General features: G+C 45.1%; 3 protein-coding genes, 1 long non-coding RNA gene, 1 other non-coding gene and 2 pseudogenes across 11 annotated transcripts; 5 read left to right on the top strand and 2 right to left on the bottom strand.

The window, feature by feature from the left end:
- The first annotated feature begins 29,766 nt into the window (after nucleotides 1-29,766).
- On the top strand, nucleotides 29,767-29,839 carry Trnak-cuu18 (transfer RNA lysine (anticodon CUU) 18). Its single transcript has one exon. It is a non-coding gene; the product is annotated as a tRNA-Lys (tRNA).
- A 9,238-nt stretch (nucleotides 29,840-39,077) lies between these two features.
- Nucleotides 39,078-60,614, top strand: Morf4l1 (mortality factor 4 like 1). Of its 6 annotated transcripts, none has more exon segments than NM_001436478.1 (13): nucleotides 39,078-39,258; nucleotides 43,606-43,652; nucleotides 46,647-46,714; nucleotides 49,737-49,850; nucleotides 51,011-51,097; nucleotides 52,641-52,721; nucleotides 54,471-54,496; nucleotides 54,899-54,987; nucleotides 55,691-55,792; nucleotides 56,962-57,050; nucleotides 57,574-57,746; nucleotides 58,543-58,627; nucleotides 59,882-60,614. In NM_001436478.1, coding segments are annotated over 13 exon segments (1,086 nt in total). In that variant the 5' UTR covers nucleotides 39,078-39,218; the 3' UTR covers nucleotides 59,967-60,614.
- Nucleotides 60,615-75,882: 15,268 nt separating this feature from the next.
- On the bottom strand, nucleotides 75,883-94,778 carry Ctsh (cathepsin H). The gene is given in 12 exon segments (NM_012939.2): nucleotides 75,883-76,314; nucleotides 76,978-77,103; nucleotides 79,330-79,436; nucleotides 82,297-82,365; nucleotides 83,168-83,249; nucleotides 84,792-84,847; nucleotides 85,650-85,736; nucleotides 85,988-86,092; nucleotides 87,655-87,725; nucleotides 88,624-88,729; nucleotides 89,606-89,637; nucleotides 94,556-94,778. Coding segments are annotated over 12 exon segments (1,002 nt in total). The 5' UTR covers nucleotides 94,641-94,778; the 3' UTR covers nucleotides 75,883-76,238.
- Nucleotides 110,391-110,814, top strand: Rps24-ps11 (ribosomal protein S24, pseudogene 11; annotated as a pseudogene).
- On the top strand, nucleotides 116,552-119,523 carry LOC108351762 (inositol polyphosphate multikinase pseudogene; annotated as a pseudogene).
- Nucleotides 121,419-126,328, top strand: LOC120094224 (uncharacterized). The gene is given in 2 exon segments (NR_190599.1): nucleotides 121,419-123,259; nucleotides 125,202-126,328. It is a non-coding gene; the product is annotated as an uncharacterized LOC120094224 (long non-coding RNA).
- Nucleotides 126,329-129,400: 3,072 nt separating this feature from the next.
- On the bottom strand, nucleotides 129,401-259,024 carry Rasgrf1 (RAS protein-specific guanine nucleotide-releasing factor 1). Of its 2 annotated transcripts, NM_001170531.1 has the most exons (27): nucleotides 258,546-258,948; nucleotides 244,663-244,772; nucleotides 234,612-234,759; nucleotides 217,481-217,573; nucleotides 214,345-214,598; nucleotides 204,548-204,627; nucleotides 201,293-201,486; nucleotides 200,751-200,860; nucleotides 197,452-197,570; nucleotides 195,501-195,661; nucleotides 191,708-191,771; nucleotides 190,781-190,911; nucleotides 188,497-188,579; nucleotides 178,605-178,853; nucleotides 174,707-175,068; nucleotides 164,363-164,467; nucleotides 162,331-162,501; nucleotides 161,321-161,427; nucleotides 160,779-160,891; nucleotides 158,973-159,033; nucleotides 149,709-149,812; nucleotides 148,099-148,183; nucleotides 143,647-143,844; nucleotides 139,783-139,862; nucleotides 136,320-136,437; nucleotides 135,330-135,398; nucleotides 129,401-129,817 (listed from the first exon to the last, which is right to left on the bottom strand). In NM_001170531.1, exons 1-27 carry the CDS (start codon nucleotides 258,816-258,818, stop codon nucleotides 129,725-129,727), a joined length of 3,735 nt encoding a protein of 1,244 aa, NP_001164002.1. In that variant the 5' UTR covers nucleotides 258,819-258,948; the 3' UTR covers nucleotides 129,401-129,724.
- Nucleotides 259,025-288,358: the final 29,334 nt, after the last annotated feature.

Below are 288,358 nucleotides of genomic sequence, written 5' to 3'. Positions count from 1 at the left end.
AGAAGAGAGTCAGATCCCCTGGAACTGGAGTTACAGATGATTATGAGCCACCATGTGGTTGCTGGGAACTGAATCTGTGACCTCAGCCAGGGCTCTTAACCCCTAAATCATTTATCCAGTTCCTAAAGTTTATATTTTCAAATCCACAGCTATCAACATCTCTGTCCTGTTTCCATCGTGTCCCAGGTCTTAGTTTATATTCTGTCCACATCTTGCTAAGTACCCTCATTGTAAACCTCTTTGGGAACTACACCGAAAACAGTGGTGTTAGTGGCTTTTTAAGAATTGTGTTACAGGGTTGGGGATTTAGCTCAGTGGTAGAGCGCTTGCCTAGCAAGCACAAGGCCCTGGGTTTGGTCCCCAGCTCCAAAAAAAAAGGAAGAATTGTGTTACAATTTTCCTCTTAACCTGCTAGCTATCAGACAATTGAGACTGAACCACTACATTTATTTAACACGCTTTAAAGGCACAACAACTGAGCAGTATTACTCTATCTTAATCCTCTAAGATAATCTGCCTTCCTTCCAGAAATACTTGCATTTTATGGCTTTCTCTACTGCAGCTGTTTTATCAAGGCATCTCCAGGACCCTCTCTCCCCATGGTCCCTACCTTCAACACCAGCCCAGTAACTGGAGGCCCTGCCTACTTCTATTCTCCCCAGAAACTGAATGTAGCCATTTTTATTCAACCAATAGTTTTTTTTTTCAACCAATAGTTTTAAACTGGGAGCGAGGTTTACATAACAAAGGCCGGTGTAAATGAGAATTTGCTTGCCTGGGGACAACCAGATTTGGGGGTTCAGAATTTAGCATTTGTATAAATAGCACCAGACAAACCCCAAACACTTCCCCATTTTTGTCTAAATAAAAAGATTCTTTCTCTTACAATAAAAAATGACATATAACAAATATAAAACAATTGTGAAAACTATTAAGTAGGAATTAAATTTACAATGTCCAGTCTGTTTGGTAAGTTTTTAGTAAAGTACTGTAATATCTATCCTGTCTTGTTGAGTTTTGAGTTCTGTGCCTAAATAATTTTCTATATATAACTTGGATATTACTATATACCTATATATAGCTGATACATATATAACTATATAACTAACAACTTGTATTACTAATTAAAATATAGTTATTAATATATAGGTTAATATATATTAATATATAGGTTAATAACTTATTAATATATAGGTTAATAACTGATATATCCAACAACTTGTATTACAAACCTAAAAACATCTTATTAGATCTAAAAACATCTTTTTAAATCCCAAACTTAAGCTTAATTGTGAGACTACAACTATCTAGTCTTCAACCCCATCAAAGACCTAAGAAGGAATAAATATTCCCCGAGTATGCGGGAAGTGCAGGCAAGTGGTTTCCAAAGCTACAGAAAGGACAGAGACAGTTAGCTGCCTGAACAACACTGGAGCATGATCTTCAACCTTCTGGCCCAGAATATCTGACAGACCTTTCTGTGAAGTAGGAATTAGGAAGCAGTTGCCTACCTTGTCCTTGCAAAAGTCAGCAGCCGACTTTCCTGTGTCCAGTTTGGACAGCATTTTGTATGCAGTTGAGGTAAGGGCATTTTCTTGCACAGCTATATATGAAGCAAACTCTATATGGAGGTTCTTAGATTCTCATCATTGAAATGGAATGGAGGTGTTGCCAGGAGCAGACCTGTCTCATTGCCAAAAAAGGCTTTAATTTAACAAAATGTTTTTTTAAAAAAGATTTATATATTTATTATATTTAAGTACACTATAGCTGTCTTCAGATATACCAGAAGAGGGCATCAGATCTCATTACAGATGGTTGTGAGCCACCATGTGGTTGCTGGGAATTGAACTCAGGACCTCTGGAAGAGCAGTCAGTACTCTTAACCACTGAGCCATCTCTCCAGCCCCCTTAATAAAATATTTTAAATATCATATTCCGTAGATCTTTAATGTTTTTAAAGACCATCTATCTATAATATGTCTGAATTGTTTGTTTCTAGCTATTTACTCTCTGCTCAATCTAGGAAACATATTTTTGTAATTAACTAAACTAGTATCTAACATGACCACGAGTTTGATAGTCTGATGATAATTTGCATTTCATAATAATCATAATAGTTATATCAGCTATCAAGAACTAGAACTTAACATTACATTTTCAAATGAATTGCATAATTACAATACTATAGTATGTTGTAGCAAAATATAATATTAAATTTGTATCAATATACAAAGCTCTATACCACTGTAACCAAATATAACTTAATATGTATCAATATACAAGATCTATACCAATGTTCATTATTGGCTATAAAACTTTTTTGGTTTAAGAGTAGATTCAATTCAATAATCTACCCCCTTTTCTATTATTCCTTTAATATTACTATATTCCCCCCTTTTTCTTTTCAACCCCTCTCCCCATACATAAGAAAGAGTCAATAGAACACAGGACTTTTAGGGTCATGGTTTCATGCGCCAAGTTTGGTGACAGAAACAAAAGTAACTTTTATTCACCTGAAGTAATTGTTGTCTCCCAGGGTTACTGCCTCTGTCTGCTAACCTAGGCCTAGTCCTGGAATCCTCTGGCCTAGGTACAATCTAATCTAGGCTTAGAGTGTTTTCTGCCTCTGAGACTTTTGTCTGAATAAGCTCACTCCTTCCTAGTTCTTTCTGATCTCTGAGTATCTAGTTCAAGTCAGCTGTTCTGGATTAAACTTCTCACCAAGCTGACTGATTCAATCTGGTGTCTCCCTCTTGGTTTCTGAATTGCTCTCTTGGTCTCATGCTAACTATATTTTCAATTAGATATTTTCAATATGCAGATAGACGTTGCATGATTGGCATTCCATTATGGGTGTCCGCCCTCACTCCTACATCCTAAGGAGACTCCTTGGGTTGTTTTCCATCTCCTGCTGTGACTGTGCACTTCACATGAGTTCATGTGTAGATGAAAAGCTTGGTCGAGAATTGCTGGTAAGAGGATGTGTGTTTTTGTTTAGTGTTTTGAGACGGAATTGCGTGTAACCCAAGCATGATGGTTTGAATAGGAATGGCCATCATAGATAGACTCAAGTGTTTGAATGGTTGATCCATCAGGAGTGGCATTATTAGGAGGTGTGGCCTTGTTGGAGGAACTGTGTCACTGTGAAGGTGGGCTTTGAGGTCTCATACATGCTCAAGCTCTGCCCGATGTGGAAGACAGTCTCCTTCCACTGCCTGTGGATCGGAGGTAGAACCCTGAGCACCATGTTGGCCTGCATGCTGCCATGTTTCCCATCAGGAAGATAATAGACTCAAGCCTCTGAAACTGTAAGCCAGCCCCAATTAAATGGTATCTTTTAGAAGAGTTTCCATGTTTGTGATGTGTCTTCACAACAATGGAAACACTGAGACATCAGGCTAGCTTGATGATCTCAAACCCCTGTACCTCCACTTCCTGAATATTAGGGTTACAGACATATTTCATCATGGTCAGATAGATCATAAGCATTCTTTGTCCTTTTATCAAATTTATTTTTATTATATATTAAACATATGTATTAAATACATATTAAACACATATATTAAACACACACACACATATATATGGATAGTTCTTTACCTGCGTGCGTGTCTCTGAAACACATTCACAGTGTCTGTCAAAGCCAGAATAGGAAGGACATTTGATTCCCCAGGATTGGAGTTAAGGATTGATTTGAGCCACTATGAGGATGCTGGGAATCAAAGAGCCCCCAATATTCTTAACTGCTGGATTATTTCTCCAGTCCTGGTTCTATGCATTTCTAACATTGATAGACCGGTATTGATAAATTAAAGATATTGTTTTTGTTGAATCTCTTCCACCCCAGAAAATTGCAAAGAAATTGGAAATGCTCATTCAGTTCCAATTGCTGAACAAAAAATGTCCAAAAAAAAAGGCCCCTACAGGACAGGAAAGAGGCTGAGTAAGAGATGACCTTGAAATCGCTTGAGATGACTTAGCCAGGAACAGGATGTGAGCTGTCTCTGTGGGCCTAACTGGCCATTGTTTTGGAAGCCCTAGAGGCACAGGAATTCTCAATCTATTCCCACTCTGTAAATGGCTACAGCCTTACAAGGCTAAGGGTGCAATCCCATACTGTGAAGGATAATGCCATAGAAACAGCCTTGTCTTCCTATCCACACTGAGATGTTGAAGCCATCAGTTGAATGAGAAAAGAAATGTTCCCTAGACTGGCTTCTGTCTTTTCAGTTGCTGTTTAAGCCTCAAGAATGATGGGTGGCCACTGGGTGGTAGTGGTGCCTTTGATCCCAGAAATCAAGAGGCAGAGGTAGAGGCAGAAGGATCTCTTAAATTGGAGGCCAGCCTGGTCTACAGAGTGAGTTCAAGGGCAGTCAAGGCTACACAGAGAAACCCTGTCTTGAAAGACCAGAAAGAGGAGGAGGAGGAGGAAAAAGAAGAGGAGGAGGAGGAGGAAAAAGAAGAGGAGGAGAAGGAGGAAAAAGAAGAGGAGGAGGAGGAGGAAAAAGAGGAGGAGGAGGAAAAAGAAGAGGAGGAGGAGGAGATGTGTGCATGTGCGTGTGTGTACACACGGACATTTTCTGGGTATATTCCTCTCAACAAAAAGTAAATATTATCTCCTCCTTAGAGGCTTGGAGAGTGGGTGATTTGTCTCATGCCCCATCTTTGATAGTCTTGAAGAGTCTTCCGGTTTCCACTACTGACTTGCCACTTAGAGATCTGCTTCTTGAAGGTTCACCCTTTAAAGCCTTTCACTTTCAGACAGTAAGGTGTGTGGGAGGTGGATCACTTCCTCTTCACTAGCGACCCCTTGATGTCCTGGTACATTGTATAAGTGCCAATAGTCAAGAGCCACGCTGGTTTTCAAGAGGATCTATAGTAATGGCCACTGCGTTATTACCTGAAGTCACATATTGTCCTTGCCTTTTGCCCTCAAACTCTCATCTGTATCTGGTGCACCACTGGGTAGGATCTCTGTAAACTGTTATCTGAGAGAACAACTAGACCTCAGATGGGAAGCCACACACCCTGACAGCAGCAGAGCCTTACGCCAGTACAGCCATAACCAACCGCCTTTGAGACTTCGTCTGCTCCTACTAGTATAGTTCTTGCCTTGGCTCTATTTTTCTTCTTAAGCTAATTTCTTCATTTCCATGCCATTGTTTCAACAGTGGACGAAGCTCCATGGGCTCATGTCTGGAAATAATTTGGAGGCATTTTTATGCTTCTCTGTTGTACTGTTGAATGTTAAGGATAAAGAATGAGTCGAAAGAGCCCAGAAACAACTGTTTCATGGACTGTACTAACTTTTATAATGAAAGTGTTCATTTTGACATTTAAAAGCCATGGTCCTTCCTCATAAGAAGGGATTGGAGAAATGAGTTGCGTAGGCCATTTTTCTTTTCCTTTCTTTTAATCACTAAGTCATTTCACTCCATCGTTTATCCAACAAATACTCATTTGTACTGCCTGCAGTGAGGCTTAAGTGAACAAACATAGCATGAAACTACTTATGAAATTACTCTTTCCAGCATTTAAAATGGAGTTGCTTTTATGGTCTGTGGAAGGGAAGAGTATATCAAAGACGAAATAAACAGTAAAATTTGTAGAGGGAAGCTCATGGATTTTTTTTTTCACTATTAGAGAAAATTGTTTTCAGAGAAAGACAAAAAATATGACTAGAAGACCCTAAAATTCTCTCCATACGTTTTACAGATGCAAAGTCAACAACAACAGCAACAACAACAGCAACAACAACAACAGCAACAGCAACGAAGCCTTCAAAATTCAGGGAGAAGTGGTTTTCCAGCTCGAGGTTCTCGGTCAAATGTGAGAATATAGCATGAGGAGATTTTAAGGCATGGAAAAACTCAAAGTATTTTTTTTCTTACATCCATTCTCAGAAAGCTAAGGGATGACAAACTCTACCAAAATGAAGAAATAAGACAGAAAAGTGAAAAACCAAGGAACTAAGGAGAGGACAATTCAGTGAGGTGAACACCCAGTACTCCAGAGTCAAAGGCCTTCACATTTCTGTGAGTTCGAGGCCAGCCTGAGCTAGTTCTAGGATAACCGGGGCTACACAGAGAAATCTTGTCTTGAAACAAAGAAAAGAGAGAAAGAAAAGGAAGGAAGGAAGGAAGGAAGGAAGGAAGGAAGGAAGGAAGGAAGGAAGGAAGGAAGGAAAAAAGGAATTTCCAGAATAGTAATACTCAAGGCAAATTCAAGAATTATGGCTGTTGAGTGAGCTAAGAGAGCCACAAGTGCAGATTAGAACAGGAAATCAGAGATCTGGGCTGTGGGGTGGGGATCAAAAATGAAAGACAGTGATTATTCGATGTATATAGAAGAGTCCATACAGGGTTCAGCAGGAGCCATCAGGAAGACCTTATGATAGATCTATATTTTTCTCACATGAACTCCATGTTATGATGTAATGCATGGACAACTTAAGTTGTGGTTATGTTCAAGCCCCAGGTATGATTAGCTGACCATCATGGGTGAGATAGTTCAATAAGATGTCCCTCACAGTCTGGGCATTTGAATCTGTGGCCCCTGGTTTGTGACTCTGGTGGGAGGGCTTAAAGAAGTAAGACCTTGATGGAGGAAGGGTGTCGCTGGACAGGCTTTGAAGTTTCACACCCTTTCAAGTTCACTGTCTGTTTCCTGCTTACAGTTGAAGAGGCCTGGTACTTGCTTGCTGCCATGTTTTACTGCCATGATGGTAATAGACTCTTACCCTTCAGGAACCAAAACCCAAAATGAACCCTCATCAGTGCAGTAGGGAAGTAACCTATACAGTGGCACAGGCCTATAATCCAGCACTCAGAGAGAGAAATAATAAGATCAGGAGTTCAAAGCCACCCTTAGATACATAACAAGGTTGAGACCAGACTGGGCTACATGGAACTCTGTCTCAAAATACATACACACAGGGTTGGGGATTTAGCTCAGTGGTAGAGCGCTTGATTAGCAAGCGCAAGGCCCTGGGTTCAGTCCCCAGCTCCGAAAAAAAGAAAAAAAATGCATACACACACATACATACATACATACATACACACACACACACACACACACACACATACATACATACAGAGAGAGAGAGAGAGAGAGAGAGACAGACAGACAGACAGAGACAGAGAGACAGAGACGGAGAGAGACAAAGAGAAATGGAGAGAGAGAGAGAGAGATCTGCTTATGAATGGAGTAGGCCCCTTGGGTAAACTGCTGAAACCTTCTTAGTCTTAAATTCTTTGTTTAAAAGAACAGGGCAAAGAGACACATTAAACAATGCCCCATGACATGTGAAGCTAATGAGATGACGATGATGCATGTGAAAATATTCTGTGACACTCGTTACAGTGCAACCTCTTAGCAGCCCTGGCTAGCCCATTCACTGTAAGTTCACCATACTCCTGGTGAACTGAGCATCTGAGCCAATATCCCAGGCATGTGGACTCATCACTACTAGTAGTATTCATTCTCACTATAGAAAGAGTAGCCACTTGGTCCAGGTCTCGGGACATCACCTGAGAGCTTGTTAAAATACAAGATGGTTCTTAGGTCCACTCAAAAGCTGCAGAATGAGAGTCTGTGTTTGCCCAGACCAAGGGGTTATTGGTGGACACATTAAGCAGTGGTATTCTAGGCCCTGCCCATGTTTCTCCCACCAAAAGAATTAGACTTTCTAAGAGTTCCCAAGCTGGTTTCTAATATGGTTTCTATTATCATAATTATGAAACTCAATTAAGTAAGTAAACCAAAATCACAAAAATGAGAGTTATTGTTTCCATTAAAACCAAGTTGAGAGGGTAGAGAGATGGCTCATCATTAAGAGATCTGAATGCCCGGTTCCAGAGGATCTGGGTTAAGTTAACCAGAACCCACATGACAGCTCACAAATGTTCTGTAAGTCCATTCAGGGGATCTGATAATTTCCTGTGGCCTGTGTGGGCACTGGAGGCATGGGTATACATGCAAGCAAGCACTCAGATGCATTAAGTAAAACAAAAATATTTAAAATAAAAAGTTTAAAGCTCGATGTTGGAACTACATCCAAAGTGATTTGGTGAGAATGATTATTTATAATTAGAATTCAATCTGGGGAGACTAACCAGACAAACTCTGATATCCTGAATTTTGTTTTTGTGTGCTTGTGTGTGTGAGAGAGGGTGTGCAAATGCATGTATGGGTGTGTGCATGCACATGTGTGTGTGTGTATGTGTGTGTGTGTACGTGTGTAAAGGAGCAGGCTACCACAATCAGCTTGATAGCTGCAGTGTTGCCTGCTGGGGCATTTTATAGGTTGGCTGTTCTGTTGACAGGCTGGGGGCAGCATGCCCTCACTATTTAGCCCTGTCACCCCAGTAGCTCCTCTGTGTATCCAGTGCATTATAAACTTGCTCAAGATTTAATCTGAGTGTTCTTGAGTCCCTCGCTGACACTGGTGTGCTTATGAAAAGACTGGCTCTTCATAGGGATTTTCTGCCTCAATGAGGGAGGCTGCTACTATGTTACAGGGGGAGAAGGCAAGGGTTTGGTCAGTTGTCAATAAACAGTAGGGCCAGAGCTTGAAGGTAAATCTAACAGCCTGTTTATCCTAGGCACACATTACCCTACTCTTCAGCGAGAGAGTTTAGAGAACACACAGATGGTACAGAAACACTTGAGAAATATGTGTTCTTGCCAGAAATTAAAGCGTGCAGGGCTGAGCATCCAAGGAGCATCTCTTTCCTATCAAATTTGCAAACTTCCTCTTCCTCTTCCTTTTTTTCTTCCTCTTCCTCCTCTTCTACTTCTTCCTCTTCCTCCTCCTCTTCTATTTCTTCCTCTTCCTCTTCTTTCTCTTCCTCGTCCTTCTTCCTCCTCCTCCTTCTGCTATTAAATGTGAATTACATAAAATAACACATATTTGTGGCTAAGAGAAGCAGAGGGCAGCCAGGCATCAAAGTGCACATTTGTAAACCTAGCACTTAGGATGTGGGGTCAGCCTCATCTTTCTCTCTCTCTCTCTCTCTCTCTCTCTCTCTCTCTCTCTCTCTCTCTCTCTCTCTCAAAACTCCAAGAAGCTGGGAAGATGAATCAGTCAGTAAAATATTTGTCTTACAAACACAAAGATGTAAAATGGATCCCCAGCACCCCTGTGATAACAAGCACCTGTTATCCCATCACTGAGGAGTCAGAGAGAGCGGAATCCTAAGGGCTTTTGGCCTAGTCTAATTGATGAGTTCCAGGATAATGAAAATCCACTTCTCAAAGGAAGTGGATTGCATTCCTAAGCATGATTCTTGAGGATGTCCTCTGACCTCTACACTCATATGTACATGATCCAGTACATACACACACACACACACACACACACACACACACACACAGAGTTTGTTTGTTTGTTTGTTTGTTTGTTTGCTTGTTTGTTAAGAACGGACTGGAGAGCTGACCCAACCTGTAAAGTGTTTGCTATGCAAGCATGGGGTTCAGATTTCTGGCACCAATGCAAAAACCAGTCATGGTAGCATATGCCCATTCTTCCAGCACTGGGGTGGGATGAGAGATAGGACGATCCCTACATGTAGCCAACCTCAGGTCTCCATCCACACCTACATGCATGAACATTAACCCATGGATAAGTATGCACATACCACTGTACAGTATTTAGATGATTTTTTTATTTAATGTATATGAGTGTTTAGTCACGCTTGTGCCTGGTGCCCACAGACACCAGAAGAGGGCACTAGATGCCTTGGAATTGTAGTTATAGGTAATTATGAGCCACCAGGTAGGTGCTAAAACCAAGCCCAAGTCCTCTGCAAAAGTAGTATTACCCATTGAGCCATCCCCTCCATTTAATTTTACATATATGTGTGTATTATATTTGTATGCATGTATAATGTATGTGTGTATGTTTTAAGAACACAAACATGTTTTTAAAAGACAAAACAGGTCAGATTTGAACGTGTCTCTTTTAAACCATGAACATGTATTATTTTATGTAGGTGAAAGTTAATCAGGACAAGAATAAGCTGAAACTTTAAGACATAACAGCTGAAAAGCAGCAGACTCTGCCCTAGCCCATAAAACACATATGTGCCACATGTGTACACACACACACACACACACACACACACACACACACACACACACTGCAGGAGGATGAAATGCAATCTGAAGAGAGCCCCTGAGCCAGTCCAGCCTCCCCATCATGGCCTTTGCCTTCCAACCCCTGCGTTCTTCCGGGCCTCTGTGAAATGCTATCTTGATAATGTCTGTAATCACTTGATTGCAGCCAAGCTAAAGGCTGGCCCTGACTGGGATGCAGAATGAAGAGTTGTGGGGAGGCGAGGGATAGCAGAACGAACCCAAAAAACACACTGCCCTTTCACACAGTCATCTGTGGTACCACAGTGAAGAGATCATCCCCAAGGGGAAACCCAGCACCGGCTGCATGATGTGCACAGAACTATTTGCAGAACTGTTCTATGGCGTGTAACAATAAAAGCAAAGATTTAAAGCAAAATAATTGAGTTGGGGTTAGAGCTCAATTTCCCTCAGAGGCCCCCTACCTTCAAAACACACACACACACACACACACACACACACACACACACACACACACACACACACACAAATAAAGCATAAATCTTGCATCCTGGATAGCCCTTTACCACCAAGAGCCACCTCCTTTTAGGTGACTGCTTTAGGAGAATGGTGGTCATGTCTGGGCTCTCTAGGGCAACTAGAACACATATTCATTCATTCATTCTCTCTCTCTCTCTCTCTCTCTCTCTCTCTCTCTCTCTCTCTCTCTCTCTCTCTCTCTCTCTCTCTCTCCCATACTAGAAAACTGTTTCACAACTGGGCTACATCCTCAGTTTCCCCGTGTGTCCATGGGGATCACGTTCTCTGCTTCTCTGCTCCCTCTGTGGCCCTCTGTGGAAAAGATGGTTACCTCTAAACAACCTGGCACACATGGATGCTTTGCTTGGGGAGGGGGGCAGCCTTCCATAGAGCACCTCAGCACCTCCGTTTCAGTGCTGTCCCTTCCCTTGGCTCCAACAACTCTCTCCATGACACTCCCTGGGTTCATCTGTCTGTGTGTATTCCAGTGCCCTTCTGGCTCTAGCCTCCTGGGTTCCTTCCAGAACCTCTGTCTTAGTGGCCAGGATTCACCCTTAAGCTGTGCAGAGAAATCTTCCCAGCCTAGCCCCAACCTCTCCCAGCTGGCCTCTGTCCCAGTACTGCCTCACTGAGCTCTCTATAATCTGTCAAGTCCTGAGGCTAAGAGTGCAACCCAGCTTGGTCTCTGTCCTACTTTGCTTCTCTGTTGCTGTAATAAGCACCATGACCAAAAGCAACTTCAGGGAGGAAACGATGTATTTGCTTATTTATTTGGCATAAAGATTACAATCTGTCATCGAGGAAATTCAAGGCAAACAGAAACTACGAAGCAACGAAGGATTGCTGCTTCCTGGTTCATTTCTCATGGCTTCCTCAGTTACTTACAGTTCAGGTCCACCTGCCTATAGAGAGACCAGGTGCCCCCTACACCAATTACCAATTTAGAAAATGCCTCACAGACATGGCCACAAGCCAATCTGATAGAAGCAATACTTCAGTTGAGGATCCCTATTCCCAGGTGACTCTGGGTTGGGTCTAGTTAGCAGCTGAAGTTAACTATGACATTCCAGTTCTTGTCAACTTTAACACACACACACACACACACACACACACACACACACACACACATCTTTAAGCTAAACCTTTCCTTTCTTGTTTTTCACAAAATCCCATGTTAATATCATAACATAAAGTGCAGTAACAACTTTAAACAATTCCACAGTCCCTTAACATCCAACTATGTAAAAGTCCAAAGTCTCAGGGTAGGAGAGATGCCTTGGTGGTTAAGAGTCATTGCTGCAGCTCTAGAGGACCCATATTCAGTTCCCAGCACCCATGCCAGGTGGCTAACCACCATCTGTAACTCCAGATCTAGAGGAGTCCAAGCTCCCTCTGACCATCATGTACGCATGCATGCTCTCACGTGTAGGTGTCCATACCTACATGTAATTTTAAAATAGCAAAAATAAATCTTATTTTTTTTTGGTTCTTTTTTTCGGAGCTGGGGACTGAACCCAGGGCCTTGCGCTTCCTAGGTAAGTGCTCTACCACTGAGCTAAATCCCCAGCCCCAAATCTTATTTTTAAATCACTCAAAGTCTCTTAAACTGTGGGCTCCTGTTTAAAAAAAAAAAAAAGCAAAACAAAACAACTAACTATATGCTTTCTTATTCCACGAAGGGAAAACCAGGGCACAGTTACCATCAGAGAAACGCAAAACCAAAATCCAAGGGTATAACTAGATTAGTGTCCGACTTCTGGGACTCATTCATGATCTTCTAGGCCCCAAAGGGCTCGGGCACCCAGCCTGTCAGCTCTACTATCAATTGCACATGCAGCTTGTCTCAAAGGTTCAAGATGGCTCTATTCCACACCTACCACTGTCTTTGGTGGTTATTCCACGGTCCTGTCATCTCTACCTGAAGCTGCACCTTCAGAACTCTTCAAGGAGACTCTGACCCTGTCAGAGTGCCAAGCCTCAGCTACTTCCCATGACCCTTTCAGCCCTAAAGACTGGTACCATATATTGCTCTTATACATTATTTGCCAAGTTCTGCTGCCGTTTTTATATGCAGTCTTGCTCCCCACCCCTGCCAGTACACACAGTAGAACATATAGCTTCTGTGTGCTAACCTAGGGAAATACTTCCTAGCCTCAGCTAACCAGCATCTGTTGTTCCAGAGAAGCAAAGGTTTCACTTCAACAGATTCTTGAACCAAAATATCACATAAACGACCTTGATAGACTCTTTGAAGAACTTTCAAACTTCCCTCTGAAACTTCACAAATCAGGCTTCCGTCGTCCGAATTTCTCCCCACATTATTTTCTGGGCTTTCACAGAACAGCCCTTAAAACCCTGAGCAGTGGATGGCTTTTCCAGATCAAAGTTCCAAACGCTTCCACAATTCAGCCCCCAAACAACCTACATGAATATGACATCCCTTCCCTGGTGCCAATTCTAGTCCAGTTTGCTTATGTTGCTGTAATAAACATCATGGCCAAAAGTAACTTCCGGGAGAGAAAGTCTATCTGGCTTACAGGTTATAGCTCATCAGCGAGGGAAGCAAAGGCAAGAAGAAAGGCAGGAGATGGAAACAGGACCCATGGGAAGTGCTGCTTACTGACTCACTTCCACTAGCTTGCTCAACTACCTCTCTCGTACAGTCCTTATCCATCTGCCAAAGGATGGTACCCCACACAGAGAACTGGTTCCTAGGGTTGGGGATTTAGCTCAGTGGTAGAGCACTTGCCTAGCAAGTGCAAGGCCCTGGGTTCGGTCCCCAGCTCTGAAAAAAAAAAAAAAAGAAAAGAAAAGAAAAGAAAAAAAAAAGAGAACTGGTTCCTTCTACATCAATTAGCAATTAACAAAATGCTTCATGGACCAGGCAGATGTGTCCAAGGGCCAATTTAAGGGAGGCAGTTTTTTTTAACGGGTGGTCCCCTTTCCCAGGTGACTCAAGGTAGCATAAGCTGACAGCTGAAGCTTACTGGAACAGCTCCATCACGGTGCTGACAAATGCTATGCACAGGATAGCCGGCAGACCTCCACCACCACTTCTTCACAGAGCATCCGAGGGGCACAGGATCTGACTTGTTAGTGTGAACTGATGAAATAAATTCTGTGAAGAGCATCATGACTAAAACCAAGAGATGAGGGCCGATGATGGAGCCCGGTGGAAGAGCTTTGGCCTGGTATGTGTGAGGCCCTAGGTTCAATTCCCAAGCACTCCAAAAAGAAAAAATAAAAGAAGATAAAAGGAAGAGGGAAATGACTTAGTAGTGACGAAGGATGTGCTGCAGCACACCAGAACCTGATGGAGTCCGCATGTGTGGAGGACATACTGAAGAGCAAAACCAAGCCAAATGACTCCAGCTAGAAGTGAGGGTCATCATGGTCACCAACTAGCTCTACTATGTGACCCGGGATGGAGATTACATCACACCCATGGTTTGTCAACATAGTTGGATAGTCAAGAGAGACATGATCAGAGATCTGGGGGGGGGGGGAATTAGTCCTCATGTGAACTGGAAGAAAAGCCCTCCAAGTAGAGACCTCTAACTGCACAAAGATGCTGGTAGAAAAAGGCTTTCACTGCTCTTTTGAGGGTCAGCAGGGCCAGCCGGCATGAGTGAAGCCAGGCACAGAAATGGGTGTGGAAGTTAGAAGAAGCTCATGTAAGCTGTCAAATGTCTCCTTCTCTTGCTTTTCCTGGTCACAGATATTTGGAGAAGTGGATTAAAGGACAGTGTGGGTAAGGACAAGGAAGAGAAATGTCTCTACTGGGAAACAGAGGTGGAGAGGGGAACCAAGAAAACAAAGTTGGAAGGCAGAAAGAGAGAGGGTCTTGTCAGCCTCTTGAGTCTGAACTTGAGAAGTTATCCTCCATCTTTGCTATCCTCAGACCTGTGGTGGAGGGGAAAGGCAGTGCTGCCTACAGAGACAGAACTTGAATGACCTTTCCCCATCAGTTGCCTGGAAAGACCAGACTTGTCATCCCGCACACTCACACACTCGGGAGAATTGCAACTGTTCACTCAGCCCAGTCTTCTGGGTCCCAAGTTCACTGGCAGAAGGATCCCAGTTCCCGACATGACAATGGGTGAAGAAGCAGCTGAGAGAAAAATACTCACAGGCACTTGGATTGGGACTATGTATGCAGCCAGGCAATTGCTGGCAAGGAGACCATTCCCAACTCCTCAACTATGCGCTGTAGTCTCTCCTCACTTCGTTACTGCCTACCAGCAGACATCTATAGAAACTCAGCAATGGGGAAGGCATCCACCAATGGCAACCTGGGAAGCATGCTCCCCTGCTGCTGACTAGATGAGGTGGGGTACCTCCTGTTGTCAGTTCTCTCCTCACCTAAAAGCATTAGCAGGCACTAGTAGTTTGGGTGGCGATCTCTAGAGCCTAGGAGATCCCGAACACGGTCAGCCGGTGGGCCAAATGCTGGTGCAGTCTCAGCCGCAGCGGCAATGTCATTTGCTGCTCAGTTACTTTCTTCCTTCTCAACCTGGCAGCCGTTGACCTGCGGTTGTTGCCGACATCACCCTTCTGGTCTTCAATTGACCCTGCAAAGGAGCCATGGCACAGTTTTGCTCTCAGAAGTCAGTGTGTGCCTGAAGCCTCTTCCTCAACTTGGTGAACATGTTTTGCTATTGCACAGTGGGTAGGGCACTGAAGCCAGGCCACAGTGTTCTGGCTACAGCATCCACTGCTCCGTCTGCCAAAGTGGGGAATGGGTCGTTCTCTCTGTGGCGCTCCACTAATAGCACTCCAAAATGGTTGATGCTCTTTCACCTGCAAAAGATGTCAATCGCCTTCCCACGGCCTCTGTCCCTGCATGGGACCTCCTCACTACTGCTGTTGCTCTTCTCCCTGGCAGTCAAGAGTCCTCCCCTGATGGGCTCCAAACCCCTCCCGTGCTGGCCCATTGACTGCTTTACCAAGTCCCCTCACTGTCTGGGTTAGTGGGAGGAGAGGGTGTTCACCAAATAAGTGTCAAGCCTTAGGACTGAACCTACTTGCTAGCCCAGGCTTATCTCTTTCTTGTCTACATCTGCCTGGTGCTCTCCAAGAGCTCCCTCCAGCCACTGCTTTACTGTGTGCTGTGACTGACTTCTGCCAGGGCCAGAGAGACTTGTGTGAGTGTCCAACAATCCCCCCACAAACCTATGAGTTGACTCTGACAACTGGGCCCCAGCACCAATGTTCTTCCATTAGGCCTAAGCCAGAAGTGCAATAAGACCTACCAAATGCTTGCCAACATACCAGATGCTTGCCAGTATCAGTCTGCTGGGCAGATCGGACTATTTGGGGTTGGGATGACCTCGGACCAGTGTTCTGGGGCCTCTTGGAGAAAGTTGAATGGCTCGTTGGTAGAGATAAGTTAAAATGGATTCTTACCATCAGCCTTCTGTAAGAATCCCTTCTGTCCTGGTTCCTTATAAGGAGTGGTGGGGACCAGAGAACTAGGAGAACTTGCTGTGGCTGGCTGGCACTGTTTTCTGGTGCAGCCTCTGGAAATTCTGAGCTCCCTTTATCTCCCTTCACAGTCCTGCTTCCTACTTTACTGGTTTCCTTTAATCTCACAGGGGAGCAGCAAGGAGGAGGTCTGAGAATCTAGAGTTGGAGAACCACGGGCTCAAAAAGCCCTTCGACAAGCTGAAAATTTCTAAGCTTTTGTCTTTTTTTTTTTTTTAATGTTTTTTTTTTTTTCAGAGCTGGGGACCGAACCCAGGGCCTTGCGCTTCCTAGGCAAGCGCTCTACCACTGAGCTAAATCCCCAACCCCTTTTTTAATGTTTTTATTTGTTTGTTTTGTACAGTATGTCTCAACCATGTTATCTTTAAAGGCTGTTTGCTCTGTATCTTCTCCAGATCCCAAAGGCATGTCTGATCACAAACAGCTCTGAATTAGAATAATCCCGAGCATGCTAAATGTTACAGAACCGGAAGCTGTGACGGTGGCCGAAGGACCTGATGCCTTGGAGCTTGGAGGATAAGGTGATGGAGTGAACTGGTCATCTTGTCCCCTCGGCTAGGTGGCAGTGACTTACAAAGCCATAGGTGACAGGAACTAGAACAGGTGATAAGAAGCCACGAGAGACGCCAAGGTACGACACTCTGCACGCTCTTTCCCACTTCCCAGTACCTGGGGCTCACGAGGAAGTGAGCTTCCTGTCTTAGTGTGCATTCTACCAGAGATGGGTTAGTCACGTACATGGCTGAAGATTGAAGTATTGCATCCGGCAGGTTGTAGGGCAGCTGTGCTCAATCTATGGGTCACCACCCCTTTGTGGGTCGAAGGACCCCTTCACAGGTGTCACTTAAGACCATCAGAAAACACAGATATTTACATCATGATTCATAAGGGTAGCAAAAGTACAGTAATGAGACTAATTTTATGGTTGGGGGGTCACCACAACATGAGGAACTGGATTAAAGGGTCGCAGCATGAGGAAGGTTGAGAACCACTGGGCTAGAGTGTCTAATCTCAGGAATCCCTTTTAACCCAGGGACCTTGGGGGCTGACATGGGACATGTGGAACATAGCATTTGTACCTATCTTCCTAATGAATGCCTCAGCAGTAGGTCTCACCTTCTTCCCAAATGTACCCACAGACAAATTTGAGGGCAGCTAACTTCCGTCCTTTTCTGGGGTAGAAAAGGCTTGCTTCTCATGCTAACACAGAACCTTCATTATGTCTTCCCCACACATGTCACTGCATGTGACATTTTCAGTGCATATTCAGTGGGCAAATCAGAGTCTATTATACTTACCTCTTTGCAAAGGCCTGCTAATGAACTCCATGCTTGTCATGGACAAGACCCCTTTCTTTTTTTTTATTTTTTTATTAGATGTATTTCTTTACTTACATTTCAAATGTTATTCCCCTTCCTGGTTTCTTGTCCATAAACCTCCATTCCCTCCCATCCACCTCCCCCATATGATTATTTCCCCCATACATCCCCCTTACTGCCCCCCATATTCCCCTGCACTGAGGGTCCAACCTTGGCAGGACCAAGGGCTTCCCCTTCCACTGGTGCCCCAACAAGACTATTCTCTGCTACATATGCAGTTGGAGCCCTGGGTCAGTCCATGTATATATAGTCTTTCGGTAGTGGTTTAGTCCCTGGAAGCTCTGGTTGGTTGGCATTGTTGTTTTTATGGGGAAGACACCTTTCTTGAATGCAGAGGGTGTGTGTACACAAATGGGAACCCACGCAGAAGCTTGGATCAATTGTCAGTTCAGAGTTACCCAGAGTCCTGACAGTTTCTGTGGCTTCTACTGTGTGGAATAAGAGTTCTTAGGCATTTTGATATAAATGATAACATTTCTTTCAAATCCAGTGGAAAGGAATGAATAATAATATTTCTTCCAATATTCAAGAAAAGATGGATCTTAGTTTCTTGCAGTGCTTGGACATTAAAAAAAACATTTTTTTAAACTGGAAAGGTGAAATGCTTACATCTATCTCCACACCTGATTTCCTCTTGTTTGTGAGTCATTTGCTACAGGAAGACGAAGTCCCAACCAAACTTCCTTCCTGACTTCCTGCAGCCCACCCTCTGGGTTATTAGGACTTGCCCTAAGACCCAAGATCATGGCTACCCTCCCAAGAGAACCCTTGACCTATCGGGGAGCTACAGGCACTCTGAATCAGAAAATGAGTTTATTGAATAGAACATCAGGACAGTGGTCATGTCAAGAATAACATGTTTAAAATTGGCAAGATGGCTCAGAGAGTAAAAGCGAATGCTTCACTGGCCTGCTGACCCAGATAGATCTGCGGTGAAGAAAGGGAACTGACTCCTGGAAGTTGTCTTCTGATCCCCACACCCATGCCCACAGTGTGACATACCCATCAAACACACATGGAGAATTTAAACTTTTAAGAACATTGTGTTTTAGCTGGGCAGTGGTGGAGCACGCCTTTCATCCCAGTTCTCGGGAGACAGAGGCAGAGGCAGATGGATCTCTGAGTTCAAGGCCAACCTGTGAGTTCCAGGACAGCCAGGGCTACACAGAGAAACCCTAGAATAACATGTGGATTAGAAGTGTCTCAGTAACAGATAGCTTGGTGTACCTTCAGAAGGTCCTGGGTTTGATCTCCAGCACACACATACCAAGGAAATATTACAGAAGTTACAGGGACGGTTCCATAACACACAGTATGTATGGAATGCAATGGCCCTCGGCTTGGAGTCAGCCTGGTCCGATGCCCTTGCTTGTGTCTTTAAGTCACTTCACAACTCTCAACCTGCTTCCTCAAGTGTAAAGTGAGAGGGTTGAGGTTTCTTTATACATTTTCAAATATATGATTTAATCTTCACCCTTTGTGTTCTTGGTGTAGCTATTTATTTTTGACAGAGATAAGAATCGAACCCAGGGCCTTATGCATACATATTACACATCTTAGTTTGGGTTACTCTTGCCAGGATGAAACACCATGGCCAAAAGCAAGTTGGGGAAGAAAGGCTTTATTTAGTTTACACTTCCACATTCATCGTCTATCAATAAAGAAAATCAAGTTAGGAACTCAAATGGGAAGAGTCTGGAGGCCAGAGCTGATGCTGGGGCCATGGAGGGAGGCTGCTTAGTGGCTTGCTCCTCCTGGCCTTCTATTCCTGCTTTCTTGTAAACCAGGACCCCCAGCCCAGGAATCACCCCACCCACAATCGCAGTGCCTTCCCACACCAATCACTAATTAAGAAAACACCCTACAGGCTTGCTGATGCCTTAATCTTATGGAGGGAGGCATTTTCTCAAATGAGGCTCCCCCCTCACTCTGATGACTCTAACTTCTATCAAGTTGAAATAAAACTAGTCAGGTCACTAGGCGAGTTTACCACTAAGGTACATTCCCAGCTCTTTGTTCTCTTCTGATGTCCTCTTCTGGCATGCAGATGTACACACACTCACATACATAAAATAAATAAATAAATCTTTAAAAAGAAAACAAACAAATCATACCTTTGCCCTCCTCAAGTCACTGACAGTCTCAGAAAATGTTACATACGCACTGACTTGGCAGCTAAGACGTTGCATGATAAGGCCCTTAGCCTTTTCCATGCCTCTGTGTGGCTACAATCTTCCCCCTCTCATGCCCTGCACCCCAAACACGTCTACTCATTCTGCTTCGTCTCTCTGGAGCGCCAGCCCCTATCCTGAAGTTGCCTCGTAGCAACTTCCAGGCCAGCCTGAGATGTATGAAATCCTGTCTGAAAAATAAATCAGTAAGTGAAACACTCAGAAGTCTGGCTGGGGGGAAGTTTCCAGCGGCTCGAGAGCCACTCAGTGGTTAAAGAACACTGACTGCTCTTCCAGAGGTCCTGAGTTCAATTCTCCAGCAACCACATGGTGGCTCACAACCATCTGTGATGGCATCTGATGCCCTCTTCTGGTGTGTCAGCTACAGCATTCTCATATACACAAAATAAATAAATCAAAAGAAAAAGAAAGGAAAGAAGGAAAGGAAAGGAAAGGAAAGGAAAGGAAAGGAAAGGAAAGGAAAGGAAAGGAAAGGAAAGAGTTTCTGTTGCACGCTGTCTAGCTGTCATTCATCTGGACTCCCAAACTCTGGTCCGAGAGTTGTTTTCCCTTAAGGTGCTGGGTGATTCTGTCTCTCACGAGCAGGATTCCCTTCCTTCATTCACTGAGTAGAAACTTCTCAAAGTGAGGTCTTCTACAATCTGACTTGTTTGTCTCCCCCCTCACAACAGCCTCTGGCCTGAAGCAGGATCAAGAGGTTGGTTCCTTAAGGAAATGGAAATGCGTGTGGCCAGGTCCCAGCCTTTCCACATTCTGTCTCTGCTCCTCTTTCCTATTAAAAATGTCAAGTAAACAGGAACCTGTCAACCAGCTCTCAGTTTCTCTTGGGTGGGGGTGGGGAAGTGGGTCCTTCTGCTGTGATTGACAAGGACCTCCAAAGTGGTGACATTCTTTATATATACACTGAAAAATAAAAGTGTGTGTGTGTGTGTGTGTGTGTGTGTGTGTGTGTGTGTGTGTGTGTTGATGTGTTTATGAGGTTGCTTCTGCAGGGATCTAGTTGTCCCAAATGAATTTTTAGCACTTCCCCTGGGAGGCAGCAATATAGGCAGAGAACCAAAAATGCCCTTAATTAGGTCAGCAAGACACGGACTCATAAACCATGGAATGTGTGAGCTCCTAAGCCAACAGCCTTGTCTTAGAGATGTCAACATCAAGGTCTAGAGAGGAGCACTAGGTCACGCAGGCAGTTGATATCACAACCTGCCTCTATCACTGTAGCAGGGTACCAGGAGGATGGCAGCCCCCTAGCCTCTGGTGCAGGGTGACCAGCCTTCTAGAAGGCTGGCCCTGAGAAGTTCCTCAGCACCTCAAACACTCAGTGTTAAAGCTGAGAGAAGCCCAGGCAAAGCATGGCAGGCGGCTTCAGCGTACTGCTGTGGGTCATGCCCTCTTTCTCTTCCCTAGCTCTAAAGCCTCCAGCCAAGTTTCAGGATAAAAAATAAAAAGTATCTGAGGCCCAGATGCGAGTGTCAGATGAACCCACTGAGATCAATGGTGTGGCCTGGCCCGGCAGGGAGCTGGGCTGCTAGCCACCACCCTGCTGTGGACATTTCCACCACCCTACTAGGACACTCCGACACTAGGAACGCTTCCCCCCTCTGCAGCTTTGCTCTTGTTACACCAAAGACACAACTTTCAAAGCTCTGCTGAGTCTGTTTGACTTTGATCTCTACAAACATTTCTTTTGATAAGTACCAGACCCTCACGTGCTGTATGTTTGGAGAGTCTGTTTAGCGATTTGCTGGCATGCTTTTTGGTTGTTTTGGAGTTTATGACAGTCTAGTCAGCTCTTTCCCTAGCTGCTAATGTGGCCATGAGCAAAATCTCAGCTCACCCTGGAGTCTCCGTTTCCCGTTGTCAGACATGGGAAGTACTAGAATCAATCTCATTGAACAGCACTGGAAATGGACGGAGAAATGACTGGAGATTTTCTGGTACACAATGAGTGCTCAGTAAAAAAAAAGTTGTCATGTGCCATCCCTGAAACGTCTGGGTCTAGACTGTCCTTTCTTTTAAAGGTTGGGGGAAGTCAAGCAAGGGTTAGTGAAGACACGGATTTGTCCGTGGATGAAGATATAAGATTTCTCCCTCCTTGCTCTTGAAGATCTATAACCCAAGTATACTCATAAATGTCTATGAGTTTCTGTGTAGTGGCATTGTTTTATCGCCACCTTTCTCAGGAAATGGTGAGAATCCGGCTGGAGCTCCGAAGGACGCTCAGGGTTTCAGTACCTGCGTTTGCAGAGGTATCACGGTAGGGGGCAGCACAGGCGGGTGGAGGTGAGAAAATGAGACCAGAGCTGGAGTCCAGAGTGTTGAAGGACGCTCAAGCCTTTGGTACCCGCAGTTACATTACACCACTGGCTGGTACAGGGAGTCGGAAGTGGGATGTGTGGAAAGGAATTGGACTGATAGAAAAACCACTGGCCTAGGTATCAGGAATCATGGAACATGAATTGAGGATTTTATATTCTGAGATTCCTCGCTCCTTATCTAGGTCAAAATCGATGATTCTCCAGACTCCACTTTCTTTTAACTCTTTGTGTCTGGGTTTCTGTACCAGACACTATGTCACGTGTACAGTAAGGTATGTGGACTGCTGTCACAGGAAGTCATGGTGGCAGGAACCTGAAGTATCTGGTCACATTGGAAAAAAATGCATACACACACACACACACACACACACACACACACACACACACACACACACAGGGCAGGGCAGGGGTACTGTGGGTCATGCCTTCTTTTTCATCCTTGGTTTAAAACCTCAAAACAAGTTTCAGGGGAAAACAAAACAGAAAGGAGATTTAAAATTCAGTATTTATTTGCCAAAGTACTGGGCTTGAACCTAGGACCTCAAGCTTGCTAACCAAGTGCTCTACCAACAAGCTACCTCCTCCAATTTGAAACCCTGATATCTAGCTCCTTTCTTTCTTTCTTTTTTTTTTTTTCTTTTCTTTTTTTCGGAGCTGGGGACCGAACCCAGGGCCTTGCCCTTGCTAGGCAAGTGCTCTACCACTGAGCTAAATCCCCAACCCTCTAGCTCCTTTCTAAATAAAGGAATGAGCCCAGCAGTGGCTGTCCTTCAGATCCCACACAAAGAAGCCAATTTTATAGGAACCTCCGGTCTCTTCGCTTTCCCATCTGGCTGCCTGGGCAGACCTGGACACCAGAGTTCTTAGAATTATACTTAAGTCCCTTTTACCCAAACTAGAAATACTTCAGAACGGTCCCAAATTGAAAGGTTCCATTCAAAAACGTGTAATCAGACTGCCCATAAGTCGGAGTGTCGAGATGAATGCCTTATCCCAGTTGAGCTCTGCCTTTCCACAGCAGTGGGACTTGGAGCAATTCATTTAACTAGTCTGCCCCAGCCCTCCGAGGATAGCACAGCCTTCCTCGCAGCACTGAAATGAGACTGCTTGCTAATGCAAACACAGTGCTTTGAGTAATGAGGTGCCGGAGAGGTGGAAAGTGAACGCAGATACAGGAGACAAGATTGAGGATAACGGGAGGGTTTGATCGTGCCCAGGACTGAGTAGGAAACCCAACTTGGTCATTTGCTCACTGCAAGTTACTGGACCAACCTTTGAATCATTTATGCAGAGGCCCTCGTGGTACTTGAAATGCCTTCACAGAATAGAGGCACTCCAAAGAGGATGGTTATTAAAGTGTTTCTCGGTGCTCTTGGCTGGCTTCTACAGCGTTCTCAAGCCTGCTGCCCACCCTTCGTAAGGCTGGCGGGCAGGGTGAGGGGTGGATATTGATCTGAAAGACAAAGAGATTCTGCCAGGCACAAGGGCAGCACTGTGAACCATGGAGTTCACAATTTCCTCTGTCCTTTCAACTTGAAGGAATGCCATTCTGGGCCTGAGTGATAAGGCACGGAGCCAGCCCAGAACTGTCCGCCAGTTAACTTGGGGGAGACAGGGGAGGGATGAGCCCCAGGCATCTTCGTACAACGAGCTTCTAGGTGAAAGGAAGAAGAATCGTGGGCTCCGAGTAGGGAAGAGAAATGCCCTGCTCTCCAGAGAGAGACCACTGAGAGGAGCACAGAGACCAAAGCCTGTTTCCCATGGAGGCTGCCAGGATGCCTACCCACATCCCCAAAGGACACTTTAACCGTGTATGCTTGAGAAATTTGACCTGTTATCCAAAGGTAGTTGTGTATGTTATCATTGAACTTCCTGATGAGATGAAAAAGCTCTAACATTTATCTTGTAACTTAAATATTTAAGGTACATCTAAATTCCTGTAATACAGTTGTGGCGTTGTTGTTGTTGTTGTTGTTGTTGTTGTTGTTGTTGTTGTTGTTGTTGTTGTTTTGAGACAGGGTTTCTCTCGTTTAGCATTAGCTGTCCTGGAACTCACTGTGAAGACCAGGCTGGCCTCAAACTCACAGAGATCTGCCTGCCTCTGCCTCCTGAGTGCTGGGATTAAAGACCTGTGCCACCACTGCTTGGCCCTTCTTCTTTTAAAATAATAAATATGGGGGGTAAAGAAATGACTTCGTGGTTAAGACTTTACTGCTCTTACAGAGGACCCCAGTTCAGTTCCCAACAGTCTACATAAGGTGTCACAACTCCTATAACTCCAGTCCCAGGGGGTTTAACATCCTCTTCTTGCAACCTCAGGCACCTGCAGGCGTGTGGTTCACATAAACTCACAGAAGCACACACCCAAATAGACATAAATTAAAGAAAAAAGTAAACCTTTTGGAAAGTAAAAATAACAGGTTTGGAGTTGGGGATTTAGCTCAGTGGTAGAGCGCTTGCCTAGCAAGCGCAAGGCCCTGGGTTTGGTCCCCAGCTCCGGAAAAAAAAAGAGAAAAAAAAAAAAAAAACAGTTTTGGGGCTGGCAAGATAAAGCAAACAGGCAAAGTTGCTTGCTGCCAAGCTGGTAACCTGAGTTTGATCTCCAGGACCCACATGAAGGAAGGAGAGAAACAACTCCCAGAAGTTGTCCTGACATGTCACAGCCATTCCCCATACACAAGACACATGAATAAATTAAAATGTAATAAATAGCCTGTATTAGCTACATTACTCTAGCTGTGATAAAACACCATGACTAAGGCAACTTATATAAGAGAGGGTGTGAATGTGCTTAGGATTCCAGAGGGTTAGAGTCCATAATGGTGGACCAAAGGCAAGGTGGTGGGAGCAACTGAGGTCTTATATCTCTTCTGAATTGCAAGCAAGGAGCAGAGAGAACTCTGGTCATCACTTGCCTCATAACGCCTCAAAGCTCACCTCCAGTGACACACCTCCTCCAACAAGGCCACACCTCCCAATCCTTCTTAAATAATTCCACCAACCGGAGACCAAGCATGGAAACCTATGAATCTGTGGAGACCCTTCTCATTCAAAGCACTACATAACCTTAGAATCAATAAAATAAGCAGGGTGGTGGTGGCACAGGCCTTTAATCCCAACACTTGAAGTAGATGGATCTCTGTGAGTTTGAGAACAGCCTGGTCTACAGAGTGAGTTCCAGGACAACTCACTCTGGGCTACTCAGAAAACCCCTGTCTTGAAAAACAAAAACAAACAAAAAATTATAGATAGATAGATAGATAGATAGATAGATAGATAAATAGATAAATAGATAGACAGACATAAATATAACATGTTGTGATGGCACATGCCTGTAGTTCCATTATAGGTAAAATATCATTTGTGTTTGAAACCAGAGGCTGGAGAGATGGCTCAGTGGTTAAGAGCACCAATTGCTCTTCCAGAGGTCCTGAGTTCAATTCCCAGCAACCACATGGTAGCTCACAACCATCTGTAATGGGATCTGATGCCCTCTTCTGGTGTGTCTGAAGACAGCTACAGTGTACTCAGATAAATAAAATAAATATATAAATTTAAAAAAAGTTTGAAACCAATGTGGGCAACACAGTGAGATCCTGTTTTAAAAATAAAAGCGTATCACAAAATTAGCCCTTTTAAGCTGTGCAGTTCTATGTGTGTTTATGTATGTGAGTGTGCAGGTTACAGAACAGAGAGAGAGAAAGAGAGAAAGAGAGAGATAGAGAGAGAGAGAGATCAGAAGATGGTTAGAAAGCAAGAAGATGCTAGCAGTGGTGACATGCATCTTTAACCCTAGCACTTGGGAAGTAGAGGCAGGCAGATTTCTGAGTTTGAAGCCAGCTTGCTCTACCGATCCAGTTCCAGCATGGCTAGGGTTACACAGAGATACGCTGTCTTGAAAAACAAATGAATGAACAGAACAAAAACAAAAACAAAAAAAAAACCTGTAAAAACACAAAATTAAAGAAAGAAATTTTAAAGGAAAGAAAATAGAAAAGATAAAGGAAGTCCAGCATGGAGGCCTATGTCTTTAATCCCAGCCCTTGGGAGGCAGAGACAGGCAGATACTCTCAGTTACAGGGCATCCTGTTCTACAGAGTGAGTTCCAGGATAGCCAGGGCTACACAGAGAAACCCTGTCTCAAAATATCTTTAAAAATAAATTAAATAAGTTAAACAAAATTTAAGGGAATGGAATACGTGTGACTCAAAAGAAGTGGGGGAGGGGCAAGTGAGGGGAGCTGGGCAGGCACAGGCAAGGACAATGGAGGGGGTGAAGGAGAACAGAATACACTGGATGACACACACGTAAAGATGCCATAACGAAGTCAATACTTGGTTGCTAAAGAAGAAAAGTGGCAGAATCATTTTAAAGATGGTTTAGCTGTTGAGAGCACTTGTTACCCTTCAGGTGGCCCAGGTTTGGTTCACGACATCTACATGATGGATCACAACCTGTAACTCCAGTTCCAGAGGATCAGACACCCTCTTCTGACCTCCTCAGGTACCAGTCATACACGTGGCTCACAGATGTGCATGCAGCCCAAACACATAAATAAATAATTTAGAACGAGTGACTGATATGAATCTGAACCCGGGTGGTCTTAGGTCAGTTTCTTGGGGTACTTTCCTTCTACACCATAGCAGAGAGTCAATGTTGAATTAGAAGAGAGCACAATCAACTGTGGTTATGTAGAGACAAGTCACTGGAGGAGAGGACCAGACATGACGCCTCTCATCTAATGGTCACCACCAAAGGGTCAAAAACAAGAGCCTTGTGTACCTGAGCTCCAAGCACATGGAGAAACAAGTGTTCTAAGCATCCAGAACCCTGCCTTACCATCAGAGTAGACAGCAAAACCTTCCTGCAGGGCGTGCTTCCTGACCAAGGGGTTCAGAGTGACACTGAGAAAGGACAGAATGAGGTGCACATCTAGAAGAAAGCAGAAGTGCTTTGGTTTTCCAGAGACTTGAAAGTACATGGTTTTGCTGGAATATCTAGGATGGATGGTGGCCAGCAGTGTGGAAGAGGCTAGAAAGACTGAAGCTAGAGTGAATTGGATGTGATGAGCTCTGTTAGGGAGTCCGGGCCTTGGGCTTCATCGTAAGGCATCCATGGAGGGTCTTGTTAGGAAGTTCGAGCTGGCTACCAAGATCCACCCAGATGGCTAAGGCATCTGGTTTAGTTATGAACTTGTGTGTGCCAAAGGGAGGGGAAGGAGCATCACAGATCGCCTGTCAGCAATCACCATGGTGATATCAGAAGACAGGAGTTGATCCAAACAAGATTTCTAAACCAGTCTACTTCCCCTCCATCCCAGTCCTTTCTTTCCCACTACCTCTGGTGGGTGGTGGACTACAAGGAAGGTTAAAGCATTTAAGAACCATCATTAAAAATAAGGCTTGAAAAAATTAGCTCAGAAAAGGTTCAAGGTTTCAGGTATACAGGTCTTACGGGTAGCCTAGGAATACAGGTAGTCTAAAATTAGAGTGAATGAAGGGGGATATCATGGTATCTTATAAACTATATTTTTATTCTAAAAAAACAAGATCTGTATAGTTGATTTTTTTGGTCCTGGAACCTAAGGGGACAGAACTTAGCCATGAAAAATAAACTAAGGGAATTTTGAGCATAAGGAACTGCACCAGGTGTCCCTTCCTCTCCTTTGTCTCTTCTCCCTCCTCCCCCTCCTACTCCCTCTCCTCCTTCCTTTTCTTCTTCTTCCTCTCCTTTTCTTTGACAGTTAGGAAGGCTCAAGCTGGATTTATAGTCCATGTATACATATGAAGTATTCAGAACTTCTGGGTCTTGTTTATGCGAATCTAATTGTTAGCCACATTTTAAAGTTTTAATGGCCTCCCTGTCTTTTGTCACCTACTCAAAAACAAAACAAAACAAAAACAAAAATGAAAACAAAACACCAATCCAAAAAACATAAAACCAAACCACTTTTTATTGCAGAAACATATATCCCTGTTTTAGAAAACTCAAAAGACAATAGGAAACAAAGAGTAAAATTCTTCACATTCACCCAGATATCAAGCTTCATATAGTGCTTTTACTTAAAGAAAAAAAAAAACAACTGTTTTGTTTTGGTTGTTTGCCTTTGAAACAGTGTTCTCTGTATAGCCCTGGCTGTCCTGGAACTCCCTCTGTATACCAGGCTGACCTCCCACTCAGAGATCCACCTACCTCTGCCTCCTGAGTGTTGGGATTAAAGCCATGGACCATGCCTGGCTCGTATTTCCAGTTAAACGCAGGATCACATCTGCTCTCATCAAGTCAAGTCTGCACTTTTCCATTTCAGCATGCCCTTATTTTGCCTCTTACATTCAAACTATCCAAATTCTCCAGTTAGCCCCCAAACCTCTCCCTAAACATTTTGTCCAGGTCGATTACTATATATGGAAATTATGATCCTCTGACTCTTTTAACCTAGCAGAAATCGTCAAAAGGGATGTAGTATTGTAGTTCAGCCTTCATAGCTTGCCTAGCATGAAGATGGGTCTGGGTTTGATTCCCAAAACCGAGGCCAGATACAACCAATGGGCTATCCCTTCAACCCCAGCAGTCAGAAGGCAGAGATAGGAGATCTCTGAATTCCAACTAAGTCTGGAGTTTCTGTTTCAAAATCAAAACTAAGCCAGAAAGTAACAATTTTGCTTCTTCATTATATTAAATTTCTATACCATTCCCTTTTACTTCCCGTAGTCAAGCAGTAAGATCTAAAGGCAGATGGATCCAAAGAAACTATTTCTGGTGAGATTAAATAGCACCATTGTTCTCAATAAACACATAGGTATTCATGTGTGACTGAGAATAATTACTGTCGACGTTGTATGGCATCAATGTTGATGACACGTTATCTCATTGATGTTCTTTTTCTATTTCTAGATAAGCAGTACCCATTGTTTCTAACGGCCAATAGTCTTTATTTAGAAGGTGTTGTGTAACTTTTCCTCCGATATGTGAACGAACGTCTGCTTTGATAGGGCACCAGGCAAGAAGCTCATTGTACCTAAGCTCAGCATGGTGATCTTGTAGGGATTACTTGCAAGTGCGAGTGACCCAAAGGCAGCTGAGACAGGAAAGAGCCCGCCCTACTTCCGTCTTCAGGAAAGCATCATTGGAACTCCTTGGGGAAGGGAGGGACTTCTGAATCTTCTATCTTACTAAGCTTCCTGAACCTTGTAAATTCAGTTAGCGTCTTTTCAAGGGTATTTTAAATAAAAGTGTGTGTGCGTGCACGCAGCAGTCGGTTCTCTCCTGTCGTGATGGGGATCCCAGTGATGGAACGCAAGAAATTGGTTAGCTGGGGTTGGGAAGTTAGGTTCCCTCCCATTGAGCCTTCTTGCCACCCCTTGTTAATCTGCTGAGGTGATGAGGACTGTCCAGATTTTGGTCCCGAGCTGCGTTGGTGCCCGCGCAGAGCACAGGTCCAGCTCCTGGCAGCGTCGGAGCTCTGGATGACAGACCCCCAAGCAGGCAGCGGACCAGCCGCCTTGCTCGGTTTTACGTAAGGGAACGGGAGACTCTGGCCACTAGAGGGCCTTTTAAACACTTGTATTGAACAGCAGAAGATTGGTCGCATGGAGGCAGAAACAAAATACAATCCATTTCGTGAGCAATTTTACAAAAAAAGAAGGAAAGAAAAGAAACGGAAATGCAGAGAAAAGAGAAATTGGAAAAGACAGTTTAATATCTATTACAGTACTCGAAACGAATTAAAATAATGTCATTCCTTTGAAAGGACCTAGAAAAGGCGGCAGTCCAGCTGCCCGGCTAGCTCAGTCGGTAGAGCATGGGACTCTTAATCCCAGGGTCGTGGGTTCGAGCCCCACGTTGGGCGGTTCCTTTTGGGTTTTCCGGTTCTCCACCATAGTTGTTATCAGACCCAGTTACTTTATTGTCAAACAATCCAATACCAAAAGAACCACAAAGATGAAGCTAGTACCTTGCTAATGGTTTGTCCCAATTGTTGAAGGCGCTTTTGCCCACTTAAGGACAGAAATGACTCCTACAAGTTACCTTATATCCACACCACCAACCCACGTACAACCAGCACTGACCCAAGACTTTTTGTTATTTCAATGTTTTATTTTTAGGGGCAGCCTAAAGTGAAAAAGTTGGGAAATATCGTGATATGAAAATTAACGAACACTGCGGAAGTGATCTTTAGTTTTTTAACTTACTGCTAAGTGTAGTATTTAACGTTAGTTTGGAGAGCAGCGGCTAACCTCTTTAAACCATAAGATGGCGTGGGCTATGCGCTATCGGGAACCCATCGTTAGCACTTTTTTTTTTTTTAAACCTTCCTTCCCTACTCCTTTTACTAAAGTTGGTGATTGAAATTGCGGAGGGGGGTGTTTTTTGTCCTTTTATAGTTCTCTTTCTTCATAAGTTTTCCCCAAAACAATTCACACAGAGTAAAATTTTGTATTGACAATTCCAAGTCCTTAAATATTTTCAACCATCCTTCAGCAATTCTTTTTTTGTCTTGTTTTTACTTTTTGGAGACAAGGTTTCTCTGTGTAGTTCTAGCTGTCCCGGATCCTGGAATTCACTTCATAGACCAGGCTGGCTTGGAATTCACAAAGATCTGCCTGCCTTTGCTGTGCTGGGATTAAAGGCTTGGGCCACCACCGCCACAGGGCTCCCGCAGTAAAGAATTCTTAATTGTCCTCCACAATTAACATATGTTATGGTCATCAATTCAAAGTACAATTTCAGACTTTGGAAGACAAAACATGGGCAATTCCTGCAATTGTCAAGCTGGGTGTTACAAAAGAACGTGGAACAAAACAAGAAAGGAAGAGGGAGAGGGGAAGGGAAGAACCTAGGGGAAGGAGAAAGGAAAGAGAGTAGGAGGGAGGGGTCCGGAGGGAGGATCCTTAGGTACACAAAGGCATGGTCTCTAGGGGTTATGCGGAAGGACAGAATTTTTCTAGGAGAGCAAAGAAGGAACTGTAAACTGATAAGAGATCAGTGAGAATACCACACATCTATTAACACAGATCAGCGTAATGGGGAGGAGTGTGTGTTCACCCTGTCCACCTCCATTCCTACATCAAAGCCCTAATCCCCACTACCTCAGGAAGTAGTTTTATTTAGAAATAATGTCGTGGATGGATGTAATTTGTCTGGATGAAGTCAAGGCAGGTTCCTAATCAGAACGACTACTGGCATCATCACAAAGGAGAAATCCGGACCAAGGCATCCATTTGGACCAATGGAAGGATATTCAGCCAGAGAATGAAGCATTGTTTCTGAGTTAAGGAACACCAGATACTGTCAGCAAACAGAGGCCTCTCTCCACCCACCCAGAATGAACGGTCAAACTCGGCCTAATCCAACTGTGGTTCACAGTGTAGGACCCGGCTTTCACTGTCCCGCAACCTGGGGCACTAAAATGAACGGGAAGTGCGGAGCAGCCAGAGCCTGGGCCCCCAACAGAAAAAGCCAGTCTGAGCGGTTCAGCAGGTCCCTGGTCAGGTTACAGAGAGGCCACACCTTTGAGGCCCACAGCCTAGAATTGAATCAGCACCTGCTCAGACTGGGCTTTTGAAAAGCAACACTTGTAGAAGTTTAATCTCCTCTTACCCTTGGCTGAGGATTTTTGGACTAGTGTGGTTTATTGCGTGTTTTGTCTTTCCTTTGATCTTATGTTTGCAGATTTTATGCTTGGTTATCTATATGTCAAACATTTTGGGACGATTTCTTAGTTCTGCGTGATTCAGTTTCAACTACTAAATGGCAACGGGGAAAATCAGACATCTTTAAAAACAATTTTTTTTTAAGAGATGGTCTCACTATACTGCCTGAAGCTGCCCACCTCAGCTTCCTGAGTTCTCCCAGAGACATCCTAGTCAAATTAAATGCCTGGCCTTTATTTAGATGCTGATACTTACGAGGAAATGGAGAAATTTGAACATCCATTAGATACCTGAAAGGCATAAAGGGAATGTTCTGTATGTGTGGAAGGAGCTTTTACAGGGTTATGTTTAATCCTATAGAGTAGGGTTTGAGAGATGGCTCAGCCGTTAAGACCACCGACCACTCTTCCAGAGGTCCTGAGTTCAATTCCCAGCAACCACATGGTGGCTCACAAGCACCAATAATGAGGTCTGATGCCCTCTTCTGGTGTGCCTGAAGCGAACAACAGTGTACTCAAATACATTAAATAAGTAAATATTTAAATTATAGAATAAAATGCAATAGCAATTTCTGTACATATCCTTGTGGAGGAAAGATGAAGGAGTACCTAAGAAATATGGTTGGGTACACTTTAGTAACAGTGGACTCTGTAGTGGAGACACTATGGTTCTTCATGGAGCCCAATCTGCTTCTGCATCTATTTGGGGAGGACAGGGTGATGCTAGGGATTAAAACCAGGGCTTAGAACACACTACCCGCCCCTACCTTAAGACAGGGTCTCATTGTGGAGCTCTGGCTGGCCTGGAAATCGCAAGAGTATATCGGTGTACAATTGCTTTTCTGTTGTTGTGGCAAAACACCATGACTAAGGCAGTTTACAAGAGAAAGTGTTTAATTGGCCCATGGTTTCAGAGGGATTGAGTCCATGATGGCGGCACAAAGCCACCTAGACAGGAGCCGCTGAGACCTCACACCTTGATCTGGAAATAAGATGTAGATGTGAAATAAGACGTAGGTGTGAGTCTTTTGAAACCTCAAAACCTGCCCCCCAAATAGTGTACCTCCTCTAACAAGGCCACACCACCCAAACAGTTCCACCAAGTCAGGGCCAAGTATTCAAACATATGAAGCCATGGGAGGCATTCTCCATCAATCCACCACAACCAGGACCAGACTGACCAACAATGCTTTGTGCATATCCGTTTAAAATTTTTTAATTTTGTGTATCAGTTATGTTGTGTGCTTGTATGAAAAGAGGAGAGAGAGAGAGAGAGAGAGAGAGAGAGAGAGAGAGAGAGAGAGAGAGAGAATATGCCACAGAGGCATGTATTTGGACAACTTTTGGGAATTGGCCCTCTCCATCCACCATGTAGGTCCCAGGGATCAAGCTCGGTTTGTCAGGCTTGGCGGTAAATGCTCTTTTGCCCACTTAGCTATGTCTCTGGTCCAGGTACACTGTGTGCCACTTTCCCCTCTACATAAACCAAAACCTTGTGTCAGAATCCTGAAGATAAACCTGAAAGGGATGTCACTGAACCTCTTCATTGTTTCTTTTCCCAGTGTGGCTACACTGAAGAAATGGCTTTTCTCTGCTTTTTGTTACTATGTGTTTGTTAAGTAGACCTATCAGGGACAAGCTGAAACTGGCTTGTTCCGGCCACCAGGGTCCAAGCTCTGACACTAAAACTCCAGTATCATTACTGATTATTTGGAAACAAAAAGAGCTTTACTTCTTTAGTGCACAAGACAATGAGGCACTGTGGCATTCTCAAGAAACACAATAAGAAGAATGTGTGTTTATGTCAAAATGGAGCACTGGGCTTGGTGGCACGTGGCTATACTCCTATTACTCAGCAAATGGCAGCAAGAAAACAATTCTTGCTGATGTTATGAGTTTGTTACCAGTCTGGGAAACATGAGACCCTGTCAAAGAAATAAGGGTTAGGGAGACAGCTCAATGCAGCTTGTGTAAGGGGCTGAAAATCGATGAAGAAAGACCTCAGACTTAGTATATAAAAACAGAATGTTTATTTTGTAGGAACATCTAGCTTGTGGGTGTCAACTATTTTCTCAAATGGTGACCCTAGGTAAAGACACATAGGCCTTTTTATAGGGAACTAGGGGAACTCTTTAGAAGGATTAGATAATCTAAAATTTCATTGGTGGGTGTGAGGGGTTTCACAGGTGGTCAGTGGTCTGCATTCCTATGTCATGAACGTTTAACCATATAATGAAATAGGGCTGCCCAGAGCAGATAGCCCATTCTGGTATTTTTTTCTATTTTTGTGGTTATCCCCAGGCTGTTCTTTGGGAGGGGATTTTATGATCCTGTTCTGAGTTTTATGGTCTGTTCCTAGAACTGATGTCTTATGACCTAGTTTCTGGGACTTATAGTCTATTCTTGAAGCTTGTGCCTTATAGTCTTTTTTTTTTTTTTTTTTTTTTTTTGGTTCTTTTTTTCGGAGCTGAGGACCGAACCCAGGGCCTTGCGCTTCCTAGGCAAGCGCTCTACCACTGAGCTAAATCCCCAACCCCGTGCCTTATAGTCTTTTTTGAAATCAGGCCTGGTCCTTAAAAATGGGGTTCTTAAATGGAGACAGATGGGCTTTATATTGTCTTTTCACTTGATGACCTCAGTTCAAGTCCACAGAACCTATATAAAGAAGGAAGTAAGATCAAGTGGCTGAAATCCCAACACTCCTATAGTAAGACTTCATCCTTTGGCCTCCAGACTTTGTAAGTGGCCTTACTTACATATACAGCACAACAACACGACACAAATAAACATTTACAAAGATGGATAAATTCATAGATTAAAAAAATTCACATGTGGTGTTAGAACAGGGTGTGTGTACCATATTTACACCATAGGTCCTGGTGGCAGTTAGTTAAGCTAAGCTCAGTTTTTTTTTGTTTTTTTGTTTTTTGTTTTATTTTTTTTGCTTGTGAGCCACCATGTGGTTACAGGGACTTGAACTCAGGACCTCTGGAAGAACAGTCAGTCCTCTTAGCCACTGAGCCATCTCTCTAGCCCTCATTTCTTAGAGTGTTTTCAGGTATATAAAATAAAAAGTATAAGGGCATAAACGAAAATAATTTTATAAAAATAAAGCTATGAGGGCTGGAGAGACGACTCAGTGGATAAGAGCACTGACTGCTCTTCCAGAGGTCCTGAGTTCAATTCCCAGCAACCACATGGTGGCTCACAACCATCTGTAATGGGTCTGATGCCCTCTTCTGGTGTGTCTGAAGATAGTGACAATGTGCTCATATACACAAAATAAATAAATCTTTTTTAAAAGTCACAAGATATTAAAAAATAAAACTATCAAATACTTAAAAATATAGTATGTGCATGCTTTGTCATTGATCTATTAAATAACAAGATCTAGGTCAGGTCTAATAAGTAAGAATTTTCAATATTCATTCTATTGTAACTATGTGAATGTGTGTGTGCCTGTGTGTGCCCACACATGTGAAGGCAGATGCCCTCAGAAGCTAGCGGCATCAGATTCTCCTGGAGTTGTGGTTACAAGTGGTTAAGAGCTGTCTAACAACAGCTGGGAACAGAACCTGGAGCCTTTGTAACTACTTAACTACTGAGTTCTTAACTTCTGAGTCATCTCTCTAGCCCCAAGCACAGTAATTTCAAAGTAATGATGAATGTAAATTATATTTCTAAGATATATATATATGTATATATATATATATGAACTATATATGTAAGAACTATTACGTGATAAGAAAGCAGATTTGCGGGGCTGGGGATTTAGCTCAGTGGTAGAGCGCTTACATAGGAAGCGCAAGACCCTGGGTTCGGTCTCCAGCTCCGAAAAAAAGAACCAAAAAAGAAAAAAGAAAGCAGATTTGCTTTTCTTTCTCTTGCCCCTTTCTCCTTCTTCTCCTTCTTCTTCTTCAGATTTATTTTACATGAGCATACTGTAACTGTCTCAGACACCAGAGAGGGCATCAGATCTCAGACACCAGAGAGGGCATCAGATCTCATGACAGATGGTTGTGAGCCACCATGTGGTTGCTGGGAATTGAACTCAGGACCTCTGGAAGAGCAGTCAGTGCTCTTAACCGCTGAGCCATCTCTCCAGTCCCTCCTCCCCCCTCCTCTCCTCTCCCCCCTCCTCTCCCCCCTCCCTTCTTCCCCCTCCCCTTCCTCCTCCTCCTCTTCCTCCTCCTCTTCTTCCTCTCTCTTCCCTTGGTGATTTCCCTGGTTCGGTCCTTGGAGGTCAATAAACCTGCGTCTAATATAATCTTTTTTTAAAAAGTCCAAAACCAAAACCAAAACAAAGGAAAACAGCTTCATTTCAAAGTCCTAGGTGTTGCCAGTTTAGCATGGCCTGCCTGCTATCTTCATTTATTTTCATGTTTTAAAGTAATAGCATTTAGTTTATTAGTAGTTTATTACATTTACTTGTTCTATAGTTGTGGATGGACACTTGTGCCAGTGTGTGTGCGTGTGTGTGTGTGTGTGTGTGTGTGTGTGTGTGTGTGTGTGTGTGAACTCTTTCCTTCTACCATGTGGTACCTGAGACTAGAACTCAGGTCCTTAGCCTTGCAGGCAAGACTTTACGCTCTGGACCATCTCACCGGTCCTATCTTTGTTTGTTTGTTTATAATTTTGTGTCTGAGTGTTTTGCCCTCATGTGTGTTTGTGTACCAAGTGTGTTCCTGGTACCATGGAGACCAGAAGACATTAGATCCTCTGATACTGAAGCTAAAGGCAGTTGTGAGCTGCCTTGTGGGTTCTGGGGATTGAACCCAGGTCCTCTACCAGAGCAAGTAGCTCTTTTAACTGCTGGCTCATCTCTCCAGCCCTATTATCTTCATTATAAAGAAAGGAAACACTACATGTTAGCTTGAGCATGGGGGAAAACGATTGAGCTCATGGGTTTCTAGATTAAGCACTTCTGATCTAATTTTAAAATGGTAGAAAGCAATTGCACTCATGAGCTTCTAGATTAAACTCTTCTGATCTAATTTTAAAATGGTACAACAAATAAAGACTGTTGTCTTGCAGTCCTGGAGACTTGCGTTCCAGTGCAGGATTCACAGAAGGTGAGAGGAGAGAACTAACTCCACATAGCTGCCCTCTGACTCACACATGGGCTAGGGCACTTGTGCCAGGACACACATCATGGGCACAGAATATTTTTAAAAAGAGGGAGGGGCATGCACAGCTGGAACTGGAGTTAACGTGAGCTGCCATGTGAGTGACCGGAATTGAATCCAGGACCTCAACCAGTGCTCTTAATTGATTAGCCATCTCTTCAGTCCTCATAATAAAATCTTTTAAAATGACCATTAACATATTTTTGCTGAGCTGACTGGTTCAGTGGGTAAAGAAACCAGCTGCTAAGGTTAATGACCTGAGTTCTATACCCAGAGCACAGACAGGAGGAGAGAACTGACTTTCACAAGTTGTCTTCTGACCTCCAACAGGGACACCACACATAGGAAATAAATTTAAAAATTACTGGGGGCTGGAGAGATGGCTCAGGGGTTAAGAGCACTGGCTGCTCTTCCAGACATCCTGAGTTCAATTCCCAGCAACCACATGGTGGCTCACAACTGTCTGTAATGGAATCTGGTACCCGTTCTGATGGGTCTGAAGACAGTGACAGTGTGCTCATATACATTAAGTAAATAAATCTTTAAAAAAATTACTATTAAGGTGTAGTGTAGGTATGATAAAATTCATTACTCATATATGTACATTTGGACATGCTAAAAATACACATAATCATAAAATATTAAAAAACAAAAACAAGCTTCCTTAGTGCCTTTCTTTCTTTTTAGGGTTCACAAGACCTTATTGGTTCAACAATGAACAGCAAAGGAAACATTAGCTATCACTCTGGGGCGTCATGTAGATGTGAAAACCACTCTTGGAAAAGCTCCTCTTTCATAATTATCTCCCTCTACCCACCCTGAATATCCAGTTAAATGTTGTTCTGATTTCGAATCAATGTTGAAAATGTTCGCTTTTATACCTTGCTTCTTCTGCACATCCTTCTGTTGATTTAAAATTAGAGTGGAAATAACATGTGTGGTAAGGATGTGAAAAAACAGGCATTCTCAATTTGCTGGTTGAAATGTAACCAGAGGAAGCTTTTCACAAAGTAGTTTAAAATATACCAGAAGCCAGGTTTGGTGGTACATACCTCTAATCCCAGCACTTGGGAGGCAGTGGCAGGTAAATGTTTTGAGTTTTGAGCCTGGTCTACACAGCTAGTTCCAGGACAGCTAGGGCTACACAGAGAAACTCGGTCTTGGAAAAAATAATGAAAAATTAGTCTCAGGAGATAGAGTCTGTGAGTTCATGGTCAGCCCAGTCTACATGGCCAGGTCCAGGCAAGCCAGGGAGATATATAGATAGATATATAGATATGGATATAGAGATAGATATAGATAGATGTAGATGTAGATACAGATATATAGATATAGTAAGACTCTGTCTAAAAGAGAAAAGGCTTGGGCAGAAAGGTTTGCCTAGGATAGTTAGGTAGCTGTAAACTGTGGAGGGACTTCAAGTATCAGGACAACTATTTTCAGACTTATCTCCTAGTTAACAGCTCTAAGCCTCTGCGTGCACTTTATGTAATTCTGTGGGTATAGGGGTACGCTATTTTTACAGCAGAGTACACTAAGGAGTTTTTGAACATAGGAACGGTGTGAAAAAAAGGTTTTTTGTTTTTATTTGTTTTGCTTTTTCAGATTGAGTATGCATCTAATACTACCTCAAAGAAATAAGATTGCAGAGAGGTTAAATACGGAACCTTGACTTTGGCAGCAATCCGGGTTTGCCTCCTTCAGTGAGACCGAGTACTTCAGAAATCAGAAGCTGCAATCTACAAATGGTCCTGAGAACCGACCCCCCTACCCATCCCAACTCCCCCAATCAGGGCTTGGCTTTCCAAACGCTGAAGCTTCTTCTTGAGCAGACCACCTTCCCACTCGCCTCTAGCTTCCTTTCTGGATTTCAAAGCTCTCCTAGGCCAAGTCCTGGTGATGCCTTGGAACTCAGGCTGCAGAGACAGTCCTGTCCTCAGGCCACTTCAACACCCCACCACATCTCTGGGGCCTCATTTCATAACTAAGCATCTGCCCCATGAGCCTTTTCTATCCGTTCACCGCTAGCTAGTGATTTACTTATTTCTTTCTCCTTGTCACCAACAGAAAATCAAATCTGGGTTGTAACAAGCCTCTGGGGTCTGGATACTCAGGGGACTGGGGTTGGGGGATTGCGGGCGCGGGGCGGGGGGGGGTATCTCCCGCTCCCCTCCCCCATTGCTCGCGTCAGTGGAGGCTGAACTACCAATCCCGGCGTGCCTCGGGGGCGGCACGGGCGCAGGCTTGTGTGCGCGGCGGGTAGCCGTTGGCTGAGGAGGCGGCTGCGCCGGTCGCTGTGCTGTGAGGTCAGACGGCGCTGGCAAATCGCGCCCAGGATGTAGAGCTGGCTGTTCCCGACGGCGCGTCTGACGCTAAATTGGGTGGGGTAGAGAGTAGGGGGCGGTAGTCGGGGGTGGTGGGAGAAGGAGGAGGCGGCGAATCACTTATAAATGGCGCCCAAGCAGGACCCGAAGCCTAAATTCCAGGAGGGTGAGTGTGCAGCTTTGGGAAAAGGGACCTAACGGTGCAGGGGAGGGAGGCTGACTTGGAGCTGTTGAGGTTTGGGGGTCGGGGTCGGCGTGGCTCGAGGCCTGGGGAAACTGCGGGCCTGGCTTTGTAGGGGGGGGGGGAGGCGCATTGCGGTGGGTAACTTCAGTGCGTCATTTGGCGACAGTGCTTCGTGGCGCGAAAGCGAGCCTCCGGCACAGGCAAAGCCGAAGGATCCCCGTGCGTATGGCAAAGCCTCGTCGCTTGTTTGTTTTTCTGCGAGCAGAGAAAGTCTATTGTAGGGAGGTGCCCGGCGGGCGAGCGATGGCGACGGTTAGGAAGTGATGTGGCGTGGGGGAGGGGAGCAGCGACAGCCCATCCCCGCGCTTAACTCTCGGCCATCGGCCGCGCGGGTGACTGTGGGCTGAAGGTTCGAGGCTGTTGGACACTGGGGCTATCTCAGCGTTCTGTGGAGTTCTACTGTAGGAGGACACGGGGGGTGGGCTGTGCGCCCCGCGGCGGGAGAACTGCGTTATAAAATGGCCGCGGCAACATGGCCGCGCCATCATGGCTGCCGGCGTCTCGCAGCTACGCGCAGCTTCGGGCCAGATGGAGCGCCCCCTGGCATGGAGATCACGCTCATTGCCTCCTCTTGCCTTTTGAGTGATGGGTGGGGACAGAAAAAAAAAAATAAACTTGAGCCGCCCGAGCGAGTTCCTAGGCTCGCTGTTGCCTGAGGGCATCGTTTTGCTGGTTTTGGAGTGCTCTCCGAAGCCGTTGTTCGTGAAAACAATTTTCAGTTCCTCCTTAGGGCGTTTCCGTTTAGAGGTCCTTGGCCACGTTGTCATTTTTAAATACAGTAGTTGCTTGACTGGTTGTAATAGTACTCGATTAATGGCGATTTGAAAGCTAACGCTTATTGACTTTGATTAGAACAGTGTTGCTGAACTACGGTACTAACAGTGGAAAGCAGTTACTCAGTTCTCACAACTCATTCTGTCCAGGTGGTTTATTTGGCATACTAAAGGGAATAAAACTATAAGCATAAAGAGGAACACTTTAAACTTTTTACTGCTAGCAATGTCTGTATGTGCTTGTTATACATGCTGGGTCCAGCTTGCATAACAAGTTTCAAGTGCCACCAAATAGAAACGTTTTAACTAATCGATGTACATAAGAGAGTATTGCAGGGGTATTTTAGTGCGGCCTCTTAATATTTTTCTCCCACTTTGAGACCATTCATTGTTTTTCTAGGTGTTTTGGAGAAAGCTTTTTGTTTTTTGTTTTTTTGAGACAAGTCTTGGTATGTAGCCCCAGCTACTGTATTGATCTTCCTTGTCTTAGTCTTTAGAGTATAGCAGCTAAGTCTTGTTTGCCGTATCCTGTACGTTCGCTCAATATTATATAATTATAATGACACTTAAAATAGTTTTGAGGGGCTGGAGAGACCAAGTACTTCCTAAGGCAAGCATGAGGACCCGAGCTTGGAACCCTAGCAAGCAGTTTTAAAAGCTTGTTTACTTCCGGTTGTGTTGGTGTGCACGTTAATTCAAAGCATTCAGGAGGCAAGGGAGGGTGGAACTCTGGGTCTGAGGCCATCCTTGATACTTAGAGCTACGTAGGACATCCGGAACTATACAGAAACTCCTTTGCGTATGGAGGTGTGTGTGTGTGTATGTGTGTGTGTGGTGTTGCTCTATACCCAGCAGGGGTTGGAGGGGTGGAGAACTGCAGCAGCAGGTAGATGGAGACCTCTGTAGCTCATTGGCCGGCAGCCTACTAATGTGTGAGTTAAAGTGAGAAACTGTCTAAAAAAGTGAAGAGTTAGTACTGTGGCAGACATTAAACTGGTTGGCCCTCACTTGTAGAAAGATGGTGTACCCTGTAGTTTTGCTAACTCTACTAAGTTGTTTTCCTTAGTAATGCCATGTTTTAGGTATCAAAGCATGCCAAGAGGCTCATAGGCTTCTCCAGGTTGTCAGAACAAACACAAAAGCGTAATCCTTGCTTAATGTTAGAAACTAGAAATCAAGAATGGTTGTTTTGAAAGAAATGCTTTCTTTCTGAAGGAGACAGTGCCAAAGTGAGGTGGATAAAGGCAAACCAGAAGGATGGTGTTGGTGTAGTTGGAGAAGAGTAGGAACAAAGGCTAGGTTGTGAAAGCCTGGTAAATCTCTGCTTTACCATTATTTCCCAGCTGTGGATTCCAGGTGTAGCTGGGTGTGATACCTAAAATTCTGTCCAGCATTACAGAAGCAGAGGCAGGAGGCTGACCAGCCCAGGGGTACATAAGATGACCCTGTCTCAGAAAACAAAACCAAACCGAAGAAATCCAAGCTAAGATAATATGGGTATCTTTTTAAAATTGTATAAAAGACATGTTCGGTCCTCACCTTGGCTAATTCATAGGGCCTATGTGGTAGAGGTAAAGAACTGTCTCCCACAAGTTGTCATCTGACCTCCACATATTTACAGTGGCATGTATACATACATTTACTCCCCACCCCATAGTAGATAAAAACCCAGAGAACATCCAGAAAGGAAACAGTGTTGATTGGATTATTTTGAAATCTTGGTAGAATTTTGATAGTGAAAGGTGGTAAATATACATTTTGTGTATGTGTATGTGTGTGTAGGAATATCCTCAGAAGCCAGAAGAAAGCATTAAATTCCCAGGAACTGGGGCTGCTGGGAATGGAACTGTTTCTCAGTCCCCTGTAGGGGTTTCTTAAGTAATTAATTAGCCCAGGGCAAGATTTTTGTCCTTTGAGACTAGAGTGGGTCTGAGGGTGGAGAACTGCCTTTGTAATTTGTCCATTCCACTTGTTTGACTGGTGTACACCATTTAGCTGTGTGTGTAATTTTTCATTATTCAAGGAGCCTTACTTATTAGTGTAGCTTTTAGCTGAAGTAGCCAATTTTAAAAAAAATGTATTTCAGAGTAGCTTAAAGATACTTGGAGTGAAATCAGTAATCACAGATCTGATCTTAGTGCTTCCGTTTAATAGAATGTTTTACCCACTTACTTGGGTCTTACCTCTAGACTGTTGGAAAAGAAAGCCTGGTCAATTATCCATCTTAGCCCCATTCAGGGGCTAAGGATGGATTTGAAGAGTGCTTCTATAGCATACACAAATTTGGATACAGAATCATTAGATACGGTGGTAGGTGTGTAATCCCAGGACTACTTTCACATGTTCACTCTGTTCATGGGTAGTGAACAACATATCAATACATTTTTACACACTTGTTTCTGCTATCTGGATTCTGTTATGTGAACACTCACAAGGAGTTGGCTCTTTTTATTGCTTACTGGGAAGAAAAGTACAAAAAAGGATTCAAACATTTGATTACCTGTGTGTCCCTTATGAATGTGAAATGCTTAGCATACAACAGAGCCAGCAAATAGATGCTTTAAGGGCCACATATAAGAGTGAGGAAAAGGTTTCATTCACCAGGTAGCCTTGGCTGGGCCATGTAGAACAGACCAGCCTTGAGATCTACCAGCCTTTGCCTCCTGAGTGCTGGGATTAAAGTTGTGTGCCACCATGGCACGCTCATAATATATATTTTTATATTTTATAGTGTACTTTTTAATGGAGTTTTTCCAGCATAAGACCAGTAGATTAAGTTTTATAGTCACATACCTGACCCTATTGGATACTTCAGTTGCTTGAGATGTGTGAAAAGCAAATGGACTGATTAATGTGTGAGATAAACTTCTGCTATCATCATGTGGGATCAAAGAGTCCAGAAATCACCTAACTTGGTTGAGCACAAATGGCTTCAAATCTTAACTTTAGTCAGATTTTATTTGGATTTGCAAGTGCTGATTACATTGGGTATAAGTTTCCAGTGTTAGGATTGTTTCTGTTGCTCATCAAAACAGCCTAGCTTTCAGAATACTGAGGAATAAACATAGGTAGGATAACTTAACAAACTAAAAACAACTAACCATTCCATCTCCCATGTATGCAATCAAATTTTAGTGTGTAGAAAGAGTATTCATTAAAAGGGAGTAGAGGTCAAAGTGACTAAACTTAAGATACTTGGAGAAGAACATTTTCAAAGTTCTATTTTCAGATAATTACAACAAGTGAAATAGCCAAACATTATCCCATAAGTACTGCAGTAGAATTTATTAGGTGATTAAATAGAAATTTAAGTTGGTTGTTGTTGACCTTAGACACTAAGGATATGGTAAAGCTTGTTCTGAAGTGTTCATGTATAGTCTTAACTGTTTTTCCTACTTTTGCTGGGATTATTAGCAAGTGCAGTGACTCTTGGAGTTGCATCTTTCTGTGTGGCAGAGGACTCACAATTAACCTGGCTTTTCCCGTTCTTTTCCAGGCGAGCGAGTGCTGTGCTTTCATGGGCCTCTTCTTTATGAAGCAAAGGTATGGAACCTGCTTTCTTTTGAGAAGGTGACCAAAAAGGTTGGCTAGATTACGTATTTTCTTACTTGATATGTAAAAGTTATTTCATTTTTTCATAGATTCATAAATTTCCCATCTCATTTTGAGTTTATTACTGTTTGGTGGATTGAGAAAGTTCAGACTTTTCTACTCTTCTGACTTTTCTAAATTTAGTAAAAGCCTTTTGGTTGGAAATAGCATTTAAGTGATAGGTGAAGGTTTGTTGGTTATAACAATTTATATAATAACCTCAGCAGAAAACAATATTGTATGTTTGTAAGCACTTGTACAGATAATATGTGTGCTACCTCATGGGTGGAGGTTAGAGGGCAACCTCGTGCCAGTCTTTTCCTGCTTCGGGACCGTCTTTTGGTGTCCTTATACATGCCTATCTGACCTTCAGATTTCCTGTGATTTTTATCAACTTCCATCTCAGTGTAGGAGCAGCAGGATTATGAGTTTAGGGGAGTCTACTTGCATGGCAAGCACTGCTATTCACTTAGCCATTTCCTCAGTGTGTGTGAGCATGTGTCTATCTCTTTATGTCTGTCTGCTTTTGATACTTGAGTTTTACAGTTGCTCAAGGCTGGCCTTGAACTAACAGCAGTCATCCTCAACCACTCATGCTGAGGTCTCTGGGATGGTTGTTATACACATTTAACTTCCCCATGGTTACATGGTTAAATTTGAATGGTAAACTTATAATCCTGAGTAAAGGAGGCTCTTTTCTTTTCATCAAGTGCTCCTCTTATATAAAGACTTCAAATTTAACCAGAGATACCTCATACATTCATTCCCAACACTCAATAGGGGTAGGTAGGGGTAGGCAGGGGCAGGTGGATATCCCTGTCCCAGCCTGGTCTACAGAGCGAGTTCCTAAACAGCCATGGCTATACGGAGAAACCCTGTCTGAAAAAAACAAAACAAAAATCCCAAAGATAACAGAAAAATGCATTTATTTTTATTAAAAATGTTTGTAGCACTCATGATTAAACCCAGGGCTTTGCAGTGCTTGGAAGAGGGCTACCACTGTAGTTACATCCTTATGCCCTGTACAACAAACATGAGTCTAAAATTATTTTCACTAATTTATTTCTTAGGACTTTTGGTAGTCTTTAGGTTGGGATATCATTTTAGTAATGAACCTGGATTTAAACATTCCAGCCATTTTTGTCTTTGAGCTCTCCTGTGATAGAACGCTTCCCTAGCCATTTATTTTTTTGAGACAGGATCTTGCTATATAGAGCTCAGATTGTTCTCAGTGGATAGGTAGTTCAGACTTTAAATCATATTCTGAGTGCCTAAGGGTTGGGATTACAGGCATTTTTTTTTTTAAACATTTTTGGGCTGGAGAGATGGTTCAGCTGTTAAGAACCCTGATTGCTAGGGGAGGGGAACACCAATATATAGAAGGGGAGGGGAAGGGGTTAGGGGGATGTTGGCCCAGAAACCAGGAAAGGGAATAACAATCAAAATGTAAGTAAGAATACTCAAGTTAATAAAGATTAAAAAAAAAAAAAAAACAAAGAAACCCTGATTGTTCTTACAGAGGTCCTGAGTTCAATTCCCAGCAACCACATGGTGGCCCACAACCATCTGTAATGGGATCAGATGCCCTCTTCTGGTGTGTCTGAAAAATAGCTACAGTGTACTCATATAAATAAAATAAATCTAAACTAAAAAGGCTTACTTTGTTGCGGTAGTCCTGGAACACCACTCTTTAGACCCAGGTGTCTTGAACTGCCCCTGTCTTCTTAGGACTGGGATTAATTGTAAAGGTGTGCCTTTACGAATTGAATTGAACACGAAGGCTGCTGATACTTGCCTACCATGACTGAGGCGCTGAGTTCAATCCTCAGTACTGTCACAGCTGCCCCTGAAGGAAACAAAATAAAAACACCCACACATGGAATCTGAATGCTGGCACAAGCCTATGGCTAGGCTACTTGGGAAGTTGAGAGAGAGATTACTTGGGGTACAAAGTTAAGGGTGGCCTGTGCAATTTAGTGAGACCAAAAAGTCTCACAAAGTAGTAAACAGGGCAGGGGACAAAGCTCTGGCAAAGTGGTTTCCATGAATGAAGCACTGACTTAGTCCTCAGTACAGAAAACAAAAGCCCAGCATCTCTTTGTCTTTCTCTCCCTCTATCACACACACTCTCACACACACAGACATATACTGTGTGTGTGTGGGGGGGTGTTTAGAAGCAGTTTCTGCAAATTTCTAGCAATTTTATTGTATGAAATACTGAAAGTGGTGTTCATTCCCCGTGTTTTGAATGTACATTTGTTTATAACTGAGTCCTTTTGATGATCGAGTATGGTTTCCATTGTTGATTTGTTGAGTGAACTTTCAGCATTCATCTGAACTGGCTATTTTTCTTTGACAGCAAAATACTCTAGTGAACATTTTTTTAAATGGTGATTGGAGAAAATTATTGTTTGCTTTGCCTATAGTGAACAACCTTAAATCCAGTCAGATAATCATCACTTGTCATGGTGACTTTCCTTTAATATTTTTTTTTTGCTGAATTTAAGAGTACTTTAAAAACTTAATTTTAAAAAATCAGCATAGTGTCATTCATTTACTGAGAAGACAAGTTTCTTTTGAGATTTTTTTTTTTTAAATGCAGTTCTTAACTGGAGTTTGCAAAACAAAAATAGCTTTTATTTCTTCACCTTGGATAGCAGATCTAGCCTATTGATTTATAGTAACTTCTTATTAATACTGTGTATTTTAAATTGCAGTTTTGTAACTATAGAAAGGTATTCTCAGCACTAGATTATAAAATCAAATTGGCTAACAACTCTCAGTTCTCAAAAGTGTTCTGAAAGTTACAGTATCAAAGTAGTTCAAACAGTGTAATTCTTCATAGTAAAAAGAGCACATCTGTCATTAGGATGCAAATTTGCTTTTGTCTAAGAAGTGGTAAGATTATGTGTATACCAAACAAAGACTTATTCTTTTTTATTTCAGTGTGTAAAGGTTGCCATAAAGGACAAACAAGTGAAGTATTTTATCCATTACAGTGGCTGGAATAAAAAGTGAGTATTATATTTTTAAAAGCATTTTGTCTACTCTTGTAACATACACATTGAAGCAAGAAAGAGTCATTTTTAGTATGATGAAACTATGATGAACTAACCATTTTATATGTATTTGATTCTTGGCAATATTTCATGTACTTTGTATCTAGTGGTTATACTTGACCAACTGTCTTGGTTCAATTATGGGTGGATGCATGTTTTAGGATGGTGTGAATTTTTGGCCTGAGCACAAACCAAATGACTTCTCTCATGCACAGTTAAACTCAAAAATTGTTGTAGAAAAAGGGGGGAAATGTTTTAAAAAAGACAGTTTATAAACCCATTTTATGAAGTTTTGAAATATAATGCTGTTAACAGAAAGTAGATTCATGTGGCTCAGCATAAAATTTACAGAATTTAACTTTCTAGTGGCCATTGGAGCTTTTTGTCAGTAGTGTTCTCTTTGGGACCCAAAAGTAACAGCACCTAATGAATTATCCAGGCCTTTTTTGGTGTTTGGAATTGAACGGATTATTATTTTTACTAGGGAAATCTAAAATCATTTTTATTATTGATCTTTTGTACTTTCGGGATGGCGTTGCAAGGAACTAGCTGTTCAGGAGCTACTTTCTGAACTCGTAATGTGATGTCTTACTTGACACCTAGAGTCTGGTACCTGGGAGCAGATGCCAACTGTTAAGATGGTTGGTACTGGGTTGGGGATTTAGCTCAGTGGTAGAGCGCTTGGGTTCAGTCCCCAGCTCCGAAAAAAAGAAAAGGGAAAAAAAAAAAGATGGCTGGTACTCTAGATGGAAGGGGGTAGGGGGTTGTTGTTGGTTTCTTTTTTTTCCCTGTTAAGTTTCCTGGCCCTATAACTTTGGTCTAAATTACAGTTTAGAGTTCTTGTCTGAGTAGCCAGCCAGTCAGTTCAGTTAGTTTGTTAAAATAGGCTAATACTTGTGGGTAAGAAATATTGAACTTTTAACTTCTTGATTAGTATAATTGTAGAAAGGCCACAATTCCAAATACATGAAAGCATATTTTGATAACTTATAAACAAAGTGTTTTTAATAATGGTTAGTAAGTGATGTCAGTATTTCAGGATGGTGCCAGTATTAAGGAATGGGGAGCTGGATGTGCTTGCACATGCCTTTAATCCCAGCACTTAGGAGGTAGAAGCAGGAGGATCTCTTGAGTTTCAGACCAGCCAGAACTGACCCTGTCTTTAAAAAAAAAAAAAAGGTATAAATTTTGGTTTTTAAGTTGATTGTAATATCTAGGAAGCTGACTTTTAGACTTCTAAAGTATCTCCACATTAAGAAATGAATTAAAAACTGAATTTCTGTCTTATAGTTTATGAGGCTTATATTTGTTGTTGATATTTTGCTAATATCTAGCTAAAATAATGTGTAATAGACTCTTTCCTATAGGAAGTAGAATGTCTTTATGCATACCAGGGATGGGAAAGTTAAAAGTCCGTGTATATATAAAGTATGAAAGGAAAACATGAAGCACATCCATGGGCAGGGTCTATTTCCCCTTCCCTTTAATAACTGAATACAGCTTTCATGCTTCACTCTTGTATATTAGGTATTTTGTATAAAATTATATGTGGATATATATAATATATCCATGTTATTATCTCTACATTAGGTAACTTTTGCTGTAAATTGTGAAACTAAAAGCCACCAGTTTACTAGTTTTACTTTTTCATAAAGTTTTTCCTTTGTTGGATTGCGGATCATGACAGCAGTGGTAGTGTTATTTAGAGCTTGTTCTCTTGGGAAAATAAGGAGGGGGAAAATGGCCATCGTAGACATTCTTTGACTGTCGTTCTTAGGAGTGATGTTTAAGTGTACTGAGGGGAATTAAGATAACATAGGTGCCTTTCATGGTTGGCTTGTTAAACGTTCCATTTTAACCTTTGGGAAGTATTTTAGAAATGCTTTTTTATTTTTTTTCTTTGTAGCTACTGGAACTTTGAGTAATCTTTCTGCCTCTGGAATGCTGAGATTACAGGCTTGTACACCACAATCAGCTCTAGAGAAAGTTTTAAACCCATTTCAGAGGAGTGTTCTTTAAATGGCTGTAAAGTATACTATGTGTATATAATTTTATCTGTGGGTTTGACTTTTGGGATTAGTCACAGCTACTTTGGAAAAATACGAGAGTTACATGTTTGATCTATATTTAAAAATTTGAATAGCCCTTAATTATTAATTTAGTAGAGATTCTCAGAATGAAGATAATTGTTTTTGGTTTTTTTGTTTTGTTTTGTTGTTTTTTTTTTCATTTTCATCAAGGATTTTTAGCTCTTATAAACTCTTGAAATGACTTGGTAATTGGATATTGGTCCAAGTGCTTGTTTAGATGTGGTTTACATCTGAGGGGGATGGAATTTCTAAGGTTTTAAGGTTTAAAAGCAGTTAAAAGTTAGCACCTTTTGACTTGGGGAGAACAGGAATTATAATTTAAAGAAAAAAGATCTTCATCAGTGTGTTGGCGGGGGGAGGGTTCAGTGGTAGAGATCTTTCTTGCCCAGCATGCATGGAGCCTTGGGCTTAGTCTCTAGTACTCACCTGACCTATCCCCAAGAGAAGAAAAGAGAGAAATCAAAAACAACTGTTTGTAGAACACTTCTATTCATTTATTTAGAAACTGTGTCTTAATATGTAGCCCTGGCTGGTCTAGAGCTTGGTGTATAGACCAGGCTGACCTGGAATTCAGATTTACCTGTTCATACTTCTAGGGTGCTGGGATTTAAAGTATACACCACTATGCCTCGCTGTAGGACACCTTTTTAAATACCCTGGTACAGCAAAATCATCAATTGTAAACTGGAATTTTTTAACATTACTTTAAATTCACTTTTAAAAATCACAGATACTAAGATATTTCTAAATTTTCAAAAAAATTTTACCAGAATTTGTTGACACAGACATTAAAATATTCCATTTGTAAATGAATCTTGATAAAGCTTAAGCTAAATTCTGCACATAGTTACTGAGATTACTTTGTACTATGCTGTCTGTATCAGAAGTGCTGTGAGGCCCAGGCGCTCTGAAAAATCTTTGAAGACACGTGAGGATATTGTAGCCCTTTTTCCTGTTCCTGAAGGAGCTCCCTCAGTACACCACCCCCTCCTGACCTCTAGGTAAATGCATGTTTTAAAGTTTTCTTTAGGAAATCATGTTGAGGAATGTTTTTTTATTTATTTTCCTTTTGGCTATACTCTATATAAGAGGTCAGAGGTGGGAATCATTAAGTAAAAGATTACTTCAAGTATACACTTGATGGTGTCACTAATGGAGCTCCATCAGCAGGAGAAAAGACCAGTTTTGCTCAAAAGTTAGTTTGCTTCAAAACTTCAGCATTCCATCAGAAAGTTTTGTTTTCCCATACATGTCAGCAAAAGGCTTGTTTTGTGAGATGCCAGATAGACACATTAGCTTTTAGAAAGCTTCTAGTCATCCTTGTAAATTGGAATGCTCCCTTTGAAGAGATGAAAATGAACAATTGGGGTATCTGAAAAACTATTCTAGGCCTTTAGTGTACAGACTTAGTCGAGTCATCTAGGTGGTGAGTATTATGGAGTTTATCATGTGTTCCAAATGCACCCTTTAGCATGTGTGAGTTATATAACAAGACAGTGCTGTAATTCTGAAAGGGTAATAATAACCAAGAGACTCTTAAGTGATTTATTTTTAGACCATTTAAAATGAATAATTACATACATAAAGTTTATATTTGAAATGCTACTTCTCACTAGAACACACTTTGCCTAGATTTTTCCTTTAAGAATGGATTTGCAGGTTGGGGATTTAGCTCATTGTAGAGCGCTGGCCTAGAAAGCACAAGGCCCTGGGTTCGGTCCTCAGCTCAAAAAAAAAAAAAAAGAATGGATTTGCAGTGCCAGCTTCTAAAACTATTTTAGAAGCATGGTTTGTGAATTCCTGTAATTAGAGAATTTGGAATACTGAGACAGGAGGACTACCATGAAGTCAAGGCAGAGTTGGGGCTCATTTAAAAAGGTCTCAAGAAACTAGGGTTGACAGGATGGCTCAGTGGGTAAAAGTACTTGGCACCGAGGGTGAAGACCCAAGTTGGAGTCCGTGGTCTACGTGGTGGAAGAATGGACTGCTAAAGCTGTTCTCTGGCCTCCACACACACAAACGTCAGAAGGACAAAAGCAAACATGTAGTTAGTGCAGGGGAGGCCAAAGTTTAACTCTTAAGTCCTCAAAAGTTATCTAGGAAGAAACCCTACACTGTATTAAGAGTGTACTTCAGTGCTGTTCTAACTTGTCTTTTTCAGTTGGGATGAATGGGTGCCAGAAAGCAGAGTGCTCAAATACGTGGACGCCAATTTGCAGAAACAGCGGGAACTTCAAAAGGCCAACCAGTAAGCTTGATGTGAAAAACGGGTTTTGAGATTTTTGGACAGGGAATGAACAAAACGGGGTCATGTTGACTCCTCACTCTCTACTTTTTGTAAAATGATTCTTGGTACTTGTAAGTTCCAATGTTAAAACTTGATTTCAAATACATATTATCAGGGTAAAAAATATTGCATCATTTCTGAGTCTGTGTTCTTGCAGAAGAACATCGTGTTGGAAATTATAGATATCTTTTTTTTTTTTCTTTATTTTTTTTGGAGCTGGGGACCAAACCCAGGGCCTTGTGCTTTCTAGGCAAGCGCTCTACCACTGAGCTAAATCCCCAACCCCTTTAGATATCTTTTTAACTCATAGCTTTTAAACCTCTTCTTGGGTACCGTAGAAGGCACAGTTAACTGATGGAGAAACAAAAAGAGATATTCCCACTAATTAATATCTCTGAAAACACATTGAGGAAAAGGGACCAGAAAAATCATCTAAAGGGTAGTTATTACATTTGATTTTTATAATATTTAAAAGATTAAAATTATAATATAGAATCAAAAGAAAATATTGGAACTGCTAGTGAGTTCCCAATCAGGCATAGCATTAGAGTTTTCCGTTTCTGAGATCATATATTAGTCAATTTGTATTAAATTGACTTTAGTAATTTTTCACTCATTTATTCCTTTCCATGTGGGCATGGGTTTGCCATGATGAGATTGTGCTGGTTGGAGTCAGTTTTTCTCTCTTAAATGTGGGTTCTAGGTCAGTGGGCTTGGTAGCATTTGTAGCACTTTGACCTCTTGGGCTCCATGGGTTTGTTTGCTTTTCTTTTTTTAATCTTTTGTTTGATTTCTGTAGGCCTTTATTTTGGTGTTTATTTTATATATATGAGTATTTTATCTTTTATATATGGGCACTGCATGTGTGCCCGGTACCTGAGGAAGCCAGAAGAGAGGGAATCAGATCCCCTGGAGTTACAGATGGCTGTGGGCCACCATGTGGGTGCTGGGGATCAAACCCAGGCCTTCTACAAGAAGAAGGAGTGCTCTAAACCTCTATGCCATCTTCCCTAATTTTGGGTGCACACGCACACGAGTAGATGGTATCAGATCCCATGGGACTACAGTCATACGTAGTTGGGAGCAGCCAGGTAGGTTCTGGGAATTAGGATCTCTGGAAGAGCAACCCAAGTAAGTATTCTTAGCTGGAGAGCAGCCCTGATTTCACACTTTCTGTGGGAACTTACATTTTAAGACATTTTAACTCTTAAGAGTTAATCTGTACAACATAGACAATTTGGAACATTCTGAAAGTCCACTTATACTAACAGATAGGCTTTTGTCACTGTACAAGTCTTGCTGGCTGGGAACTTAATTACTAAGTAGACCAGGCTGGCCTTGACCTCACAGGCATCCATCGCTTCTGCCTCCAAAGTGCTGGGATTAAAAGTGTTTGCCACCATACCTGGCTGGGAAGCTCAGTTTAATAGAAATTCTAGGTGAAATCAATCAGATTTAATTTTTCTTAGATAAGTATAATGACTTTCTGACATTATTTTTGAAGGGAACAATATGCAGAGGGCAAGATGAGAGGGGCTGCTCCAGGGAAGAAGACATCCGGTCTGCAACAGAAAAATGTTGAAGTGTAAGATACTCTTTGCTTAAATATTGCATGCTGCTTTATGGGTATAATTTAAATTTACTTTTTATCATAATATATATTTTGTTTCTAATGGAAGCTTTTAAAAGTGTCAGTGAAATTCTTAATTCTCAGATACCAGGTTATTAAGGAAATGTAAATTGTTTTGGCAAGGATTACTTTCTTAGTGCTAAAAATACATGGGTAAAATGAGAGTGAGAAAGAAAAGTATAATTTGTTAACTCTGGATTGTAAGGCTTCTTGGTAACCATAATGTGAAAGTCAGTGTACACTGATCTCTAAAGGTTATGTAACTGAAAATGAGTATAGTAAGGTGACCAACTACATGATCTTTTTTTTAAGATTTTTATTTATTTTACGTGTGTGAGTACACTGTAGAGTGAGTACACTGTTGCTGTCTTCAGACACACCAGAAGAGGGCATCAGATCCCATTACAGATGGTTGTGAGCCACCATGTGGTTGCTGGGAATTGAACTCAGGACCTCTGGAATAGCAGTTGGAGCTCTTAACCACTGAGTCATCTCTCCAACCCCCAACTACATGATCTTAAATATTAGTTATACAAAAACATAGGGCACAACTATTATTGAAGGATAAGTTTTGTGTTCGTGGTTATAGGGCCACTCGGTGGAACCTGGGCAGCCTTACTAGTGGCCATACTCCTAAAGGGAAATGGCTCGCTCTTCCTCAGCAGCCATGAACTGCCAGTGGCTCCTCAACTGTAGGGCAGGTCTCATGGGCTCTTCAGTTCCTGCTGGAATGTTGGCTTGTACAAGTAACTCTAGTACAACTGTCATGTCCAGAAGTCAGCATTTCATGGCACTTTTTCCCTCCTGCTTTTACATTTGTTCCACACTCTCTTGGGCTTTGTTCCCTGAGCTCCTGGGTCTACAGCCCAGGTCCTGTGTGGAAAAGCAGCCAGTGTTCTTAATGACTGAATCATCTCTCCAGTCCCCTAGCATGTGGTTTTAACAGTTTATCTTTTGAGTACATATATACTTATAAATTTTAGCACTAGAAATCAGAACATTAGCAATTATTATATGAATTCTACTGTATACTTGAACTGCTTGCATATATGTTTAATAGGTAGCATGTAGATAATAGAAGCAAGACTGTTCAGGAATCCTTATTAGGAGTCATTAGAATGAGTGGTTTTAGATTAGTTGAGTAGTCATTCTCATATTATGGTACAGAGCTTGTGTATTAAGGATTAAGTATAATATTCCTTTTGGTTACCATGAATCATTAGCATGTACGTATATGCAAGTGAAGAAGTTCTTGATTTAAAGACTAGCTTCATACTCAAGAGATCTGCCTGCCTCTGCTTTTCCAATTTTGGGGTTAAAGATGTGCATCACCACACCTAGCCTTTTGTTGTTAAAATTATTTTTTGAACCTTTAAATTGATGTGTATATGGGGCTGTGTGTTCACAAGTGTGCAGGTCCTCACAGGGACAGGTGGATCTGAGTTCAAGGCCAGCCTGGTCTATATAGTGAGTTTCAGGATGCTAGAACTGCATAGTGAGACTGTCTATAATAATAATAATAATAATAATAATAATAATAATAATAATAATAATAATAATATCTAAAGTCAAGATTAATGTTTTGGGAAGCAGACTTAAAATATAGTCACTGATAATTTTGCTGGGCCATTTTTCTCTGAATTTACCATTCAAAGAATTGGAACAATTTTTATGGGAGTAATTTTTGTTTTTTGCTCTTTCCAGGAAAACAAAAAAGAACAAACAGAAAAGTAAGTATAAATGTTTTTAAAATTGACCTATTAATATTTCAGTTGTGAGTTCACTCTATGAAACTGACACTGGGACAGTATGTGGCTTAATGACCTCAAGTAGAGGTCTCACAGAGTTTGTAGATAAGGACGGAGTGGTTTTTATCTTGACTGCCTGAAAAGATGTGGTTGTTTTCACTGTGCTTTAGTCTTAGGGAGATAGCCTTTTAAATATGTTATTAAATATTTCCTAAGTAAAGTGTTAAATAAGTTTTTATTTTTATTTTTTTTTTAAGAAAAACTATTCTATAAGTTGGATTAATTAAATATCTGTAATGGGGAAGTGAGAACTTACGACACTCTTTACATTAAGAATTTGTTAGTTAGCCAATACCAGCCCCGCCATTCTTAAACGTTTTGTAGCACCTGGAAACGGAGATGGTGGCAGTACCAGTGAGACCCCTCAGCCTCCTAGGAAGAAGCGAGCCCGGGTAGATCCAACCGTTGAAAATGTGAGTTTTCGTCTTTTCTTCTGGCAGGCTGTCCTAAAGGCCCTGGTGATCCTTCTCTACTTCCGCACTCTCTTCCCTTCCAATATTTATGTTTGAGACAGGATCTTGCTGTGTAAATGGCTAGTCTCTGCCTCAGATTTCCAAATGCTGGGGTTACTGGCACACGCTACCAAAGTGCAAAGGCAGGTTCTGGTTTAGTAACTGAAAAATTAAAAGTGTCTTTAAATAAAGATAAGCCATGTTAGCTGTGCCTAGTGGGGCAAGCTGTTACTTCTAGGACTCAGGAGGCAGAGACAGACAGATCTATCTTGTGAGTTTGAGGCTAGCCTTGTCTACATATTGAGTTCCAGGACAGTCAGAGCTACATAATAGGACCATGTCTAAATGGGGTGGGGTGGAGAAGAGAGAAAGTCATGTTTGGTATAAGCATTTGGATATCAAGAGTAAATGTGAAGAAGCTGTTAAGCTGTATTAAGAATATTCCATTTCCAAAAGAGGGAAAGGAGTCCTAATAACTCAAGACCATAATTTTTTTCCTGGCTATATGATTTCATGTATCTGTTCGCCTACAGAGCCCCACCCTGTATGGCAATTCCTTCTTTTGAGTGGTTCCTTCAAGGAATTAGTGTATACCTGATATCTTAAAGATCAAAAGAGAAGCAAAAAAAAGTTTGCAATACCTTTCTTTGCCTTTCTTCTTTAGGAAGAAACATTCATGAACAGAGTTGAAGTTAAAGTGAAGATTCCTGAGGAGCTGAAACCATGGCTTGTAGATGACTGGGACTTGATCACCAGACAAAAGCAGGTACCTTGAGAATGACACAGGGAGCGCTCAGAGTCTTATGATGAACTGTTATAATCTTGTTTTACAGGTGTTTAGTTTTTGCCTGCATGGCATGACCTATGTGCAGTGCCTGTGGAGGGCATTGGGTCTCTTAGAGCTGGAGTTGTAGGTGACTGTGATCCAGCACACAGAGTGGCGCTGGGAATTGAAACTTGGGTTCTAATGCTCTTAATTACTGAGCCATCTCTCCGATCCCTTAAAATTTTGTTGATGATTAAAAAAGTTAGAAGTTTGCTGGAGCAGAACTCTCCCAAAAACGCCAGTAGACAAAGGAGATACGTGCATCTTCAGTCTTAATGTGGTCACCATTAGAACATTTACACATATCCTCATAATGGAGTGTAGTAGAAAACATGGCAGTCATTGCCTACAATTGATCCTGAATGCAATTAAGGTCCTAGGTTTAATTAATCATTTGCAGAATGTGAAAAAAAAAATTCCCTGTGGGAGAGGTGGAGACAAACTGATCTTGTCCTTAGATAGATAGAATATATGCCAATAGCAGAACAGCCGGCAAACAGGTGAGGCTTTGGGGTTTACAGATGGATGGTGGGTTGCTTAGAGAATTGTGCCCAATTCAAAAGTAGGTACACCACTGAAACACCCACCCCTAAGGAGCCCATGACTCAGCAGAGCTGCTTGTGAATATGTTGCATCCCTGGAGCTCCAGCTTAGGTGTTGGGGACACTGGGTCATTTAAATGTAAGTTTTCTGAGTCTTGTTTACTTATTACTTAGTCTTAGGAGCCTCTCCTTCCCTCTGAAGAAACATGTTCAAAATCTAAAGACTTTATAAACTGTTCTCAGAACAATCCAGAAAAACTTGAATGTTACTAAGAGTTGGCTTCTCTAAGTTCAGATTTAGAAGCTCTAGACAAACTATTTAAATTGACAAATGGCAGGTGCAGTGGGAATGAATGGTGGGGATGAGAATAATGTTAAAGATTGATGAAATTTGAGATTCATGGACATAGTTGGAATTTGCTTGATGATTTGGCTGGATTATACATTACATCTCCCTGCAAGGTATTTGTAATCTTGAACCCATTTATCAGACTTTCTGTGCCTCATCTACTCATTTTGGAAGGAATGTAATTTTTATAAACATTTGTATTCAAATTTTTTGCCTAGCTTTTTTATCTTCCTGCCAAGAAGAATGTGGATTCCATTTTGGAGGATTATGCAAACTATAAGAAGTCTCGAGGAAATACAGATAATAAGTAAGTGCACCCTTTTTGAGGATACACAGAGTACTCAAGCACTCTTAGGTGTAGCTGAAAGTATGCAGTGGGTACTTCACAGGCATTAGGAGTTTTGCTATTTTGATGCTGGGTAGTGGTGGTGTGTACGTGCCCTTTATCCCAGCACTTGAGAGGCAAAGGTAGGAGGATCTCTGTGAGTTTGAGGCCAGTCTGATCTACAGAGTGAGTTTCAGGACAACCAAAGTTACACAAACCCTGTCTTGAACCTCACTTCCACCCCATCCTCCAAACTTTCTATTTTGAAATTGTAAATGCCTTCTTATTTTTATATAATTTTAAATGGGTTTTAGTTGTTAAGTCTTAGCCAGGGTTGGGGATTTAGCTCAGTGGTAGAGCTCTTGCCTAGCAAGCACAAGGCCCTGGGTTCGGTCCCCAGCTCCGAAAAAAAAGAAAGAAAAAAAAAGTCTTAGCCATAGTTCCTTACCTTTATATTCCTCAGAAAGGAAATATCGTGAAACTAATGTTTTTGTTCTTTCATCAGGGAGTATGCTGTTAATGAGGTTGTGGCAGGGATAAAGGAGTACTTCAATGTAATGTTGGGCACTCAGCTACTCTACAAATTTGAGAGACCACAGTATGCTGAAATTCTGGCCGATCACCCGGATGCACCCATGTCCCAGGTGTATGGAGCGCCACACTTACTGAGATTGTTTGGTAATAAGACTTAAGAAAAAAAGTGACACCCCCCCCCCCCAGCCTTTAGTAATTGAGTTTTTGGCCTGTACTAAATGACTGAGAGGTAAAGTAACTGAAACATGACTGTTTCAGTTTGAATCTTTAGTTAAATTTTCTTTTTTTCCCCTTTCTTTTAAGTTTTTATTATTTAATGTATATGAGTACACAGACACAAGAGAAAAGAGAGGGCATCAGATCCCATTACAGATGGTTGGAGCCACCATGTGGTTGCCGGGATTCGAACTCCGGACCTCTGGAAGAGCAGTTAGTGCTCTTAACCACTGAGCCATCTCTCTAGCCTCTAAATTTTCATTTAAAAGATTTAAATACCAAATCTTTTTGCAAAAAGTTTTTTGAAAAATCATTAAGACTGGGGAGAAAACTCAGTTTATAAAATCCAAGTGTGAGGATTTCTCCATCCTCCCAAATTCACCAAAAAAGAAAAAAAAAAAAGAAAAAAAAGAAGCTGGATGTAGTGGTGCATACTTGTCACCCAGTACTGGGTAGGTAGAGGGGGAACATTCTGGATTCTCACTGGCTGCCTTGACCTAGTTGGTGAACCCTAGTCCAGTGAGAGAGGTACTCTGTCTTTAAAAAAGGGTAGGTTGCACTTAAAGACACATTCAAAGGTTTTGTTCGTTTGTTTGTTTGTTTAGCTTATAAGACACACAAAAACATCTAGTTTTAAGGAGTCAGTGACAGCTCACTTTGTACATAGTTAATACATGTTACAGTGCTACTTTGAATATAACTAACTTAATTCTTTGTTAAATAGTGCGAATTGGAGCGATGTTGGCCTATACACCTCTAGATGAGAAAAGCCTTGCTTTATTACTGAACTATCTACATGATTTCCTCAAGTAAGTTTAATTGAAATCACAAACAGTTGGGATAGTTACATAAAGTGTGAAAGAATAGATTAACGTGAATTATACTAAAATAACGTATTTGTCAATAAGGCAATAAAACTATAAATAGCATATATAGGAATCTTACAGATGGAGAGTAAACTTGTAAATGCTGTTTGGGAAATGATGGAGTGACTAGACTTCCAAGCTATTAAGACAGTGAGAACATTGTAGGTTGATTTTGTAGTTTTACAGTTAGAGTAGAAAGATTAAATTGGTCAGGGCAGCAGTAATGTTTAAGATGTCTCATGCCTGTCAAAATTGATGCAGGATATTTGTAAGTTAAGCCATACTCTTGATGCCTGTCTCAAAAATAATGCCCAATGATATTATACAAGTATAAGTTAACAATAGTTAACTTATCACATTGAATTTAAAAGATTGAAGAAATGGTGAAGTAGTTCTAGGTCCAATATGTTAGAGGACATTTTTATAATAGAGAAGAACTTAAAACGGCAGCTTTTGAGAGTGATAGGATTCTCTAAATATATTAACAAGAATACTACTGTTTAGCACTCTGAATTGAAGAAGAAATTAGCTGTAGAAGTATGCAGTATTCTGATTCTTGTTAAGAGAGAAACATTTCAATTTGAAAAAGACTGGAACTTCCAGAATATAAATCATAGCTACTGTGGGTTACTTCTTAGCCTTGGTATTGGAGGAAAGGATTGGAGTGTTTGTTTAGGACCCTTTTTCTACAGTGGTAAATATTTCCTTCAGACTCTTGATTTTGTTGACAGTATAGAATTGAGCTACTGTTTCACATTGTGCATCCCATTATTTCAGATTTGAACTTGAAATATGTTTGTAGACAACCTTGTACTTAATTGAAGTCTTAAAAAGCTAAAGAAAATTAATATTACTGTTTTAGGGTAGTGCTACTTACAGTAGGATAGCCATTCGTGATTCCCTAGGGATAAGGCAGCTGTCCCTGTTCTTGGTTTTGTTTTGTTTTGTTTTCCCTCTCCTGGAGCTGAGGACCGAACCCAGGGCCTTGCGCTTGCTAGGCAAGCACTCTACCACTGAGCTAAATCCCCACCCCCTGTCCCTGGTTTAATAGAGAATAACTTGAGGTGCATTTTTGTCTGTTAATGTAATCTTAGTGGATTGTATTTTAGTGATGTGGTTGTTCAGAGAAACAATGATTTATGGTTAGTATCTGTAACTTTTAACATTTTCACAATGAATGAACAATTTTCTTTTTAGGTACCTGGCAAAGAATTCTGCAACTCTGTTCAGTGCCAGTGATTATGAAGTGGCTCCTCCTGAGTACCATCGGAAAGCCGTGTGAGGAGTGTGCTCTCTCACTCGTGCTTGGATCTCTGTAAACAGTTTGGTTCTTAGTCCTTCTCTTGTACAAATGATGTACTTTGAAGACCGTTAGTGTATAACAGAGTTGATGTTTGTTTCCTGTTTGATTTTAAACAGAGAAAATAAAAGGAGTTAACTGCTCCTTTTTTCTTTCTTTTTTTCATTTCAAAGTTTCTACCAGTGTATCAGTGATGGACAACGGAGAGACATGCTGTAGAGTGTTTGCCTAGTTGACAAAGCTGCTTTTGAATGCTGGTGGTTCTGTTCCTTTGACACTACGCACTTTTATAATATGTGTTAATGCTCTATGACAAAATGCTCTGACTCCTAGTGCCAAAGGTTCCCTTCAGTGTGTATAACTGAACACTCATCCATCTGTGCTCTTTTTTTTTTTAAATGGTGCTTAAAGAGCCCATCCTTTGCAAGTCATCCATGTTGTTCCTTAGGCATTTTATCTTTGCTCAATTGTTAAAGAATGGTGGCTTGTTTTCATGGTTTTTGTATTTGTGTCTAATGCACGTTTTAACATGATAGACGCAATGCATCGTGTAGCTACAGTTTTATGGAAAAGTCAATCTTGTAGGAGTTGTTTTTCAGATCTTCAATAAATTTTTTCTTTAAATTTCAAGAGATTGTGTGTCCGTGTTATCAAGACCATGGCACATTGTATATTGTGATTAGAAGTTGATTGCTTAGGGAACTGGCTAATTATCTGGTCGTTTATGGAGTGAAAAGCTTACTTGGAAGTGGAGTAGACTACTGGTCGTAGGATTTTGTCATCCTGAGTCCTAGTAAAAAGCCAGATGTCCACATGATAGTGCCCTTTATTTGGATTCTTGGTAGTTTTGAGCTTTGGGGGCATTTTTTTTAAACCTGTGTAAAAATTGCTGTTAGTGTTGTTTAAGGCATTTCTGTGAGAAGAAATGTGCTAAAAATCAGTATGAAATGTAGCATTAGGATATTTGAAAAGGAAAGCATTGTTATCTTTAATAGAGATATCAGTGATTTGGATCTAGGTACAGAATATTGGGGAAGGTTCAGATGGCAAGATCTAGGTGAGTAGTATAGGAGTGAGAGGGATTGAGAGTAAGGTAAGTGATGGAACAGTGTGAGCTCATAGGCTCGAGCTGTAGTAGTATTTGAGTACATGTTAAAGATAGTGTCTGTTAATTACTTATTGAGTCTTGGGTTCAATTCCTAGCACAGAACGGGGAATAAACCTGTTTTTTTTGGTACATATAAGGAAGTTGGGGGACAGTGGTGTTTTCCTGTATTTAGTGCCTGTATATAGACTATTGTTTTTAATCTAGAGTAGGGTTAGGGAGGTTGCCACACTGCACATGTGAAGCTGGTCGGAGGACAACTTTTTAAGAAAGTTTACCCCTTTCCCCTTGTACATGATTCTGGGGATTGAACTCAGGTTGTCAGGCCTTTCCCTGCTGTTCCCTGGACCCAGTGGTGTATTGTAGTTCTATTCAGTCACAGTGGGTTTATGAGTCATTTAATTTATGCAACTGTATGTCTAAGTTTGAATTTTTTTTATAGAAGCACCTGTGCTCAAAGCTTTTTTGTTTTAGGACTTTTATTTTGTTAAAAGTAATTGGCTAGGTATGATTAACACTGGGAAGTCAGAGGAAGGAGGAATGTCTGAGGACATCCTGGTCTAACACATCAAAGTAAAGTAAGACCTTTTCTTTCATTCATTTAGACAGAATTTCTCTATATAGGCCTGGATTTGGAACTCGCTCTGTAGACCCTTTGGCTCCTATGTGCTGGAATTAAAGGCATGCACCCCACTGCCCAGCCCCCTCCTGTATTAGTCCAAAGCATGGTTGTTGGTAAGACAGAACTGGGAAGGTGGCTCTTAGCCCTGAAGACTCAGTTACCCAAGCTTGAACCCCAGAACATAAATCTAACTCTTGTATAGAGAGAAGGTAGAGACAGGTCATCTACCAGCAGAAACAAAAGACTTTAGCAAAGTCGAAGCAAGAATCAACTACTAGACTCAAAATACAAGGGAAAACAACAAAAACCCAAGAAACATAAGCTAAAAATGGCTGTTTTAGTCTTGGAGTATGAGACATACTGACCCTGAGTCTATAGTATCTGCTGCTGTTGAGACCAGGATAGGAGGGCCACTCGAGGCCAGTCTATAGAGGATCCCCATCCAAAGATGAAAAGCTCACTCTACAAGTTATGGCTTGAGACTAAAATGACCCTCAGGAATTTGTTAACATTTGATCTCTAGCTGGTAGCACTGCTTAGGAGACCTGTCTGGAAGAAGTAGGCCCATCCAGGTCGACTATCCCTCCTGCCGTACTCTGCTGCTTGACCTGCCAGTAAACAGGTGGTACCACAAGTTCCTGCCACCGTGAACTGAACAGTCCTAGTCTCTATGCTTCCCCTGTCTCTCTGAACTGTATGCCTTGACATTTGTATCTAGATTTACCACAACAGCAAAGAAGTATGTTTATGGAGAGAACAAGTTGTAAGCTTTAGTGATGCTATTGTGCGCCCCTGCCCCCCCCCCCCCCCAAAAAAAAAAAAAACCCAAACCTTTAAGTGGTTATTTAACTTACTCAACCTGTTTGGCATACTTGGCTCTGGTTTGCTCTCATCGTTTCATTGTTGGTCTTTGTTGAGCATAACTGTACAGGTCGTACTGCTCCATGTCTTCCGGTGCTGGGAAATGATTACCCAGGTCCTCTGGAAGAGCAGCTAGTGAGTGCTTTTGACTGCCGAGCTGCTATAGTTCCCACTGCCTGTTCATACTACAGTGTTCCTGTCTTCATTGTTCTTTCAGCCAATATTTGGGTTTGTTTGGAGTTTTGTCTTCCCTTTTAGGTAGCGTTCATGTAATGAGCAAAGCACGTTGAAGAATAACACTCTCTAACACTACATACATACATACATACATACATACATACATACATACATGTAAAACTTTGAGAGTCCCACAGTCTTTACATATTAAAAGTTCAATCCCTTTAAAATATCCAATATCTCTTAAAATTCAAAGTCGTTTTAAATTCAAAGTCTCTTAACTATGGACTCCACTAAAATACTTTTCTTCAAGAGGGAAAAATATCAGGACACAGTCACGGTCAAAAGCAAAATCAAACTCTTAACTGTTCAGTGTCTGAGATCACCAATGATCTTCTAGGCTCCTCCAAGGGCTTGGGTCACTTCTCCAGCTTCTCCCTTTGTAGCACACACCTTGTCTCTAGGCTCCAGCTGCCTGTTCACTGCTGCTGCTGCTCTTGGTGGTCATCTCATGGTACTTGGCATCTCCAAAACATTGCTGTCTTCATTGCAGCTAGGCTTCACCAATAGCCTCTCACAGGCTCTCTTCATGGTGCCAGGCCTCAACTCCTTTGCATGACCCCTTAGTCCTGGCCCACCAATTGCAACTGAGGCTGCACCTTCACCAGTGGCCTTCCATGGCCTCTCACAGTGCCCAGCCTCAGCTGCTCTTCATGACCCTTCATGCCTTCAAAACCACCACCACCTGGGTGACTCTTACACATTACCAAGTCCAGCCACAGCACACAGTCCAACCTTGGCCATCTCTGGAACACAGCCTCTTTGTGCTCTCAGAAAACACTTCCCAGATTTCACCTCAATGCTGTCTCTTCTTAGTCACCACTACTTTCTTAGCTCCAGCTGACCAGCATCAATAGTCCCAGTAATGCAAAGGTTTGCTTTAGTAGTTCTGATATCTTGTTAATCACAGCTGATTGATTCTTCAGCCCCAGCTAACCAAAACCACAGAATCTTCACAATCAAAACCGCAACAGCCTGACAAGAGTCTTTAATCTTCCCTCTGAAAATTCACAAGCCAGGCCTCCATCTTCTGCACTAGAATTCTCAACATTATCTTCAAAGCTCCTACAGAAGCCCTTAACATCCCAATAGCTCTTCTAGCTTGAAGTTCCACAGTCCTCCCCAAAACATGGTCAGGTTGTCACAGGAATACCCCACTGTGCTGGTACCAATTTGTCTTAGTCAAGGTTTCTATTCTTGCACAAACATCATGACCAAGAAGCAAGTTGGGGAGGAAAGGGTTTATTCAGCTTACTTCCATCACCAAAGGAAGTCAGGACTGATACTCAAGCAGGACTGGAACTCAAGCAGGTCAGGAAGCAGGAGCTGATGCAGAGGCCATGGAGGGATGTTTCTTATTGGCTTGCTCTTTTTCTCATACATACGTGAGAAATATGGTTCTTCCCAAGGTTTATATAAGCGTGTATCAACATTTAGAAGTCTAGACATGTGATCTTTGGCCAGTATGACATCATAGATCAAGAGTTTACAGAATATCAAAGAATGAAGAGGAAGTGTGACTGGGCATTATATGCAGGGACAGAAAGAGACAACAGTCTGAAGATTCATCTGCCTTCAATGTAGATAATGAGATATCCCATAGTTTTAAAATAATTTAACGAGAAGACAAATGATACTCTATTATGTAGAATGTTTGGAATAAAGGAAACAACCAAACAAGGGCCATTAAAAATAAAAGGGCCCCAAATTTGCTCAAGGAATTCCAGAAAGCAGCCAGCAGATGCCCTGGAGCACAGAGGTCACAGAAAGCAGGCAGTTTGACTTAACTTTTTGTAGTTTGGAGAATGTTTACCCAAAAAAGCAGTTTGTGCAGTGTTGTGACACCCCCCCCCCCAATATTCTGGACTTTGAAATCTGATTCTCATACCCTTACTGTGTTCTCTACCATCAAACCACTCCTGTACCCTCATACTAAGGCACGATTTGAAGACATTGACTCTTAGACCAATGAAAGTTTGTCTCACTGTTTTGAGTTGGAAGAGACAGTATTTAAAGAAGAATAATTGAAAGGAACAAAATGGACTTAGACCAAGAAAGTTATACCAACCACTATTCCAACAGTATCAAAAACAAAACTATAGGGTGGTACACACATATTTAATGTAGCTTACTGGGGCTAATGGTTGCTCCCTTAGAAAGTGCCTTAAGCTTTGTGTGATGACTCATGCTTTAAGTCCTGAGACGTGTATGTTTGTTTGAGGCCAGAATTGAGCTGATTTACACAGTAATACTAAGTTCCAGGGTATACAGCGCTACATAGACTTAAAAAAAGGTAAATATGTTTTAGGTTAAAAAAACAAAACAGGTATATGTTTGTTTGCAAATTCAGTATGGTGCAGGCGAAGGGTGCCTCTGCTGGTACCTCTGAGGTACCAGGCACACAGTGGTATAGTATAGAGTTTATTTAGGGCATAGGGAGGAGAGTTGAGAGGATAGTAGAGACAGTGGAAGGGGGTGGGAGTAGAGACCAGCCATGAGCATGTGGGGAAGGGGAAGGAGAATGAGGAGAAAAGGGACAGGGAAGAGGGTAAGAGCAAGAGAAGAGACTGAGCAGAGCCCAAGCAGCCCCTTTTATAGTGAGTCAGGCACACCTTGCTGTTGCCAGGTAACTGGGGTGGAGCCTAGAAGAAATGTTAACAGCAAATGTGCTTTAAGATGTAGCTTTGTTGACTTTTTGCAGTTGTGTAAAGGGAGAACTAATGTCCATTGTTGACTCAAGTTGCCTTCATTTTACAGGGAAGAAATAAATTCAGTTTTTAGAAAAGTCATTCTTACAATGATACATTTAAGAATATACTTTCTGAAATCTTAAAAAAAAAAAAAAAAAAAAGCCAGGGGTTGGGGATTTAGCTCAGTGGTAGAGCGCTTGCCTAGGAAGCGCAAGGCCCTGGGTTCGGTCCCCAGCTCCAAAAAAAAAAGGAAAAAAAAAAAAAAGCCAGAGGTGAAATCTTTAAAAAGAAGAATATACTTTATGTATTCAAAACTGAAATATCAGCATTTAAACCACAAGATTAAGCCCAAGAAACAATTGACAGTAAATAGAAACTCAGATCCGATATGGCAGCATAACCTGTTACCTAGTGTGTGAGGGTTAAGATCTACAACACAAATATCTAAGAGTGATCATTTAAGACATGCAGGCTCAGCTGAACAGTTCTGGATTTGCCTTGGAGTTCCTTGTGAGGCAAATGGTTGAGGTAAACACTGAAAGACAACATCGATGACTAGTCAGATCCTTAAGAATGATTAAATGTATGAGTATGGGTGTCTTACTTGTATGCTTGTCTGTCTCATGGGGTTCTGGTGCCGTGGAGGACATCAGAACATCTGGGACAAAGCCACAGACAGTCGTGAGCTGCTGTGGTGCTGGGAGTCAAAGCCCAATCTTGGAAGAGCTGCCAGTGCTGCTAATCTTTATCTCTCTTAGGAATTCTCAGGAATGATCTTTGTTTGTTTGAGTTTTTTGTTTTGTTTTTTGTTTGTTTTTTTTTTCTGCAAGCGGGTCTCATGTAACCCAAGCCAGCCTCAAACTGTGTAGAAGAGATTGACCTTGAACTGATTCTCCTGCCTCAGCCTCCTGAGTGTTAGTATTAAAAGCTTCAGCCATGGGTGGTAGAGGTGGCTCAGAGGTTAAGAGCACTGACTGCTCTTCCAGAGGTCCTGAGTTCAATTCCCAGCAATCACATAGTGGCTCACAACCAACTGTAATGGGATCTAATGCCCTCTTCTGGCCTGCAGGCTTACATGCAGGGAGAAAGCTGAATGATGTTTATATAAGAAATATTTTTAAAAAAGCTTCAGCCATTACATCAAGGCCATCATGTTTTTTCCTGCTACTGAGGATATGCATGGTTAGTAAGTGCTGTACCACTGAGCACGAGAAATGGTATTTGAGGTCACTGAAGCAAAGCCAAAATGAACACAATTGTTTAGGTGCTGGCTGATAGCAAATGGGTTGAGACATGGAATCAGAAGATGGCGCTGGAGAGATGGCTCTGGAGTTCAGAGCACTGGCTCCTTGAGGTCCTGAATTCAATTCCCAGCAATCACATGGTGACTCCATCTATCTGGAATGGGATCCAGTGCCCTCTTCTGGTGTGTCTGAAGACAGCTACAGTCATATACATACTCTTAAGAAATGCCAGCCTTCCCCTTGTGACCACTTCTAGAAATTAAACTATATACCAATGTGTTTCCTTTTTATTTCCCCCTTACCCCTCCCCATCTCCATTCTTCTGGATAATTTTTGTTACCTTTTCTATGTAGTCCAGACTACATAGATCTTTCTTAAGTTCTGGGGTTATAGGTGTTCTCACAGGGAGAGTAGGTAGTCTTGATTTCAGCCTGAAGTGTTTGTTGACTGTTCTGGTGATAATGTGTGGAAGAGTGTTAGGGGATGAGCATCCTCAGAGGAGGGCAATGGCTGAGTATATTATGTAGATACTAGATCTGCCTTTGATCCTGTATTAAGTGACCAAGCAAGATGGTCAAGAGGTGAAGAAAAGCACTGTGCCAAGTCTAACAAACCAGGGTTCAATCTTCTGCACATATTTGGTAGAGGGAAGGAACTGACTCCTGATCTGACTGACCTTCACTGTGGCATGTACACACACACACACACACACACACACACACACACACACACACACACACACACACACACACACTCTCTCATAACTCTGATTTCTTCTGCAGTTAGGGTCATTAGAGAGAACCTTGGAGAATTGAAAGGTCCTCTAGCTTGCTGCCTATGTCAGCTGTTGACCCAAGTCCTCATTTTCTGAGGGATGACAGCCCAGGCAGAAGAGTTCTGCTCTCGTTCAGTGGACTCCTTCCTTGAACATCCCACGAGTCACCTTTTGTTGGTGGTGCTGCCCACTTGGAGAGCAGCAATTTCAGCCACAGTTTTGCTGAGGCAGAGTCAGGAAGAGATCATTTGATTATTTTTTAAAACAACTGTGGTTAGATTCTCTGTCCCTCCCGCTTTCCTTCTCTTTACCCCCAATCTCTACCCTTCACTTCCTTATCCCAGGCTGACCGAGAATTAAATGTGTAACCTAGGCTTATCTTGTATGAAGGACCCTCTTGTCCCTTGTCTTCCCAAGTATGGAGATTATATGTGTACACACTCCTGGTTTATTTTGAGTTTTTGGAAAAGCTTTGTGAAGTGTTTATTCTGGTATTCAGGTTTACTTTATAATCTTAGAACTGTAGCTCTTTTTGTTTTTTTCTTATCCTTTGAGTTAGGGCTTCTCTGTGTAGCCCTGGCTATCTGGATCTGTCTGCCTCTGTCTCCTGATTCATAAAGCCACATTGCCACCACCACCCAGCACAACTCTATAGCTAAAAGCAACATCATTTTCTTTTTGGTTTTCTTGAAAAGAGGTTTCTGTGTTAGCCCTAGCTGTCCTGGAACTCACTCTGTAGACTAGGCTGGCTCTGAACTTGAGATTCTTCGGTTTTTGCCTCCCAAGTGCTAGGATTAAAGGTAATGTGCCACCATCACGGTCGGTCCAGCTAGCTTAAAGCAGCATTTTAAGCTGGGTGACATGGAGCATGTCTGTAACCCTAGCTCTTGGAGGCGGAGACAGGAGACACTATGTGAGTAAACCCAGCCAGGACTACATAGCAGTGAATCAGGACTGGTGCCAAGGACCAGCCTTGGCTAGGTCCAGATTCCTGAGGGAGGGGTGTTTGGGAAGTCAAATTGTGGGTTGAAGCCAGTGGCCTAGCTTCTGGGCTGCCTTTCTAGATTGCTCAGACAGCTTTTTTGCTGTTCTAAAACTCTGGTTGAGACAGCTCTCTCTGCTGGTAAAAATTCTAAAAGCTTCTGGATTGCTCATGGGTTTTCTGACCAAAGTCAGCAGAGCTGCTATAAAAAAATTGAGTCTTCTGACCCAAGTCAAGATTCCTGTTAGAAAAAAATTCTTTTTTTTTTTTTGGTTCTTTTTTTCGGAGCTGGGGACCGAACCCAGGGCCTTGCGCTTCCTAGGTAAGCGCTCTACCACTGAGCTAAATCCCCAGTCCCTAGAAAAAAATTCTTGAAGAACTGGTTTCACTTTCCAGAGATCTCCAGATAGCTTTCTCTAGAGAAAAAGTTATAAAAACAAAACAAAACAACAACAGCAACAACAAAAAACACTGCTGTTGCTTTCTGTTAGCTCACCTCATAAAGACCAAAAACCAAGTTTGGTTTTTTTTCTATTTTTTTTTTTTTTCGGAGCTGGGGATTGAACCCAGGGCCTTGCGCTTGCTAGGCAAGCGCTCTACCACTGAGTCAAATCCCCAACCCCAAAACCAAGTTTTTAAAGTTTACATATCAATTCAGTTATTTATTCCAGGTTCCCTTTTGATTATCCTAAGAATCAGCATCTCATGACCCCCAACCTCTTAATTCTTAAGAGGCAGCAAGCACACATTTTCACATTGTAAAAGAATCTAGAGATGGCCTGCCTCTGTCAAGCACAGACAGTAAACTGTGGTAAACAGGGATCCCTTCTTGAAATTACCATTTCTACCCCACCTGGGCCTAAACTGCTGCTTCCCAGGCTGACCTTGAACTCAAGTATTTGTCTGCCTTCGTGTCTGACAAGCTGTTTCATAGTGTAGTTGCCTCTTGTTTCTTTTGATTAGTAAAGCTCCTTATATATATATTTTTTGCATAGTTGAGAAATTGTATATTTCGAACTCATGTTTTTAGAGTTCTTTTCCACAGCCTTAAGGGCTGTCCTCAAGGTCCCATTGTTTACGATTTAGCTGAGACATTAGCCTTTTGCCTCTGTGACTTATGCTTATCATAGTCATTAACGTTAACAGGGAGGACATTGAAGGCATATGAAAATATATGTACATTGTTATACAAACAAGCCTTATGCTCACGGCAGCCATCAACACCTGTGGAGGTCCACATCTGATGGCCGGACGTCCCAGGCGCAGGAACCATGTCATTTTGTCCCCACCGAGGCCATGCTGGACCCGGCAGACAGGCTTGCTGGCTAGTTCCTCTGATAGGTGTGATGTTGGCTGCTGTCTTAGCCAGCGGTTCTGCTGTGGGAGGGCTTCTGCATGTTACAAGTGATTCTACTTCTTCACACTGTGTCAGCTTCAGGTGAATGTTGAGCTTCTTACTCAATGTCTCAGGACTCCTCTACAAGAGTTCCAAGAGAAACTAGCTGCTAGGCTAGTTACAGGCTAGGCTGCAAAGTTGTGCCTCTCCACCCCTTCCCCCCCATTTCTTTTTTTCTCCTGCTTTTCCTCCTCTTCCTGACAGGGTTGCCCAAGCTGGTTTTGAATTGGCATCTCCAGTGATGATATTCCTGCCTAGCAGGGTTGCAGGGACAATCCCAATTCTTGGCCTAGCACTAGGCAAATTACTGTTTACAGTTTTGAGCACTCACACAAGTCAGAAGAAAACCTGCAGGAGTTGCTTCTCTCCTTCCACTAAGTGGATCCTGGGCATCAAACTTGGGTTGTTAGGATCCAGGCTTTTGTTTGTTTTGTTTTAAGTTTTTATTACTCAAAGAAGTTACAAGATTCAAGTATAAGGGACAAATGTGGGTTTTACTGGGAAAGGTATCAGGGTTCAAGGTGAACTTGAACATAGTTGGAACCCCAACAAAGGAAAGAAGAAATGGGCTATGTTGTCATTCAAATGAGCTATTCCACCCTGAAGTCTGGATGAGAACAATGTTATCTACCTCATGAAGATACTGATTAGTTGGGAAATCTTACATATTTAAAGTTTGTGTGTGTTACCTGAGGAATTTAATATGATTGCTTATAGCAACATGGGTGAAGGGTTTTCAAGAGCATGGACAATTTTTCAGTGGCTTGCCCAGCAACCATTACCTGTCCATAGAACATCCATTCTTTAACCTGTAGGTTTCAACTCCTAACAGGTGTCACACCTCAAATATCCTGCACATTACACATTTAACATTATGATTCATAACTAGAAAAATTACAGTTACAAAGTAGCAACAAAGATAAGTTTATGGTTGGGAGTCACCACAACATGAGGAACTGAATTTAAGGGTTGCAGCATTAGGAAGGTTGAGAACCACTGCTGTAAAACCTCAAGGTGGGTGGAGCCTAGTGAGCCCCACCCTCCTCCATGACTGAACACATAATACAGCTATTCTGGGTGCAGTGGCTACATTTACAGAAGACACCACTACCGCTCCCCCTGCTCTTGTATCCTTTACAATCCCTCTTCCGCAGTGCTCCACAACTCTCAGAAGGGGTGAAAATAGCTAATCAGGGCATTTAGGGCAGAGCATCAAGAGTTCATTACACTATAACCATTTATGAGCCTGGAGTTACTGTTGCCCTCTACAAAAAAGTTTCTCTATCCAAAACTAATTTATGGGCATGAACGTAAATATTTTTTGTTAATTTTTTTAATGATTTTATTTTATGTGCATTGGTATTTTGGCTTTGTGTGTGTATGTGTGACAGTCCTCTGCCATGTGGGTGCTGGGAATTGAACCTGAGTCCTCTGTAAGAGCAGCCAGTGCTCTTAGCTGCTAAGCCATCTCTCCAGCCCCCTAAAGATATTTAGAAGGCAGTTTTTTTTTTGTTTTGTTTTGTTTTTGTTGTTGTTTTTTTAGCAAACTTCCCCACTGGTGCCTGTGGCCTCTATAAAAACAACCAAATTTTAATTTTGTATGTGAGTGTTTTGCTAGCATGTATGTATGTGCACTGGGTAGATACCTGGTGCCCATGGAAGCCAGAGGAGGGTGTGGGATCCCTTAAAACTGGAGTTCTAAATGTTTCTGAGCCATCATGAGACTACTAGGAATTGAGCGCAGGTCCTCTGCAAGAGCTGCCTGTGATCTTAATGACTCCACCCCAGTTTTTCTGAAACAATGGACTTTTGATGATTTCATCACATATAGTAGCAAGCACACTGCCAGGTTTTATCACCATGATTCTGATTGCTGCAGTCTCTAAAAGTCTAGGCATTGTGCTGTAGCAATAAGAAGACAGGAATATCAGGGGTTTTGTCCATTCTCACATCTCTTTAGCTATTAACTGTTTGCAGAAGTTTTCTTGTTTGCTTTTTTTTTTTTTTTGCAGTGCTAAAGATAGTTATGGCCTTACCATGCTAATCAAGCATTCTACCTTGAACTACATCATCTATCACCTTAAATGGGGCATTTTGGGGGAAGACACGGTGTCTCAGTGGGTAAAGGTGCTTGCCACCAAACCTGATGATCTGAGTTTGATCCCCAGGGCCCACATGAAGGTAGGAGAGAACCAACTCTCACAAGTTGTCCTCTGACTTCCATTTATACATTGTGGTACCTGCGTTCTACACACATACACATGCACACATGTAAAATAAACATGCAATAAAACGTTTAAAGGGGGAAGGGTCAGTAAGATAGCTCAGTGGGTAAGGTGCTTGCCCACAAGACTGAGTTCGAGGTGGAGGAAGAGAAGATTCCTGAGGGTGGTCCTCTGATCTGTGTACATGCTTTGTGGTTGTACAGGTCCCCTTGCTCCTTCCCAAACAGAAACACAATTAAAAGCTTAAATACAAAAGAAAACTGGGATCTCTCTTACATATTTCACATGGTAGACCGCTGATATTTTGCAAATCCTGTTGGAATTTTCACTTGGTATCCTTTAATATATACAAAAGACTTTGGGATGATTTTTCTTTTTTCTTTTTTTTTTCTAGATCTTGAAAGTGTATGTGTCCTTAGGGTATATAAGTTGCCATCTATGGATAGAATAGTTTTGATTCTTTTAATGTGAATACTTGTTCCACCATTCTCTTAAATGATTGCCCAGGCAATCAATGTATATGTCTTAGTTAGGGTCTCATTGCTGTGATGAGACATCGGCACGACTACGGCAACTCCTATAAAAGAAAACATTTAATTGGGGCTGGCGTATGGATTCAGAGGTTCAGTCCATTATCATGGTGGGAAACATGGCAGCATCTAGGCAGGCATGGTACAGGAGGGGCTGAGAATTTTACCCATTTTACCAAAGGCATCTAGAAGACTGACTTCAGGAAGCTTGAGTCTCAAGGCTCACCCCGACAGTGACACACTTCCTGCAACAAGGCCACACCTACTTCAACCAATCAGCACCTTTTAATACTGCCACTCCTTAGGCCAACCTTTTTCAGGCCACCACAGTATAATCTGTTTTACTGGGCAGAACTGGTGATAGCCAATCCCTGTCTTGGCCCTGTATTCAGTATTAAATCATTTACATATGGGCCAAGGGGTTTCTTAGAGGCCCTTTATCAGACTGATGTCTTCCTAGTTCCTTGAGGTTCTTTTTTCTTTTAAATCTATTTATTTATTATGTATACATCATGCAGCTTCCTGCCTGCATGTGCACCTACAAGTCAGAAGAGGGCATTGGATCTCAATACAGATAGTTGTGAGCCACCATGTGGTTGCTGGGAATTGAACTCAGGACCTCTGGAAGAGCAGCAGTGCTCTTAACCTCTGAGCCACATCTCCAGCCCCCATTTTATATATTTTTAAGTACAAAAATAATTTCTCACTACTTGTTTGTAAAAATAAATTTTCTCTTGGGGCTAGTGAGATGGCTCAAGAGGTGAAGGCACTTGCTACAACCAAGTGACCTGTCTGGGGTAAATAGACCTTCCATTGTGGACGGCAAGGTTTTCCACAAGCTGTCCTCTGGTCTCATGTGTACATGCATGCACATCCAAGATAAATATTTTTTTTTTTTTTTTGGTTCTTTTTTTTCGGAGCTGGGGACCGAACCCAGGGCCTTGCGCTTCCTCGGTAAGCGCTCTACCAAGATAAATATTTTTTAAACTTTAAAAAACTTACGTGTATTGCTCGTTTTGGCTGCATGTATGTGTGTGCAAAGATGTTAGATGTAGAAGTTACAGGTAAGTTGCGAGCTACCATGTGGGTGCTGGGCATTGAATCCGGGTCCTCTGGAAGAACAGTCAGTGCTCTTAACTGCTAATCTATCTCTTCAGCCCCCAAAATATTTTAAAATTGACTAAAACCTGGTAAAATTTAAAAACTCTTCACTTTTTCCCCAGGTAAACAGACTCTATTTATTTTTTGAGATTTTAGTTGGAAATATACTAAACATATTTCTATTTCTAGCAAAAGTCAATTCACATTAATCTTAGCACTTGAGGATATACTATGCTCTGTACTTCTTGGGGTGTCTCATAATCTTGTTGTTATTGGCTTTTTGAGATGGAGCTTGCCCTGTAGCCTTGTCTCGCCTGGAACTTCTATGTAAACCAGGCTGGCCCCAAACTCAGTGATTCGTGCTGAGCGTTGGGACTAAAGGTGTACGGCACCACACCTGGCGATTTTTTTTTTATAATTTAATTATTTCCTTCATATAACACATTGGCAGTTATTCTTAGACACCATTTTGTTATATAAATTTTTTCCTGATTTTGTTAAATTTTTAACTTATCTGATTAAAAACTAGCCATTTTCTGAGTTCTTTTCTTTAGTTTTATTTTTGTTTGTTTTGCTTTTCCAAGGAGCTGGGGATCAACCCCATGGCCTCATGAATGTTAGGCAAGCATAGTGGCTAGATTTCAGGTTCATAGTGAGCAGTTGTGGTGTTTTTGGACCTTGCTGCTATCATCTGCCTCAATGGGATTCTTTTTGTATCCCTGTCCATTGATTTGGGAGCTTTTAATATACTTAGAAATTATACTTATACTTAACTATATGTTCTTTTTTAACTATAACAAAATTTTATCTAATCATGTTTAGGTCTTTTCAGTTTGTGTGTGTGTGTGTGTGTGTGTGTGTGTGTGTGTGCACACGCGCGCATGCACAGGCACATGCACAGGCGCACTGGGAATTGAACTCAGGGCCTCACACAGTCTTGGCAAGTACTTGACAAGTACATTGACCTACAGTCTTGTGTGTGTACATATGTATGTATATCCTGTATGTGCACATGTGTGTTGGGTACACATGTGTGCTGAGGCCACCAGGGCACATTAGGTAGCTCCTATATTATTTATTATTTTTCATGTACCACATATTTTTAAAATTATTTTTGTCGGTCCCCAGCCCCGAAAAAAAGAGAAAAAAAAAATTATTTTTGTGTTTGTTTTGCCTCAATACCTATTACGTGGATGCAATGCCCTTGGATACCAGAAGAGGGCACCAGATCCCCTGGAGCTGAAATTCAAAATGGTTTTGCAATGAGGATCTGATCTTCTGGAAGAGAAGACAGGGCTCTGAACTGCTGAGCCATCGTTCCATCCTTCAATGCTGGTTTTTGAGAGTCGTCTTTCATGGAGTCTGAGCATGCTGTTTGCTAGCCCACTGCTTCTTTGCCCCAACACTGGATTTAAAGCACTCATGGCCACTCCCAGGTTATATGTGGGTGCTGAAGACTTAAACTCCAGTCGTCTTGTGTTCACAGCAAATGTTCTTACCTCCTCTGAGCTACTTCATAAAGCCCATAAGACCCTTTTTGAATTTTGCGACTAAAGTTACCCTGGCAGGCCTTAAATTTAGGATTCATTACCTGGCACCACCAGGCCTTAACTAGATGACGATGACAATGATGATGATTGTGTGTGCGTGCACATGCGTTGACTTAGTTGTAGTGTCTTATGTCACTAGAATTTTCTAATAGATTAAACTACAATTGCATTTGCCAAATTTTGTCACGAACATTTTTTTCCAATTGAGTTTTAGCTCTCAGGAGGCCCAAGTAACAGGATAGCCTTTCTCACTGACACAAAGAGCAGCAGTAGACAGGCTGCTGGAGCTGAGGGGCCTGCAGAATAGCTTCATGGAAGAGGGGGATGCTGTCCAAGGAAGGGCCTGCTGAGGAAGCTGTGGGGCACCCCTACTGGGAGCCTGCAGCAGCAGAGGCCACAGGCTCCCCTGGCTCTGCCACATTCTGGCCCATTTGCTCCATTCTTCCTCCTAGGATTGGAAACCCAGAATCACTAAACCTGCTCTTCCTCCTGGGATCTCCCTCTGGCTGGCACCGGCACCCCCACCATACTCCTAGCTAGTGATGCTGCTTCTGTCCAGGGAGATGGAATAGAACGTCAGTTAGGGGTCTAGGCCCAGCCCAGGCAGGCGTTCACTGCATTTATTGAATATACAACATAGAAAAGGTAGCCATCGGAGCTTTCCCTATATGAAGAGAGCTGAAAAGAGAAGATTCTAGGTCCACATGGTTTTGGGTCATTTAAAAACCATATTCAAACAAAGCGTATGGCTGGTGATGTCGTCACACGGGCGGGCTTGTTGCTGGTCAAGTTCTTCCTTACTGTCTTTAGGCGTCTAGACTCAGGAGTGAGAGGGCCTCTGGGTGAATTTCTGAACAACTTTCTCCAGGGCGGCATTCTCATCGTAGGACCAGTTCCTCCCTTTGTCTGCCAAGCAGTTGCCTGTGCAGCCGTGGCTTATACCTGAGGGATGGGGTAGGAGGCACAGGCAGCCAGGCCACACATGTTCTTTCCACGCTCAATGAGGAAGTACCTGGGTAGACAGAAGGGATTGAAGACTGACTAGTGGCATCTGTACCTCAGAACTTTCTGGAATGTTCTGGTGCAAACCAGACTTGACTTGAGAGATTGGGCCCTCTGTATTTATTTATTCACAGAACAGCTACCACAGGTTTTCCGCAGGAAATGACTGGCCTTGCTTTGCAACTAACTTCTTCCTTTTTCTCCTTGCATATCCTACTTCTACCCAGAATGGACAGAGGTCCCCTCCTTGCTGCTGTCTGGGTCTCCACATAGCTCACTAACAGCCAAATAAAGACTCCAGGTGTGTCTGTCTGTCTCTTCATCCTGTTTCAAAGGAGGGGCAGTCCTTCACAGTAACAAATTCATTGCTTTCATTTCTCAGACCCTTCTAGAGGTTGGCTTTGTCCCAGCAAGATGTTGAAGTGTGCCTGTAACCTTCATAACAGACCTCATTAAGCTAATTGGTGTCCTGTTCCCTGCAGACTCGTTGGGACCTGGGATCTTATGAGGGGGTCTTGCTAACCGGACCTTGGCATGTTAAGGTTCTATTCTCATGTTCCCCTTTCCTTGGCTTGGCTAGAGCTTGATGTCCAACTCCTTAGACTCTAACTTTGAGCTAATGATGCCTTTCACTATGGAACGTCCCCAGAGTTTAGCATCCTGGGCTCCTTACCCATTGTTCCCCCAGTTGGAGCCCCAAGAGTTTTTCACAATCCAGTAGAGTAATCCATTCTGTTCTCCATAGCCAACAGCCAGGACTGCATGGTTTACTTTATCTGGAGTTTTATGACAGGAGTTACTGGAAATGAAAATGAAATTTATAAAGGTTTGTAGTATAGAGAGGGCAAAGGCAAGGACTGTCACAAACAAGGACTCTCCAGTGCTGTAGAGAGATGTTTCCCATTGGAGGCAGGGTGGTGCATTGGGTATCAATCAGCTACGGCTCAGCCATGTTGGGAAAGAATGAGTCTCATCAGTTCTAGCCCTTCTGCTTCAGTAGTCTCCACACAGTACCAGCCACACTCTACAGTGGACACTTCCCAGCAAGGGGAGGAGCCCCTGCTGTACTTCTGTGGGCAACAGTATTCCATCCTCTGCTGTTGCCTCCGAGTTCCTTTTGGCTCAGTGGTAGAGCGCTTGCCTAGTAAGCGCAAGGCCCTGGATTCGATCCCCAGCTCCGGAAAAAAAAAATAGGAAAAACTACCTCGTACTTATGACAAATATGTAGGCTTGCCATTTATCCTCTGTGAAAAACTCTAGGACTCCAAGAAGACAAATGTTGATTCAATGGGCCACTTGTTGACTCAATGGACATGGAAGAAAGGGTGGCATAAATCTTTAATCCTAGCACTCTGGAGACAGAGGCAGGCAGATGAAAGAAAGAAAGAAGGAAAGAAACAAAGATAGATCCCCAAGGATATACAGAAATTAGATGGACTTGGAGCTGTCACCAGTATATGTCGTATACAGGGCAAGGTACTGAACTACAAACAACAGGACCCACTCTGCTCTTAGAAAGGTTTGTTTGGTAGAGGGCAGCTGGGCAAAGAAGCAGCTCTGAAATGGTCTGTGGATTGTGCCAATGAAGTAGGAGCCCCAAGGAGTGGGACAAACCAATAGGGTGGGAAGCGAAGACTCCTTGAGGAGCAGGAGTTATACATGAAACTCTAAGTCCTTCCTCATGGCTCAGTGAGGGAGCAGGGGCAGAATGAGCTTTGTAGAAGAGACAAGAAGGGAAGTTTGATGACAGATGTGGTGCAGAGGAAGAGGGGAGCGAGATCACCAAGGACAAGCTAAGACCCTGGGTAATGGGGGAAGGCCTTGGCTATTTATACCCAAGGCATCGTAGGGCTGGGGAGACAGCTCATGGAGTAAAGGTGAATGGATCCGAGTTCCGATTCCCAGCATACATGTAAAAAGCCAGTTTACTTTTGTAATTCCAGTGCTGGGGAGGTGGAGACATTTGTCAGCCAAACCAGCTAAACTATTGAGCACCAGGTCTAGTGAGAGACCCTGTCTCAAAAACTAAAGTCATCAGGGAAGACACCTTAGATTGACTTCTGGCCTCCATACACACATATGCACCTACATAGTTAGGTTGACTTCTGGCCTTCACACGCATATACATGCACACTTGGACACACTCCCATGGATGGATGGATATATATATATATATATATATATATATAATATTTGTTGTCAGTGGATTTATGGCTGTATCTGACAACTGCACAGAGGGCTGAGGGCAAAGCCCCAAAGAACATGGACATTCTAGGGGTAGCTAGAGAACAGAGAACATGAAGAGGAGCCTGGAGAGCAGAGGGGTAGCTAGAGAGCCTCTCAAACGTGCAGCCTAGGGGGTGTGGACACAAGAAATCCCATATTAGACATGCTATGGAGGACATGGTGCAGCTAATCCACAGAGTGACTGCCTATACTATCCATGCAGCTCTGGGTGCTAACGTCTCTGTGTGGTCTTCCTGAAGACCCAGATTGTGAACTCTCTAGCACAGAATTCTGGTGTCTGAAAACAGCTACTTTTCCTTTCCCATTGTTGTTGTTGTTGTTGTTGTTGTTGTTTTTATTAAGCTCACTACACAGCCATGAGCTTGAGCTTCTGATTCTCCTGCTTCTATCTCCTCAGTGCTTGAATTTTAGGTACCATCACGTCCCATTTATGAGTTGCTAGGGACCACTCCTACTAGGCAAGCTCTTACCAAATGAGCTACATCTCCAACCCCATCTTCAAATATTTGACTCTATTTTGAACCTTAGTTTTCTTGACTGGATGCAGCACTGAGCTCTGAGCATGGATTTTGGCCTTGGTTGTGATTTAGCTATCATGGCTGGGCTGGTGGCATCCTTCGCTACCTCTTTGCTGGGATAGAGACTTGGTCCCTGGCAGTCAGAGCTGCAAGGAGACAAATAGAGGGAACATATACTAAGTCTCACAAATATAATCTAATTAGGAGTCTAGGTTGAGGCAGAGGCCATGTGCTGGGTTTGAGGAGGTCCCTTAGCTTACCTGGAGTAGACACCACTTTTATACATCATAAAATCTTCAGTCACCTCAAAGGCAAAGCTCACAGGATTGTATAGGGCCACAGCCTCTACCATTGCAGCCTCATCATTCTGTGGACAGACAGAAGGGCTGACAGACATGCATGGCATCTCCCGCCTCCCCCACCATGTTTATGGCCTGTTGACTGAAGCCAGGGGCTGGAGTTCCAGGGCTGTGCAGGTGAACATGAGGAACAATAGCCCCTGGCATTTAGAAGGAATGCAGACTCCAGGTCGCCTTTGTTGTTGTTGTTGTTGTGGTGGTGGTGGTGGTGGTGGTGGTGGTGGTGGTGGTGGTGGTGGTGGTGGATCAAGCCCAAGATTGAATCTTGTGCATGCTAAGCAAATGTAATATGACTAAGCTACATGTCATTTGGGGTTTTATCTGGCTTATACTTCTTCCTCCCAAACCAAACTAACTTCCTGTGACTTCGGCCTCTGCCCTTCCGTTCTGAGTGTCTGGGACTCTCGCATTCGTCTCTCTTACAACTTCACACGCAGCTCAGCCATTCATTCTCTCCGTCACAACTGACCGCCGAGGCCAGCCACTATGGAGGACACGGAGATGATTGTGTCGCTCTTGCTTCAGCTCCCAATACTCCACATCTAGGAAGACAATCTAGGGGAGCTCACTGGTGGAACACAGATTGTACAGAGCCACAAATAGGTAATAACTACGCTGAGGTAAAAACTAGACCAGCCAAGGTTTGGGGGCCTTCTGAGTAGGACCTGCTACTTCAGTAAGGGGAGGCAAGCAGAAGGGAGTCATGGTAGCTTTCTGGAGGCAGGGAGTCAGCAGCAGCTAGAAGCACCTGGTAGACCTCAAGTCTCCCACCAGGGCAAGGTGGGTGGTTCCCACACTCTGTATTTTAAAGCACCCCAGATGGGAAAAACTGAGAGGGGGTCATGGTAATGAGATACTTAGGAGTGGAAATGAGGAAGTAAGGCTCAGGAGGAGGAAGAATGCAGAACTCTGTGTGTCCTCACTCAGGCAATGGGTTCCTTCCAAGTACTACTAGATTTCTTGGGAGATCACAGAGGCCTGCCACATTAGGGCCAGAACCTCAGTGGCTGGCACTGTTTCAACAGCTGTCCCTTGTCCTGTCTTGAGAGTTCTGGCCTGCTCTCTGGGGCTCTGCTGGTGCTCCCGACAAGTGTCTTCCTGGGAACCAGACAAAAGATAGCTTTTGAGTGCTTCCTTCACTTCCTGGTGGAGTACAGTGGCCCAGAGGGCCAGTCTTGGTGGGTGTGATAAAAACCAGGTTTCAGGAGACAATAGTATCTCAATTGCAGGAAGTGGACTGTGTTGCTGAGAGCGAATGTCAATTCTAGAAAGACATTCCTCAGCTCAAATCCAGCCCCACCCACTAGCTTCTGACTTCCTTGTCTCATCTATCACATGAAGGTAATAACCACATTCCTGCTGAAGGTTATTTGGAGATAATGTCTTATCAGATGGTTTTAAACTGCCTCTAATCACTCCAAGCTGTTATTGCCATGGAGATCTTGGCATGTCTGTCAATTAGATGGCAGCCGCTGTCTTTACACAAAGTACATGTTTGTGGCACTCACCCCCTTACCTGCACATCACACCTGCACACACCGTGGAGCTTTCTCACATCATACTTCTCCCTGACTGAGCCCATGCTTACCAGACTCATGAGGTCACTCATGCCCGCTCACACATTGTCTTGGAAAAGCAGGCTATGACTGTGTACTCGGGAATGTCGTCCTTCAAGTAGAACAGCCATTACCACCTTAGAGTGACCTGATCAGACTCAGTAAGATTTGACTTGCTGATGTTCCCTCCTAGGAGGGGCAAGGGAGATTCAGGAGATTCTCACCTGCCGTTCCAGATACTTCCTCCCTCTGGGTCCCTGTCAAGGCTATAAAAGCTCTGTCCCAGCTCTGGGCAGTCTCTGTAGGTTCTAGTGTACACAGGAGGTGGTGGGTGCTACCTGTGCAGCTATGCGAAGTTGTTATCTTCTCTAGGATGGGACATTTTGATGATACAGCTGTTTTTGAGCTGTTTTACACATTTCTGTAAGTTAGCCCAACAAAACACACTTACAGGTTCACTAAGCTAGACGTGGGTGCAATGTGATTATTTTGGTCTGTGGTTGGTAGCCTAGCTGGTATGAGCAGGCGTCTATTAATATCTTACCAGGAAAACTGAACGTGTTTCCCTGGGTACTCAAGGTGAGGTGTGGTATACCTTATTAGAGGTATGATTTGGTTACTCTCTTTCCCTCAGCTTGGGTGCTGAACACCCAAGAGGGTGAAGAGGGAGACCAATAACACAGGATACACACAGCCCCACCTAAGCCACAGGCAGGTTACAGCGGTGAGACACACGTGCCTTTCAGACTTGAGGAAGGCTGGGGCTGCTGCAAATCCTAGCCTGACCTGATTGACAAGTGCATGGCCCTCACCTTCCCGCATACTGACTTGCCTGGGCCAGCCGCTAGTGCAATGGTTCTCAACCTGTGGGTCTCGACCCCTTTAGGAGGGTGCTGTTGATGACTGATCCTTTCACAGGGGTCACATATCAGATACTTTTTTTACATTATGATTCATACCAGTAGCAAAATTATAGTTATGTAGTAGCATATGAATAACTGTATGGTTGGGGGTCACCACAACACAAGAAACGGTGTATTAAAGAACTGCAGCATTAGGAAGGTTGAGAACCACTGTGCTAGAGGGATGGTGGCGATTATCCCTTGCATTTTAGACAAGGAAACACACCCACAGGCACAAAATCCCCTGTTACCCCATGATTCCTTCCTGTCTTCCACCACAGAGCCTTGGCAGTGAGCAGGAGTTAGCAGTGACCCAGATTCCTTCGTCCTTGACAAGCTGCCCAGAAGAGCTGCTCTGTGGTCTCCATAGCAGAACATACTCCCTAACTAGAGATGGACGCAGTACTCACGAGTGTGATGTTGACAACATTCTTGACGAACGCGACGGCCTTTTCTGGGTTGAATTTGCACTGACCATTCTGTTCGGGGCGTAACAGGGAAGAGAATACAGATTAGAGATGCTTAGCTGTCAGCTGAGGCGACACTCTCCCCATGAACATTGACAGCATTTTCTAAGCAGCCTGCGTGCACCATGGGCTTGCTGACAGTGGCATTCCAGAGGGACTTGGAAGTATCCTTGTCCTCAAAGTGTTTACAACCAAGGAGCGGGAGATACTTCTGTGCTGGCTGGGCTATACACTTAGTGCTTGGTCAGAGCCTAAGGAAGGACCTGAGCCGTGGCCCAAGGAAATCAAGAAAGGGAAGTAGAGTTGAGCCCTATGAAGCAGGGTGGGAGGGACAGTCCAGAAAACAGTGCTGACCAGAGGCAGGCAGGGATTACATCACCAGCCAGAAACTGGGGGGGAAGGGATGTGGTTTGTGGGAGCCGGGAGTTGATGGGTATAATAACAAGAAAGACATGGCCTTGTAGGGTGAAGCAGATCCCAGGAGCCTCCAGAGTTCTCTGACCAAGGTAGGTATTTTGGTCGAGCTGGTCAGAGAGGTGTTTTCTGAAGAGGCCAAAATCTGGATGGAGGTGGACACAGGGTGGACCAGTGGAATCACAAAGGCATTTGGCAATATGAATTGAGGTGGGAGGGTCCTGAAGAAAGGCATTCATGACAGAGAGAATTGATGCTCCGGAGGCAGGAGTGACAAGAAGTGCCTGGTAAGAGCAGAGGGTACACGCAAGCTCCCCAAAGGCTTCCAATTTGAATGGCAGCAGGGTGGAGGAGGATAAGGGTGAAAAGGAGAGACACAGCTGAGGCCACCCACAGTTACCTTGCCTATGTAAGGGTAGCTGTCCTCTCCCATGATGCCCTTGTTGTACAGGATGTACTCGAAGGCCTGGCTGGGGAGACCTCTGAAAGAAGGACACACGCATAAGCCCTTCTGGGCCTCACCTCAAGACAGGACTGGACATCAGCACTGGAGTTTGGGACGTTTGCCTTTGCCCAGATCACTGGGGTCTTGGTAGGGCACCTTCCAGTGGCAGAGGTTTCTGAGAGATTAGCAATGTTTCCCTGGTCTCAGCCACTGGAGTCTGTGTGAGTCGTAAGTGCCCCTCTGGGACAGGGACCCCTGTCAGGAGAAGCAGGCAGCCTCTCAGGGGGTTGAAAGAATCACCATCACCACAAGGCCACCCGCATCAGGCATCCTCATGGCTAGTGTTCCACAGACAGCCTGCCTGACCCCTCCTGTCAGCTCCAGGTGGTAGGTACTACCATGCCCAGGCCGCAAGCTGAATTTAGACTCTAAAGACTCTAAGGGTCATTTTTTTTCCCATCTTACTACCTTCCGCCAATAAACCAACCAACCAACCAACCAACCAACCAACCAACCAACCAACCAACCAACCAACCACTCAGCAGACCCCACTCTGTCTAGACTTTGTTCTTTCTCTCTATAACCCGTGTTAACACCTGACCTACAACATGCTTGTTGTGCATGGCTTATCCAACTCTGAGGAATGTTATTTCTGTGTGTTACTGTCTCTTGGGTCACCTGTGCCTAGGTCCATGGGGGCACATGCTGGGAACTGGAACTTGCAAAGAAAATGGCGGTAATGTCATGAACCAAAGCAAAGAGACGTCAAAAGATGGTGAGAATCCAGCACGCTCAGGAATCAGCCTCCTGCCATTCATGAGCAGTCTGACGATGGACAGAAGGAGGAGATTAGAAACTGAGGGGAATGTGAGCATCCCGGCAGGCTGTAGCACCAGCCCCGGATGGATCTCCGAACTCAGGCTAGAACATAGCTTTCTATAAGAGACCCTGCTAGTCACTGCTACCAGAGAAGATGGCGCATGAGACGTCCCACTGAGGAACAGTGAGAACGAGTGGGTCTGACAGGAAGTCAAGGCTGAGAATATGCCCAGAGGACCCTAGGGGACACTTTCTGCACATTATATGCCCAGAAAGGCCCAACCACACAAAACTCCCAGAGATCAGCTCACATGGACAAAGGGAAGAGGGTAAGTGTCACTGTGTAAATGGGAGCTACTTCCTAGTAACTTATTAAGAGGATGACCAGGAAGCTGGCACAGTACAGAACTCTCAGAGCTCTCAATACCTGGGGCAGCTTATGCTTCATGGAAAATGTCTAAGGGCCCATCAGTTCCCCACGTGTGAATCTGGAGTTTGGAGGGTGGTGTTTTTTCCTCTATTGATTCTTTTGGTCACTTGTCCCGAGGCTTTGGTGACTAGTGAGGCTGACCACACTGGGCACAGGGCTGGGTGACATCTTGGAAAGAGGCTGGACTCTTAGCCTTGAACTTTCAGCTTTGAGATCCTTCGATTCTACCCATGGGGGTGGATGGCATTTCATGACTCTAGCAACTACTAAATCAGACAGCAGCAAAGGAGGGAGATGAGAAGGTCGGAGCGCTCCCCTTCCCGAACATACCCTTGGCAGCCATGATTGTTGAAGTTCTGGGCACAATCCACCAGCTGCTGCTCAGCCTAGAGGAAGAAGCACAGACCCTGTGAGGAGATGGCTGAGGGGCCCTGGAGGTTCTGTTGTGAAGCTCAGCACTCACTGGCTCATGTACATTTGTGGCCTAATTAGTGTCGTGTGGTGATGATCCTGTGTGATATCTGAGTATCCTAGAGTGTCTGTCCTGCAGCTGGCACATGCTGGGAAGGGCACAGAATGACCTGGTTGTCAAGCAGGTGGGAGGGCCTCCTTCCTAATGAGCACTTGTCTTGTAGAGGTATACACAGGATGAATGGCATATCTCATGGTACTGTGCTAGAGGGAGAGGAGTCAGATCCACAGTCATTGCCCCATCACTCCTGAATCCAGGCTCTCATGGCCACACTGACCTTGCTTGACTCTCCCTCTTCCCTATACAGTGGGACAGTGCTGTCCCTTGTGGGACCCTTCTCTTGGGGGTTAGTGGATAGACAGATAGGCCCTAGCTCTCCCCTGCATGAGGATAATGAAGCATGGGAAAGAGCACAGCGCCTAGAAGGGGTAACTCCTAGGCAGTGCTGTCCAGAGCTCTTACTGGTAAAGTAGCAGGTTGAAAAACTGAGGAGCATGGACACCCACATCGACTCAGGAAGGAGCTCTTGGGGCCTTTCTTCGCTCACTTTCTTTCTGGGAAAACACTAGCTGAACTTGGGCTAAACGTCATCAAGGTTGGGACCATGAGATCCAAAGGAAATAGAACTCTTGGCTGACACACATGAATGAGCCTGAAGGACCAGGCCCAGTGTTGAGAGGTGGTCTGTAGGAGGTGGCCAATGGCTGACTTCTTACCAAGGTCATCATTTTCCCACTGGCAATAGCCACAGCTGACTCTAGGGCCCCAGTGGTTGAGAAAGTCCAGCAGCTGCCACAGGCCCCCTAGAGAGAACACACGGGGAAGAGGGAGTCAATGAATGTGTGTGCCCTCAGGACACAGCTTCACCCGCCAGTGTGGGAACCTTAAAGCAATGACACCCTGAGCCTTGCAGAGAGAACTAGAGAGATGAAAGAAAGAGGCAGGGGCAGGATATGCTTGCAGAGGTGCTGTGAGTATCTGAGTTCTCCATCCGAGTGTGCAGTCTGACAGCACGGCTCTGTTAGAGGGAAAATGTGGGGACTGCCAGACATACCTGGTTCTTCACTGGTGAAACGACATTTCCTTTCTTCCTCCAGTCCATGGAGGATGGGTAGGGGCCAGTACCACGGAGGTAGTTACTTTTGGTGGCTGAGCAATTCTGAAACAACCAAATACATTATTTTCAAGGAAAATGTAATCAAAATGTAATCGTTGTAAGGGATTGAAAGGTCTGGGGAGATGGTTCAGTGGGTAAAAAGTTTTCTTTTCTTTTTTTTTTTTTTCCTTTTCTTTTTTCAGAGCTGGGGACCGAGCCCAGGGCCTTGCGCTTGCTAGGCAAGCGCTCTACCACTGAGCTAAATCCCCAACCCCAGGTAAAGAGTTTTTTGTCTGCAAAATGAGGTCCTGCATCCTCACAGCTATGTGACTTTGTGACCCTAGTGCTGAGGGAGGGGCAGGAGGCAGGCAGATCCTGGGGATTTGGTCAGAGAGTCTAGTTGAATGGGTGAGCTCCAGGTTATGGTGGAGGTGGGGTGGTGTGGCACATGCCTTTAATCCTAGCATTCAGGAGGCAGTGGCAGATGGGTCTCTGCGAGTTCAAGGCCAGCCTATTTTACTTAAAGAGTTTGAGGTCAGCCAGGCTGCACAATGAGACTTTGTCTGAAAAACAAAATGAAGGGGCTGAAGAAGAGATGGCTCAGCTGAGAGCACTGGCTGTTCTTCCAGAGGACCCAGGTTTGGTTCTCAGCACCCACATTAGATGGCTACTAACTATAATTTCAACTTCCGGGGATCCAATACCTGTGTCTTCTGTGCATATGCATATATGCACAGACACACACACACACAGACACAGACACAGACACAGACACAGACACAGACACACAGACACACAGACACACAGACACACACACACACACACACACACGCATGCACCTAAATACATAAAAAATAAATCTTAAAAAATATCAGGTGGAAAAAAAATATCAGGTGGTGGCCTCTCATGGCACATGTCGGTGTCTAGACAAGTGCACTCACACACACACATCCACACTGGTGTATCCACCACACCACATGCATATACCACCTATACACACAACTCATACACCATACACATATGCATCAGTCAAGCACATGCATACACCGCACACATTCGAGCACACATGCACATAAGGGAATGAGAAATGAAAATTTGAGTGTGGTGTCAACCACGGAGCTCTTTTGAGGTAGATGCAGGAGGATGAAAAGTTCAAGGTTAGCCTTGGTTACTTATCAAGATCCAGGCCATGGTCTTACTGCACCTTGATATGCCGTGGCTGGTTGACATTCATGGAAGATCTACCCTTTTCTGAAGAGATACAGGGGAATGGATTGGGGTTCAGGAAGAGGGGAGATAAGAGGGGAACGGGTGGAGAGGAGGGGGAAGAAACCGCAGTCGGGATGTTAGGGGAAAAAAGGCCTGTCCGAAATTCATTTTCAAGTGGGCACCTGTAGTCTATCTACTTCTAGATTACAGGTTCATATAGTTAAGGCCAGAGCCCTGGACTGAGGATGGCTGAGAGATGGACACTCCTGCTCCCTTCAGAGAACTCAGGGACACCCATACACCCCTGGGCATGGCTGGGGATAGGGTGGGACCTACTGGAAACACCACAGGCTTAATGTTTAATTTACAGGTATGAGTGGAAAGACCCAGATACATTTACAATGAACTGTACTAACCTGAGGCTCTGACCAGAGGTATTTGTGTTTTATTTCGGCAAAGCTCATATCTGAAAACTGGTTCAATCCCACTGGAAACCAAACCAAACACAGCCACAGTGAAATCGAGGGTTGTAGTGAATTGCTAGTAAACAAACGAACAAGAACCCTCATCCACCCATGTTCTACTTATAGGCGCTGCAACTTGGCTCCTATAAAATTCTCTATTTTGTATGATTCAATACAGCAAGGTCAACTGATACCGTGCCTCAGTGAAGTCTGGGCAGACAGACACACCCCAGAGTTCCTGGTGGGTGAGGTAAATCTGGGGTGCAGCTAGGCTCCCACTGGTGCTGATGAACACCCAGGTAAAGAGCGGTCTTGCCGCCCGCACCGTACCCAGCATTCACTGCAACCCAGCCAGTTCCACTCCAACCCAAGTCAGCCCCTGCTCCAAGACCATATATGCTAGTGCCAGACAGAAAAAGACAGAACTCCTGTTTTCCTTTCAGTCCATGCTCGCTGCCCAGAGTCCCTTTAGCGGAGCTACCATCATCCTCAGCAACTGCTGCGATCAGGTTAGCCATGTATCTAGTGACCCTCACCAGGAGTGAAGCTGGATGAGACCCCCATGGTCTCAGAGCAGTCTGAGAGGCAAGGCCTCACAGCAGCCCAGACAGACCTGGGTTGTGTGTGCTGTACCCCAGATGACAGTGGGGTTGTGGTGGGGCAGGGCTTCTCTAGAATCTTTTGTAAACTTTGCTACTCCCACAGAAGGTTGCCAGTGCCGTCTAAATTTATTACATACAGTGCAGAATCTGAGATTCACCAAAGGCATCCTCTGATTCTGAGTCTCTGCTCTATACACCCATTGACCCTGAGCAGATCCTTTCACCAGCCTCTGCCACTGATCCTCTTTTTTTCCAGATCTGAGATGTTCCCACCCCTCCTTCTCCCAGAGGTCTGGAGGAAATGGGGGCTTCCCAGTACTTTTAAATGTGTGGTTCCTCTGGTTGTGGGCTTGAATCTTCCTCCAGTTGTTGGCAAACACCTGCAGCCTGTGGCTGTACTCCCTCGAGCTGTACGTCTTTTGATGCTAAAACAAAACACACCGGCAGCAAGTCCTGAGAATAGGTGAAACTTACCAGAGGGGGTCTTTTTAGAGAGTTCCCCCACTCCCCCCAAGAGTCCTCCAGGATGTCATGTATGTGGGCTGATTTCAAATGTCCCTAGACAAAATGATCGAGAACATCTAAGATTCCTATCCTAACTCTATACACCCCCGCCCCCGCCCCAAGGGCTGGGATTGCAGGCATGTGTCACTGTGCCTGGATTACAGGGTGCTGGGGCCACAGTGGAGTTCTGTGCATGCTAGGCAAGCATGCTACCTGCTGAGCTGAATCCCCAGCCCATGGGGGTTTTCATTCTGCCACTATCCCAGGGCAAATCTACAGTTAGACGGGACTCCGTTCTTGTTCTCTACTGCCAATATGGGGAAGTTACAAAGCAATCCTTTACCTCCAGGGACCTGTGGCCAGAATGAAGACCACAGGACCGTCAGGACATCAGTTAAGAGTTCAGGAGACCCCAGTGAGGAGACCTGCCAAGAGTAGGTGGCCCGCAGACACCATGACTCATTGCTGAGCCAAGTTGTATGGCTGACCCACAATTTTCAAAATGGTACACAGCGGTGTCCTCAATAGATTCTGCAGCCACTATGCCACGTGCTCTGAATATAAACTACGACAACGAAGAGAAGGCATGGAAGGCTTCCGTCAGGTCATCACTGGGCAACACTCCTTGGAAGTTCACTTCACTCCTGGAGTTTGACCAGTTTGAATCATGGAAAGGCCCAGGACAGGTAGAGCAAGGTTAGAAGAGTGCTCTTTTGTCTCAACTCCAATACAGTTTGGTTTGCTAACTGGAAGCTTTGTGACGAGAGAAACTTCAAAAGAAGAAGTTGGTCACTGACCTGTTTCATCCATGACGTAAAGTGAAACTTTTCTGTAAAGAAAAGAAAAAGAAAAAGAATTAGGTCTACACATGCTTTGTGATCATGTTGAGTCCAGAGCCCAATAGGGCACTGGAGAGCTGGTTTGCATTTTATTAATTTATGATGATGATGATGATGGTGGTGGTGGTGGTGGTGGTGATGGTGGTGATGATGATAATGATGATGATGATGGTGGTGGTGGTGGTGGTGGTGGTGGTGGTGGTGGTGGTGGTGGTGAGACAGGGTCTCACTCTGTAGTCTTGACTGGCCTCACACTCATAGAGATCTGTCTGCCTCTGTCTCAGAGGGCCAGGACTAAAAGTGTGCTACCAAGCCTAGCTCATTTGCATTTACAAAATATCAAAGTGGAGGTTGATGTGGGTTATCTAGAGCTCAAGTGCAAAGAGGAACTCAAACTATTTCTGCTTTACCGCCACAAGATATTTTGAGAAGCTGCTATTGGCATTGGTATGTGGGGGAGGTGTGCAGGCACGTGTGCACACGGGAAGGCCCTAGCTCACTAGATGTCTTCCTCTATCTCTACCTTATTTCTTGAGACAGAGTGTCTGGAAGAACCCGGAGCTGAGTGATTTGGCTTTACGGGCTGGCTAGAAAGCCTAGGATCCTTCTATCTCTTCTTTTCAGCACTGGGGTTATTATAGGCGTGCGCCCCCACATCTGGCTTTTTAGGTGGATGCTAGGGATCAGAACTCAGGTATGGGGATACTTGGGTCATAAGCACTTTACTCACTGAATACCCCATCAGTGGTATACTTAAAAGTCTGAAATTATATTTATTTGTGTGTGTGTGTGTGTTTTGTAGATGTCACAAGATAGCTTGTGGAAGTTGGGTCTTTCCTTTCACCAAGTGGACCCTCAGGATCAAAGGTCTCCAGGCTTTGTGGCAACTTCCTAGAAAAGCAGAGATCAGTCGAGATGCGGATTTCCAGCTATCATGAGCTGTCACCCTTGCTGGGGAGGATTTGTGTGGCTGCAGCACTGAGTTACTTCTGTTCCTGTCACTGGCCCTTTACCCACACTCCAGTAAGTTACCCTGGTAAAACTTATTGGTTCATCAAACTGGACTTTGGTGGTTTACTTTGGTCTGTCATTGATTCTCTGTCTGTGGTGAACAGATTTTTTTCCATATCTACCCAGAAATACAATTTTGGAGTGTTGGGGATATTTTATTGTTTCGTGCGGTGCAATTTACCTGAGTCTGTTCAATCATGGAAATTCACTGAAATTCATGTTTAGTGATTAGGGTACCTTTGCCACTACAGTTCAATATAAAGTTAATTGAAGACTTGGATACATTTTCCTCACTCTCCTGAGATTTGGGATTACAGATCTATACCACCATGCCCAGTGAGGGGAAGTGTTTAATCTTTAGCAATGCTTACAGTTACAGATATTACTCATCTTTGTCTCCTAAATGGAGCCACAGGTAATGGGAAAAGAAATGGGTATGGTCGTGTCTCCTATGAAACTTGACAAAATCGGGCAAACCAGCTGTTTGTGGATTCCAGCTACATCCTCCCTTGTATACCATTTCAATTTTCCACTTTAAATTTAAATAGCTGCACAAGATGTGTTCTGGTGTACTATTAATGTTTTAAATTTTTATTTTTATTATTATTTTTTTTACAGTGTGTACATTTGTTGTGCCTGAACACACCACGGTGTGACTGTGGTGGTCAGAGACAACATTCAGAAGCATGTTCTTGCTTTCCACCATGTGAATTCTGGGAACTGAACTCAAGGTGTTAGGCCTGGTAGCAAGCACCTTTCCTCTCTGAACCGTCTCATTGGCCTCTTATGTTAACTATTAATATTTGAAAATAAGACCATGGCTAGAGAGATGGCTGAACAGTTAAGGCACTGGTCACAGAAGCAGAAGGACTGGAGTTTGCATCTACAGAATGATTAAATGCCAGTAGAATGTGGAAGCTAATCTGAAGTTCCAGCCTGGGGTGGCGGGACAGGGGAAGCCCAGAGTGTATTCAGCAGTACTAGCCAGATTGGTTGACAGACCTGGCCTCAACGAAGAAGGTAGAAAACAATCAAGGAAGGTTCCTGCTATCAACCTGGGGCATCCACACATATCTACATGCATGTGAGTTCATATATGAGAACATACATGCATATACTGCCTACGCACAAACACAGGAGTTGAATACCAAGCCTGTTAATTCTAGCTCTGGGGAAGCTGAGGAAGGAGATCTGGAGGAGTTCAATGGTGGTCTGGGCTACATAAAAGATCCTACCTCAAAACCCCACCACCAACAGCAACAACAGAAGATATTTTACATATTTTTTTCCTCCTTGAACACCTGTCTTTCTGTCAGCCTAAGAAAGAACACTTATATTAAATCACTCTACGCCCTTTTCTGCAACACAAAAAAAAAAACAATTAAAATTATTTTTGCCCCCTAATCATTAAAAAATTATTCTAGATTGAGCAATAATCAAAATTATTATGAAGAACTTGATTATTTTTTTTCCAAATATATTTTGCACTATGAAAAAGGCACTGTTAAATCTAAAAGAGTAAAACTTGGGTGGAAATGTTTCTTTCCTATGTGTGTTTAGAATAGCATCTGGCTAAATAGCCCAGGCTAGCCTTGAATTCACAGTCTTTACGCTTCTATGAGTGCTGAGATTACAGCTCCAGATTGATCTGGTCAATGGGCAGTTTGGAAGTATAGGGTGTAGTCTGGTTTCACTGACACCATCGGTGTCCAGATCCTTTGGGATGATGGCTCCATGTTGCCACAGGGGATTCCTAGGGATCTAGGCCAGCGCAGCGGTTTGAAGGCCATTGCTCTGTAGCAGCTACATGTCTATCTAAAAGTCCCAGACCTGCTCCAGAAGCAGTCATATAGTTCCTCAAGACAAGCCCTGAGCGGGGTGCAGGCCCAAACCCGGGTTAAGGGCCCGCTGTGGCTGAGGCCTTCAGAGAGGACAAAGGTCAGCCCGGGACCAGGCTCTGCAGCAGGCAGATTTTATGGCTAACCTTTACCTCTTGTAGGGCTTGGGGGGTGGCAGTGGTGGTTTCCAAACCAACAAGAAGAAAGCCCCAGAATTCTTCAGTTTTGGTGGATGAAGGCACAGATGACCTCGACCCATCCCAAGCTTACTCTGACTTAAATGAAGTCAATTTCATCAATTTATCCTTTTACATGTGTCTGTGTGTGCACTGTGTGTGCAGGGCAGGGTGCACTGTGTACTCGCAGAGATGGCCCATGTTTTCCTCTCTCTAGTACTCTGCTTTACTGAGGTAGAGGTCTTTAACTGAACCCAGAGCTCGCTGATTCAAGGCGCTCTAGCTAGCTAGCTAGCCTGTTTACTCCAAGAACCTTTCACTGTTGCCTCCTGAATGAGGAGATTACAAATGGCTGCTGTACCTGGCCAGTTCTTTCATAGTTTGAGGGATAAGGACTTTGGGTCTCAGACCTGTAGGGCTTTAAGCGCTGAGCTACCTCTCTAAAAGGAACGTTTTTTACCTAGGGCATGGCACATGCCTGTGATCTCAGTACTTGAAGGATAGACAAAAGATCAGGAGTTCAAGGTCATCCTCGGCTACTTAATGAGTTAGAACAAACAAAACCAAAAACGGGTGAAGGGGCTCCCACAGTCTTGGTCCTGCCTGAGGATTTATAGGTAGTTAATAGTTGCTGGAGGAGGAAAGATACATTGGTGGTAAGGTGGTAAGGTAAGGTGACCATGTTTTTGATAACCTAATAAAGCCCAGAGGGTCATAGAAAGATTTGAAGGAGGGAGAGAGGGAGGAATGGGAGGAGGTGGGAGGAACTAGTTTCTAAACTGATGTCGTTGCTGATACCATCTGTGTTCGGATCATTTTTTGGGTTGGCTCCATGTTGTCCAAGGAGGTCCCCAGGGATCCATGCCAGTACAGCAATATGAAAACCATTTGCTATGTGGCATTTATATCTCGTTCTGAAAGCCCCAGACCTGTTCCAGAAGCTCAGCCAGGGCCATTTCTCTCTAGGAAAAGGCTACATAGTAAATTACCAAACAAAAAAGAAAGAAAAGAGACAAGCTGGGAAGAGGAAGTGGAAACGGGAGGGGGACAAAAGAGGGTAATGAAGGCTGAAATATGGTCAGAACATTTTATAAACACCCATGAAAATGTAGGAACGAAACTTATCATTCAACACAATTAGTATGTGCTGATAAAATCATTTTTAAAAAGGAAGTTTTGTGTGTCCTGCTGAAGGGCAGTCAGCAGGGCTCGGAAACCACAGACCAGCACCTACCCTGGAGCCGGGGGCTTTGATTGAAGGGAGTTTTACATTTAAAAATGGCTGGCGGTGGGGAGGGAGGTGGGAAAACAGCTGCGCCTGAAAATCATTTAACTTCTGTCTTCACTGTCCACAAATAAACATCTTTTAGAACAAGCTACTGGTAGCTGCGTTCGTCCCACAGCGAGCCTTTAGGAGCTGCTACAGAGACCAACGTTGTACACAATTTAAATATTTACTAGCCAGTCTTCGTTGCCAAGAGTTGAGGCAGCTTTCCCGAGCCAGCTTTTCCAGGCACACCATAGACACTAGGGTTAAAACTGTTGTGGGTGCAGTGTGTTCCTCAGGGCAGGGAGTCACCCAGCATGGAACAATCGGACTAGGCGATCCCCGGGGAGGCCAAGTCCACGGAAAGAACAAAAGTACAGGCTGGGATGTCCCGCTCCCACAGTGGGGCAGGAAAGTTCCGTGTCCTCAGCTGTCCCAGCTGTCGAGCAGAAGGGGCTGAGGGCTTCTGTATCTAGACCCGAGACAGAAGGACTCTGGGTACCTGCCAACCTGTTCCTCGGATCGCACAAGATGCATGTCCCCCGAGACTAGCCCGGAGCTCCCCGTTCCTCCTCCGGTGTCCCCGGAGCCCTGAGCCCCACTTTCTCCCTCATACCTATGGCATTCACGGTCAGCTCAGCGGTGGCCCCAGCACTCAGCAGCCAGGCCCCAGCGCACAGCAGGGGCAGCGCAGTCCACATCGCGGCGCTCACTGCTCGGTCCCCGCGGAGTGCCCTTTGAGCCCAGCCTGTGGGAAGGAGGTGGGGCGACTCTGGCCTCCGCCAAAGAGATGCTAGTTCCTCTCCCGCCCCCTGCGGCCATTACACTCCTTCTCTTTTCTTGGGAAGAAGAGCTCTCAGGGCCTGACCCTAAAGACTAGTCTCTGCCAAGTGGGAGGAAGCGCAGCCTAATCCCCAGTTTCCTTTTTGTCCCCATCTCCATGGAGGTTTCTTGAACCATAGCTCCCTGGCCTTCCCCACAGCTTGAAATGAAGTAACAAGAGGGCTCTCCTGACTGCTCACCCCCAACAGGAATTTGAGTTGGTTCCGAGGACGTCACACTGTACTTTTGCCATTTTCTTTATTTTCCAAGTCTGAAGGAGGAAAAGAAACATTTAAGGTCCGTATATGATATAAACAGACAAAGCACTTTTTTGTACTAAGGAGCCCTCTTGCTAAGATTCCTCTAAAAGAGAAAGGGGAATTCAGACAATATAACACCAGGCCTGGCACTCAAACCTGGCACGCATGGAGGCCGTTACCCCACTTTTATCATTGCCTTACCAAATGGCTCGTTTTTTACTCCTTACTTTATAAATGGGAAACTGAGGCCTTAGAACTAGATGGGTAGTTTCCCCCATAGGAAGTTTGAGCCTACTATAGCATTTCTTTCCTTCTCTCCCCCACTTCCCCTCTCCCTTCTCTCTCCCTCTCTCTCTCTCTCTCTCTCTCTCTCTCTCTCTCTCTCTCTCTCTCTCTCCATCATATAGTCTTCCATATAGCCCAGGCTGTCCTTGAATTTGTAACTCTCCTCTTTCAGTCTCCTTTATAAGTAAGTGTCCCCTGGCAGCCCATGGCATTTTGATGACGATAGAATGACCTTCCTCTCCTGACATTCTTTGGTCAGATTCTGCCTTTCTGGTGCCAGGAGAAGCAGATTCCAGAAGTCTTTTAAAATTAAGTGTAGTATGGTGGTTCTCTACCTGGAGGTCAAATGACCCTTTAAAAGAGGCCACCTAAGACCATCTTAAAAACACAGATGTTTATATTATAATTTATAACAGTAGCAAATTTACAGTTAAGGTGTAGCAACAAAAATAATGTAATGGTTGGGGTCACCATAACATGAGGAACTGTATTAAAGGGTCACAGCACTAGGAAGGTTGAAAACTACTGGTCTAGTGGATTTAACCAGTTCTCAGAACTCTAGTGAAGAAGCCTCGGGACTAAGGATGTAACTCAGTGAGCACGGCCCAGCAATGCACAAGCCTCTAAATTCAATGCCCAGTCCTTCTACACACACACACACACACACACACACACACACACACACACACACACTACAAATAACCAAATAGACAAACTGAACCAAGAGCCACCACACAACGGCATGCCTTTTGGATGCCCTGGACATGTGGACACTGAATCTACACTCATCTGTTCTGACAGACCTGCAATATGATTCCAAGGACAGATAGTATGGAAAGGGCTCCCATTTTAGGATTTCTGACTTGATGTGTTTCAATTTTGAATTTTGAGCTCTTTCCAGGCCGGCAGCTTCAGTGCCCCGAAGCTCTAGTGAGCACAGAGATACTGAGGGAAGCAGCTAACATTCTGAAGCAATCTGTGTGGCGAATGGCTCGAGCTGTTTGGTCTTTGGTCTTTACTATGTAATGGGCTTCGTTTGTCAAATGGTCTTGCCCCACTGTTGGCGATGGTTGGCTTTTGAGTGTTTTCTTTGGGCAAAGCTGTGATGTTTGGTAAGTTGGATACATAGTAAAACGCACTCTTGGTTTATAGTGTTTTCAACTATGGAAGTCGAAGAGCATTTGCACTTTATTTATTATCCATTTCTTTCCAAACACATGCAAGCACTCACTCTCAAGTGTGGTCACGCGTATGTGCAGGTGTCTCATGCAAGTGAGTGTGCACATGCGTATCGAGGACCAAAGTTGACTCTAGGTGTCTTTCTTGATCATTTGCTCTATTTATTGAGCAGATTCTAGCTTGTCTAGACAGTCAGCTTGCTGTGGCTGTGTTCCTGTCTCTGCCTCTTGAATGTTGTGATTAAACAGAAGGCACTGAACCTGCTTGCGTTTTAGTGGGTTCTGGGGATCTGAAGTCTGGTCCTCACACTTGTTGGCCAAGTATCTTACCCACTGAGTCACCTTTCTAGCTCCTGCACGTCTGGTACTGCAGATGCTCTACTGGAAGAGAGCTGCGCTTTGAGGACAATGTCTCTGAAGTGAGCCTTCCTGGTTGTTAATTGCAGTGTAAGTTCCTGATCTGATGAAGATGCCCTCTGTTGCAGATGTCTTGCCCTGCAGGGTGTGGAGACTGCCTCACCCTTCCTTCACTCTGGCCTCCTGGAGAGGAGCAGGATTTAAGGACCCTGCATATTGAATTGGCTCAGGGCTGTTCCTGTGGCTTAACAATTGTGGATTATCCAGAGGCAGAAGCCCCTGGATAGTGAGAAGTGGAGGGTACCTACCTGGTCTCTTGGGTCCCAGTGTGTCACTTTAGCCTTACTGTCACCTGAACGGATGGTTTGCTCCCAGAGGGCCTCAGTCTCCTTATCTGCAAAACGAGTTAACTGTCCTTGTCAAAGGATTAAATACAGTCACAGGAAAAGTGCTGTAAGGGAGCCCTGAGCATGACCACATGTGAGCTTCTCCAAAGTCTGGATACACTCTGTATTCTGAGCTTGTGACACCTGATTTTTATTTTATTTTATTTTATGTTTTACTCTTCTCTCAGTTATTACATCCCCTCCCTCCTCTTCTTCCGGCTCCCTAAACCCCCCTCCCCTGTCTCCCTTAGATCCACTCTTCCTCTATTTCTCTTCAGAAAAAGGCAGGCCTCCCAGGGATATCAAACAAATATGGCATATCACGTTGCAGGAAGGCTAGGTACACCCCTCTTGTTAAGACCGGTTAAGGCAAGTCAGAAGGAGGACACTCCTACTTTTAGGAGTTCCATAAGAAGGAGAAGCTATACACCTTAACATATATTTAGCGGACCTAGGTCAGATCCTCTCAGGCTCCCTGATGTGAGTTCAGACTTTGTAAGCTCCTATGCACACACTTAGTTGGTTCCGTGATTTTCCCTGTAGTGTCCCTGACCCCTCCGACTCCTACAATCCTTTCTTTCCCTCCCCTGCAGGATTTCCTGAGTGTTTGTCTGTGAGTCTGCATCTGTTCCCAGCAGTTGCTTTGGATGCAGCTTCTCTGATGACAATCATGCTGGGCTTGGGTTTATGAGTAGAGCATAGTATTATTAGGAATCATTTCATTAACCTTTTTTTTTCTTTTTTGCCAATTGTGTTTGGTTCTGTTGTGGGTCTCTGGGGTCTCCAGCCTCCAGTTCCTGGTCCTTCAGGCAATGTCAGGAGTGGGTTCCCTCTCCTGGCACGCGTCTCAAGCTGGACCAGTCATTGGCCCCTCCCACAAGCTGGGTTTCATGGTACTTGCTCTGATTGTGAATTTATCTGCCCTACTGAAGTCAGCTGGCTTTTGCCTCTGCACCTGTGAGGTTTCTTCTCCTTGGATCTTGGCTTCTATGCATCTGCAGTGAAGTTATTGAAGGCTGTTGCTGATGACAGAGACTTGTGGGGACAGGCTCTGGGTAGACTCTGCAGGTCCCTTTTTTTCAGGTTATCTGGTCAAACAAATTCTGAGTACTGCTGGGAAGGGACTTTACAACCTGAAAGTAACCCTAAGTTAATTGACTTTAAAACATGATCAGTTTGGGAGCCTTGTAATCAATCACAGGACCCTCAAAGGCCGAATGCTATAGGTTATTCACTAGAGAAGACTGCTCTGCATGGGTTTAAGCCAACAGAAAACCTTTACTAGCTGGCCAGCAATGATCTCAGGGTGAGCTTTTAAGCACAAAACTCATGTTCTAGTTGACACACTTCAGTTAACAAGCATAGTCAGCCAGAAGTGGAACTACAGAAGCCAAAAGCAAGGTTAGTGCATTTAGAGACTTCCAGAGCTGTGGACTTTGATGGATTAAGTCTTTGCTTTCATGTGGCAGGTGGTGCTGTCTCCTCGATACGTTTTCCAGTCTGAGTGGTATTTTCATAATTGGAGTCAGTTGTGCTAAGACGTGGGGCTGTGAAGGTCTGGGACCCTGTTACAATTGGAGGAGGAAAGGTGAAGTAGGAAATGAGGTTAGAGGGAGTCAGAAGAGGAAGGAAAATTGGGCAGAGAGGAAAGACTGGGGACCTAAGTCAGTCAGCAATGTATTTGCTCAATGTGCAGGAAGCTCTGGGTTTAGACTCTAGCTGGGGGGTTTGGGGCGCTGACTCCTGTCTTGAGCTTGAGGCCAGCCTGGTCTACAGGCCAGGGGCTACACAGAGAAACCCTGTACTGAAAAGTGAAATCAAAGCAACAGCAACAAAATCCCTAGCACCATTTGACATGTAGCACAATAGTATATATACTTTCTATATAGTATATGTAATAGTATATATAATAGTATTACATATATTATATACTAGTATATAATCTGAGCACTCTAGAGGCAGGAGGGTCAAAAGGACAAGGTCACACTCAGTTACATCCAGAGTTTAAGGTCACACTCAGTTACATCGAGAGTTTAAGCTGCAATAGACATGATCTTAAAAAACAAAAAATAAACAACTACAAACTTAGGAAGGGATGATGCAGGAAGTGAGCCAGAGAGTTTAGAATCCTAAGAATCAGAGGGCTTAAGTCAACAAAAACAGGTAGACCCTTTGGGCAGGAAATGGCCTTGCTTGACTCCCTAAGGAACCTACGTTCTGTAACAACACAGCACTGACAGAACAGTTCTGTCAGTAATCTAAGTGAGTTCAGAAGCTAATTTGCCTCCAGGTCCTTGAGAAAGGAGAACTCTCCCTGGAATTTTGATTTTGACTGTGGAGACCTCAAACAGGCAGTACCATCAAGAAGACACACGTGATCTCCGAACCACAGGCAGTTCAGGAATGTGTGTGTGTGTGTGTGTGTGTGTGTGTGTGTGTGTGTGTGTTGTTCCCAGCCTCTAGGTCTGTAGCAATGATTATGTAGCAATGATTATGTAACAGTGAGGCAAGAGCCTTTCCTCTGGTGACAGAAGGCTGGAGAAAGCATAAGAGGTCTAGCATAGGAGAGGCCAAGAGAACAGGCTTAGAGCCACTGCCTCCAAGCACCACGGGTTTTGCAGGGATGAACTTTGGGAGTCTGGACTCTTCATCCTCATACAGGTGAGGTGACAGCCTGTGAGTGGCTTGGCTAAGTGTCAGACCCTCCCGGGCCCCCTCAGTGTTTACCCCCTGCTGAGCCTTGCTGTGAAAGCCTTTGTTCTTTAGGAAGGTAATTCCAGGCCTTGTTTAGCCTTGGGCAGTAACATCTTTGATGCCAGTTCTTTCCTTTTCTGTTTTCTTGCTGAGAATGTAAACTTGTTTTTCCATTGTGCTTCCTGGAATTTTCCACTTGGTGGACTTGGGTATATATTATGTGAACCTCAGGAAAGTTTGGCATTCTCGTAACACAAATGACCTGAGTATGTTGTTCTTTCTTAAATCCCGCAGGCCTACGCTCAGTTCTCCGTACCATGAAGGCAAGACCACAACTGACCTGGGATTGGAGCTTTGAATGCCTGGATAACTGAGCACAGAGCTCTAGGTTTAGATAAGAAAGTGCAAGCGTAAGGAGTTCAACTTCCAGCACCTACATAAGGCCTCGGGACAGGGTAGATGGCATTTGAAGACCTAAAGTACCAGTACCACACTGAGCTCCAGTGTGCACACACACACACACACACACACACACACACGGACTGTGACAGTGGATGAAGGAAATCAAGACTTGTCTACCTTCCTAACCTTCTAGGCCCAGAATCCCAAGCAGCCTCAGAAACGCTTTTGAGTGCAGCCAATGCCAGCTTCTGGACTCAATAGTGAAGCTGCCTGCAGAAGGCCTCCTGGTGGCTAGTCTTCACATCCATTTTTTTTCCCTTAAGACAAAATTTGCTGCCTCCCTGCCCTGCCTTGCCCTGCCCTCACCCACCCCACCCCACCACAACTTTTTCTCATCTCAGACTGTTACCTACAGTCTTCAGAGTAAATGTCTTAGCAGATAGACTGCCTTGTGAGCAGATTCAACCCTGGCCTCAACCCACGGTATCTCATTATGATAACAGTGACTTCGGTAACAAGAGCGGCCACTGTTGAAGTGGAATTTGTCCTTTGATGTTTGTAAAAAACCTTGCCAATTTTATTTTTTAAATTAGAATATATATATGTATTTGTGTGTGTGCATGTGTGTGTGTGCATGTGTGTGTATGTGTATATGTGTGTATGTGTGTATGTGTATGTATGTGTGTATGTGTGTGTGTGCGCGCACATGTGTTTGTTCACATGCCTGCCACAGTGTAGAAGCCAGAATACAATTTGTAGGAGTTGGTTCTCTCCAATTGTGTGGAACTCAGAGTTCATCGATCCAGACTCAGGTCATTCGGCTTAGTGGCAAATGCCTTCACTACCTGAGCCATCTGTCTGTCTATAATTAACATATTAATTACATACAATAATAGATTTCATTATGAAATGAAATTCACAATTTTATACACTGTATTTTGATTATACTTATCCCCACAGTTCTTTCTTGACTCTGTTGTGGCATTCAAATCCAGTGGGAGAAATCAGAGACTTAGACTCAATTCAAATTTCTACTAAATGAATTTTTCTTACTGCTAGTAGGAGGACATAGAGCCAATACAGCCTGTTATGAGGAAGTGGTGGTTAAGAGTCGTTCTAAGGGCAGACAACAGAAAGATATATACTTTACAGAAATCCATGTAACTCATAGCTAAGCAAGAAAATTATTTCACTTCCTTCAGTGTCTTTTCCTTCCCTCTGTAGAATAACATAAAGACCATTTGGTCCCCTTTCGTATAGCACTAAGCAGATTTTACAGAAGCAAAGGCAGCTGTCAACACCTTATCTCCCATTATCTATTTTTATCTCACCCACAGGCCACTAAGATCTCCCAGGGATTCCGGAACACAAAGGTCAAGAGCTCTTAAGTGATGCCTGGCTCCGTATTGAGTTTCTTTAGTCATCACAGGACCTGTGTAAATTATTATTCATGTCTGAATATTCAAATGGCTGGGATAGAGCAGTTCACTTCTAGGCAGAGAAAAGACCTAGGCAGTGCCATCAGGTCAGGAGGCACTGACCTGGGCTGGCTGTCAAACCCTACAGTCCCACTCTCACCAGCCTTTTCAGTTTGCAGTGGTTACAGACCACCTTCTTTTTTTTTTAAATTTATATAATACTTAATAATAATTCTTTGGTTTCCGGGCAAATATCCCCCTCCCCCCTCCCCTTCCTTATGGGTGTTCCCCTCCCAACCCTCCCCCCATTGCCGCCCTCCCCCCAACAGTCTAGTTCACTGGGGGCTCAGTCTTAGCAGGACCCAGGGCTTCCCCTTCCACTGGTGCTCTTACTAGGATATGCATTGCTACCTATGAGGTCAGAGTCCAGGGTCAGTCCATGTATAGTCTTTAGGTAGTGGCTTAGTCCCTGGAAGCTCTGGTTGCTTGGCATTGTTGTACCTATGGGGTCTCGAGCCCCTTCAAGCTCTTCCAGTTCTTTCTCTGATTCCTTCAACGGGGGTCCTATTCTCAGTTCAGTGGTTTGCTGCTGGCATTCGCCTCTGTATTTGCTGTATTCTGGCTGTGTCTCTCAGGAGCGATCTACATCCGACTCCTGTCGGTCTGCACTTCTTTGCTTCATCCATCTTGTCTAATTGGGTGGCTGTATGTGTATGGGCAACATGTGGGGCAGGCTCTGAATGGGTGTTCCTTCAGTCTCTGTTTTAATCTTTGCCTCTCTATTCCCTGCCAAGGGTATTCTTGTTCCCCTTTTAGAGAAGGAGTGAAGCATTCACATTTTGATCATCCGTCTTGAGTTTCATTTGTTCTAGGCATCTAGGGTAGTTCAAGCATTTGGTCTAATAGCCACTTATCAGTGAGTGCATACCATGTATGTCTTTTTGTGATTGGGTTAGCTCACTCAGGATGATATTTTCCAGTTCCAACCATTTGCCTACGAATTTCATAAAGCCGTTGTTTTTGATAGCTGAGTAATATTCCATTGTGTAGATGTACCACATTTTCTGTATCCATTCCTCTGTTGAAGGGCATCTGGGTTCTTTCCAGCTTCTGGCTATTATAAATAAGGCTGCGATGAACATAGTGGAGCACGTGTCTTTTTTATATGTTGGGGCATCTTTTGGGTATATGCCCAAGAGAGGTATAGCTCAGGCAGTTCAATGTCCAATTTTCTGAGGAACCTCCAGACTGATTTCCAGAATGGTTGAACCAGTCTGCAATCCCACCAACAATGGAGGAGTGTTCCTCTTTCTCTGCATCCTCGCCAGCATCTGCTGTCACCTGAGTTTTTGATCTTAGCCATTCTCACTGGTGTGAGGTGAAATCTCAGGGTTGTTTTGATTTGCATTTCCCTTATGACTAAAGATGTTGAACATTTCTTTAGGTGTTTCTCAGCCATTCGGCATTCCTCAGCTGTGAATTCTTTGTTTAGCTCTGAACCCCATTTTTTTTGGTTCTTTTTTTCGGAGCTGGGGACCGAACCCAGGGCCTTGCGCTTCCTAGGTAAGCGCTCTACCGCTGAGCTAAATCCCCAGCTGAACCCCATTTTTTAATAGGGTTATTTGTCTCCCTTCGGTCTAACTTCTTGAGTTCTTTGTATATTTTGGATATAAGGCCTCTATCTGTTGTAGGATTGGTAAAGATCTTTTCCCAATCTGTTGGTTGCCGATTTGTCCTAACCACAGTGTCCTTTGCCTTACAGAAGCTTTGCAGTTTTATGAGATCCCATTTGTCGATTCTTGATCTTAGAGCATAAGCCATTGGTGTTTTGTTCAGGAAATTTTTTCCAGTGCCCATGTGTTCCAGATGCTTCCCTAGTTTTTCTTCTATTAGTTTGAGTGTATCAGGTTTGATGTGGAGGTCCTTGATCCACTTGGACTTAAGCTTTGTACAGGGTGATAAGCATGGATCGATCTGCATTCTTCTACATGTTGACCTCCAGTTGAACCAGCACCATTTGCTGAAAATGCTATCTTTTTTCCATTGGATGGTTTTGGCTCCTTTGTCAAAAATCAAGTGACCATAGGTGTGTGGGTTCATTTCTGGGTCTTCAATTCTATTCCATTGGTCTATCTGTCTGTCTCTGTACCAATACCATGCAGTTTTTATCACTATTGCTCTGGAATACTGCTTGAGTTCAGGGATAGTGATTCCCCCTGAAGTCCTTTTATTGTTGAGGATAGTTTTAGCTATCCTGGGTTTTTTGTTATTCCAGATGAATTTGCAGATTGTTCTGTCTAACTCTTTGAAGAATTGGATTGGTATTTTGATGGGGATTGCATTGAATCTGTAGATCGGTTTTGGTAAAATGGCCATTTTTACTATATTAATCCTGCCAATCCATGAGCATGGGAGATCTTTCCATCTTCTGAGGTCTTCTTCAATTTCTTTCCTCAGTGTCTTGAAGTTCTTATTGTACAGATCTTTTACTTGCTTGGTTAAAGTCACACCGAGGTACTTTATATTATTTGGGTCTATTATGAAGGGTGTCGTTTCCCTAATTTCTTTCTCGGCTTGTTTCTCTTTTGTGTAGAGGAAGGCTACTGATTTATTTGAGTTAATTTTATACCCAGCCACTTTGCTGAAGTTGTTTATCAGCTTTAGTAGTTCTCTGGTGGAACTTTTGGGATCACTTAAATATACTATCATATCATCTGCAAATAGTGATATTTTGACTTCTTCTTTTCCGATCTGTATCCCCTTGACCTCCTTTTGTTGTCTGATTGCTCTGGCTAGAACTTCAAGAACTATATTGAATAAGTAGGGAGAGAGTGGGCAGCCTTGTCTAGTCCCTGATTTTAGTGGGATTGCTTCAAGTTTCTCTCCATTTAGTTTAATGTTAGCAACTGGTTTGCTGTATATGGCTTTTACTATGTTTAGGTATGGGCCTTGAATTCCTATTCTTTCCAGGACTTTTATCATGAAGGGGTGTTGAATTTTGTCGAATGCTTTCTCAGCATCTAATGAAATGATCATGTGGTTTTGTTCTTTCAGTTTGTTTATATAATGGATCACGTTGATGGTTTTCCGTATATTAAACCATCCCTGCATGCCTGGGATGAAGCCTACTTGATCATGGTGGATGATTGTTTTGATGTGCTCTTGGATTCGGTTTGCCAGAATTTTATTGAGTATTTTTGCGTCGATATTCATAAGGGAAATTGGTCTGAAGTTCTCTTTCTTTGTTGGGTCTTTGTGTGGTTTAGGTATAAGAGTAATTGTGGCTTCATAGAAGGAATTCGGGAGTGATCCATCTGTTTCAATTTTGTGGAATAGTTTGGATAATATTGGTATGAGGTCTTCTATGAAGGTTTGATAGAATTCTGCACTAAACCCGTCTGGACCTGGGCTCTTTTTGGTTGGGAGACCTTTAATGACTGTTTCTATTTCCTTAGGAGTTATGGGGTTGTTTAACTGGTTTATCTGTTCCTGATTTAACTTCGGTACCTGGTATTTGTCTAGGAAATTGTCCATTTCCTGTAGATTTTCAAGTTTTGTTGAATATAGGCTTTTATAGTAAGATCTGATGATTTTTTGAATTTCCTCTGAATCTGTAGTTATGTCTCCCTTTTCATTTCTGATTTTGTTAATTTGGACACACTCTCTGGGTCCTCTCGTTAGTCTGGCTAAGGGTTTATCTATCTTGTTGATTTTCTCAAAGAACCAACTTTTGGTTCTGTTGATTCTTTCTATGGTCCTTTTTGTTTCTACTTGGTTGATTTCAGCTCTGAGTTTGATTATTTCCTGCCTTCTACTCCTCCTGGGCGTATTTGCTTCTTTTTGCTCTAGAGCTTTTAGGTGTGCTGTCAAGCTGCTGACATATGCTCTTTCCTGTTTCTTTCTGCAGGCACTCAGCGCTATGAGTTTTCCTCTTAGCACAGCTTTCATTGTGTCCCATAAGTTTGGGTATGTTGTACCTTCATTTTCATTAAATTCTAAAAAGTCTTTAATTTCTTTCTTTATTTCTTCCTTGACCAGGTTATCATTGAGTAGAGCATTGTTCAATTTCCACGTATATGTGGGCATTCTTCTCTTATTGTTATTGAAGACCAGTTTTAGGCCGTGGTGGTCCGATAGCATGCATGGGATTATTTCTATCTTTCTGTACCTGTTGAGTCCCGTTTTTTGACCAATTATATGGTCAATTTTGGAGAAAGTACCATGAGGAGCTGAGAAGAAGGTATATCCTTTTGCTTTAGGATAGAATGTTCTATAAATATCCGTTAAGTCCATTTGGCTCATGACTTCTCTTAGTCTGTCTACGTCTCTGTTTAATTTCTGTTTCTATGATCTGTCCATTGATGAGAGTGGGGTGTTGAAATCTCCCACTATTATTGTGTGAGGTGCAATGTGTGTTTTGAGCTTTAGTAAGGTTTCTTTTACGTATGTAGGTGCCCTTGTATTTGGGGCATAGATATTTAGGATTGAGAGTTCATCTTGGTGGATTTTTCCTTTGATGAATATGAAGTGTCCTTCCTTATCTTTTTTGATGACTTTTAATTGAAAATTGATTTTATTTGATATTAGAATGACTACTCCAGCTTGCTTCTTCAGACCATTTGCTTGGAAAGTTGTTTTCCAGCCTTTTACTCTGAGGTAGTGTACAGACCACCTTCTATTGCCATGCCCCCCCCCCCGTGGTGTGTGTGTGTGTGTGTGTGTGTGTGTGTGTGTGTGTGTGTGACTCACTTTGTTTAATTAGGGTTCCTCATAAGAACAAAAACATAGGTTATTTACAAGAGCCTGGGAACTTATCTGTGGTTATAGCACTGAAGAAAATGCCTCTCTCTCCCTCAGCAACTGTTAATTGCCTTTATAGCATAATGGAGGGGTCAGGCCTCATGGTCCCCCTATCTCCACTTCATGACAGGATGTTGACAGACCCAGGACCTCTGAGATGATTGCAAGGGTAAAGCCCTTGCTGTGTAAGCCTAGAGTTTGATCCCTGGACACTACATAAAAGTAGAGGAGGCAACCAACTCCATAAAGCTGTCCCCTGACCTCCCCATGTGTGCAACAAATAAAAGAAAAAGAAAAGAATTTGACAAGCTCAATCTTGGGACGCTGCATCTCGTGTGATAATCACAGCTGCTGAGCTCAAGAATGCAGGGCGTGGATTATGCCCAGAAGAGTTTTCCACAGCACCCCAACCCTTCCTCTAGCTCCTACATTCTTTCTGTCCCCTCATCCATGATGCTCCCTGAGGCTTGGAGGAGGTGAGATAGGTGTTCCATTTAAGGCTCAGTTTTCAATGGTTTGTTATTCTCAGAACATAGACCGGCAATGAGTCTCTGCAATAACTTCTACCTATTGCAAAACGAAGCTTCTCTGTTTAGCCCAATAGCAGCTCTTATCTATGGGTCTAAAACGAAAACACATTTAGAAGGCAGTTTGTTGAACACATTGTATCTAGTTATCAAAACAACAGTAGTAACTTTCCCACCAGGGCCTACCTCCCCAGCCTTGGGTTTTGGACCAGATTTCCTGTACCAGATGTGAGTTGCCTCCTTCGGAACACCCAGTCATTAAATGGTTCATCGTTCTCAATAACTAAGAAATGGAAACAACCTTGTGGCGAGCTCTTGGTGCTGTTTCAAGGATATCATGTAGAAAGCGTGTAGGAACCAGAGGGACAGAAAGTTTACTGTGAGACCATGTCTTATAGAAATGACAGAGAAGGTATACCCATGTAGTCCCATCAAAATGGCTGCCTAAACAAGACGTGAACAAGGACAACAAAAGACATGCTGACATGGGAAGGGAAAGCTGATGAGGCCTCAATTCTAAACAAAAACCACAGGGATGTAAGGAATGCTGAAAGTGGGAGAAGTGGTCTTCTCCAGGGAAGAGCCTCCAAAGTTGGTTACCTAATACCAAGGGGTCAGCCTTGAAAGCGTACACATACCAGTAACATTATATAAACTGAGCAGATTTTATTTATGATTATGTATGTGTGTATATGAATATGATGTATGTGTATATGTATATGATGTATATATATGTAATCTACACACATACATGTGCACTATATGTACAGAAATTAAAAAATAGAGCTATGAATTTGAGAAAGATCAAGGAGGAGAATGTTGGAAGGGTTGGAGGGAGAAAACAGAAGGGGAAATGATGTTTATTTTAATTAAACAAAAGTCAGTGGTTGGTTACCTTCATAACAGACTTGCCATGACAGCACTACCTGCCTGGCCAGTTGGTGTGTAGCGTGCAGAGCCCACAGCTGAATAAGACTATTGACGTCAGCTTCCCCCACAAGCTTCCATAACACCTTCTAGCTATAAGGACTATCTAACACGGAGGAAGCTTCCAACCAAGTTACAGCTCAGTTTCTCCAGATCTTGAAAACAAAGCAGGAGGCATCTTCAGCAACATGGAGTCTTACAAACAGACACAAGCTCAAAACCACAAAGACTCAGAGAAGCTAAAGAGGCCGAATGCTGGGTGTTGGAGCTCTTTCCACCCGCTAGTTTTATACATTAAGAACTACATAGAATACATGGTTGGATGCCCACTGTAGGGATGTACATATGGATGACTAGGAAGAAGGGGTGGAAAACAGCTTCATGATGGAGTAAATACACGATTGGATGGACAGATGGAAACATGGGTGGATGGGTGGAAAGGAAAAAGGGTACCTGGATTAAAGGAGGGATGGATGAATGCAGAGATGACTGACCCAAGTTTGTGGTGAGAATACTAATGGATACAGATGTATGTGGCAAAGGACAAACTCTGGTTTCTTTATTTATTTAATCAGCTATTTTTGAGACAGGGTCTCATTATGTAGCCTGGAACTTGCTATGTATGTCAGGATGTCCTTGATCTCACAGAACTCTGCCTGCCTTTGCCTCCTGAGTGCTGGGATTGAAGTTACAGACCACTCTAATATTACAATGTAAATACATTAATAACCTCTCTGTTTCCTCTCCCCTCCTTCCCTCCATTTCCCTCCCTCCCTCCCTCCCTCCCTCCCTCCCTTCCTTCCTTCCTTCCTTCCTTCCTTCCTTCCTTCCTTCCTAGGATCTAGCCATGTAGCCCGAAGTTGACTTAAACTAATGATCCTCCTGCCTCAGCATCACAATACTGGAATTTAGTATGTAGTTATCATAGGGCTGGTTTTATTGTCAGTCTTACAATCTGGCAACCCTTCTGTCTTTAAATAGAATGAGGGCTACCGTTGGCTAAACAAAGGTAGAGAACATTTGGACAACCACCACCACCACCCATGTACAATGGACAGTGGTGGCACACACTTAATTCCAGCACTCAGAGGGGAGAGGCAGGAGGAGTGAGTGTGAGGCCAGCCTAAGGAGTGAGTTCCAGGATAGCTGAGGCTACAGGGGAAAATCCTGTCTTGAAAAAACAAAAGACAAGAGAGGATTAGCTTTGCTCTTTTTCTTGCAAGGTGTGTCAGGGCAAGGAAGGAGAACAAGAGAACAATAGGCAAGTTACTAATTAGCACTAGGTGACCTGGTTGCTTTGTACACCGCTCCCCATGAAGTTCCAGGCTGGTCTAGATACTGGAATAGTCCTGCCTGAGCTGAGATTACAGATGCTCACCGCCATGCCCTAAAGTTACTTTTCTGTATGTAACGATTAATTTGAGATAAAGGGAACTTTAGTATCACAGAAAATGAAACTGGCCTGTTGGGAAATAGAACCATCACTTCTCTATTGTTTCTTTCTCCCTCCGTCTGGACCACTGAGTTTCAGCTTCTTAAGCTTTATTGTGAGTGATCGTATTTTGATTCCAGGTCTTGGCTGGTGGGGACTAGGGCAGGGTCTAGTCCACAGAGATATGAGTTCTTCTCTAATTTTCATTTAACAGGCAGGAAGTTAGTTCAGTCACCAGAGTGGCTGAGGTTGGATTGTAAAGTAACTTGGGCCTTTTGTTGGCTTCATTTTAGATCAGACGGCATCCTGCTCAGTCACTTTGGTCACGTCCCATCACTGTGGGTCAGAGAAGAGCCCTCAGAAGAATGTTTTCTGATTACACAAGACAGTATTTGTCCCCTGGGATGACAAGGAATAAGAATAATAGCATCTCCTGGCTGAGCACTGAAAGCTGTACACTGTAACCTAGCCTGTGGAAGAGCCCAGAAGCTGGCCCTTCATCACAGCCAGTACTGGGAGAAGAGGTAAGGTCACACTGCAAAGCATCCACAGACAGTGTTTGCTTTAAAATGGGATGTGAAGAGATGGCTCAATAGTTGAGAGCACTTGTCGCTCTTGCAGAGGACCTACACTTAACTCCCAGCCCCCACATGGTGCCTCACAGCCATTTCTAACGCCAGTTCCAGCAGATCCAACAAGCACACACGTGGTGTGCTCATACACACAAGCTGGCAAAACATTCACACACAAAGTGAAACAAGTAAATCTATAGAAACGAAGAGCGGGATGTATTGTTAAGTATGGCATTAAATGTCTTTTATTTTTTTAGCTGGGTATGACGGTACATCTCTAAAATCCTGGCATTTGAGAGGTTAAGGATTACCCTGAGAAAAGCCAATCTGGGCTACATAACAAGACTATGTCTCAAAAAAAAATTGATTAAAAATGTTTGCATTACTCTTTTCCTTCTCTACAGCTCCAGAACCGTAGCCATCATGAATGACACGGTAACCATCTGGACCAGGAAGTTCATGACAAACCATCTGCTTCAGAGGAAACAGTACCAAAGACAGAAATTTGGGAAAAGCTGGCTAAGATGTACAAAACCACACCAGATGTCATCTTTGTATTTGGATTCGGAACCCACTTCGGTGGTGGCAAGACAACTGGCTTCGGCATGATCTATGATTCTTTAGTATGCAAAGAAGAATGAGCTTCAACACAGACTTACAAGACGTGGCCTTTATGAGAAGAAAAAGACCTCCCACAAACAGTGAAAGGAACACAAGAACAGAATGAAGGTCAGGGGGACTGCAAAGGCCAATGTTGGTGCTTGGAAAAAGCCAAAGGAGTAGCTCTGTGGTGACTTAATATTCTGCTGTGATATGCAGATTTCTGAGAGGATAAAATAAATAAAAAGCTTCTAAAAAATGTTTGCATTAAAGAACCAGGTATGGTGGTACACACAGTAGTTCCAATACTTAGGAGAGAGAGGCAGGAGGATGGAGAGATCAAAGCTAACCTCAACTACCTGGCAAGTTTGGGTCAGCCTGAGTAACACCAGACATTGTCTTAATACTTCTCAACTCACCATGTATTGCATAAGCCAGTTATGGTGATGCACACCTGTAATCCAAGCACTCGGGACGTGCAGGAGTTGTAGCAGACGGTTAAGGCCAATTTGGGGTATGTGAGTCTGTGTCTTAAACAAGCCACTGCATTAAATCATGAGTTTTAGCTACTGAGTAGGAACTCTCTTAAATTTTGCAACGGGTGTGCCTCACTTCTAACCCTGACCTCATCATGATACACCAACCTATGAACATTCCTGTAAATCCCTTCTGCACCATTGTGTAGGAACCGATCCAGTCTCAGCCTGTTTCTCATCTGCATAGGTCAGAACTTAGAACACATCTGCCTCCAGTTTCCTCCCCAGGGCCTCCTTTATTTTGTGATGGAGCAGAGGTTCCTCCGTCTTGTACTCTTGATGAGACCTGTTTCCAAGTTTAACTAGAATCTGAGCTCCTTGGTGGAGAATTCCATGGAAAACTACCCAGCTCTATTGTAGGTGCCAAAGGTCAGGATGTCCTAGCTAACTTATCTTAGCCTCTTTTTATTAAAAGATTTATTTACTTATTCATTTAATGTATACGAGTACACTGTAGCTGTCTTCAGACACACCAGAAGAGGGCATCGGATTCCATCACAGATGGTTGTGAGCCACCATGTGGTTGCTGGGAATTGAACTCAGGACCTCTGGACAGGCAGTCGGTGCTCTTAACCACTGAGCCATCTCTCCAGCCCTACCTTAGCCTTTGTTAAAACTGCATTTAGTGCAGAACCTCCTTCTGCTAACCATTTATCTTAGCTGCCTGTTTGTTCAGAACCCCTCCCCAGCTGCCTGATCACTTTTCTTAGCCTCAGTTAAAAAGTGTTGCTTCAAACTGCTTACTCTATGAAGGCCGCTCTGCAGCTGCCAAACTAGAAGCCTCCATGAGGCCTCTGCCCTTAAGAATCTCATGTTCTGGGGTTGGGGATTTAGCTCAGTGGTAGAGCGCTTGCCTAGGAAGCGCAAGGCCCTGGGTTCGGTCCCCAGCTCCGAAAAAAAGAACAAAAAAAAAAAAAAAAAAAAAGAATCTCATGTTCTGTATACTTGGGACCACACCTAAGTCCCCAGACACTAGGATGAGATCTCAGAGAGCCGGAACAAAGACTTTAATTGGTTATACACTGTGTCTGAGTGGTCAGCTCTGCTGGGCTCCCTGTAATAATTCTCCCAGCATTCACAAGTTCTCACTGCACATTCACTTTTGTTGGAAATTTTAGCTCCTCTGTGGCACATTTCTATTCACATTACACTGATCAACACAGCACGCATTGTTCCACAGTTCGGCTGCCTGTTCTGGGCACAGCGCCACCTTTAACTCTCCTCTGTACTTCTCCACAGTCACACCCTTCTTACCCACGTTGGAAATCCCCTCTTCCTGAATTCCTAAGCTAATTGCCTGTACTTCATACCATCAGTCTTGTTTAATTCTGTCTGACTTGCGGGGCTTCCTGAGGAGCCTGGTTGTGAAGACTCTTGTATCCTTTGGCTGGTGGTAGTCTGAGAGGCTTTGCCTATACCGTACTGTGGGCTGGTGGTTCTGGAGATCCACAGCAATGCTGTACCTTGCCCTCATTGGTGACAAGTGGAGGGTGACATTCTTACACATTCAAGGGCAGAACCTTAAATCCTAGCAGCCCTGGGCACTGCTTATTCTGAGTCAGATAGCAAAAGGTTTGTGGCATGGACTGTGTTCGGATTTGGGTTCCAAGTGACTGAGATTTGGAGATATTGAAGGAACAAAGTCAGGCACAGAGGCTGTACATTTGTGGTTTGGGTAGGGTTGAAAGTGGGTTGTTGGCCTAGACCCTTGTGAATATCAAAGAACAGTTTTCAGACTGTCCTAGAGACTTGAGAGCACTTTCCCTGGGTGGGCAGAGTTCTCTGACTTCCCCTACTGGTACTCAGAAGTGGCCTGGGCAGTTTCTAGGTCATGAGTCACTTGGTCTGAGTATGGGGGCTAATTGCTTGGTAAACATACATCACAGATGCTGTGATAAGGTCTGAGGAAAGGCCTGACTGCACCTTCTTGGAATCAGGTTGGCCAACAGGGACTAGCAGGATTTCACCATCATTCCATGATGTGGTACTTCTTGAGCCAGTCACTTACATCTCCGGTTGGCCCCTCCACCTACCTTGGCCCCATTCAAAGCATCTGTCCTTCTTGTTCTCTCACACTTCAGCCCTTTCCCATGAGGGGCCTGACTTACCTGGGACAGCCAGGGATTCCTTTCTACTAGGAGCCCAAGGTTTCTATTAAGGGCCTGCTTTTATTTGGTTTTGTGCTGGCCATGGAACCCTGGGTCTTACCCTTTCTAGTAAGGTCTCTCCACTGAATTACAGCTCCATCCCCACGGGCTGGAGTGCAGACTTCTTCACGGATGTGGGTCCAGCACAGGAGTTCGGACCTTCGCGGCTTCCCACCTGTGCAAAGGCTCCCCTTCTTAGGCAAACTGGTGACTGTCTGCACCTGAGAGGCCAGAGTCATTGTCTCAGCCTTAGCACCACTGTATTATGGACATAACACACCCAGCCCTGAATTCCTGGGCTCAAGTGGTCCTTCTGTCTTAGCCGTGGTACGTGATCCTTCAGCTGTGCTTCCCTACCCGGGATTTTGGTTTGACATTGAGGTTAAATCCCCACATCATAAGCAAATTAATAATTTTAGGTTGGGCCTGGTGGTGCTTGTCTGCAAGCCTAGCACTTGGCAGAGGCAGGACTTTCAAATTCTGAAAGTTTGAGTTGAGGCTGGTCTACACAGTATCCAGCCAGCCCGGGATACATACCAGGAGCCAAAAAGAAACCCAAACAAAAGAACAACCAAAACACCCAGCAGTTTAAAGTGTACAATTCAGCATATTTAGTATGTGTATAGCATTACAAGACCACTATCTTCTCTCTGGTTTCAAAATATTTCATCGGTCCAAAAGAACAGTCTCTGACGTCTACACTTTTCTGACAGCTGTTGAACTACCTTCCGTCTACAGATATTTCATAGAAGAAGAATCATACATTTGACTTCTCTGTGTCTGGCTTAGTTCACTTAGCATCCAAATTTCAGTACATATCTTATTCCTTTTGGAATCTGAATATGCGCCAGTATATGGTTTTATCATGTTATTCACTCATTCGCATACATTTAGGTTAGTTCTACCTTCTGGCCTGTCGCTGCTAGGACTGTTGCTTGCACAAATAGCTTTCCAATACTAACAGATTCTCACTAGGATGGCCTCAAACTGTTTATGTAGTCAAGTGGTCTTGAACTTCTTGTTTTCCTGGCTCAACCTTCAAAGTATCATTACATCAACTCTTCTTTTATTTATCTATTTAACTATTGGCAATCGAATCCAGGGTTTCGGACAGGCCAGGTAGGCTCTCTATGGTGAGCTACATATAGCATCTGCTTACTGTTATTTTTAAATGTATCAATAAATAAGTCCTCCCAAAGTTTTGAATAAAAAATCATCAGTACAATTATATTGACAGATATTATCCATATATGTGAACAATTTTAAGGGTTTTCAGTCAGTTTTAGAAGTATGGAGGGCTCTTGGAAGCCAAAGTGTTAGAGATCAGCTCGCCCAAGGCGACAGTAGCCTGGACCTCATGGCCCTCTGGAAGTGGGAAGTTAGAGAGTGGCATTGTTGACTTGGCAAAGTGGATGGGAGTGTTAGCAGAGGGGATGGGAATGGCAGAGAAGGTGACAGAAGTGGCAAGTCAGCACGGTAGGGTGTGTTGGACATGGGTGCAGAGAACCTAACCTGGGATGGTGACGAGAGTTAGCTCTAAGGGTCTAGAGCCTACAGATTGGATAGTGGTGGCTGGAACTGGAAGTGTGGGAGTCACCTCACTTGTGGGCTTCTTCTCCTCAATGGAATCACTAGTCAGGAGTCAGGAGGTGGGTAGATGCTTGTTGCCTAGGTGTGCACACACAGAAACTCACTCCAAGGGGCAGGTGGGTGGGTCTGGATGGCTCTGGATGGCTCCTTTATACTCCTCATCAGGACTACCGTTGGGAAAGACGCTGTGACCATTAAGCAGCTTGGGGAGGGGCAGCCGATGTCAGCCGCACCATTTGCGATGTCATGAAACCTACTTACAACAAAGGACACTGTGATGGTTAGCCTGCTTTTTGTTTTGCTTCGTTTTTGTAAGTAGCAAACTTTAATCCCAAATTATTAATTTCATGCACGACCCAAACAACAAGAAAACTCCAAAAACAATCAAACAACCCCCCCCCCTTAAAAAACCAACTCCCCTTTCTCACTGAGAGCCAAGCCCCAGGCCTCAGAGTCCCAACAAGGCCAGTGTCAGCCACATGACAGACTGGTTTTAGCGGTCACTGGTGAAATGTAGAAGGGGCTATGGACACTAAGGGTGGTCGGCAAAAGTGTCCAGACCATCCTCAGTGAAAAGAGATAGAGCCTTGTTGAAGAGCAAGCCCCAAGGATTTCCCAGGGGGAACAGAAACTTCCCAGGAAGAACTGAAACTCAGCAGTGACAGCCAAGACAGGAAGAGGCCAACAGCATCCATGTCCCAACAGCATGTGGCCCAGGTCTCACCTCTAGGGGGTAATAATCTTGATCACCGGGCATAGGCTGACTGCAGCCTGGGGTGGGTCATCTCAGCAACCAAGAGAGGGAACAAAAATGATGGGATAGACAGATGGGCCTGTCCCAGGGCACCATTAGGCTCAATAGTCTCCCCTGAGGCTATTCTCTGAGAGTCTTCCCTGGGGACAACAGATGGAAAGAAGCTGGCTGGCTCTGTGCCACCTCAGTTAGCATACTCATACTGCAAGACCTGCTGAGGGCGGAGAGCTTCCTGGCACCAGAGACCTCCCATGGCTTTCCAAGCACAGTGGGCTGGACAGAAGACTTCGAAAAGTAGCAGAGGCAGTGCAAGGAGTGGCTTTTGGTTTTGTACTAATCACTCCTACCTTTTTCCTTAGGCCCAACCACTTGGTGTAGGCAGCTTCCGGGAAGCACTCCAAACACATGCTGGCCATAGTCAGGCAGCTCTTGGCCAGCACCAGCTTCAATGTACTACAGAAAACATTGCTCTGAAAGGTCTCTTTCAGTGTGTCCACCACCATTATCTTGCTGTCGTTGGTCATAGCCTCACAGAACCCCATGATATCAGAGACTGTCATATGTCAATGACAGCAACATCCAGGGACTCTTGGACCTCATCATGGGGCAGGTATGTTGGCAATGTGGCTGTAATGTATGTCCTTGGCATCCTTAACAACTAGGTGCTTGCTCTAGGACATTTGAAAGCACCAATCTTGTCTCATCAGCTTGGTATTTCACCCCCCCTTAGACAATGGGCCCAAGATTCACCTGGATCTCCCTCCACCCCCAATGTCTTGCTGGGGGAGCCAGGCTGTGTGGTAGGTAGGTAGGTGAGATAGCTCATGACTGCTTTAAATTGCAATAGCACTAGGTACTCTTGGCTGCTGATGGTTAATCTTGACTGTCAGTTTGATGAGATTTAGTATCCTCATGGAAGCAAATGTCTGACAGCTGGGAGACCCAAAACCAGCACTACGGGAGAGGCCTGACTCTGAAGAGAAAGAGACTCTGAAGGACGGCGTCTCCAAGTTTTTCCACAATGGCTTCTGTTTAAGAAAAGATGCGGTTGCAGCCAGTATTCAGAAGGTCGAGAAGATTCTCCAGTGGTTTGAAAATCAGAAGCAGCTTAACTTCTATGCAAGTTCTTTACCGTTTGTTTACGAAGGTTCATCTCAGCCAGCTACCACAAAATCAAACGACAGAACTTTGGCGGGGAGGTTTCTCTCCAAAGGACCCCTGTCGGATGCGGATGTACTAGAGTGTAATAACAACTTCCACCTGTTCAGCTCCCCGGCCAGCGGGACATCAGTAGGCAAGAGCTAATCTAAGGCGTACTCTGGGCACAGAAAGCTGTATGCAAAAAAGCACCAGAGTCACACTTCCCTCAAAGTTGAAACTCTGGAGCAAGACAACGGGTGGAAAAGCATGTCCCAGGAACACTTAAACGGAAACGTGCTTTCCCAACTGGAAAAGGTGTTCTACCACCTTCCGGCGGGCCGGCAGGAGATCACAGAAGCGGAAGTGCGGATGATAGGCTTTGCTCACGTGTTCCCTAGCAACAGTGGATGAGGGGTATGGTTACGGTCTGAAGCATCTAATTGCCGTGCTTCGGAGTATCTTGGACAGTTGAGTCTTGCTGCAGTCTGTGAAGGAGCGGGCCAATCACCACGGAGAGCTGCAGGCGTTAGCTGTGCACCTGTACTGCTCTGTAAAATTTGTATTGTGTGTCAGTGTTTTATTTGTCTTTATACTTTTGGCAGATGGTTGACTTTTTTTATATTCTTACTCAGGAATACTAATTTGTTCATTAGAAAACTATGAAGAATAAGCCTGGAAACTGGGAAAGGGAATAACATTTGAAATGTAAATAAGAAATACCCAATTTAATAAAGATGGGGGGAAAACTATGAAGAATAAAGAAATGTCGAGCATGGAATGTGTGGGGCACGGAGCAAACAGCTGTAACACTTGCAAATCATTACGCAGTCATCTAGAGGTCACATAGCTTTCGTAGCCTGTCACCATGAAATCTCTGTTCACCCAATCTGGGTGAGCTGACTCTACACTATAACTTTATCAGGCCGTCCTAAGATCTAGAAAGCGTCCCTAAACCTGGAGAACATTTTACACAGAAAGGCTCTGTGGGTTCTGTATTAAAGGCAGAGCGCGCAGTGTATGAAAGAAAGGTGCTTAAGTGGGTGCGCTCCACCAGCAGGGCTCCCTCCAGCCCCTTCTGTGCTCAGTGCCGAGCATCATGGGAAGGGGAGTGGGTCAGATGGCCGGCAACAGTCTTGGAATTAACAGCACAAATTTTCCTCCCTAGGGTCAAGAGAAGAGAGATTATTTGTAAAAAACACATTACCTTTTCTTTCTTTTGTTTTAAAGAATTTCACTCATGGAAAAGTCTCCACTTACTGTGTTGTGAAAGCTGGCATGAAGCACAACGCTTTTTATCACCAGTCTGAGGCTTCGGAGAGGTGAATGGTGGAAACTTTATTTCTTTTTTAATTTTTAAGAGTCTTTTCCATTTAAAAAAATTCTTATTTTTTAAATCTCCATTTACTTTTTAAACATTAGCATAAATATTTCTCAGAATTTGGTTAAGCATCAACGGACCCTGCCATGCCCAGTGCACCGGAGGAATCCTGCTTAGGTTTCATTTCCGTGGAGTCTAACAGAGATTTCCTAGATAATTTCTCTCCGAGCAACGGGCATGCAACTTTTCCTTGAAAAAATAGATTACTAAGTGTCATCCGCCTTTTTCAAAGTAACTGTTCCTTGTTAAAGTATTTTCAGACCTGAAATTGAATTTGCAAATCCTTTTGCTGTTAAGCTGCCCTTGGTTGCACTTGACCTGCTGATGTGATAAAATAACTGAACGGCCTGTTCTTTCTGCACTAAAGGGTTATGACCTGACCTTTCTTCTCCCTTTACCTCTTTTTCCTTGAGAATTACAAATCAAACTGCTAAATCCAAGGGCCATTTTCTGTAACGTGGAAGGACTTTTTCAGGCCAAACGTGGTTTGCAAACGCCCAAGCTCGAACCTGAGCCCAAAAGGAATGGGTCTTTAATCGGAGTAGGTCTGGGTAAGGTGCCTTCTGGGGGTTTTCTCTAGGAGGCTGCAGGCGTTCTCTACAAGAACTTCACATTCTCTGCCTAGGTGTGAACTGACTATAGCTATTTTTTTGTCTCTCCCGTTTTGTGGGAGTGAGTTTCAAGTGATAATTACTAGAAAACTTTCAGTTTTATCTTTTCTTCTTACAATATTGACTTGTTATCTGGGTGTGATTCAGGAACTCTCAGGCTCATCTGGTGAACACTATTTTGAATCTTAAGAGGCAGTTTGAGATGGTATCAGCCTATATACGAGGAATCAGGAAACTTGAGCTCTGTAAGTCTCTGATCTACAGCTGTTTTGAACATTTCAGACGCCAGCATCCTGCCCCTGCGACAACTAAATAAAACAGGAAGTGATTCTTATCCCTGCTTCTCAGGGAAGGGATTAGCATTCAGTTCTCCTTGTTCACATTTTACCAACTGCTGCCCTCTTTGTGTTACTTTGTGCTCTTTGTTTACCTGATCAACGCTTATGATGTAAGCAACTTGTGGCAGGCATCCAGGTCTGCCCTGTCTCTAAATGATACTGAGATTTGCCACTTGGGTAAAGAGGCATGTGTCACTAGCCACCCATATGTGAACACACAGACATTTAAGACATAAGCAAGTGAGGCGGTTTGAAGTGGTATTGCTAGCCGCCACTCCCACCCCCCCCACATGATTTTAGTGTGTTCCTTATGGGACGCAGTCATGGAAAGAGCTTTTAAAGAAATTGTGGGTGTGAATACATTTCTCAAATAAAAGTTTAAATTGTAAAATAGTTTTGTAATAAAGTATTTACATTAATTATTTAATATATAAAAAAAGAGAAGGCATCAACTTTTACAGTGTGCTGTCACAGGGTAGGATGCAGCCCTAAAAAGCCAGTCAAATACAGATGCACAAAAACCAAACCTGTCTTCCCAGGAATTAATCTTCAACCCAGAGCAGTGTCGTTCTCTCTCTCTCTCTCTCTCTCTCTCTCTCTCTCTCTCTCTCTCTCTCTCTCTTTCTCTCTCTCTCCAGAGCTGAGGACTGAGTCAGGGGCCTTGAGTTTGCTAAGCAATTGCTCTATCTCTGGGCTATCCCCTCAACTTTTCTTTCTTGAGAGGCATTTTGTACATTATCAACAAAGGGTCTACAGTCAGCTGTATAGGATCCTGAGGTTAATGGGTATTTTAGTTAGTGTTTTTACTGCTGTGAAGAGACACCATGACCACAGCAAGTCTAATAAAAAAAAAAAACCTTTAATTGGTGCTGTCTTACAGATCAGAGTTTTAGTCCATTTATCATTATGACAGGAAGACAGACATGGTGCTGGAGAGTAGAGAGGTAGCTGAGAGGTCTCTATCTGAATCAGTGAGCAGCAGAGAGAGAGAGAGAGAGAGAGAGAGAGAGAGAGAGAGACAGACAGACAGACAGACTGACTGACTGGGCCTGGCTTGAACATTTGAAATCTCAAAGCCTACCCCTAGTGACACATTTCCTCCAACAAGGTCATACCTACGCCTACAAGGCCATATCTCCTAATAGTGCCACTCACTGTGAATCTATGGAAGCCATTTTAATTCAAACCACCACAATGAGAAATACCAGTGTGTCTGATATTTACAAGTTTGACATCTTGGGTATTGCTAATTTCTGTGTGAACTTAGTCTTTTAAAAAACATTACATTAAAGGATACTTATGGTCTGGTAAAAGATTTAGTAGCAAAAGATTTGCTAAATAAGCTGACAGCTGGAAGTTGGGATCCCCAGTACCACATAAATGCCAGATGATCAAGACAATGTCTTGAACAAGATGGCTGTATAGGTGAGCTACATACGTTCTGGGTTTGATGGAGAAACCCTGCGTTCCTTTCTATAGAAGATTAAATACTGTTACGGGATGCTGTAGTTTTGGTATGCAGTGGATTGCAACAGAACAGACTAAAATCCAAATTAGTCACCCATATTCAGGTTTCACATGATCAACCCTAAACTAAGCTCTTTGTTTGACCCTTAAAACCAAAGACTGGATGTGGTAGTGTATGTCTTTAATCTCAGCACTGGGGAGGCAGAGGCAGACAGATCTTTATGAGTGAGTTCAAGGCCATCCTGGTCTATGCAGTGAGTTCTAGGCCAGCCAGGGCTACATAATTAGACCCTGTCTCCAAACGAATAAACAAACAAACAAACAAACCAAAACTAAAATAAATATACAAAATCCCCACAAAAGCCAAAACAACAAAACAGAACCATAGAAAAGAGAGATGACAGCCACATTTTCAATCAGGTTGGTCTCAGAAGAATGAATTTCTTTGGTCCTGAGAGCTTGCTTAAAGGTTCTAGACAGGGAAAACAGATACCCACATTCAGAGTTCTTCAGTATTTGGGAGAGCATACAGCTTCAGGAGGAATGCACATGGATGAGGAAGGAAGGGGACACCTGCTTAGCCAATCAGATCATCGGCATCTACCCTGGCGACCAACGAGGCGACAGATGTCACAGACAGATCATCCTCACATTTCTTTTTGTCTTTAATCCTCACACCAGAAGTTACCTTTCCCCTCCCCCCCATTGTCCTGTTCTTCCTCTTTTGTAAGAAAAGGATCGTTGAGATAACTAGATGACCAGCCAGTTTCTGTGTGTTCATACGTGGGTCAGCAAATGCTGGTACACGGAGGTCAGAGGTCAGCCTCCAGTGTCATCCCTCTGTCCCTGTCCATGTTGTTTTTTTTTTTTTTTTTTTTTGGAGCTGGGGACCGAACCCAGGGCCTTGCGCTTCCTAGGCAAGCGCTCTACCACTGAGCTAAATCCCCAACCCCTCCATGTTGTTTTTGAGGCAGGTTCTCTCATTGCATGGAGCACGCTGATTTGGTTAGATTAAGCCCCAGGGGCCTTCCTGTCTCTACCTCTGCGTTATAGACCCAGGCTACCATGCTCAGCACTTCTATATAGATTCCAGGAGACTGAGCGAGGTTCTCATACTTTTATTGCAAGCACTTTACTGACTGAGCCATCTTCCTAACTCTGTTTAATTTAATTTGATTTAATTTAATTTTTAAAGATACTGTCCTAAGTAGCCCAGACTTGACTACCCAACCTTCCTGCTTCGGCTTCCTGTTGGGATTACGAATGAAAGCCACACCTTTTTATTCTGTGCTAAGTATTTTAAGGTTGAGTATTTATCTGAAGCACTTGTGATCAGAAGTGTTTTATGGTTAATTTTTTTATGGCTAATATTTATTTATTTTTTGCATATATATATATATGTGTATATATATATATATATATATATATATATATATATATATATATGATGAGATATCTGGGGACATGGAACCTCAGTCTAATATACAGATAGCCTGAAGGTAATTTGATACGCCATTTTAAAAATTATTTTAAGTGTATGTATGGGTGTTTTGCTTGCCTGTGCGCCAGTTGTCACGTTCCCCCAGAACGGGAGTTTTAAATGGTTATGAGCTACGGTGTGGGTTCAGGGAACCAAACCCAGATCCTGTGGAAGTGCTGTAGAGGTGCTTTTAACTGCTGATCCGTCTTACCAGCCAGCCCGTGATGCACCATTTTTGATGTGCTTGTTTTTGACAGTGCTCTGTCTCATGAAGTCAACTATGTAATTTTCCATTTGTGCCTGCCATGTTGGGAATCAAGGAGTTTTAGGTTTGGAAACATTTTGACTTTGGGTTTTCAGTGAGTGATTCTTGGCTTGTGTTGGCTCAATTAGTTCTACTTTGTGATGAAATGTAACTTTCCTTTTTAAAGCACTAACACGTGTGGATGTTCTGACTGCATGGATGTCTGTCTGTGTATACCTAGTGCCTGTGGAGACCAGAAAAGGGTGTGGAATCCCTGGAACTGGAATTGCAGACCCTTATGAGGCACCATCTGGGTACTAGGATTGGAACCTGGGTCCTTTGAAAGAGCAGCTGGTTTTCTAAACCTCTGGGCCATCTCTCCAGATGCACATGCTATTTTCATATTCAGTTTTTCAGGTAAGGAAACTGAGTCTCTGAGAGGTTCAGTGACATTGTTGGTATCTACTGGGAGCCAAGCACACTCTGTCTCAGGTATTTTCCTCAGGAGTTTTCTCAGGCTCACTTTTACAGCCCTTTGTCTCCAGGAAAACTAGCCAGTTATCTATCTGTTCCTATCACTTTACAGTCTCTGGCTCTGGGAAACCTAGCCAGTTGTCTTTTCTTCTCAGTTATACCTGCAATTTATGGTTTATGGGAGGATGATGATGGTGATGCATTGGTCTTGGGCCCTGTGTGGCCTTCCCACCTGCTTGTCTTTTTAAGCCGCTGCCCTGAAGTAAAGTTTGAGAGCTTGATCAGACAATCGACTTGCTCTCCTTCTTTGTGCCTCCTGTCCCCCATTCTTTCATCCTTTCCCAGATCTTTGCTGAACCCCTGTAGGTCGGGGCATCTGGCGCCCAGACGTGAGGCTCGCCCATGGATGTCCCCCTCACATAGGATCGCCGCTTCCCGAAGGACACAAGAGAAGATCCACATTGCAATCGCCACAGTCACCCACTGTGAGTCCGATGTAAGGTAAAATTAAGCAACGCAATTATGGGACAGGCATTGAGTAAACATGACTTGTTTTTAAAGGGTCTTAAGGAGTCCCCCAAGGTGTGAGAAACTCGGGTTAGGAAAAAGGATTTTGCCAAGTTCTTTATATTCATTGATGATGTTTATTCTTGGTTTCCCCAAGAGGAAACTATTGATGAGAAAAGGTGGGCCAGAGTGAGAGGCTTTGATGACTGAGATGAGGATATCTATAGATATCTTGGGGCACTACAGTGCTGGATCTAGTAGGGGAAAAAGACAGCCTTTTTTGTAATTTTACAGCAAACAAAGGCTTGCGGACTGTAGATCCCCTGCTGTGTGATAAGTAGTGACAGCTCAGAGAGTTAGAGATTAAAGCTGCTTTTTAAAGAAGCTATTTAGAAAGTCTTTCAGGGTGCTCATATTCCTTCTAATGTGGACTCCGCAGGAATTTTGGGTTAATTTCCTAATATGACAGATTAGAAAAGCCTATCAGGCTCATTGTTTAACACTATTGTTTAGCTTACTTCCTTTTAAAAATTGTTTAATCTTCATAATGGGTGTGACTTTGAGTTTTATGGTTATATTATTACTCTGGGAGAGAGTGCATGATACAAGCTTTTCTGGTTACAGACTAAGGAGCACAGTATTCTGGGAGAAAAGGTCCTACAGTGCCATTCTGAGCTCCTCTGTCTCCATTGTCATGCCAGACCCAGTCCGAGAAGGCAACAGCACAGGTCCCTACTCTTAAAATTTACCCCTTCTTGACTGAGTTGAAAGCCCCAGTCCACAGCAAGCCCGATGAGGCCCCTCCCTCAAAGGATTCATTATCCCTAGAAGAGAAGGCTGCTCCACCCTTACACGCTGCTGGATCTGGGCCACCCCCCTACGCCATTGCTCCCCCATTTTGCGCTCCCATTTTTGATTTTGACTCAGATACTGCCAATGCCACTGAAAATGCTAAAACGAAATTTTGCCGGGAGGTAGCCTCCCTTAAAGATTTACTCTTAAAGAAAAGGGAACATCTTACTCTATTGAGAGAATTTCGGGCTTTGGATCTTGAGCTAACCCGGTCCCTCCCGAGTCCACCCCTCTTAAAATTGAGACAAAAAACAAACAAACAAACAAGCAAACAAACAAAAAAACAACTGAAACAAAGAAACAAAAAAAAAAATGCCCTAAAACCCTTCAAGGGTTCCTGGTCCCATGGATCAAAATAGGTCCCCTCCCCCTAGAAGGAACGGCTGGAAAAGACAATGTTTCTGATCAGGGAGGAACCCCCCGCCCTCCCCCCACCCCCACCCCCACCCCCACCCCGGCTGATGAAGCCTCAGATGATGAGAATGAGGTTTCAGGAGATTCAGAAGGGGAAAAGGATAGCAGTTTCATCAGCCACCTGATGAAAGCGGCTGAAAGGTTTGTTGGCCAAGAGGAAAACGAAAGTAAATTCATTAAACTTCTTGCTTTTGAAAACACAAATCCCACCTGTCAAGCCGCCATACGGCCCCACCATAGCGGCAAGGACATTTCGGGCTATATCAAACTCTGTGGGCATCGGTTCGGCTCATACTATCCGCCTAGCCATCGGAGTCGCCCTTAAAGACTTTACCCAGGATAGTTGCCCAAAGACTTGCTTCAGTTGCAAACAGCCAGGCCATTTTTCCAGAGAATGCAGGGCCCCTAAGGCTGAACCCACGTCTCCCTCCTCTCTGTGTCCTTGATGCTAAAGAGGCAGGCATTGGACTTCTGAGTGCCTCTCTAAAACGGATGCCCAGGGTAACAACCTGCCTCCAAGGCAGGGAAACTCCCAGGGGGCCTAGCCCCTGGCCCCGAATTAGAGACAAACCCCTAGGGCTATCAGGTTTGTCCCCCAGAAAGATTAAAAAGTGATGAAATCCAGGGAAGAGAGACTCCCTGAGACCCCTCTTTCCTTTCCTCTTCACAGGTTAAGAAAAATGGATCATTCCCTGTCAAGATTTGTCTGAAGTGGTTCTCCAGAACTGAGGAGAACTCGATTTGCTCTCCCTCCAGCAAAGGGGGCTGTGTGCCACCCTTAAAGAAGAATGTTGCTTCTACACCAACTATACCAGGGTAGTCAGAGATAGTATGGCTAAGGTTAGAGAAAGTTTAGAACTAAGAAAGAAACAGAGAGAAGAAGAGGGCTGATTTAGGAGCTGGTTTTCCTCCTCTCCCTGGCTCACCACCCCCCTCCTCCCATTTTGGGGCCCCTGGTCGGTTCCTTCCTGCTCCTGGCTTTTGGGCCTTGGGCCTTTAACTGGCTCACAGACTTTATCAAACAACAAATTGACTCCCTGGCATCCAAACCCTCACAGGTTCATTACCATAGGCTGACAAAGGTTTGGCCAAGCCAGGAGAAAACAGACCTCCTTTAGGAGCTGCATAGGACTCAGACCTATGCTCGTCAGCCGGACAAGGCACGGGCATGACGTGGTTACCTGACAGGGTTTTGAGACTAAGTACTGCAAGGGGAGGACCCTATTGTCTGTCTCTGAGTCCCCTGAGAAGTAAACCTGATTGCATGGAGGTTGGTGTTGTTAATCTCTCCCTTGTTCGAATTTCACAGATAATACTTCTGTTGAGATCACCAAGACAAAAATTCGTCTGCTCCCCAAAAAGACACCCACTGCACAAGTGCTGGGGGATCAGGTCACTGCTTCCCACTTCTGGTTAATGCCCATTTGTCCTCATAATGCAATCATCCCTGGCTGCTTACTGGCCTCATAAAAAGAGTTAAAAAGGGAGGAGATACCGGGAGCCAAGCACGCTCTGTCTGTCGCAGGTATTTTCCTCAGGAGTTTTCTCAGGCTCGCTTTTACAGCCCTTTGTCTCCAGGAAAGCTAGCCAGTTATCCATTCCTATCACTTTTACAGTCTCTGGCTCTGGGAAACCTAGCCAGTTGTCTTTTCTTCTCAGTTATACCTGCAATTTATGGTTTATGGAAGGATGATGATGATGATGCATTGGTCTTGGGCCCTGTGTGGCCTTCCCACCTGCTTGTCTTTTTAAGCCGCTGCCCTGAAGTAAAGTTTGAGAGCTTGATCAGACAATCGACTTGCTCTCCTTCTTTGCGCCTCCTGTCCCCCATTCTTTTGCCCCCTCCCCAGGTCTCCGTTGAACTCCCCTCAGGTCGGAGCACTCATCTAGCCAGCAAGCACTTGTATTGGTGGCTTGTCTTGGTGCTGTGACTAAATCCCTGACAGAAGCAGTTCAAGGGAGGAATTGATTTTTGGCTCATGGCTCAGGGGACGGACATAGTCCATCATGGTGGGGGAGACATGGTGGCAGGAGCATGAGGCAGTTGGTTACACTGCATCCACAGTGAAGAAGAAGGAAGGAACGGTTGTCAGCTGCCTTCCTCCCATTACCCTTTGTGTCTAGCCATGGATCAGCCTGTGGAAACCCAAAATGTGTTTAGGGTTGGGTGTTCTTGCCTCACTAAAGATCCTTCTGGAAATACTCTCCCTGACACGAGTCTCTTAGGTGACCCTAAGTCTAATCAAGTGGACCATGAAGATTAATGACCACACTGATGAAGCCGAAAGTTAAATCTGCTTTATCCTTTGGAGACCATTTTCTCTCTGCCTTTCCTTTAGCCCCATCATAAGTGGGAGGAGGGAACATTCACAGGTTGGGGTGTGGTGGGGTGGGGGGACTGAAGAGCAGTTAGAGAGCCTGGCTTCATGTCCAGGGGAAGGCGGGCCCAGGAAGCTCTGCATTAGGCCTCATCTCACAGTAGGTTTTCTACCTGTGATTGATGGTGGTGGTTATGGGTGGCGCTGAGGAGACATTTGAGGTGGATGCTGGTTCCAGGACTCATGCCTAAAGACCCATGCAGTGACCAGCTACCTCCTCCAGGGGGCAGGGCTCAGACCTTTTCCATTTGCTGTCTGCTCACCTTCCCCTGTCTTGAGTGCTCTTCTGTTTGGAATCCTTTTTCTGGGTTTCCATTTATTTGTGGTGTGTGTGTGTGTGTGTGTGTGTGTGTGTGTGTGTGTGTGTGTGTGTGTGTACATGCGCACATGTGGCACAGAGTGCATGTGGTCAGAGGCCGTTTTCTCCTTCCCCCATGTGAGCCCCAGAGATTGAACTCAGGTCGTCAGGCTTGGCAGCAAGATCAGCCTTTGCCTGCTGGGCCACTTGCAAGCCCTCTTCCAAGTTCCTATGGCTTGATTTCCTCTGCTGTACTCCCCACCTCTTTTCCAACAACTTGAACACCCTGCACGTTTGTGCTAGCATTTCTCAAACACTGTAATTCTCTCATGCCTCGGGGACTTTCTGTATGCCTCTCCCTCTGCATGGCATGCCCCTCCCCCAAGACCCCTTTCTGCCTGGCAAGATCACTTTTCCTCAACTTTGATGCCTTCCCTCGAGTGGAACTTCATTACTCTCCCCACTTTGACCCCAGCACTCTGGTCTTAATCCCACCCGTGTCTGGCAGTGTGGCTCTCATAGTCTGTCTTTCTAAAAGATAGCTACACATTTCTTCCCTTCCTGTTTCCAGCAAGAACATACATCCTCTCTCCTTTCACCAGACATATAGAATGTTGTATGTCATTCTGAGGCTTCTGGGGCTGGTTTGTAACAAGCCTTGCAAATTTCTTCCTGAGACTTGGAGCAGTCACTCTTGGGATGCAGCTGACATAGGGCAGGACACTCAAGTCACATAGGATGCCACTCTGAATGATCCTGTTGACAGTCCCAGAGCAGCACCTGGCCAAATGTCAACTTCCGGCTGTGTGAGGCAGCCATCTTGGGTATCTGGGCCTGCGTACCTTCCTATGACTGAAGCCCTTGCTACTGTTCCAGACCATAGTCTAAGGGCAGTCTCCACACAAGAGCTGCTAGTGCAGGCCAGTCAGCCCACATAAAGTAGTACAAACAGTTTAAGCCACTCTGTTTCTGAGGGGTTTGTTTTGAGTACAGTAGGTGATGGGATCAGTCAACCTCATCAGACCAAAGCAGGGATGATGTCACTGTCATTTGAGAGCTCTGGTACTAGCCCAGGTAAGGAACAACTCTCATCCAATATTTTTTTGTGGGAACAAACTAAACCAAGCAAAACTTACCATTTATCCTGAGATAGAATAGGCTTACTAACAAGGGGTAGTGAGGAAACATATATTTTTATAAAAATGGAAATGTTTTTCTAAGCAAGCTGTAAGTTGAGATATTTTGGGGCTTGAAATAGGATTCTCATACCACTAGGTATTGCTTACAGCAAACGTTGTTTGTCTGCTGCAGGGGAGAATGCCTGCCACTTCTGAGTGAACCTGTATTCTCTCTACTGTCTAATGTTAAAAAAAAAAAGTCATGGTAATCTTCACAGAATCAAGCACCACCTTAGCATATTCCTGCTAGAAGGCATTTAGACAAGACTATACTATATGCAATAGAAACACTCCATTTTGGTTTCCTAATTCTATATCACGGGACTAATTACTACACGGTATACAGACTCAGGGTATCTCAACATAAGCTTGTAATGACTGCCAGGCAGCTGAAAAAGGAGAAGTGACATTTTTATGTTCCTGACCTCCAGTGGAGGCTGGACAGAAGTTAGCCGGGGTCATCACAACTTGGTGTTCAGATTACATTTTCCAAGAGAACTTCTAGGGACATGTCCACCTCTACTGAGCCTGCTTTTCATGCTATCTGGTGTTAATCCTCGGGCTGAGAGCAGCACGGTGCTAGAAGTGGTGGCATTTGGTGCAAGGGTCATGGTTTGCAGCAGAGAGGACTACCTTCCAGCCAGGTTTACTGGGAGACAAAGGGGGACTGTCGAGATCTGCGATTCTGGCTGAAGAGGCTGCTTTGGAAATTGACATCACCGTCAGCAGGAAGAGGTGTCAAGGACTGGACTTGCAGGTATGGCTTTCCCTTCCCTCCCCCTGCCCCACCCAGTTATCATGACTATGTGGAACTTGTTGGGGAGGATGCCTCCGTAGTCTGAGACCAGGGGCCTGGGCTGGGCGGGATGTAGCAGGACTGAGTTTGAGATTTGTGTCATATTGGTTCTGTCTCCTTTTCTGACTGAAATGAAGGCCTGGGAGAGCTGACAGGGAGTACGGCCGTTTGAAGGAATAGGCTTCCCAGAAGATGGGACAGAGTCTCAGAGTGCAGACATTTGTATTTTGAATGCAGACATTTATTCTTCGGGTTTACACGACAGGAACAGATTATATATTCTCAGAGAGGCGCACACCGCAGAACAAGTACAGAGGAACACGAACGGTTCTTCTACAACATTACATGGTTATTCTACAACATCACATAGCAGGTGTTCACAGAAGCGGCTGGGGTTACGGCATGGGGTTACGGCATGGGGTTACGGCTGGGGTTACGGCATGGGGTTACGGCATGGGGTTACGGCATGGGGTTACGGCATGGCACGGCGCAGCGCAGTGTGGCGCAATGTGGCGCGGTGCAGCAGGGGTGGGGAGTGCAGCCTCATGTGGGGAGTTTTGGTTCAATTCGGAGGGAGGCCTCATACAGACTTTCGTCGTCCAACACAAAGGTTTCATCCACTAAGTACTGAGTTACCTGAAATGAGAGAAAGAAACAATAGAATTGTGGGACTTCTCAGGCTGTGGAAATGGGTGTCCTGTGAAAATTTTCTTTTTCTTCTTTCTTTCTTTCTTTCTTTCTTTCTTTCTTTCTTTCTTTCTTTTCTTTTCTTTTCTTTTCTTTTTTTTTTTTTTGAGACAGGGCCTTATTCTACAATCCAAGGCTGGCCTGGAACTCACTATGTAGCCCAGGTTAGCCTTGAGCTTGAGACCATCCCTCTATTCTAGTCTGCCAAATGTAGAGATTACAGATATACATCACCATGCCTTAATGGAACCAAACTCTTTTGTAGGTTCAGGACACACACGTGTGGGATATACATTTTTGGCCTCCTCTACTCCCTAAAGGGGTCTTGTTATGAGACAAGGCTAACTCTAGCCTCCAACACAGGATCTCTTGCCATAGCTTCCCAAGTGCTGGCACTACCATATTTGGCTGTGTTAATATAACTTTTCTTTCCACCTCCTCCTCTTCCCCCTCCTCGCCCTTTCCCCCTCCTTCTATTTTTAAAGATAGGGTTTCTCTGTGTAATAGCCTTGGCTGTCCTGGAACTCACTATGTAGACCAGGCTGGCCTCGAACTCACAGAGATCCACCTACCTCTGCCTTCCTAGTGCTAGGATTAAATGGGTGCATCACCACAGCCAGCATAACTTTTTTTAAAAAAAATTATGTCTTAAGATTCATTTTGTGTGTATTTTGCTGGAGTTAGAACTACTGAGTTATATCCACAAGTTCCTATATTCTCTTAATAAACAATCTTAATAGTAATAAACCGTACATGGTAAGAATGAGCCTTGATTGCTTTTCTTTCTTTGCTTCCTCCCCTCTTTCTCCTCTTCTCCCTCCCCCACTCCTCCCCTCCCCCTTCTCCTCCTCCTCCTCCTCCTCCTTCTCCCTCCCCCCCTCCTCTTCTTTCTTTTGTTTTAGTTGATCACTTGAGGAAATGTTTTGGACTTGAACAGAACAAACAACTCCCTGATAGGCCAATTGTTGAATCTAAGTGGCACGTTGATGGTGTTCACAATTCTTTCTGTTTGAACAGTTCCTTTCCAATGCCCTACAGCAGGATTAAACGGTATTGTGAGACTCATCTCAAGCAGGACTGTCTGGGGGTGGGGAGGACTTGTGTAGGCTTCCATGGCTGGGACTGAGGCAAAATGTTAGCATGAAAAATTGAGAATGGTCGCTCTGGGAAATTCAGTTATCTTTCCTTGGGCCTGTCCACTTTCCTCCTGATTCCAAGTCTTTGCTAAGTTCCTGTACATTCAAGGAGAGATCAGAGCTCTGACCTCTGGATCCAAGGTTCATGCATTTGTCAATTTGGAAGCAAGCATGCCTTTTTCCCTCCACAGAAACCAAGAGCAAGAAGGGAAAAGAAATGGTCCCTGCATTCTCTGCTTGCAAGTCGAATGACAGCTGTTTCAGGGGAAATCAAGCCTGCTGCTTTTTGTCTTGGGGAACTGACTCTGTCACCATGAAGGTCAGAAGCATCTGGATGCTGATTGACAGTAACAGATGGCCTGTCCACTTTCCTATGTCTTATCAACAGCTCACACCCTGCATATCTAGGAAGACCACCTTTTATCTGACGGCACTCAGCCTGTAGGTGAAGACAGGGTGACCTATGGCCTCATCAGATGAACTAGTCTTCCAGCCCTAGACAGGAGCTCCATGTAAGGGGATCCTAGAATTTATTGGAGTACTCTGCTCCCAGAACAGACTGGCCAGTCCTTTCCATGAATACATAGTGCAGTATCCCTGTGATGCTCCCCTGGAGCTGGAGACTGGTGGTAAAGCCATCCCTGCAGAGACACTTGGTAGGTCTGAAGGAGCAGTGGTGTTTATTTGGTCTGAACCTCAGAGCGTGGGAGAAGGTTAAGGTGGTGGTAGGAGATAGATGAGAGCCTTGAAATTTGAGGATAACTTCTGAGACTTTCAAGGGTGCCATGTTCATTATAATGCACAGTGTGTGAGACACCAACATAGTTCCTCCAAATGCTGCTAACTTTAAATGGATAGTTATGCCTTAATATTATTATTTTCTCTCTGTGATGTGTGTGTGTGTGTGTGTGTGTGTGTGTATGTGTGTGAGTGAGTGTATGAATGTAGGTGTGTGCATATAAAGATCAGAGGACAACCTTTTCCAAAGACTCTTTGGGTCTCTGCTGTGCACTGCTGTGAAGTCAGTTTAGTTGGCAGGTGTGATGGTTTGAATAAATATGGCCCCCATAGGCCCATAGGGAGTGGCACTCTTAGGAGGTGTGGCCTTGGGGTAGGTGTGGCTTTGTGGGAGGAGGTGTGTCAGTAGGGGGTGGGTTTGAGGTCTCAGAAGCTCAAGCTTGGCCAGTGTGTCACTGTCACTTCCTGCTACCTACAGATCCAGATGTAGAACTCTTCAGCTACCTCTCCAGTACAATGCAGTCTCCCTGCATGCCACCATGCTTCCTGCCATGGACTAAACATCCAAGCCTGCCTCATTTAAATGTTTTCCTTCCTAAGAGTTGCTGTGATCACGGTGTCTCTTCACAGCAATAAAAGCTTAACTAAGATAGCCTGAGTGTCTGGAGATTTTCTTTCCCAGTCACAGGAGTCAGAGACTCCCATCTTGTCATAGGAACATGGTGCTTAAGAACACAGTGTGAACATGAACTGTGACTGGATTTTATGGGCTTTGAGGATTTGAACTCAGGTCCTCATGCTTTTATAGCAAATTGTTTTACCCACTCAGCAAATGGTTCTCAACCTTCCTAATGCTACGACCGTTTAATACATGTTGTGGTGATCCCAGCCACAAATTATTTTTGTTGCTACTAATTTTGCTACTGTTAAGAATCATAATGCCTCCGTCCCCAGCTCCGAAAAAAAGAAAAGAAAAAAAGAAAAGAATCATAATGCCAATATCTGTGTTGACAGATGGTATTAGGTAACTCTTGTGAAAGGGTCGTTTGTGCCCAAAGAGGTTGTGATGCACAGGTTGAGAACTACTGCGCTAGGCCATCACCTCAGCCCTTAATCTTTATTATAGGCTAAATGATGTGTGGCTGGGGATGTAACTCAATGCTTGCCCAGCATGCTAGAAGTTAATTCTAGCCCTCAGGAGGTTGCTAGATGTGGTGGGAGGCAGAGTGAGGCCAATCTCTATGAGCTCAAGGCCAAGGTGGACTACATATTGTGCTCCAGGCCAGGCAGACCACAGACCACACACATTTTTGGCTTAGACCGGGTGTGTATGTGTGTGTGTGTGTGTGTGTGTGTGTGTGTGTGTGTGGTGTGTGTGTGTGTGTGTGTGTGTGTGTGTGTGTGTGTGTGTGTTCTGGAGATTGAACTCACATCTCTGGATGGAATCATCTTGAGTATCATGATTCTTCCTCTGCCATGTGTTTGCTAGTATAAGAGCCATCTTCTCATAAAGAATCACTATGACAGTCATGACAGGTAATTGACATACAATTGCCTGATATACAAGTCATTCAAATTTCAAGTACCCTTCAAATCTTCATAGAGTCTTCCAAGTACTTGTACATTATTATTATGTGTGTATATGTGGTGTGTGTGTGTGGGGGGGCATTCATATGCCATGGTGTGCATGTGGATATCAGATGACAACTTTTGGGAGTCAATTCTCTTTTTGTGGGTTTTGGTGTGTTTTAACCTAGGGTAATATCGTGTGTGTGTGTGTGTGTGTGTGTGTGTGTGTGTGTGTGTGTGTGTGTTTGCACACATGTGATTTTTCCTTTTTGCTCTATGAGGTTGGATGGAACTTCATGGGCTCCATGAGGCCTCAAGCATGCTAAGCAAACATCCTACCACTGATTGATACTGTGGCTTTACTTTTTTGTCTATTTCCCTCCAGCGTGCAAACTCATGAGGACAAGTACTTATCTATTTTGTGCTCTGTGCTTTATGGCCTGAGACGGTGCTGGAAGCACAGTACTCCTTCTATAGATAGGTGTCTGTTGAGTGAATGAAGAGCAACATACTAATGGCCCAGTTAGTTCTCCATGGATCTTCTCTACATGGCAGAACAGAACATGGCACAGAATTAGAGACAGGTTCTCTCTTTTATGTAGCTATGACTGTCCTGGAACTCACCATGTAGACCAGGTTGGCCTGCCTTGAACTCACAGAGATCCTCCTGCCTCTGCTTCCTTGGTGCCTAGATTAAGGATATGTATCATATCATACCCAATAACACTTTTTTTTTTTTGAGACAGGGTTTCAGGTAGTCCAGGCTGGCCTCAAATTTTCAATGTAGCCAAGAATGTCCTGGAATTTCTTGATCCTTTGCTTTCACCTTTTAAGTGCTAGTATTATAGGCCCTGATCACGTGCCTGGATTTATGCTAGGGATCCAACGCAGGGCTTTATGCATGCTAGGCAAGTACTCTGTCAACATCACCAACTCCAACACAAGAGTTGGGTTTGGTTAGTAGCAGAGAAAGACAAAAATGAGCTAGATGTCCATCCACATAAAGGATTAGTGAGAGGGATGGCTGTCTTTGCAACTTTAAACAAGGGTAAGTCACAGGAAGGAGTGACTCCAGACATATGAGAAAACACAATGGCGCTGGGCCATGAATGGCAAGTAACATCATAGTGACATCATAGTAGAGAAAATATGCTGTGTTTATGAACTGGCCCAGATGTAGACTTGAGAAGAAGGATAATCTTGTCTTTGGGAGGAAATATATGTGATTTCCGCGACTTGGAAGTATAATACTTTTCAAGAAGAGAAGTATCTGGGACTGGGGATGTGGCTCACTCTCCTGACTTCCATTTGCAAAATCCCAGGTTTGAGCTTCATTCAGCCCCATACAAAAAGAGCATGGTGGTGTCTGCTTATTTTCCTAGCCCTTGGGAGACAGAGGCAGGAGTATCAAGAGTTCAAGGTCGTCTCTGGCTACATATTGAATCTGAGGCCAGCAGGGGCTACATGAGACTTTGAAAAACGTCAACCAAAGGCCAATTTACCAGGCTGATCAAGATGGCCCAGCTGGTAAAGGCATTGCTGACAAGCCTTGTGATGTAAATTCAATTCCTGGAATTTATATGGTGGAAGGAGAAATGTGACTCCTACAAATAGTCCTCTCATTTCCACGGGCACTGTGGTACATGTGTATATGAACACACACACACACACACACACACACACACACACACACACACACACACACACATGCACACCCTGTGAACTGAAAAACAAGCAAAACCGCAACTAACCAACCAACCACAGGGGATGTCCAGAGCCCCTCTAGTCTTGTGGGAGAGCAGACATTGTTTTAAGCCAGCCCTCGGGATGTCAAATAAGGCAAGAATTACAAGGAAGGACCAGCTTGTTTAATGGCCAGGGGACAGGGATGGTTTCCTGATGGAAATGGCATATTTAAGCTGGACCATGAGGATCCTTGAAGGGATGAGGGAAGATGCTTCAGAAAATGTCAGAAGCCTATGCCGACGCACCACTGTGAAGGAAAGGAGACTTCTTACCTTTGGCTGGGGCTCGATTTTGTAAGTAGTCTGCTGAAACTGGCGAATCTCGCGGATAATATGGGAGATCTGCAGGAAGGCAGAAGAGTTTTAGAACAGTCTGCTCTCCTTTGTTGCCTTAGGGATGGAAAGGGTCATTGGTAGCTATATCTGAAGTCACGCTGGCTCCTGGAAAACTCCGCTGGCTTTCTTTACACCAGCCATCTGTTTCTGAGGTGAAATCTGTTTGTGTGGGGGACAGCTGTGCTGATGTGTGCATGCATGAGGCATGCGTGCGTGCATTTTAAAGAGAACTCCCTCAGTCAGGGCTGCAGATTTCCCAACACCACTACAACACAAACGTCAGGCTGCCAATCAGAGTGGGTGCCAGATATGTGGGTGTCTAATGTGTGTATGCCAGGATGCAGAGCATGAGGGCTTCTCTCCATCGCCAAGATGGAGTTGCTCATCTGTGTTGGAAAGATACCCTTTTTATTACTATGTAAGCCCATTTGACAAAACAGGTGCAAATAGAGGCTCTGTGGTTGGGGTGAGTGAGAGACATGGACAGCTAGGAGTCCTGTGCCTGCTCAGAGAGGTCTCCTTAGATCCTCTCAGCCTCGTGTCATGGATCTTTTGGAGCAGATTTGAAACTTGCTTTCTTGAATGGTGGTGTTGCAGAGTGACTTTTCCATAGTTACACAAAACAAGCATTTCTGTGTCTATTAAAGGGTGAGGATGAGGTGAGCTTTAAGATCAGACCCAGCTCTTCTTTTTTACATAGGTGAGCTATCTTGCCCTCATCCATCCTCCCCTATAGGGAGGGGTACTGGACTGAAGTGCGAAAGGCAGGTAACACAGGGCTAAGGATGTTAGTGTCAGCCATGTTGTCAGCCATGGTTTTACTGGAGGCCTTTTGAGCAGCAACTGGCAGCACAGGTTGTGCTGGGGCAGAGGCTGGGTGGTTCAGTCTGGAGTGAGTTGTGCCCCCATTTGCCCAGGGACACATACCATCCTCATCTTGGAGAAGTTGACCAGGCCGTCCTCTGTGTAATTGGGTGTTCCTTCCTCGAGGAATGCCAAGTCGGTCAGGTACATCCCCAGGTAAGGGACACAGGGTGGATCACAACTTGGAAAGAAATGGCATTCACAGTTTTTTACTTAAGGAAAGGGACTTCTGCTAAGAGAAGAGCACTCTGCATGCAGATTTTGCCTGGATAGAGGCAAAGGGATTGGTAGTTATGAAGAATCACAGGGCACACACAGGCATTGATAGACTCCCAGCCATGCTGGAGTGTAGGATAGTATGGAGCTGCCTGGGCCCTCACGCACAGGCTATGAGAAAGGGTCTTACTGGAATCTCCTCCCTCTATGACCCCAAATGCCTTTTTACTTCTCTGACATATTCGCAGTGCAGTTCCCCATCTGTTCCCCATCACCTCCTGGTTCACAGTTTTTCCCCACTGTTATTCTGTGTTTAGTCACCTCTGGGAAGGCTGTGCCACCCATGCCCAAGTTCCAGCAGTCACTCAGTGCGGCGTTCCCAAGACCTGTCTTCTTGTCACCTAGGTTTGAGGGCCAAAGCAGGAAACTCTGGCCCTCTGACCATTTTCCTGGAAGTGTCTTCTGGAAAGGGTGGGGGAATTCTCAGGGTCTGTAGTTACAAGAGATGAGACTCTGGTGTGATGGACCAAGCCTCTGATGTGTAGCTCTGAGCATGGGCTCATGTCCATGTACCATGGCAGCTTTCTGGTGCCTTGGGTGTGGAGGGGTGTTCAGGGGGAAGGAATAATGGGTTGATGATGGAGTGAGCAGCCACCACCCTCCTCCCTTCAGCAGCTTTGGGGGAGCTCCTGAGATAGTCCACTATGGCAACCTCTTCTCAGCTCAGCACAGAGATGCCAGAGGAATTGTTCCTCTGGCCACTTGAGACTCTTGCTATGGTATGAGGTACAGACCTTGAACCTGTCTCCATCTCCCCTGTGCTGGGATTAAAAGTGAATACTATCACATCTGATTGTGTTGTTATTGTTTTTGCCACTGGGTCTCTCTACCTAGCCCAGGCTGTCCTGACCATCAAACCTGATTTTATTGATACTGGCGAATCAAACTTAGAGAACTAAGTAAACACTGTACCAACTAAGCTATATTCCCATTCTGAATTGCTTAGGAGGCCATCAATAGATAACTATCTAGTAAGATCGTTCTTGAACAAGGATGCAGCATTGCCCCACTGTTAAGAGTTAATCCAAATGGACCTGTCAGTCACTTGGACAGGGAAATGCTGCTTAGGAACCTGTTCCTGAGATCTTTTAGAGTGAGATGCCTACCTAAGCCTGTAGGTCACCACAGTGGTCAGTCCCCTTCTTGCTCATTCTCATCCCTTGGGCATGTATCTTAAATGCTACTGTGAACTCCATATATTTCTATATGTCTTCTACACTGCACTGAGAATCCTGCCTGAACTTTTGTTTTTTGATGGAAATCACTAAGACCAGTGAGATGGAGTGTACAGAGTAAGAACCCAGTGACAACCCAGTGATGAAGAAGATTTTAGGGATTTATGAATGGGGTGTAGACCCTTCAGAGATTTATGAATGGGGTGTAGACCCTTCAGAGATTTATGAATGGGGTGTAGACCCTTCAGAGATTTATGAATGGGGTGTAGACCTTCAGAGATTTATGAATGGGGTGTAGACCCACATGGGAGAGTCACTACAAGACCCTTTGGGTAGGTCACCATTCCTGCCTGAAGACTGTTGTCAGTTAATTATCTTCTGGTTTTTGTTCCTTTCCTGGTGAAACAGACGCCCCAGCATCACTGGACATGGTTTGCTCTCCATCTTCACAGAGCAGATCTGCCTTACATAAAGACCTTGGTTCCCAGAAAACCCCTGAGCTCTCTGCCCTGTGCCACAGGCAGCAGAGGGCTCGAGGGGAGGCACTTACACAGGCATACAGGAGACCTGAAAGGGAAGACAGTCAGGAGAGGGTCAGACAGAATGGGAGCCACGGAGACAGTTAGGTAGCAGTAGTGGCTGCGGTGGGTGAGGAAGCCGTGTGAAGGAGGCAGATGGAGTAACGCCCAGAGGCAGACGGACAGTTGGTGAATGCACAGGGGCAGCTCCGTACAAGCACAGTCCACAAGGGCTCCAGGGAGCCCGGGCGGAGGAGAGACGGCCGGATAGCACAGATGAGTTCAACATCTGTCTGAGGACATAAACAAAGTTGAAATGGTCAAGGCAATGGCACACTGAGCCAGTGAAGGATGGACAAGAGGTAGGGCAGAAAGGAAGCAAGAAGAGGAGGCAGGTGAGGCTGACTGGGAAGAAGGAGTTAGCAGGGCATTCCAGCCAGTGTCAAGGGCTGGAGTTGTTGGCTGTCCCAGGCCAATGTACAGTACTGGGGCTCTTATCCGCTCTGGTCAAGAGATCCCTTACAGAAGGGAAGAGAGTATTCCTGGAAGCTGGAGGGACCCAGCATTTCCAAGGTCCAGTGAGAAGCCAGCCAGCTAGGAACGAGACAGGGACCGATGGGAGTGGAACCTAGTATTGACGCCTGAAGAAACCATCTCTCAGGACTAATAAAAGCAGAGCATTGTCTTTTCAGAGTCCACATCTCATGAGTACGTGGCCAAAGCGAGCCCAGTCATTGCTTTCTTGTTAGTGGTACGCGAACTTCATGAGATGGTACCCAAGGCAGACTTCAGAGTACTGGTCTTGGAGACCAGCAGAGGCCAAATCCAGGCTCTAATGCCATGGCCACCTGACCTTGGCATGCACCCCCATCCTTCATTTAGGAAGACAGGATGGAGCGAGCTGTCTTAGGGTTAGGGTACACAATGTCTGGAGATGTTTCTGGTAGTCTTAAGTAGAGAGATGTCATTAGCAGCCCATGGAGCAAAGCCAGGGTGTGCCTACAAATCCCACACTGTACCAGGAAACTCTTGAACACAGAACCATCCTGGTCCAAGTGACAACAGTCCTGGAGTTGAGACACCCACATCCCAGGAAGTGTCGATGGGGTTCAATGGCAATGGTTAGGGAGGTGCCTTGCAAACTGGAAGATAAAATTATCAACCATTGGTAAAACCGCATTTCTTTGATTCTAAGATGCAACTGTCAGTAATGTGTGCACTCGTTCTGATGACTATTTCTGCACACGAACAAGAGATAGTGGCCTTAAATGAATCGCCTGGGCATATCGCTTATTGGAATCACTAAAATGGAGAATTGTATTTAAGAATCAAGAAATCTGGCACCGACTCTACGGTCAATCCCGGATATTTGTTCTGGCATTTCTCTGACAGGTAATGGAAGCAAAGGAGATCGGCTGCTGGGGCCTGGAGAGTCTATAGGTCTTGTGAGTAGGCAGGGGGACAGACAGACCTCTTGCTTGGACTGGTTGTTGCGTGAAGATGCCTCTGTAACGTGGGACACAATTTTAAACACAACAGTGAAGACGCAGCACTTACTTTCGCAAAGTTTCTCTGAGGTTCTTAAATCGGCCATCTGATGACACAAGCTTTTGGAGCTTGTCAAACAGAGATTTCGTCTGGAAGGAATCAGAAGCATTTACTAACATTCATCACACACCCAGGCCCCAAGCCCCAGACTCTGGCCCGTGATCTAACAAGCTCCAGGCCACATTTGAATTTGGAGACTTTCTGTGCCTGGCAACCTCATCCCTGATGTCCTTAGGAGTTCGGCTCAATTTCTGTCATAAGCACCTCTCTTCACATACATCTCCCAAAACACCAAAGTGAGCAATGACCCCGGAAACTGGTGAGATCCTGAGAACTGGTGATTTAGGAAGACGTGGTGAGGAGTGTTTGTATTTAGAACAGAAAATGATTAACTAGAATGCTCATGGTCGTGAGTTTTGGTTTTGTTTTTGTTTTCAGTGCTAAGGACTGAATCTGGGGCTTCTGACATACAGAGTAAGTGCCTTGCCACCGAGGTATACGCCAGCCCTTTAGGGAGGTTCCATGAGCTGGCCAGATGGACCAGGCAATTTTTCACACCTTTACTCTGAGGAGCCAGGAATGCCATCTAAGGTCAAGAATTAAGGGGAAGGATGGCAGAAGAACGGATCACCCCAGAAGGAAAGGCTTGGGTGGAAAGGGTGAAATGCTTGGGAAAGGGTGTGTAAAATGATCAGCCAGGCCTGGGCTAAGCAATGAGCAGGGGAGAGAGTAGGCAGCTGAGTTTGTCTGACAAGAATAGCTGCTTTCTCAGGAGAGTGCCCCGTACTGCATCTGTCTCTCTGCTCCCTTCCCTGCCTGGTCTACAGGATGTCTCTTTGATGTACTCAGGTCCCCTAGTTATAAAAGGGAGGGAGGAATTAGTTTTTCCCTATCCAGATCTGGTCCTCAAAATCCAGAATGTAGCTGAGAAACCATGCCAAGGATCACAAGACCAGGAGTACTGATCAGCCCCAGATGGACATAGTTGCAGGCCACAGTGTGTGCAGTCACAGAACATGGCAATCCAAACATCTATGCTGATGGATGCTCAGTGTACGCCCTTTGAGGAGGAAGACAGGACAGAGACATTGACTGGTTTGGCTCCTTAGCTGCAAAGAGCGGGAGCTCCAGTGTTTAGACTGACCTGTCTCAAAGCACAAACACATTCCAATCTGATGACAGACATGTGACAGCAGAACAGAACCTACACCAAGTTAAGGCATGTGACTGAGTTTCCTTTAAAACTATCTTTCAGCACCCTGAAGCTTGTAGACTAATCTATGCCGGGGTCTTGGTGACTGCTCATATCATCTCTTCCTTTGGTAGTACCCTCTTCCCTTCTTGTCTACTCATGTGCAGAGAAATGACCCAGGATGGATTCAGGTCAGATGTGGGGGTTTAGCAACAGATGTGGGACCTTCTCAGCCTCTGTCACATACCCTCAGCATGCACAAGAGCAAATCCCCATTCCTTAGATACTCACTAAGGGTCGTACTAGGGTAGAAATGGTAGGTTTTGGACAATGGATACCCATACTTTGAAGCTATAAACATGTATACAGGCCAGTGTGTGTGTGTATGTGTGTGGGGGTGTGATTTGTAAATGTATGTAGAGGTCGGAGGGCTTACTTCAGGAGTCTTCCTTCTACCATGGGTTCTGGGGATTGAACTTAGGTCTCAAAGCTTACACATGAACCACTTTACCTACCTACCAAGCTATCTCATTGGCTCTATGTAGGTTACTGTTGTGCGGGGACCAGCTATGGCTCTGAGCAGTGCACAATTTGTTTCATCGACCTTCTCATGCCTATTGTGTACATAGACTGCCTTTGGGCTGCTGTACTCTATCCAGGATAGAGTTTGAAAGGCCATAGAGCTTTTTTATTGTGCTTAGGTTAGACCTAGAGCTCTCACTTTCTAGTGCTCCTGGGATGCTAGGCCCCTGGATCTTGAGGGTCTCTGGACATCAGAGGGCAGAAAAGGTAGAAGATCTAGATATATTACTGGAATCAAGGCACAAGCAAAGTCTATGTCAGGAACATTGTCAAGAAGGAAGATGCTTCTGTTGCCTCCAAAATACCTTCTTTTCCTGCTTATCAAATAGAAGACACCAAGTGATGAAGACTGTCTCCTTCCAAAGAGGCCAAGGTATATAGGGAGCTGAAGACTGGCTTTTGTCCCTACAGACTCAGCCTCCCTGAGCTGAGGAAACACAGGCCCATCACGTATTGTTGTTATCCCATAGAGTCACACTGAACACTTCCTTAAGGGACAGAGATTGTTTGAAAGATGACAGGGAAGGGAACTGAAAGCAGAAAGGAGAAACACAAAATTTCAAAGCACATTTGACCTTTCTGTATGGCTGGTCTGCATTTGACGTCATGCTTTATTGAATTAGGCTGACATACTGAAGAATGTGATAAAAATGAAACTTGTTTCAGGGGCTTAAGGAAGTGTGGCCATCTTGGTAGGTTACAAGAGTCCACAGGCTATCTGCAGAGAGTTAATGAACCCGACTTTTGCTGCTGGGGCCACGCACACGGCCTTCCACAAGCCATCAGAGCCAAGCACAGTGTAGGTGTGTAACTACTGCATAGACAGAAAGACCAGAGAAGGCAGCCAGTTCAATACACTAGTAAAAGTTGAGGCCTGTGTGTGCTTCTAAGGTGCCTTTACCTTTATTAGACCAGGCTTGCTGGCTCCTAGTTCTGAATGATGTTCTAGAAAGCAGGTCAGGCTGCATACACTGACCACTAACTTCTTTTGTTTTAGACTCTCATGGAAGAGAAGGGATGATTTCAGAATGGCCATGATCCCCATACCCCTTAACTCCATGAGGATGGTGATGCTGAGGAAATACGGTCAAGAAATACAGCATGTGAATTCTAGGAAGAGTCTCGTGGGATAGGAAGTGAAGCCCAGTCTAGGGGATCCTTGAAAAGGGTGCCATAGGCTCTCTATGACCCAGGCTAATCCTTCACAAGTCATATTGACTCAGAAGACTTGGAGCTTCTGCAGGGTTTTGTTCAACCCTGACTTCAGTTTATGAGAGCACTGGCCTGTGTGGCCAGTTGTCTCCGAAGTTCCCAGCTTCTATTCTTTCGTGGAATTACTAACCATAAAGACATCTCCCATGGCTCTAACCCTGATCTGGGCATCAAGTGTGCCATTGAGGAAGAGGCCCAGTCTCACTGAGATGTGAAGACTGGAGCTGAGTTGTACAAAGCAGGGGAGGACAGAGATGGGAGTATTACAAAGCTTTCCTGGTTCGGAAGCTTACCTAAGTAGGAAGATTAATGGAGCTGCTAAACGTTAGTGGGTAAGATCCTAACCTGCTACTGGCTCTAGGAAGATAAAAAGAAACAGGCAGGAAAGGGAAAATCGAAGGGGATACAGAATGCAAATCTAGAGGGCTACAGATGGGGCAGGCTCCATGGTGACGCTAGGTCCTGCAAGATTCTCTCAGATGAAAGACCACAGATGCCACTGTCCAGTAGATTACAGTTACCCAGATGGCTGGTGAAAATTGGAATCTTGGAAGGGAATATCTTAGCTCCTCTTCAGATCTTGGCTGGGAGTTTTATGAAGTTACTGCTCTTGTTCCAAACCAAGATGAAGAGTATTGGTACCAAAAAAAAAAAAAAAAAAAAAATCACTGCCTTATGGCTCCCACTGTGGGAGCTAAGTAGGAACTGAAGTTTCACAGGTCCACTGCCACATCTGTGGGCCAGATATCGGGCCTTAAGTGGCACTGTTTTCCTGGAAATCTGAACCCTCAGCTCAGTCTTTCATTCACACCTGACGATTCTGGTTTCCCTGCTCTCAAACCCCAGCCCAGGACCCTCCGGTGGCAGTACCAGCTTTCTGTCCGCACCTGCTTAGAAACTTTGAGCCATGTCTTCTTGAGTCGGAAGATTGCGCTGCGGTTGATGGAGGAAGTGATCTCCAGCACAGCATTGTAGTTGTGCAGGCAGCGGCAAATGTCGGCAACAGCCACCCACTTCTCGATGGTGCTTGCCCTTGCACTGACCTCCTCGTTTCGGAGAATTTCTGAAGCGATCAAGTTACTGATCTTTAAGCCAATGCAATAAGAGAGGAGGAAAAAAAGTATGAGAAATGAATACTGTAAAGATAATAAATCGTTATTTATAGACACAATTTCATGTTAAAAATCCCCAAACAACGAATTAGAAAACTGTCGGTACAGATGCTTAATATAAAAAGGAGACATTGCCCTATAAATTACTGATGCTCAATTAAAAAACACAATGAAGCTGACCATGCACCTGTAGTTTCAGTACTTAAGAGGCATAGGAAGGAGGACCCCAAGTTTGAGGTCAGCCTGAGCTACATGGTAAGATGTTACCTCAATAAAATAAAATAAAAACAAATGAGCAAAAATATAATGGCAAAGATTCTTTTGGCCACCAAAATAGCAAGAGAGCTACGAATTACCTTGGAATTTAAGTTTAATGAGAACCATATAGGATGTTTCATGGGAGTAAGAGGTTATTGGAGGATGTAAATGCTTGAATAAGTGCCACTTTTTCATACTAACCTATGAGTTCAATGTAAAACAAACACCCAGTGAAAATTGCTTTGGAACTTGATAGAGTGACTCTTCAAGTTCATGTGGAAGAATAAACACATATGACAAGCCTGGTTCTGGGGAACTTCCCACCATGCTCCCTTCTGGAATAGGACACATACTTGGTCTCACATACACAGCAGACTAGACCTCCTTAGAATCCTGCAGTCTGCCAACAATCACATTCATACTAACAAGTCATGTGTGAGTTAGAACTGGAGTGGCTAAGGGGATGGAAACTGGGGCCCAAACACCAGAAAACTAGAATTGCAAGGAGCTGGGGAATCAGGAAACATCTGCTTCCCTGCATGCTGCATTGCATCTATAATAGTTTAAAATAGAAAGTAAATGAAGTATAATAATAATAATAATAATAATAATAATAATAATAATAAATGAAAGCATTGCAATGAAATAAATGCATTTTTTGTATGCTAGTTAAAATTTAAAAGTCTTTCAAAAGGCAGAGAAAAGGACTTGTTATTGAAAAAACAAAGATGTTAAGAGCCAATTACACACAAACAGGTCCAGCCCTGCTACCAAGAAACCTTCCCTACGGCAGTTGCTGCAGCATAGATCCAAGAGGGGATGTGGGATTTTAATTTGTTTTTGCATTTGTTATTTATTTCTGTGTGTATGTGTGCATGCAGGAGGGTGGGATGGCGTATTCCACAGTGCATGTGAGAACAACTTGAGGTCGTCTGCTTCTCTCCTTCTGCCATATGGGCTCGGGCGATCAGCCTTGGCAGCAGGCTTTCCCACTGATACATCTTGTCAAAGTCATTAAAATATCTTTCCACATAGAAAACACCAGACTAAAAACCTTTCAAAAAGAACTAAAAAAAAAATTTTTTTTTTGAAAGAACAAGTCGGCGAGATCCCCCACAGGAGAGAGAAAGAAAAAAAAATCTTGTTAATTTATTCTACAAAGCCACCACTGTGTTCTAGCACCAGAGACAGGAAAAAAAAAAAAAAAACACAAGAGAGAAATATCAGGCGTGCAGCTATTTATAGTCTATGGCTGTGTTAGGTTTGTGCCCGAAACACAGGACCTTTGAAGATTAGAAAACCCCGTCATTCTCATTTACCACATCAACGGAGTATAGGAAGGAGGGATCCTATGACTATCTTCGCAGCTATAGAACAAACTTTTTTTTTTTTCCGGAGCTGAGGACCGAACCCAGGGCCTTGTGCTTGCTAGGCAAGCGCTCTACCACTGAGTGAAATCCCCAACCCCTAGAACAAACTTTTGAGCAAAAAAAAAATCAACTTATGAGGTGGTGAGACGAGTAGTCCATGGTTAAAAGCACTTGCTGCTCTAGCAGAGGACCTGGGTTCAGTTCCCAGCACCCATGTTATGTTGCCCACAACCTGTAACTACAATTCTACAGGATCTGATGCCTTCTCTGGCCTCTGCTGGCACCTTCATGAATGAGGCACACAGAAATATACTCAAGGCATACACGCATACGCATTAAAAATAAATAAAAATTAAGGAGTCAACATTCGTGATAGAAATTATTGCAGTTGAGGAATCGAAAGGCATTTTTCTGACTGCCTTCTCTTACACAGGGGAAGGTTAAAGGCCTTTCTTACAAAAGGAAGAACAGGGCCCACAGTGTCCATCTGCATTCTACACTGTCCTGGAGAGAGCTGGGGAAACTGAGGCACCAGGGTGTGGATGGGGAGGGTGGGTGGCTCCTTCTGTTTTGCACCCTGGATGCATGCCTATGTCCTCCAAGTCTGGTCCCAGCGCTGGAGATCCTAGCAAGTGTCAAGCAATAGGACATTAGAGGCAAAGGGATAATGAACCATGTCAGAGATTAAGGTACCCCCTGCCTCAGAGGCATGCATTCCATCTCTGAACAGAGATGCCAAGTGCCAAACAGTCACAAGGGCAGCCTCCAGAGGACTGTGTGAGTTCAAAGGGGGCGGAGTTTCTATGTCACATGGGCAGTGCCATTAATCTCTTTCAGCTTCCAGTTCTTCCTCAGCCGACTCAGTGTTGTGGGTTAAACGAGGTGGCACGTCTTTCCCACAGCACCTACTCCACAGTATCAGCAAATAACCATCTTGCTCTTGACCTGTACTTACTCGATCCTGGGTGCACAGAGATCCAGGGCCAGGCAGCACCTTTCTCCCCGGCACTGCAATACTGTGCCTTCCTCATTTCTTCCTGGCTGTCAAGGGCACTTCAGATGAAGTTTGTCAGGGACCCATTTTAACTGGGGTTGATATACAATGCTGTCTGCGGCCAGGACAAGTGACATCATGTGCTCCCACCTCTGACCATACAGGGTTCTTTACTTGTGTTGATAACTAGAGAGTGAAGATGTTGTGTACAAATGCTCTCAGGGCTGGTGCAAGATTAGGAGAGAGGAGCTCCACGAATGCAGAAATTGGAGGACCATGTGGAGAATTTTTGTCAGTGTTGGAGACCCAGCTCAGGACCTTGTATGTATTAGTTAAGCACTCCTGCACTGAGCTACATGGCCACCCCTTTGTTTTTTTGAGATAAGATATTGTTATGTAACCTTGGTTGGCCTTGAACTTGTCACCCTCCTGCCTCGGCCTCATGAATGCTGGAATTATAAGTAATCTGTGCAAGAGTATTTTTTTCCCTCTCATATAGTTATCTTCCATCATGCAACAATGAAACACATGTAGTGCCACATGCTAATCAGCAGACCCTTCCAGACCTCTGTATCTCAGGATCTTGAATGTCAGAGAAGCCCCCATCTCCTAGGGTGATGTAAACTTTAAATGAGATTACAGAACGTGGTGCTAGGCAATTATGCGAAATCTTAGAGGCTACTTTTATTAAAGAACTTTGCAAGTGCCCTTTCCCCAGAAGACTTCGAAGCCTGTTCAGACCTGTTCTCTGGAAAGAGATTCTGAGAACATTGTATGCGAGTGTGTGTGTGTGTGTGTGTGTGTGTGTGTGTGTGTGTGTGTGTGTGTTGCACCAGTCTGATCTCAGTGTCCTCGTCAGTCAGCTCAAGCCCTTTGGTCACTCACATGGGGCCACTTTTCTTCTTTCGTGTTTTCTACCCTCTTAACCACTCTATGCCAGGAAAGTTAATGGTGGAGGCAGTACTGGGAGGTGGGAACTGAGGAGACAGATGCAGGGCTATCCCAACTCTGTCCAGTAGCAGTCTCAAGCCCTTGGCCTTGTTCTCAGTGTCTCTGGGGCCTCTACTCTCTTCAGTGCTAACTTGTGGAGCCATCTTTCACACACCGCACAAGGAAATGTGGTGGCTAGAACATCACACCATCATGTCCAGGGTCCACAGAACTCCTAGACGACATTTTGGAGAGTCAGAAGGGTTTGGGTAATGTTCACATCAGAGAGGAGTTGTTGGCCTTTTCCAGACTCATTTTGCTTATTTCTAAGGCTGAGATGAGCTAAGAAAATAAGAAACACAGCAAGAATGCTTTGGGTCTTTTCTGTCCAACCCTTTCTCCTTTCCATCCTTTCTACTACTGGTCTGCTGTGACCCCAAGGAGGTCGTGGTGACTACATTGCAGGCAGATGGCTCGAGATAACTATTCCAGCTGATCTTTACACGGCTTTTTTCGCGTTCATCTATTTAACAGGTGAAGAAATTGAGACTGAAGTGAAGCAAGCTGGCCCTGACAACACCGCTGCGAGCCGGCCTGGCCTCCGCGCGGCCCTCTGTGGGCCTTAACCAATGAAAAGTCTGGCCGGAAGTCACTGAGATGCGCATGCGTACTCACATGGTTGAAATGTCTGGTGGTTTTCATAATGTAAGGTGTCCTTTCATTCTTATCTGCCTTCATCCAGCCCTGGCCAAAGAATTCCCTGTAGGGAGGAAAGGGGAACCCAGAGCAGATGAAATTAGTTCCGCAGTACTCATTCAGTGTGGGGTCGCTTCGTTGTTTTTTGAGGTGATCATTTCTAGGGGACCAGCCCTCTGCAGAGGCCTAGCGAGGAAGGAACCGTGAGCTCAATCAAGCCCAGGTCTGTGATGCCCTGTTTCAGTGGGAGTGCTTTCAGACAAGTGCTTTGCATCTTGGGTCCTTTCCTCATCTGTGAAATAGGAGGCCATCATGAGACTAGAAGGATTTGAGGTAAGAGATGGTGGAGCACTGCTGTGAAAGTGGGTAGCACAGCAGATTTTCCTATGGATCTTGTTTCTACATATTAGTAGTGAAACAAGTTGGCCCTGGCTACACAGCTGAGGGTGGGAGCCAGAATAGCGGGTCTTCAGAATAGAAATGATACTTAGTTGCAAAAGGGGCTTGGTGGTAGGGCATGTGCCTAGCGTGTTCAAGGCTCTGGGTTCAATTCCCAATGATATATATGTGAGACATAAGAGGATAAATGGATAAAATAACCACAAACCAGTTCCAGAGAACCTAATGGGAAGCCACAGACTGCCCACGTTGCTAAGTGACCAGTAGAGGTGCTTGAGTGAAGTCCCACAGACTGGTGAAGCTTTGGGGAGATAGCATCTGTGAGCATACATCTTGCTCTTGCTACCAGAGGGAGGCGGGAGTAATATTGCTTCCACATCCTGGGAGGTTGTAGGTCTCCGCGCCAACCCTGTCATCAGGTTAGGCTGTACTCTTGTCTGTGAGGCTATGAACATGCCTCTGGAGGGCAAACCGAATGCACTGAAGGCCCTGGTGATATGTGGCCTCAGACACGGCAATATCAAAGCCAGGGAAATCGTTACATAATTATTATTGGAAATTCAGAGAAATGCCTTGTTTTGGAGGAAATTTAGTATAACTTTAAAAATAAAAAATGAAAACAGAAAGCCACCTTAACTTAGAATGCACTGCTCAGGGCATGAACAGTCTTCACAAATGCATGCCAGTTAGATGAAGAGAGAGACACAAAATTTTGTAATTACAGGGAAAACCAGGGTGACTAGAGACAGGGCAGGGCAGACAGCAGCAAGCCTGAGGCTTCATCAAGGTCTAAGGCCATTCCCAAAATTTGTTCCTAGGGTTTGTACACACACACACACACACACACACACACTGAGAGAGAGAAACACACACACTGAGAGAGAAACACACAAACACAGAGAGAGAGAGAGAGAGAGAGAGAGAGAAACACACATACACACGTGTACAAACACACTTATGCCTGTGTGCGAATAAACATGGACTCTTTCTGCACCCCCAGAAAGAGGATTCTGAATTAGAGGTTTCCAGGACAGTGTGTGCATGGCGGGGGTGTGCTTACATGTGAATAGGCAAAGAAGGAGCAGGAGAGGGGAGTTCTTTCCAACCTTTGGAGACTTCACACAGCTAGAGTCAGAGATGTGCTGAGGAGGGAGGAGGAGGGAGAGGAGGCGGCAGCCATACCCACTTACTCATAAGGAATACTCTTGAAGACAAGGTGATCCAGCAGGGTCAGCTGCTCTGCTATCTCCATGGCTGAGTGGTTTTCGAAGGGCTCAGTCTTCACACCCTCCGTCTGAGGGAGCAAGGTCAGAGTCAGGCCCACGAGGTGATGCCTACGGGCTTATGGGTACTTTTCTGAGAGGAATCTCCTCTGGGTTCTGGTGGGTGGCTGGGCTATCAATGAAGAAGCTGGGTCCCACTGCTTGTTGCACCCTGTGTGTGTGTGTGTGTGTGTGTGTGTGTGTGTGTGTGTGTGTGTGTGTGTGTGTGTCTGTGCTCCCAGAGGACTCTCCCTGGAGGAGGAGGTAGTCACCTACCCTGTAGGGAACCAGCATTACACTTGTAGGAAGGAGGCCAAAGACTACCCAAGCTTCTCAGATGGAGAGGCTGACTGGGAAGCAAGCTTGGGTATCTGATCCCAGCCGTGGTGGACCACTTCCTCTGGGCTCTGCCTGGTCCCAGGCGGGCTCAACACAGCTTTTCTTGGAAACTCATTTGCAGCTGTGGGCTCCTGGGTATGAGTTGTACTGGAGACTATTCCTGTCTTGTGAGCAGAAGACAGCTGTCTGGCCCAGTCCTCAGCTACTGTGTCCCTGACTTATGAGGTTCCCTCACGGATACTAACTTTAAGATTATCTGTCACCTGGTTCCCTTGACCTGGGAACACCCTTAGGGAAACAGTCAGGGACGGGGCACCCATGGCAGGAGTTAGATGAGGGTGGACACAGGGAGGCTGATGTGCTCAGGAGTGCAGGAAGGGTTTGGGTCTGCTGGATTTGGGAGTTGGGGGTGGGGAGAGGAGGAACTCACACTGCTGTTGGAGCCTGTGTTCACCGAGGGGTGGGTCGGATGAAAGGTTTCAGTACCTTGGGGCCAGCTGGGTCATACAAGAGTGAGGGGAGGGCTATCGGGTAGAATAGGTTTAGAGATGGGCCTGCCAGCCATTCCAGATTTGTGCTTCCTTATGCTCACTCCACCTCACCCAGAAGTTCCAGCACCTGGCCAAGTGCCCAAGTGGCCCATCTACATGGATCAAAAGGGAAGGAAGTGGGGTCCACCCACACCCAGAGAACATGCCATTCCTTGAGGCGGAGTGTTCTGTTGCTTCCCTACCCCCACTTTTTCTGCTCTCACTGAGGTCTGTACTGCCAGGCTTGTGGTAGACACTGGGGACGGGCGACCTGAAAGCATAGTCCTCACTCAGGGGCCTTCACAGAGCAGGGACCTCATGGGATCGTGGATTCTCTATGGTAGCAGATCAGTCATCGGTGTCTCTTGGCAGTCATCTTGGGGAGGGGATGAGTTCCCAGGCAGGCAAAGGGGGTGTGGGCATGAGGGGGAGAAAGGCTTTGAGTGGCTGGGTTGTAGGGCAAGATCTCTGCGGTGGCATTTCTCCTGTGTGCTCTTTGGGACAGACACTCCAAAGGTGTGAGCTTAGCCTCGGGGATGGACTCTTTGCAGGGTGGGCAGCTTAGCCTTGGAGATGGGTCCTCTGAAGGTTCACAGCTTAGCTACAGTCACCCCTGAGGGTTTCTCAGGGCTGGGTTCAGGATGGTGGGGTTGTGAGGCTCACAGAAAAAACCCGGGAGGTCATGCTGGGGTGTGGCCCAGTGACTCTAGGTGCTGCACAGGAACAGGTAGCCTTCTCCTCACTTTCGATATTACCAAGGGACTAAGTGGCTTTGGAAGTAGAGTCGGAGTGACAACTTCTGTCACCTTCCAGAAGGCGTGCGTGACATAATGTGGCAAGCCAGTTTTCTCCTGCCCACTGAGGCTGCTGGCCTCCATTAAGCTGGACCTGTCACTCAGAGGCTTTGGGGATCTGTGAAGGATTGGGGTGGGCAGAGATAGGGCTCAATGACCTTTTGTTCTAGAAGGGCCCCAGAACATTGGCAAAGGAAAAGGGCCCTCGGGAAGTGTAAACATTCCAGCCAGGCTCCTGTTGGCAAGCAGCAGCACAGGGCATTCTCAATGCCAGAGGAGTGAAGAAGGTTATTTCAGTATCCTGAACCCAGAGGATCAGTCTGCAGCAAGTGGCGTTTGGATGCTACCACCTTCCTTGCCTTAGTTGGGGTGGGTGGACAGATGGGAGAGCTGCGTGGGTTCTACGGAGCACCAGTCAGACAAGGTTGTTCCTGGGCCAGAATGTGGGTAGGGTATTGTGCTTTCATGGGTGCTGGGTGAGGAGAGCTGGGAGGAGACAGAGTCCAGAGTTGCTGATACACTAGTGGTCACTGGCCAGCCTGGAGCTGAGATGGAATCACACTGAGTCCAACTCTGGGGAGGTTAGAGTGGGTTTGACTTGAGAATCTCAAACCATCATAATTCAGTGGCCAGGAGCTTTGGGTCGGTTCACGGGACATTGTGAGTGTCCTAGCCAAATGCTGGAAGCACTTGAGGCCATCATTCCCCATGGCATACGGAGAGTCACCCCTAGCTCATGCTCTTTGACTGAGAGCATAGCTCTCTCGAGGTCCTGTCATTTCAGAGGTTCAGTTAGCATACCGTGACTCCTTGGGATGAGGTGCTGTGGTCTAGGGGTTGAGTTTCTCTCTGGGGTCAGCTGCTCCTGAGTGTGAACAGCTCTCTTGCCTACCACTTCCCACTCGCACCTCTGAGTGGGTGATTTAGGTCTCTGTGCCTCAGTTGTAAAAAGGAGTAATGATGCAAACTGGCAACATCACTGACAAGCGGATCTGGAGTGGTTCAGAATGTAAAGTTTTCTAGCACATGGGCATGCATCAGAAGACCCTCTTTAAGAAGGCATGAAAGAGAAGGGAGGGGTAAGGGAGATGAGGAGGCATGGTGGATGAGGAAAAGTGGCAGTGTTACTAGTTAGATTTTGCTCCTCAGTAAAGAAGCAATGGTGCTTGTCTACAACCTTTGCCAATGTAATGAATTTACAATGAGGCTATCAGGGTAGGTCAACATTACTGATGTCCTTGTAAGATGAGAAATATGGACACAGTGGACAGAGACACATACACAGAAGGAGGACAACACAAGGACACAAGAGGAAATGGCTCCCAGACTGTTCTGGGTGGTTTTGTGTGTCAGCTCGATATTAAGTTAAAGTCATCAGAGAGGAAGGAGCCTCAGTTGAGAAAATGCCTCCATGAGATCCAGTTGTAAGGCATTGTCTCAATTAGTGATCAGTGGAGGAGGGACCAGCTCATGGTGGTTGGTGCTATCCCTGGGCTGGTGGTTCTAGGTTCTACAAGAAAGCAGGCTGCGCTAGTCAGGGGAAGCAAGCCAGTAAACAGCATCTCTCCATGGCTCTACATCAGCATCAGCTTCTGCCTCAAGGATCCTACCTCAAAGATCCTGTCCTGACTGACTCCCTTTACTAGTGAACAGCAATATGGAAGTGTACGCCAAATAACCCTTTTTCTCTCCAACTTGCTTTTTGGTCATGGTGATTCATCACAGCAATAGAAACCCTAAGACAAGGACTGTAGTGGGTTTAGTCTAATGCTGCTCCCCCAAAATTGCACAAGAATCTGTACGTCTGCATGTAAGACACTGAGGGACTCGGCTCCCAGTTGGTTTTGATTGCTAAATAAAGTTGCTCACAGCCAGTGGCTGGGCAGGGCAGACAGAGGCAGGACTTTTAGGATTCCCAAGCTAGGGAAGGAGAGAAAGGAGGAAAGGAGAAGGAAATCTACCATGCTAGGGAAAGCTGGAGGAGAGGGGAGAAGGTGTGGGACAGAGAGCATAGCTGCCGTGTAGGAGTCATGAGACAGTGGTCCTCAGAGGGCTGTTTGACTGGATTCAGTGTACCAAAGGTGGAATATAGAGTTTAGTAAGTAATGACTTGGGAATACTGGAAGGAGGTAGATCAGGCATGTGGAGTCAGGAAGTAGTCCAGTCACTGAGCCGTTTAAGGCATATAAAAATATAAAGGCTTGTGTGCATGCGTCTTTCATTTGGGGACCCAGAACACTGGGGTGCTGAAGAATGTGCCTTGGTTGCCAGGATCTACTTGAGTATTTTTTTTTCTATTCTTTTTTTCAGAGCTGGGGACCGAACCCAGGGCCTTGCGCTTGCTAGGCAAGCGCTCTACCATTGAGCCAAATCCCCAACCCCGAGTATTTTTTTTTAATTTGGTACTTTTTATTTACATTTCAAATGTTATTCCCTTTCCCAGTTTTCCTGTTCATAACCCCCCTATCCTATCCTCCTCCCCTTCTTCTATAAGGGTGTTCCCCCTCCCCATCCACTCCCCTTCCCGCCTCCCACCCTGACATTCCCCTACACTGGGGGCTCGAGCCTTGGCAGGACCAAGGGCTTCTCCTCCCATTGGTGCCCAACAAGGCCATCCTCTGCTACATATGTAGCTGGAGCCATGGGTCTGTCCATGTGTAGTCTTTGGGTAGTGGTTTAGTCCCTGGGAGCTCCTGGTTGGTTGGCATTGTTGTTCTTATGGGGTTGCAAGCCCCTTCAGCTCCTTCAATCCTTTCTCTAACTCCTCCAATGGGGACCCGGTTCTCAGTTCAATGGTTTGCTGCTAGCATTTGCCTCTGTATTTGTCATGCTCTGGCAGAGCCTCTCAGGAGACAGCTATATCAGGCTCCTGTCAGAATGCACTTCATGGCTTCATCGGTATTGTCTAGTTTTGGTGGCTGTATAAATATGGGCTGGATCCCCAAGTGGGGCAGGCTCTTAATGGCCATTCCTTTAGTCTCTGCTATTTGAATATTAAATTGGATACTTTCAACAGATGGTACCTAATGTGGGGCAAGAACTCATTCTTAAAAATTAATTGGAAACTCCTGAATGGAAAACACGTGCTATGCCTTTAAGGATTAGGAGGTGGAGAGAATTGGTTTCTTAGCACAGCTGCACTTTTTTTTTTTTTTTTTTTTTTTTTTGCCCAAGCTGCATGGGGTGGGGACTAGGAAAACTGGCACACATTATTCTGGGGTTCATGGCATAAGCTGGGATAACTATGTCCCCCAAGCTGACCCAGACAAAGCTAGGTGGTGAGCTCAGGATTCAAGCCCATCTCAAAGGCTTCTAAGCTGTCTCAGAGAGCTTGAGCTAGGAGGTGTTGGGAGCCCCTGCTGTGCAAGGAGAGAAGCTGTTCAGAGGGCAGAGAGAGAGGCTGCATGCCTCCTGCAATCGGATAAAAAGAATAGAAAAAAAATGGAAATTTAAAAAGTCAGTGCTATCACAAGGAGCTGGGTTCTTTGAACATGTGCTCTGTGGGAATTCTGGGATTGCTTAGCCTGGAATATGACACATTGCTAGTCTGAGAATAGGCTTATACAGTAAACAGAGGGAATTTAATTGAAGTCAAATAGGAAAGGATATTATTTCAACTCATTTAAAGAGGAAGGTGATATAATTATATATATCCATAGAGATTATAATCTCCTGAGGAGGGAGGAATGAATAAAAATTGCCTAATGGTTTTCAAGTATGCATGGACGAATAAATAAATGTAGGCCTTTGATCTCAAATGTAGGCTCAAGGGCAGGGGATAAGGAGAAGACTCTATCTTTTTTTTTTTTTTTTTTTGGTTCTTTTTTTTTTTTCGGACCTGGGGACTGAACCCAGGGCCTTGCGCTTCCTAGGTAAGCGCTCTACCACTGAGCTAAATCCCCAGCCCCGAGAAGACTCTATCTTAACAGATAATAGAAACTTAGGCATTTGATCTCATGTAGGAACAAAGGCAGGAGATGGGGAAGGAGCTCTGTCTCAACTGATAATAATGGTTGTTTAAGATTGCTTTTATTGCTTTGAATTATTTTAATTATCAAAAATGTGGTGGCTATAAGTTTGGTGGTTATGGTATTACAAATCCTCTGTGAGAGAGGTCAAAATCGAGGAGGCCTAAATAAAAAGGAGGCTGCTAATTTGAATCAACCTATACTTTTGATGATTTTGGGTTGCTGGACCAAGGTCATGTTGTTTTAGGAGAGAGGCTCTGTGTTTGCGTTAACAGGAAAGAAGAAAAGGCTTTGAACTTCTTCCAAAGTTATAAGGATCAGATACGATAGGGGATGACCCCCTGAAGATCTTGACTACAGACAGAAAAGAAAAATTCAAGCAGAACAAACAGGACACGTAACATGATATGCTGATCCCTCCATATGGGAACAGGCCTGTAACTGGCTTAGACACAAAAATATTTCTGGCCAAATCTTCAGCTAAAATCAGCCAATAAATCTTGTTGGTTACAGAATCCTTAAGATTCATCATGCTGTCATTCACATGGCATGAATGGAGAATTATTCCAATTGGTTATTGATCAAATTAACTCATAAAGAAGATGGTTGTCTTTCACCTGCTCAAACAAGGAGCAAAAATTTATCCCTAACTGATCTGTGCACTTTGAACAATTCATACAAATATTCTTATAGTACTAAAAATTTGGTTATAAGACTCATATATTGCAGAACGAATATGCAAGATGCAGTTCTGACAAGATTCATCCTCAGGGATGCTGAAATGACCTGCTGTTCCAGCTCCTTGCTTTCTGAAGCTGTTTCCAGAAACTTGCTCACATAACAGCTTTAGGAATAGCTGCTGATTCCTGATGACCTTGGTTTATCCAGCTTTTCAGAAAGTTCCAGTCAGAACTTCAGACCCTGAACTTTCTAAGCATACAGAGACTGCATAACAAATGCTAAAGCTAGCTCTTTCTTAAGTCTAAATTTTTCTAATTTTCCTAACTCTTCTATCCCTTAAAAAATTCATCACCTCAATTCAGCAGGAAGAAGCTATGGAGAGTTGTCATCCTGATTCCTTAGATTTGGTTGTCTGGTTATTGTTATTTTATAAATTATAGATAGGTTGTCATTTTAAGGAATAATTTGGAAAGGGTCATAATTTTGGATAGGGAGGAAACTACATAGAGAACTTGGACTTGGGGATTTCTGTCTTTCCTTTCCTCTTCTCTGTCCTTTCTTTCTTAAGTAAAAGTAAGAGTGTTGAAAAGAGAAAGGGGATAAAGTAATATTATAAGAAATTAGATATATGGGATAGATTACTAAATTAATTCTTATATAAAGCATTTTATAGCCATAAACTTACATTGGTAGAAATCTTTACATTTTGATATAGAATTGAAGTTATATTCTTACATTGGTACAGAATTTATATATTAATACAGGTTTAAGGTTGACATTGGTATATATTTTTTATATTATACAAAATTTAAAACTAATTTTCTTACTCTTAGAGAGGTCTTGTGCCTATGCAACTCCTTTAAGAATACAAGGCTTGGGGGCTGGGGATTTAGCACAGTGGTAGAGCGCTTACCTAGGAAGCGCAAGGCCCTGGGTTCGGTCCCCAGCTCCGAAAAAAAGAACCAAAAAAAAAAAAAAAAAGAATACAAGGCTTAGACTCAGTCCTTCTAATAGCTGGCATTACAAACTGTTTAGGATGATTAAGTAATGCAAGTTAAGGTCAGATAGTAAACTCTTGGCAATATTAAATTCTAATTTAATTATAATATGTTATCAATAGTATTCAAATAGTAAATAACTAAAGGTAGTCAAGGGTTAACAGTTCAGATATACTATACATAGTCTTCAAAAGAATCAGAGATTCACAGAATATGGCATTAAAAAAATGTATTGTTAATAGATCTTTTGACTAGGAGACATGTGTGCTCCTGACAATACCCCCTTCACACTTTAAAGAAGATATCAAACATTATAACTTCCGTGTAGAGTTGCTCCAATTGTGGCAAGGTAGCCACTGGGCAAGAATTGCCCCAATTTATCTGCAAACAAAAATCACTGTCTAGAAAAGGACACACGATGTGAGAGAGTTTACAGCTTAACTCTGCCAAGACAGGGTAAGCTATCCTTCATAGTTCCTGCTTCACTTAAGATCTGTCATGGTTCTGGACCAGAAGGCTGAAGACAGATGCTCCAATGTTATGAGGAATATAGGAGACTGTCCATGTAGTCAGCTGTCTCTACAAATTGTTTAAGTTTTGGAAGCTATGTTTTTGTGCTTCAAATATATTTAAGGAATATTTAATTCATCCTCAGATCTCTGATGGGGTTGAAGACTAGTTATAATCTCATAATCACTTAAGTTGTTTAGCATTAAGGCAGATGATCTAGAAGTAAAAGGTTGGTTTTTCAGATGATGATACAAGTTGAAAATCAAAACATAATTCAAGTATAGAAATGTAAACTCTTCAAGTTAAGTTCCAATGATAGGATAATTTATCTAAATTGTCAAATATGATGGACTGGATGTTATAAGTTGCATATCATACAATTTACATAATTGTTATAATTGTGTTCAATTTATATTTGAGAGAAAAGAGCCTTTTTAACTGGACAAAAGGGGGAAATGTAGTGGGTTTGGTCTAATGCTTATATCATGTTAATTTGGGTCCCCAAAATTGCACAAGAACCCTCATATCTGCATGTAAGATGCTGAGGAACCCAGTTCCAAGTTGGTTTTGATTGGTAAATAAAGTTGCCAGCAGCCAGTGTCTGGGCAGGGCAGACTGAGGCAGGACTTTTAGGATTCCCAAGCTAGGGAAGGAAAGGAAGGAGGAAAGAGAAGGAGATCCACCATGCTAGGAAGAGCTGGAGGAGAGGGGAGATGCCATACTTGAGAAAGTGCAGGGCAGAGAGCATAGCTGCCGTGTAGGAGCCATGAGAGAGCAGTCCTCAGAGGGCTGCCTGACTGGATTCAGTGTACCAAAGGTGGAATATAGAGTTTAGTAAGTAATGACCTGGGAATACTGGAAGGAGGTAGATTAGCCATGTGGGGGCTAGGAAGTGGCCCAATCATTTCAGCTGTTTAAGGCATATAAAAATATAAATATAAAGACTGCGTGTATGTATCTTTCACTCAGGAACCTAGAACATTAGGGCAGGTAGTGAGGAATGTGTCACTGCTGCCAGGACCTATTTGAATATTTAATTAGAAACTGCTACAACGGACCATGGAGACATGCATTGTATTGATTCAGCCAGGAGCTGAGGGTACACAGGATTATCAGCAGCTGGCAGAGGCAAGCAAGGGACCTCCTGTAGAGCTCTTGGGAGAGCACAGGCCTGCATACATCTTTGCTTCAGACTTCCAGGATCCAGGGCAGGGAGGAGGAGGAGGAATATCTTGCTTAGTTTGTGCTACTTAGTCACAAAGCCATAGGAAATGGATGCTAGTGATGATTGTGCTAGGTCAGGGGGTCATGAAGTAATGAAGGTGAGGAAGATGTTGCCTAGGTGATCAAATGAGATGGTCATCCGACTTACCATTAGTAAGAGCTCATCCAGCATGCTATGGTTTTCAGTTATTTCTTCCTGGGTCAGAGTCCTAGGGAGAGGAAATCTTGTGAGTCCCAGTGTACCTCTCTGATAGGCCTTCCTACCTGGCCTGTCTTCTACATCCCCCGCCACGCCCCATCCTTGCTTACTGCCTTTAGCCAGAAGCACTTTATCTCTTTGTTCCCCCGGTGTCTCTCTGCTTTACCGACTTATTTCTTATCCTTCTGTTTGGGAAAAAGGTGCTCCCTTAGCCTCAGAGCTTCCTACACTCTGTTGTGTATGTATGTGCCAGGACCCAGAGAGGCATAAGCAGGGAACTCTGAGGTCAGGCTGAGCCTGTGGCAACCACTTCTGTGTGCACATGGAATGATGGGATACACATGGTGAAGTAGTGTCAGACTTGGAGGACCAAAGTGGACAGGGGATATCCCTCAATGGAATACTCTTCAGGCCTGGCTTCCTTCCTTCTTCCTTCCTTCCTTCCTTCCTTCCTTCCTTCCTTCCTTCCTTCTCTCTCTCTCTCTCTCTCTCTCTCTCTACACACACACACACACACACACACACACACACAGAGAGAGAGAGAGAGAGAGAGAGAGAGAGAGAGAGAGAGAGAGAGAGAGAGCTGTAGATGAGGAAGGGCCAAGGATATCTTAGGACTGTGAACATGGAGGAGTGATGAGGCCAGTGCAAGGATAGAAAAGGGGCTGGAGACACTTGGGTTGCAGGAAGTACCTAAGCTGGATTTGGAAGGAAGTCTGGGGCAGATGCAATGATGGGGAATACAGAGGTGGCTACCTGGTGGTAAGGAGAAGAATCCTCCCCAGGTTGGGCTGGGGAAGCCAGCCTGAGTGGAAAGAATAAGAGCAGGATGTAGGGTGCTGGTGCACCTCCACCATTTACCTTCTGAGAACCTGAAGAAGCTAAGTGAACCATCTTACCTGAGCCTTACTACACCCTTAAAGCCAGCACTGTTCACCCATTTTACAGAAGAGAAAGTGAGTTTTGGCTAAGGGCCTTACTCGAGCCAATTGTGAGTCACGCTGGCTGAGGTAGCTTGGCTATGGGACTACCTGACCCCTAACCCCTGACCTCTGCTAGAAGATGCAGGTTGGGAATCAGATACAACACAGGTCTGAGGCATAAACAACTTAACTGAGTTTAAACCAATAGACATTCCTGGAATGACTATGAATATTATCCAATAGAACCTCTATGGTGAGGAGAAGAATGGCCTATGCTAAGATAGGGGCCTCTAGCAAACTGAAGCTCTGGGAGAGATACAATTTTATTGTATTCAATTTTAGTGCACTGAGATTTAAGTAGTTGTATGTAGGTAGTACTTATCACATACTCTGGACAGGTGTTAGCAGCCATCGACATACTTGGAGAAGTGATACAGTCCCCACACCCAGCCCCAACAGGGTCTCATGTGGTTGAGGATGGCTTTACCATGGGGCCAAGGATGATTCTAAACTTCTCATCATTCTGTCTCCTAAGTGCTGGGATTACAGCTCAAGAGATGGGATTGCAGACATGCATCACCATACTCAGTTTACGTGGTGGTAGAGCAAGAATGATACCAATCAAGCTATGTCCCTAGCTATGTCCAGGTCTGGTGAGGGGTGGGCAGAAGAGAGAGCAGGAAGTCCATACAGCACTCACTTTAAGCTTGGCTGCAGAGTGTGGTACATCCCTCCCAGATTTTTTGGGGCGTATATCTACCTTATTTCCTGCCCAGTCAGGCTACTGTGGAGGTACGGGGCAGGGCCCTGTCCCAGCAGGTTATCCTCCTACCTCATGATGTTGGCTGCTGCCTTTCGCTCTTGTGGTAGAAGGTCTGGGTCATGCATGACCTCTTCCAGAAAGCAGATCACCTTGTATTTGAGGAGGTCGTCAGTTTCAAAGTCCTGTGGGAAAATGACCATGAAACTCTGGCTGTAATCACAAACTTCCCTGCAGTATTTTAGAGCTAGGCTGCAGGACAGAGTTTCTCTTTCTGCCCGTGGTGGCCGCTCTGCTTTTCTTATTTTGTCACTATTTCCTGGAAGGCTACAAGTGGGGCTTCAAATGTCCTAGTCATAAGGTACTGGAACAAGACCAAGATTGTCTCTCAGTTGTACCCCTAAGTCAAGGAGACCCAAGCCTACCCATAATCTAGCTGTAGACAAGTGGCCAAACAGGCCCCTTGTCTTCTTGACTGTCTTTGCTTCATTTCTCTAGGGAATTTGAGCAGGCCCTCCTGGGAAAATGGGGTTCTTTTTCTCTGGTTGACTGACTGTGTGCTATCACTGTCTGCTACTGGGAGGTAATTGTTCCTGGAGCACAGTCCCACTCACCTGGGAGTGCTTGGTGACCCAGTGGCGCAACACATTCAGTACACGGTTGGTGGCCGCTCTGCGGATCACGAACTCTTTGTCGATATTTCTCTGGTCAGAGGAATACCCTGACAGTGACACAGAGAGAAGAGGACAGGAAGTTGAGGTTACTTAACGGACTCATCTGAGGGCCTTGGAGGGAAATACTTAACTGTGTTCAGACTCAAATGAGAGGCCACAAAGCCTCAGTATTCCAGTTCCTCAACACCAAACCTCTGACACACCTGCTCCATCTAGAATGTTCAGGAAGCCTCCACAAACAAGACTATACAGGGTGCCCAAGACCAGAGCTCTCCAGGAACCCTCTTCTAGCCTTTGGAGTGGAACCATTGCTGGGGAACTGAGCAATGGAAGGAAGGGTGCTGAGAGCTCTTTTGGTTGATGTTCTTTGCAGGGAGTAGAAGTTGGCCAAGGATGAAAGGGGACTTAGTAGGGAGAACGGGACTCTAGGATGGCAAGACAGCACTGGTAGGGCCTGCAGGAAGAGTGGGTAGCAGCAGTTCAAAGTGGATGGAGGGGAGGGTAAATCTAGGGGTGCGTGTGTGCATGTGAATGTGCATGTGCTTGTGTGTGGCTGCCCTTTAAGAGGGTGATGAGCAACATAGCTCAGAGTTTATCCCATTGATGATGGGAAGTGGAAAGGAAGGGTGCACCCTAAACATACAGTTGCTCTGGCTATAGGTCTGGGTATGCAGAGCCTAGCTGGTGCAGAAAGAAGGACCCCATCTTGGCCTCCCTAAAAGGAATGGTCAACAGGGTAACAGAAAAGCAAAGGCTTCATTCCATGCTCAGTGAGTGAGGGCAGCTTTCTGGAGCAGGGAGCCCTCCAGAGGCGATGTACAGGGACTCACCATGGCCTCTGCAATGCACATCAAACACCTGAGGAAGGGCGGGTCCCATGCCTATGGCTATGACCCCTGGCACAGGACCATGGAGAAGGGGAGTACTCATAAGCAGAGATGTTCACACACCTGTGTTGGCCAAAGACATCCTTCGATATATCTCCTTGTTTGCGGGGCTTTCATTGGCTCCTGCAGTCGCTATGGCAAAGGCAGAGGTAGCTGACAGAGGGCTGCGGTTACTGTCCATCAGATCGCGACATGTCATCATGATTCCACTGTTGTAGTTAAAGAGTGGGAACTCTGTGGAAAGAATGGGAACTGACCCTCAGCCATTCTCTAGTCCTTTTAGGCTGGCAGACATTCAAACAGTAGGAGGACAGCCCAACCTCAAAAGCCTAAGGCAGGAAAGGGGTTCAAGGGGCAGTGTGTGTGTGTGTGTGTTCTCTATAAGAGTCATGCCACAATATTCCTAGGACTACCCCAGGCCATAAAGGCTCAACTAATCTTTTGCTGCTTAGAAGAGTGGGATTCTCCCTTGTTGGGCCTAGACCTGCTTGAGAAAAGCATCATGAGCTGTGTCATGTTTTCAGTGTACTAGGAACTGACACACAGTCCTCTCAAAGTCTGATGTTCACAATTCGTATTGAAAGGGCTGTGGGCATGGTGGGATTGAGGTAGCATTGTACGTGGGTTGGAATTCTTCCTGCCTCTCATGGGCTATGTGACCGTGGGTATATCCCTTCAACTCTGGAGCCCCAGGAATCTCCTTTGGACTAAGGATACATCCAAAAGTGGATATACAAAGGGGATCACAGAAGAAAGTACAAAAGGCTCTACAAACAAGGAGACCAACTGATGGTAACAATGACGACAAATAGTCACAAGGGTCAACTCCAGAAGCCTTTGCTTCACCTCACAGGAGTATGGAAGACATACTATACCATCACAGTGAAGTAGCATTTCTTGAGGCATGAGGGACAACTGGTCTTGCTTTAAAAACTCAGAGCTATTCTTTTCCTTTTCCCTTCCCTCTCCTCCCTTTCCCTCCCCTTCTTTTCCTTTCTTTCTCTGAGATGTCTCTCCTCCTTTTCTTTGAGACCAATCTCTCTCTCTCTCTCTCTCTCTCTCTCTCTCTCTCTCTCTCTCTCTCTCTCCCTCTCTCTCTCTCTCTGTCTGTCTTTTTTTCTCTGAAACAGTATCTCATCCCTCTCTTCCTCCACTCTCTGTCTGTTGAAGACAGCTCTCAGTAAGTTGCCACAGCTGTCTTGAACTCTCTCTGTCCTAGACTGGCTTGGCACCCTCATTCCCCTGCCTGGGGCTCTTAAGTATCTCAAGTGCTGGGATTATAGACATCCCTCACAATGCTGGTTTCTGAAAATGGGCTCTCTGAGATCTACTGCTGTGTCTGAGTATCCAGGAAGGGCTACAGGGTGCTCAGGTAACTTTTCTCTAAAGCTGGGTAGCTTCGCTCCTTATTGGGTTTCTTTTCAGGTGCGGCAGCGGGGGATTCTGGGATTTGGAATGTCCCATGAATATAGAGCAAGAACTTGAAAGTGAATGACATCTTTGACTTTCCTTCTTTGGGAGGCAGAAAGATTGTCCTGGTAGCTGAGGTCCCCTGAGTCCTCTCCCACCCTTGGATGTAGTAGTGTCAATGAGGACCAGAAACTAGGTAGACAGCTCAAGAATCCTGCAGGACTGTGAGTCTGAAATGTGAGTGGGCAGAACCACTAGAGTCTTGGCTCCTATCTGTGAAGGTAGGGATTGAAGTTTAAGTATGTCAGGAAAGCACTCTACTAATGAGCTACTCCCCAGCCTTGCTTTCCTTATTTAAAGGTAAGATCAACACAGGTTTTCTCCATGCATATTGAAAGGATGAAAGTCTGAACCAATGAGATTCCAGGAATCACTTCTGACGTGAGCTCTCTCCCATGTGAAATCCCCAGTTGCTGGGTCACTGATTAGACAATGCAGTTCTGCCTCAAGTTGGAGAGATCAGGGCCTACCCAGCCAATGTCCCAGCACCCATATCCCTCACATCCCAGGGGGATATAAAATAGAATAGTCACTGGCCTTAGGTATCACTCATAAAACAACAGCAGCACTAATGTACCCCTTCCCTCCTGGACAACCACCGTCATTTTCACACTGGGAAACATACCTTGAGTGATTCTGTTTCTGAATGATTTCGGTGTTGGTGGAGACACTTCTGTGTCGTCTACATCACTCTGGTCATCATCAGACTCTTCTTTCAAGATGTCTGAGGCTGGGGGAATAGAAAGATGTATACTCTTCTCAATTATTCATTGATGGGAAGCCTCACATCAGTCATTTGTTAAAGCAAAGCAGACTAAGTAACATGGGCCTGGTACCCTGGATGAAGACAGTTCAACAGCTTAATCACCACAGGTTTTATCAGAGCCTTTCACATGCTTGTAGAGGTTGTGCACCTCCAAGATGGCTTTTCCTTTACCAGGACTTCTAAAAATGTAATGGGCACACCTAGGTTCTTGTTAGACTGCAGATTGTGGAGCCTGGAAATGTTGCCCAGTGGTACAGCGCTTGCCTAGTGCAGCAATCTTAGAGTCCTGGGTTCCATCATTAGTGGTAGAGGAAGGGGAGAGGCTGTAATACAGCCTCTGTCTATGTGAAACAGGGAGGTCTTTCTTTCATTCCTTTATTGTTTTTGAATCAGGTTCTCATGTAGCCTAGGCTAGCTAGCCTTGAACTCTCATGTAGCCTAGGCTAGCTAGTCTTGAACTCTCATGTAGCCTAGGCTAGCTTGCCTTGAACTCTCATGTAGCCTAGGCTAGCTAGCTTTGAACTCTCATGTAGCCTAGGCTAGCTTGCCTTGAACTCTCATGTAGCCTAGGCTAGCTAGCCTTGAACTCTCATGTAGCCTAGGCTAGCTAGCCTTGAACTCTCATGTAGCCTAGGCTAGCTTGCCTTGAACTTTCTATGTGGCTAAGGATGACCTTGAACTTCTGATTCTTTTGCACCTACCCTCTAAATTATTGGATTATATGCATGTACCAACCACACCAGATTTTATATGGTGCTGGGGATTGAATATAGAGCTTTGTATCAGGCAAACATACACTCTCTTTTTTAAATTGAAAATGGATTTTTTTTCATAAAATACATTCTAATTATGGTTTCTCCCCAGCTCCTCCCATATCCTCCCCACTTCGTTGTCTACCCAAATCACCCCCTTGCACTCTCTCATTAGAAAGCAAACAGATGTCTAAATACTACTAATAAAAATAAATAAAGAGCTCTGCTCCCAGACCCGGTGAGAGAGAGACCCAACCGCCTGGTCAGGTGGGCACTCCTGAGGCTGCAGAGCGGAAGAGACCACCAACACTGCTCACCCCTGCCCACATCCCTGGCCCAAGAGGAAACTGTATAAGGCCTCTGGGCTCCCGTAGGGGAGGGCCCAGGAGCAGCAGGACACCTGCCAGAGACACCACCGGACCCTGAAGGAAACAGAACGGATAAACAGTTCTCTGCACCCAAATCCCGTGGGAGGGAGAGCTAAACCTTCAGAGAGGCAGACAAGCCTGGGAAACCAGAAGAGACTGCTCCCTGCACACACATCTTGGACGCCAGAGGAAAAAGCCAAAGACCATCTGGAACCCTGGTGCACTGAAGCTCCCGGAAGGGGCGGCACAGGTCTTCCTGGTTGCTGCCGCTGCAGAGAGCCCCTGGGCAGCACCCCACAAGCGAACCTGAGCCTCGGGACCACAGGTAAGACCAAATTTTCTGCTGCAAGAAAGCTGCCTGGTGAACTCAAGACACAGGCCCACAGGAACAGCTGAAGACCTGTAGAGAGGAAAAACTACACGCCCGAAAGCAGAACACTCTGTCCCCATAACTGACTGAAAGAGAGGAAAACAGGTCTACAGCACTCCTGACACACAGGCTTATAGGACAGTCTAGCCACTGTCAGAAATAGCAGAACAAAGTAACACTAGAGATAATCTGATGGCGAGAGGCAAGCGCAGGAACCCAAGCAACAGAAACCAAGACTACATGCCATCATCGGAGCCCAATTCTCCCACCAAAACAAACATGGAATATCCAAACACACCAGAAAAGCAAGATCTAGTTTCAAAATCATATTTGATCATGATGCTGGAGGACTTCAAGAAAGACATGAACACACTTAGGGAAGCACAGGAAAACATTAATAAACAAGTAAAAGCCTACAGAGAGGAATCGCAAAAATCCCTGAAAGAATTCCAGGAAAACACAATCAAACAGTTGAAGGAATTAAAAATGGAAATAGAAGCAATCAAGAAAGAACACATGGAAACAACCCTGGATATAGAAAACCAAAAGAAGAGACAAGGAGCTGTAGATACAAGCTTCACCAACAGAATACAAGAGATGGAAGAGAGAATCTCAGGAGCAGAAGATTCCATAGAAATCATTGACTCAACTGTCAAAGATAATGTAAAGCGGAAAAAGCTACTGGTCCAAAACATACAGGAAATCCAGGACTCAATGAGAAGATCAAACCTAAGGATAATAGGTATAGAAGAGAGTGAAGACTCCCAGCTCAAAGGACCAGTAAATATCTTCAACAAAATCATAGAAGAAAACTTCCCTAACCTAAAAAAAGAGATACCCATAGACATACAAGAAGCCTACAGAACTCCAAACAGATTGGACCAGAAAAGAAACACCTCCCGTCACATAATTGTCAAAACACCAAACGCACAAAATAAAGAAAGAATATTAAAAGCAGTAAGGGAAAAAGGTCAAGTAACATATAAAGGGAGACCTATCAGAATCACACCAGACTTCTCGCCAGAAACTATGAAGGCCAGAAGATCCTGGACTGATGTTATACAGACCCTAAGAGAACACAAATGCCAGCCCAGGTTACTGTATCCAGCAAAACTCTCAATTAACATTGATGGAGAAACCAAGATATTCCATGACAAAACCAAATTTACACAATATCTTTCTACAAATCCAGCACTACAAAGGATAATAAATGGTAAAGCCCAACATAAGGAGGCAAGCTATACCCTAGAAGAAGCAAGAAACTAATCGTCTTGGCAACAAAACAAAGAGAGTGAAAGCACACAAACATAACCTCACATCCAAATATGAATATAACGGGAAGCAATAATCACTATTCCTTAATATCTCTCAATATCAATGGCCTCAACTCCCCAATAAAAAGACATAGATTAACAAACTGGATACGCAACGAGGACCCTGCATTCTGCTGCCTACAGGAAACACACCTCAGAGACAAAGACAGACACTACCTCAGAGTGAAAGGCTGGAAAACAACTTTCCAAGCAAATGGTCAGAAGAAGCAAGCTGGAGTAGCCATTCTAATATCAAATAAAATCAATTTCCAACTAAAAGTCATCAAAAAAGATAAGGAAGGACACTTCATATTCATCAAAGGAAAAATCCACTAAGATGAACTCTCAATCCTAAATATCTATGCCCCAAATACAAGGGCACCTACATACGTAAAAGAAACCTTACTAAAGCTCAAAACACACATTGCACCTCACACAATAATAGTGGGAGATTTCAACACCCCACTCTCATCAATGGACAGATCATGGAAACAGAAATTAAACAGTGATGTAGACAGACTAAGAGAAGTCATGAGCCAAATGGACTTAACGGATATTTATAGAACATTCTATCCTAAAGCAAAAGGATATACCTTCTTCTCAGCTCCTCATGGTACTTTCTCCAAAATTGACCATATAATTGGTCAAAAAACGGGCCTCAACAGGTACAGAAAGATAGAAATAATCCCATGCGTGCTATCGGACCACCACGGCCTAAAACTGGTCTTCAATAACAATAAGGGAAGAATGCCCACATATACGTGGAAATTGAACAATGCTCTACTCAATGATAACCTGGTCAAGGAAGAAATAAAGAAAGAAATTAAAGACTTTTTAGAATTTAGTGAAAATGAAGATACAACATACTCAAACTTATGGGACACAATGAAAGCTGTACTAAGAGGAAAACTCATAGCGCTGAGTGCCTGCAGAAAGAAACAGGAAAGAGCATATGTCAGCAGCTTGACAGCACACCTAAAAGCTCTAGAACAAAAAGAAGCAAATACACCCAGGAGGAGTAGAAGGCAGGAAATAATCAAACTCAGAGCTGAAATCAACCAAGTAGAAACAAAAAGGACCATAGAAAGAATCAACAGAACCAAAAGTTGGTTCTTTGAGAAAATCAACAAGATAGATAAACCCTTAGCCAGACTAACGAGAGGACACAGAGAGTGTGTCCAAATTAACAAAATCAGAAATGAAAAGGGAGACATAACTACAGATTCGGAGGAAATTCAAAAAATCGTCAGATCTTACTATAAAAACCTATATTCAACAAAATTTGAAAATCTTCAGGAAATGGACAATTTCCTAGACAGATACCAGGTATCGAAGTTAAATCAGGAACAGATAAACCAGTTAAACAACCCCATAACTCCTAAGGAAATAGAAGCAGTCATTAAAGGTCTCCCAACCAAAAAGAGCCCAGGTCCAGACGGGTTTAGTGCAGAATTCTATCAAACCTTCATAGAAGACCTCATACCAATATTATCCAAACTATTCCACAAAATTGAAACAGATGGAGCCCTACCGAATTCCTTCTACGAAGCCACAATTACTCTTATACCTAAACCACACAAAGACACAACAAAGAAAGAGAACTTCAGACCAATTTGCCTTATGAATATCGACGCAAAAATACTCAATAAAATTCTGGCAAACCGAATTCAAGAGCACATCAAAACAATCATCCACCATGATCAAGTAGGCTTCATCCCAGGCATGCAGGGATGGTTTAATATACGGAAAACCATCAACGTGATCCATCATATAAACAAACTGAAAGAACAGAACCACATGATCATTTCATTAGATGCTGAGAAAGCATTTGACAAAATTCAACACCCCTTCATGATAAAAGTCCTGGAAAGAATAGGAATTCAAGGCCCATACCTAAACATAGTAAAAGCCATATACAGCAAACCAGTTGCTAACATTAAACTAAATGGAGAGAAACTTGAAGCAATCCCACTAAAATCAGGTACTAGACAAGGCTGCCCACTCTCTCCCTACTTATTCAATATAGTTCTTGAAGTTCTAGCCAGAGCAATCAGACAACAAAAGGAGATCGAAGGGATACAGATCGGAAAAGAAGAGGTCAAAATATCACTATTTGCAGATGACATGATAGTATATTTAAGTGATCCCAAAAGTTCCACCAGAGAACTACTAAAGCTGATAAACAACTTCAGCAAAGTGGCTGTGTATAAAATTAACTCAAATAAATCAGTTGCCTTCCTCTATACAAAAGAGAAACAAGCCGAGAAAGAAATTAGGGAAACGACACCCTTCATAATAGACCCAAATAATATAAAGTACCTCGGTGTGACTTTAACCAAGCAAGTAAAAGATCTGTACAATAAGAACTTCAAGACACTGAGGAAAGAAATTGAAGAAGACCTCAGAAGATGGAAAGATCTCCCATGCTCATGGATTGGCAGGATTAATATAGTAAAAATGGCCATTTTACCAAAAGCAACCTACAGATTCAATGCAATCCCCATCAAAATACCAATCCAATTCTTCAAAGAGTTAGACAGAACAATTTGCAAATTCATCTGGAATAACAAAAAACCCAGGATAGCTAAAGCTATCCTCAACAATAAAAGAACTTCAGGGGGAATCACTATCCCTGAACTCAAGCAGTATTACAGAGCAATAGTGATAAAAACTGCATGGTATTGGTACAGAGACAGACAGATAGACCAATGGAATAGAATTGAAGACCCAGAAATGAACCCACACACCTATGGTCACTTGATTTTTGACAAAGGAGCCAAAACCATCCAATGCAAAAAAGATAGCATTTTCAGCAAATGGTGCTGGTTCAACTGGAGGGCAACATGTAGAAGAATGCAGATCGATCCATGCTTATCACCCTGTACAAAGCTTAAGTCCAAGTGGATCAAGGACCTCCACATCAAACCAGACACACTCAAACTAATAGAAGAAAAACTAGGGAAGCATCTGGAACACATGGGCACTGGAAAAAATTTCCTGAACAAAACACCAATGGCTCATGCTCTAAGATCAAGAATCGACAAATGGGATCTCATAAAACTGCAAAGCTTCTGTAAGGCAAAGGACACTGTGGTTAGGACAAAACGGCAACCAACAGATTGGGAAAAGATCTTTACCAATCCTACAACAGATAGAGGCCTTATATCCAAAATATACAAAGAACTCAAGAAGTTAGACCGCAGGGAAACAAATAACCCTATTAAAAAATGGGGTTCAGAGCTAAACAAAGAATTCACAGCTGAGGAATGCTGAATGGCTGAGAAACACCTAAAGAAATGTTCAACATCTTTAGTCATAAGGGAAATGCAAATCAAAACAACCCTGAGATTTCACCTCACACCAGTTCGATTGGCTAAGATCAAAAACTCAGGTGACAGCAGATGCTGGCGAGGATGTGGAGAAAGAGGAACACTCCTCCATTGTTGGTGGGATTGCAGACTGGTAAAACCATTCTGGAAATCAGTCTGGAGGTTCCTCAGAAAATTGGACATTGAACTGCCTGAGGATCCAGCTATACCTCTCTTGGGCATATACCCAAAAGATGCCTCAACATATAAAAGAGACACGTGCTCCACTATGTTCATCGCAGCCTTATTTATAATAGCCAGAAAATGGAAAGAACCCAGATGCCCTTCAACAGAGGAATGGATACAGAAAAGGTGGTACATCTACACAATGGAATATTACTCAGCTATCAAAAACAACGAGTTTATGAAATTCGTAGGCAAATGGTTGGAACTGGAAAATATCATCCTGAGTGAGCTAACCCAATCACAGAAAGACATACATGGTATGCACTAATTGATAAGTGGCTATTAGCCCAAATGCTTGAATTACCCTAGATCCCTAGAACAAACGAAACTCAAGACGGATGATCAAAATGTGAATGCTTCACTCCTTCTTTAAATGAGGAAAAAGAATACCCTTGGCAGGGAAGGGAGAGGCAAAGATTAAAACAGAGACTGAAGGAACACCCATTCAGAGCCTGCCCCACATGTGGCCCATACATATACAGCCACCCAATTAGACAAGATGGTTGAAGCAAAGAAGTGCAGACCGACAGGAGCCGGATGTAGATCGCTCCTGAGAGACACAGCCAGAATACAGCAAATATAGAGGCGAATGCCAGCAGCAAACCACTGAACTGAGAATAGGTCCCCTATTGAAGGAATCAGAGAAAGAACTGGAAGAGCTTGAAGGGGCTCGAGACCCCAAAAGTACAACAATGCCAAGCAACCAGAGCTTCCAGGGACTAAGCCACTACCTAAAGACTATACATGGACTGACCCTGGACTCTGACCCCATAGGTAGCAATGAATATCCTAGTAAGAGCACCAGTGGAAGGGGAAGCCCTGGGTCCTGCTAAGACTGAACCCCCAGTGAACTAGTCTATGGGGGGAGGGCGGCAATGGGGGGAGGGTTGGGAGGGGAACACCCATAAGGAAGGGGAGGGGGGAGGGAGATGTTTGCCTGGAAACCGGGAAAGGGAATAACACTCGAAATGTATATAAGAAATACTCAAGTTAATAAAAAAAAAAGAAAAAAATATTTATAGAAAAAAAATAAATAAAGAAACAGAATAGGGAAAAAAATCAAGGACACAGACACACCACAAGAAATACATACAGACTCAGAGACATATGTGTTCTGTGGGAAGATGGTCAAAAGAATGGTGCATGGTGAGCAATGCCTTGGGGAACTGTGAAGAAGGTTCGAAAAGGGTGGGGCAGGGGCCTTTTACCTCAAGTCATTTTGTTCCCTGGATTGTTCTTGGGTGTGATTTTGTACCTCATGTGACAAACATTTACATTCAGTTTATAGGACACGCTTATTCTTGTTGGATGTCAGGACAGCTGTAGAACCCAGTCTGGTGAAAGGATATGCTGAGTGCTGTCCTCAGTGAACCCTGAATCTGGACATGGTCTCTGCTTTGTTTTCATGATTTCCCAGATATAACCTATAGTAGGTGCCAGGCAGTTGTGTTTAAATAGGGCTGTCCTGAGAAAGTCCTGGGAAAGGGCTGCTCTGTTAATATATAGTATGTGCGTATTGATGCTTTTTTTTTAACATGTTTTTCTGATCCTGTTTTCTGAGCTCAAGCAATGTTCCTTAGATCATTGCTTTCTTTGATGCATTGTACATAAAAGTACACGGAAACTGAAGTAAGGTTGTCTATGGCATTAGACCATAGTCTGACTCATTCTTCTTTTTTTTTTTTTTTTTTTTTCCTTTTCTTTTTTTCGGAGCTGGGGACCGAACCCAGGGCCTTGCGCTTGCTAGGCAAGCGCTCTACCACTGAGCTAAATCCCCAACCCCAGTCTGACTCATTCTTAAAGTCCTCAAATCGCAAGTTTCTCAGATAGATCTACATGGGTTGACAAAAGTATACACATTTCAACACACAGAAATCTCCTAAGAACACAAAACTGGAAACTCCAGAAAATGCCATCGAGTTCATTTGTATTGGCCATCTACTTCTGGGCATGGGCCTGTCCTTAAGTGTGGTTTGTGTACCCAGTGAGACTGTGTTAGAAAAAAATTAATTTTTCTTTTGCAAGTAGTTATCAATTGGAGATAGCTTCTGGGTTAGGGATAGGAGCTACATTTCCACCCCAAAATGTCTGCATTTATAACAAGTTTCTATTGATGCACATGCAGACCTCATATTTCTGTTTGTTGTGAGATGTCCTGAGATATTTCTATCTGATTTGCCAAGAGTAGTTCTGTTTTATGTTTCATCTCTTGCTTCTGATCTGAAATAAATATTAGTCTCCTAATCATAGGAAAGTCAGGGCCAATATACTCTTTGTACAATGTTTTTTTGCTAAAAAAGAAAGAAGTGTGTGTGTGTGTGTGTGTGTGTGTGTGTATGTGTGTGTGAAGCCAGAAGTTGACATCAAGTACCTCTCTTAATTGTACTCCATTTAATTTTTTTTGAGACAGGGCCTCTCACTGAATCTGGAGCTTACCAATTCAGTGAGGGTGGCTATCAAATGGGCCCCAGGGAGCCTCACGCCTCTGCCTTCTTAGCAGTTGGGATTACAGGGGTGCCTCTGAGCCTGACTTTCTATGTAGGTAAATACAGAACTCAGGTCCCCATGCTCATGTGGGAAACACTTTACCAGTGGAGCCATCTTCCCGGAGCCTTGGGAAATAAAAACAACTTATCCTCTCTGGGTCTCAGTTTCCCCAACTAGAAGGTGATCACACTTGAGCCTGTTTATAAAACCCACTGGAAGCCACAGGTCTCTTTAAAACCGTCCACTCAACCAGCTCACATAGACAGATTGAGGGTATCACGGACTCTGGTATGAGGTGGCTTTGTAGGCAGTCTGGGGTAGCATTCCACAGTGTAACAGTGGGATCTCACTGCAGGTTTGTGCTGGACAAAATTTTGAGCCTTTCACTGTTGCCTCTCTAGATTCCACACATCACACACACACTGGATGGTATTTGGGTTTTCTGGCAAGCTATTACCTTAGCTACCAACTTTCAGCTGTGCGAGCCGTGCACACCACCTATTTGTTGCATGTACCATGGGAATGTCCTTAGTGATCGAGCCTTGGTGGCTTCTCTTCTTCCCAGTTGTGCCTCCTTTTTAAAGGCTGGAACTTGTGATCAGCTCAAGTATGTGCGCACACACACACACACACACACACACACACACACACACACACACACAGAGCAAGATTTTGCTGGTAATTTCCAGCATATTTTCTGATCTGAGATAACACCGAACCCAATTGGACCCTTCTAGAATGGTCAGGAAAGGCTTTAGATAGGAAGGCATGAGTGGCCCCAGAAGGATCTTGGACCACTGCCACCATCTTTGGTGCGCCAGGTGTGATGAGCTGTTCTTACAGCATACAATGCCTTCCTTATTCTCCACTATTTTACATTCCATTATTTTTGTCTAGAATGTTCTCCCTTTCTATTGGTGAGCATCAAATTATTGGATCCATTAGGAAGCCTTCTCTGGCTCTCTCAATGGTGTCCCCAGCATATCCTCAGTGCTCTTCTAGCACCTTTCAAATGTAATATGAACCAGGTCTCAACCAGGTTCAGGGTCTGGTCTGGTCCCCAAGCTAGACTGAATCCTGAGGGCAAGGGCCAATGAGATGATCTGAATACTGGGATGCAGGATGCTACTGCAGTAGGGAAAAGGAAGGCACAAATCTGAGAACTTCAGCTGAGAGTCATCTGAGGTATGATAATATCCTGGGAGCTTCTGATGGCCTCACCTTGGCAACCTGTCCCCTCCATGTGGCTACCAGTCTGTACTGCCTATAACCTGTTTATTAGAGGCTTTGCAAGTCCAGCTCACCAAGCCTCCCAGTGATGTGTGCTAACGGGATGGTTCAGCTTATGTATCCACTCACTCGGCTTCCTGAAGCCTGATGACTCCTCTAGAGTGGTCATATCAATCTCCTCCGGCGTTCTGGTCAAGCTGCTGGCCACACAGAGCTTGCTGGTGTCCAGCGTGGTTTTGCCGAAGGGAGATATGGGCGAGTGTATGTTGGTGTAGCCGTCGGAGGGGCACCCGAGCGAAGCCAGTTCCAGCGCCTTGCCGCCTGTGATGATGGGAATGTTGAGAGACAACTTCCGGCGGCGGACTGGGGACGAAGTGCCGATGGCCAAGGGCGGCGGCGAGGAGAACTTGCGGCTGGCACGAGGCGACTTGGGGGCATCTCCGTACAGAAGTTTGGTGTTGTGGCTACTGGAGAACAGGAGTTCCAGTGACCTGTGAGGAGGGGAGGGAAGAGGGAGAAAAAGCTGTGAATGTAGACGTGCCCACCGGGGCTGATAGTGCATTCCTTATATGGGTGATCTTTGAAGGCTACAGTGGGTCCCTGCACAGGGTTGTGATTAAAGGGCTTGGGGACGAATGTCTATACCCACAGGACTGGGTGCCTGAGTTGTGGGCATGGTTCTATCTGATGTTCATACCTCTGGCTCTTTTCTGAGGTGCTATAGCTCCTGACTGTAGGCCTCTGAGGGGCCTCCATTTACCCACATGAGCCCACATGAGGATACTAACATGCATGGTCTGCTCTTGTCCTTACAGTGGTTTGCTTTGTGCATGAGGAAGCAGAGGCTGAGGGACAGACAGTGACGCATCTGGTGTCTCTGACTCTAAACTCATGTCTCTGCCATGGCATCTGAGGGGTTTCATGTGCCTACTGGGTTTGGCACATATAGAAGTGCCTTAGCAATCCTGACGCCTGTGTTTAAGCTCCTCAGTAAGGGCCATGTGGAAAGTCTCTTGGCCTTTCTGGGCCTTGTCATTAGAGAGCTTCGGTGATGTAGGTAGGAAAGATGTCTGGAAGCCATGGTAGCTAAAGGGTTCTGTCCACTGGAGGATGTACCTTGAATATACCATAAAGGACTCTTCAAAGCATGACAGGTATACACAGAGCAGGGGTACCTTCCTGTCTCTCTCTCCCTTCCATTTTCCCTTCTTTCTGTAAAGGGCGGGCCCTAAGTTTCCCAAAGGGTTTTAGGGAATGGAGAATAATGGATATCCCTTGGTTTCCCTGACCAAGGCTTGAGGGCTAGGGGGTGTGTAAAAGAAGCTTAGTGGAGTTTGTGTGGTGGTGGCTAGGCAGTACAGCTCCATGACAGACTCGGCACCTACCCCGCACACCACCATGTTGCCCAAGAGGAAGGTTTGGGCTGATGAAGTGGCAAAGGCGGGGAGCCCAAGCCCTGCTCCAAGAGGCTATTGGCCAAGCCTGCTCCTGCCAAGGTGGACACGAAGCCAAGAAAGGCCAAGGAAAAGGATAAAGCAATAGACAAAAGTAATACAGATAAAGGGGAAGAGGGGATTGAAGGGCAAACAGGCTGAAGTGACTGGCTAGCAACCACGCATCTGCCTTCAGAAAACAGAGACAGAAAACCAGAGTCCACCCCTGAAGAAGAGAAAGAAGGCAAGTCTGACTAAGCATCCATCTGTCAGTGGTCCCCGCCTCCCTTCTTGCACAATCCAGAGGAATATTTTTATCAACTATTTTGTAAATGTGAGTTTTTTTTAAATAGCTCTAGAAACATTTTTAAAAGGTGAGGGAATCCTATCTCATCCCACTTTTTAAGTGTAACTGGTTTTTTAAAAGAGGGTAAATCATTTACTGGTTGATTTTTGTTTGTTTGCTTTGTTTTTGTTTTTGTACAACCAGAAAATAGGGTACTGAATCAGGAGAGGCTATGACTGTCTCAGGGGTCACCATAACATTCTGTAGAGGGGGCTAGTTTTATATCCTACAGTACAAAGCACACTAAATGACAATTTGGGGTCTCAGTCATGCATTCATGTCTGGAATGGAATATTTTCAGTTGTATCTGTTTCTAATAGAATCATTTCGTAAGAAAGCCAGTCTTTGGTCCTTGCCTTGTCAGAACTGTGATGTCTGAGGTCATGACAGTCCATTTTCCTAACAGTTGTGATAATGTGCTGTGAAAGATGGAGATTTTGAGTATGTTCTGTGTGTGGCATAAAATTGTGAGTTGGTGGAACTGAGGATTATGAGTATTTGGTTGTTATGAGAGGTCTTAAGGAAACTTGCCAAGTTTGAGGCAGGAACAACTCTGGAATAACTTCAAAGAGAAACAATATGTAACTCTTCTTTGGCATACACATACACAATGTGATTCTTCAGAGTTTGGGTAAGTGTGATACGGTCTGGAATGTCTGTGTATTCTGCTCCTCAACCAATAAAATCTCAGCTGTGAAAGAGTGAAGAAAAAGAAGAAAGAGGAGGGGGAAGAGGAGGAGGAGAAGCAGAAGCAGAAGCAGAAGCAGAAGCAGAAGCAGAAGCAGAAGCAGAAGAAGAAGAAGAAGAAGAAGAAGAAGAAGAAGAAGAAGAAGAAGAAGAAGAAGAAGGAGAAGAAGAAGAAGAAGCAGAAGAAGAAGCAGCAGGAGCAGGAGCAGAAGCAGAAGAAGCAGAAGAAGCAGAAGAAGCAGAGGAAGAGGAAGAAGAAGAGGAAGAAGCAGAAGAGGAAGAAGGAGAAGAGGAAGAAGAAGAAGAGGAAGAAGGAGAAGAGGAAGAAGGAGAAGAGGAAGAAGGAGAAGAGGAAGAAGGAGAAGAGGAAGAAGGAGAAGAGGAAGAAGAAGAAGGAGAAGGAGAAGAGGAAGCAGAAGAAGCAGAAGAAGCAGAAGAAGCAGAAGAAGCAGAAGGAAAAGGAGAAGGAAAAGGAGAAGAGGAAGCAGAAGAGGAAGCAGAAGAGGAAGCAGAAGAGGAAGCAGAAGAAGAAGAATCAGAAGAAGAAGCAGTAGAAGAAGAAGAAGGTCCAGGGACTAAGCCACTACCCAAAGACTATACATGGACTGACCCTGGGCTCCAATTGCATAGGTAGCAACGAATAGCCTAGTAAGGGCACCAATGGAAGGGGAAGCCCTTGGTCCTGCCAAGGCTGGACCCCCAGTGAACAGGATTCTTGGGGGGGGGAGGGCAGCAATGGGGGGAGGATGGGGAGGGGAACACCCATATAGAAGGGGAGTGGGAGGGGTTAGGGGGATGTCAGCATGGAAACTGGGAGAGGGAATAACAGTTGAATTGTAAATAAGAAATACCCAATTTAATAAAGATGGGGGGGGGGAAAAGAAGAAGCAGAAGCAGAAGCAGAAGCAGAAGAAGAAGCAGCAGAAGAAGCAGAAGCAGAAGAAGCAGCCTACTGATCAGCAGCATGGGTAGCTAGGCCTCAAGGAGTTTTGGGGAAGGGGGGGGAGCAGAGCCATCCCTCCCTAGAGAATATAGTCTTCCAAGAAGACCTCTAACAGGCATAGCTGAGGGTGACCTTGTGCTTCTGTTGTATACATTCATAGCTCCAGAGCTGTGGGATTATAGCCTTTGGGAAACCAACCAACCAGTCTTGAAATGTACTCCCTCTGTGGTCTGGGAATAATATGTGCCTTAGCACTCCCACTTCTGGGACAGCCTCTTTTCCAGAGACTTCATTGTCTAAGAAATCTGTGGGGTTCAAGAAGCAGTGTGCATGGACCCAGTGGGGAACAGTGATGGTGGGATTCTTTTAAAAATATTTTCACATTTAGTTAGTTAATATATGTGTGTGCATGTGGTTGTGTGTGCTTGTGTGTGTGTGATAGAGTGAGTGTGGATGTCAGATGACAACTTGCAGGAATGGGTTCTCTCCTCCCACCATGTGGGTCCAGGGGTTGAGATTAGGTCATTAGGCTTGGTAGCAGCTGCCTTTTCACACTAAACCATCATGTCAGAGTTCAGGGATTCTTGTAGATGGTGATGGCAAAAGGCACGCATATACCTGGCAGGAATCGCAGTGATGGGCTTTTTGTAGATGCTGATCAGCTTGTCTAGGACCACCACAGCATCGGTGAAGACTCGATAGGAGTGCAGGAAGGTGTTGAGAAAGTCAATACTCAGGAAGCGAAGATCAGTCAGGCGCTCCAGCAGGCGCTCCACGCTGGCATAGCGGATCTGCAGCACTTTGCAAGAATTCATGGTTTTGCTGAAGCGAATGTCAACATCATCACAGTATAAGGAAGCATCAGACCTATAAAGGGGAGGGCAAGGAGAGGTGATGTGTGCAGATATGAACATCACAGCAACATAAGGAGGCACTGAATCTGAACACTGAGGGAGAGGAGGAAGCAGTGACGAACATCTAAGGTGTCTCTTCACAAAGTGAGGGTGTGAGGCTATCACCAGCCATCTTGTCAACCCCCACATGCAGACAAGAACAGTTTTCTGGACACGTCAGAAGGATAACACCAAGAAAGAGCTATAACTCATTCCCCAAAGACTCTAAAATCCTTCAGTATTGGAAAAATACAAAAAACAATGTGCTTCCAAATTACTAAGACACTCTAGAATTATATTCACACAAAAATCTGCACATTTACGTTTCTAGTGGCCATGCCCATAATAAAGGAGAGTGGGTGAGAACCTACAAATATCTATCAGCAGATGGATGGTCAAATAAAGTACAGTGGATGTTACTCAGCTATAAAAAGAAATGGGAGTACTGACACGTGCTACGGCATGGATAAGCCTGGAAGACACGCTGAGTGAAACAAGCCGCACACTCTATGGTTCCATTTATAGGAAAGCACAGAACAGGCAAACCACAGTCACAGGAAGTAATCTGGTGGATGTCAGATGCTGGCTGCAGGCATTAGCACTGACTGTTCACATGTATGTCATCTCTTGTTTTCAGTGGGCTGGGGCACGATCATAGTATTTTAGAAGTAGATGCTGGTGTTAGTTGTACAACATAGTGTACTGAAATATACTGACTTGTACTTTTAAAGTAGAGACATATGCCATGAAATAAAAAAAAATAAGTAGGACCAGGTGTGATGGTATATATATTTCTTCTCAGCACTTGGGTGGCAGAGTGTGGCAGATCTCCGTGAATTCAAGGCAGGCTTGGTTGACATAGTAAGTTCTAGACTAGTCAGAGCAACATAGTGAAATCCCATCTTTAAAAAAAAGGTAATGCAATGTAGGGGTTTTGAAAAGATTCAAGGGAAATTCCAGTGTCCCGAGAGAAGAGAAAATAGGTAACCAGCTTCTGTTTTGCTGCCTTGAGGTATATCTGTAATTCAGGTTTCTAGATTTTCAGGTGAGCCTGGCCTACTGTGTAGGAAGCTGGGTGACATTTCCATGTCAATTTGGGATCCATGAAGGGAACAACTTTCAGAGGACATCAAAGGAAAAACTTCCAGCAGAAGGACATCTTTCTGATGTGGTTCAGGCTCCAGCTCTTATTGTGGTCTTGAAGTACAATAGACTACTGTTGTAATCCATGTTCTTCAGACTGAGAACTCAAAGTGGTGTCACAGACGTGATGCCCCAAGAATGGTCAATGGAAGAACTATGAAATCTGTCTAGAAAGAGACCCCGATCAGGCTGTAGAACATATTCATTGTAAGTCCTTAGTGACAATCCCAAATTGAGAACCACACAAGGACTTAAGCTCCTCAATATAACAACTGAATTAAACCAACTCCCCCAACCCCTATATATTTTTCCCTCTTCCTTTCCCCCTTTCTTCCCTCTTTCTTTTCAGTGTTGCCATGTGGAGTCCAGGCTTGCGTAGAGTCTAAAATTCTTCTCTCAAGAGCTGAGATGACAGTTGTATACCAGCAGTCATTTTAAAATTTCTTTGCTTAGAAAGTCATCCATGCAGGTGGCCGCACCACTAGTGAGAACTCTTCTCATAGTTCTTCGAAATAGTAATTGATAAAGCTGGCTTTGCAAAGCTTCTTACCATAAACTTCTAACTTACTTGCCAACGTAGGTGGGCAGCTCAGGAGTTTATTTTCTTCCGTCTCCCTAGCGTTTGTAGCATAGGTCACTCTGCTCTTGACCTTGGCTATTCCTTGACCGTCAGGACCAGCCTTTGTTTGGCAGTGGATCAGATGGATTTTAACCTTCTCACAGGAAAAGAAGCCCTTAGGGCCTGTCCGTTCTCCCTGAAGTTTTACTGAAGGACTTACTGAAGTCTTCTTCTTGCTAAGGTGATCATTGCAAGAGTGGAAACCTGTCCCAAGCAAGACCTCCCCACAGCCTTTTCTAAGACTTTCTAAAACTGGATTTATTCTCAGGTCCTCACTCCTGTCTGGGCCGCAAGGATGTGAGGAGAGGAGTCAGTTACCCAGATCACAGCGGCCTAGAGAACTGAAGATGGAGGTCAGGATCTAAACTGGGAACTCAAGATCAATGGTGTCTTCTGGGCTTAGTGGGGATCAACAGCCCTGGAAGCCATTCTGTCCTGCAGTCCTAACTGGTGGTTGAGCCAGTTAATGGCAGACTCAGTTAATGGCAACAGTGTGGGGTATATTCAAACGCAAGCAATGACTCTGAAGTGTGTTTTGTTGTTTTGCTTTCTGCACGGTGTAAATCTTTATAATCATGTCTTTGCCTTTTTTATTTTTGACTACTCAGAGTGAAATGCAGTGTTCACTTGATTTTTCCTTCCTTCCTTGTCTTGACCTGTACTCACTATACATTGAGGACTGTATCTTTGTAGTTTCTACCTGCAGATAGTAGCTATCTTAGACCTTTTGTTTTTCTGGTCGGATGTTATTAACAGAGAGCAATACATCAATGAATAAATATATGCTCTTAACAAAAGAATAAGCTTGAAATTTTTATCTTAATGAACCCTTAGAGCAAAAAACAAACAGTTCAGCTTGTCCTGACTACTGAGTAGAGAACAGGTTTACACCTGTAATGGTTATTTTTCTCATGGCTGTGACAGAACACCTGACAGAAGTAACTTCAGGGAGGAAGGTTTATTCAGGCAGTCCACCATAGGGCTATGGCTGGGCAGGGCCGTGGGACATGGTACAGCTAGCATGCATCTTGATGAATCCAGAAGCAGGTCATGGTTATAACTCTCAAGCCCTTTGGCCCTTTAGAAGGCTAACTGGGATTAGCCTTCTAAAGTCTCTACAGCTTCCCAGAATAGGGTCAGCAGCAGGGTACTAAGTATTGAAACACATGAACCAGTGGGGGGTACCTTAATATTTAAATCATAAATGTGGAGGACACCACTTGACATCAGCTCTATCCTTGTTTCCTGGACAATACCTAGTCTTCTGTTCTCTGTCTCCCTGTCTGTGAACTGGAAATGAGGCCCTTCACAGAGCTCTCTTGAGAGTGGAAAGAGTGAACCAATTTGAGAGGCTTGGCATGGTACATGGAGCACAAAGAGCTGTAAGTGGCTCTGAATTCCCTGGCTTTGCAGAGGGCTTCTCCCACTCAAGGGTACGGCAGAGCTCTGAGGAACTGAGAAAATGGACTTATTTTCCCATTTTTACCACTTCTAAGGCGCTCTTTTTGTTTGGGTAGGGGGAGCTGGTGATACAGCTGGGTGATAGAGCGCTTGCCAAACATACATGAGGCCTTCTGTTCAACTCCCAAGTACTTTCCCTAAATATACTGGGATTATAAATACCAATAAATGTTGATTATTTTCCTCCAGAGCCTCCAAGGAGCAGGAGGGTGAAATGTAGGAGGCAGAGAAATGGAGCAGCAGATTACGGTCCTGTGTGGACAAGTGACAGTTCCTCATTATCTGAGTCTTGGCCCCCTGCCTTGCTTCTCCCTAGTTGCATCAGATTTTTCTGCTGCATGGACCAGAGGGGAAGTGGGATAAGTGGGCTGTACTGGCAGGTTTTGTGAGTGTTAACTTGACACAAGCTGGAGTTATCAAAGAGAAAGGAGCCTCCCTTGAGGAAATGCTTCCATAAGATCCAGCTGCAAGGCATTTTCTCAATTAGTGATCAAGGGAGAAAGGACCCAGGCCATTGTGGGTGGGGCCATCCCTAGGTTGGTAGTCCTGTGTTCTACAGAGAGTAAGCTGAGCAAGCCAGGGGAAACAATCCAGTAAGCAACACCCCTCCATGGCCTCTGCATCAGCTCCTGCCTCCAAGTTCCTTTGCCCTGTGTGGGTCCCGACTTCCTTTGGTGACCAGCAATGTGGAAGTGTAAGCTGAATAAATCCTTTCTTCCCCAACTTGCTTCTTGGTCATGATGTTTTGTGCAGGAATACAAACCTTGACTAAGACATGGGCCCAACTCAAAGTATGTAGAACAAACCGCAAGGCCTACAGAGAGAATGACATCTCAAAAGAGATCATCTCAGAAACAGAGGTAAGGCCTTCTTCTAACACAGCATTCCTGTCTGCAAAAGGAACGTTTTAGGAACCTGCTGGTCCCAGGTCCACAGCTGGCCCCCAAGTCCACAGCTGGGCCCATTACCTTTTTTCAGCTGATACCATTGCTCCCAAGGGCTCTATCAGAATGGCCACCAGGGGCGTGGGGCTGATACCCTTTGGGTACAACCCTACCACTTGCTTAGTAAAACCCAACAGCTTGCCAGACACAACATTGTTAACTGACTCCCACATGTCTCATCCTCCCCATCTTTCACCACATGGTGTAGATTTCTCTGTTAGTTAATAAGGTCTGACTGGGCTATAAAAAGCTCAGAGAAATGAGAAATGAAATTAAGGATAGGAATAGCTCGTGAGACATAGCACACAGACATACATAAACTACAGCATCTGTATGCTGGATGTCAGAAAGGATCAATGGACTACATGGGTACCAAAGATTCATGGCACCCTTAATATATATGAGGCACAAGGGATGTTCAGTATTACAAAGTTTTGAGCAAGACATCCACTGATGAAACATACGTGCAGATAACATCACTGTGGTTGGTTAGGCCAACTGACACGCTCAGCTATGGCCAAGCATGTGTGCCCTTTTCCATCTCAGAGAGGGCAAGTATATACATACCACAGACCTAAGTACCTTTCAGTTAGGGCTTGCTCATCTAACTTTCACTCTGGTCCATGTAGCAGGTAAGATTGGCACAACGTGGGGGGAGGGAGGAAGGCAGGGTAGGAGAGCACTGTGTAACTGGGACTCTGGTGATGTGGAACGGACACTGACTGTAAGACATCCTAACCTACTGTTCTACTTCTCTACTCCCAACCCTGCTTCTAACTCTGTGTTTTAAATGGACTCATCAAACACTATGGTAAAACATCTTAATTTGCTTGGTGAGCCTGTCTGCTGCAAGGCCTGTGGGATAATGGTCTGATCAGGTACCTGGAGAACACGGTTCACCAGGTCACTGCCTACATGGTACTCTAAGCCCGTAACTCTGCAGGCCCATGAGATTATTCATCATTTCTCAAACACACAGCACTCTACTGACTGTGAGCAAACACACAGTTCCTTCTTCCCAGAATGCCTTTCTAGTTAGCAAACTGCAACTGGCTTTAGATGCTAGCTCTGGGTTCCCTTTTCAAGGAAACCTTGTTCAGCTGTGCCAAGTTGAGTTAGTCCCTCATCCGTGGCACCCTCCTAGTACCACATAAACTGTCTTATGGCACCCACTCTACTGTCCATAGTGATATTTCATTGCGTCTCTTTGGTTCACTGAACAGTTCTTCCTATGACTCCACTGCCACCACCTCTGGGTGGTCAGTGGTGTGGAGGAGAGGGGAATGATATCTGACCAATGTTAAGGAAGTTTAAGGGACCTGGTGCATCCGAAACTGTCTCTGCTGACCCCTAGTGACACAGGAGAAACTTGAAGTAATTAAAACTGATGTTATAAAGGTTTTACTGATAAACTTGCTTAAGAGACATTAAGTCACATAAAGTAGAATTTAACTAACTAAGGGAGCAGTGCCTCCCCAAACACCTCAAAGTGTAAGTGGTATACTAACCAGGCTTGCTAGAGATAGTTCAAGTTTAGCGTGATGGGAAAACACCTGTCAATATTTGTTCACCAGGATTGCCCTCCAACTAGGGTTCCATTTCAACTACAAAGAAGACACCCTGTCTTAGTTAGGGTTTACTGCTGTGAACAGACAACATGACCAAGGAAACTCTTATAAGAACAACATTTAATTGGGACTGGCTTACAGGTTCAGTAGTTCAGTTCATTATTAACAAGGTGGGAGCATGGCAGTGCCCAGGCAGGCATGGTACAGGAGAAGTTGGGAGTTCTACGTCTTCATTTGAAGGCCACTAGGAGAAGACTGGCTGCCAGGCAGTTGGGACGAGGGTCTTAAAACCCATGTCCACAGTGACTCACTTCCTCTAATAATGGCACACCTTCAAATAGTGCTACTCCCTGGTCCAAGCATATTCAAACCACCATATTCCACTCCCTGGCCTCCATAAGCTCGTTCAAACATTCAAGTCTATAGGGGTCATACCTAAATATAGCATAATATGTTTAGTCCAACTTCAAAAGTCCCATAGGCTAGAGCAGTCTCAATAATGTTAAAAGTTCAAAGTCTCTTCTGAGATTCATCAAATCACTTAACTGTAATCCCCAAATCAAGACAGGGAACCAGCTAGGCAAACTCCATACTCTGCATCTCCATGGCTGATGTCAAAGCAGTCTTCAGATCTCCAACTCCTTTTTCACATTTGTTCACTGTAACAAACTTCTTTCTCTGATTCCTACATGGAGAGTTGCTTAAACTCTATTAGCATCTTTCCTCAGAAGATATTCCATAGCTCTGGCATCTTGACTATCTTGGCGTCTTCAAGGCAACTTCAATGTTACTTCTTGTTCCAATGTCTGATATCTACACATGATCTTCTGGGTTCCTCCAAAGGGCTGGGGTCCCATCTCCAGCTCTGCTCTCTGTAGCTCAGGTTGGTCCACTCCCCTGTCGCTGCTGTTCTTGGTGATCATCCTATGGTACTGGCATCTGCAATACACTGAGGTCTTCTGCTGCAACTAGACTTTACCAATAGCCTCTCAAAGGCTCTCTTCATGGTGTGATCTTTGTATGATTCCTTCAGTCCTGGGCTGTCAACTGCAACTGAAGCTTCACCTGCACAGTGGCCCTTTTTGGCCTCTCACAGTGCCAAGCTTCAGCTGCTCTCCATGACCCCTTCATGCCGTCAAGACCCGTACCACCTGGGCAATTCTTACACATTACCAAGTACAGCTGCAGTACAAGGTACAACCTTGGCTATCTCCGGAACACAGCTTCTTTGTGTTCTCAGAAAACACTTCTCAAAAGATTTCACTTCAGTGACGCTGGTCCCTTCTTAATCACTGTTAATTTCTTAACTCCAGTTAACCATCATCAATTATCCCAGTAGTCCCTTCTATTTCTGACTCTAAAGCTGGAACCATGTTGCTGAAGCTGCCGAGGTCTGTCGCTTGCTGGGGCTGTAACATGGCCCCCTTTTTCTATTACATTATCACCAGCTCTCTGTTTTCCAACTCCTTCGCTGCCTAAGCTTGGCTGTCCTGGAACTTGTTTTATAGATTGACCTTGAATTCAGACATCTGCATGGCACTGTCTTCTGAATGCTGGGATTAAAGCATGTACCACCACACCTGGACTTTACTTGGAACCTGCTCTATACCAGGCTGGCCTTGAACTCATCTATCTTGCCTCTGCTCCTAGGATTAAAGGTGTATGCCACCATGCTTGGACTTAGGTTTAACTGGGTGGAATCCCCAAAATCACTACTCCCTCAATCCATTTATCTCCTTGAACATAGGATTCAGCTCCATTTCACTTCCTGGTGTCCCTTTATTACTTGAACCATACATTTTATATTTTCCCCTTTCTTAGCTTGCTCCTTTTCATTAAAATGTTTTTTTTATAAGACTAAACCAGAGAATAAAGTCTCTGCTGGGCTTTTTTGAGACTTCCTTAGTTTCAGGTAGACTTTTCAGAGAAGGGCAAAATGCAGCCACATTCTTCACAAAAATAACACAAAAACAGTCTCTAGGCCACCCTCTGAAATTCTTCTCCACTGAAACCACTTGGACCAGTTCTGCACAGTTCAAATTACTCTCAGTAACAAAGTCTTCCATATTCTTACTGGAACAGCCCACTAAGCCCCACTGAAAGCATTCCTCTGCTTTCCAAATCCAAAGTCCTCAAATCTACATTCTTCCAAACAAAAGCATGGTCAGGCCTATCACAGCAGTATCCTAGAACCTGCTCCTAACTTCTGTCTTAGGGTTTACTGCTGTGAACAGACACCATAACCAACGCAACTCTTAAAAGGACAATATTTAATTGGGGCTGGCTTCCAGGCAGCTAGGATGAGGCTCTTATAACCCATGCCCACAGTGACACAATTCCTCCCAAAAATGCCACACCCATCCCAACAAGGCCACATCTCTAAATAGTGCCACTCCCTGGGCCAAGCATATTCAAACCACCACACACCCTCAACTTACAACTAACCATTAGGCTCAGTCCCATATCAAAGACCATGTCTCTAAGAGGCAACTCAAGGGGCAGGTTAGGGTGACAACTGTTTTTAAGAACTGGTACACCATAAAACATAGTTCTGCCAGGTGGGCAAAATGACCCCAGGGTAACAACTATTCAAAAAGAACAACACTATTTGTGTATTTGAAAAATAACTGTGACAATATCTTTTCTGTGTGGCCAGATTTGTAGTCTCCTGTCTCTGTTTAAATTGTTCCAAGTGTAACCCTGCAATCGGGACCTAAAGAAGTTTAAGAGTGATAGTGTATTTGGAATTAATAAGCCAAAGGCATATACCAGCTGATTAATTCTGTTGAAAGCTTGTTCCATTTTGTGTATTAGCAGAACTACTTAACATGCTATATTATTAAAGGGTTTTTCTTCATTAACTTCTAAACGTGCAGAGTGACTTCTCACTGTGAGGATACGTGACAGCAGCACACAGTAGACTTATCAGGTGCTTACCTCTATCTTGGTGGCAAGTGTGAGCACAGGGAGTCTGGCACCCTTTAGATACAGTCCTGTGGTAGCTACTGTCCCAGGGCACTCACTGGAAATAACAGAGAGGCCAGCCATAGTCATCTAGACACAGGCCAGGGGGCAATGGGGTCCTGGGAGGGACCCAGTGACATCATCAGGCTTAGGACGCAGAGGTCAAGATGGGAGCCAGACAGCCAAGGGGAAAGAAGAAGAGGGGAGAGGAGGGGAAGAAAGGAGGTGAGGTTCACTTGAGGAAAGGATGTTTCAGGAAGTGTACAGAAGCCATGTTACGTGGGGGCAGGGCTGGGCAAACTGAGTCCAGAGGACACTATTTCCCTCATCCCGAAGGACTCCACACTGATGCTCTGGCTGTGTCGCTGCACCCTGCCATTAGATTTTTATGTATTTTTGAAATGCTCTAATGTATTTATTTTGTAATGAGAAGAAAAATCCTTAGAAACCAATCTGTGACATTTTCATTCCTAATATTTTTTAAAAAGCCCAATATAAAAAAATTACAACATGTAAATAATTTTTTTTAAAAAAAGAAAACCTAGCTGAATAGTGGTGGTGCACACCTTTAATCCCAGCACTTGAGGGGGGCACACACAGGGGGACCTTAGAGTTAGAGGCCAGCCTGGGCTACAGAGTGGGTTCCAGGACAGTCAATGCTGTTTCAAACAAAACAAAACAAACAAGCTAAGAAAACCCCCCACCAACACTAACGACAACGACAAAAATACCCCCAAACCCAACATACCTAAAAGCGACATTAAAGGATCAATTCAAACAGACATCAACTCAAAACTTGAAATGAACTCTGTCACAAACCCCAGCGTCTTCCCAGTTCCACGGACTGGCCCTGTCCAGGACCTAGTGTCTCTGAGCCATGTTCCGTTTCTGGAGTTCAGACAGGTTAAGGACACTTACTTGATCATCTGCGGCACGGTGACCTTGGAATTTTCTTCAAAGGCATTCATCATGAGCCCGTTGCAGCGGATATTATCCACGCACTGGAAAAAGAGAGGATCCCAGACTCAGAGCCCATTCTCCATACTGGAACCCAGACCCACCGTCTAAGAAAGGGCATCATTCAAATTGTGGAAGTCAAGTGACCCTGGGGGGCTGACTCGGCCTTCCTGAGTCTGTTTCTTTATCTGTAGAGATGGGTTTAATGGCTCTGTTCTACCAGGGTGTTTGCCAAGCAGGAGCATCAGACTGTGGCCACTCTGCTGCACCCTTTGAAGCCAGTGTCAAGGATGAGGTTGCCTCACAGTGATCTGGGCTTTCTGGGAAGCTGCCTAGTGAGTCTCTGCACCAGAGTGTGTAGAGTACATGTGTCCTGACCCCCTTGTCGTCCCCCTGACCCCGCACCAATGCTCCAATGCTGGAGGTGGCTCCTACATTTCCAGCCTATACGTGGGGAGTGCCGTGTGAAGTGAGGGGGTGAGAAGCAGGCTGGGAGCAGGGACGATGACCGGATATTTACAGTCTCTGAAAAAATTCAAAAGCCTTATTCTGCTTTGAATAAGAACCTTCCCAGACAACACCAAAAGATACATCTTTTGTACCTAGTGAAGTACTCCATGCCTATAATCCAACACTTAGGAGGTTGTCTGAGGAAGATCACAAGTTTGAGACAAGCCTCTCTTCAAACAAAACAAAAACCAATCAAATTCAGGAAATTAATCCTTGGGGATGGGAGGGATGGCTGCCTCCTTTTACCTCCTGACCCTCTGCCTTGGTCTTAACATTTCTGCTGTGGAAGGGTCCTTCCTAAATCAAGGTTGTGAGGAGCTCTGAGTATCACAGAATCTGATGGCCTTGAGTTGTAAGTTAGTGGAGGCCAGTACTAAGGTCACTGGAAAGTGGATACAGCAATGTTGCTAGAGGATAAAGATGCCTGTGGATCCTTATAGGAGAGCAGCCAGTCTTTGAGAGCTGTGCCTGGGTTTGATCTCTCCATTTTCTCTAGAATATGCTGGCTTTGTTGTTGTTGTTGTTGTTTTATTTTGTTTGCATACAACTCAAAAGAATAGATTTACACTATGTTACACTGTGTATAATCCCATTGTGCCTTGGCCCTCTCTCTGTGGACTGAAGAGGGGCAGGCGGTAGCCAGAAGGCCTAGCAGCTGAGATACCCTGGATCAAGCGACACTGATGTTTGCAGCTTTTATTGACTGCCTGGGCACTCAATGTAATTTAGAATCACACAATATGAAAACAGACCCCTGGTGTTTTACCATCGCTCTTTATCTGGAAGTTCCTTCCAACTATACCTTTTCTTCTTCAGTGCTGGAGATTGAATCCCACTTTGAAGCAGGGCACAGAGGTAGGAAGGCAGGGAGAAGGTGAGGGAAGCCCTTTAGGTATGGTGAATACCCTGCTTTTCCAGTGCCCTGTAGGCACAGGGCTCATCCCCAAGTCCCCAAGACACAGGGAGGAGAGCCAGCCATAGCTGTCCTTCTTGCTGCCTGCTGCTTGCCTAACACCCCTCCCAGCTCTTCAGAGAGAATGGCCACAGACAGAAACTCTGGGTACCTGGCTCCTGCCTTGGAGGGATGTGCCCTTTAGTTACTGGAGCCCAAGCCGGGAGCTGTTGACCCCCATAACTAGATTCAACTTCCCACCTCTTGTACTTCCAGTGCCCCAACATCTTGGGCTGCTGACTTTCCAGGAGAAGCCAATGTTCCCTGATTAATGGTTAAATAGAGTCAGGGGAACAACTCAACTGCTTGCCATAGACAAAGGCCAAAGCTCCATCTTTTTCTAGCATACGGATGCTGTCCTGGACCTCAGCAGGTTGTTCTGACTAACTGGAGTAGGTGCCCATGTGTCTCAGGACTGTGGAGCCCTCTCTTCCACCACCTCTAACCTCCATAGATGGTAGTGCCAACACTGTGTGTGTGTGTGTGTGTGTGTGTGTGTGTGTGTGTGTGTACGCACGCGCGCATATAAGCACTGGACAGCAGGCTTAAATGTAGGCACTCTTGCTGTTCACAGGTCTTGGGGGGTAAGAAGTAGAGCCTGGTAGTCTTAAGGGGTTAGAACCATCCTGCAGATGGCACTCATTGTCTGGGCCAGCCTCCATAGACCTGGAGGGCTCTGGTCTTTTCTAGAACAACGCAGCTGTGGTCTCAACACATCCAGGTCCCTCACCAGGCCAAATATGAAGGGACAATGTTCTCGAAGGGACAAGTCATGCTGCTCACCTGGATGATGTCACTGGTCCATGCCGCCTTCTCCTGCCTGGATGAGGCCACCAGGATGACTGTGAAGGGTGGGGAATCCTTTGGCTCCACCCAAATCTTAAAGTCCAGGTGATCTACCTCTTGTCCTTTGCCTTTTCCAGTGACAAAATATGAAGTTAGCAGAGTGAGTGTGGGTGTCTGTGAGCTGGAGAAGGTTCTCTGGTCCCTGACTCACATACCAATAGAGGCTCCGGTGGGACACCAGGCCACTAGCTTCTCCTTTTACAGTAGTGTTTCATGATTTTGGCTAAGTGAGAGTCACCATTTCAAAGAGGAAAATAACCCAAGGCTCTGGCATGCACAAGTAATTTATAGGTATACAGATTCTTGACTCTGATTCGGAACCACTAAGTATAAACTCTGTTTTCACCACACCAGTGGGTTCTGAGTCAGGACTTGGCTAAGTCTACAAGCAGGGACACAGCTATGCCAGGGTCAGACGGGGCCTCATGACCCAGCCCTTTGGCTAACACCCAGGACAAGTAACATTCACATCTGAAACTCTTCTGGACAGGGTTGAACATTCAGTTTGGTTTACAGCTCCATGAAAATAAATCCCTGCACTTTATTACTGATCCCCAACTCTCTTTTCCTTTGCTCTTTTCAGTGCTGGGGATTAAATCCAGGGCATGACACATGCTAGGCCCTGGAAGTCTTGGGAGCTGTTTACTGGAAAGACTAAGTTCAAAATCTTCTCTCTAGGGGCACATGATTTTGAGAACCACCCAGTCTAGGCTGTTTTCTCGATTTTTGCATCTGGGTCAGGGGCCATCATGTTTTAACATCTGGTTTTCCTGAGCTCCAGCCATGCTGAATAAGCATGTGGGCAAATCCTGCATTTATGAATCTCTGTGAGTGTTCAAATGAATTAGTGGCTTGTACACTGACCGTCATCATCCATGTTTTCTGGATCATCCAGTAGAGTGCAGTCAATGAGGGAAATCACGCCATTCTGAAAAAGAGCAGCAGGTACCACTTTGAACCAGGAGTCCACGTGCTGGAGTAGGAGTCCCAGAAGATCAGGGTTGGAAGGGCCTCTGCACCAACAAACCACACAGCCCGATGTGTGTGTGTGTGTGTGTGTGTGTGTGTGTGTGTGTGTGTGTGAGTGATATGCTGAGCAGGCATTTTGCTTTGTAAGCAAAGGACGCTAGCTTCCTTCACAAAGTCTGCTGAGGTGGGTGGGATGAGATTTTTCTCAGGTAGACCACTCCTAAAGAAGGCTGAGGTCAAGCTGTGGGCAGAATCTGTCCGGTTTGGCTTCCACTTGCCCCATCAGCATCTCTGAGAATTACTTCATAGCCCCAAATCTATAAAAAGGTGAAATCCTCTGTTCTTGGTCAATCCCCCACATTACCAATGGTGAAACAGGCCAGGTTTATGGATGCATTATATGTCTTGCTGACTCAATTTTATAGATCAAAAAATGAAGTCAGAGAGGTCGAGTTTCTGTTCGAGTCACCCGGTCAGCTATTGGGAGTGGGGAGGGTCCTGAGAAAGCCTCAGGGGCCTCATCCCAGCCCCAGGTCAACAACTCATTTTCTATTATCAGGAAGAATAATTCCTTTTCTCTTAGGTGTGGGCTGGGCTGGGACCAGCATCAAATGGGAACTGTAGCCTTTTGCCTGCTCTCTTGTTCTCTCCTGGATCACCTGTCCCAGGAGAAGTGGGTGCCATGTTGTGAGGAGAGTGAGGAGTTGAGGCCTCCAGCAAGTATTTCCATGAATGAGCCATCTTGGTTGGGTAAGCGTTGTGATCACTGTGGCCTGGCAAACATTGCTATTGCAAAACTAGAGCCCTGAGCCAAGACCATTTCTAAGCTGCTTCTGACCTACTGACCCACTACAACTGTGAGGCAGTGCTTATTTTCCAAGAACTGATGTTACTGTAACCCGGCCACGTGACCGATCTATACATGAAATACTGGGCAGGCTGCCCACTTTTGTTGTTGTTGTTGTTTCAAAACTCAGAATTTATTTTTAACCACTTGCTTGGATCATTATAGTCTCATGTTTCATGTATGTATATATAGGCTGCTGCTTGTGAGCATCCAAGGGGATTCCCAGGCCCTGGGGTCTGCTTCTTGCTTCCTTCTTTAGTGGCCTTGCGAAGTTCCCAGGACTTTTGAACAGTAACCTTGCCCTCTGATTTCACAGGGCTTGACCATCCTGGAAGCCCCCTGATATCTGATATTCTCTTATTCACTTGAGATGCTGAGGTCAGAACCCAGGGCCTTCCGAATGCTAGGCAAATGCTCTACCACCAGGCTACACCTAAGCTGGTGCTCTCTTGCTGGCTTATTTACTTCCTTATCTCATCTGTGAACTGGGAAAGTGGTAGTGTCTGCCTCATGGGTGTTCTAGGAATTAAATATGCATAAAACACTTGGGAAAGGGACTGGCCACGGTAATCATTAATACAAGGCCTTGTGGTCTGTAATATGACAAGCCCATCATCATCAGATTTATACCGACTGTTAAACTTACTGAGAATTTATTGTACCAGGCACCTGGGACTCCCTTAGCTTTCCTGGGAAGTATTTTCTTTTTAAGATTTATTTATTTTATGTGTATGAGTACACATTAGCTGTCTTCAGACACACCAGAAGAGGGTATCGTATCCAATTACAGATGGTTGTGAGCCACCGTGTAGCTTGTAGGAATTGAACTCAGGACCTCTGGTAGAGTAGTCAGTGTTCTTAACCACTGAGCCATCTCTCCAACCCCACCTGGGAAATACTTTTATATTCATTATGCAGGTGAGGAAACAGGCTTAGTAAGTCACATGATTTGGGTGAGGTTTGCCCGGTACACAGCAGTACTAGGATTTGGTTAGCACCCTGATCATGTGTTCTTTGCTAGCAGGCTACCCTTTAAAACTATTTTAAACGATTTAATTTGTGCATATTTGTGAGTATACATGTAGGTGCATGCAGTGTGTGCGTGCATGTGTGTGTGGGGGTAACATATGCACAGGAACCCATGGAGTCCAGAGGAGTCAGTCAGATCCTTTGGAGCTGGAGTTACAGGCAGCCATGGGTCATCTAATGTGGGTGCTGAGAGCCAAAGGAGTCGTCTGAGGAGCAGCAAGGGCTCTACACTGCTGAACCATCTCTCCAGCTCCTAGGCTATTCTTTCAGAACTCAAAAAAAAATAATAATAATAGAAATAAACCTACATAAAACCAAGAACTTCAAGTCTCAGATCAAGGATCTTCCTGTGTTTCCTCTGCAGCCTGCCTGTGCTTCCTCTACTGCTGAAGGATGGGAGACCCCGCCCTTCCAACCTGGACAGAGATGTCTGGAGTAGAAGAACCTGGAGCTAGAATGGACAGAAGCCTCTCTTGACACTCAGTTTGGTTGGAACTTGAGTGTTTAATATTTGTAAATTAATTTCTCATTGTGCAGCCAACCAGCTACTCTGTTAACAGGTTAACATAGGTGGTGTGTTCTTGGAAGCCCGGGTTTGATCTAACACTTCAATGAGAGTTCACAGACCAGGCATCCAGGTCCCTGAAGGAAGGTTTCCCTGATGCTCTTACTAAATTAAAGGCACTTTCTGGCCCTTTGCAGGATGCAGTATGTTTGCATTTGAAATCCCATCTGCTTCCACCGGATGGACATAGTTTTGGAAGAGAGAGAAGGCAGCGTAGAGGGTCAAGATTTTGTAACCAGCATAGCAAATTCATAGGCACTGCCAGCTGACTGTCAGCTACCTCACACATTGTTTCTGTGGGGACTGTTATCTTTGTTTGACTGATGGAATGTATACAGGACAAGGACATTTCCAAGATCACAGGGGTGACAGAGCTGGGGCCAGCTAGGGTTCAGAGCAATAGGACCATCAACGAGTCTCGTGGGGGAGCAGTAGTTTTGTCTTGAACCCCCAGCTTTACAGCAGAGCTGCATTTCAGCCAGTCTTAAAGGACGTGCTTGGTTGCTTGTCTTGCTCTGAGAACATGCTTGAAGGGTCTGCCGTAGACGAGGTAAGGATGTGTAGCTGAGTGCACAGCAGGAGCAAAGGTCCTGGGATCTAGATTCACATTTTGCTCTACCGACTGGGGTGAGCTAGGCCATTACACTTGTGCTACAAGAGGGAAGACCTGGTGACAACGGTTCAGGTGACAACAGTTCAGCAGCCCACTAGTGTCACCTGACCTGAGGAAGGCTTCCTGTGATAGAGGAGTGGGTGTCTGGGAAGGTCAGGAGGGCTTTGTTGAGAACCTTTGCCTGGAGATAACAAAGATGCTATGTGCTGCTCTAAACCTCAAATGGAGGGGACCCTCCACTCTCCCCAACACCTCTATCCACATAACACACACACACACACATACACACACACACACACACACACACACACACACACACACAATCATACATTCATACTTGTTCCTTGAAGGGTTGGTTAGAACTCCTGACCAGCTCTGGGAGTCTCTGGGGCCTAACACCACCTTCCCAGATCCATGATTTCTTCAGGGGAAGATATCAGGGGATTTTCTAACTCATTTCCACCCTCAGCTTAACTAGCTTATCTATGTGTGTATAGGTATGTGGACACACACTCACAAGCTCCCACCTAAGTGCTTCAGCACCCTACTGTAGCATCAGGTTCCAGCCCTGAAGTGAAAGAGGAGCCTGTGTGCCTGGGCCCCAGGGCCTGCAGCTCCTTTCCCATGGCCTTACCTTGGTTAGGTGCAGTTTGCTACCAGAGCCTCTGGTGCAGATGATGAGATGCTTGGAGAACAGGAAACACTGGCGCTCACCTTCTTTCTTAAGGGACAGAGACCCCAGGCGGCCCTTGTTGATCTTGCCCTTTTCTGACATGGGCACCTGGATGAGGGAACCTGTTGGAACAGGAGGTAATGGTAAGGAGGTTCTGAGCCTAGCCTCAGATGGGACAAATGACACTCCCCTCTCGCCCAGCCTTGAAGGTGGAGGTACAGCTACACATGGTTGTGGAACAAGGTAGTCCAAATATCCTGGTCACTTTTTCCAGCTCAGCCTCAGAGCCAGGGGATGGGGAAAATGAGGGCTCTACACAGGGTCTCACAACCTCCCAGCCAGGGGCCAGGGTTGTGGCAAGCAAAAGGTACCCTAAAAGAAATGGGGAGCTGGGCTGAGGTCTGGAAATGGACTGAGTAATGAATCCAAAGAAGTGGGGAGCTGGAGGCAGGTTCCGACATCTTAACATGATGTATTGCATAGCTGTGGCCTTGGAGGACATCACCAATTAATTCTGGTGCTTAGCTTCACAGCCCAGACCGAGCATGTGATGAACCTTGGTATACTAGAGTAGAGTTATCCACTGCTAGATAGAGTGGCCGCTGTCTCTACTCTGGTTGTCCCAAGTAACACCTGCTCTGTGGGTTCCTTTCCTGTTGTCCTCACTGTCCTCAGGGATCAGACTCGGGGTTCCTCATCAAGGTTTGCATTAGGCTCCCCTCCCCGCCCCCCCCCAGCTCCTCTCCTCTCTTCATCTCTCTGTCCAATAGCAAATGTCATTCTAGACCACACTGCCCAGTCCCTCTCCCCTGACTTCCCAGTTGCTCTGTCTGCTGCAACTGAGATGCCCATTTGTGACAGGTCTTCTTCTGCAGGGTGGGGCTAGCTCCATTCTCTGTGGGCCTTGGAACCCCACGGGGATCTGGGGCACACAGGGCAAGGGTCAGTGTTGGCTGTGTGGCTGAACAGTGGGGAGGGCTGGGAGGGGATCTGGGCTCTGCTCCAGTACAGAGGAGGAAGCTTTTTCTGGGTGATGTGGCAGCTTCCTGGTCTTCCAGGGGACTGTCTACTCCAGGAGGGGCTTTTGTCCAGGGTTTTCTTCAGAAAGGGAGAAAGAGGCTTCATGGGAATGCTTCTGATATAGATCATGTCTTGAGCAACTCAGTGAGACACAGAGACTAGGAGTTGCCTCTGGGCTTCCTGCATCACAGGTAGGCCCCAGGAGGGCCTTCAGGGCCAAATGCAGGCACTATCCAGGAAACATAATGGATTATCAGATCCTCCCCAGAGGCCAGGTCTGATACACAGATCAGTATAAGCCTCGCACATAGCTGTTTACTAGTTTGTGAACTCCAGACCTGGATGAAGGGGACGCTGACGGATTATTTGGGGGCAGAGATCTATCTGTGGCAAAATGAACAAGTGCTGAGTTTCCCACAGAATATGGCAGCTGCGTGAGGTGACCTTCAAGTGCATCACAACTTTAATGTCTCTGAGCCACGAGGAGCCCAACAGGGACATGCCATCCAGACTCATTCCCGGGGTTAGCAGGAGGCAGAGGTGGGAAGACCCACTTCAGGGAGAACCACTGAGCACAGGCATCCTCCCAATACCTCTGCTTAACGCCTGCCCTTCTCAGGGCCAGTTGCGATCTGTCCCATTCTGTCCCCTACTTTCTCCACCAAAAGACAGGTCAGAGCTTACAACAAAAAGTCCACGGCTAATCTGGGTTGTAGACTTTTATATGGCATGACTGAGGACTAGTAGCATCTGCACGTTCTGCTTCCACATCAAGCTTCTGCACCCTAGCAGTCCAGAACATTCCACAGTCACAGGCCAGCCCACTGGTGATGCCCCCGAGGGTTGCTCTCCTCTCAGGGATCCCTCAGTGGGGTACAGAGCAGTCGCCTACCTTGGCGCACAAAGGTCTGGCTGGTGTCAAGGAGGATCTCACAGCCCTCGGTGATCATACGCTCAATGGCCAGGTTTTTGCGGATGTTCTCGGTCTCACTGACTTCGTCGTGCATGACCCTGGGGAGACAGGAAGTTAGAGATATGCTGATCCACTTTCAGGGAGGGGGACGTGGGCTCTCCGGGTAGACCTAAGGAGAGAAGCTGGGGTGTGGGACCCACAGTTAAGAAAGGGAAAGGGGTGCGTGTCTATTGAGTGTCAACTGTATGCTGGACACTGGCCAGGCTCCATCTGGTTTAATCCCCTGGCAGCCCAAGTTGCCAGGTGCTTATTTTAGGAAAAATGAAGTGGAAATTGGCAGTTGGAAGCAGGCTGGTCATATTTCAGTACTGGACATTGTAGGACAGAGAGCAGATCCAGTCCAGGAGGGAGATGTGAGCCCAGGACACTTGTTTGTTACCTATCACTTACTATACACTATTCTCACCCACAAGCAAAGTTCATTACCCCATACTTTTTTCTTCAGGCTGTTCTCTCCTTGCTGGGAATTGAACTCGAAGATGATACTCAAGAGCTCTATCACTGAACTATGGACCAGACCTTTCTGCCATATCTTTACATGGCTGTGCTTTTAATGTTGCATGGGCCATGGAATATCACGAGGTTCGTGTCTGCCAATTAAGCTGGCTCAGGGAAAGGCTGGCTTTTTTATCTACCTGCCTTCTGGGAGGAAAACAATGTTTATTTTCTGTATCCTGCAACTCTAGTACTGTCCAGGAGATGGCGCCATTTAATTATGTTGAAAAAAGTAATACGAGGGGAAAAGGGGGGTTTTCTGGCAATTCTGCTCTGGTGGGTTCCCAGGCCTTTCAGGAAAGCAGAGAAAGCACTGAGAAATCCCTACCCACTTCAAGAAGGGCCCATCTCATGCTTCCCTGCTGATTTCTGAAGTTCTACAATCAACGTCACCACGAGGGCTGGTGAACGCATGTGGTTTAACCTAAGGGGAGAGGTGCTTGTGTGGGCCACAAAATGAGTAAAGCACTCAGGCCTCAGACAGCTGTCCATGTGTGGAATGTTGGGGTGGAGCTGGGGCTCAGTATTTCAGTTTTCTGGTTTTTTTTTTTTTTCTTTTCTGGCTTAGGACTCCTATTTTAATTTAAACTCTCTGGGATAGCTAAACTGGCTCCCTTCTCTAGTAGCCTCAGTTTCCCCTTTTCCTCCACAGAAATGTTTTTCTGAGACATCTAGTTCTTAAAGATGGAGTTCTGTTTTGAGAGATGCAGAGAGAACATTTCTCACAGTGAGGGCGAAGCTTTGCTTGGACATGTTGGACTGTACAGGCAGGGTAAGTTCTGTTTCCGGTGCTGGGGACTTATGCGCACACATAGCTGCCACACTCTTTGAGGGACATCGGGGGCCCTGGAAGCGATGGCTATCAGTGGTACCCTGGTGGTTGAGGATAAAATGGCAAAACTCCTGGACCTTGAGGAGAATGCAGCTGGAGGTGTGGGAGGAGGTACAGTTCTGAGAACAGCTAGTGTCTGGGTTGGAGAAGGAGGTGTGGTTCCTAGTCTAGCCAGGGCTTGGCTATCTGATGGTTTCTTATCTTGCTAGGATACTTCCCTGAGCACTCTATGGAGGTGGGGGTGAGGGTGGGGTGGGTGAGAGAACGCTCCAATGCACCATTAGAGAAGGTGCAGGTGTTGGGTGAGGAATACAAAGTAGGATGCAAACCCAGGTCTTAGTTTAAATACATTGGCCTCTCAGGCCATCTGCACCCCAGACATGTATCTGTCAGCAGTGAGGAACCTTGGGGAGCATCCTAGGCCTTTTTGGAGGAGCATTAGGATTTGGATCCACATAGGGTCCTTTTTTCCTGCCACAGGCTGTGCCTCTCTGCAGGTATACACCCCATATGCTTCCCTGCTCCTTCCCTCCTGACGCAGTAACTCAGCTGGGTCTCAGAGGGATCGCCTCCTGCCTGTCTCAGACTCCTCCTCTGCTTAGCTTGGAGCTGGGACCTGCCCGTTGCCCTTTGCTGGCTTCAGTAAGTCGAGCGTCCCTCATCTCTATCCCTAATCCCCATGTCTGACCACAGGCTCATCCTCATGTTGTGACCTCCCTCCAGGTTCAATCCTAGGCTCTGGTGTCTTCCTGTTTGGAGTCACTCCTGTGGCAATATAGCACTGGGGTTGTCACCAAAATGAGGACAGCTCTCGATTCCAGACTCTAGAACCCCCCTTTCTGGTCTCCTCCGCTTGGGTATCTAAGGGCCTCTCATCTGGAATTACCAGTTTTTTTCTCCTTCTCCCACCCAGCCAATTGGGAAATTTTACTAGCTCTGCCTAGGCACAGGGCAAGGAGGGACAGACAGTGATGACAGATGACAGAAGGCAAGAGCTCTGCCTTTGGCCTCCATTCCAGTTGTGACCACTTCCCCCACACTCCCAGCACCTCGGAGGGGTGTGACAGGGCTCCCCTTCCTGCTTCTGCTCTTGCAAAGGAAAGTACCCTCTGAACTGCAGGACAGAGAGAAGGCCAGGTGAGGAATTTCAGACTAGAGGACCAGAGTGTCCTTAAAGGCCACAGCTTTTCCACCTGTCACCTCCTGCTGTTATGGGAACCCCATCTTTGGTGGGGGGCTCTTAGCACCACAATTTCTTTGCTTGTTTGTTTGTTTGTTTTTGAGATAAGGCCTCATAGATTCCAGGGTAGCCTGGAAATTTAAACTTTGGATCCCGCTGTCTCTATTTCTTAAGTGCTGGGGTTTAACAGGGGCCGCCACACCTGGTTTTATGTGGATACTGATCACAAAGATTCATGCATGTTGGGCAAACAATCTATCACCTAAGCTATATCCCTGCCTTGTTTATGTTTAAAAATTAAAAGTGTGATCTTAAGTAGCTTAGGCTGTCTTCCAACTTAGAGGCTGGCTTTGAACTTCTGAACTTCCTCCCTGCTTTCATCTTCTGAGCACTAGGATTTTATAGGTGCCCAACATTAAACCTGGCCTACCACTGCAGGGTTTGATAAGCTGACACTGTAAAAGAGGGGAAGTGGGTGTTAAAAATCCCTGGAAGTCCCCTTTCCTGGGTCATGGGTCTATTTGAATGCCAAGGTTCTGCTGGTTCCATCAGTGCCATCGACAGCACCCAGCTGCTTCACCTAGGCCTGCGTGTAAGCTGTGCAGGTCAGTCAGGGGGGACCCAGCTTTGAAATGAAGGCAGGCTATGATTTTCCTGAGGAAATTCTCAGCCCTGCCCTGCCCACCCGTTACACCATGGCTGGGCACTCACCTGGACAGCTCCTCTAGTTTGGATTTGGCATAGTCCAGGCTGTTGCGCTCCACATGCTCATGAGGTGTGTGGGCCAGCAGCTCATGGAGTGTCAGGATGTACCTGGGGATCTGTGAGTGGCAGGCGACATGGAAGGACAGAGCCGGAAAGACGAGGGACAGGTGGAAAGACAGAAAGGGACAGGGAACCGAGGAGGGACAGGGCAAGGAGGGAGAGACATTGATGGTAGACAAGGGATGCATGGAAATGAGGGAAAGGGACAGAAAGCAAGAGAGTCAAGAATGGATCTCTGAACCCAATAGACAGAGGAGGAAAGCAGACTGCATTTCTGATCTGCCTGGAGAGCCAGGACAGTAGGAACCCGCTCGTGACTGTCTCCGAAAACTGCCCGTTCACCTTCCCCACTGCTAGAGTGGACAGGTGTGTGGGTGCACAGTTTGCTCTCTACCGACCAGGATTTCAGGGGGGGGGGCTGTGTCCTGCCACCTGTGCCCTCAGTGTCCCCACCCCAGCCTGCTCCCTTGTAGGTCACCAGCAGCCACCTGGAACATTGGATAGGTGAGGAAGGTCTCCAGTGTGCGCTCCTCGCAGTCTGGCTTGGCCTCATACTGCTTGAGGAGCTTGTCAAAGTCCCGGTTTTGCTTGCAGTGTGCTAGGATCTGGAGACTGTACTGGTGGTTGCGGACGAACTCCTGGTAGATGTTAAGCATTGGCAGCAGGATGTCGAACAGGTCCGCTGCAGAGGAAGGGGAGTTGGTACATCAGGAGACGAGACATCCCCAGGCCTTGGGCCCATTGGCCCCCTCAGAGAGACTGTGTGTGAGGTTCAAATCCCAACTCAACAGAGAGATCCCACCTTGGGGCTTATGCTGATATACAACCCTTCACAGGTGGGTGGGTCCAGGGCTAAGGCTCAGAGGTGTGGGCTGTCTTGTGGCAGCTCTGACTGAAATGGCTTAGAGAGATGGTGAGGAATCCCATATCCTGATGGCTGTGGCTCCCAGGGGTCCTGCTCTGGGAACCATCTCCAGAAGACAGCCTTGGTGTAGATCACACCTTATCTCATGGTTGATCCATGTGGAGTGTGTGGAGTGTGGCCCGCAACTGCTTCCACTCAGTGAAGAAAGTGTCTTTGTTAGAGGAAGAGGCAGGATCTCTCTCTCTCTCTCTCTCTCTCTCTCTCTCTCTCTCTCTCTGTGTGTGTGTGTGTGTGTGTGTGTGTGTGTGTGTGATGGTTTGTATATGCTTGGCCCACTCTATGGAGGTGTGGCCTTGTTGGAGTAGGTGTGTCACTGTGGGCGTGGGCTTTAATACCCTAGTCCTAGCTGCCTGGCAGTCAGTCTTCCACCAGCAGCCTTCAGATGAAGATGTAGAACTCTCAGCTCCTCCTGCACCATGCCTGCCTGGATGCTGCCATGCTTCCTGCTTTGATGATAATGAACTAAATCTCTGAACCTGTGAGCCAGCCCCAATTAAATCTTGTCCTTATGAGAGTTGCCTTGGTCACAGTGTCTGTTCACAGCAGTAAAACCCTAAGATAGTGTGTGTATGCGTGTGCATGTCCATATGTGTGGGTATGTAAGTGGGCACCTGTGTGCCCACATATCTCTGTGTGTTTGTATGTGGAAGCCAGAGTTCGACCTTTGGGGCCATTCCTCAGGAGTCATTGGCCTTGTTTTCTGAGATAAGGTCTTTTACTGGCACCTGAGACTTGCTGATTAGGCTAGTCTGGCCGGAAAACCCCGGGCTCTACCTGTCTCTGCCTCTCCAGTACTGACTGGGAATATAAATGTATGCCATTGAGTCCATTTAAAAGTGTTTGTTTATTTTTATTTCACGTGTATGTTTTATTAGGTCTCAGATAAACACAGAACAAATGGCCGAGGAGCCTAGCAACATCCCAGCAGAATCTGGCCACCAGATTCTCCCAGAGTCAACAACAGAGTCTGCTGCAGAGTCCTGGCTCCTCTCAGCACCTCACTCCCAGCCCCTTCCCTAAACATCTCCAGTCCCTGAGCTTCGCGGCTCTTCTCTTCTGTATATAACCCAGCCATTTTGGTTAAATGCCCTCTTGGCTCTTGGGTTCTCTCTTGGTTCTTCTCTGCCCTCTCTCACTCTCCTCTCTCCACCTCTCTCTCCTCTCATGGCTTGGTTCAGTCTGCTGTCCTCGTTTAGTTTGGACTCTACCATATACCTGTGGGTATTCTCTCCTTCATATCTGTTATAAAAACCTTCTCCTCAGCCTGACCAAGGAACAATCATGTCCTCATTTCTCATGCATGCTTTGCCAATGTAAATATATCATGCATATGCAGCACCCACAATGGCCAGAAGGGGTGTCGCATTCCACTGGAATTGGAGTGACAGACTGTTGTTGGCCTCCATGTGGTTGGCTGAGAACCAAACCTCAGTCCTCTGCAAGAGCAGCAGTGAGTACATCCCACTGGGCCCAGGTATAGCTTTTTTGTGACTTCTGGGATTTCACTCAGGTCATTGCTCCTCTGAGGCAAACATTTCACTGACTGAGCTCTCTCCCCAGCCCCACAGAGCAGAGTTTTTGACACAAGAAACATCTAAAGAGTATAGGGGAGTTGGGGAGCTACATCTGGCCCGGCTCTGACTGTGATTCTGCAGTCTCAGGGTCTTCCCCTCTGCCATGAAGGGAACACTGGTGTTCCTTTACCAACCATGTGAGAACATGAGAAGGAGAAAGGCTTGGGCCTGGCACAGGGGTGGTACAGTGGAAGGGACCAGCTGTGGCTCATTCCCAGAATCCAACAGCACGGCTTTCTAGGCAACGGAGATGAAGCCAGAGCCTTTGTTCTAGCAACTCAACTTCTGAACACCTAACCCAGGGAAATGGTCCCTAAAGATTTGCAACGGCTTAGAATCAATGAGAAGAGCTAGCTGGTCACTTGGTTTATGGTATGTATAGTTAGGGACACTGGCTCATTGTATAGCCATCAAAAAACTTAGCATGAGAAAACAGGGCATGACAAAGCTCCATTCACAATGCTAAGCTAGGATGTAACGACATTGCCTGTGTGGTGCTGTACATCTTTAATTACAGCCGTGGAAAGGCAAAAGCAGGGCTGGGGATTTAGCTCAGTGGTAGAGCGCTTGCCTAGCAAGCGCAAGGCCCTGGGTTCGGTCCCCAGCTCTGAAAAAAAAGAAAAAAGAAAAAAAAAAAGAAAGGCAAAAGCAGACAGATCACTACTAGTTCAGGGTCAGCCTGGTCTTCATAGCAAGTTCCAGGGCACCTAGGGCTGAAATAGAGACCCTATTTCAAAACAACGACAGCAGCAATGTAATAGCATAATGTAATAATCCTACGTAAGCAAATGAGTGAAATGTCTGCTACAAACAAGCTTCAGACTTTCTAACTCACTCTGTTTTAGGTCATGTGGGGGGAACCCCGCACACTTTCAGGATCTCTGTGTAGGAAACACAGCAATGACTGAGGTGGCTGTCTTTGAGGGAGAGAGTGACAGGTGATATTTTAAGTTTTTTTTTTTTTAACTTTTCTGGAGTTTGAGATGTTCCTGGTGGACACGTTTCTGAGTGGGCATGTTCCTGGTGGACACGTTTCTGGGTGGGCATGTTTCTGTTGACAGGGAAGGCTGATAAGCAAATAGAAAGATCTCATTCCCTTCTAGAGCACATGCTGGTCGTCTTTCTCCTCTCAGGGACTCTGGGGTCTACAGAGAGCCTCACTAGATCTAGAGGGACAGAGCTGTCTCCTACCCAGGAAAGGAATATGTGAGAGCCCGGGGGGGGGTTAGGGGATGGCTACTCACCCAGAACCAGGGTGGGCCAGCTGGCGATACGGGCCTTCAGGCCTTGGTAGAAGATCTGGTGCAGGAACATGATGGTCTCACTGAAAGAGAAAGCACTGGTGAGCTCTTGGCTGGGCTTCTTCCCTGGGGAGGACCCTGCTTATCACTTTAGTGCCCTGCCAAATCGGGGCCTTCAGTAAGAGCTCTAGTCGCCTAGGATCGAGTGGCAGAGCATTAACCGCCACACAAGCCCCTCTGTGCAGGGGGTATGAGCCGATGAGGAAGGCAGAGACAAGCTGCTGTGGCCAGCAGCCAGTTGTGCAGAAGAAGCCCTCTCTGCTGTCTCCCCCTACTTCATCTACCTCAAGGTATTGGAGAGACCTGGGGAATACAGAACACCATCACTGATGTGGAGAGAAGGGGCTTGGGACCCACATAGAGTGATGCTCACATTTGACCTGGGCTCTCTGTTAGCTGTTGTGAGACAGCTAGAGACCTCTAGCAAGATACCTAACATCTCTGGAATTCATATCCTTCTGTGTGAAATAGGCTGAGATGAAGAATCTCCTGCAATGCTGTGGCTCCTTGGATGCCTGGTATACACTAGGAGCCTAGCAGAGCCCAGATCCCCACTATTCCTTTAATGCCTTCATTCATTCTTTCTCTAATGCCTTACCTGGTCCTTTTCCTCCTTCCCCTTTCCTGCCTGCTGTGCACGGAACCTTTCGGATTTTCTGAGGGTCTTTTTCCTCAGACCCCGCTCTACCCACCTCTGCTATTCATGGCTCCCTCACTCTTCCCCCTGCTCAGGTAGTGTGATACAGCAAGACCCCCTCAGTGCACAAATGGCTGTGAGGGAGAACACATCTGAGCAGAGAGCAGAGCCGAGTCACAGGGAGGCCACTCCAGGCAGCCAGAAGATATGCACCAGACACTAGGACATACACCAGTGAGGAGAGGAAGCTCTTTGGATCCCAGTACCTCACAGACCAGTGCAGCAAAAGACCAGAGATACCACAGAAAGGATGGTAGAAACAGCTTGAAGACATTACAAGGGACGGCTCCAGACCACACAGCAAAGCAAACAGGCTAGTTAATCGAGTCACAAGATTTCTTTTCTCACTCTCAATGTTTGTTAAAAGTTATTATTTCCACTGTTCTTTAGTCTCAACACACAGTAACATGATGTCTCTGTGTCTCGGTGTGGTGTGTATTTGGTAAAAGCACATCTGTGGGTGAAAAAGCCCATCTTGCACGAGTGTGGGGATGGGAGGGGAATATAAGGTGCCCTGCTTCACTCCTCTCTGCCTTGTTCCTTGAGGCAAGGTCACTCACTGAACCTGGCACGGGGCTGGTAGCCAGCAAGCCCCAGCCATCCTTATGATTCTGCGTCCCCGCACTGGTGTTAAAGACATGTGCAGATACATCGGTTTTTTGATATGAATGCTAAAGATTTGAACTCAGATCCTCACTCTTAGGCAGCAAGTGCTCTTGCCCACTTAGCCGTCTCCCCAGACTGAGTCTGATTGTTGTGGTTTGCCCTGGAGTTATCTGTATTTTGATGCTAATTCCACTGCCCCAAGGACAGCTGCCTAGTCACTACTCAGGACTCAAGTGACTTCACCAGAACCACCTCCCCATTGAATCTGTAAAGTACAGGTGAGGGGCAGGTACAGGATAGAAGGAGGCCTGTCATTGGAGGAGAAGGAAGGATGGGCGGGAGAGAAGTTTGAAGGAGGAGGAGGAGACTGGAACAGAAGGAGGAGAGAAGGGGAGAAGCCAGGGCAGGACAATGGAGGCTGACGTAAAGATTTCACTCTGTGTATTTACAGGTTGTTATCAATGTTCCTAAGGGATGGATGGTACTGAGCTTTGTATGTTAAGTGGGCAATTATAGCTTATGAATTGGATCTAAGATTTTTGTGTTGTGTGTTCTTTTATGTGACAGTTTGAGTGCAGGAAAGTGTGCGGCGGCAGGAGACACTGGGCCGCCGAGGAGTTGGGATGTGTTTCTGCCATGATATCTAGCAGGTATCTTGGGGCACCATGGTGCTGGACCTAGCGAGGTAAAAGACAACCATATACTTTTTCTTATTTTTATATATTTTACAACAACATCTGATGACTTAAAAACCCACATAACCTAACTGAGTAACGTTTCCTTGCTGAAAGATGCTAATGGCTGCCTGAATCCTGGTGGAGGGTCCTGTAGCAACACTGAGACAGTGACCAGTGAGGTAGCTGCTGAATGTTAGAGTGGCTGTGGTGACTTCTTAAAATAAGGCAGCTGTGAAGTTTCCCAGATTTGCTGACTTCCCTGAACTCGGGGAAGGAGTTCTCAGGTCTGTATTTTATGGCCAGGCAAACGTCTTCCAAACTTAGAGCCTCAGACTCTGCTGCTGCTGCCAGTCAGGTTTCTGTGGCCCTCCAACCCTCTGTCCCAGGGTCTCCATGGGCAAGAGCCACCTGAAGACACCGACTTCTTTGCTTATATCCCAAGACTGTAACTCTCCAATCTTATCTTCAGACTCCGCTACTGACCCTGGTTCTTTGCTGTTTCCACCACACCTGAGATGAATCTCTCTGTGGAAGTCTCGGATGCTTCCAAGTCACCTGTGAGAGAGACTGTCTTCTTCCAAACTGTTAACGTCCATGTCTTGGCCTTTCCCCTGCCTCACAGGTGTTCTTTCTGACATCTACAATGCTGTGTGTTCTCCAGAAGCTCTCGAATGAACTCTGACCAGATCCTTTAGAAGAATACCTCCCCATCTGTGGCATCTACAAAAGTATATTGCTTAGATAATCAAATTTGAAAGCTGATACGCTTCCTCGAGGCACCAGCTGTGGAGCAGATGTCGAGTTAGCAGCCTCGAGACAAACAGTTACTTTGTATGTCTCCATCCTAGCTCTGGGGTGACAAGGTGCACCGTCAGTCACTCCTACTGTTTTGGAAAGAATCATTGTTTTTCCTTAGCATTAGGTCTCAACAGTGGACGTGTGTGTGTGTGTGTGTGTGTGTGTGTGTGTGTGTGTGTGTGTGTGTGTGTGTGTCTGCGTGTCTGTGTGTGTGCACGAACGTGGGTGCCTGTGCCTGACTCCCCTTCACAGAGCACAGGTAAGGAAAATTCAGGCTTCTGAATTAAGAATTTTAAAATGATCACTGGCTTAGCTTCCACATCTGGGTCCTTAACAAGACAGCCCATTCTCTGAAGTTCCCAAATCAGACATCAACTTCTCTGTAGCTGTGACAGTCTTCCACAGAGTTGTCTATTGTGTCAGGCTCTTTGGTCCCCATGGAGAATCAGGGGTGAAAGTGCAGCCACCTCCATGGATGTCCTCTGATCCATCTTCTGGACGGTGATCTCTGATCTATTTTCTGGACAACTTCCTTCAGTTTGCCTATCAGCACCTTGCGCTGTGCCTTGGAGGACTGATTTCTTTCTGTGAGTCTGACAACTTCTACAGCTTTCTCACTCTCTGCCTTCTCAGAGTTGAGGGGAGTTAGTGCATCTCTCTGGATTAGGTCCCAGCCTCAGGCAATGCTACTGTTTATTTGAGCTTCCCTCTGGACTACTCAGTGTCTCTCTAACAGTAATGTGAGTGCTAGCCTCCTTAGCATTGGTGTTTATTGGGCCAGCGCCTCTTTTTTTTTAAGTGGAAGATTTATTTTTGTTATTTTTAATTATGTGCCTGAGTGTTAGCATGTGCCCCTCAGGACTAGCACCTGAGGAGACTAGAGGTATAGGGTTCCCTGGAACTAGAATTACAGTCATTTGAGAGCTGCTAATGAGGGAATCAAACTCAGGTCCTTAGTGAGGGCTGAAGGAGTACTTTACACCAAGCCATCTCTCCAGCCCCGGAGAAACACTTTTAATTCCCTTCAAGGCTGTTTCCTTTGCTTTCAGAACTTGGCTGCTTGTTGCAAGAAGCATGGCTCTCAGGCCATTCAGATCTCAGCATGCATTTCTCACTGAGCCATATTTTTGCTTTTGATTCAAAATAGGATATTGAGAATGTGTTTTATTCACGCACTCAGGGGCCACTGTAGAGTTATCGTTTCAATTTCAGTATTGTCTCTGGAGATCAGCAGGCCAGAGGACAGCAAGCGAGATACAGTAATGACCAACTGGTTGAGCCTCCAAAGCATACACATGGCATGTATCATATCAAATGGATCATTCTCCTCCTGGCCCCCCACCCGCTGCTTGGTAACAGGGTTTCTCTGTAGCCCTGGCTGTCCTGGGACATGTCCTGTAGACCAGGCTGGCTTCAGACTCACAGAGATCTACTAGCCTCTGCCTCTTGGGTGTTGGGATTAAAGCTGTGCACTACCATGCCTGGCTTCAAATGGACCATCTTAAGATTCATGGCATCCCAAACAATGAAATCATATCATCAAAGTCACTTGTCACAGATCATTATAACAAAACAAGGTTTGAAATTTCACAAGAATTACCAAAATGTGGTGGAGACGTAAACCGAGACTGTGTTGTTTGATGGGTATGCTCCGTGAAGGGTGGACACAAGCCTTGCACTGTGAAAGGTGACATCTGTTCAGCCAGCTTGTGGAGGGATTGGAGGTAGAGGCAGGTGTGCATGGCTCTGTCTCCAACAAGGTGGAAGGAGAGGACAGACACCCAGAGTTTTCCTCTGACCTACACATGAATATGTCCACAGGCACACAAAGGTATACAGGCACATACACACATACCCACACGCATGCATGCGTGCATACACACACGTGATTAGTGGGTTGGTTGAACATTTTCCATGAATATCAGTCTTTTGTCTATTTTGGGAGATTCCCTGTGTTGCCTAATTACTCTTTTCTCTCAAGAAGTTGAAACAACTCCCACAAACACAGGTCTGACATGCGTGAGTCCCATCATTCACTTCAGATTTACCATGGTTGGGGATATGATTTTCCATTTTGCTATGGGAGGATCTCTGTTTTCTTTCTGCCTTCACCTTGGCGCATCAGGTCTTTTTCAACCCCTACATGGCATCCATATACCTGTATTTTAGTTTATGTGAAAATAATCAACCAAAGCTTGCTTTGCTGCAATATGAGACAAAAGGCTATGGATGTGACTTTCCTCTTTGATTGGCATGCAGAGTGGCCAATTCAAATTAGAATGCCAGTGGTTTTTACTAAATTCATGAGCATTCTTCAACCTGAGCCTGGATTTTCTTTTTGATCGATGGCATGCTGCCTGGCTCTGGTCTTAGGTGGTTCTATCCTGTTATGATATAGCTTTGTTCTATCTATCTATCTATCTATCTATCTATCTATCTATCTATCTATCTATCTATCACCTACCTACCTATCATCTATCTACCTACCATCTATCATCTATCTACCTACTTACCTATCATCTATCTATGTATGTATGTATGTATGTATGTATGTATGTATGTATCTATCTATCTATCTATCTATCTATCTATCTATCTATCTATCTATCTGTCTATCATCTACCTACCTATCACCTACCTACTTACCTTCCTACCTACCTATCATCTATCTGTCTATTATCTTGCAGGTATGTAGCCATGTGAGGCCAGAGGCCAGCCTTTGGCGCATTCCTCAGGAACATTGTCAACCTTATGTAGAGGCAGGGTCTCTCATGGACCTAAAGTTCACCATGTAAGCTAGGTTGGCTGGCCATTGAGCCCCAGGGAGCCTCTGGTCTCTGCCATCTTAGTGTTGAGATCACAGGTATACACTACCTTGGGTTTTTCACATGGTTTCTGGGGTGGAACTCAGATCCAAGTGCAAACTGAGCCATTTCCCCAAGTCCTACTTGTGTGTTTTCCAAGTCTTTACAAAAGACATAAGAAAGCTTTATTTCTCTGTCACTTGGAAGCTCTGTTTATTTCTATATATTGTTGGTTCTATTTCAAGCAGGATCATTCGCTCATATTTTAAAGTTACTCTGTAGACAATGGGAAAAGGTACCCCATTGGATTAAAAACTTCCTGGACTTTGGACTCCCGACCAGGTTCCCATCGCCTGTGACCTCTGATTTATCCAACACAACTACTCCTCCACCATCTGCTTCTCTTGTCACTGAGTAACAGCTTGAGCTGACCAGTCTCTTGGTCATGCCATCTGACCCATCATACTGTGGATTCTGTGCTCTGCTCTCAGGGCCACCTGCTTTTCTGTCATCTCTGCCCAGACCATTGTTAGTGGGTTCCTCAGGGGTCCCCTGCTTCCACACTGCCTTCACCCACTCTCTTGAACATCTGAGCTGCCTTAGAGTGGCCTTAGCTTGTCCTGTACCCTCCCCCAGTCTCCAGTCTGTCTTACAGATTCATTCCTCTTTCTCACTTCACTTCAGCCACTCTGCCTCTGTTTCTGTCCACTGTACTCAAGTTTTCCTTGCCTCAGAGTTTTTGCATAGGCCATTCTCTTGGGCACAGTTGACATTTTTGGATGGGAGAAGGAGAGTAGGAGAGAAGAGGAAATGGGAGGGGGAAAGAGTCTAGTATTATGTACGTGTGAGTATACTTGAAAATTACTTCAGATTTGTTATTTTATTTTAGGTGTGGGAATGCTCTGCTTTCGTGTATGTGTGCTCACAACATGCATGCCTGCTTCCCATGGAGGTCGGGAGAGGGCACTGGATGCCTGGAACTGGAGCTATGGTTGTAAGACACCATGTGGGTGCTGGTATCTCAATTCGGGTCCTCTGCAGGAGCAAGCAAGTGCTCTTAATCGCCGAGCCATCTCTCCAGCCCTAAGTAGGCCTTTATTTAAAAAATCGACTTTTGACTAGAATAATTGGAAGGGCTTTCCATTTTATTCAGTTCTGTCAGTTTAAGGGGAAAAAATGATTGATTTCTTTCAGTTCTGTTGGTTTAAGTAAAAACGATTGATTCTTTTAAAATGCTAAGTTCATCGTGGCTCTTCAAGTAGGTTTCCTAAATGCGCTGCACCCTTTCAAAGGTGGGGGACTGCGAGCCCTGAGCTGAGCTCTGCCAACACGGAGTCAGGCACCAGGCCAGATGCTGGTCACTCACACCCAATCCTAGCAATGATAAAGATGGAGATTGGGTTCCAGTGGGTACCATCCTTCCTGAACTCTGTGTCACAGGTTAGCAGCTGTGGTCTGCAGGACACACGCGACACACCCCATCTCCGATGACTTTCACTTTTTTGAGGTTATTGTTTTAAGACAGAATCTCACTATGTATTTAAGGATGCCCGGGAGCCTGTTATAGACTCCAGACTGGCCCTTGCCTCTTCAGTGCTGGCGTTCTAGGTATGTGCCACCACAGCTGGATTTTCTTTTCATACTCAAATCCTCAAACAAATATTTTGTGACATGTGGAAATTATATGAAGTTCACATCTTAGTGTGTATAAATAAAATTAATTGGAATAGAGCCACCCCATGTGTTTGTGTCTCTATTACTGCTTAGTTGCCATAGGGAATGTGGGCTCCACAAACTCTAAAATATCAATTTTAATTAATTTTTTAGTGAATGAAGCAATGACATTTTATGTATTACTGCACTTTGCTCTGGTTTATCCTTCCACTACCCTTCTGTTCCTTCTTTTGCCTCCTACGATAAGATCAAAATACTCACATATGGCCCTTTCCAGATAAGTTTTGCTGGCCAGTATATGAGTGGTCTCCCAGGAATTGTGACGTGTGTAGCTCATGGGCCTGTTCTCGCCCTCTGGGAAGACCTAGATGGATCTAAAGATATCATTGTTTGGGTTTGTGAGGTGGCTCAGTGGGTCAAGCATGTGCTTCACAGGTACGAGAATCTGCATTTAGACCTCCATCACCCATGTGAAACCTGGCACAGTGGCATAAGTCGGCCATCCCAGCTCTGGGAAAGCAGACAAGAGGATCATTGGTGCTTGCTGGTCAATGGGTATAGTCCAAATGGTGAGATCCAGGTGTACTGAGAAATCTTACCAGATAATAAGGGGAAAAAACCTAGGATGCAGAGAAATCGAAGGAGAGGCCCAGTGTCGACTTTTGCCTCTACATGTACACATGTGCACACACTCACACATACACAAAAGAAATCACTGTTTAAACGTACTGAGGGCTACTGCAGAGAGGCACTCTAGGAGTTTACGGAAGGGAATGATTGGCTAATAGCTATCAAGAGGTCTGGGGGCTGCTGAGGGACAGAACATCCAAAGGAACCAATGAGAAGAGTTCATTTGAGACCTGCTTACCTTCCCCTTTCTTCAGGGACCAGGAAGGGGCATAACCAAGGCCAGGCCAAAGAGGACAGAGTAGGGCCAGAGCAGGGCAGATACAGGCCTGTCTACACTGCTAGTTATGGTGGCTTTGGTGTCCACCCTTGTCCACTCCCTAGATCATTCAGACATGACAAATGGATTGTGGCATTTCCTTCCACAGAGTTCCTCATTGGCCCAAACCAAGGCTTCAGGCAGTCACTCACTGTCAATCATCAGAGTAAGCATCAGGATACAGACACCCCCTGTCACCAGGCTGGGGAGCCCCTTAGAACAATTGTAGCTTCCAGCGCTCAGTGCCAGGGGCCTGGATTTTATTAAAAGAAAATTGTTCAAGTCTGTAAGCAGACCACACTGGCCACTCAGAGCCGGCTGCTGCTGATAAGGCGAAGGATCTTCCCGAGGTATGACAAGCATGCAATTAACGCCCTTCATGACACTGCCAGCCTGGAGGAGAGAGGTCTCTTTCTTCTCTAGGACCCTTTTACGGAGCACCAGTAAATTAAATCACTAAATTGATATCAGGTTTCTAATGTGGCTGTTCACTTCCTCTCCCAAGCAATGCAACTGGGCAGAGATGCTCTCCAGTAAACCAGCAGGCAGCTCCACTCTTCACATGTGCTGCCCAGACCCCTTCCTTCCCCTTCGGGAACCTGTCACCAAGGCACTTATAGTAGGAGGAAGGGTGGGGCTCACACAGTGGAACAGACTTCAGATGGGGGTGGTATTTGGAGTCCTGTGCTGGGATCTATGCTCACAAGAAGCATGGAGGAAAGAAGAGGCGGCTGGCTTGTCTTTCCTTGTCCAGCCTGTGATGCCTCTTTTCCACATGCTTCTGTCCAGTGAGGCTCTTAGCACAAGAATCTCCCAGAAGTAAAGGTTGCTGCTAAGCACTTCAAAGTTCCAAAACCGTGAGCGCAAATAAGCTATCTTTCCTTTCTTTTTCTTCAGTTCTGTGAACAAAACTGACGGTTTCCCATATGCTGGGCAAGTTCTTCATCTGAATTGTATTTCCAACCATTTTTACAAAGTAAAGTACTCAGCTTCAGGTATTTTGTTATAGCACCATGAACTAGATGAAGACAATTTGTAACTGTTAAATATTGAAAGTAGAGTTTCTCAATCATGTTGGTATTGTTACTCTGGGTAGAATAGTTCCTGGGTGTTATAGTCTGTTTGGACACATCCATGGCCTTTGCCCACAAACATCAGTAACTATCGCCTATAAATTTTGCAGTCAAACCCATTATTGTTAACTCTCTCTTTTTTTTTTTTTTTTTTTTGGTTCTTTTTTTCGGAGCTGGGGACCGAACCCAGGGCCTTGCGCTTCCTAGGCAAGCGCTCTACCACTGAGCTAAATCCCCAGCCCCTTGTTAACTCTCTTATTATGCCCAAAATGCTTTAGAGTATGTATGCCTTAGTTTATACTCCCATCTCAGGCTCTGAAACTGCTTGGTCATAGGACCTTGAATTCTTCCATTCCTCCCTCGGGCTCAGAGTCCTCAGGTGGGAAACACACGTGAGTTTGCGTCAGCATTCAGCTCAACACCTGGTAACCAATGCTTCCCACCTTTGTCGCCCCTCCTGCTTACCTGTTCAGAAAGATACTGCTGACGTCGTCATGTGTTATAGGGGGTTTCTTAGAGCTGGCGGCCATGCGCAGTGGGCGCAGAAAATTGTTGACAAGGATGTGTAGTTGCTGCACGTACTCGGCCTCAGCTTCCAGCATGCTGAACACCACCTGGTTCCTCTTGCGCATGCTGTCGGCATGAGGAGACCGGATGTAGTCCTGGATGATGTTCTTCCACTTTCGCCGGCACAGCCATCCGCGAAGGAAACTCTGTACCTGGGAAAGAAGATTGTGAGAGGTTAATGTTAGCATCAGTTACTCTTGTTCTTAAAAACTATGGCTACATTAGGGGCGGGGACCGGGTGTTGGTCATCCTCTCTGCTGGGAGTGTAGGGAGAAGAGCTGATATGAAAGGAAGGAAGGCCTGGCTCTGCCGCCTGTGTGACGCTGCGCATGCGCCATGTGCCCTCAGGCATTTTTCCCATTTATGAAATAGGGATCAGGAACATCACAGTATGGACTAGTCAGCTAGTTAGAAACGTGAGTTCTAGGGCCTGCTCCAGCCTGCTCCATTTTAATAAGTTCCCTGATTGTTCTGGAAGGGAGAAAGGAGGGAAAGTGGACCTCAAGTCTCCACACAGGGCTAGCTTGAGAAGGGTTGCTAGGCTGTGCCAGCCGTGGTTTCGTCTTGTGTAATGATTCTTCTGAGAGCCCAGGGGTTTCAATTAAAGCTTGTCTGGAGAAGGTAATTATCAAATTGAACAGAACAAGGCAAATTTGCACATCTCCAGCTCTTCTGTGGCTTCTGAGCCCTAGCGCCAGACTGGAGCCTCTCCCAGCTCAGCAGGAAAGTAAGGGGGACACTTGCTTAGTGGCCTTGGAGTTGGCTGAGAGAAGTGGTCTCTAACGAGTGTCAGGAACTTGAAAAAGGGTCTTCACTTATGCATGTGCATGGACGCACATACAGATACACACAGAGAAATGCATACAGAGGACACAGACACACATGAACATGCACACTACATATACAACACAGGTGCTTGCACATGCATACGCGTGAGCACACACACATATACACACACACACACAGATACATTTAAACACATATACATTTGCTGACTAGTTTCTTTTTTATGATCTTGACACAAGCTGGAGTCACCAGGAAGCCCTCAAATGAGAAAATGCTTCCATAAGATTGGGTAGTAGGCAATCCTGGAGGATATTTTATTAAATTAGTGATTGAGGGCCCCATGCATTGTGTGCAGTGCCACTTCTGAACTAAAGGTTCTGGGTGCTATAAAAATGCAGGCTGAGCAACCACCAGGAGTGAGCCATTACGTAGCTTTCCTCCATGCCTCTGCATCAGCTCCTACCTCCAGGTTACTTTCCTGTTTAAGCTCCTGCCTTGGCTTTCCTCAATGGATAATGATATGCAAGCCAAATAAACTCTTTGCCCCCCAGGTTGTTTTGGTCACGGTGTGTCATCATGGCAATAGAAACCCTAACTAAGACAATGCACAAACACACAAAGACACAGGTCCACACACACATGCACACGCACACTCACACACACAAGTGGCTCTCAGCTGCACATGGTTCTAAACCAGGGTCATCTACCTCCTGCACTCTTGGGGCTGCTTGGCTGTGCACAAGCTCATGACCTGTGTAGGAGGACACAGAGACAGGGGCAAGCATATAGGAATCTTTCCTGAAAGGCATTGGCTACAGACAGTAAGTGAGCCTGCTGTACAGATTTCCCTCTAAGGACAGGGAAACCTTTGTGGAAAAGAGAGGGCTTTAAACCCCCAAGAGACAGATAAATGAGGGTGTGTGTGGATTTCAGTCAGCTCTTATCAAATGCTGCCAGCAGAAAGAACCGCCCTAAGTCAAGGGGTAGTCTGGGATGTTTAGGGACCAAACAGAGCCAGCTATCCCTGCCTTGGTGGGACCTGGTGTTGAAACTCCATGTTTGTCTGTGTGAATCTGAAAGCTTCTACATACACATGTGGCTGGCTTGGTAATGGGAGAGGGCAGCCTCTCTTGCCTGTGGCTGACATTGCTACCCCTGTACTGGAGGTCTAGGCTGTTAGACCTCCTGCTTCTCCAGGATGCCACATGTTCGTGTAGCTGAGGGCATGGGCTGGAGAACTGGTGCCAGGGTTGGAGTATCTTTCTGCACATATCTAGCTGTTTCAGCTTTGACAGGTTACCTGGCCTCTCTGTGTCTCAGCTTCCCCCAATATGAGAATGGAGATGATAATCGCATCTCAAAGGCTTCTACTCAGGATCCACTTAATCTGCATCAAGCTCCCGGAATAGCATCTGGCACGTAGAAAGTGGCTAATGAATGCTGCAATGTCTATTTTTGAGAAACTAGATACCCGGATTTCTGTATGAAGTGTTTAGCTCTGCCAGCACCAGCAGCAAATATAAATGGGGAAACAGACACACGCTGCGAGCCATGCACCCCGAGGGCTGGACTTGGCCTGTGGGATGCATTAGGAGTTTCTGGTCTGTGTGACCCGGGGTTCTTCCTGCAAACTAGACAGAGTGTTTCATTTGCTGTCCTTAGGGTAAACCATCGCCCTCGTCTTGAGTCTGACAAGATGAAAACACAGCCAGGCTCCTTCTCTGTGCGGTGGCACTATGGGGTGGCCCGAGGTATTGTTATTACCTTGGCTACTGGGCAGGTCCCTGACACTGTTTTCTCTTGGGAACTCTAATAGAACTGAAGGAGTGGCTGACTGTGGGGGTCTCACAAAGGCTGGCCAACTTCCTGTTGAATCTTGCTGGGGACTGGGCAGGTGTGTGTGTGTGTGTGTGTGTGTGTGTGTGTGTGTGTGTGTGAAAGAGAGAGAGAGAGAGAGAGAGAGAGAGAGAGAGAGAGAGAGAGAGAGAGAGAATGGGAAGGTTCCTGGGGGAGGGGAGGGTTGTGAAGCTGTACAGCACTTAGAGGAGAACTCTTAAAGGAGACTTCCTAGACCTTGGTCCTGTCCCCATTTCCTCCTTTATCTCCTTTTTCTCTATACAGTGGGCTTGATCACTCTCTCTCACAGTGACTGTGATTTCCATCTCTGGAATGAAGTGGCTGGGTGAGTGGCATGCCCTATGGGCAGTAGAATGTCAGGGGGACACTGGCAGCCAGGGGTAGTACAAACCTTCTTAATTTTCTTGATGTCACTGTCCTCATCCTCAGGGGCAACCAGCTGGTTGGACTGGATACGTTCATTGTCCTTGATCAGGTTTGCAATCTGCAACAGAATCATAGGTCAGTGGTGGGCAGGAGACACTGACCAGCGGGCAATGGTGGCCCCCGAAGGCTTGCCTCATCTGCAGCAGGAGTTGACACTGTTGTGTGCTGAGTCCCAGACGCCCATTTGGTAGAGCATGAGGTATTGGAACCAGTGTACCTTGGATACCTTGGGGCCGTCAGGGTGTGGACCAGGCCCTTCTATGTCTGAGGCATTGTCTAGAACCCGGCCTATGAGTCTTTTCCATGTTCTACAAACCATAAATCCCTTTTATTTTACTGTGGTAAGATATGTAGGAGAAAGGAGTTACCATATACATTTTTTCATGTGTAGTTTTGTATGTGCGTGTGGTATGTGCGTGTATACGCAGGCAAATATATTCCTGTATGTTCCTATGTATGGAGCCTGTGGTTTTCCTCAATTGCTCTGCAGCTTTAATTTTTGAGACAAGGTCTCACTGAACCCGAAGCTCGTCAGTTCAGCTAGGGTGGTTTGCCAATGAGCTTCAAGGGTCTTCAGCCTTTCACCCGAGGCTGGGATTGCAGGCATGTACCATTATTGGATTCTGGGGATTCGAACTCAGGTCCTTGTGCTTGCATGGCAGGGACTTACCTGACTGAGCCAACTACTTAGTACCCACCAATCTTTTTTTTTTTTTTTTTTTTTTTTGGTTCTTTTTTTCGGAGCTGGGGACCGAACCCCGGGCCTTGCGCTTCCTAGGTAAGCGCTCTACCACTGAGCTAAATCCCCAGCCCCCAATCTTTTTTTTTTAAACTAAGGTTTGTTTATGTATTTGTTTGTGCGTGTGCCTGTGTGTATGCGTTTGTATGAGCCAGAAGAAAACTTTCAGGAGTTCAGTTCGCTGCTCCCACGATGTGGGTTCCAGGACTGAGCTCGCACTGTCAGGTTTGGAGGCAAGCATCCCTGCCCACCGAGCATTCACTGCCTTCCTCGGCGAATCATCGCTCAGAGCATTGTTTAGAGGCATCCACCCTATTCGTAATGTGCAGCCAACATCACCGACTCTCCTTGCCATCTTTAGAAGGAAACTCAGTGCCCATGACGCAGAAAGTTCTACTGTTGACAGCTAGCGTGCTACCTTGCACGTCTGTGAACTTTATACTTGGAGGTCCATATGGAGTTACTTGGTGTTTTGCTTAGCATTGCAACTTCAGGGTTTGTCTGTTGTCAGAATTTTCCTCATGCACATTATCATTACCCTGTGTTCTCATATACGCCCTCTCTGCTGTCCTCCCATGATTCCCCTGGCCCCTTCCGGCTATTTCTCTTCCTTCTCCTAGATAGTCCTCCTTTCTGCCTTTTTATTCTGTGTATTCCATCACCTTTTTCACTCCAGTTCCTTAAGAGCTCATCTTCCCTCTCGAGATCCCTCTTTTAGTTTCGTGATTGACACAATACGCACACACGCGCACACACACACAATCTTGATTCTAGCTTCTACATATGAGAAAACGTGCAGTACTTGTCTGATTCTGGCTTATTTCATTTAATGCAGAGATATGCAGTTCCATTCATTTTCTTGCAAACGTTATCATCTTATTTTTCTCTATGGCTGCATAAAGTTCCACGTCGTATTATGTACCACATTCTCTTTATGCATCCATCTGCTGGCTCCGCATCCTAGCTACTGTGCATACAGCAGCAGTGAACATGTATGCACGAGTGTCTCTGTGGGAGGCAACGCTCACCTGTTGGACTGTCCTTTATCTTTCTGACAAAAACACATGGGCGAATAAATCAGGTCAGAGCTGGGGGCTCAGAGTAGGGCTCTGTTCATTGGCCTCTCTCTTCTCTGGGTTACCCTGAAACACTTCCTGGGATCAAAGCTCTCTTTGGAGCTTAACTACTAGTCCAGAAAGATAGCAGTGCAGGGACTGACAGGACTTAAAACAAGCTCCATTTGTCTCATTTGTGGATCATAGAGAATCAAGACCAAGGGCTGGCACCCAGGAGCAGGACATTGTACGTCTGTCTGAGACTGTCCCAGTGGTCAGGCCATACCCAGTGGTCATCTCATACCAGGGCTCACACTCGAATAGTAAAAAGAAAGAACTTTCTAATGAAGAAAAGCCAACCATTTCCTCTCCTTGCTTTGGTGAGAGTTCTGTGGAGGGTGACTGGAACTGGTCTCATTCATTACAGAGCCTGATGGCTAACACAGGACCCAGCATGCAACACGCCCTTGTTGGCTACAAAAATAAGTGAATTAAAAATGGATCAGAGTAACAGCAGCCACAAAAGCCCCAACTATATAGGAAGCTATAGTAGTCACTGAGCCCAGCACATCTAAAGGCAGAGGCTGGGGGGATAGACACGGCTGGCTGCCGGCAGGCTGTTCCCTCCTCAGAATAGGAGGCTGTGCCCTCAAGGCCACTTGCTGAACTTCAGGATGAATGGCTCTTAAAAAATGAAACATTGAAGCCTTTGAAAGTGGAGTGAGCAGTTTCAGGCTTTCCACTCCTAGGCTGCTAAAATCACCCTGGCTGGCCTTCACTTGGAGGGTGTCTGAAAACTTCTAACTGGAATGTTCAGTGGACAGACCTGCTTACCTGTCCCCGAACCCCGCTTTTATGCTCTCTGTACTGTTCCCGAACCCCGCTTTTATGCTCTCTGTACTGTTCCCGAACCCCGCTTTTATGCTCTCTGTACTGTCCCCGAACCCCGCTTTTATGCTCTCTGTACTGTCCCCGAACCCCGCTTTTATGCTCTCTGTACTGTCCCCGAACCCCGCTTTTATGCTCTCTGTACTGTTCCCGAACCCTGCTTTTATGCTCTCTGTACTGTTCCCGAACCCCGCTTTTATGCTCTCTGTACTGTTCCCGAACCCCGCTTTTATGCTCTCTGTACTGTCCCCGAACCCCGCTTTTATGCTCTCTGTACTGTTCCCGAACCCCGCTTTTATGGTCTCTGTACTGTTCCCGAACCCCGCTTTTATGCTCTCTGTACCGCTTCCTTATATTTTTTCCTCAGTCCTTAAGCTTGGAACATTGATGTGTTGAAATAAAAGGCCAATTCTTTGGCTGGTAGTCTAAAGGTTATGGTACACACATGTACAACACACACACACACACACACACACACACACACACACACACACACACACACACACACACAGAGCCTGGGTGACCTATGAGGCTTGGTCAACACCTTCCTCTTGGCCTAAATGTCTTCCCCTTCCAACCAGCTTGCTTTCTTTGCTAGTTTTGGTATTTGCACAGAGGGGTAGTGGTGATAGTTTCTGTTGGGGGCTAGTCTGTATTTAAAACTGATGGTGGGGTTAGAGAGTTGGCACCATGCTTAAGAGCAGTAGATACACTTCCAGGGGACCTGGGTTCAGTTTATAGCACCCACAGGGTGTCTTATTACCATCTAAAACTTCAATATCTGGGGGCCTGATGTCCTTTTTTTTTTGGCTTCTTCGGACACCATGCATGTAAAAACTGAGCAGACAAATGTGTAGGCAGTACTCATTCGTACCTAAACCACACAGAGACCCAACAAAGAAAGAGAACTTCAGACCAATTTCCCTTATGAATATTGATGCAAAAATACTCAATAAAATTCTCTCAAAGCAAATACAAGAACACATAAAAGTGATCATCCATCGTGATCAGGTAGGCGTCATCCCAGGGATGCAGGAATCGTTCAGTATATGGAAATCCATCAACGCAATCTACTATATAAAACTCAAAGAAATAAAAACCACATGATCATTTCATTAGATACTGAGAAATCATTTGGCAAAATTCAATACCCCTTCATGAGAAAAATCATGGAAAAATCAGGAATTCAAGGCCCATATCTAAAATAGTAAAAGCAATATACAGTAAACCCATGGCCAACATTGAACTAAATGGAGAGAAATTTGAAGCAATCTCACTAAAATCAGGGACTAGACAAGGCTGCCTACTCTCTCCCTACCTATTCAATATAGTACTGGAATTCCTAGCCAGAGCAATCAGACAACAAAAGAGGTCAAAGGGATACAAATTGGAAAAGAAGAAGTAAAAATAAATATCACTATTTGCAGATGATAAGTTAGTATATTTAAGTGATCCCAAAAATTCCACCGGAGAACTATTAAACCTGATAAACAAGTTCAGCAAAATGGCTGGATATAAGATTAACTCAAACAAATCAGTAGCCTTCCTCTACTCAAAGGATAAACAAGCAGAGAAAGAAATTAGGGAAATGACACCCTTCACAACAGTCAAAAACAATATAAAATGCCTTGGTGTAACTCTAACCAAGCAAGTGAAAAATTTGTATGACAAAAACTTCAAGTCATTGAAGAAAGAAATAAAAAAAGATCTCAGAAGATGGAAAGATCTCCAATGCTCATGGATTGGCAAGTAAAAATGGCCATCTTGCTGAATGCAACCTACAGATTCAATGCAATCCCCATCAAAATTCCAACTCAATTCTTCATAGAGTTAGAAAGAGCAATTTGCAAATTTATTTGGAATAACAAAAAAAAAAAACCCAGGATAGCAAAAACTATTCTCAACAATAAAATAACTTCTGGGGGAAATCACCATTCCTGACTTCAAGCATTATTACAGAGCAATAGTGATAAAAACTGTATGGTATTGGTACAGAGACAGGCAGGTAGATCAGTGGAATAGAATTGAAGAACCAGAAATGAATCTACACACCTATGGCCACTTGATTTTTGACAAAGGAGCTAAAACCATCCAGTGAAAGTAAGACAGCATTTTTAACAAATGGTGCTGGTTCAACTGGAGGTCAGCATGTAAAAGAATGCAAGTCGATCCATTCTTATTGCCTTGTACAAAGTCCAAGTGGATCAAGGACCTCCACATAAAACACTGAAACTAATAGAGAAAGTGGGGAAGAGCCTTGAACATATGGGCACAGGGGAAATTTTCCTGAACAGAACACCAGTGGCTTATGCTCTAAGATCAAGAATCAACAAATGGGACATCATAAAAATTGCCAAGCTTCTATAAGGCAAAGGACACTGTTAATAGGACAAAATGGCAACCAACAGACTGGGAAAAGATCTTTCCTAATCCTACATCTGATTGAGGGTTAATATCCAATATATACAAAGAACTCAAGAAGTTATAGACTCTAGAGAGCCAAATAACCCTATTAAGAAATGGGATACAGAGCTAAACAAAGAATTCTCAACTGAGGAATATTGAATGGCTGCAAAGTACCTAAAGAAATGCTCAACATCCTAAGTCATCAGGGAAATGCAAATCAAAACAACTCTGAGATTTCACCTCACACCAGTGAGAATGGCTAAGATCAAAAACTCAGGTGACAGCACATGGTAGTGAGAATGTGGAGAAAGAGGAACACTCCTCCATTGTTGGTGGGATTGCAAGCTGGTACAACTTCTCTGGAAATCAGTCTGGTGTTTCCTCAGAAAATTGGACATAGTGCTACCTGAGGACCCAGCTATTCCACTCCTGGGTATATCCTAAAGATGCTGCAACGTATAAGAAGGACACATGCTCCACTGTGTTCATAGCAGCCTTATTTATAATAGTCAGAAGCTGGAAAGAACCCAGATGTCCTTCAACAGAGGAATGGATACAGAAAATGTGGTACATTTACACAATGGAGTACTACTCAGCTATCAAAAACAATGACTTCATGAAATTCTTAGGCAAATGGATGGAACTAGAAAATATCATCCTTAGTGAGGTAACCCAGTCACAAAAGAACACACATGGCATGCACTCAAGAAAAAGGAAGACCAAAGTATGGATGCATCAGTCCTTCTTAGAAGGGGGAACATAATACTCATGGGAGGAAAAACAGAGATGAAGCATGGAGCAGAGACTGAAGGAAAGGCCATTCAGAGACTGCCCCACCTGGGGATCCATCTCATACACAGTCACCAAACCCAGACATTATTGTAGATGCCAAGAAATGCATGCTGATAGGAGCCTGATATAGCTATTTCCTGAGAGGCTTTGCCAGAGTCTGACAAATAGAGAGGTGGATGTTTGCAGCCAACCATTGGACTGAGCATGGGATCCTCAATCAAGGAGTTATCGAAAGGACTGAAGAAGCTGAAGGGGTTTGCAACCCCATAGGAGAACAACAATATTAACACTCCAGAGCTCCTAGGGACTAAATCACCAACCAAAAAGTACACAGGGAGTGACCCATGGCTCCAACCACATATGTAGCAGAGGATGACCTTGTCAAACATCAATGGGAGGAGAGACCCTTGGTCCTGTGAAGATTCGATGCCCCAGTGTAAGGGAATGCGAGGGCAGGGAGGCAGAAGTGGGTATGGGGTTGGGGAAGCACCCTCATAGAAGCAGGGGAAAAATCAGGAAAGGGGATAACATTTGAAATGTAAATAAATAAAATATCCAATAAAAAATAGACATGAAAAAATATATAAAGAATTTAGCCCCCGAGGTTCAGACACTGCCCAGACCTGAAGGGACTGGACCAACAGTTCTCTGCACCCAAATCCCGTGGGAGGGAGAGCTAAACCTTCAGAGGGGCAGACACGCCTGGGAGGCCAGAAAAGACTCCACTCTGACTCCAGAGGAAAACACCTAACGCCATCTGGGACCCCGGTGCACTGGGGCTCTGGGAAAAGGCAGTGCAGGCCCTACTGGTGGCCGCCCTCACGGAGAGCTCAAAAGCAGCCCCCCACAAGCAACTTGAGCCGTGGGACCACAGGTAAGACCAACTTTTCTGCTCCAAGCGACCTGCCTGGTGGACTCAGGACACACGTCCACAGGAATAGCTGAAGACCAGTAGGCAGGAAAGACTACACACCCGAAAGCAGAACACTCTGTTCCCATAACTGGCTGAAAGAAAACAGGAAAACAGGTCTACAGTACTCCTGACACACAGGCCTATAGGAAGGTCTAGCCACTGTCAGAAATATCAGAACAAGGTAACACCAGAGACAACCTGATGGCGAGAGGCAAGCACAGGAACCCAAGCAATAGAAACCAAGACTACATGGCATCATCGGAGTCCAATTCTCCCACCAAAGCAAACACTGACTATCCAAACACACCAGAAAAGCAAGATCTAGATTTAAAAATCACATTTGATCATGATGCTGGAGGACTTCAAGAAAGACATGAAGAACTCCCTTGGAGAAACGCAGGAAAACATAAATAACAAGCAGAAGCCTTTAGAGAGGAATCACAAAAATCCCTGAAAGAATTCCAGGAAAACACAATCAAACAGGTGAAGGAATTAAAAATGGAAATAGAAGCAATAAAGAAAGCACAAAGGGAGACAACCCTGGATATAGAAAACCAAAGGAAGAGACAAGGAGCCATAGATACAAGCATTACCAACAGAATACAAGAGATAGAAGGGAGAATCTCAGGAGCAGAAGATTCCATAGAAATCATCAACACAAAGGTCAAAGATAATGTAAAATGGAAAAAGCTACTGGCCCAAAAACATACAGGAAATTCAGGACTCAATGAGAAGATTAAACCTAAAGATAATAGGTATAGAAGAGAGTGAAGACTCTCCCAGCTCAAAGGACCAATAAATATCTTCAACAAAATCATAGAAGAAAACTTCCCTAACCTAAAGAAAGAGATGCCCATAAACATACAAGAAACGCACAGAACTCCAAATAGATTGGACCAGAAAAGAAAATCCTCCCGTCACATAATAGTCAAAACACCAAATACACAAAATAAAGAATATTAAAAGCAGTAAGGGAAAAAGGTCAAGTAAAATATAAAGGCAGACCTATCACTCACCTACCAGACTTCTGACCAGAGACTATGAAAGCCAGAAGATCCTAGACAGATGTCATACAGACCCTAAGAGAAAACAAATGCCAGCCCAGGTTACTGTATCCTGCAAAACTATCAATTAACATAGATGGAGAAAGCAAGATATTCCATGACAAAACCAAATTTACACAATATCTTTCTACAAATCCAGCACTACAAAGGATAATAAATGATAAAGCCCAACATAAGGAGGCAAGCTACACCCTAGAAAAAGCAAGAAACTAATTGTCTTGGCAACAAAACAAAGAGAAGAAAAGCACACAAACATAACCTCACATCCAAATATGAATATGACAGGAAGCAATAATCACTATTCCTTAATATCTCTCAATATAAATGGTCTCAACTCCCCAATAAAAAGACATAGATTAACAAAATGGATACCCAATGAGGACCCTGCATTCTGCTGCCCACAGGAAACACACCTCAGAGACAAAGACAGACACTACCTCAGAGTGAAAGGCTGGAAAACAACTTTCCAAGCAAATGGTCTGAAGAAGCAAGCTGGAGTAGCTATTCTAATATCAAATAAAATCGATTTTCAACTAAAAGTCATCAAAAAGATAAGGAAGGACACTTCATATTCATTAAAGGAAAAATCCACCAAGATGAACTCTCAATCCTAAATATCTATGCTCCAAATACAAGGGCACCTACACACGTAAAAGAAACCTTACTAAAGCTCAAAGCACACATTGCACCTCACACAATAATGTAGGAGATTTCAACACCCCACTCTCATCAATGGACAGATCATGGAAACAGAAATTAAACAGAGACACAGACAGACTAAAAGAAGTCATGAACCAAATGGACTTAACAGATATTTATAGAACATTCTATCCTAAAACAAAAGGATATACCTTCTTCTCACCACCTCATGGTACTTTCTCCAAAATTGACCATATAATAGGTCATAAAACAGGCCTCAACAGATACAGAAAGATAGAAATAATACCATGTGTCCTATCAGACCACCACAGGCTAAAGCTGGTCTTCAATAACAATAAGGGAAGAACGCCCACATATACATGGAAGGTGAACAATGCTCTACTCAACGATAACCTGGTCAAGGAAGAAATAAAGAAAGAAATTAAAGACTTCTTAGAATTTAATGAAAATGAAGGTACAACATACCCAAACTTATGGGACACAATGAAAGCTGTGCTAAGAGGAAAACTCATAGCTCTGAGTGCCTACAGAAAGAAACAGGAGAGAGCATATGTCAGCAGCTTGACAGCACACCTAAAAGCTCTAGAACAAAAAGAAGCAAATACGCCCAGGAGGAGTAGAAGGCAGGAAATAATCAAACTCAGAGCTGAAATCAACCAAGTAGAAACAAAAAGGACCATAGAAAGAATCAACAGAACCAAAAGTTGGTTCTTTGAGAAAATCAACAAGATAGATAAACCCTTAGCCAGACTAACGAGAGGACACAGAGAGTGTGTCCAAATTAACAAAATCAGAAATGAAAAGGGAGACATAACTACAGATTCAGAGGAAATTCAAAAAATCATCAGATCCTACTACAAAAGCTTATATTCAACAAAACTTGAAAATCTGTAGGAAATGGACAATTTCCTAGACAGATACCAGGTACCGAAGTTAAATCAGGAACAGATAAACCATTTAAACAACCCCATAACTCCTAAGGAAATAGAAACAGTCATTAAAGGTCTCCCAACCAAAAAGAGCCCAGGTCCAGACAGGTTCAGTGCAGAATTCTATCAGACCTTCATAGAAGACTTCATACCAATACTATCCAAATTATTCCACAAAATTGAAACAGATGGAGTGCTACCGAATTCCTTCTATGAAGCCACAATTACTCTTATACCTAAACCACACAAAGACCCAACAAAGAAAGAGAACTTCAGTCCAATTTCCCTTATGAATATCGACGCAAAAATACTCAATAAAATTCTGGCAAACCGAATCCAAGAGCACATCAAAACAATCATCCATCATGATCAAGGACGCTTCATCCCAGGCATGCAGGGATGGTTTAATATATGGAAAACCATCAATGTAATCCATTATATAAACAAACTGAAAGAACAAAACCACGTGATTATTTCATTAGATGCTGAGAAAGCCTTTGACAAAATTCAACACCCCTTCATGATAAAAGTCCTGGAAAGAATAGGAATTCAAGGTCCATACCTAAACATAGTAAAAGCCATATACAGCAAGCCAGTAGCTAACATTAAACTAAATGGAGAGAAACTTGAAGCAATCCCACTAAAATCAGGGACTAGACAAGGTTGCCCGCTCTCTCCCTACTTATTCAATATAGATCTTGAAGTTCTAGTCAGAGCAATCAGACAACAAAAGGAGATCAAGGGGATACAGCTTGGAAAAGAAGAAGTCAAAATATCACTGTTTGCAGATGATATGATAGTATATTTAAGTGATCCCAAAAGTTCCACCAGAGAACTACTAAACCTGATGAACACCTTCTGCAAAGTGGCTGGGTATAAAATTAACTCAAATAAATCAGTAGCCTTCCTCTACACAAAAGAGAAACAAGCTGAGAAAGAAATTAGGGAAACAACACCCTTCATAATAGACCCAAATAATATAAAATACTTTGGTGTGACTTTAACCAAGCAAATAAAAGATCTGTATGATAAGAACTTCAAGCCTCTGAAGAAAGAAATTAAAGAAGACCTCAGAAGATGGAAAGATCTCACATGCTCATGGATTGGCAGGATTAATATAGTAAAAATGGCCATTTTACCAAAAGCGATCTACATATTCAATGCAATCCCCATCAAAATACCAATCCAATTCTTCAGTGAGTTAGAGAGAATAATTTACAAATTCATCTGGAATAACAAAAAATCCAGGATAGCTAAAACTATCCTCAACAATAAAAGGACTTCAGGGGGAATCACTATCCCTGAACTCAAGCAGTATTACAGAGCAATAGTGATAAAAACTGCATGGTATTGGTACAGAGACAGACAGATAGACCAATGGAATAGAATTGAAGACCCAGAAATGAACCCACACACCTATGGTCACTTGATTTTTGACAAAGGAGCCAAAACCATCCAATGGAAAAAATATAGCATTTTCAGGAAATGGTGCTGGTTCAACTGGAGGTCACCATGTAGAAAAATGCACATCGATCCATGTTTATCACCCTGTACAAAGCTTAAGTCCAAGGGAATCAAGGACCTCCACATCAAACCAGATACACTCAGACTAATAGAAGAAAAAGTGGGGAAGCATCTCGAACACATGGGCACTGGAGAAAATTTCCTGAACAAAACACCAATGGCTTATGCTCTAAGATCAAGAATCAACAAATGGGATCTCATAAAACTGTAAAGCTTCTGTAAGGCAAAGGACACTGTTGTTAGGACAAAATGACAACCAACAGATTGGGAAAAGATCTTTACCTTATCTATTAAAAAATGGGGTTCAGAGCTAAACAAGGAATTCACAGCTGAGGAATGCCAAATGGCTGAGAAACACCTAAAGAAATGTTCAGCATCTTTAGTCATAAGGGAAATGCAAATCAAAACAACCCTGAGATTTTACCTCACACCAGTGAGAATGGCTAAGATCAGAAACTCAGGTGACACAAATGCTGGCGAGGATGTGGAGAAAGAGGAACACTCCTCCATTGTTGGTGGAATTGCAGACTGGTACAACCATTCTGGAAATCAGTCTGGAGGTTCCTCAGAAAATTGGACATTGAACTACCTAAGGACCCAGCTATACCTCTCTTGGGCATATACCCAAAAGATGCCCCAACATATAACAAAGACACATGGTCCACTCTGTTCATAGCAGCCTTATTTATAATAGTCAGAAGCTGGAAAGAACCCAGATGCCCTTCAACAGAGGAATGGATACAGAAAATGTGGTACATCTTCACAATGGAATATTACTCAGCTATCAAAAGCAATGACTTTATGAAATTCATAGGCAAATGGATGGAACTGGAAAATATCATCCTGAGTGAGGTAACCCAATCACAGAAAAACACACATGGTATGCACTCACTGATACGTGGCTATTAGCCCAAATGCTTGAATTACCTTAAATGCACAGAACACATGAAACTCAAGAAGGATGACCAAAATGCGAATGCTTCACTACTTCTTTAAAAGGGGGACAAGAATACCCTTGGCAGGGAATAGAGAGGCAACATTTAGAACAGAGGCAGAAGGAACACCCATTCAGAGCCTGTCTCACATGTGGCCCATACATATACAGCCACTAAACTAGATAAGATGGATGAAGCAAAGAAGTGCAGGCCGACAGGAACCAGATGTAGATCTCTCCTGAGAGACACAGCCAGAATACGGCAAATACATAGGCGAATGCCAGCAGCAAACCACTGAACTGAGAATAGGACCCCCGTTGAAGGAATCAGAGAAACGACTGAAAGAGCTTGAAGGGGTTGGAGACCCCATATTAACAACAATGCCAAGCAACCAGAGCTTCCAGGGACTAAGCCACTACCCAAATACTATACATGGACTGACCCTGGACTCTGACGTCATAGGTAGCAATGAATATCCTAGTAAGAGCACCAGTGGAAGGGGAAGCCATGGGTCCTGCTAAGATTGAACCCCCAGTGAACAGGATTGTTGGGGAGAGGCTGGTAATGGGGGGAGGATGGGGAGGGGAAGCCCATACAGAAGGGGAGGGGTTAGGGGGATGTTGGCCCGGAAACTGAGAAGGGGAATAACACTCGAAATGTAAATAAGAAATATTCAAGTTAATAAAGATAAAAAAAATTTAAAACTGCAAAGAAAGCTTACAGTGCATTTCTTAGAGACAGGCCTGAAAATAGGCACCAGCAAGCCTCATACCACACTGTGATGTTCAGTGCCCAACTGTCTTAGAGACTAGAATTCATTTTTACATCCATATTTATTTATTTGCGTATGTGGTATGTGTGTGCACACATGCATGCATATGTATAGAAATCAAAGGACAACTCCACTAGTCAACCATGTGACCCAGGACTCAACCTTGTAAGGCTTAGTAGCAGAAGTCTTTATCCCATGAGTCTGGAGGTTTTATTTAAGGATCAGTCTGGGATGCTGCTCAGGGGACTTAGGAACTTGGGTTGTTGTAGAAGTCTTAGGCTATGGCCTGTAGTAACTAGCGTTCTCCTTCTTGCTTCCCTTTGGTCTCCTCCAAGCCCGTATGTCTCCTTTGTGCCAGCCCCATCTGAAAATCTTAATGCTCTGATAATGTTGTGCCCTGGGACCGGCAGTGCAGCAGCTGGGATTCCAGGTGTGTGCTATCACCTGGAAGCTGAGACAAGAGGTTCAGAAGGCCAGCCCAGGCTACATAGTGACACTGTTCAAAAAAAAAAGTCTGGGCTGGAGAGACGGCTCAGCAGTTAAGAGCACTGACTGCTGTTCCAGAGGTCCTGAGTTCAAATCCCAGCAACCACATGGTGGCTCACAACCATCTGTAATGAGATCTGATGTCCTCTTCTGGTGTATCTGAAGACAGCTACAATGTACTTATATATAATAAATAAGTAAATCTTTAAAAAAAAAGGTCCAATAAGGCACAGATAGAACAGTGGTGTGCAACTACCCAGTTTCATGAACAGGCCATTCAGTTGGAAGCATTGCTCTAAATTTCCACCAAATGGGTCTTTGTTGCCATTACAGATGCATGCTCCTAGTCCCCCAGGGGACTCTGTCCTCCCAAACCAATGATAGCTTTTAAGGCTAAGTACAACCTGAGTTCATTCTCTCTGACTTTCAAACACCTTGTCAGAACCAGGTCTCACACAGCCCCATTGTGGCTCCTGTTCACACTCTTACACAGCAGACTAGAACAGTAGACATCTCCATACTCCTAGTGCCTTCCAGAGCACTCGCTCACCAAGCCCTCATAAGCTTAAGCAGCTGAGTGGTTAGAGGGGACCACTCTGTCCTTACAAGGTTTCCCCCAGGCTGTTGAAATCACACACGGGGAGCTGGTGTGTCTACTGCATTGTATTGGGCTTGAGAAACCCTTGTGAATAGACATACTGGCCACATGGCCAGGTGGGAAACATGGGCATGAAAGGTGCATGATGAGGAGGAGTAAAAATGTGCAAGGGGTAGGACAATTTTTGCTCTGGGGTGCTGGATGGTGCTAGGTGACTTCACAGTTGGGATCTGTGCAAGAGGGCGATGTCTGTGGTGGCTGAAAGTAAATCTTTCACGAGTAAATGACTGACTGCCACCCCACTGCTCTTGGCCAGAGTTAATAATTAGGTAATATAGCCATAATCCTCTCTCTCTCTCTCTCTCTCTCTCTCTCTCTCTCTCTCCCTCTCCCCCATCCCTCTCCCTCTCCCTCTCTCTGTGTGTGTATGTGTGTGTGTCTGTCTGTCTCTGTCTCTGTCTCTATCTCTGTCTGTCTCTCTGTGTCTGTCTGTCTCTGTCTCTGTCTCTATCTCTGTCTGTCTCTCTGTGTCTGTCTGTCTCTGTCTCTGTCTCTATCTCTGTCTGTCTCTCTGTGTCTGTCTGTCTCTGTCTCTCTCCGTCTCTGTCTGTCTCTGTCTCTCTCCGTGTCTGTCTATCTTTGTCTGTCTCTGTCTCTCTATCTCTATCTGTCTCTGTCTCTCTATGTCTGTCTGTCTCTGTCTCTCTCCGTCTCTGTCTGTCTCTGTCTCTCTCCGTGTCTGTCTATCTTTGTCTGTCTCTGTCTCTCTATCTCTATCTGTCTCTGTCTCTCTATGTCTGTCTGTCTCTGTCTCTCTCCGTCTCTGTCTGTCTGTCTCTCTCTGTGTCTGTCTATCTTTGTCTGTCTCTGTCTCTCTATCTCTATCTGTCTCTGTCTCTCTATGTCTGTCTGTCTCTGTCTCTATCTCTGTCTGTTAGTCTCTCTGTGTGTCTGTCTGTCTCTCTGTGTCTGTCTGTCTCTGTCTCTGTCTCTATCTCTGTCTGTCTCTCTGTGTCTGTCTGTCTCTGTCTCTGTCTCTATCTCTGTCTGTCTCTCTGTGTCTGTCTGTCTCTGTCTCTGTCTCTATCTCTGTCTGTCTCTCTGTGTCTGTCTGTCTCTGTCTCTGTCTCTATCTCTGTCTGTCTCTCTGTGTCTGTCTGTCTCTGTCTCTGTCTCTATCTCTGTCTGTCTCTCTGTGTCTGTCTGTCTCTGTCTCTGTCTCTATCTCTGTCTGTCTCTCTGTGTCTGTCTGTCTCTGTCTCTGTCTCTATCTCTGTCTGTCTCTCTGTGTCTGTCTGTCTCTGTCTCTCTCCGTCTCTGTCTGTCTCTGTCTCTCTCCGTGTCTGTCTATCTTTGTCTGTCTCTGTCTCTCTATCTCTATCTGTCTCTGTCTCTCTATGTCTGTCTGTCTCTGTCTCTCTCCGTCTCTGTCTGTCTGTCTCTCTCTGTGTCTGTCTATCTTTGTCTGTCTCTGTCTCTCTATCTCTATCTGTCTCTGTCTCTCTATGTCTGTCTGTCTCTGTCTCTATCTCTGTCTGTTAGTCTCTCTGTGTGTCTGTCTGTCTCTCTGTGTGTCTGTCTGTCTCTGTCTCTCTATCTGTTTCTCTCTGTCTCTGTCTCTGTCTGTGTGTCTCTCTCTGTGTCTATCTCTCTATCTCTGTCTGTCTGTCTCTGTCTCTCTATCTCTGTCTGTCTCTGTCTCTCTACCTCTGTGTGTCTGTCTGTCTCAATCTCTCTATCTTTGTCTCTGTCTCTGTGCATGTGTGTCTGTCTGTCTCTGTCTCTCTATCTCTGTCTGTCTCTGTCTCTTTCTGTGCCTGTTTGTCTCTCTCTGTGTATCTGTCTCTGTCTCTTTATCTGTCTCTGTATTTCTATCTCTGTCTGTGTCTGTCTTTGTCTTTCTATCTCTGTCTGTGTCTGTCTGTCTGTCTCCCTCTGTGTGTGTGTGTGTGTGTGTGCTCTGTTTGGATTCAGGGAGCTATGGTGGGTTATCATAGATCTCAGAGTTTTTCTCCAAAGCAGGATGGAGCCCAGAATGAGCCAGAAGTGTTGGAAAGAAGACATTTTTGAGCCAGCCTTTGGAAGACTGTCAGAGGCTTTCGGTACATAGTAGAAAGACTAACAGATGGATGGAAGCCTGTGTTCCAGTTCCAGGTCTGTCACTTCTCGGCTGTGTGTGCTTGGACTAGAAACCTGAGGTCTCTGAGCCCGATCCCTCAAGACTTATCCTATTTTTGTTTGTTTGACTTTTGTTTGTGTAGCCCTGGCCATCCTGGGACCCTCGCAGTAGATCATCTTGGGGTAAGAGATGGGTCAGATGCGGAACTCCAGTTAAATGTGAAGTTGTGAGTTGGTGGTGGCTCTGGTATTGAGCTTTGCAGCTGCTAGGCAAGATGGGGTTGGTGGCTCTGGGGCTCTGCACTTTCTGTACAGGGATGGAAGGCACTGGCTACAGCTACAGGTATCGGAGGGAGTTCCATACACAGAGCTGCCCCTGTAGCCAAGGCTTTTAGTTCTGTCACGGATACCTGCAGGTTCTTCACCCTTACCTGCCGGGATTACATGTTTTGAGGGAAGCCTGATGGGACTTCACAGGGAGCACAGCTTGGGGACTGCAGACCTAGATCGCAAGAATCTCCACCTCTCATTGGACTCTGCCTCCTTAGGTAGGTTCTGTCTGCTCTCACATCCTGTTTTCAAGGATGCCACATGGGCTTCTGGGAAGGATGCCCAAGGGCCTGTGCTCCCAGGAGTCAACAGCATCTCTCAGGATGATATCTAAATGTAGGTTCAGAAGTTCTGGGCTGGCCCAAGGCCTTGGTTAACAATGAGCAGCTATGCTGTAGGAGATATTTACAGAACTGTCACTGACATAAGGAAGACTTGATCCCATGCCATCAGGGGTACACCCCAGAAGCTTGTGATTTGTCATTTGACACTTGTGTATCTGGTGCAGTCAGAGAGAACCCATAATAATGACCTATAGGTAATATGGTGCCTCCAGAGTCTGAGGTTGACAATGGTGATGGTTCATGTGTACCCACACAGTCTAATAGCTTGTTTTTAAGCAATCTCACTCACCCTGACCATCCGGCTAGGTCATAGCAATGACTGCATTATATGAAACAACCCAGAAGCAGAGAAGTGGGGGACACAGCCCAGGTGGTACCTGGTAAGCACGGAGGTAGGATCGACTGCTCTGAAGGCAGGTCCCTCCCATTCTCCTCCCACCACATCCTAAATTTGGAGGCTAGGGATTGAGCCTGCCCATTCGCCCCTGTCCTGCAGAAATCTAGAAATGGATCTGGTCTCTAGGGACCCCAGCTTGCAGTCACCTCTGCCTTCAGGCGCTCGATCTCGACCTCGCCATCCTCGAGCTGCTGTCGCAGCTGCTTAGCCACGGTCTTCTCTGTCTCCACCACCTGCAGCAGGTGCAGGTACTTCTGCATGAGCGCCTCATGCTCTGTGGCCAGTATCTTGTAGCTGCGGACGGAAATGCATAACAGGTGAGATGCTGCCCCCCATCTCTGGGCCCTACCTCATTGCACAGCAACTTCTGGTTGCTTTATTAGCTTGGCTCTTTTTGTTATGTTCTTTTCTTTTTTTTCTGTCTCTGTCTCTCTGTGCCTCTGTCCATCTTTCTGTCTCTACACACACACACACACACACACACACACACACACACACACAAACACACACACACACACACACACACACACACACACACACACCCCACATACTCCTGGGACTTAGGTAGATTTACATTTTGAAACATACCCCCCCCCCCACCTTCTCTTAACTCCACCCTCCTTCTGAGATTCAGCTAAAATGCCACCTCCTGGAAGCTTGGGTGGACTGCAGGGATCTTTTTGAGCATCTGAGCTTCTAGTACCCTGGTGTTGGTGGGTGGGTGTATTATACACCTAAAGAGAACTTAGTGGACACTCACTGCATGCAAGGGTGGCTACAGATGTGTGTATCAGGCCTTGTAGGGTATACAGAAGACAAGTAGGCGCACATATCTCATTGTTTGGGTGATGCCCAAAGACACTGCAGAGGACACAGACATACCAACTGGTGAGTTGTGGGCTCTCAGTGTATGCCACTCAGTGTATGCAACAAGGCCTTGTGGTCAGGCAAGATTTCCAGTAGGTCCTAGGCAATACAACCCCCAGTTGGAGCTGAGGCCTCTGACTCTAAGCTGTTTCTTTGGGTAAATACTCGCTGTAGGGCAGCCCTGGGTAGGAGGCTTGCATCAGCAGTAATTGGTAATGAGGTAAGGTTGTTAGGTGGCACCAGATCAGAGAGAGTCCCAAAGGACAGGCAAAGGAGGGAGACGGTGTCTTGGAAGGTGGTAAATTAGTATGTGGTGTACAGATGGACAGAGTGGGAGAGGAGGAATGGAGGTAAGGAGTGGCTTACCCTAAGGTCATCACACCTCAGAAGAGAGACCTCTAAGTTCTAGGTCTGGCCTCTCCATGATGATCCATGGTATGAACAAGGCTTTTGGACAGCATCATAGCTGGGTAAGGAATCTGATTCCAGGAAGAGGCCCAGCCTTGGAGAACAGGAAGGCTTAGACACAGGGAGGTGTCTATCCAGATGGGGTCAAGGCCAGGGAAAGGGCCTTGGGAGAGAACGGTTAGAGTTCTCAGGGATAATGAGGTCTGGTTCTGTATCCCCCCATTACTCCTCAAATTCTTCCTCTTGCTTCAACCCACCATCACCTCATGGTCTCCTGTTTGCCTTTCCTCTCTCACACCTGCCATTTCCTCTGTGCCCTCTCCTCCCCCAGCAAGGTGCCTTCTTTATCACTCTGTGTCTCCTTTCTTAGTGGTAGCGACTTGGCAAAAGTCAAGATATCTTACATGCCCATCAAACCTCTCTGTAGGATCTCTTTCTCTTAGAGAAAAATGCCCTCTGCTCCACTATACATCCAGTCCAGCATCCAGAAAGGGCCCAAGCCCACACTCCTTTAGAGCAAACCAGACTGTCTTTTGACCTCCCTAACCCTACCTTGACTGTCAAAGTGATTGGACTGAGATAGCTAGGATATTAGGAAAGCATATAATCTAGGTGTTTCCAGAGATAATTAATGAAGGGCTGGGAGGACTTGCTTTAAATATTGATGGTGCTATGCCATTGGCTGGAGGTCCAGAAGGAACCAAAGGGGAAGAAGGGTGAAGCCTGCGAGGTAGGCTATTCTCTGCCTGCTTTCTGGCTGCCATGAAGTGCCACAGGATCACAGCACAACAGAGCCCAAGGGACAGAGGAATAAAGCTACTAAATCATGACCAGATTAAACCATTCTTCCTCGAGGTTGTCCTCTTAGATATGTTACCTTTGTCTGCACTGGCTCAGCATAGTTTAAGAGAAAGAACAGCTCACCAGTGTCTCCTAGCACTTTGCACCCTGACAGTACAGCATCGGCTCTTAACACCTACAGCAACTGCTTGTGAGATCAACGGACACTTTTTATTCTGGAAGTTTCTTGTATAATCATGCAGCCCAGTACACAGCTGACAAGTGTGGTCAAGCTAGGGAGGGAGGTCTTTGTCTCAGCCTCAGGAGCCTGCTACCTGAGCCCACAAAGTCTCTGTGACCCTCAAGGTTTGAGGTGAGACTCTCAGGAGGCCATGATGGATATAACCTTGCAATAATGAAAGGCTGTGCCAAGGGGCTGATGTGGACAGGGCAGCGGCAGAGGGCCCTGTCTTCTGATGGTGCCAGAAGGTGCCTTCTTGGGAGGAGGCTGGCAGCAGCCATGTTCTGAGAGTGGGAGGATATGGCAGGAAAGGCTTGCCCCATCAGGCTTAGGACAGCTGTGGTGAGGAAGGGCTCTGGAGATCCAGGGAAGAAACCACAATCCAGAGAACTGATCTCTGTCCTTAGCGCCACCCTTTCTTAAGTAATGGTCTGAGAGAGAAGCGGTTCCATTATACCACCATTAGATTAAAATGGCGGTCTGGGTGTTTCGCTTGTGAAAATGAGCACCTACAGGAAGGTCTTTCCATCTTCCTGGGATACTTAATTGTCTTCACTCGCAAGCGAAATTCACTTGAGAGCAATGTGTCTGTTTTCACACCATCCTGCTCCCTGTTCAGGGGTGTGAAGCCCAGCTTCTCCATTAGTCTGGTCTTACTTGTGGCAGACACCTCAGTGCTCCAGGCAGGAGTCTCATCTGCAGGTGATCTGCTTGCCTTGCTTCTTCTCCTCCATTCCCCTCTCCCCCTATCCTCTTCTTTCTTTTCTTCTTTCCTGTCTAATTTCTCCCTCCCCTCTTTCTTTTCCCCTTTTCTTCCCTCTTCTCTTCTCTATTTGCCTCCCCCTCCCTTCTACCTCTCTTTTCTTCCCCTGCCCTGTCTCTCCCTTTCCTTTTATCCTTATTTTAATAGGAGATATTATGCATTGAATGTGAAGTCCCATGTGTCAGAAAATAAGCACCAATAAAGTTGGGACCAAGAGCAGCAGGGTTGCCACAGGGGTGATTAGCACTGGACTGCTAATCCGGTCAGATACCTCAGTCAGTAAAATGTCTGCCTCAACAGCACAAGGAACTTAGTTCAATCTCCAGAATCCAAATTAAAAAAATAAAATAAAACAGGCCTTGATGGTGTGTGCTTGTAATCCCAGCTCTGGGGAGAAGAGATAGGCAAATAATCTAACCTATTGTGAGGACAACCTGAACAGACAGACAGACAGACAGACAGACGCACGGACACACACACACACACACACACACACACACACACACACACACGAATTGACCAGTCTCTATCCACTACTGGCTCAAGGATGTTTGAAAGACCTTGCTTTGAGAAGTCACAGGGAACCCATGGAAGTCCTTCTCTACATCCAGCCATTGAGTATTCAGAGGCAGCTGCAGCTGTAAGCTACATAGATGTGGCTGCCATTGAAGTCAGTGTTAGAATTTGGTGTTAGCCATAGGATACAGGTTTTGGCGGTATCCTGAATATAAGGGTTGTGAATCATAGAGGTTTCCACCCGGATTTCAAAACATGGCCTTGGAAGCTAGGCAGTATGGGAAGGTCAGAGTCCACATGGGAGGTCTCTGACAGCATGAAGCTGTGAGAGTTAAAGATGAAGAGTTTTGGAGCCCTCAGAAGATTAGAGATGCCAAGAATGTGGGACACCTGACAAGGAGAGTTTCAAGAAGTGAACAGGGGCTTCTGAGAGGTGACATTGAGAAACTGGCAGTTGACAGATTGCCTGAGGCTCACAGAGAGGGAGAGGGGCCATAGCTAGACAATAAGATGGTGAACTTCCAAGATGGCAGGCTTCTTCCTCACCCCTCCCCACACCTCCACCTGAGACAAATACCTGACAGCTTAAAAGAAAGACTTTATTGGCTTTTTCTTCAGTCAGTAGGGCCCCCTGCTGGTGGACTGGCTCAAGGAGCCCACAGTCACATCAGGACATGCTTACCCAACAACTGTGGGCCCATCAGCCATCTTTTCTTTCCTCACAGGAATCAATGTTAGGGCAGGGAGACCCTTCAAAGACTTTAAAATACTCCATGCCTCCAGGAGAACCTGTGCTTCATGAACCTAGTCTTCATCATGCTTTGCAGAGGGTCTTTTCTCTGTGTGCTTGGTGTATTTGTATGTTTCTTCCCCTCTGATAAAAGCCGTTCACTCCCCAGCTACTTTCTCCAATTAGACTGAAACTTCCACAGTTTCTACTACTTGCCAAAGGTCTATTCAATGATGAATTCATCAAGGGTCAGTCCAGTGGTTAGGTCAGAGCCATGGGAGAGACTCTATTTTGCTACCTGTTGTGTTGGAGATTTTTCCCCCCTTGCCTTTTAATTCTTAAACTGACAAAGGAAATGAACCTGGTCAAGACTCATAGATGGTACAGCTAGAAAAGACTGCAGGGGTGGGAATTTTGAAGCCTATTGGAGCTCATATCATGTCCCAGATACTGGACATGCTCATGAAATGACCTGGACGCCAAGACATGGAGTTCCATGCTATAACGTTTGTCTGGCTGGCTGTTGACCTCATTCCTGGAAAGGGGAAAGTCCCATCCCTGTGTGTCAGAAGTACATGACTTCCTTTTATGTTGTAGATACTCACACTACTGCTGCCTTGAGTCATTGAAGAGTTTGAACTTAACCTTCTGCGTGATTCTTGGACTATTAAGACTGGAGAGCTTTGGGAACAGAGTAAATTTATTTTATATTGCGAGATGGCCATGGGACTTTGGGGGCCAAGAGGAGAATATTATACTTTAGGTTTGAGTGTTTTTCATGAGCTGATGTTTAAAGGTTTGGTAGCCAGCAGATGGGCTTTGGGAGCAATCACAAGGGTTCTGACCTAATCAGTGGACTGACCTTTGATGAATTCATCATTGAAAGGACTGTTGGGAGGTAATAGAACTGTGGAAGGTGTAGCTGGGGAATGTGTCTGTGAAGGACATATCTTGTCCTCAGCTCTTGCTCTTTTCTCTCTGCTTCTTGCTTCTGTGAGGAGAACAGTATCTCTCTACCATACCCTTATGATAAGATGTTTCTATCCTAATGTAAGCCTAAGATTCATGGAGCCAGTCAACTGTGGCCTGAAGCCATGAGCCAAAGTAGGTCTTTCTTTCTTTAAGCTGATTATCCCAGGTATTTGCTAACAACAATGAAAAAACCAATACCATGCTCCCTCCATTCTTATTCTTTCTATCCACTCCTACCCCATCCATTCTTTTCTCCATCCCACTCCCTCTTCTGAAAACCTTCCAGTGGAGACTGAGTGAGCCTCACCTGGTGTGTGCACTGTCTTTATGAACTCATAGACTTTTCAGAGCTAGAAGGAAACTCAGGGATCATGAAAGGCTGACTGTATGATTTACTCAATGAAGACACTGAAGTCCAGGGAAGAGAAGCAGTTTGCTCAGAACAACAGTTGGACAGTGTCAAAGTTGGAGGTGGAATTGGTCCTAGGGTTGGAGAGTGCATTTCAGCCTCTCTGACCTCTGGCCAGGCATGAAACTCTCACTAAAATGTTGGATATGAACCACATTGTCTGCTTTATCTTAGAAACAACTATACTCACACACTATAGAGGCATCCCATAATACTAGACTATAATACATACAGTGTGAGAGAACATTGTGTCTCTACATGGTATTAATACACCACAGTGCTTATTTTTGTACATGAAATGTTTCTATTAAGTATATGTAAATAAAAACTAAATTGGGGATATGTAAAAATACTCTACACTCAATATGGCTGTGGCAGAGAGCCAGTTGTTGTTGCTACTGGTGCTACACACACACACACACACACACACACACACACACACACACACACAGAGTTATAGAATGTGATCTCCCAAGTTGATAGTCCTGTATAGAAGGAAAGGGTGGGGAGGGTCATTGGATCCCCTCCTGAGATTCAGGACCCTCCTCCTGGTTATTTTTAACATGTGACTTTGGGGTGTAGGAAGGTGTTAGAGTATATTGTCTGGGGAGAGTTAACAGAAGGCGGCTCCATCTATATGGATATGGGGAAGTCATAATCTATGTTGAATGAATACTTCCCAGTGTAGGTGCTCTATAATCTTGCCAGCAATCCCTTACCACTTGTGGTTGAACCTAATATATCCTCTAGTTTCCCAGGGTAGAACTTGTAGGACTGGGGGCTTTTGCTTGGGACTTCACAAAGACAGGGTAGACATTATTTACTTCTCCCCCAGGGAAATAATTCTTGCAACACACGCATATCCACACATTTACATGTATGTAGATTATCTCTCTCTCTCCTCCTTCCCCACCTCTCTCTCATGTTGAGGTTGCATAAAACTCATAGTTCAGTGACCTATTCTTGATTTCAGCCTCACAAGGTACCAGGCAGAAACCTCAGTTGAGTCTGGACTTCTGATTTGCAGAACCACAAAATAATGGAAGGATATTTTAAGCTGACAAGTGTGTGGTGATTCGTTATGCAGCAACAGAAATGTGAGACATTCTATTATTCATCACTCATTTTTAAAATGTAAAGTTCAATACACACATTGTAGAAAGCACAGATGCTAATATTACAATATTGAGGAAGACAAGTATAGGAAATAGCTTAGCAATCTGAGACTCTGCTTGGCTTGGGATATAAGGATTTTTTTTTTTTGGTAGAATCTCATATTTGCCACTTTAAGACTGTGCATAATTGGGCACACATATGATTAAATCAGATAAATTATGGGAAAGGACACATGTAGAAAAGAGGTTCTATAACTTAATATATCAATCAGGACAAAAACCCCCATCCTTAAACAACAACAACAACAACAACAACAAAATCTTTTATCTGAAGCCCATAAAAGGAAGTGCCAAACAGCAATTGGGCCTTGAGTCCTCTCACCCTTGGGGCCTGATGTCATGTCACTCTTGACAGAACATCTGACCTAGTCTATTCCTTTGCTACATTTACAATTTTATGTGAGCTGTTATTTTAGTACTTTAAATAAGAGATCAAGAATATGGATATAACCAGTCCAGGTCCCAGAATCCAGTAACAATTTGAGCAATTATGATAAAAGGCATAAATTCATAATTAAGGCAAAGACAATTTCTAGGACCCAGGAAGCTCTTCCCACTCTATCCCACCCCAGAAGCAGCCGCTACTCTGGTTTCCACCACCCTGGTTAGTTTTGTCTGATGTAGAAATTCATATAACTGAAATCATATAGCATATATTTTTGCTACATTTACTCAGCATATTGGTTTTGAAATTCATCCATCTCATTGTGTATAACTGTAGTTGATTCATGATTATTTCCCAGGAACATTCCATTTCGTGGATGCACAAGAGGCTTGCTTGTATGTTAGCTTGGTTATAGTCATCATGGCTTATGGTTGTGCATTAGGCTGTTAAGAACACAGGAGACTTTTGTGGTCATTTTTCACTCCTCTTAGATAGGTACCAATGAATGGAACTACTGGATGATAGAGCACATATTATTACTGTGAATGTCCTAACCATATGTTTGTTTGGAGGAAAGAATGTGGACTTGGGGGCTTTGAATTAAGAAAGTAGTGGAATGCTTTAGGTGGGACTTAATGGGCCCTACTAGTAGAAGCAGGGATGATGGTGTACTCAGTGTGATTTGAACTGCAGGGGCCTGGTTCAAGAGATTTTAGAGAAGAAGAATGTTAATAGGTTGCCTAGAGATTGCTCTTGTGATATTTTGGTGATAAATATGGCTGTTCTTTGCCCTTGTCTGAAGAGTCTGCTTGAGGCTAAGGTGACAAGATTTAAATTTTCTTTGACAAAGAAAATCTCAAAACAGCCTAGTATAGACTCTGTCCTGTGGTTCACTCTTATGAAAAGTGGCCTTTGCAAATGGAGCAACCTGTACAAGAAAAAGTACAAAATATGTGGTTCAGGGATCAAAGGGGCACTGGGAAGTGCAATGAAACTAAGTCTTGTGTTCAGGGAGATAAACAGATTAAAGATATTTTGTGGAATTAAGGTTGTGGTGACCTCAGGGCAAGATTCTACCCAGCTAAGCTTCCACCTTGTGAAAAGGATGTTCCCCAAGGGACACTGCCACCTACTGTAAATTTTAATGCACTTGCAGTTGTACAAGGGATAGTTATATCATGTTAGGCATTGTATGACCTGGTAATTGTTTCTCTTTGGACGTAGAAGACATGTCCAAGGGGTGGATTTTGATGGCTAGTCTCTGTTGTCAGCTTTACTATATCTGGAGTGAACTACAATCCAGAAATGGAGGGCACACCTGATCTGGATCTTAAGGCAGGAAACAATATGCCTCTGATCCAGATCTTGAGGCTGAGAGACACAGGCTTTGATCTGCATCTTGAGGTAAGATGAGACACACTTTTGATCTGGACCAACATATGCCTTTAATTCAGATCTTGAGGCGCAGTGGCCATGCTTATAAAGATCTATATTAAAGAGGAATTAAAGAAAAGCTTAGGTCCAGGCATGTATCCAAGCATTTAGGAAACAGAAGCATGCAGATCTCTGAGTTCAAGGTTAGCCTGGTCCACAGAGCAAGTCTCAGAACAGCCAAGCTTAGGCAGTGAAGGAAACCATTGAAAACAGAAAGCTGGTGAAGTCATAACTGAACAAGGGGGCCATGTTGCAGCCCTATCAGGCAGCAGAACTTGGCAGCTTTGCCTTGTGGTTCTGGCTTTAACATCAAAATGGAATCTCCCTCTGCATCTAAGGAAAGCCGCAGAGGCCAAAAATATGTCAGGGGTGTCTCTGCATAGAGGCCCAGAAAGGCCATTGTGTGAAGCTGTAAAAGGCCATTGTGTGAGGCTCTGAAGTTGAAGCCTGGATTGCCTTGGAGACCCCGAGGTGTTGTAGATGCCAGAGTTGTGGGATACCTGCCAAGGACAACTGCTAACTGAGAGTGGAAACAGCCCAAGAGAAAGAAGTCCGTTGCAGACAACAAAGATGGCAGAAAGTTAGAGATCTGAGGCGGGATTCCACATCAGATACGGAGATGCAGAGTTTGCAGTTGGCCCAGCTGGTTTTTGCTCTGGGTTTGGTCCAGTATTTTCTCACTGTGTTCCTTTCTCTGTGGCTAGTAACAGTAATATAAATCTTTTGCCATGATATGTTGGAAGTATGTGACCTGTTTGTTTTTATTTTGATTTTATCGGGGATTACAGCTAAGGAATTACGTGAGTCTCAAAAGAGACTTTGAACCTTGGACTTTAAAACATTGTTGCGATTGTGATGTAGTATGAGGACTTTTAAATTGGACTACATGCATTTTGCATTATGTTATGGCTACAAGCCTAAGGGAACCAGGGAGTGAAGTGTAGTGGTTTGAATAGGTTTGGCTCCCATAGATTCATGTGTTCGAATGCTTGGTCCATAGGGAATGGCACTATTAGGAGGTGTGGCCTTACTGGAGGAGGTGTGGCCTTGTTAGAGGAAGCATGTCACTGTGTGGGCAGGCCTTTGAGGTCTTAATGCTCAAGGTATGCCCAGTGTGAGACATATCCAGTCTCATTCTGGCTGCCATTGTATCAAGATATAGAACTCTTGGTTCCTCCAGTGCCATGCCTGCCTGCACATTGCCATGCGTCCTGCCATGATGATAACGGGCCGAACCTCTAAAACTGTAAGTCAGCCCCAATTAACTGTTTACCTTTATTAGAGTTGTGTTGGTCACTAAGACAAGATGAAGCTATATGCTTGGAGCAGAGAGGGACTCTGCAGTGTTCTCTCTCATTCTCTGGGACAGCCTAGACTGGGTCCCAACAAGAGATGCTTTTAAAGGATCTATGCTGCCCTCTCCTCCTTTCCCACCTGCTCGTTCTGAGGATTGGACCTGCAGAAACTTGCTTGGTTTGGTGTCTGTTGCCTAGACAGTTTATCAAGGCGACACATACCTGGCGCGAGCAATCGCTGCCACCCACTCGTCACAGTCCTTGGAGTCATCGGTCCTCAGCTCTAGGGACTTCTGGCTGTCATTGGAGAAGTTCACTGTGAAGTAATGATGCTGCACAGAGAAAAAGACACAGACACCTCCAGTGACCAGGATGCCCACACATCCCATAGCATTCCCAGCTGCACCGCTGAGCGTACCTGCTGCTGCAGCAGCTGAGCCCAGGTGCACTCTTTGTGATCGTGAGAATGCCACTCTATTCCGTAGCGCTCAATCTAAAAGGAATTTGTGTGGGGTGACGAAATGTAGACCTAGAATGTGGTAAGGTGGCAAACCCCACAAAGCCTTATTTGCCCTCCAATTACAAATAAACAAACAAATGAAAAAAGCCAGTTCGAAACCATCAGGCACTCTGGAAGGACAGCAGGGGAAACCCACTAAGAGAACATCTCTGTGGAGGAACTGGGTACCAGTTCAATGTAGCATGCCTTTAATTACGCCATGAAAATTGACTAAGAACACATCTAGATGCTGGGGTGAAAGAATCAAATCAATTGTACAGTCCCCAGAAAGTAACATCATAAGCCACTTCTGTGCTGGGCACAGGTGTCTGTTTTCAAGCTCAGTCAATGGTGGGGCTGGCCTCCCTGAGGTCTCCGGGGAGCTGAGGAGTCAGACACACATCTATAAGGTTGTTATGGGAATTAAGCACCCATAAAGCTCTCTGAACACCACCTGTCACTAAGTAAGGGTGACGTGAGTGTGTGCGGTAATTAATACCATATGATTGCTATTATGCTCGAGGTGAAAGGGACTGTGTAGCACAGAGGAAGCCAGTCACTGGAGAGGGGCTTCTCGGGGGATGTGTCTTGGTCCTGGTTCTCTTTCAAGTTGGCTGGAAGACTGTGTGCAACAACACAGGTACCCGGAGCCCGTGGCCTGCTGCCAGAAAAGATACACAGCAGATAGACAAAAGGCAGAGGGTACTCAGACACAGGAACTCGGGGTGCAGAATACAAGGTGAGAGGAGCTAGGGTGAGGCCCTGGTTTCTTGTTTGAATAACAAAAGTGCCATAGATAGGCCTGGATGGGCGGTTTAGGGTAGGGCAGGATGAGTGGGAGATGAGTATACGGAATGTGGGGTTCAAGGGACAGCTTTGAGGTCAAGAGAGAAGCTGAGAAGCCATTCGGATGGATGGAGACCCCAAAGCTGTGACCGCCATCTCTGTCTCTTAGGAAGAAGCAGGGTAAGGTGCAAAGAGGGGGTCTAGGGCCTGACCTATGGAAGTGTGCCATACATGGTGCCTGTGTTTCAGCACTTCAGTGTCCAAGTAGCTGGAAAAAGCAGCAGCACGAGGTGATGTGTGTAAACTAATTTTAGTGTGTGTGTGTGTGTGTGTGTGTGTGTGTGTGTGTGATGTGTCAGGGGTCAGGGGTGGGGGGAGACTTATTGCAGAGTTAGTGATATTCCTTGTCTCCTAAGAAGCAGATAACTGGGCCTGTCACAGGAAATGTCAGCTCCAGCCTTGAACCATGGGAGAAGAGCTCTAGTGGGCACTGGCCCTGAAGGAAGGAAGCAGGTTAAGAGAGGAGCTGCAGGTGGTCCTTCTCCGTCTCAGGAAAGTAAAGGAACTTCTAAAATTCCGTCTTATGTGATCTTGTTTTACCCCATATCCACCAAGTGCAGCAGGCGTCCTCTGCTTTCTAGTTGTTGAGCCTGGACGGACACTTAGAGACACTGAGTAAGTGGAGAACGAAGGAGCCAATCAACACACTGCCTACTTGGGGCCTGGCCTTTGCCACTGGGATGCAAGTTGCTGGGCACAGGTTTCCTTTTCCTAACTTTTCCTCTCCAATGTTGGAGCCTCTGAGATGCATTGACCCACGCATGGGGCTTGGATGGCTCAAGGCCAGGACCTGAATGTTCTGGAGTGTTCTCAGCCCTGCCCTGTGCTGGTTCTGAGTGACCAATAGGTGGCTGAAGGAGAGGACGAATGAGACGAGGAGGCTCCACCTCACCCTGTCTCTAAGGTAAGGCACCAGGAGGATGTAGCCCTTTCTTGGTTCACAGTAATAATGACTGGACACAACTCTCCCGAGCGCATGCACTGTGCTGGCCCTAACAACAAATAGAGCAAAGCCCCCAGGAAGAGGGCAAGACCTTAAGTTTGTTGCTTTTGATTTGTGGGAGTCCGGATCCAATGTTTTATTTTAATTATCACTATAGGCTCCCCAAATACGTAGAGCTCAGGGATGGACACAGGGTGATAGCATTTTTTCTCTGTGCCAGCCTGTTTCTCACCTACTCCCCATCCAGGGTGGAGATTAGAGGAACTTCTGGGGAAGGGGGTGGTGGTGTTAAAGTAAGAGGAAGGGAAGTCTTTTGTGGAGGTGTGATAATAGCCAACATTATGAATGCCCCTGGGTCGAAAACTGAGGGAAGACAAGGATTTAGAAAAAAGGTTACAGCTAAGGGACTCCCTTTTGCATCTAATTGGGACCCTGAGGTCTGCGGGCTGAGAAAGCCCTGGCTTTTGCTGCTCCTTTTCTCCTGCCAACATCTTATTGTGAAGTTCAGGTGTTTGGAAACATTGGCAGGGTTTTATAGGGAAGCCGACATAAGCTACCATCTGGGCTCCTGTTGTACTCTGCAGCCCTCGAGGACAACCTTGGCTTCCACGAGTGGCTCCTAGTGAGCAGTCATTCCAGATGGAAGATTCCTCTCTACAATTTGGCGCAGACGCCTAAGGACAATGGAAACACCTTTCCTGCACCGCAGAATGGCCCTTTGCGCCCCTAGTCTGGTAACAGTGGTACGTGTCTGTTGCTTGAGCTTGGGAAACAGCTGGTGCTGATCACAGAGGGCATGTGTGGATCTGGTTTAATTGTTTCCTACCTCCTTTAGGTGTGGGGCCTACACTGTGAGAGGCTCAGGTGTCCCCTTGATCTGGGGCTTTGGAGAATGAGAACATGGAAGGGTCAGGGTTGTAATACTGTGGCTTTTCAGGGCAATTTGGGTCAAGAAGTACATCCCTCATCTGCCCTTGTGCAAGGAGCTGCCCTCCCTGGGGCAAAGCATGACAAAGGTAAGGGGACAGGTTACTCCAGCCTTCATTAAAGGAGGTTAAAGGAAAAAGAAGACTGCATTTAGAAGCACTGCATCCCTTTTGCTTTTGTTTTGTTTTGTGTGTGTGTGTGTGTGTGTGTGTGTGTGTACATGTTCCTGTGTGTGTGTGTGTGTGTGTGCGCACGTGTGTGCGCGCATGAGTGTGTATGTGCATAACTTGTGTGGAGGCCAGAGGTTGACTGTCTTTTTCAATTGCTTTCCACCTTAAGTTTTGAGAGAGGGTCTCTTATTGGACACTTTCCCCCATCTTCTACCTCCCAGTGCCTTTCTGTGTTCCCGGGGATCCAAATTCAGGCTCTCACACAGCAAGCACTTCCCCAGTGACCTATCTTCCCAGCCTCTTTACTTTCTTACAAGATGAAGAAATGGCTGACTTCATGGAGGGAGGAGAAATGAAAGGGCGGTTCATATTCTTATGTATTTGGAGGACAGCAAGCCCTAGGGCCTTGTGTTTTGTGATAAATCCTATCCCAACACTTCGGGGGCTGTGGTAAGAGGATCTCATGGTTGAGGCTAGCCTGGGCTACATACACGATGGCTGAAAAAAAAAAGGTAGGTAAAGCAGTAAGTCAAAAAATAAAGGTTCTATATTGAATGTGTTACAGAAATAATTCTTTGGCTGCAGGACTGCCTAGTAATTTCCTGCTGTCCGTGAGGCGTCAAAGTCTCTTTCATAAAATGCCTGCCCCCCATCAATCTTGTGGGCCCCACTGCCCACTCCTTAAGGGTAAATTCGACACCACCTGCTTTGAGACTCTTGCTATTAACCAATTAACTAATGAACTGGTCTAATGAGCTTGGTCACCCACTCAACAAACAGGGACAGCTCCATGCTTAGCACAAGGCACAGCGCCAGACTGCAGGGCTGTTTCTTAGTCAGAAAGGACTTCTCTGAAAGGACAGGAGCCCACTCACAACAGCGAAGGCAAAAGAGAAGGTGTGGACAAGCATGACCGTGGTAATTAGTGGAGCACAGAAAACCAATGTGCCCAAGGCCTGAGTGAGGAACCACTTCCATCTGCCTTACCCCTATGAGCAGCAGCATCTCCTTCGTGCGTGTGCTGAGACCCTCCGCTTCTGTAGAACTCAACACACTCAAATCATTGCTGCCATCTTCCCATTGCTCTGTCCCACAGGTACATATCTGATATGTATCCTTTCTGAGAGAGTACATAGGACATTAGTGATAATGAGCTCTTCTCGGAAACTAGAGGCAGAAAGGAAGAGCCATTTCACTAGATGCCTTTTTTTTTGTCTTGTCAATTATAGTAGCCAATTGTACTACTAATAGACTAGGATAAACAAGGTAGTGGCTGTTTTTGAGCTTCTCTGACTGACTGTTTGGTCTCCAGACTTGGGTGGCACTGTACACAGTCAGGATGCTGACACTTGGATGCCACCAAGTGGAGCATGGTTTTCATCGAGGGCCAGCAAGGATTGCTGACAGTGACTTAGCCCTTAAGGTCAGCTTTATGTCTCTGCTGAAGTTATGCAAGCCATTCGCACTTTTGCTCACTCCAGCTCCTGAGGCAGTTGGATGTCATAATTAGTCTGATATCTTTGCCTAGGCTAGCAGGGAAGCCCTCTGACACAACTGCACACCGCTCCTCACCCAGACTCAAACAGTAAGGCTCCTCAGGGACTCTACACTCTTTGCCCCTCCCAGTTTTTCACAGATCTGACCAGAGGGAAAAAGATTCTGGGTGACAAACAGTCTGGCCAGAGGGCAGAGAAGATGCTGGGTGGGCAGGCTTGGGGCAAAAGCATACTGGACAGTTTGTAAACACTGCCTGTGGCCACCGTCTTCCAAACCATTTTATCAATGTCTGGAGGTTGTTGAAGAACCCAGGAGACATTGGAGCAACTATACCTGTAGTCAGAAATGTTCAAGTAGGTTTCTCTGCATTTCTACAAGGAATTTTGGAATCCCAGTGGAAGCCAATACAAATTCATCCATTCACTTTCCTAAAGTAGGTTTGACAAAGTTTTATTATAAGATGTGAGTTGGATTTTTCCAATGTGGAGAAAGTCAAGGATCAACTGAGAGATGTCATCTAGAAAATGATTATCTCCTTTTGTGCAGGGAAGAAGTTGCCTTTGCCTGAAGGGTTAGCAAAACCTATTCTCTAGAGCAGAAATCACCTAACTTAACAATTGGCCTGGAGGTCCATCGACCCTATAGATTTAGGAGGTTTGGTTCCAGTTCTACCCAGACCTGGATGGTGTTTGGCATCTAGAACTCAGAGCTGGGCACAGCACAAACTCCCAGGTATTCATCCATACTGCATTGAGGCATACATAACGTTCAGCAGTGTGTCACAGGGTTGGAAGAAATTGAAGGGGACCCTTAGTGCTCCACAAATTCTAGCCTTTACCAGTGCTCACTTCTAGTGGTATAGTGCTGGAGACCAAGCAATGCACTGCAGCAATGGGCTTTCCTGTTTCAGGGGTAGCTTATTAAGAATTTCGGAAGCTTTTGGGGTTACAGCTCTGTGTTGACTTGCTTCACCTGGCACCCTGGTGACCTGGTTTATTGCTTCATTGAGGAAAGGTTTTTTTTTTCTTTTTTTAGTGTATGTGGAAATTGTAACTGTTACAATGCACTGGCTACATCTGCCAGGCCCTACTGTAGCTTCCTACATTGTAACCAGTTTAACAGTGATGGGGCACCGAAACTCAGAGAGACTGAAATCTATCTTAATCTGGTGTGGGGTGTGTGTGTGTGTGTGTGTGTGTGTGTGTGTGTGTGTGTGTGTGTGTGTGTGTATCTAACAGAAGTGGAATCCACACCTAGGCTGAAAGTTCCTGGCATTACTTCTCCTGAGAGGCTGGGAACTTCTCCATGTTCAAGGCTGGAGGCAGGAAATTAAGGCTTCGTGTTTGAGGGAGTATGCATTCCCCTCTGGGGATAAGAAGTAGAGGTGTCTGGGCCTCCCTGATATTCTATGCATGACAGTGGCCCTCATGGGAGCGATTGGGCCTTGGCAGTGTTCTGGGCCCCTGTCACACTCACAAATCTCTGGGGCTCCTGAATATACATCAGGGAACTGAGTTGTGTTTTTGGCTGTGTGTACACCACACCAGCTCCGGGCTCCTACAGATTCCAGTGAGTCAGGACTGTGGGGTGTGGATGCCTGCCATGTGTTTTCCCTCGATCATGGCAGAGTTACAAAGTTCCCACCCAAGTGGAAAGCCACTGCCTTCAGGAAAGTTACCGAAACGGCCATGACATATTTCACTCATTGTTATTTTCCCCCACCGAGACAAGGTCTCTCTCTTACAGTATCTTTGGCTGGCCTCAAGCATGCTGATATCCTCCTGCCTCTGCACCCTGAATGCTGGGGTGACAGTTATGTACTACCATGACTGGCATAAGGATCAGCCCAGGTCTTTGTGTTTGTTAGGTTAACTGGCCACATCCTCAGCACTGCTCTTGATTCTTCCTGATTCTCTTTCTATGCTGACAGGCAGAGAATGCCAAGAAGATATCCAGCCAGAGTCTTTATGTCTTTATGACAGGCTGGAGAGCTTAGGTTTGCAAGTGATCTGGGTGCCTGCATATCCTTGCTCTGTAGCTTTGACTTCGAGAAGTAGGATTTGTTCGTGGAGCCTCGGTTTTTCCATTTTGAAAATGGATTAACAGTGATGACCTTCTAAGGCTGCTGAGATCATTAAGGGCAGTATAGAGTCATACTTTGGAGCTCAATGGCTAGTACTCAGTGCTCTCTCAGTGTTTCTTGTATAGTCTTTTAAAGCACCATGTTGCAAAATTATATACATTTGAAACTGGGTGTAGTGGCTCATGCCTGTAATCCCAGCTAGTTGGTGGCCTGAGGCAGGAACATCCTAAGTTTGAGACCAGCCTAGGTAACTTAGCGAAACTGTATGCTTTTTTTCTTTTAAACAGCAAAGTAGGGTAGACGGGTAGCTCAGTAGCAGGGCACTTGCCTAGTATGCACAAGGTCTTTGTTCAATCCCCACTACTGAAAATAAAGAGAAAGAAAAATCATAGACATTTTAATCTGCATTTAGAACGCGCCAAAGCTGAGCCGAAGGGCCTTCGGTAATAACTTGTAGCGAAGGTCAAATGCTTTATAGCATTAATATAGATGAGTTTTTATGTGGAAACCCAATTAATATATAAAACAGTTAAAAGCAGCCTTCTCTGACTGATGTGGGGGTATGGCCCCCAGGGCTTCTCAGAATGAGGGAGGAGGACCACAGATGGAAAGCTAAATGATCAATCTACAGGGATGGTGGAAGAGACGCTTCGACTCCACTCTGTCACGCAGCGCTGACAAGTCTTCTGGGTTTCCCATCCTTGTTTGTGGAGCTGGAGAAACAGTACCTGGGTAGCACTGTGGAGAACACTCTGAGCTCAGTGCATCACTGTTGGCTGCTCTCAGAGAACACAAAGGATCGGCTAACAAGCCATGGCAGGCTGTGAAAGAATTTAATGTCAGGTTGACTCTAAAGGAGCACACAGGGTCTATCTAGCTGGTGCTGCCCTCTGTCTTCTCGGTGCACCAGTCCAGTACATCACCTCATTCCCTACCATCCAGGTAACAGGGAGGCTACCTGACAAGCATCTGACCATGGCCTTTCGTTGGGTCATCCCTTTCTGCATGCATGGCGGCTCTTGTCCACTGAGGGTCGCTGTCTCTGCAAGGGGCATGCTCTTCACAACTGTGAACACAGCCTTTTCCTGCCTCTAGCATTTCCCTGCTTGTCCTCTTGAGACAGCATCATTTCTTACTGTCACGAGTCTACTCTCCATCACAGTTGGCTGTATGCTCATGCCCAATGTCCGAGCACAGAATGTGGGCATCGTGCTTTATCTGCCCCTGTCCATCTCATCCAGTGGAATGACAGTTCTGCCAGTCCCTCATTAGGGTCTCTTCCTTCCTTTCAGGGCTCCACATCTGCGACCTGGGCACTTAATTATGTAATTCTGTCCCAGTTGCCTGGCACTGTCCTGGTGTCTGGATTTAGTGGAGGAAATGTCCATCTCCAAACTACCAGCTGAGCACAGGAAGTAGTCGTGGGCTATGGCTACAGATGTGAGTGAAAAGGGGGCTAGAAACACCACCAGTGCTGAAGTTGGGAGGTGTACTGGCTCCTGGAGGGGTGTAGGCAGACTTCTCTTCTGAGAGGCCACTTTTAGGCTGAGACCTGCTAGAGAATCTGAGGCCACATCCCTCAGGTATGGGCAGGGATGAAGATCAGTCATCATATCAGAGGGAAGAGAGGCTTCCAGGGCCTTGAATGTAGGAAGAAAGGCTGTACAAGTTGAGGATTTGTCACATGAGCAAGGAGCAGGAGGAGGTAAGGGGAGGAGGAGGAGGAGAAGGGGGAAGAGGGAGGGGGAGGAGGGAGGAAGAGGGAGGGGAATGAGGGAGGAGGAAGGAAGGGGGAGGAGGGGAGGAGAGGGGGGAGGAAGAGGGAGGAGGGGAGGAGAGGGGGGAGGAAGAGGGAGGAGGGGAGGAGAGGGGGGAGGAAGAGGGAGGGGGAATGAGGGAGAAGGGAGGAGAAAGGGGAGGAGGGAGGAGGAAGGGGAGGGGGAGGAGGGAGGAGGAAGGGGAGGGGGGGAGGAGGGTGGAAGAGGGAGGAGAAAGGGGAGGAGAAAGGGGAGGAGAAAGGGGAGGAGGGAGGAGGAGGGAGGAGGAAGGGGAGGAGGGAGAAGGAGGGGGAAAAGGGAGGAGAAAGGGGAGGAGAAAGGGGAGGAGAAAGGGGAGGAGAAAGGGGAGGAGAAAGGGGAGGAGAAAGGGGAGGAGGGAGGAAGAAGGGGAGGGGGGAGAGGAGGGTGGAAGAGGGAGGGGAAAGGGGAGGAGAAAGGGGAGGAGGGAGGAGGAGGGAGGAGGAAGGGGAGGAGGGAGGAGGGAGGAGGAAGGGGAGGAGGGAGAAGGAGGGGGAAAAGGGAGGAGGAGGGTGGAAGAGGAGGGAGAAGGAGGGGGAAAAGGGAGGAGGAGGGTAGAAGAGGAAGGAGGAGGAGGGAGGAGGGAGGAGGAGGGAGGAGGAGGAAGGAGAAGGGGTGTTGGGGCTGCATTAGGGGAGTCAGCAGGCTTACTTTCAAGGGATCATCTAGGGAGTGGCTAGCAGAAGGAGGAATTTGAATTCACTCAGAGTAAGAAACATGAGTTCAGGTAATGTATATAGAAAGCAGTTACCCTATGTCCATCAACACTTAATGTGGATGCAATCAGCATGTAACACTACTTTGTAAGCATGTAACAAATGCTATGTGTTGTGTGTCAGTCACAATGGTAAAAAGTGATATAAAAACAATAGAATACTAGGACTACTTGAGGGGGAACCAGATGAGAGTGAGGGGAGGAGATGAGGCAGAATTCCTATCCAAGAGAGTCCTCTAGGGGCTCTCTAGGAGGATTTCTTGCCCTAGGTAGATACTGCATGGAACAAAGCTCTGTGCTTGCTTGGGGTGGAACATTCTCTCCTCTGCACCTGTGGAATCTGACCCTGGCTCAGTGTGGAGAGCCAAGGTGTACTCTGGGCAAATCAACCACAGTGAGGTTTCCCGCTTAGGTTTACAGACTTACAACGTGTCCCCAACCCTCATTCTACTGCCAGCAGACATGGGGCAGGGAGTAGAGCCTTCTCTGTTCTATTCCTATGAGAGGCATCCTCAGGGAGCTTCTTCAGTCTCTCTCCTTCTCTTTGTCTGTCTCTGTCTGTCTCTGTCTGTCTCTGTCTTCCCCTCTGTCTCTGTCTCTGTCTCTCCCTCTGTCTCTGTCTCTCCCTCTATCTCTGTCTCCCCCTCTGTCTCTGTCTGTCTCTGTCTCTCCCTCTGTCTCTCCCTCTGTCTCTCCCTCTGTCTCTCCCTCTATCTCTGTCTCTCCCTCTGTCTCTGTCTCTGTCTGTCTCTGTCTCTCCCTCTGTCTCTCCCTCTGTCTCTGTCTGTCTCTGTCTCTCCCTCTATCTCTGTCTCTCCCTCTATCTCTGTCTCTCCCTCTATCTCTGTCTCTCCCTCTGTCTCTGTCTCTCTCTGTCTCTCCCTCTGTCTGTCTTTGTCTTTCTCCCTCTCTCTGTCTCTGTCTCTCTCTCTCTCTCTGTCTCTCCCTCTGTCTGTCTTTCTCTGTCTTTCTCCCTCTCTCTGTCTCTGTCTCTCTCTGTCTCACTGTCTCTCTCTGTGTCTCTGTCTCTGTCTCTCTGTCTCTGTCTCTCTCTGTCTCTGTCTCTCTCTGTCTCTCTGTCTCTCTGTCTCTCTGTCTCTCTGTCTCTCTCTCTCTCTCTCTCTCTCTCTCTCTCTCGGCTGAGAGGTAGGGTGGGTAAAGGCACACCCCACAGTTTCTGCAGTGCCAGCTATCACACATGCTGGCACTCTAGCTCAGCCTTGCCAGTTTCTTCCAGGGACAAACCTTAGGTTGGAGCTGCTGATTTCCTGCCCTTCGTCCTTGGTTTGCTTAGATCACAGGAAGCTGTGTGTGAAGGGTATTGCCAGTAGAGCAGCATCATTTTCCTACTCTCTGGCTTGCATTTTCCTGGCTGGTGGAGGACTTGAATAGGTTTCAGCTCTGGAGGGTAGTGAGGCTGGCAGAGCTGCAGAGGGAGGGGCGGAGGGCAAAGCTCATGTTTGCTGATATGATGGGTGACCATGGAGGAGTTTGTCTCCTCACCTGTTAAACCCGAAGCACGCAGAGTCTCCAGGCTGTGGTAGAGATCAATCCACCAGGCCAATCAGGAATGTTCCCTATAGATAAGAATCCTGCGTAATGTTAGGTAATAACACTGGCCTAGTGGAGGAGGGGTTCTCAGCTCATGGAGCCTAAGCTTTTACCAAGCTCTGAGCCATTGGCATTGCTATCTGTTTGAATCCTTCTCCTTCAAGGGAATCATAAGGCACCTTCCATCCACATTAACCCCTCCTGGTTGGAGGGAAGGAAGCACAAGCTGTACTGAGGTTGGTTTGGCAAGATCTCTTACTGAGAAGCCAGCTCTAAACATTTTTATTTCAGGTGGTTTGGGAAAGCCACCGTGGATGACTTTGCAGAAGCAGGGTATGGGGCTCCCAGGGCTAATCTCTAAGCATGTTGAACCCATGCTCTAAATTCAGGTCATGGTTCAGGGATGGGAGGAAAGGAAATCAGGGCTGAGTAAACAGAGGCCAGGCCAGGGAGGTACCCTGCAGCAGCTAAGAGGGTGGGGACAAGAGGCATCTATCTCATTTCAGAAGACCCTGGGGGTCCCAGGGCAGAGACAGTGTGAGACAAAGCCCCGGATATTGCTCTTGCTTTAAACATAGATCAATCTGGGTACAGCTGAGTCAGATGACGTCAGATCAGCCTGGGCTCTCAAAACACCTGGCAATCCAGGTCTTTACAGGCTATGGCATGCCCCCCACTTGTATTTATGTTCCCCCAGAATCCCAGCATCTGTAATCATCAGCTTCTTAGCTATAGTGCCCAGCACCCAGCCGGTTCTCAGGACATGAAATATGGAAGTGTCATATGACACCTCTAGCATGCCTAGCCCAAGAAGCATTCTCTGTACATCTGCTACGTGTTCTGCTCTCAACCTGCCACTGCCACCAGGGTGGGGGATCTCCAGCTTGCACTTGGCTCTCTGATCCCATAGGTTTACAGTTGGGTAAAACAAAGCCCCTTGAAAATGGAGTTCTACCAGGTACCAGCTAATCTTGCCAAATGTAGACACTGAGTCAATTCTAGGTCTTATTCTGTCAGGGCAACGCCCTTTCTATGGTCCTCAGTTTCTCGGCTTGGAGAATGAGGGGAGTGGATTAGTCTAATATGCAGACAGATATCATTCTAATCTAGTTAAGAGCCCACTAAATTGTATTGTGAGCGTCTTCTCCTACACAAAATTTTGCTTTGTGTTCTCAAGGACCTGGGGATCCATCTGGCCCGTGCCATTTCCCCTTTGTACACACGTCAGTCTCAGAGGACTTCTGTGTGTTAGCTGAAGAAGCCACACTGTCAAGCAGCCATTCAGTTGGGGAGGACTCAGTCTCCAGCTTGTCAGTCTTCTAGTTTAGGGAACCTAGACAGATGCCTTGAACCTGCACCCACATAGCTTCCCTACTCCTGTTTTCCTTCCCACCTAGGAGCTCAGACCCTACTGTGACTTAGGGAGCTGGGGGAGGAGGGCCTTGGCTGAGCCTGGTGTGGGGGGGTGGGGGTGGGGAGGTGCAAGCTACTAGTAGATACAGTTGTGCTGCAGCTGCCTGCAGACAGTGGGTGAGCAGAAGGGCTGACAGTCTGGGTTGGGTGTTCTAGCTGAGCCAGGAAGGCTCCATTTGGGGACAAGCTAAAGATGCTGCTGTTCCTTGCCACCTGGGAGCCTCTGCCTGGTCTCGTGACTGGTCATTCTCAGAGCCTTCCCCCTAATTTCTGCCCCCCCCCCGCTTCCAAGCCTACCCCCACCCCCAGAAATCATCACCTAGCACTAAAGGAGCTAAGGCAAGGTATGAAGAGGGTGGTGGAGGACAGGGTGCAGATCTCTGTCCTAATTATGGAGAAGGAGACTTCAAGGGTGGCTGCCATCCCAGTCAATTCAATTGCCACCAGCCTGAATGTTTTTGAGATCCTGGTTGGTTGTCTTCTCAGAACATTACGTCGACGTCCACTCCTGCTATGACGCTGTGCAAAAAAAATCAATCAATATTTCTCTCTTTCCTCCCCCCTCCCCCTCTCTAGGCCCCAGTGTCTCCATCCGGGCAACTAGCCAGGTGGGGCTGGGCCCTACGAATGTCAGGCCTCTCCTAGAGCTGACATTTTAGGATACACTGTCATGTATTTTTCCTTCCCTCCCAGAGGTCAGGGGACTAAATGCCTTGGGGGGGCAGCTATCAAGCTTAAAGATATCTCACCCCGAGGGTTCCCACCCAGAGGCTGCAGGTGCCCCTCCCCTTTCAATGGCAAACTAGCGCGTCTGTCAAGTCTAGGCCCAATTGCGCATCGAGGCCTAGCCCTTTAGCCTTGCTGTTTGGGCAACATCAGCAAGCGAGGGAACGAGTGAGCACAGCGCTACCGCGGCGACTGCAGCGGCCGCGGCGGCGAAGGGGGCGGGGGAGGAAAGAAGAACCCACTTGTCCCACTGCTTCGCAGCAGCCCAGGCCCTGGCCTCTGCGCATTTTAGCGGTTTTTGTAACCCTGGGGTTTGTTAGCTTGGCCAGAACCAGCTGGTGCACACCATCACTAGATCGCACAAAATGACTCCTCAGGCCTTCGCACCCCCCAACTGGGCCAGCTAGCGCAGATTATTCCTCGCCCCTAGCTGCAGGAGGCAGGGGACCGCGACGCTCCGATGTCTGTCTCACCCTTTCCAAGCTCAAGTGCAAGGAATTTCACATTTGGGGCAGAAGATCGGGCTATCAGAGATGGGGGGTGGGGGTGGGGGTAGGGATGGGTTTAGGGGCACCATTTTGAGTGGGACGGTGATGAGATTCCTTGCCCGAGTGGGTTCTTTGGACCCCATCTTCATCTGTATCTCCAAGTTTCAGCCTCTCTGTCCCCGCCCCCCCCCCACACCCCCCACGGGGCTCACCCTACCAAGGGCGGCCGCAGCTGGTAGCGGCATCCTACCCGCAGTCCCTGCCTCCCTCTGCCCGCACTAGGGTCACCCTCCCAATTTGGTCCTGCGTGTTCTTCCCGCGAAAGATGCTGAGACTCCCTAAATGCTTAGAGTAGAGGGTCAAAGTTCTGTCACTGAAGCTGGATGGAAGTCCCTGAACCCGCAAAGGCCTTAGCGGGGGCGCGGGAGGTCGGGACGCGGCGCTCCCTCACCTGTTTGTCGGACTCCTTGGAGGAGGTCCCTCGCTTGGGGGAGGGCATGCGTTTGCAGATACTGCCCTCCAGCAGGTAGAGCCCCGAGGGCCGAGAGCTCGAGTCACTTTCGAAGTAGAAGAGCAGGTTCTGCAGCAGCGCAAACCACTTGGTTTGCCATTTTGGGTTGTCCGAACTCCTCTTGCTCAGGTAGCCTTTGCGCGTGCCGTCTCTCTGGGCCAGCAGTCCCAGGGACACGACGTGGCCATCGTTCAGTCGGATGGCTTTCTGCATGGTGCTTGGAGGCCAGAGAGACCTCACGCACTAAACATCTCCGAGAGGCACCCGACTGCCCCTCGTCGGTGCGCGCCGCTCTGCCGTTCTCTGGCGCTCGCTGAACGCTCCCTCTCTCTCTCGCTCTCTCTCGCTCTCTCCCCCTCCCTCCCGCTCTCTCCTACCCCGCCCCTTCAAGATATACACTTTGAGATCTGCCGCTGAGCTCCTAGGTGGACCCCTCCTTGCTGAAAGCTCTTCCCTCCGCAGAGCTGCGGGGCCCCTGGGGATGTCGCCCGACCCTCCCTCAGCGAACTGAGGGAAGGGCGGTCTGAGCGTTGGCAGGGGGCAGCAGGCGGAGTCATATGACGCCAATCCCTCGAAGAGCCCGTTTCAGCAGCGCGGACAGGGACACACGCACGCAGCCCCGCCGAGGCGCAGAGCCGCACGCAGGCTGCACCTTGGCGCCTCCTCCCCTCCCCGGACACACACACGCAAACACACACGCACGCACACGCACACACACACACACACACACACACACACACACACACACACACACACACACACGCCTACTCCTCGCTCCTTGTTTTCCTCTTCTCCACTTTGGGTGTTCTAAGCCAAATCAGATCAATTTTCGTTCAACCCAATGGCACCCCGGAGACTCACCTCCCCGGAGTTTGCGTTCTTTGCGCCCCACCGCGGCACACCATAGACCTAGGGTTAGCCCCATTTGTCATTTTTCTCTCCTACAGCTTTCCCTCACCTTCTTTCCCTACTTTATTTTTCTAATTCAAGGTGGATGGAGGAAGGTGGATAGCGAATGTACTAGGGATAGGGATGTACTAATTTTTGCATAACCGTTCGGGTCTCTCTCTTTTCTTCTTCTGATTTCAGCTCTATTCCTGGCTGACTTCGCCAGCGACCCGAGAATACAAGGGGTGAACTTGGGTGGGGAAAGGTGACCGTTTATTTTTATTCCATTTGGAGCGTTGCCATCATTACCGGTGTCACCCCATGAACCCTAAGGTCTGGCTGGCAAGCCGCTGCTGGGAGTTTTCAGCAAATACCCCTGAAGCCTGAAGGCGGGCTTCAAACACAGGCGACGGGGACCATGGGAGCCTTCAAATAGCTGCGCTGGCGCAATGATACCTTAATGATAGATTTTCCGTTCTTATTTTTAGCTTCAATTCGCCTACACAGTTACACGGCATTTATCCGAGAACGTCACAGCGCCCGCATGCTGCACCGGCAGAGCGCGCGGGCTGCCAGGCCAGCCGGGTTCTGGTGCGGGGAGCGCGCATCGCCGTCTGCCGCAGAGGGCAGCGGCCTCGTTGAAACCGGGAACGGCGCCCGGGACGGGTGTCCTCGCAGCTCTCTGGAGAAAAAACACCATCTTTTCTCACAAAACCGCGAAAGCCCTTCCCCCTTTAGAGTGCACACACACACACACACACACACACACACACACACACACACACACACACACCATGGTCTGGAATGGAGCTGTTCCAGTTCAGGACATAGTGGCTCAGGCCTGTGCTCTTATATGATGTTAATTTTTCTTCCTCGGATAATCAAAAGAAAAAGGGGCTAAGCCCCTTAATGCAGTCTTGATTTGAGAGAGAGAGAGAGAGAGAGAGAGAGAGAGAGAGAGAGAGAGAGAGAGGCTGTGGAAATGATTGTAATAATTTTTCCTTGTTTTTCAATTTCCTTTTTTCTCCTGTCCCATTCTTTTTCTTACCTAGACATTCTCCTCTTTTCAGACTGCATCTTGGTATGTAGCCCAGGCTAGCTTGAATTCTTAATTCTTCCACATCAGAGTCCTAACTGCAGGCAACTCACTAACTTCCCTTGCCTTGGTTGTAGGGGCATAATTTTCAGTATTGAGGTTTTTATATAAATTCCCATTTTGAAGCCTGTTACAGAAAGGGCCAAAGAAATATTTGGTAAGGGGCACTATGCTAAGAGCACTTTGCCTCAGGTCAGCCATTATGCTTCCTTCAGTGTAGGTTGGGTTTGAGTTCACAGGCTTACTCTAATGGAAAGTGAAGGTGTTGGGATTTGAATCAGATTGAGGCTGATGTAGAGCAGGGCTTTATTGGGGTTTATCCCCCAATGGTGCGGGATAGTCAGGGAGAAAGTATTTCTGTGTGAGGTAGAGCAAAGGTTTGGCCTTAGTTGAAGACTGCATGGCAGACAGACCTAATGTACCTATAGTTCATGGATCTGACTGCACCTGAAATGTAGGTTTATGGATGGGTAACGCGTCTTCACAAGGAATTTCACTACAGGAGTTTGGAGACTTACTGATCTATGGCAGAATTAATGATGCTGCCTTGGGCACATGAATTGCCTGAGATTGCAGTCATAGCATACATTGTCATTCAGGAGAGCCGGGCAGGGAATGAGACAGACCTGCCAGTGACACAGCCCCACTGAGTTGCATTAGATTTTGGGCACTTGGGAGGTGGGAGAGTATGGTACTCATCAGTCTCTCACACACATCTTAGTCTGTTGGCTGGATCCTGGAGATGCAATGATAAGAAAAACGTAGTCCCTGCTTTCTGAAGCTTGGACTTGCCTAGGAACATCTTTGCTCTATAACTCCTAGGATAGCCAGAGTGGGGAAAACACCTTTCTTGTGGGTCTGAGGAAGGCATGCTAAGCCAAAGTGTCAGTCAGGAGAAAGAATTGAGCCCATTTCAGAAACTCTGAACTTCAGTGTATTTTAGAGGTTCAAAGCCTGTGTTCAGACCTTACTTCAGGCCAGTGATGACAGAATCTGGACATGGGAAATCCCAACATGGAGCTAGGGTTAAGAACCATTAAAGCTTGCCCCCCTCCCACTGACCTGGTTAGCACTGGGGTGCTGGGATCATATACTTTTGCAAATCCTGGGGTTCTGGGATTTCCTGGTGAGCTAGACCATGCTGGAAGACCTGTGTTAGCTCCAAGCTGCTGTGCTAGAGAGACGAAAATGTCTGGAGTCCTGTCTGGAATTTTGATTACTCTTATGTAAGCTGTGTGAATATTGCTTTTTTTTTTTCCTCTAGTGACCACAGGCAGAAACCCGAGACTAGCATTTGGCCTCTTGGCAGTCTTTTGACTGGAATCAAGCTTTGTGCTTTCAGAAGCCACTTAATAATTCTAGCTAAGGAGATACCATTTACAAGGCTGGTTCCTGCTTGGCTTGTGTAAGAGCCTTAGAGAAGGTGGGCATATGTTGTGTAGTAATTTCTTCTAGATTGAAATATCCCTCCTAGAGGGGAGGAGGAAGGCTCATAAGACCTCACAAGCCTCTTTTCTTAGCCACTATCCCATTGCAGTGAACAGACATCACGACCAAGGCAACTCTTGGCATTTAATCTGGAAGCTTGCCCGGAGAGATTGGGTCTAGTATGTGCCTTTGAAACTTGAAGGTACATTTCCTCCAACAATGCCACGCCCACTTCAACAGGGCCATAGTTTCTAATCTTTCCCAGTCTACCAACCAATGACTAAGTATTGAGCCTACGGGGGCCATTCTCATTTGAACTACCATAGCTCTAGAAGCTTGGATCTATGGAGACTCACAGAACTCCCTAAGGTTAAGATACAGTTAGAGTTGCTGTGGCAGGTGGCACTGGAGGAGAAAACCTTCAGGATAACTGCCAGCAAGTTGGGCAAGAAGCTCCAGGGATGGCACCCATCATTGGGAGAGGGTGTGGGTTAGTGATTCAGCTGCCTTTGAGTTCCCCATGCCCTGTAAAAAACCCCAGTAATCTTATCGGTTCCCCAAGCGAGAGAGTTGGGTGAAATTCTTTGCTTTATCATGGCTGCCCTATCTGGTAACAAATACATGTTAATTCAAATCACTTCCCTGCCCACCAAAATTAGAGAACACGATACACTGTCATAGTTGGTAGAAAGGGGCACATTCAAAGGTTAAACACACTGTCCACAGGTACAATACTTGGCCTATTCTCCAGGGAAGGGCAGAGGATGACTAACCACAGTGCATTTGGGCCTTGCCTTTATTCACTCCATCCTCCCAATAAACTTTTTGAATAGAGGTTAACAACCCCATTTCTCAGGTGGAAAAACTGAGGCCTCACTGTGTGTGCGTGTGCACAAATGTGAACTTACAGAAATTTTGCCCCTTTGGCAACATATTAAAAAAAAGAAAAGCTTTAGAAACAGAGACATTAAGTTTATGGAGTCAGAGAACTTTTGGTGTGTCTGATTTGCCTGTGGGAATTCAGACTCTAATCTTAGGCTCATTGATCACCGTGACCAGACACATACCAGGGAGCAAGAAGCCTATAGTTTTAGTTGTATTAGCCATGTTATCCTGCCTGTTTCTAAGATGGGGTTCTTTGTAAAATAAATAAGATCATCCAGGGAATAGAGAGATGAGACCATCAAAGATTCTTCTTAGAACCTTTTTCTATAAAACCCTTTCACATTTTTCTGATACAAACATACTCATCAAAATGGTTTTCTATAGTATCTGGTTTTTTATAGGCTCAATCTCTTTCTTTGTCTCCTTTGTAGTACATGGAAATATCTCTTCCTACCTAAATTTGATTATCTTCTTGTTGTGGACAGTTGAGCTGGATTCGGTTCATAGCTTTTGGCCATGATGGGCAACGGTTACTGCTGATGTACACCTCCAGTCTTAGGCTGAGTTCCTCAAGGTAGGCCTTCTAAGTGAGAGGACACACCTGAACACTGGTGTGGATTGCTCCATTCCCAGTAGGTTGGTTCTTAATCGTTACATTAAGCCATCAACAGAAGATGAGAAAGCCAGTTTCTTTACCCTATTGTCAAGATATTGATATCTAGTTTCTTAAATATTTACTCATTAGAGGGATCAAAGCTACATTCATGCTGTATTAATCTTATTTATCTTTTAGTTTATTGAGTTTTAATTGCTCACAGACACAGCATTCCTCTTTAAAATTTTTTTTGCTTATATTAAAATTTTTAAAGTTTGAAGAAGCACTTATATTTTCTTGTAGATTTATCAGTATTCCATAAATGTATAGTCAGTGACTACATATATGATGTAAAATTTAACTTCTACAGTGTCTTGCTTGTCTTATTTATCATTGTAGTAAATATTGCAACATGTATTTGGAAAATAGCCCTCTCCCCCTTTAGATAATGTTTATATACATAGCCCAGGATGTCTTGGCACTTGTTATGTAGACCAGGCTAGCCTTAAACTCCCAAACATCTAATTACCTCTGTGTCCTGAGTGCTGGGATTCAAAGTGAGCACTATCACACCCATTTTTTGTTTGCTTGTTTGTTTATTTTACAGTGTTCATAAGTATTCTGGTTTTATCAGGTTCCAGAACAAAATGGCTGGAATTGTTTTGAAAATATCACAAAATTAATTGTTTATGACATGCTTGTCTTTTTATGCAAAAAGTTCATCCATCAAATTCTTTATTCTTAATGTTTTGGTAGAGCGTTATACTTTCCTTTACATATGCCTTGCACATTTCATTTCTAGATATTTTGTATTTAATGGTTACTATTGGAAACATGATATTTTTATGTTTTGTAAGATGGGGGCTTGCTGTGTTGCGCAGGCTGTGCCCAAACTTGGAGATTCTCCTGCCTCCGCTTTCACAGTAGCCGAGCTTACAGGCACATCCCATTACACCATTTTTCTTAAAAGTGAACATTATTGGCAGTAAAGGAAGTCACTGCTATTTATGTATTTATTTTTAAGCCACTACTATGAATTGAATTTTTTGGATGTTAAGATTTTTGGCTCATCTGAGTTTGCTAGTTAAATGAGTGGAATGTAACCGCGAACTCCCTAACACCTAGGCGGGACAGCATTTTTCAGACAAGCCCCACTTGAAGATGGAACATTCTTACATTATTATTGATTTGTTTAGCTTGTCTTTCTTGAGTCAATCTTGATGTAATTTCCAAGATCACTTGTTCACACTTTCCAATTTATTACACTTACTACCAAACACTCTCTGTCATTCCAAGTTTCTCCATCTGTGTCACCTCTTCTTTTAATGTGCTGATTTTGTCTTCGTTGAATTGGACTTTTCTTATAAACATTTGATTTATGCGATTAAGATGTTCAACTACTTATTGATTCTGTTTCCTAGCTCATCGATACCTGTGTTTATTAATTATTTTTCCTTTGCTGCTGCTATTTTTTATTGCTATTCCCTTTACCTCGTGAACAAGTGCTTTATTTTGTTTTCGTGATCTCTTGTTTAAAGGCTGAGTTTTTTTCTTGTAAGACCTGATTCCTCCTCTTCCCTCAGATCCAATAGGATAGCTATATCAAACAGATCCCATAGAATTGCTACATAAAGATTCAATGGGTTTGTTATATAAATCTCCAGTTTTCACTATTGTAAAAGAGTCCAAAGTGAAGTTATCCTTCAGGTGGGTAGTTATTATATAATTGCTCCCCTCTCCTGCATGTTAAGACATAGTCTCACCTCATGGACCTGACTAGCCTAGAACTTGCTTTGTAGACCAATAGCCCCTTGTAGACCAACAGAGACCTTCCTTCCTAGTGTGCCACCATGCCTGGCTGTCAAGTTGTAATCAAATGCCTTTTGAATTTCCAAGGCAAGTTTTTGTTTGCTTTGCATATGTCTGGCTTTGTTGCTCTGTGTTCAAAGAATGTGTTCTGCATTATTTTATATATACTGAAATGTATGTCTCTTTTTGCTGTGTTCTGCAGCTGGCCAACTTGCGACTGTTGCAAGAATTCTGGGGAAGGCACACACTGGATTCACATGGTGTGGCATTTGACACACATTTAGTAGCACAGTTTGATAAGTTAGATACAACACACAAGGACAAAGCCCTGATTGTGACTAATGTTGGTGTGTCTAGCTGGCAGTTGTGAGCAGAAGTGGTGAATGTGCCTGAGAACTGAGAGAAACTGGTTTTCTCCCTTAATACCACCAGTGTCTTGGTAGTGCAGGAACTTGCTTGGATCCTGATCTCCGTTGTTACAGACCAAGAACAAACGTGGGGTAGACAAAGGAATGTTACCTTGAACGTTCCCAAGCTCTGATCCCAGCAGTGCAAGCCTCCAGGGCTCTGGCCTGTTACCAGCTGTAGTTTGCACATCCTCTTTTAATTTAATCACCGTTGTAGTGGCATTAAGATGTGGGCCTTTTAAGAGGTATTCTGCTCTTATGAGCAGACTAATGCCGTTATCAATGGGATAATGGTTTAATGGGTTACTCATCACAGGCATGAGCTCCGGGGAAAATGCATGGGTTTGACATTATGTTTCTCTCTCACACACACCATGACATGACCAACACAAAAAGGCTTTTGCCAGATTCTGGTACCATGATTTGCCTTTCTTAGTCTCTAGAGTTATGAGTTGAAATTCTGCTGTTTCTAAACTACCTACTCTGATATTCTGTCATAGCAGCCAAGAATGAACTAATTCATTCCTTTTATATCCACACAACCCAGTGCCTTCTAGTGACTTGGTGATAGGACAGCCCAGTCCATTCGAAACCCAGAGGGTGAAAAAAATCACAGATAATTGTGTAGTAGCTTGTAATAAATGAAGAAAAAGCAAACACGTTCCCATGCTCATAGTCAACAGAGGGCAGGTGGTAGTGAATTCAAGAGATCCACTGAGCTTGTGCCAGATGCTCCCACTTGCTACTCCAGGCTTAGCCTGAACTCTTTTCTCCACCCATTCTGTGGCCCTGGTGTTTGGTCTCAGTATCTGGTCTTCCCTAGACAAATGGCTTCCTGTTGGGTTTGGCTAAAGAGGAGCATTTTCCTAGAGGAAGTTGGGAGAGAGATTGGTGTCATACCTTCTTGCTGAGTGCTATCTCACTGCACTGTCCTTAGGTTCCAAGTCCTGCTCTCTCTCCTGCTCAGGAGGAGTGATAGTACTTACCCCAGGACAGCGTGATGGCCCCGGCTGCTCTGGACCTCACTTTGTAGACCAGGCTAGACTCCAACTCAGAGATCCACTTGTGCATATATCTGTCTCCCAAGTGCTGGGATTAAAGTCTGTGGACCTTCACTCTACAGAGTTGATAAAAACATTCACAGATATTTCAGTCCTAACGTTTTACCATTTGACTGAGACAGAGGCATGCGCTAGGTCACAGCTAGTCATGACTGTCTATAACTTTATCCAGGACCCTGGAGTTTCAAGCTGCCATGCTTATCTCGCCATTGTTCACACGTTTGGACCACATTCTGCTACATTTACAGGGTTAGGGTTGATTTATAAGCACGGAATAATATGAAAAATAATTCCAAGATTTTGCCACCCCCTTCATTGGAACCAAGCCCAGCTAATCTGATCTTTCGAATCATTTCAGGCGAGTGGGAGGGAGGGAGGCATATGTGCAGTTTCTCATTTAGATTCAACAGGCCTTCTTTCTTATCTGTATTTCTTTTACTTTTAAAAATGAAAAACACAACTAGTAAAAGGGGGGGGGGCAACAAGGGACATGCAAAGGTCTTTGAGGAAAAAAAACCACATTGAGTCAAAAACTTTTGGAGATCTAGTGAGATGGCTCTGCAGGTGTTTGCTGCCAAGCAGACAACCCGAATTTGATCTTGGGAGCTTAGGAGGTGGAAGGAGAGGACTGACTCCTACCATTGTCCTCTGACTCCCACCTGTGTCCCCTCCCCCACAACACATACCCTTTGTGTGCTAGGTTTTCAAGTCCAAACTGCTCTCACCGGCCTCCCTCCCCGCTGTGAATCTGGCTTCTCCCCAGATGTAAGAACAATAGCTTCTGATTATAGCCCCTGAGCTACTCTTAGGATAAAATGTGAAGTCACCTGAACACTATTCATCCTGGGACTCTGAACCTTCTGTTGGACTCATGCTGAGCCCTATGAGCTCTTCCCTAACAGATTCAGGTCTCTACCTGTTTGCGCACCACGTGCCTTCTGCGCAGAAGAACACTGGGCAGTTACCTTCTACCTGCAGCTCATTCTGTTTCTTTTTGAATTACCTTTCTCATTCACCTGTTTCCACTTTGCTTCCACAAAGTCTCAGTGGTTTCTGTGGCTTGTACTGTGGCATTTTGACCATAAGGCATCATGGAGAAGTTCTCTCTGGTGGCTGAGGGTGCTCTCAGGACCTCCTGTAGCTGGATGCCCATTTGTCTCCCAAGATTGGGGGACTTATTTTTACTTTTGTATTGAATACATTTTTCTGTGCTCCCCATTTAACCTCAGCAGTTTCTACCTTGAATTCTTGGTCTCTTTCTCTCTCTCTCTTTTAAAGCTTCCTTTGTTTTGTTGATGATTAGAGGTAGCATTTTCTCCAACCTGGATACTTTTGTTTCCATGTGCTCATTTTCTCTGTTGGTGAACTTTTTATTTGATTCATTATTTCAAATCCTTTGGCTTTTTTTTTCTTTCTTTAAATACATTTCCTTGCTGGATTTCTCATCCACACCGCTGATTTTTTTTTTTTTTATTTAAACCCGTATCACTGACTATGATGTTGGTGTTCTTCCCCAGGTCCTCAAGTGTTTTCCCCATGTCTGCTTCCTGCTTGTTGATTCATCTGAGGTTATTGATCCCTTTTGTGAGTAAACTTCTGAGTTCTTCACCTGGCCTTTGACCTATTTCAGTCCTTCAGTGGTCAGAGAGTTATGAGACATCTCTCTCGCAGGGTTCACAGTGCTTTGCTTGTTTTATTATGCTGTGTCCCTGTGATGCAGGAATTTCCACATCTGTTGGATAACTCTTCTGGTTCTCTTGAGGGATCTTCTTAGTGAACAGCATACACTTTTTTTTTTTTTACTAGTGTGTGTGTGTGTACGTGCACATGTGTATATAAATCCAAGGCTGACATCAGGAGTCTTCCCTGGTTGATCTTATTCATTGGAGAAGGTTCTCTTAAGTGAACATGGTTTGCCAATATATCCAGTCTGGCAAACTACTTTCTCTAGGGATCAATGTCTTTGCCGTCTGAGCACTAGAATTATAAGGGAGCTGCCACACCCACTCAGCATTCACATGGGACTCAGGGTCTGAACTCTGAGCCTCATGCATGTAAGCTCCTTGCCCCTTGAGCCATCTCCCCATCCTGAGCACCTTACTCTTGAAGTATCTTAGTCTCCAGCACCATTTTGGGGTGAGGTTTCTGCTTCCTGTCTCCAGCTGGAGAGCTGTATAGGGCAGTGTAGGGCTTCCTTCACTTCACTATATCACCCTCACTGAGTGTGTGAAAAACTGGGAGAAAAGCCAGGGTGATCTCAGGTGCATGTCCGGAGCTCCATTGGGACAATGAGACCCCAAGGTCCCTCAGCCTTATTCTCTGATGGTGAGGATTTGGGTCATTTCCTTTTCACAGGGCTCAGCTCTGTAGTGAAATTTGGGCCTCTTCTTGGGACCTACACAACCTTCCAACTCTCCTGACTGACATATGATATGCTCCTACCTTAGCACAAGAACTGGATAATAGGGAAATATGCTAAAGTACACAACCTCTGAAAATAGTAATGAGGGTGCTGTGTAGGCTTGGGGGTTCTCAAACGCTTTGACTCTCCTTCTACTCACTGTCCAAAGGTAGGGGAGAAAATATGGTAAATAGAACAAGGGGGCGTGGACCTGTTTAGAAGCAATTCTTTGGGGTAGCTCTAATCTCCATTTGTCAGGTACCCGCAGTCCAGTTCAGCAGTGTTTGGATACCAAACACAAATCAGCAGCAGTGGCACAGTCCAGCAGAAACAGCCAGGCCTCTGCCGAATAGGAGTTCTCTGCCCTGCCTCTCTCAATGAAATGAAGACTCAAGACCAACAAAGTGTTGCAAGGCTAGCTATGCAAGTGTACCTCACTGTCTGTTGAGTCCTACTTATATTCTCTCCAAATATCACATGTCCTCTAATGAGTCTTGCTTCAGCAAAACATCACATGAGTCTGTATCACATGACACCACCAGAAATTTCCACTTCAGTACTGGGGAAAGGACTAAAATATTTGCTTATTTTTTTCATGATGATGATGATGATGATGGTGGTGGTGGTGGTGGTGGTGGTGATGATGGCGGCTGTGTTGTGGTATGTGTGTATGTGCATATGTGCACGCCCACATGCACTCATACTTGGGGACACTTGGGTCCTTTGTAAGAGTAGTATATGCTCTTAACCACTAAGTTATCTCTCTAGCACTAGACCTTTGCTTTTTAGGTATGATTTAAAATAGGTGCTATTAATCAAGCTGAGGCTATACCTTTGAAGTTTTAGTTTTTGGAAAAATCCTTTTTCTTCAAAATGATAAAGTGGTGAATTTCATCAAATGCTTTTTCTGTGTGTTATTGAAATTTTAGTTTTCCTACCTTATTAATATGGAAGATCATAAATATGTCACTCCATTAATATGTCCGATAAACTTTAAGCGTTTGATACTGAGCCAACATCAAAAACTTGCAAAGAAAAATTCTACGAAACTCCATTTAGTAAATGACTGATGAAGCAGTTAAGTCTCTTATGTGGTAGATTTCACTGTGAGCCATTTTTACCACTAATCCAATAAACACCTATGGGATTAAACACATGCCATTGAATAAATGCAATATTCCAAGAAAACAGAAACAAAAAACCAAAATACCTGCTCCTGTAGCACCTTGGGAATCTAAGCTTCTTTGTCTGTTGAATCCTTTTTCCAGTCCGGTCATGTGTCTTTTGGAGATGCAACTATGTCAATGAATTTTTGTGTTATTAAAAGTACTTTTCTTTTTTTTTAATCATTGTATAAATTCTTCATTAATAATATTATAATAAAAGATATTGTAGAAGACAGAAATAAAGGAACAGGGCAAAAACTAAACAGGAAAAACCTAAGAAACTCCATTTAGTACTGGTATGTATATATGGTATGTATATATTGCCGAACTCAATGAATTAGTATTTTACTGAGGATTTTAAAAATCTGTACTCATGAACCATATGCTTTATAGCTTTGTTATTTATTTATTTTTATTATTCTTGAACTCCATCCTCCTGAACTTGCTATGCTGGTAATGTTGGTATCAGGAAATGGATTGAGGGGTGTTTCTTAATCTGATTTTTAGAATAGACTGTGTAGAACAAATGTTAATTTTTCTCTAAATGATTAATATGGTAGCGGTAGCCCTACTAACTCTTAAAGGAAAAGAGAAAAAGAAAAGAAACGCAAAAACAAAACAAAACAAAACAAACAAAAAACCCCAGAATGATGAGGTCAGCAAGTAGGGAAGCCAAAGTACAAACACTAAGATTTATATTACTTTTTATAACATCCGTAAACACACAGAAAACAGCATTGGAAATACAAGAACTTTAGGGAAACAGCTCATTTGCTGAAGTGCTTGCTGTGAAAGTGTAAGGTCCTGGCTTTCACTCCCAGCCTCCATATAGAAGCTGGTGTGACAGTGTACAGCTGTAATCTCAGTGCTGGGGAGGCAGAGACAGGCTGACCCCTGGGGCTTGCTTGCCAGCCAGTCTAGCCCTTGGTTTAGTGAAAGACCCTGTCTCAAAGAATAAAGGGGAGAATGATATAAGAAGACACTCCCATGAACTGCTTGGCTTCCAAACCCAAATGTGTATACTCACCAATTCAATGTTATCTACAGTTGCTCGAAGATGAAATTCTCAGGAATAACTGCAACAAAGTATATAAAAGACCCAAGCACTCCCAAGTATAGAACCTGACTGAGAAAATAAAACACCTAAATAAATGAAGACTTATTGTGTTCCTGGGTTTAAAATTTCAACGGACTTAGGCTGTCAGGAACTCATACAGTTTTAAGTAAATTCCCATTAAAGTTGCAGCAACATTTTTTTTTGTAACACAGATAAGAGAATTCTAAGATGTGCACTTAGAATAGCTGAAGAAATTAAAATAACCAAGAGGATAAAGGTTATCAGGAAGGTCTCCAGGTGTTACCTAGCTATGTAGTATTGGCAGAGGGATTGACCCAGTGACTGAAGCAAGACCCTGGGAACAGATCCAAACAGATGAAGAGCAATTTAATAGGATGGCAGTTCTTTCAATGAACGAGTGGGAGCGCTCAGATCTCCACGAGCCATTATATAAATCTCTGGTTAAACCTCCCTGTGTGCAAAAATCAACTCAGAATGGATCCGAGATACAAGCGCAATGTGAAAACTAAAAGAGAGAATCAAATCATCGGGACATAGGCTTGGAGAGTAAGTAGTATGGTCAAAGGAAGATGAGATCATCTACTAAAGAAAAATATCAATACATCGGACCCAGTCGAGATTAAAAATGACCTTGTTAAGAGGACAAAAGGATAGCTACATATTGGGAGGGGATATTTGTAAGCTGTATCTGTTGGATTTGTATCCTGAATGTGATATATGTGTTTATATATGTATACATACATGCCACTCAAGACCTAGCAATCCAATTAGAAACTAGACAAAACAAGGGCATATGGATGGCATAAGAAAAGTCACTAGCTGTTATGGAAACAGAAGTTGAGGGTACGAGGAGCCATCACTTCATACCTACAAGAAAGAGGGGCAAAAAGAGACAGTGCCGATTCTGGCGAGGAAGCAGGGGAGGGAAGCCCTTACCCATCGCTGTAGGCATGTAAAACTGTACATTGGGAGAGTTTGCTTCTTCCACAGCTGAGTATGTATTTACTCTGAGCCCCCCTAAATCATACTTCTGGGCACTTACCCAGAGAAACAAAAATTTATGTCCATACAGACTTGTATAGAAATGCCAACAACCGCTTTAGCACAGTAGTCAAAAGTTGTAAAGAATTTGAAGTATCTTTCAGTAGGTGAATGGCCAGATTTCCGCACACAGAAAAACCGCAGTCGACCCCATGAAGCCTCAGAGATGCTATGCTGTGTGATAGAAACCAGTCTCCAAAGGCTAACTATGGCATAATTCCATCGACAGAACTCTATGTTTCCTGTTAGTTTAAGCATCCTCCAGCCCTTTGCAGAGTTCCTGTGTGTTAGGGCAAGCTAGCTCAATGCTCAGTGCCTTCGTTTTAGCCAGTAAGAACCTGGTGCCGGGTGTGGTGGCATGTAGCCTGTATATACCCATATATACACCTGTAGTCTGTATTCCTGGTACTTAAAAAAAAACCAGCTTCTTGCTCTCCCCCATGGATGCAGTAACCTCCTGGGTCTTCTCAGGGAGGAAAGGTAAGAATCCTTTTGCTTTCTTCAGTAGTTCAGAGGCCTGAGGTATAATAAAGCCACATCCAAATTCACCCCTGCAGTGTCTTCACTGCACTCTCATTCGGGGGATGGGCAGACAGACTTATGGTATTCATCGTACCTGGTGAACCAGGCTATATGAGCAGTGCTCCTGCACATAAACAAGGAATGCGCCCCTCAGGAGCCACCCAGACCTGTGCACAGGCCCCACTGGCAGCCTCACTGCAGTGCTGCCCTGACCTCTTGGCTGCCGCAGCTCTTTACATAACAGAGCTCTAGATGCTCTGTAGGGCAGCTGGCTCTGAGGGATTTCTCATTTTCGGATATTTATGTCTTAAACCGAAAACCAAATACTGCTGGTTTTTGTCTCCCGTCTCTTCCCGGCATCATTAGTAGCTTTCAGGAGCCGTGCTCTGTAAGTGAATCTGCCAGCTTGTCACTCGTGAGTTTTAAGTTCCCCATGACACTTGAAGATATGCTCAGAATAGCTCCAGCCAGCCACCCAAGCAGAGCTGGGGAGACAGTGGCTCAGAAGCCTGTGTTTATGGAGAGCAGTGGGGAGCTCATCCAGAAACCCCATAATAGTATGCATCACGCACCCAGGAGCTGAGCACACGGGGTTGCTCCCAGCTGCTTGCTCAGAGCCCCTGTTGGGGGAGGGCAAGCAGGCTGGTGTTCCACTACGCAGGCTATACCAAGGGGCTGGATTCACCACAGTGTGCACTCAGCTCTATCATGGGACATTCAAACACTGCCAAGGTCAAGGCAAGTAGGTAGAGCCCAGGTAAGAGTGGTGTTAAGTGAAGTAGCAAATTTACAGAGGAAATCATTACACATTTTTACTCAATCGGTAACCCATAGGCCTTTGTGCTATCCGCTCTTTGCAAGGGATGGGACAGAGAGAAAGGTTGAGGGAGCAGGACTTGCTTTCAATGAGTTCTACATCTTATAGAAGCAGCAGACCCTTAAGCAATTAGAGTGTTACAATGCAGGGCTGTTATGAACAGTTACTCAGACAGTTCATTGCATGAATGCTGACCTTAAGAGGCAAGTGAGTCTGAAACTGATCGCATTGTTACCGGTAAGGTGCTGGGTCCTTGTCAGGAAGGGGCAACTTTTCTAGTGGGGAGAACTCATGTGGACACAAGCACCAAGTGAACAAATTTTCTAGTATTATCTTCTGCAGATTCTTCCAAACCCTTACCACAGGTGGCTAACCTGATGCAAACCCCTCCCTGAAAGCTTGGTGCTTTCATTCCTGAAATAGAAGTATTTGCTTTGTGACTAGGGAGCTGACTTATTCGGTAAAGTGTTTGCCCTGCAAGCATGAGGTGCAGAGTTTAGTACCTAGGACCCAGGTGTGAGAGTCAGACCTGGGAGACAGAGTCAGGAGGATTCTGGGGGCTTAACTAGCCAGAGGTGTGGTCTACTTCAGGCCAATGGAAACAACAATAAAAGAAAACACCAATGTGGGTAGTCTGAGAGGACACACAGCTAGGATCATCTCTGGTCTCCACACACATGCACAAACCCATATGTGCACTGGGCACAAATATGACTACCCATATAAACACTTATATAAGTGCATGCACACATGAGAGAGAGAGAGAGAGAGAGAGAGAGAGAGAGAGAGAGAGAGAGAGAGAGAGAGAGAGTCTGCGAACAATAATGGTTTTAGGTGCTATGCCAGCAAGTAGAGACTTTAATGAGCAATAACAGCTGGATGTGGAGGTACAGCCTATGTATAATCTCAGCACACTGGAGGTTGAGGCAGGAGGATTGCCAATTGGAAGTGGGTCTGGGCTCGATAGTAAAGATAACATCTCGAAAATAAAAATGAAGTAAAATAGAAGCTTCTAGAATGCTGAGCAAAAGAGGCTGGGTGCAGTGCCACACAGAGAGACTCTTCCCAGCATGTTGAAGGGGACATGCTACCTCTTCCTCAGGGGGTTAAAATGCCACCTTCTGCTACACATCTGGACGAAGGCCCCTGACATTCGGCTTCTGAGACTTCTTGCTTTACTAGAAAGAATCCGCAGGGCACTCATCACCAAGCTGTCTAACCAAGACAGTGACGAGCCCGATCCAGGCAGCTGGAGCAGGAACGCTATTTCAGTTGCTGACAATGTCAAACAGATGCTTGCAACATGCTGTCAAATTGGACAAAAAGGACAGTACCCTGAGCTTAGGCAGGACTCTCTTCTCTCTCTCTCTCTCTCTCTCTCTCTCTCTCTCTCTCTCTCTCTCTCTCACACACACACACACACACACACACACACACACACACACACACACACACACACACACAAATTAATTTAAAAAACCCACAGGCTGGATCTGCATACCATGGAGACTGTAGCTCAGGGAGTCTCAGAGAGAGTGGTGATGACAAGCAAGGAATCTGAGCTGTCAGGATGACAGGGATGGGTAGAAGGAATAAGCCAGGGTTGCATGCACTGTAGTCTTTAGGGAGCATCCCAGTGGGTTTTCCTAAGACCTGGGGAAGTACTGCTGCCACTCCAGGGCGGGGAGAAGCCCAGTCTCAGACAAGGCAACAGTAAGTTATCAGGTGGTGCAGTGAGGAAGGCTCATGCCAGGCCCAGAGCCCAAGCTTGACCTCATAAGCCAGGCCACTGAGTAGAGGCTGTACCAGTTATGCACACTGTGTAGCGCACTTGTTTCCCATCCTCTTTGGTTTCATTTATTATAATTTTCATTTGTGGTGTGGAGATCCAAATACCACTGGAGACTCTGTCCATCCTGGATGAGTTGAGCCCCCTCGCTGACCTTTGCAGAAAGTCATTTCCTTGCATTTCTCCCATGAAGACTAAATGTGGGAAGAAGATCCTACTATATTAGTCAGCCTGAATCAAAGTATAAGTAATTCTACTCAGAGTTCTCTGTTCCTATTAGCACTTCTGCATGCCTGGGTTGGGGGCTATGGGCTCAAGAATGCAGGAAAATAGCAGGCTGAACCTCAGATTGTGTTGCATTGTCTTAATGAGGAGAACTCTGGGGGTTCTCAGCCTGAGGTGATGGGACGCTTAGGATCCCCGAGGTCAAAGATTGGGCACTGGCTTGGAATGATGGTTGCGTGTCTCCATTCATCCTGGAGGCATGGAGGCTGGTAGAAACTCCACCATCACAGACCTGAATTGGCCTGGAAGCTGCAGCATAACTTGGCTGAATCTCCTGAGGGCTGCATATGTAGTCTGGTACGGCTTAGAATGTGGGAAGCAGGCTCCTCAGATAGCAAGGAGTAGTTTAGAGCAATGGGTTGCTTTAACCCCACTCCCTCCCTGCCACAGGACCTTTGCCGAGAGCTTTTGCTTGACTCACGTCATAGCTTCCTTTGTCTTCCCCCACAGGACTAAATAACCACTTTGTATCCTGTAGGTCTGGGTATACCTGAGGCCTTCTTGGTCCACTCTTTCAGCAGAACTATCTGCCTGCTTCTCTTATTTTCCCCCATACTTGTTATTTTTGTTACACATATTAGAATTGAAATGATTTTATTGCTTTCTTATATTATTCAGGGTTTTCTGAGGGTACAGAACTGATAGAACGTATACATGTATAGGTTTCATTAGATTGGCTTCTAGGATGCTGTCTGAATAGCTCAATGGCTGCCTCACACTAGAGAGCCCGCAAACCATAGTTGTTCAGTCTACAAGGCTGGATGTCTCAGCAGCCAACGTAGGGCTGAAAGCCTGGAGGATAAGATCAGCTGGTCATATGCGCCCACGTGTGTGCAGAGGCAGGAGGAGGGCATGTGAAGTCCTGCCTCTCTCCCTTTCCCTTCCCCTCCCCACACACTCTCTCTGTCTCTTTGTCCCTGTCTCTCTCTCTGTCTCTGTCTCTCTCTCTTCTTATCCCCTGCAGTCAAGCTCCATTGACATCATTGCCGAGGCTGAGAAAGGTAATAAAGGGCTAAGACAGTGACAGTGACACACACACACACACACACACACACACACACACACACACACACACACGCGAGAGAGAGAGAGAGAGAGAGAGAGAGAGAGAGAGAGAGAGAGAGAGAGAGATCCATCAGGTGACTGGTATATACCAGCTAGCAAGTCAGATACCTGGAGTACACTGATGAACATGACTTAGTCTTCTTTCCTGAGATCTAGAGTACCATGAGGGACCTCTCCTTCCAGGATTCAGGAGGGTCAGCCCTGGGAGAAGGGAAAGGAGGGAGCCTGTTTGCAGGGGGTGAGGACTGAGTGGCCTGCTGTTGCAGGCTGGGAAGGAAAGCGGTGAGGTGGGTGGTTCAGGCAGGTGAGGCTGAGAGAAGAGAAGTAGAGAGGAGGTCCATGCAGATAGTGGCAGAGGAAATGGTTACAGAGGCGCAAGAGAAAGGCTTCTCAATTGTCTATCAACTGACCCATCAAGAGCTGGCTCTGGTCTTAAGCAAACAACAACAACAACAACAGCAACAACAACAAAACTGATGGACTTGAGTACTCAGCAGTCTGGCCCAAGTCTGGCCACGGAAGGGGCAGGTGGCAGTGAGGTCTGCTTTGTGGGAGGGAGGCTGTGAGGATTGTGGAGCCTGCACAGCCTGTTTCTAACACTCAGCCCACACAGTACCAGGCACACACTTGTACACGCTCAGCCTTGCCACTTGCAGTGTGCACTCTTCAGATGACACTGCATAGCTCTCTGCACAAGCAGCAAGGGAAGGCCCTGTTCCTATCCTGAGAGGTGCAGGATTACTTGAGGTTCACCAGCCACTTACTCTCTCTGCCCAGACCTCTTCAAAGCTTTCTGTGCCCACTGTGTACCACTTCCTGGTAGCCAGGATAGCTGGATCCTGACTGGCTGCTCTTGGTGTCTCTCCAGGATTCAGTTTCTCCAGCAGGACACAGGGCTGGATTCCAAGGGTAGAAACTATCAGCTTTTAAGGTCTGGTCTCAGAAGTACTTGGATTTTCTAGGTCCATGCAAAACTCATGACCTGGCAAGTTCAAAGCCAGCTCAGACTCAAGGAGAGGAGGCACCTGCTGCTAGGTCCCCAGTGTGTGGCATTGTGAGGGGTCTTGCCTGAAGAATTGTATTACTGAGGGTGGGCTTTGAGAGTTTAGAGTCTTGTCCCCCTTCCAGCACCTCTCTGCTTTCTCTGTGTGATGTTGTATTCTTTCAGCCTCCTGCTCTGATAGCCGGCTGTGATGAACCATATGCCAAAATGGTCTTTCTTCTGTGGGTCTCTTTTGGTCATGGTATTTAATTCCAGCAATGAAAAGTAGCTGCTACTGTTGGCTGCAACTTTATTTAGAAACAAAGGCTCCACAGAACCAGAAAGCTGCAGAATTAGAGCCCAAGACCATAAAATGCCAAGCCCACATTTTCAAGTTGGGCTCTTCCTTTCAGATCAGAGTCGCACAAAGCCTTCCATGTCGTACCCTGGGCCTCCTCAGAAGCGGGATACCAGCCTAAGTACAGGCAGCTTACTGGCAAGGCAACTAATTCTCTCTGCTTGTCCCTGACTTTCCCACCAGTGGCTGGCTGCAAAGAGCTGTCTCTATTGGCGGAGTTAGAGAAAGGACTGAAGCTGCTAAAGGGACTGGCAGCCCCATAAGAACAACAATGCCAACCAACCAGAGCTCCCAGGGACTAAACCAGAGAGCACACATGGACAGACCCATGGATCCTGCCAAAGCTAGACACCCCCCCCCCAATGTAGGGGAATGTCAGGGCAGGGAGGCAGGAAGGAGTGGGTGGTTGGGGAAAACACCCTCATAGAAGAAGGGGAGGGGGGATGGGATAGGAGGGTTTATGGACGGGAAACCGGGGAAGGGGATAACATTTGAAATGTAAATTGAAAAAAAAATCCAATAAAAACAATAACAACAAAAACGTGTGGAAGTAATCCTAGTACTTTAGAGGCAAAGGTGAGAGGATCACCAGTTCTAGTCTAGCCTGGACTACAGAACAGGACGTGGTCTGAAATTGCATGTGTGCATATGTGCATACACCCTTCCTTCCACATTTGTGGTAGAGTATAACTCTGGCAGTTGCAAAGGAACATATGGCCTAGTCTTCATTCCCTGCCTAGGTCCCTCCCATACTAACTAGAGAGTGGCCCCATATGTGATAAAAGTACGGTGGTGCCCATTAGCAAACCTGGGAAGGTAGCGGCTTAATGAGGAGGAGGAAGGGGATGATGATGATGAGGAGGACTAGGAGGAGGAGGAGGGAGAGGGGGAGTGGAAGGAGGAGGTGGCAACAGTGGTGGCGACAGCGGCAGCGGCAGCAGCAGCAGCAGCAAGGGAGGAAACCACTTGGTTAGAAAGAAACGATTTGTGAGGTCCTTTCATAAGTTCCTTTGTTGTGTACAGCGGCAAAAGTCATTACTGAATAATGGTATTGCATCTAGGTCACGGGTTTTGTACCAGACATTGTGTATGCAACAAAGCTACACAGAAAAATAATTTAATTCCCACAAAATAAGTGGAGTTACTGAAATTTTCCCCATTCAAAACAAGATCACCAAATAAATAATTTCTCCAAGCTACTGAATGCTCCATATTCAAATTTCATTAATAAAGCATAATTTGTTTTCCCAATTTTATGGATTAATTTTTCTAGTTACACTATTTATTCCCACACCTTTTTTCTCTTTGAATCATAAAAAATAAATGTCAATTTCAAAAGTTACATGTTGAATATTCATCCCTCCCTCCCTCCAAAAGGACACCCCCCCCCCCGACTTAGAATGGTAAAATTCACAATTTCAGTATTAAGCATACAATGAGTATGGTTTCGTTTGTGCCTTTTTTGTGCTGTGATTCTGTGGTGCCAGAATGTTATAGTGCTACATTATAAGTCTTGTGGCTTCTCACTTCTCTCCCGCTCAGCGTTGCGCAGCACCGTACTCCAGGGCTCGGTCCGCATCTTTGTATTAAACGTCTGGTGTAACGATTCTAACTGTTGCAATGTGTTAAACAGAGCCCGCTTGCCACATTCCTTTTCATTAATTTATTTATGTTTATTTATTTATACCCTAAATGCTGTGCCCCCGTCCTCCTCCCCTTCTTCTCTGAGAGGGTGGCGCTCTACTGTATATCCCTCTCTCCTGGTGCATCAAGGTTTAGGCGCATCCTCTCCCGGTGAGTGGAATTCGTTCCCTTAATCCAAGAAGTTGGCCACAATGTCCGTTTTTAATATTTCCTGACAGACTCAATTCAACGAATATTCTTGCATTTATATTCCCAGCCATGCGCAGATTCACAAGCCTTTATTGGGTGAAAAATTCAGAATGTACACAGATCTATAAAGTTGAATTTAGGTTTTTCTATCGCCTCTTCATTTCCGTAATGAAAATGCCCACAAAGATCAAACTGCTAATATTGTGGCTTTGAAAACGAACGGAGTCATTGTAAACATCAATTGTTTCCCAATTAATTAGTAAATTCCCTGCGAAGGAAAACTAGAACATGAAGCACAGTCCGATCTGTTGAATTCGTTCAAAGCAAATGCACTGTCGCGGTAAAACCTCTGGCGGTTTGTACCGCTAATTAATTTACTAACCAATTTTAACGTTGTACATATCATTTAGATACAAGACTAATAAGGAATAGAAGGAACTGTGTTTTAAAGTCAATGGATCCAGTAGGTATTAATAAAACATTCCATTCAACAGCAGCAGAGCACACATTCTTTTCAACCATGTATTGAGTGTTGTCCACTGTGGATCATGTAGTAAGTCACAAAGCAAGTCTTAATAAATGCATAAAAAAAACTGATATCATTTCTTTCCAGACCACATGAGATGAAAGTGGAAGTCAATAATAGGAAAATTTGAAAACGAATAAAATTAACCAACACATTCTAAATAACCGAAAAGCCAAATAGGAAATTGAAAAATAAATTTTGAAAATGTCTTAGTCCAGATGTGATGGCACGCACTTGCAATCCTAGTGTGCCAGAAACAGGGATAGGAGGATTATTGAGTCTGAAGTCATTCTAGTTGACAAAGCAAGACCACAACTCCGGAAAAAAAACAAACAAACAAATCTTGAAGAAAGAGAGAAATACAACTTTCTCAAATAATGCCGGGGAAAGGAGACATTGCAACGAATGTCTGAAATATAACCAAAGGTAAGAGGCCACTGTGAACCACTACACACCGTCTCAGAGAAATGAACGAATTCTTAGACATATGCAATCTACTGAGACTAAATCAGACAGAAAGAGGAAAGTTAAACAGAGCAAAAACGAATAAAGACAAGGAAGAACACCATTCTCTACAAAACATTGTAAACTGAATCCAATTCCCTGTTCTAAAAAAGTGTTCATCATGATCAAATGGGACTTATCCTTGGAATATTAAGATTACGCAGTATACATAAATGAATGAATGTGGCTGTAACGGAGCTTTTGATAGTTTATTAGGTTCTTTTATCTACCATCCTTCTCCACCCGCCATCTCGCTACACCAGGAAAAAGAGAAAGACTTAAGGGGGAAAGAGATGGTGATGTCGTTAGACTGCTTCCTGCTGATTAGGGGCATCAAGTTCCTTGGGGCAAGTCTGATCTTCCACATCGGGTTACCTCCAACAGGCAGGGATGGCGGCAGTGGCAGTGCTAGGGGCAGGGGCAGGAGCAGTGGCTGAGGCAGGGGCAATGGAGGGGCAGCGGCTGGGGCAGGGGCAATAGAGGAGCAGGAGTAACAGTTGGGGTGGGAGTGGGGGCAGGGGCAGGGGCAGGGGCAGGGGCAGAGGCTGGAACCGTGGCTGGGGCAGGAGCAGTGAATGGGACAGAGACAGGGGAGGGGGCAGCAGCTGGGGCAGGGGTAGGGCTGGTGCAAGGGCAGAGACTGGGGCAGGAGTGGTGGAGGGGCAGGGGCAGTAGAGGGGCAACAGCTGGGGCAGAAACAGCGGCTAGAGCAGGGGCAGGAGATGGGGCAGGGGTAGTAGCTGGGCCAGTGACTGGGGCAGAGGCTGGGGCTGGGGCAGGGTTAGTGGGTGGGGGAGGGCCAGCAGCTGGGCCGGGGGAGGGGGTAGCGGCTGGGATGGGGGCAGTGGCTGTTGCAGGGGCAGTGGGGGGTGCAGGAGCAGCAGTAGCGGCTGAGGCAGGGACAGTGGAGGGGCAGGAGCAGCAGTAGCGGCTGGGGCAGGGACTGTTGGGGGGCAGTAGCAGCAGTAATGGCTGCGGCAGGGGCAGTGGAGGGGCAGGAGCAGCAGTAGCGGCTGGGGCAAGGGCAGTGGCTGTTGTAGGGGCAGTGGAGGGGCAGAAACAGCAGTAGTAGCTGGGGCAGGGGCAGTGGAGGAGCAGGAGCAGCAGTAGCGGCTGGGGCAGGGGCAGTGGAGGGGCAGGAGCAGCAGTAGCGGCTGGGGCAGGGGCAGTGGAGGGGCAGGAGCAGCAGTAGCGGCTGGGGCAGGGGCAGTGGAGGGGCAGGAGCAGCAGTAGCGGCTGGGGCAGGGGCAGTGGAGGGGCAGGAGCAGCAGTAGCGGCTGGGGCAGGGGCAGTGGCTGTTGTAGGGGCAGTGGAGGGGCAGGAGCAGCAGTAGCGGCTGGGGCAGGGGCAGTGGAGGGGCAGGAGCAGCAGTAGCGGCTGGGGCAGGGGCAGTGGAGGGGCAGGAGCAGCAGTAGCGGCTGGGGCAGGGGCAGTGGCTGTTGTAGGGGCAGTGGAGGGGCAGGAGCAGCAGTAGCGGCTGGGGCAGGGGCAGTGGAGGGGCAGGAGCAGCAGTAGCGGCTGGGGCAGGGGCAGTGGCTGTTGTAGGGGCAGTGGAAGGGCAGGAGCAGCAGTAGCGGTAGCGAAGCGCGGCAGCGAAGCGCAGCAGTGGCAACAGCGGCAGCACAGCAGTAGCGGTAGCGGTAGAAGTTGTGGTAGCGGTAGAAGTTGTGGTAGCGGTAGCGGCCGTGGTAACGGTAGTGGCCGTGGTAGCGGTAGCAGTCACAGTAGCGGTAGCGGCAGCCACGCGGCAGCAAACTGCGGCAGTAGCCGCAGCGCAGCAGTAACGGTAGCGGTCGCGGTAGCGCGGTAGCGAACGGCAGCAGCGAAGTGCGGCAAAGAAGCGCAGCGACAGTGGCACAGCGCTGGCATTTTATACCCTCTGAAGAGTCCTCAGAATTCCAGACATAAACTATCTTCAGCTGGCAAAATCACACCCCTGCTAGAGCATGAGAATAATTACAGTAAGCTGCTGTGGACAGTAGGAAGCAGCCCTGTATCTCACACCTGGGCTTAAAACAAAGACATATTCACAGAACGGTTCTGTGTTTTTAAGGAGCCACAATTCTTACAACACATGGCCCATGACAATAGCAAAAAAGAGAGAGGCTGTTATCACGCTGTTATCTGCATAGTTGCATGAAAGAATCTGATAAAAATTGATATTAGTTTATAGTAAAAGCTCTCAACAGAACAGATCAAACAAGCAGGGAGGAGGTATGTCTCAATCACGCTTGTGTAGCACGTACAGTTTGGAGTTCCATCCCTCGCGCTGCATAAACCAGGCATGATGCCTGCCTATGACCCCAAGCTTGCCTATATAAATGAGTTAAATCTCCTGAGTTGCATTAAAAGCTATCAAAAATAAAAACAAAGCAAATACAAACAAAACCCCACAGTTCTAGACAGCTATATGTGACAAGCCATAAACTATTTTTTAAAAAAATCTTTCTATTGATTCTTGGTGAATTTCACATTGTGCACCCTAATTTATCAGTTTCCCTATCCCTCCATCTCTGCCCTCGCTCTCTGCCCTCTGCCCTTGCAACTTCTTCCTCCTCAAAAGAAAATAAAAATAAAACAAACAAAACAAAACAAAAATCTTGCTGTGGAAGGTGGGCTGTGGTGTGCCAGAGACATCCATAGGGTCTTCGGTCTTAGCCTGGGCTACAGATCTTGAACATAGTGACATAGGTGTGGTTTCAATGGCAGCGTGGGCCAGGATACCAATCGTGGCCTCGTGAGACAGGGCAGACTGCTCATGTCGGAAGTGATCCTTACCGTCCTTGCAGATTCAGTTCCACTTCTCTTCATAGTGCACAAGTCACCTTTTCATCTAACTCTGGTGTGACGCACCTTCCCCACGGGTACTGCATGGGTGCTCTCTTGACTATGCACATTCTAGACAGCAGGAACAGCATGCCTGATTAAGGAAACAATTTCATCAATGATATAAGAAAGAAGGAAAACACTTAGTAAATTTATGCAAAGAAATGAAGGACGAGGCCTCCTGAAATTGCTAAGACCTTGATGAAAGACCCTGAAGGAGACATGGAGCTTGTGCTTACAGATTACCAGAATTACTATTGCCAGAATAGACATAGTACACAGGACATTTACTGAGCTGACGTGGTTTCTATCAAAATACCGGTGGCATTCTCCACAGAAATAGAACACACAATCTGAAAACTCAGGCGGGATCAGGAAGACTGAGAAGCTGAAGTAGTTTCGAGCAGAAGGAACAAGTTTACACACATCACTCTTTCTGATCTCAAAATGTATACTGAAGGAATTAATTCAGAACAACAAGAGCCTGGCATCATAGCAGAATTAGTGAGTATTGGGACAGGAGAGAAGGTCCAGGGTATGGTGTGGTGGTGGTGGTGGTGGTGGTGGTGGCGGCATATGTATTTAAGGTTGATTAATTTTATGTGTTAAATTATGATGGTTTGCTGCTAGCATGTATGTGTACCATGAATGCTGCTGTCCCCAGAGACCAGAAGAGGACATTTTGGATCACCTGGAACTGTACTTACAAATGGTTGCTGGAATTCCAACCTAGGTCTTTTGGAGAAGCAACAAATGCTCTCTCCTGCCTCATGGCTGATTAATTTTGAACAGAGGTACCAAGAACACATACTGCAGTAAGGGCAGTCTTTTCAATAAGGGGTGCAGGTAAAACTGGATCTTCATATGCAGAAGGATGAAATTAGAGCTTTTTTAAAATGCTGTGTATGAAAATAGACTCAAATACATGAGAGATGAAGCATAATCTGGGATGATGAAGGAAGCAGAAGAAAACAGGAGAAAATCTCATGGTCATGGTCTAAGTGACCATTTCTAGGTTTGGACTTTAAAATCACAGACAACCAAAGCAAAAGGAGATGAACGGAATCGCATTTATGAACAGCAAAGATAGTCATTACTAAAGAGAAGACATACCCAGGGGTTGGGAAGAAATATTTACAAAGCATACAGTTAATAAATATTTGAGAATCATAAGTTTCTGAAAAGAAACCAGTACCGAAAATATCTAAGAAAATAAGGAAAATGCATACCTGGTAAAAACCTGACAGGGAAAACAGGTAAAGGATCAGAATACTCGTTTTTCAGAAGAGATAGGATTGGGCAACAAGTACATGGGGACAATGTTCAGCTTCTCTGCTCAGCAAGGGGTGACAGTAAAAGCCATCACGAGAAACCACACAACACCAGTTAGAAAAGCCATTCTCTGAAGAAGAATGGTTGGGAGTCTTGGGTGGGGTTTGGAGGAAGGACAGTCCCAAGTCGTGATGTAAAGTACAGTGCCATCTTGGGGAACTAGTGTGAAAGGTTCTTAAATGACTAAAGAATTGACAGGACTCAGAAGTCCAGCTTCTGATTACCAGGAACTGAAATACTTATGTGCTGAAGGGATAGCTGTATCCCTAGGCTCAGCTCAGCAGCCAAGATGAGCAAAACAATGTAAGAATCTCATGGTGGTCAGATGGACAGTGAAAACGTGCTTTAAACATGTAGGGAGGCGCAGTGCAGTCTCGCAAGAAAAGGACATCCTGTCATTTGTGATAACAGATAATAACGCGATGCATTGGTATTTCAAAATTGCTTAAAGATTGTTTAAAGATGACTAGATCTTTTTTTAAAAGCATCCTTGCCGCAGGGGGCAAAAGAAGTTGGGAAGTTAATTGGTATTTTAGTTAGCTTGCTTGAATCTTTTCACAATTGATAAAAATATTACATTGTATTCCATAAATATGTCATTTGTGGTAATTTGTGAAGCTGGAGGGTGTGCTAGGTAGAATAAGCCAGGCACAGAAAGATGAATATCTGTGATGTTGTCTATGAAAGGCAATAATAAAAATAGATAGTAGGAAGTACCAAGGGGGGTGGGGGAGGAGGAGGGATGGAGAAATGGGAAGTGATCAAAGGGAACGAGTTTCCAATATGAAGACAGGGGTAACTTTAAGGAATATATTTCAGGGCCCGGTGAATGCGATTTACGTGATGGATTGGTATTTCAAAATTGCTAAAGGATGACTAGATATCCTTTAACATCCTCACCACAGGAAAACAAAATAAGTTGGTGAGGTAATTGATGTGTTAATTAGCTTGTTGATTCTTTTTTACAACTGATGAAAACATTACATTGTATTCCATAAATATGCCTAATTATCATTGGTTAAAACACAAATTAATTTGAGAACCAGGCACTTTGTTTCTATAAGCTCATCACGTCGAAAACTTAAAGGCAAAATAAAATTGGGATATGTTTATAGTAGACATGGCAAGTTATTAAAAGTGCTAGTTATTAATGACGGTGAAGCTGGGCTGGGGAAATAGTTCAGTGTAGTGGGTAAAATGCTTGCTATGCAATCACGAAGACCTGACTTTGAACTTCAACACCCTCAGGAGCAATCCTGGCCTGGTGGGGTGCCTGGGGGAGGGGGGAGTCTCTGGATCTCACTGGCCAGCCTAACTGACCAACCCTAGGTCACTATTGCAAAAACACAAGGTGACCATTTCCTTTGGAATGACCTCTGACCTCCACATGCATGTGTGCAAACACTCATATGTACCAGGACATACATAAAAACACCCCTTTCTATACAAGTTGAGACCAACAATGCTAGACCAAGGCATTGCCATCAGAAGAATGTTGCCAGCTACTGTGCTGGCTTGATTTCAACTCCCACAGGGTTGACACTTTCTTTGCTGTGCTAGATATTTAAGCATGTCAGACAGGGGTTTGTCTTGCCCAGGTACAGCTACTCTGCTGATGTTCCTACCTGTGGACACACAGGCTAGGATGGTGTTCTGAATGGCATGACCTCACCAGGAGGGAGCCATGTTGTGGGTCAGTGTCTGAGTTAGGGTTTTATTGCTGGGTAGAAACCATGACCACAACAACTCTTATTAAGGAAAACACTTAATTGGGGGTGACTTACAATTCAGAGGCTTAATCCATTATTGTCAGGGCGGGAAGCCTGACAGTGTGCAGGCAGACATGGTGCCGGAGAAGGAGCGGAGAGGTTTACATCTTGACCTTTAAGCGGCAGCAGTGAATGCCTAGCATGAGCATCTGAAACCTTAAAACCCACTCCTGCAGTGACGCATTTCCTCCTAGCCAGGCCAAACCCACAAGGCCACAACCTCCTAATAGAGCCACCTGTGTGGGCCAGACATTCAAACACCAGTGGGTAAGGCCCATTCCTACCACAGACATTATGATAGCTGTTTTTGGTTATCACATTTAGTTATTTACATCTAGAATTATCTGTAGCCCAAGCAACCTGCCGGAAACATCTGTGAGGTGATTTTGTTTATGGAGCTATTTGAAATGAGAACACCCACCCTAAATTTTTGTCTTTTTGAGGCGGGAAGGTCCACCCTCAATCTGGACCACACCTAGCCTCCGTCTCTGTGAAGAACATGGAAGCAGGAAGTTCCTGCTTTTCACCTGCTTGCCTTCGTTCTCACAGGCAAGTCCATTCCTTCATTGGCATTGGAGCCCACTTCTCTGGGATTCTGGCAAATCCTGAAAACTAGCTGAGACATCCAGCCTTGTGCAGCGAATGACTACTGGATTTTTGGATTTTTCCATCCGCAGACAGCTGTTGATGGCATAGTCAGACTGTAACCTGTAAGGCACTCTAATACATTCCATTTTTTACAGCGAGCCATTCTATCGGTTTGTTTATCTAGAGAACTCTGACTCATCCAGACAGGGAGGGCGACAAGGGCTGCAGCGATGAGTCACTGGCATGACCAATAGCTAGAACTCCTAGTTCCGAGAAGCGAGAAGCGGTGTTGGTGAAGTGGTTTGCTCGCTCTCTCTCCCTCTCACCATGGCTACAGTGACACATAAGGAAGGCAGCTTGTTTGTTCTGGACGCTTGGATTTCTATTTAATTTGAGGTCCTGTCTGCAGGTGTGGAGGCTCCTCCAGGGGATGCAAGGGTGGGAGGCCCTGAGCTCAGGGTTGCGATGGCTCCTCACATCCATCCGCAACTCAGGCAAAAAGATCCTCACAGTCACTGCGCCAGGCGATGCGAGGGATTCTCTTAGCATCTGAGAGCCTGTCGTGTTTAGAAGACAGTCTTGGGAGACACAGGGACATGCAGGGAAGGGTAACAGACAGGGGGCTATGGTGGGAGTTTAGGAGGCCACAGGAAGAGTTGGGTTCTACTTTACAGCTGCCTAGCGGAAGGCGGAAGGCAGCAA

This window comes from Rattus norvegicus, chromosome 8, assembly GCF_021556685.1.
Source record: "Rattus norvegicus strain SHRSP/BbbUtx chromosome 8, alternate assembly SHRSP_T2T, whole genome shotgun sequence".
Lineage (NCBI taxonomy): Eukaryota > Metazoa > Chordata > Mammalia > Rodentia > Muridae > Rattus > Rattus norvegicus.
Note: the sequence above shows the minus strand (reverse complement) of the source record. Positions and strands in the feature narration are given on the sequence as shown.

Excerpts from the sequence above, each read along its gene's own strand:
- Rasgrf1 (NM_001170531.1), bottom strand. The coding sequence starts at position 258,818 with ATGCAGAAAGCCATCCGACTGAACGATGGCCACGTCGTGTCCCTGGGA. Across the intron at positions 197,571-200,750 it reads AAACTAGAGGAGCTGTCCAG|GGTCATGCACGACGAAGTCA; the intron begins GTGAGTGCCCAG and ends CTGTCTCCCCAG. Across the intron at positions 175,069-178,604 it reads ATCACTGCGATTCCTGCCAG|GTCACTGGAACTCCTGTTCT; the intron begins GTATATGCGTGC and ends CCCTCCTCACAG.